The sequence below is a fragment of the Globicephala melas genome, chromosome 14, assembly GCF_963455315.2.
Source record: "Globicephala melas chromosome 14, mGloMel1.2, whole genome shotgun sequence".
NCBI classification, from domain to species: domain Eukaryota; kingdom Metazoa; phylum Chordata; class Mammalia; order Artiodactyla; family Delphinidae; genus Globicephala; species Globicephala melas.
In genome coordinates, this window is record NC_083327.1 from 47,024,392 (window position 1) to 47,310,109 (window position 285,718).

A 285,718-nucleotide genomic window follows, 5' to 3' on the forward strand; every position below is an offset into this window, starting at 1 on the left:
GAAGACAGAGTCTGCAAGATTTGACAACTGATTCACTTATGAGATAGTATGGAAAGTAGAACAGTCCCCCAAAGATGACTACATCATAACCCTTGGGACCTCTGAATATATTAGATTACATGGCGAAGAGGAACTGAGATTGCACACCAGCCAACCTTAAAATAGGGAGAATATCACATTATCTGGACGGGCCCAATGTGATTACATGGAGTTCTTAAAAGGGAAAGAGGGAGGCAGAAAAGAACCAAAGAGGTGGCAATGTGAGAGGGATTAGGGTCGGCATTGCTGGCTTTGAAGAGAGAATGGGGCCACGAGTCAAGGAATGTGTTAAACTCCAGAAGCTGGAAAGAGCAAGGAAACAGATCCTCTCTTAGAGCCTCCAGAAAGAAAACACAGTCCTGTCAACACCTTTTGAATTCAGTAAGACCCATTTTGGACTTCTGATCTCTAGAACTGTAAGGTAACAAACTGTGTTGTTATAAACTAATATAAATGGGGATGTAGGGGAAAGAGCGAGCCGGAAAGGATTCCTGGAATGAAGGTGCAATGCACAGAATTGGAGAAGCCTAATGAGGAGGTTTGGGAGAGAGGAGGAGTTTAACTTTGAGCACAAAACCGAGACAAGGAGGAACTCTAGTAAGTGGTTCAGTCAAGCTTTGGAGCCTAAGAGGCCTGGTTCTTACAAGCTATTCCAACTTGGCCAAGATAGTAAACCTCTCTGTGCCTCGATCTTTTCATCTGAAATAGGAATAATAATAGCACCTACTTCATAGACGATTATACAGAGGAATAAATGGGATAATTTATGCAAGGCTCTTGTACTTAGTTTATGCTCAAATGTTGGTTGATGATAATGATGATGATATAGAAAACATGCTGTGTATTGCTTTTAGTCATCACAGGCCACTACACAACTTTAATTTGGTTTATGACCAAATATCAGTGTAGGAATAAAAAATGTAAATTAAACTACCTTGCTTCCTTGTTTAGAAGGGATGCCAGCTGTACTATTTCTGTTTCAATGATTATTCTCCAGATTTGTGCATACACACACACACACACACACACACACACACACACACACACACAGATGAAACTGCATTCATTGTTCAAGTTGACATTTTGTTCCTCTTCTAAGACCTTGGATGTGCCCTTACAAAACCTACACAGCTGGCCTAAAGCCCGATGAGACTGCTACGCTCCAGGAACACTGGGGTTGGGAAATAGCTGTGTCCAATCCTGTAGCCTGCAGGGCAGGCTTTCTGCCTCAGAAGGGCAGAAAGAGGACAGTCACAGGAGAGATTAGCAAGAGGTCCAAGAGATGGAGGAAAATGGAACTTGCCTAAGTAGGGTTTATTATCACTTTACCTGTCCCATTAAAAGCACCACACCCTCCTAGGATGAATTATGCTTTAAAGATCCTTCTTTTCTTCTTGGAAATCGTTCTTCCTTCCTGGGGCTAAGGACAGGTATTTGCACATCTCTGGAGGTTAGTATTTCCTACTTGCTCATTAAAGACAAAGTTTAATAAGACAGTGTGCCTGCTCTAAAAGAGCTCAAAGTCTGGTGAGTGACCAGCACCCAAACAATGGTATAAAAAATTTGTTTCAAGAAGGGTAAAACCAAGTGCTTCACATCAAGTGTGGAGACTCATGGAACACAGGTGGCAGCATAACAAAGGAAAATGCTCCAGAGGGAAGTGTAAACAAGTGCCTCTGGTAGAAAGGAGGTCTGTTTTCCAACTCTGATGCTCCATTGCCTCGTGGTCTATTAAATTTTACTCCATTTTCCCAAAGGATTGACATATAAGCGACAATCAATTAAAACCCGAGGTCGTGAGAGAATGCTGTTTTTCAACGAGGCCGAGAACCCTTACTGACAGATGCCTGTGCTATTTCCAGTTTTTGATTATTATGAATAAAACTGCTGTGAACATTCATTTACAAGTCTCTTTTTAGATGAGTGTTTATCTCAAATAAACACCTAGAGTGGAATTTCCGGGTCACAGGGTAGGTGTATGTTTAATTAAAACAACTATTATAAGGGAATCAATAGAGATCGTGAGGCAAGACTGTTTAAGTAAAAACGGGTTGGCTAAAATGGAAAGTTTTGTGTGTGTGTGTGTGTGTGTGTGTGTGATCGCGCCGAATTTGTCAGGGGCAGCAGTTTTATTTAAACATTGAAGAAATCTTTTATCTCAATTTCAGTCCTCAAACTGGAATCTCCTCTAAATCAAGGAGACCATCTTGACTGACATGATGTTAGAGCGCTATTCATTTGTAAACGGTTTGCTCTACTGGATCCACACGCTGCCATTTTGCACCATCACTAACAGCATATTCTACCCCTCGTTTTAACTGAGTCCTCTGCATTTCTACATAGAATGACTCTGGTTGGTTGGGAAAGCTGGCATAAAGAAAAGCTCTAAGTACTGGCAAAATCACTGGTATGTACCCCGTAAGTCCTCTGCTGACTCCATCAAAACACTTTTTTTAAAACCAGATCAAAATAATCATATCTTTCATTATAAAGGAGAAACCTCTTCATTAATCACCTTGGAAATACTCTAGGATTTTATCCATTCTGTTTTTATTTCCAAGTCATTTGCTTGCAACCTAAGGGGTCTGTAATGCATGATTCTTCTTCCTGTTAACTGAATTAGATGCCTCATCTGAAACTCCTGATAGCAATGCCAAGTTAGCTGGACTAGAAACAGATGCTTCTAATCCAAATATTAACCAGCTAGAGACACTAAGGCACGTATGACTTAGAACAAGGACCCAGGTGCCATCAAAGCTGAGATGTCAAGGCCTCTGCAGAGTAACCTTCTAACAAGGTTTTATTTGTATATGTTTCAGTTAAGGTTTTAATCTCTGATTAGAAGGGAGAAAATAAAAAAGATTTAACTTGCCAGCCCAAGCTTTCAGCAATATAAAAAACTGAAATCTGATTTGTCCGTTGGAAAAGTAGAAAGAAGACTTGATTCAAATAAGTACCTTAGAAATTCAAAGTACAGACACAGTGCTATGAGCTGTGCTATGAGCTGAAATGCATAGACATGCCCTTGTATTTACAGCACCTGCCATCAGAAAATCTCAGTGCCCTTCAGGGGAAGGCCCTGAGAAAAAGCTTTTTGATGACTGCAAAGAAACTGTAAGATAGACGTAGAAGGCAGAAGTGTCCCCGATCTAGTAAGATTTTCTCTTGCGTATTTAAAGAAAACTTTAAAAAGTCAAGTCAGCATATTCTTATTGAGAATTCAGAGAGTCTGAAATTTCAAATACATTTCTATAATAACATTAGGCACTTGGTAGACATAAATCTTTTATAAAAAAATTTATTTCTCTGTTAATACAAATTCCAACATCAACAAACAATAGTCCAGTGGAAAAATACTTAGCCATTAACATTGAAAACTTCTTTTGTTTAATAAATAGAACTTTGGCATTCAAAATTCTAGCTGTAAACCCTATTAAAAAGCAAAAACAAAAAAACAACCCCTTTACAAAAAAAGAGGCAAGGATGATAGATCAGAAGGCATAAGCCAACCAGTGGCTTCACATTCTTCTTACAATAACTGTATTTCAATTAAGTCATGACCGTTGTATTTACACATGAGGTATTCTGGGTGGTTCAAAAACTGAACCTAGTTTACAAAAACCACCAGTCATAGTGACTGATTATACACTCTGCTGTGCTTTTAATATAACCACCTAGCACCTTACTACTTCTTGTCATCACACCAATGTGATGCTGAATTTTATGTTTACATATTTAAATAACTATTTATACATATATGTACACATATACACACAAATGACTATAATCCAAAGGAGCTTCCTGCTCACTAAACAGGGAAAAGGCTGGGCTCCAAAGACATATATCTGATACCTCCCCTCATGTTTACTAAGGTATCTACCTAGTAACGAAAAACTGCTCCTTGCTTTAAAAAAAAGGAAAAAAAAAATCCTAATCAAGTCTATTTACAGAAGAACAAGGTGCAATAATCATCAACATTCTTACAGCTCACGTAAAATAGAAATGAATGCTTACTGCAGGCAAAAAGGCACAAAAGGTTCTCTCTGTATGCAGCTGTAACAGTGTTGTTAATGACTTATTGATTTGAAACTACATTCTTTATATACTCAATACTTCTTTTAAAAAAGAAAAAAATCCAAATATCCAAAACCTTTCCCTCTTCATGATTAAATGTAGAACATTATCATGCAGCAATTTTCACCATGACATTTTGGGGTGAAGCTAGAAATTTTATGTTTTGTGAACACTGGGAAAAAAAACTGTCAAAAATGGAAACAAAATGAATTAACTTTGGCTCTGAGAGCTCTAGCTACTGGCAGTTTCAAATGACACAGTCTGAGTGAGCATGGTTATGAGAATTGCTTATTTCTGTAATTACATATCTACAGTGATAGAAAGCTGCATAAGAGAATGCCAATAATCCAAACTGAAGATGTGCCTGAGCTGAACTGTGTGATGTAAAAATATAGTCCAAGTTCTCAGCTACTGTATTATTCAATGAACTATTAGTGATACTGAAAGAACATTTTCCCAATAAAGTAGTTCCTTTAAAAATGCCCTCTAAGAGAATCCTATTAATAAGTCTTGAACTATGACAGAATTAATTTAGAAGCTCATTAGTGAGTCAGAAATGTACAATATCCATTTTAGCAACACTTTCCAGCTCTTGAGCTTGTCTCTAACAGGCTACTGGAAGAAGTCTAATTCAGTTTAATAAATTGCCATGACCAAAAAACAAATTCCACTAAAATAAAATACTGTTAACATTAAATACCGAATCCTATTTCAAATACAAAAAGGGGCCACACTTATTTATTTATTTATTTAATTCAGGCATGGCTTACCTAGTCAATACTTAAGCAAAATTTCAAACAGATTTACTTTAAAACTTAGGTTAATTTTCACCTCAGACATACAATCACTGTAATAACTTCCAAGAATATCCTAGTTCAAACCAGGACAAGATACTATAGTGTTTCTATTTGCCCATCTTACCTAGCCTAACAGTAAAATCTTTGTTTTTAATGAGATACTGATATTCTTACTATTCTAACACAAAAGGTTGTCTTGGGAAAGGGGAATTTTCTGAAAAATCAAAATCAAAATTAAATACTGACAAATTAGAATACTACTAGTTTTATTTCCCCCCAAATTCCCTCCAAGTCTGTCTACTTATTATCTAGGCCCCTTTTCAAAACCCAGACTCCAAGAGATTACATTCTGTACTTCAGGGTTATACTTACACTATCACATCTTAAATCCCCTTTTTATGTGGAGCATACATTTTGGAAACTGAAATACATCAGCAGTAGTTAGTTAATTTTCTACTAGGTTAAATTTGTTTTAACCTCAAGATACGTGAACTAAGTCAAATTCTGTAAGTTTTAGAAAGCTAACTTATTTTTTAAAAATATAAATTACTTAATCCCAACTAAGCCAGAAAACAAAGTATCTACAGTGATCAAAACAAACGATCAAAAGTTTGTTTAAACAACAATACTAACCATAAACCCCCCAAACATATACATTTAAAAATCTAGTGACCCAAATCAGTGATTATTTGCCCATTATCACTATTATTTTAGGGTACCTTTACTTTCAAAATTATGGAGGCTGGGGTGTGGGGGAGGGGATTCTATTCAAAGAGGATGTAAAAGTGTTGTGTGCTACACTTGTGGTTTATCTGTTTCAGATGCTATTACCTACTTTACTGTAAAGGGCCATTTTTACAGATCTTAATTTTTATAAGGCAGAATTCTTTGCATCAGATTTTTGGTACAAATTTACTACTCCCTGATTGTCTTCAAACCACCAACATTCAAAAACAAAAGAACACATGAGAAAGCCAAATTCTTGCTAGTGACTAAGTCCTTCCTTATTAGGTTAGGGACCTTGGGATGCAGAATCACTACAATGCACTGATTTCTTAGTGCCCAGATCCTAAGGCTTAAAAGGGCAGGGAGGACTCAGGCACTGAATGGAAGGGAAAGTCTGATGTCCTTACAATGTATTATAACTGATTGTTGAAATATAACTATAAAATAACTATTGAGAGCTGTATATAAGCCAATTTCTGAACTGAATGTCTTCCTGGGTAGTTTCCTTGAAGGCCTTATCCCAAATATGTTTTCACTGCTGAAAACTTTAGGAGCATATTTTTCTAGGAGCAGCCTTTATACCAGTATATAAGCCCGGCAAGAAAACAGACATGTGATCTGCTCTTGCCTCAAACAATATTCTCCTGCTTGATTAACATCCCTCATTCCTTCTACCTGTTATTTAGTCTTGACCTAAATGAGACCTGGGGTTGCATCAAGAGATAAATCAAAACAACTTGTAAAGGACAATGACTGCCGTAACTAAGTACATTAAAAAGAACGTACATTTAAACGCTCTGAAGGCAATGGAATATACAGTCCTTCCAAAATACCAGTTAAGACAGGGAAATACTCATTTGGAAGCTTAAATGATTATAGGTCTATAAAAAAGTCAGTTGCATTTCATAGTGATATCCTGTACCCCAGAAGAAGAACTAACCTGGCCAAATTTGTATTCTATGAAGAACCCTGTTTTTAATGTACTTTACCTAACAAAAGGAATTGCAATATCACCTGGGTTTAGATTTTGTTTTATGCTAGTGATAATTCAGATATAAAGAATACAGGTTGATTTTTTTCTTAAAGTAGTTTCAACTTTAAAACAGATACAAAACTGTTAAAATGTAAACATTTGAGATTTGGATAAATAAGCTATTGTTCCAGAGTCACTTTGTTAATCTTTCTTTTACAATAATGATCTGAGGCCTTAGGTTTGCATTAATTATATATGGCTTTGTTTACATTGATATATATATAGATAGATATATAGATAGATAGATAAAATATATAAACAAAAAGTTGTAAATAGTAAGGGACATGTTAAAATTAGTTCAGATTACGTTAAATTGCCTTGTAATACATACATTACAATGCTAACGGGAAAACCATCACATCAAAATTTCACATCTCTTCAGCAATTCACAAGCACTCTGGAAAAACAGCTGACCTATCTACAGTACTAAAATCAACCCAACCCTACAACCTCACCATCTCAGCACAGGGATTGTTCAAACACAGATGGTTTCGCCTGCTGTACTACTATTTGAACACTTGCCTGCTGTGGCAACTCTCGTTCAGCCAGCCCTTGAAAACGCCAAGTACAACACAAGCTTCTCCATGAACAAAGAAGCAGCACAAGAATACAGTGTGTGCCTTTCTTAGAAGCTTTGCTTTGATCCTAGAAATCTTTATAATTTTGTGAACACACACACATACAGACACACACACACACACACAAAAAAAACTACAGGATTAAAAGAAATCCTATCCCTTTATCTGAAGGGCACTCTTCACAGCTTGGTCCTACAATCAGTAGTATGAGAATACAGAAATTTTCTCCTTATACATTTTATCATATTTTTCAAATGGTAATTTAATTTTTTTCCTGATTAGATAAGCCCCTTCGATACTTCCTCACATCCCAATTCCTCCCCAACAGAACAAATCCACAGAAAAAAATACTTATGTGCAAGTCGTATGTCACTTGCAAGTTTCTATCATGGCTCCTAAAAGAAATGTGAAGAACCTAGCACAGCAGCATGTAACAATGGGTCGTTATTGCTGTGGGACCAACACTGGTCACTGGGTTACACAGTTGTCTCCCATGTCCTGAGCATAGCGGTCTGATATCGTGGTCCGTAATTCATCTATGTCCCTCCGTAACTGGCATACATCTGACAGTTTTTTAGTGAGTGTTTCTGGGCTGTGGTCATTCTCAGTCTCTTCAGCTGAACAGTTCATTGCTGTGGAAATAAAACATGGAGAAAATCTCACATTTTTTGGGAACAAAGTCATTTTAGGATTTTCAGCTTATTATCATTGTAAATATAATGCTGGATACTGAATACAAGTCAGGCTCAGGTTTAAATTATGCATCACTCAATAGTAAATGCATCTTATCTACTTGGTCCTTTTAAAATTTTGCTAACTAAAATGCATTAAATTCATACAGTGATAACACACAAATTCAACAGGTTTAATGGATGACAATATTCCAAAAGTAAAAAGGAACATGCTCTAACAGCTCTCTTCAAACTCAGAAACAAAAATCTGAAAATCACTGTGTGGTGAGGGGCATTATCTTATATTTTTACAGATTGCAAAGTATTAACAATCGAGTGTGTGTGTGTGTGTGTGTGTGTGTGTGTGTGTGTGTGTGTGTGTGTGGGTTGGGACCCTATGATTCTAAACAACTGAATCAGGCTGATAGCTAGTTGCCCAATGGCTGAATCACTGAGGGTAAGGCCCTGAGTTAGCTAGCTTTTAATTAATTGGAGGCATAAGAGTCAGATAACTTGTTATTTATAACAAACATTAATTGAACTGTTTTACTGTTCATGAATCATGATCTGGGCACTATGCTGAGTGCTGAGGTCAGCAAAATAATGCATACAGCGGCTTATTCTTAATGATTTACATACAGTTTCACAAACAAGTAAATTCAGTCAGGTACCACAGGTGACCTGCCACTACACAAAGGCTACATTAGCACAAAGAAGAGAAAAAAAAAGGCCTCACTGGAGAGGGGACAGGTTCACTGAATGGGACAAGGAAGCAGAATGAACAAAGGTATACAGAAGCAGAAAACAAAACAGTCTGACAGAAATGGAGAAATATCAAGAAAACCAGCTCTAAAATAGCAGAACACAAATTAAGAGAGGGGAGGTCCAAGAAACAAGGCTGGAGAGGCAGGTGGGAGCCACCTTTATCTCTATTCTCAGGGAGGGTATTAGGAAATCAGAATCACAGGTTAGACAGATGGCTCTGGCAGCAATGTAAAGATGGACTGGGGTGGGGAGGGCACAAGGCTTGGCAGAGAAACCAGTCCAGACGAAGGGCTACGAAAGCTTGAATTAAGGCAACAGTGCAGTGGAGATGTGGCAGCAGGAATAAACGTCACAAGTAGGAAGGGACTCATAGACATGAAGAAGTTCGATTATCAATCAGCTTGGAAAGGGGCCAGGGACTGGACACGGGACACAGATGGGGGAACGAGTAGGGTGGAGGATAAAATCTGGGTTGGGGTGATAGGTGGATAGTGGTTCTACTTATTGAGAGGAGGAACGGGTTTAGGGTAGGGAGGAAAGAAAAGTAGGTTCTGTTTCAAACATATTGAGTCTGTGATACCTGTGAAACTGCTGGTCCTAATATACAGGTGAGTACAATCAGGACAAAAGGGACATTCTAGGCAGTGAGAGATGAATGTCTGTATGGGTCAAAGGTGTAGAGAAAACAGCAAACAAGTGGATATGTACAAGATTACTCAGAGAAAGTAAATAGAAACAAAAAGACCAACAAGAAAAGTTTCCTGGGCGACCGCCAGTATTTAAGTGGTGGAGAATTTCACAGATTGAGGCTGAGCAGTCATAAAAGTAGAAGTGGAGCCTAGAGAATGATGTCATGGAAACCATGGTAGCCCAGATTTAAGAAGGGTGGGGTGAACAGTATCAACAGATAACTGATGGTGTGATGAGATAAAGGTTCAAAACACCTCCATTGTTTTTGAGAAATTAGTTGGCTGGTCAAATTTGCAAATGCCAGCCTATAAGGTAAGGGCTCTGGGGTTAGACTTGGAAGACTGGAAGGGCTGTACACTGTGTGTGGGAGGTGCTGAGTCTCCCTTCTGTTCACATTAGGAGCACGCTCTTATCCTGGTACTGAAAAAGTAATAAATGCTACACAGGACAGTGCAGATGTAGAAGGTTACAAAGTAACTGAAGGGGTGACCAGCTCTAAAATGGTGGAGAAAACCAGTCTTTTGTGTGTGAGCTTTTATTTCTTGCTCCAAGAGATCACTGCTAACTAAACACCCCATGTTCACCTGGCAAACCTCTCCTCCTTTAAGATTCAAGCCAAACACCAGCTACTCCATGGAGCCTTCACAGCCCTTCCCAGGTAGATTTAGTTGGTTTTCCCCCTGTGCTCCCACTGCCCTCTGATCACATTTCAATTACAGTACTTACCACAATGCTGTAATATTTTGGTTAATGTGTGAGCAAGGGCTGTATTCAACTTACCTGCATTATCAGCACCTTAGTGCTTGGACCGTAGAAGGCATCTGATAAATGTTTCCTGAGTGAGTGAATATACTTAAACATTGAAGTGTCTTTCAAAAAGAAACAACCCAGTCAAAAAATGGGCAGAAAACCTAAATAGACAATTCTCCAAAGAAGACACACAGATGGCCAACAGGCACATGAAAAGATGCTCAACGTCGCTAACTACCAGAGAAATGCAAGTCAAAACCACCATGAGGTATAACCTCACACCAGTCAGAATGGCCATCATCAAAAAATCTACAAACAATAAATGCTGGAGAGGGTGTGGAGAAAAGGGAACCCTCTTGCACTGTTGGTGGGAATGTAAGTTGGTACAGCCACTATGGAGAACAGTATGGAGGTTCCTCATAAAGCCAAAAATAGAGCTGCCATAAAAAGAATGAAATAATGCCACTTGCGTCAACATGGATGGACCTAGAGATTATCATACTATGCAAAGTAAGTCAGAACGAGAAAGACAAATACCATATGATATCACTTATATGTGGAATCTAAAATACGACACAAATGAATGTATCTATGAAACAGAAACAGACTCACAGACATAGAAGACAGACCTTTCATTACCAGAGAGGAAAAGGGGAGGTGGATAAACTAGGAGTCTGGGATTAGCAGATACAAACTACTATATATAAAATAAACAATAAGGTCTTCCTGGGAACTATATTCAATGTCTTATAATAAGCTAAAATGAAAAAGAATAAATATTTTATATGTATAACTGTATTGCTTTTCTGTACACCATAAACTAAAACACAACACTGTAAATCAACTTATACTTCAATATTTTTAAAAAAGTGTTTTTTACATACCCACACTCATATATGTGTTCTCACATTTATCAAGTGGAGGGGAAAATTCTGCTGACATCTCTGAGTACAGTTACATGGTTCATTTAACAAGTGAGATACTTCGATAAAGAGTATTATTTGGTTTGCCAAAATAACTACTATGAGGCAAGACGGCAGAATCTTTTTGATGAAACTGGAAACAAAACTAGTCTCCACTCAGTCACATATTAACCATATTATTAGGCAATTACTCAATACAAACATGTTGGTACATAAACACTATGGTCTTACTCCACTCATATCTCCTTACTGAAGTCCATTTCCTCCATATTAAAAAGAGACCAACATGTCAATATTATAATAATTTAGAGCCATGTAAGTTGAGTGTTCCAGCAAAATTAGCACAGACGGGAAGAGACACTAGGATATTCTTGTGGTGGTTCTCACCATTATGTGTTCAGGAAGGCAGAACTGAGGCAGAATGAGTGGGTGTCACATTGGAAGGGACAAAGCCAGCAGGTGTGCATCACAAGGGCAACAGATCTATGGGCCATGAAAACTGGCTCATGTGACAGCATTGGCACTTACTTTAGACAGTTGCCATAGAACATACGTAAGAAAGCTTACGAGTACCTTCTCTCAAATACTTTACCAGTGGACTGATGGCTGGGTCATTAATTTAATACAACTGCCACATGAAAGCAAAGAGAATCATTACTTTTAGAAGAGTAATCAGGAAATCACACCCAACTACCATTCCAGTCACATATTAACAGAATCAGCATAGGAAACATCTCCTAGCAGGCACATTTATAGGCATTCTTCTGAGTGGCAGTCCATATCAACTACGACCCTGCTCATTTCTATAAACATAATGAGGCAAGTTCTAGCAATGAAGTAGGAACAGGTATTCAGACCCACAGATTGATTCAGAAATATATAAATCTAAGTACGAAAGGAGATAAAAACAAATAGGGAAAAGGCAGTCAGAAGTTCCCGATTCATGAAAACACATTTCTAATTGTTAAGCAATACAGTAAGAACAAGTCATTAGCCACTTACATCGGATTCCCAGTAATAATGAAAGATTAGGCTCTTTGCCCTGAGCACGCTGATTAAGAATACTACACAATGCCTTCAAGTCCAACAAACAATAGGACATTTCCTTGAACAGCTGATCAATCACACTCAAATCGAATAGTGGCCTTTTGGAAAGAATGGTCTGCTGCCTGGATTGGTCTGCTTCCTGGCCCTGATCCAATAAAGAGCAGGTCTCTTCTGTTTGTCTTTGGTTCTGCAATGGATAAAGAAAACAAAAATCTGGTTGTTAGAACAGAGGAAAGGTACTCAAAAGCCATAAAGGTTAACAATCCCTCATCCAATTCTATAAAGAAAACAGTGGAATATTACATGCCCATTAACCAAATTTAACTGCATACATATAGCAGGAAAAATAAAAAGGGAGCGAAAAAGAATTTAAATAGTGGAAACGGTGCCATCTGATGGCCTAGAGTAAACCTGAGAGAGGAAACGTGAATTCAAACAGCCTCAGTTTCTAGGGGGTCTCTCATGATCTCACATAAAAAGTACCTTGGTTGTGTATATATTTTGCTATGATATGTATCCCAAGAACAAAAAGAACTGCAAAGAAAACTTAAACCTCATCCTACAGTTTTATTGTTAGTAGCCACAGTGATTTAGTTACTCTGAAACTATTTTTTGTACATTGGGAAAAAAGTATATATGTTACTATATTAATGTTGACAGGAACCAAACTTTTCAGTGTAAGAGAAAAAGAAATAAAAATATAAAATCAAAGGGAAAAAAAAAACGCCAAACAACTCTGAATTGTTAAATTTGAATTGGAAGTATCAGTACAAACTCATGATTTATTATGCTCAGAAAAAGCTACGCTCACCTCTTCCCCAAATTATCACCATTTACTCCTCATCCTGAAAACTGCTAATTAAAGGTAAGTTTAACTAGCTTTCCAGTTGGAACTGTATTTCAGAAAAGCCAAATAGCCTGGGTTGATGAGGAAAATACAAATTTTTACAGACAAATGCCAGCTAATAAATGTAAAGGGAATGATATTAGAAAAAATTACTGTCGTTTTAATCATCTAATGATTCAGACAATGATCACTGGTGTAAGCTAAAACCATCAAGGGAAAGGTTGCTGGCAAACTGCACATCCACACACTTGCCTAAGTATCAACAACCCCATTAACTGCTGACTACAGAGGCTACAATGTTACAATGGAAAGAATCAGTCTGTCACCACCTTAACCCAGTGAGGTGGGTACTTGTGACACTTACAGTGGGATAAACAAACACGTATAATTTGATGATGTGAACAATACCTACAAAGTATTCGTGCCAAAAAATGTTTGCACTGAATCTAATATCTTTAGCTTTAACTCCTAGCTTACAAGAAATACAGGGGGGAGAGAACAAGATAAACCACACCATGAGGAAATGATCAGACAAAACTAGGTGTGACAAGTTTACAAGTCTGTAAGACAAAATGCCCAGTTTCTTCAGGGAGAAGAAAGAAACTTTAGGTTTATAAGACAAAATGAAACACAACACACGGTCCTTGTTTGAATGCTGGTTTCAACAGCTACTATAAAAAACACTTGGGGAGCAAGAGGGAGGGGATATGGGGACATATGTATATGTATAGCTGATTTACTTTGTTATACAGCGGAAACTAACACACCATTGTAAAGCAATTATACTCCAATAAAGATGTTAAAAAAAAAAACATTTGGGGAAGAAGGGGGTAATTTTCATAAGACTAGGTATTATCAAACGCCAAGGAAAATTATTATTCTTATTGGGTGTGACAACGGTGAAATGGTTATATAGGAAACTGTCCCTAAGTTTTGGAGATGCATTCCTAAGTATTTAGAGGAAAATGTCATGATGACAACTCAAAAACTAAAATAAGCATTTTTATATAACATGTCCTTAAATGCAAGCCAAGTATTTCATCTCATAATTAAATGAAGAAAGTGTGACCTGTTCCAGTGATGAAGTGTCTACATTGCACCTTCCCTTAAGGATTTTCAAGGGTAATTTTGTTTGTATTCAACTTATGCATCATTTGATGACTTTAGGATCTAATCTCTGTATACCATTTGACTTTGCTATAGTTAAGTTTGTGCAATTGTTTCTAAGACATTAGAAAAATAAAAGTTTGTATTTTAGATTATAATTTTAGTAAGAAACCTAATGGATTTAATTAACTGGCACATCAAATCAAGTCTTCAATTAAAAAGTGATTTATGAATATGTACAAAATAGGCATTTGCTTTAACTTAAGTAGGTACTGAATCATCCTTGAAAGCTATCTGAATTTCTTTTACTCACATCAAGCAATGTTCTTAATCTCTGAAGGTTTCTTTCTTTCTTTTCCAGCTCTTCCATCATCTTTTGAGTAGTCAATTTTTCTTTAGAAAGCTTCCCTTGCATAGACTAGAATAAAGAGAATTGCAAAGCATGTTAATGCTTAAAGCAAAATGCAATCAGGTAGGTAACCAGGAATACTGGCTCTGAATACTTTAGATGTTCTGACCTCCCTCACCCCTTGGAAGATGATGCCTTCACTTTTCAATCAACCCATATTACTTCTAGAGTGGATAATTCCAAAGCAGGGGAGGAGGGAGGAAGGAGAAAATATCATCTTTACCAAGACAGTTTTTAATCTGGGTAAAACATGTTAAATCTAATGTTGCTGTTTAACAACTATATTACAAACAGTTCTTATTTTATTGACTTTTGTTTATATATTGGGAGTGTATTAGCAAATCTATACTTTAAAAAAACCCTTTTTCTTATGATTAATAAGGTACAAGATAATAAGATCGTACGACTATCCCTGTTTTCTATCATTTGAAACAGCTAAACAACCTCTCTCAGTGTATAGTATTCCAAGCTGTGAATATGATGTTCAATTCAGGGCAAAGGTCTATTATGGGACTTAGATAAACTAATCTCTCTTAATTCCATTATAAAATTATTCAGACATGATACTATTGTGAGATAATCTTGAGTATACCAAAGCAGAATATAGGATATTTTAAGAGTGCTTGGGTCATTTCAGCTTATAAATCTGATTTTCAGCTATACACCAAAGAACTTGACATAAACCTTGTACTTATCAGTGATTTTTTTTTCTATCAACTTTTCCCCTTTTAAACCACAAGATCAATAAACATGACTAAAGAAGAAATTTCATTATTTTTTGCTTCAGGTCTATATTTAGTCTCAACTCTGAAAATACTTCAGAATGCTGATGACCTAAATAGCACACAATCTACTGTGAAGGTTTTTTTTTTTCCCTCACATTATCTCTGGATGGAATAAGAGAGGATAGCTGTCACCACGGGTTGAGATAAGACTCTAAATATAAAACAGTTTTCTCAGTAACAGTATTCAACCTTGTTGCTTTTTAATTTCATTTGTCTGCTAAACTCTGTAAAAATACTATATTTAATTACTCAAAAGTTGGATACAAATGAATCAAGCTCTATAACAAGTACATTTTCTTCCAGGGAAAACTTGTTTTACATTCCACAAAGATCAATTCCACAGTACAAAGTCACATGGGCTATCTGATAATATATATTTTTGGATATTGAAATTCCTTTGTAACTGAATCAAAACCCATTTGATTGAATGATATGTTGGGATTTATTTATCTAGCTAAAAACTCATACTTACTGGCATGACAAGATTATTCGGCTAGAATCCAGAATTCATCCTAAATTTTCTTAAGATTTGTGACTGTTTATTTTATTACAATTGTAGAAGAAAGGCACCACAAATAAACTACTCTAAATCTCATATTTTAACAGTGAAAACAGAACCCAAGAGAGGTATTTTCACAATGCTGTAATATAATTCTTTAGAAGATTATAGTGGTTTTTATTTTTATCATATTGAACGTGACTAATAAGTAGCTAATAAATCTGACTAATACATTACTGTGTAAGACTAAATTTAAATCAGTGAAGAAAAAGGTAATCTCCATCAGAATAAACCAGAAATGTCTGGGAGTACTGCTGTCTGTCATAAGAAGGAAAATTGAATTGGGGAAATTCATTAAGCTTAACGTGTTATGTTGGTTAGGTTCAAAGGCACTAATCAAGTAGCCCTTTAATAGAAGAAAGAGTTCACAGACACATTCTAGTAAGACCAAATGCTGTACAACTTATAGGATAATACTAGGTGTGAGTGCTATAGCTGTCTGACAATAACATTTCACCTAAAAGATTAATTACTTCTCTATCCCAAATTGTATGAAAAAGCACATGTCTAAAGTTTAAGAAAAAAGCAAGGTGAGGGGAATCTCTACTACGCTTAGAATGGGATTACTGAAGTTAAAAACGAAATCATTTTTAAATGTCTACAATTTCTCTTTAAATTTCCTGTTTAATAACGATTTTTTTAAAGTCTCAGTTACTAATCCACAGGTGTTGATCACAATCATTCTTGCAGCTGAAAGTGGTTTTAAATTCATTTCTTATTTTGATGTAAATATCCAGAAACGCTAACCATTTTTTGGTGCATATACAAACAGCTCCAATGAAGGAAAGCCAAACGTGCCTGGCTCAGCGCATTCTATGTACTCCACAAACCCAGTTTAGGAGGAAGTGTTTTGAAAGCCACTGAAGTTAGCAGTTTTACCATAGAAACACAGCAAGCGACCAACCTCACCCCGCCCCACACGCCATACAAGAGTTCCACAAACACATTCCTTCCTACAATCATTCATTGAGCAGAAATTACAGCCAAGCACTATCTGTTCACTGGATGGTACACCAATGAACACAACAGTCAAAACACTTGGTCCTTGTGGAACTTGTACTAGGAGGGAAAAGAGCAAAGAAAATAAACATAATAAATACATAAGTTACGTAGCATCACACACTGGGACTTGCCTCATGCTTTGGAGAATAAATAGGGCGTGGTGAGGCAGGGGGGTTAAAATCTCAAATGGGGTAGAATAAGGGCTCATGGAAAAAGGTGACAGCTGAGTAAAGTCTTGAAGGAGGTGAGAGACTGTGTCCCATAGGTATCTAGAGAGTATGTTTCAGTCAGTGCAAAGGCTCTGAGGCAGATGGTTTCTTTTCTGTTTGAGAAAAAGCAAGAGAGCCAGGATGACAGAAAAGAGTAAGAGATCAAGTCAGAGAAGGAAGGCGAGGTGGGGAATTGATTGCATAAGTTCTTCTAAGCCAATGTTACAAACTTTGATTTTTTTTTTTTTGCGATACACGGGCCTCTCACTGTTGTGGCCTCTCCCGTTGCGGAGCACAGGCTCCGGACGCGCAGGCTCAGTGGCCATGGCTCACGGGCCCAGCCGCTCAGCGGCATGTGGGATCTTCCCGGACCGGGGCACGAACCTGTGTCCTCTGCATCGGCAGGCGGACTCTCAACCACTGCGCCACCAGGGAAGCCCACAAACTTTGATTTTTTAACTCAGGAAAAAATGAGGAACCACTGAAGGGTACTAAGAAGATATGATGTGATCTGATATTTGTTTAACAGCTCACTCAGGTTGCTGAGAAAACACTGTGGGCAAGCAAGGGTAGCAGCAGAAAGAAATAATCCAGATAAAGAATGAGGATGCTTGAACTAGGGTGGCACAACAGTGGAGGTCGGGAGAAGGTGCCAGATGCTAGATATATTTTGAAGAAAACAGGATTTGCTCACAAAATGTAAGGCAGAAGAGAAGTCAAGAGTAAGTCTTAAAGTTTCCAGACAGAGCAAATGGAAGGGCAGATCTGTCATTAATAGCTATGGGAAATATGGAAGGTGTAGCAGGTTTATTATTTTTTGGCTTAGGGGAATAAGAAATTCAGTTTTGAACATGTTATGTCTAATACATCAAGTGGTGACATTGAGAAGGCAATTGGATATACAAATTGTAAGGTAAGGGGAGCACTTTGACCTGGAGATAAAAATTAGGGAGTAGTGAGCACACACATTATATTTAAAGCCATAAGACTGGGTAAGATCACCAAGAGAAGTATAAATAGAGAATCCTAGGAAAGAAGCAAACCCCTTTTTTGAAATATGACACTGTGTGTGTGTGTGTGTGTGTGTATAGTTTAGCAGTATAACTGACCTACAACACTATGTTAATTTGAGGCACACGACATAGTGATCTGATATTTCTATACAAGACAAAATGATCACCATGATAAATCTAGTTATTATCTGCCACCATACAAAGTTATTACAATATTACTGACTATATTCCCCCCACTGTACGTTTCACTCCTGTGACTCATTTATTTTGTAACTGCAAGTTTGTACCTCTTAATCTTGTTCACTGGAATATGATACAATATTTTTGAAAGTAATTTACATGTCTTCAAAATAAACCTTAACATAAATATCACAAATGAAACTAAACTTATCCTGGAAAAGTTTCTAATAAGGTAATATGTCCAATTTTTATATACTAGTCTACTAACCTGCCTATACATTACAATAGGATTTATGCAACGGACCTTAAATTCATTGTGTCTAGTTAAATCAAACAACAAAAACAACCAAAAAAATCTTAAAAAGCAAGTTCCTCTGAATTCTTTTGATTGTCATTTTACTGTACATATTTCAATTATCTAGAAACAAGGTATAAGTCAGTCACTTTAAGTTTATTGCTGAGAACAGTCAAAAGGCTTCATAGTAACTGTTATGATTTTATTAATACAAGCACACTATTTTTGCAATAGCATATGTAACTACACATAAAAGGTAAGATAATAGTGCTACTATCATAAGAAATAGCAATCAATAAAGAGCATGCATACTTAACAAGATAATGGCATTTAGAAATCATTAATAAGAAGACTATATTCTTTTAATAAAATTTAATATTTTTCTCTCAACACCTTTTTAAAAACTAGTTAAGAAAAGTTCATCTCCTACACGAGGCCATCCATTCGTTCAAGACTGGGCGAGATAGCTGTTTTATCTAGTACATAGAAGCCAACACAGAGAGTCAAGGAAAATGAATATGTTCCAAATTTAAGAATAAGATAAAACCACAGAAAAAGACCTTAATAAAAGAGAAAAGTGGTTTACCGGATAAACACTTTAAAGTAATGGTCATAAAGATGTTCACCAAGGTAAGGAGAACAAAGCAAGAAGAAAGTGACAATTTCAACACAGTATAAGATAGTACCAAATGGAAGTCACAGAGCTGAAGAATACAATAACTGAACTGAAAAATACAATAGGGGGCGTTTAACAGCAGACTAGATGAGGCAGAACAAAGGATCAGTACATCTGAAGACAGGGCAGTGAAACTCAGCCAATGAGAGCAGTAAAAAGAAAAAAAGATTGAAGATAGTCTGAGGGACTTATGGGACATTAGGCAGACCAACATTCACATTATAGGGGTTCCAGAAGGAGGAGCAAGAAGAGAGAAAGGGACAGAGAACTTAAGTGAAGTAATGGCTGAAAACTTCCATAACCTGGGGAAGGAAACAGACAACCAGATCCAGGAAACTAAGAGTTCCAAAGAAGATGAATCCAAACAGACCCACTGCAAGGCACATTATAATGAAACTGTCAACAGTTAAAGAGAGAGAATCTTACAAGCAGCAAGAGAAAAACAACTTATTACATGCAAGGGAAAGCCCATGATGCTACGAGCAGATTTTTCAGCAGAAACTTTGCAGGCCAGAAGAATGTGGCACTATATATTCAAAGTGCTGGGGTGGAGGGGAGGGAAAGAACTGCCAACCAGTAACATTCCACTTGGAAAGTTGTCCTTCAGAATTGAAGGAGAAATAAAGAGTTTTCCAGACAAGCAACAGCTGAAGGAGTTCATCACCACTAGACTGGCCTCACAAGAAATGTTAAAGGGACTCTTTAAGCTGAAACAAAAGGGTACTAATTAGTAACAGGATAAGTATAAATCTCACTAGTAAAGGTAAATATATTGTAAAATTCAGAATAATCCAATGTTGTAAAGGTGGTAGGTTAATCACTTATAAAGCTACTATGAAGGTTAAAAGGCAAAAGTAGTAGAACTATAACTACAATAATTTGTTAATGGATAGACAAGATAAACTGTGGCATCAAAAATATAAAAAGGGGAGGGTGCTATATCAAACTAAAAAGCTTCTGCACAGCAAAGGAAACCACCAACAAAATGAAAAGGCAACCTACAGAATTGTAGATAATATTTGCCAATAATGTATCTGATAAGGGGTTAATATCCAAAATATATAAAGAATTTATACAACTCAAGAGCTGAAAAAAAAATCCAATTTAAAATGGGTACAAGTTTAAATAGACATTTTTCCAAAGAAGATATTCAAATGGCCAACAGGCACATGAAAAGTTGCTCAACTTCACTAATCATCAGGGAAATGTACATCAAAACCACAATGAGATCACCTCACACCTGTCAAGGTGGTTATTATCAAAAAGACATAAGTGTTAGCTAGGATGTAGAGAAAAAGGGAACCCTTCCACTGTTGGTGGAAATGTAAATTGGTGTAGCCACTATGGAGAACAGCATGGAGGTTCCTCAGGAAACTAAAAACAGAGGTACCATGTGATCCAGCAACTCCAGTTCTGGGAATTTATCCAACGGAAATGAAAACACTAACTTGAAAAGATATGTGCACCTCACTGTTCACTGCAGCATTATCTATAATAGCCAAGACATGGAAGCAACCTCAGTGTCCCTCAATGGACGAATGGATGAGGAAAATGTGATTTTATATAATACACACACATACATACACACACACACACACACACACACACACACACACACAATGGAATATTATTCAGCCATAAAAAGAATGAAATCTTGCCACTTGCAACAACATGGATGGAGCTTGAGCACATAATGCTAAGTGAAATAAATTAGACAGAGAAACACATACTGTATGATTTCACTTATATGTGAAATATTAAAAAAAAAAACAACTCAGAGATAACAGAGAACAGATGTGTGGTTGCCAGAGGGGAGGGAGTGGGAGCGGGGAGGGAATGAGCAAAGGGGGTCAAAAGGTATAAACTTCCAGTTTTAAAATAAGTCCTGGGGACGTAATGTACAGCATGGTGGCTATGGTTAACAATACTGTATTGTACATTTGAGTTGCTGAGAGTAGATCTTAAACGTTCTCATCACAAGAAAAAAAATTTACTAAGTAGTGATGGATGTTAATTATTAGACTTACTGTGGTGATCATTTTGCAACATATAAAAATATCAAATCACTATTCTGTACACCTGAAACTAATGTTATAACAGTTTGAAAGAAAGAAAGTATAGAGTTAATGGTAACAAGATAAGATTTTGGAGTCAGACAAAATTAGGTTTTGGGTGCACAGCTTATGTGTTGTATAATCATGGGTGAGTTATCCAACCTTTCTAGGCTCCAAATTCATCAGAAAGATTTTCCAACCTTGTAAAGTACTGTGAAAATTATGTGGTATATATGTAGACAATACCTTTGGATGCCTGCCTATTCACAAATCCCATGAATCATACATAAGTAGTCATATTTGTACTGGGATTCTATATTCTTGGGTTATAGCTCACCGGGTCAGGCTGAATGAACACTTGACCAAACCTGAGGAAGTGAGACCCAAAGTCTATGAGTTAGTCTCTGCAGGTGGCGGGAAATGAACTACAGAACTTCAGGGCTGTGGGACAGCCATGGTCTGCCATATGAGTTAAGGAGGAAAGGAAGTCAGTCTGCAGAGAGAGAAAAGAACTGAAACAGAGGGGAATGCGAGCAGCAACAAAGCCTTTTCCTTCCTGAAGCCAGGCTTCATTCCTACCTATGGATTCCACAGATATCTCTGCATTCTTGTAATACAGTATATTCTACTATTTTTGCTTAGGCTAAATTCAATTGGTTCTGTTGCTTACAATCAAAAAGCCTAAATTACTTTTACCTAGTACAAAATACTTATGCAACTAACACTAATTCCTTTCTTCTTATACTAATATTTAAAAGCCCATTTCTTATTTCAAATCACCATGATATCTTAAAATGATATCTTTAAATATCTTATATATATATATGATATATATATATATGATATAAATGATATCTTTAAATATCTTACAATTTTATTTGTCAGCTATACTTCAATAAAGCTGGGGGAAAAAAAGAGCCCATTCCAGGGACTTCCCTGGCAGACCAGTGGACCAGTGCAGGTTCAATCTCTGGTCGGGGAGCTAAGATCCCACATGATGCACAGTGTGGCCCCAAATTAAAAACAACAACAACAACAACACCACAACACAACAAAAAAGAGCCCGTTCCAAATTCAGCATTATGGGTGAATTTTCTTGTGGAAAAAGGTTTTTTTGTCTCTTTTCACTAGTCATCCCCTAGAAGAGTGCCTAGCCCATGGTAGAAACTCAGTTAACAATTACTAAATGACCTGAATTGGTGAATAAATGACAAAATATGAAAAAGTAACTATTTAACACCTAGTTTTGTTTAAGTAAGAATCTGTGTTTACTCATTCAAAACAGTTACTGAGCCTCTTTTACGCACAAGGCACTGTGCTAAGTGCTGAACTGGATAAGGAATGTTCAAAGACCTTAGTGTACCCATTATAAAGCTCTTGAGGGCTTCTCTGGTGGCGCAGTGGTTGGGAGTCCGCCTGCCGATGCAGGGGACACAGGTTCATGCTCCGGTCCGGGAAGATCCCACATGCCGCGGAGCGGCTGGGCCCGTGAGCCATGGCCGCTGAGCCTGCGCGTCCGGAGCCTGTGCTCCGCAACGGGAGAGGCCACAACAGTGAGAGGCCCGCGTACCGCAAAAAGCTCTTGAAATAAATGTATCAGAAAAAAAAGGCATTTTATTCATCTCAAGGAGCAAATAATGCCACCACACTGTAGAGTGTAATGTACTAAAAGATTTCACTTTGGAGACAAAATTTCCAAATTGTGCTTCTAGGTAACTGAGCATAAGATGCTTTCCGCAGAAGACTAGTTTCCCAGTGTGCTCCAGTTTAAATATCTTTCATTCCAGGAAAAGACCCTTAAAACAATTCCCTCCCCTAAGGCTTATACAAGGAAGAAATCAGACTAACATCTGTTTTTCTTTTTCTTGGGACTTTTCACTTTGAGACATCCAGGATTAACACCCAAGGCACAAACTCTGAAGTCAGACAGACATGAATTAGAATCTCAGCTGTTGAGACCTTGGGCACACCTTTTAAATCTCAGCAGCTTCAAGTATAAAAATATGCTCTTTCTTACCTTGTAAGATTACTGTTGAGGCTTAGAGATAATAAACATAAACCAGAAAGAACTGCTCCTGTAACAGGTAATATCATCACTAGCATCATCTCTGACACCTCTGCATTTGGCAACAGAGGTTCTATTTCTCACTCTGGCCTAAGTGTAGACAAATATTAAACTCCTTTTCCTCATTCTTCCATACTGATAAAAGAGAATTTTCAAAATATTTGTAAAACTAAGGAATATGCAAGCACCATAGAAATTGCAATTTTTTAGGTTTCTGTTTAATAATAATTGAAGATAGTGTACACCTCAAATTCCTTTCTTAACTATCACCTTGTTACCTGATATCATTTTAAAAATAATCTCCCTGAGGGCTCTGCTTTCAGCATGATGGCATGAGGAGCTCCTCAGACCTGCTCCCCAAGGAAACTGCTGAAAAACCATAAAATAACACATTTAAAGCTTCTGGAAATGGTTCATACAAGCAAATGAAGAAACATATTCAAGAAAAGCTATTAAAACTCAGAAGAGCTGAAGTCTGTGGTATTTGAAACAAAATCCACTTGATTCCTACCCTCTCACAGCTAAGCAAGATGGAAACTCCAGACTGGAACAGCCAAGAACAGAGGGCTCCCCCTCCCCCAGCTCCTAGTTGGACCGCTGTCTTCCTAGGAAGGGCAGGGCGTCAGCACTTCTCATCTGTAGCTGATGCTAAGTTCCAGGCAAGTGCAGCCAAAAGGTGGGGGCTCCGTTCTTCAGAGCCCAAGCCGCCTCAAGGGAGGAAGGCTTTACCTGGGGTGTAGCCACGAGAATACTGGGGCCCTGACTGCCCTTGCGTTGGCTTCTGGGGCAGGAGTATCCACTGAAAGAGGCAAGCCGAGAGACCTAGAGCTGCTGCGCACCCTCCCTCCACTAGCACTCAGCTAGAGTCACTCAGAATCTTGACATTGTTCCCACCCACAATGACTAGGCTCAGAGATTTTGCCTGGGGATAAATAGGCCACAGAACAGAGACCGCTGAAGGTCTCCCTAAAGGAACTGAATTCTTTTGCAACAGAGTATAAAGTTCAATCCTAAGGGCACTCTCAAAATAGCGGGAGATTGTGGCAAAGGCAGTTGGGAGGACAGTGTTAGATTCACTGGAGCAACAGGCTCTACTGTAGGCTGGCTAGCTTGCAAGAGAGAAACAGTAAAAGAGACAGCTGGGAAGAACACTCCTGGGAACAGTAAAAATCTCAAACATTAACCCAGGAAGCTAGTCCTTCAAAGGAGCCAGAATGGACCAGTCTATGAAGCAATTTATGCCACAGGGCATTGCTGAAAACAGCAGAGTGTTGGCAATTAATGGAGCTCAACAACTGGTGTGGTCAGAGAAAGAGCCACAAAAGACCACAGATTACATTTATACAAAATGTCTAAGAGCAGGCAAATCTATAAATGCAGGAAGTAGATTAGTGATTGCTTATGCTGAGGAGGGCATGGGGTTTAAGAGAGTGACAGCTAAAGGTGTTACTTTTGGAGGTGACAAAAATGCTCTAAAATTGACTGTGGTCTTGGTTCCATACATCTGTGAATATACTAAAAATAACTGAATTGTATATTTATTTTTGGCCACTTGGCTTGCAGGATCTTAGCTCCCCGACCAGGGATCAAACCTGAGCTCCCTGCGTTGGAAGCGTGGAGTCTTAACCACTGGACCACCAGGGAAGTCCCTCTGAATTGTATACTTCATATGGGTGAACTATAGGGTGTGTGAACTATATATCAATAAAACTGTTATTAAAAAATCTGCACAAAATTAAAAAAGCACCACTTGCCTGGGTTCCTTTTCTTCCAGGTCATGATTTTCTCAGGCTTATAAAGCAAGAGCTACCAAAAGAGTTTAAACGTGCCATTACACACCTAAGGTTAGTGTCTCAGAATTAAATCCTTTTTTTTAAACTTAAATCTCAGTCTTTCCAGTCAAGTCCCACTTTGGTCCCATGAGCAAGCTGAGGATTGTACAATACTTCCTAAAGGCTCTAGGACTAGGACTACTACTGGGCTATAAGGAAGAACTGCCTAGAGAACTTATTAATAATACATTATTTCAAGCTTCACCCCAGAGATACTGACTCATCAGACTCACAATGGGGCCCAGATATCTGTATTTTAGAAAGCAACCCAAGTACTTTGAATATCCATATAGGTTTGGTGACCACTCATAGCACAGGCTCAAGAATACTCTTTCATGATTCAAGTGAGCTGACTCCCTTCCTGCAACTTCCCACCTCAGACACAAAGAACTGACTTTTCAAAAGTCACCTTTTACATATCTTATTCTAAGATTTTAATTAACAACTATACTGTGCACACAAAAGGCCTATACACTAAAGATTTTTTCTCTTTGTAAGTACAAAGACTAGAGAGAAAGCTTATTTTTTAAAAATCTACTTTTCCTTTGATAGACTACATATTTTTGGCTGTTAGGATTTTCAAAAATTAGTACTGATTTCTGATGAGAAATTTTCAGTTTTTCATGCATTATATAAAGCATTTACACATAGGTAAAATTTTTAAAAATTAAAAAACTTTGGGAAGAAAGAACTTCATGTCAGGACACATTACAAAACTAGGATAACATAAAAAATGGAGATAAAATCACACGATAATAATGAAAAACATTAAATCAATATTTATTTAGGTTAAAGAAAAGTTATATTCTGCCTGTATGACACTGTATTGGATTATGATCCATTTTCTCACCATATCTACTGAAAAAACCTGTTTGATGAAAGCTTTAATAAGAGAGATTGCTAAAAATTGGAATAAAATCTTCTGAGGCTGTGGAAACATCTTCTCTTGAAGCGTTATAAATAGGACATACTGTCACAGTTTTGAGATTGGTGGTCCCAACCATGCCATTAAAAGTGAACAGTCTTAAAGACTTTTAAAAGTGTCATTCTTACTTTGTAATATTATAATCATTCATTGATAGCTGTCAATTCAGAAAGCCCATTTAAATGCGTAAATTCTTTTAATGAGAAAACTATTTAACATGTTAGAGAAAACAAGTAAACATAACAAACTTTTTTACTTTGTATCTCCTCTGCCAAAAGATTACAATGATAACATAAAGATAGCAGCTCACTGGAAACAAGGTTATATGGGTGAAATGTCCTTTTGAGGGATAAATAGGAAGGAAGGTAATAATGCCCAGTGAAGAACTCATTCACATTCTGACTGTAGCCATGTTTATGGAAATGATGGGAAACATTCTACTGCAAAATGTCTTTTTATAGTATATATATTGACAGAAGAAAAACCTGTAAGAGGAGAAGTCAGTTTAGCTACACTGGTTTCGTGGATATAAGGAAAGGGAATATTTCTAAAGGATCAATTACTAATCAAGGTATTCATGCCAGTTAACAATATCATCTTGACGGCTGAACAAAATAGTAGATAAATCTGTTTTTATAACACTGAACTCAATTTCAAAATCAGCATATACTGTTACATGAAGTAAAACTTTTTCTATATTCAACAACAAATACAATATAACTAGTAGAAGACTGATTTCTCCCCAAACCTCCAAAGTTGTGAATCAATAAACTTGCCACTGACCTAAACCAGGTAAGTATTTATTTGAGTTCTGGTGCAAGGTAGTAAACTACGTGTATTTTATTTTCTTTTTTAAAATTTATTTATTTGGTTTTGGCTGCATTGGGTCTTCGTTGCTGCACGCGGGCTTTCTCTAGTTGCAGCGACCGGGGGCTACTCTTTGTTGTGGTGCATGGGCTTCTCACTGCAGTGGCTTCTCTTGTTGTGAAGCACGGGCTCTAGGTGCGCAAGCTTCAGTAGTTGTGGCTTGCGGGCTTTAGCGCACAGGCTCAGTAGCTGTGGTGCACGGGCTTAGTTGCTCTGCGGCATGTGGATCTTCCTGGACCAGGGCTCGAACCTGTGTCCCCTGCATTGGCAGGCGGATTCTTAACCACTGAGCCACCAGGGAAGTTCAATAGTTGTATTTTAAATATAGCATTTTCACTCTATAACAATGCCTTATTTTTACTGCCTATAAACTGGACGTAATAAACATGGCAAGGGATTTTATTTTTTGTGTCATAAAATTTAAGCTATAAGAATAACCTGCATCTACCCAAGACAATGCAGTACTCCAAATCAGCCAAACGAACTTCTAACAAATTTGATATTCTCAACAGTGTGCAGGGGCATAAAGAAGCAGTGAAACATGAAACTCGAATAATACTAAGTTGGCTTTGTCTACTAAACACCCAAAAATGGAACAACTGCCCAGCACTGTGGAGGAACAAAACACGCAAACTACAATGGCAATGACATTTTACAATAAGTTTAATACTATACTAATAGCTAAAATGCATAATTCATGTTAAAATTGGTTGGGAAGTTCTCTGTTGTTCTTAATTATAAAGTATTTTGTGTTATTTTGGCTATGCCAAGGAATTTGAAGTAATATAAAACAGAGTTATAGCATGTTGGAAGGACATCACCATCTACATAGGACTAAGGTTGGCCATTCTTGATGTAAGCAAAAGGAAAAGCTAGGAGCTTTAAATAATCAGTAATTGACAGGAATTGCTCTATTATGTGGTTCAACTTGATGACATGCCCATTGACTATACTATAAAGCAACAAGAATACTTCTTCAACCCAGAGTGTTCTCTTTAGGATTCTGCAGTTTCCAATGCTAGGTAAATAATTAGTATTCATTTTTTCAGAAGAGGCAATATTCTGAAAATTTCAGGTTTTTACAGATTACGCACTTTTTATATCCATCACAAACCACCAAATAACAAATGAAACAAAAAACCTAGCCTTCTCAACTGTGAGGGCCCCAAAATAACAAGTTTAAACAAGTAATGTTAAGCAAAAAATTTTCTCATTATCTGAGGCATATTTGTCTCCATCTGTAATTTTCAAGATATTTTCAAATAATATCTTGGTAAATACATGGAGTTTAGTTGGCCAGTTATCAACATTTGCTGTCTCTCTCTGTGAGGAAACTATATCCTAGACCTATAAACCTAGATGATCACAATGGCTAAGAACAAAAAACAAAACAAAACAAAACAAAACAAGATAGGCTTTGCTTCCAAAGGTAGACAATAGAATTAATGAGTATACTGTCTGGGCCCAAATATTTGGAAATAAATGTACCTCATTAATTTGACTTCCATTCTGTAATTAATTTGAAGAAATAAAAGAATGTTAACTCAAGCATTTTAAGAACAAAGAATGCAATGGCACATAATTATATATTCTTCTACATATTCATTTATATATAGTCATATCTAAATGTGACTAAAGACTTGGTTAATGTGTAAGAGTAAATTGCATTACGATGCTTCCACAAATGGGGAAAATGCACATTTCAATTAATACAAATATACACTAAACATCTATAATGTGAGAGAGAGTATGCAATAAATCCTACAAATAAACAAATTAAAAACAATAAATCCTACATGTTTTATCCACCAAAATTTCAATGCCAAAGGACAAAGTTGACTGTCCTCAATTTGTATCGCGATAACTTTTATTAGATTTACCTCCTGGATATTGTTACCAAATGAAAGAGAAATTCCTTTCATTGTGGTCTATGATAAGAAGTTAGATAATAATGGCTGAGGGAATCTAACCATCTCGTAATTCGAATGGCTTGCAGAACAACTGAAGGAATACACACTAAAGAGTATAACCTCTGTGAATCAATCCAATAAGACCACACACTTGTTGAATTGGACTAGCGTTTGACTAAACTGATAGATCACTTAATATGGCCAAAAGACAAAGCAGATTGTCCATAAATTCTGACACTCAAACCATTACGTTTTTCTTTTTTACTTCCAGTTTTGAGAATACTCAAATTAGGAGATATAAAAATAATTTATTCAGCAAAATTTGTCCAATGGTTTTCTATCACACAAAGAATAAAATACAAAGACATATACCTCTATGTGATCTGGCCCCAGGCTACTGTCTACCATCAGTCACCTCTCACTATATCTCACAATCACTGTACTCCAGACTAGCAGCCTTCTTGCTTGTCTTAGAGCACACCAGGCACATTCAGGGCACTGGCTGCTCTCTTTGCCTAGAATGTTCTTCCCCTGCTTATCTTCATTCAGGACTATGTTCAAATATTACTTCTTCAGGGAAAACTTCATGACCACTGCATATAATGCAGCACGATCTGTCATTGCCCTCTATCCTCCTTTTTTTTTTTTTTTAAATAATCGTACATATCCGTAACTTGACATTATGTTTCCATTTTCTCCATCTCACCCCACTAGAATGGCCAGGGACTTGCTTTGTTCACTGATGAATCTCCAGTGCTAAGAACAGTGCCTGGCATATATGCAGGGGCTCGGTAAATATCTGGCAAATCAATAAAAGAATGAAAATCCACTTAATCTACAAATTTTGGTTTATATTTTGGGTCAGATACCCTAAGCTCTAGATACAGACACAAATATGCAAAGTGTCATACTTTGATAATACAGAAAAATAATATATAGAATTATTAGGAGGGAGAGTGCTCTTGCCGAGTTACAATGGACTAAAAACAGTTAATTGTCTTTAATTTTAGATCACTGATGACCTTAACCAAATGTGTTCTCAGTAGTAGAGATAGACTGCACCCAATTGAAAAGAGGAGAGGTAAGGAATAGAGAAGAATAATTTTCACAGTTTTTGAAGAACTGATTTACCAAGTATCATTTTCATTCTAAAGAACTGAAAGATTAATATTAAAGAATTTGCAATGTCACCTCAAGTGTTATTAATATGTTCATACAAAAACATATATGCTTTGATATTTTTTAGATATGCAATTACTAAGAGTAAATCAGCACACAGCTAAATTAAAATAAGCACAAAGTATTCCTTACCTGAATTTCTAAAATCATTCTGTCAATCTCATCTTGTTGGCGGTCTATTATCTACAACATAGGAAATATATCAGTCTGAATCAAATTTTTTTTTCCATTGCTTTTTTGGAAGTACCAAATTTCAAGAAAACAAAAGCACAGGGAATTATGAATTTATTTTTTTTAAATCAAAGTGTGTGTGGGTTTTTTTTTTAACAAAAGTATTCATACAAAGTATCCTTTAAACAGCTGTATGATTTGGATCACACATATGTAAAACTGTAAACGTCTTACTCTAGCTCTTGATAAAACTTTAATCTTTACAATTTATAAAAATAAGTTTGGGACAGATTTTGAATAATTTAGGATGGAAAAAGATATCCTTTTGTTTTTGCTAAGAAATAATATAAGTTTAGTTTGGCTTTTATTTAAATTTAAATTAAAGTTACTTAAACTGCTATTTTCTTTCCTAATAAAAACATTCAAACTAAAAATTCCATAAGCTATTAAATATTAGCAAAAATATAAATCAAATAAACTAGATAAATTTATATCTATGCACGTATCCATATAGTATAGATTTCACTATCAAATTTCATTATTAAAGACATATACTGACCTTACTAGCATTCTCATTTTGTTTTCTCAGGTTATCATTTTCATTCTGAAGCTGTTTTGCATCTAACATGGGAAGCCGAATTCCATCTTCAAGGCATCTTTCTACTTTTTGCTGCAAACTGTTTTAGAAAGACATAATTATATGAAGAAAATAAGCTCTCTGTGCTGATTTTGGTAGATGAACGAAGTCTCTTCTTAGCGTCTATAATATTTTTTAAGCAAGCAATAATCAAGGCCTACAGACAACAGATGACTAAGTTTGAGTACCTATATTTCATACAAATAAGAAATATAACGCAGGCAGATTATCTTTTCAGAAATAGCAAATACGAGACCAGAGTCAAGAGCTGCTTAGTATGTGACAACATTAGGCCCTGGTGAAGTCCTTCATGACCCTAATCTGAGCTCTACAATCTAAGCCGTGTTCTTCCCCTCTCCCCCAAAGGAGAGTTCCTTGATTAAGATGATTATGGTAGGGAGCCTAAGAATACGGATACACGTCTTTTGCCCTGCATTTTGAGTTCAGCAAAAGTTTGTTTGTAAAGATAATTGTTGACTAAATCAGCAGAATTACACTTCTCCTTCATTAATATGAGGAACAATCTAGTTCCTTTTTACAGTAATCTGCATTTCTATCAATAACCTTTCTTATTTCCTTCAGCATTTTTACTACCTCCTTTTTGAACTTGGGATCTAGTAGACGAGAGGTCAGTTTCATTCTTTATTCTTTCAGGGAATTCTCCTGATCTTTTCATTGGGAGTGGTTCCTCTGCTTCTTCATTTTACTTATATTTCTCTGACTGTATGAGTTTAGAAGAAACAGTTACCTAGTGGTCTTGAAGGGCTTTTTTTGTGGGAGCGTCCCTGTATAGCCTGCGTGCGTCTAACGTTTTTGATGCGAGGGCTGTTTTTAGGATGGATGCCCTGCCACGTCTTTCCTCAGTGTGTGCTGCCCTAATGGGTGTGATTGGTGTTGTGGTGACCAGAGTTTGCACTGGATGCTGAGTGGGGCCTCCTCTTTGAAAAGCAACAATCCAATATATTTATTCCTTGACCTAATAGTTTCTTATGCTATGCTTTTAGCACAAGAGTTTAAAAGCTTGAGTTTATGATTGTAATGCCCTATAAAACAGAACAAACGCATTACCTCTTTTCATTTTGTCATAAGATTAAAGAAAAAGATATGTGGTTGAGTTAATGGAGGTCAGGAAGCTGTTTTGAGACTAGAGAATAGGATATAAGATGTGGAGTAATAAAAAGAAATTAAAGACCAAGAAAGCAGAAAACAGGAGAAAAATAAAGGTAGAGTCAAAGGTATATGGATTTTTTTTGGAGCTGAGATTAGAAACACAGAAGACTGAATTGTCCCAGAAATCAGAGGTTTTCTGCACTGAAATCTAAGGAAAAAAAAGTAGACCAGGCATATTTAAGACTTTGAAAATAGCAGTAAAACAATATTAACATGGAATTATCAGGAGGATTTTGACTAAAAAAGTGAGTTACATTGAGTTATATATAATTGATAGAAGCATAAAGAGTGCCTTTATTAAATTTAGTTTTTTGCTGCTTCGTTGTCTTCTTCTTCAGGATAGTGTTATCTACTTATAGTTGACAATTTATTAAGGTTTTTTAAGTTCTACAAAACAGTGCACATGTAGATGCATATATAGCATAGTTTTCTAGGTTTTTCATGAATCCAACATTAATTTTCCAGCTTAAATACATTAACAAAATATACTAACAAATAATATTCACTGCAGTTCTAACTGTATTAAATTCGAAGAGACCTGTGAGGCAAGAGATATGTGAGTAAACTCGGAAGGTGCATGGCAAACGGCCGCATCTGTTACTCTGCAGTCAGGTGAAATGGGAGCCAATTACTTCACTTTGACATGTCCCATTAAGGAGTGCAGTCCGGCTGCCCCTCTTTTTGTTACTTAGAATTTTTACTTATTCTTTGACAAAGCCATTAGATAAAGGGTTTGTGTTAATGCTTCCAGTTTTCAATTGATGTTTTTTTTTTTAGAAAACTATTCTCATCTAAAACCTACTCTTATCTAAAACCGAGATGTCAGTATGTTGCATCACATTGTTAAATCACAACTGAGACAACCTGTTTCGATGACATAATACTTCTGGTTCTCAATAATACATCTTTAAGAGAAATAATAGAGTACTAATTATAAATTAACATATTTTAAGTGAAATGCTTTATGACAAATAAGGAATAACTTAAAAATAACATAAAAGAATTACTGAAGGTTTTCTTACCTCTGAACTGTAGTTACCAACTCCTTTTCTTTCTTTTTCTGGCATATTAGCTGTGCCTCATTTTCTTGACACTGTTTTTTGAACTCTTCAAGCCTTTTTTCCATTTCCATCAAAGTCTCTTGCAAATTCTTGTTTTTTTCTTCTAGCACTTGCAGCTAAAGAGAAATTTTTTAAAGTTCATGACACAAAGAATATTAAATATGTTCCTACTAGAAACTGATACTGGGTTCTCAAGAATTAATAGACTTATGGTTAAAATTACACTATCTTCATTTCATGGATAGCACTTAACACTTTATCTCTTCCTTTGTGTAAAGGGAGCTGAGAGAATGAGATTATGGAGAAGAGGAGAATAGGGTCAGAAATTTCTAGAAGACAGAGAAAAGTGAATGATCTCAATTTGGGGATATTTTTAAAATTTTAATTGTGGCAAAATATACCTAACACAAAATTCACCATCCTAACCATTTTTAAGTGTACAGTTCAGTAGAGTTAAGTACATTCACATTGTTGTAAACTAATCACCAGAACTCTTCTCATCTTTCAAAACAAACTCTCTACCCATCTACCTCTCTGTCCATCTACCTCTCCCCTCAAGCCCTGGCAATCACCCTTTGACCTTCTGTCTCTACGAATTTGACTACTTTAGGTATCTCATACCTATTTTTCTTTATCTTTAATCTATTTATCTTTGCTTTTTTTCTTTTTTTAATTAAATGTCTCCTTTTCAATTCCTAAAATAATTACTGTAATCATTTTTTTAAAATTCTATTTTATTTAATTTTTTATACAGCAGGTTCTTATTAGTTACCCATCTTATACATATGCCAATCCCAATATTTATCTTTGTGATTGGCTTATTTCACTTAGCAAAACGTCCACAGGTTCACCCATGTTGTAGCATGTGTCAGAAAGTCCTTCCTTTTTAAGGCTATATTGTGTGTATACATCACGGTTTGTTCATCCATTCACCCACTGATGGACACTTGAGGTACTGTTTGGCTATTGTAAATAATGCTGTTATGAACATGCATTGTGAATAAACACCTGTTTGAGACTCTGCTTTCAATTATTTTTAGCATATACCCAGAGGTGGAATTCGTGGAGCATATGGTAATTCTATTTTTAATATTTTTGAGGAACCATCATATGGTTTTCAATAGTGGCTACACCATATTACATTACCACCAACAGTGCCTGAGGGATTATAATTTCTCCACATCATCACCAATGCTTGTTACTTCTGTTTTTTAGATATTAGCCATCCTAATGAGTGTACTGTGGTATGAACACATGTTTTAAAATCTATAGTCCTCTCTGTTCCTGCTCAAGCTCCTGTGGGTCCTTCTTTAGTTCCTTCATGATATCACCCTCTGTTAGTTTTACAATTTATAAATTAATGTAAACAGAAATTATATTATAGGTCTAGAGTCTACAGAATAATGATACTCCATGGATTAGATCAATGATTCTCAACTGGGAGTGATCTCCCTCCACTCACCCCAGCAGACATTTGGAAAAGTCTGCTGACATTTTTGGTTTAGGGGGGAAGGGAAGAAGCAGCACTATTGGCAACCAGTAGGTGGAGGCCAGAAATGTTGTTAAGCATCCTTTAATGCACAGGACAGAATCCTACAACAAAAAATTACCTAACCTCAAATGTCAAGAGTCCTAAAACTGAAAGTCCCATGATTAGTAAGATTTTGAGAAAAGACTGAAGAGTAGGTTTAATAGATTTACAAATAAGGCTTCAAGAGGATAGGCCTCACCAGAGTTAGTAGAAAGACTTTGGATGAGGTACTGCTAAGAAAGGAAAATGGCCAGAAGAGAAGTCAGAGGAGTGAATGGAGGTCATAGATTAAAGTATATGAAAGAATTTATAGAAAGATTAAGAAGAATGATGAAAACAAAACAAGTATCTGGAAAGATAGTCAAAAAAAGGTCCTGTTAAGCCTTGGTGGATGCCACAGAATACTGGGAAAAGTCAGAACTGAGGTGCATGAGTGTGTGCGCATGCGGTGGGGTGTCACTGGTTTAGAAATTACCTTTTAGAGTAGAACAGTAAGTGAGAGAGTTAAGACAGGTTCATTAGGAAGGAAACCGCATATTAATTAAGAACAAGAAAGATCTATTCATGCTCAGATGAACAAAGTTTCTAATTAAAGTTAATCCTAAAAACAGCAATTAAGCACACAGATTTAACTTACAATTAGCCAAATATACAACTAAAATTTTAAATGATAAAAATTTACAAAATGAATGAAAAATTATAAAAATGAAATGTCTAAAGAGTCAACTTAAAAAAGAATATGTTTCCCTCTCATTTAAAGATCAGAATTTTATTTCATGTTACCTGTAGACTCTGACTCTGTACATCATCAAGAGTTGGAAGATCAGCCAGATACTTTTCTAAGGTCTCAATTCTTCTCTGCTTTTCTTTATTCTGTTCAGATTCCTTCTGGCACTTCTTTTTCAGGCTACTGATGTATCTATCTCTGGTTTTAAGCTAAAGAAAAAGATTATGAAGCTTCAGTGGTTTTGTCAAAAAACAGTAATATAAAAGCCAACATTCTAATCTTAGGCATCACTGAATTCACCAACCGTTCCAGATATAGTTAACACCACTTCCAACTTAAGTATGATTTATCTTATTTCATAGATTCGAAGATTCACATTTTTTTCAAATTCTTGTATCATTGAAATCAAGGGTTTTGAAATTTTTATTTGATTTTACAATTGATGATATAAACTGCAGTCAGGCAGCAGTAATGATGTAGTTTTTATTGCCTGCACATGTGCAAATTTGGTCAAGGCTATTCATATCTTTGTCATTTCAACAGTATTATGTACATGTTGAATGTGTGTTGAGTTTAAATCATATTTAAAATACCTTTGAAATGTTACATTATAATTTGGCATTGAAAAATGTTATTGGGTACCCAGAAAGACAGTTTCAGGGAACAACTGAAAAATCAGTGAAGCAAGTATTCATCTCTGGAAGGATGACTTTAATTTCTTATTTATTGCAAAGTTATATGTAATGTTTTACGTGAATTAAGAAAGGAAGATATCTATAAGTAATTAAAGCTGTTTTGTTACTTACAGACTTACAAAGGAATCGCTTATCATGCACTAAAGCAAAGCAATCAAAGCCAGGGCACTCACCAAAATTACCAAATACTTAGGAACAAATAATGGGACTAGTGAGACTAATTCATACCTCAAGCAAGACTATTGTTAAGGCATTGTGTCAGACTGAACTTGTACTATATTCTCTTACTATACAAAATAAAGATGTGCCTTACCATTAATGTCACCTTAGGACTGATGAAATATGCTAACTGAACACCTACTATGGAATACATACAATTCATGATCTTTAGTAAATCCCAATTTCTGTAGGTTGAACCTCAGACTTTTATGCGCTATTTTTTTTTCAGCTTTCCACCTAAAACATACGATCTTTAAATTTTGTAGATATACTATCTCTAAAGCTCTTTCATAATCAAGATCAATTAAAAACAATGTATATACAAATAGTTGCCTAAAAAGTAAACTCCAGACTCACATTTACTTTAATTTACCAGTCTTCCAAACACTTAACATTCTTTCAGAGGCTTACAGGGTTCTAAAATATCTTTATAGCCTTTTCTCATATTCACCAGGGAAATAAGTACGAGTAATTAGTAGTATAATAGATTACTCTTTCAAATTTTATTAAAGCTAATGCTTGTCCACAATCCAGTTTCTTTCATGCCTTATCTAACTTATTTCAGTTCCAATGTATAAAAACTTTTATTAAAACAATTTCAATTGGAAAAACAAAACACAAAACAAATATACACTACCAAATGTAAAACCGATAGCTAGTGGAAAGCAGCCACAGAGCACAGGGAGATCAGCTTGGTGCTTTGTGACCACCTAGAGCGGTGGGATAGGGAGGGTGGGAGGGAGGGAGATGCAAGAGGGAAGAGATATGGGGATATATGTATATGTATAGCTGATTCACTTTGTTATAAAGCAGAAACTAACACACCATTGTAAAGCAATTATACTCCAATAAAGATGTTTAAAAAAAAAAGAAAAAAAACTCCCAATTTCAATTGGAGAAACAAATGACATCGCATTTCATCTATTCATTCCATCAATAACGTTAGGATTCACTTAGGTCCTTGGGTAAGGAGCAACAATGGTAAAACAGACAAAACCTTTTATTTGGGCTTTCTTAGGACTAAAATCAAGTATGCTGGTGTGACAATTTAACTTTTGATCTATCAGAACTCACAGACTGTCGGCCCTGGCCGTGACCTGAAAGACCATATAATCCTGCTCTTGCCTTAGCAAATGACCCTGTAAATTACAGAAGTAAACATAACTACCAGCCTATTTTTACTGCATGCTCCCTAATTTACACTTAATTGTTTGTGTCTTAAATGTGACATAATTGTTTAAGTGACATAATTGTGTCCTCAAAAAGCAGCCACTGGAATAAGTTAGTCATGCTGTCTTCTATGCAAAGGTGTCCTAGGTTTCTTCTTTTCCTTTGGTCAATTCTCTTCTTTGCTATCATGTCAAGCTTGCTGCTCTTGATCACAAATCTCGGCCAACACTCTCCTATTGGATACCATCTCTGTTATTTGTGGCCACAAGCTGATCACACATAATTACTGGATCTTTTTTATTTTTTCCAGCCCTGCTCACTGATGAGAAGCTCTTTATTTTCTGTTTTTTTTTTAACTTCCAAGTTTTATGTTGTTGCAGATTAGCAGATCAACAGAGGTTACTGAATTCTGAACTCCAGTAATTACCTACAGGTAAATGAGGCACCACTAATAAATCTTCCCTATTCTAGTTATAAAAAGTTAAGTAAAATTTCAAGGAGGTATTATGCAATACTGAGATCATTCCGAGAAGGCAATTCCCCATTTCAGAAGAGGTTTACAAACAGATTTATTTTTCTTCATTTTAAATACAATTATTAGAAGAAAATAGATTAGGGAGAAAATGTTTTCCAGTAAAATTTTTATAAATTATTATTAGAACCAAGGCATCAGCTGGAGAGTTAAATTGTCTTGAATTTTACTTCCAGCTTTTCAACAACTTCTATCTACATGCAACTGGACAAATTACTTAACTTTTCTCAAAATTTCAGTAACCTCATTTTTAAAAAAATGGGGTACAGTATATACCTCATAGGGTTTCTGTGACACTAGGATTGAATAAGAAAATGCATTTAATGTACATTAACATACTATCTGGCACATAAAAGAAAGTGTTCAACAAAGAGTAACTTCCCTTGTTATTCTTACTTACCGCATTAAATGTTTTTCTGTCTTAGAATCAGTCTTGATCAGGGTTACTGAGACTAAATGTAGAAGGAAAACAATGCAATCTAATCTCATGTGGGCCCAGGGTGCTGTTTAGTTGATGCATGAGTCTAATTTCCTAGCTTCTACACTCCCTTCAAGAACTCAGGTCATCTCCATGTCCTCTGACACAAAGTCTATATTAACCCCACTCCTCAAGGTCCACTGGTATAGACACATCCATTCTTAATTGTCTCACTTCACAGAGAGGCTATTTCTCTTCTTTTCCAAGAGGAACTCTTCTACCTTGGCATCTGTTATCAACATTCTCCTATTTCTCCTTAGGAATTTGGTCCATCGTGCACCCATTCTGACATCTTCGATATCTCTAATTATTCTTTCCCTCGTCCTTTGTTGGGGTTATCTCATTCCCTGCTCTCCCTTTGTGGCAAAAATCACCTGAAAGCATTTGTTCATTCATTCATTCAATATGCCAGGGACCACGGCTGGTGCTACATATGCTACAGTGACACATTCAGATACATCCCTGCCTTCACAAAACTTACAGAGATGTATAAAAAACATAGCAACATTCAAATTTGTGCTGAGAACAAAATGCTTTAAGCATGTATAAGAAGCGGTTGGAGGGAAAATATATCTAAGTTGAGACTTGATAAAATATTGATAAATAGGTGACTGGGGAGCAGGAAAAGAGAGCCAAGTATTCATCAGGCAAAGAGGACACTTTATGTAAAGAACCTATACCAGAAACAAGGTCTGACCTGCTTAACAACTGTAAGACACTATACCAAGACACAGTGTACCAGAGGGAGACTGGTAGGGCCCAAGGCTATATAATTAGGCAGGCTCTTTCAGGTCATAGAAAATATTAAATTCTTATTTTAAAGACAATGAGATGGCATTAGTGGGTTTTAACCAAGTAAGAAAAATGACTGGATCTTCATTTTAAAAGGTTCATTCCTCCATACTATTAAGAATGGATTTGCAAGGCTGTGGAGCACCTGGAACTCTCACTCATTGGTAGTGGAAGTGTTAAATGGTACACACACTTGGGAGGACTGGGGTAGTTTCTTATAAGTTAAACATCTACACTATGAACCAAATGACCTAGAAATTCCACTATTAGAAATTTCTCCAAGAGAAATGAAAACTTATGTATACCAAATAAAGTCTAGTATAAGAATGTTCACAGCAGCCTTATTCATAATTTTCCCAAACTGCAAACAATCCAAATATCCACTAACAGGACAATAGATACATTGTGAGAGATCTATATAATGGAATGCAACTCAAGGATAGACAGGAACAGACTACTGATACGTGCAACAACGCAAATAAATCTCAAAGATATTAAGGGAAAGAAAACACACACAAAAGAACATATATGGTATGACTCCATTTATACAAAGTCCAAGAAGACTCAGAACTAATCTACAGTGATAAAAAAGTGTTTTGGGGACCTCCCTGGTGACGCAGTGGTTAGGAATCCATCTGCCAGTGCAGGGGACACAGGTTTGAGTGCTGGTCTGGGAAGATCCCACATGCCACAGAGCAACTAAGCCTGTGTGCCACAACTACTGAGCCTGTGCTCTAGAGCCCACAAGCCACGACTGCTGAGCCCACATGCCACAACTACTGAAGCCTGTGCGCCTAGAGCCTGTGCTCCGCAACGAGAAGCCACTGCAATGAGAAGCCCGCCCACCACAACGAAGAGTAGTCCCCATTCGCCGCAGCTAGAGAAAGCCCGCGTGCAGCAATGAAAACCCAATGCAGCCAAAAATAAATAAATAATAAATAAAATTTATTTAAAAAAAAAGTGTTTCAGGGAAGGGAAGAAGACTGACTAGAAAGAAGCACAAGGGAACTTCTTGGATAACTGAAATGTTTATGATCTCATTTTAGACAGTGGTTATATGGGTATACAGTTGACCTTTGAACAACAAGGGGGTTGGGTTGCTGACCCTCCATGCAGTATACAACTTACAGTCGGCCCTCTGTATCTGCTTTTTCCTCCACTATACCACATGTGTAGTATTTACTACTGAATAAAATCTATGTATAAGTGACCCGCACAGTTAACCCATTCCGTTAAAGGGTCGACTGTATACTATTAGCAATATTCATAAAAACTGAACACCCAAGATCTGCACACTTGACTGTATGCAAATTATGCTTCAATCTTTAAAAGTATAATAAATAAAATACATAGAATTACAACAACAACAAAAGTGATTGAGGAGAACAGGTAGACAGGGCAAGGGTGAATTCAGAGACACCAATGAAGAGGCCATTACAAAAGCTTTGCCAAGAGCTAAGAACCTGGACTAGGCTGGTAGTGTTGGACAGGTTTTGTATAGATTTAGAAGACAGGCTTGATTAACTTAGTAGAGTTTCTAGCATGAGTAACTGAATACACAGCAATGAACATTGAAGAAAATGTTGTTTTATGTCGTTTGAGAATAGGGCAGTCAGAAGGCAAAATTAAGAACTGATTTTAGACATGAGAAGTCTGAAGTATTTTGAAGACATCCAATTAGGAGCTGTCTCATAGGTAGGTAACATATAAACTGATTTTATTAAGCAACAGACATGAAAAATAATAAAAGATGAGAAAAATTTAGATAAAACATAAAAATATATTTTAAAAACTGCCTCCACTGAATCTTCACAATTTTCACACAATCTTTTAATTAACAAGTTTCAGGTGAGAAAACATTTTAATCCCTCCCACTTATGTATGACCGATGGATATTTCCATAGCTCCCTCCAGATTGTGGTATTAGATAAAGCCCAAAAAATACACAAAAGAAACAAGAAACAGTACCTGTTTCAAGATACTTTCAAGTTAGCCACAATAAAATACATCATATAGCTGAGAAAGAGAAACCATGTAAAATTTGTCAGTTTTTTGGAAGATAAAAATTTTAGCTCGTGTGTGTGTGTGTGTGTGTGTGTGTGTGTGTGTGTGTGTGTGTGTACTGACTCAAAAATGTCAATGAGCTCTCAATTAATAGCTCCAAACCTGCCTACAGAAATCATGGTGACGCCTCAAGATCACTTGAAGGGAAGGTTAGTTAATAGAATAATAAGCTGGGTATAACAAGAGAAATCTAAAACCAATTATGCAACTAAGTAGTAGCTTAAGGATCTATGCCTCTTCAATAAATCAGGGCTAGCTTGTATCCTTATCTTACTTGATCTTTAATGATACTAGAATGGAATGAGATGAAGTCTGTGAAAATACTGTAATAAAGGCAGAAAGGTCAAATAAATGGACAGATGTATTGTGTATATAGAGGTATCTGGCTTTCAGCTACTTATTCTGAATCAAGGGCTTCAGCTTAAATAACGTGAAGTCATGTGCTTCTGAAAGAAGGACCACTTTCATTTCATTTACCAATCCTTCATATCCCACATTACAAAGACACAGGGCCCCAAAAGGAAAAGGAGAACAGTTATTGGTGTCACATCTCAGTGTAGACAACTAACTTTAAAAAAAGCTTTACTATTACTTAGAAAGACATAATATAATACACAGTGGTATTTTTATCTCTCAAAAAAAAATGCCTGGATTTTTGTAGATAGCACAGGGTTTCTCAAAAGTTACTGTAAAACTAATCACTTCAATGTAAATAAAACCTGGTATGACACCTGGCATACAATAGATGACAAAAAAATCATATGTTGAAGGAATGCCCTTGACCCAATTCAACTTTATTAAAAATACCTACCTTTTCCTCCAGTTTCTTCTTCTCTTCACTAAATTGGCTTATCCTTTGCTTTAGAAACTGATTGAGCTGTAAAACCTCTTTCTCAGTAGATGCAAGCTTTTGCTCAAGCTCCTCTTGCTGGGAATGGGATGTTGACTGGTCTGAAAATGGAGTCTGGAGGGAAGTATTCTCATATTGTGGCTATTCAGAAAGAAAAAAAACATAGGTAAGACTTTAAAAGTTTACCTGTCTTGAATAAATGGAAAGAAATTAGAAATGAGGTACCTACAGTACAAAGAGCACAAATAGCCTTTAATGACAGACCTTGGCATAAATCCCAGCTCTCCTGCTTCCTAGTTATGTGCCATGATCAATTCAAATTGCTTACCATCAACAAGTTATGTAAAGTCCCTAGCACACAGCAGAAGCTTACTAAAAAGCAGTTATTATTTGGTTAAAAAGTATCAGAGTATAAAAAGTACATTATAAAGAAGTGAAATCTCAGGGGAAATAAATAAAAACTAAAGAAATATTTCCTCACAGGTGATCATTTCTTAGCTAATATTAAACTCAGTAAGTATTAATAGAGTGTTTCCCCTAACTAGAAACTAAGGTCCATGAAATCAGGAATTTCTGTCCATCTTAGTTGCTCTTATATCCCTATTTCATAGAGCAGTGGCTGGCACAAAATAAATGTTAAAAAATAATTGCTTAATGAATAAATGTATTATTCTTTTCATGAGCAAGGCTTTGAAGGAGAGTCAGACAAAATCTCTTCCCTCCCCTTCCCCCTGCAGCATTACAACCTGGAAGAGGAGGGCAGGAAATACAAATATTTCCTCAAACAAATTAGAATGTGATAAGAATGTGATACAAACAAAGTAATGTGAAAATAAAGAAACAGATTACTTTTCTATTTACTAAGCACATATGTTAGGCATTGTGTACTGGGGAGTCAACAGTTAATAAAACAAGGTCCCACCAGTTTAATAAAGTGTCACACACAAAAAGACAACAAAGACTGCCTAAGTGCTAAGATAGCTGTATGTGTAGTAGCTATAGAATGGCTTTATAGAAGTGAACTTGAACTAGGCCTTGAAGAACTCATACTTTTTCAAAAGGTAGAGATGCAATTCAAAAATTATATACACGGTATGGTACTGGCACAAAAACAGACACATAAATCAGTGGCACAGAATAGACAGCCCAGAAAAGAACCCATACTTATATGGTCAATTAATCTACGACATAGGAGGCAAGAATATACAACAGGGGAAGAAACAGCTTCTTCAATAAATGGTGCTGGGAACACTGGACAGCTACATGCAAAAGAATCAAACTGGATGCTTTCTCACACCATATAAAAAATAAACTCAAAATGGATTAAAGACTTAAAATGTAAGACCTGAAATCATAAAACTCCTAGAAGAAAACACAGGCAGTACACTCTTTGATATCAGTTTTGGCAATTTTGGGGGGATTATGTCTCCCCAGCAAGGGCAACAAAAGCAAAAATAAACAAATGGGACTAAATCAAACTAAAAAGCCTTTGCACTATGAAGGAAACTATCAACAACAAAAAGGCCACCTACTGAATGAGAGAAGATAATGGCAAATGATTTATCTGATAAGGGGTTAATATCCAATATATACGAAGGACTCATACAATTCAACATCAAAAAAAATTAAAAAATGGACAGAGGACCTGAAAAAACATTTTTTCAAAGAAGACATACAGATGGCCAACAGGCACATGAAAAGATGCTCAACATCACTAATCGTAGGGGAAATGCAAATCAAAACCACAGTGAGATACAACCTCACACCTGTCAGAATGGCTATCATCAGAAAGACAACAAATAACAATAAAGTGTTGGCCAGGATGCAGAGAAAAAGAACCCTCGTGCGCTGTTAGTGGGAATGCAAACTGGTGCAGCCGCTATGGAAAACAGTAGGTCAATTTCTCAAAAAATTAGAAATAGAACTATTATATGATCAAGCAATTCCACTCCTGGGTATCTATCTGAAGAAAACAAAAACACTTAATTTGAAAAGATACATGCAACCCTATGTTCACTGCAGCAGTGAACAACAGCCAAGCTATGGAAGCAACCTAAGTGTCTATGGATAGATGAATGTATAAAGAAGAGGTGATATCTATGTCTATCTGTCTATCTATCCTTCCAACAGAATATTACTCAGCTATAATATAAGATGAAATCTTGCTATTTGCGACAATATGGATGGACCTAGAGGGTATTATTATGCTAAGTGAAGTTAAGTCAGACAGAGAAAGACAAATACCATATGATTTTGCTTATACACGGAATTTAAAAAACAAAACAAATGAACAAACATAACAAAACAGAAATAGTCATAGATACAGAGAACAAACAGATGAGGGAGATGAAGAGGTACAAACTTCTAGTTACAAAATCAATGAGTCACAGGTATGAAATGTGCAGTGTGGGGAACATGGTCAATAATACTGGAATATCTTTGTATGGTGACAGGAGGTAACGAGACTTAGTGTGGTGATCGTTCTGTCATGTATAGAAATACTGAATCAATATGTTGTGCACCAGGAACTAACATAACATTGTAGGTCAATTACACTTCAGAAACAAACAAACTCATAGAAAAAAGAGATCAGATCTGTGGTTACCAGAGGCAGGGGTGGGGGAAGGGGAAGTGGATGAAGGGGGTCAAAAGGTACAAACCTCCAGTACTAGGGATGTAACGGACAACATGATAAACATAATTAACACTGCTGTATGTTATATATGAAAGTTGTTAAGAAAGTGAATCCTAAGAATTCTCATCACAAGGAAAAAATATGTTTTTTTCTTTTTCTTTTATTCTGTATTTGTATGAGATGGTGGATGTTCACTAAACTTACTGTGGTAATCATTTCATGATGCATGAAGGTCAAATCATTATGCTATACACCTTAAATTTATACAGTGCTGTATGTCAATTATATCTCCATAAAACTGGAAGGAAAAAAATTTTGATTATATAAACAGCATTCATCATGTGCATGGTATTTCAAAGATAACCGACTCAGGCACTGCCCTTTACAAACTCAAATTCTAATCAGAAGCATAAGAGAAACCCTTAGATAATTATATACAGGATACAATATAGTATGGCAGCCAAAGAAAAGCCATCTTCAGTACAAAGTGTTGGAAGGTGGGAGGATAAATGAAAAGGGCATGGGGAGAATGAGGGAAAAGGCTTTACTGGAAAGGTGGCTTTTGGAACAGACTTTGAAAATAAGGAGGATTCTGGCAGGAACAGAGAAAGGAAGAAAAGCATTCCAGAAAGAACATTTTAAAAAGGTAAAAGACGGAATATATGCACAGAGTACCCATAAAGTTTAGGTTACAAGAGGGGGGAATATAAGAGAAAATTAAAACATCTACGTGAGACCATACTTTAGAATCACAAGGTTCAGAATTCAACCTTAATGCATAGGAAATGGGAATCCGGTGATGGTTCTAGAACAAGAAAGTAACATGTTTAAGAAGTCTGTGAACTCTGTTTTGTAAATCTCTGTATTCCCTAACACTTACCATAGCGTAAACTACCATAGTGTAAACTCTTAGTAACTTTAGATTAAAGGGAAAAGAAAAGAAGAAAAAGGACAAGAGAGAACTATAACAGTTGGAAGTAATGAACAAGATGAATTAAAGGATATGGTGAATGGATATGAATATATCACTTTAAGAAATTATCCTAACCTGTTTAGCTGAAAAAACCAAGGAGCTGAACAAGAATACTGAGAACAGAAGGAAGAAGCTCTGGAAGCAGAAATGAGAGGATTTAGAGAAAATTATTTTTTAAGGTGTGAATGGACAAGAAATGTTAAAGATAACTAAAGGTTCGAAATTCTGAGTCTAAGTAACAGGGAAGATCATATTCTGAGCAGAGGTAAGTAGGTCATGTGGGAGAACAGGTTTAAGCAAACGTACTTAATTACAATTAGAGCCTATTGATATTAAGATGCCAGTTAATATCAATTTAATATTAAGATACAAATATATATGAACATCAGGCAAAGAGATGGGTCTAGAACCCAGAAAAATGGCCAGGATAGGCTAGGAAACTGTAAAAAAGTGAATACAGATTTACAATTTCCCATCAGGCATATAATGAGCTCAGAAATTGCCAACCTGTTTTACTGACAAGTGAAAAGCTGAACAAACTGAAAAATCAACAACTCTTCTTAGCTCTGTCAGAGAAGTGAGGTTATCAGGCAAACTGCCACCCCCAAAATTGGAGAAACAGGCAAATAAAGAAAATCACACTTACTGGAACAGAATTATCCATGGGAACCAGTGCTGAAGTAGGAAAACCAGAACTGTAATTGATGAATTTGTTGGAGGCTCAAAGTGAAGGTCTGAGAGTCAAAATCTCCAGGGGCACCCAGTCATAGGGGACACCCAATATCCTTGAATTATACCCCTAGAAGCTCTACCAGGTCCTCACAATGAATCCCTTTGTGCTTCCAGCAGAGGGAGGAGAAGAGAAACCATTCTGAAATGCCAGAGCTCCATGTTCTTCTTAACAAGGCCTGTCCTCAGGAGAAACTACTTTACCAGAGACTAACCTACCTAGAAGGGAACTAACATACCTAGAAGGAAAAAATCCCAAACCAGCTCCCTCTAGCCTTCCACATGGGGGAAGGGTTAATAGCCAACTCAGTTGCCTCTAGCCATCCTGTCCTACCTAAGGGTGGGAAAGAAAAAACTAAGAAGCACTGGTGAAGTTCACAGTCCAGGAGCACAGGCTCATGAAAAGACTAAGTCAGAGGGCCAGAGAATGCTTCCCCTGCCCCACACCCTACCATGACATTACTAAAGGCCTACCTACCACACTTCCTTTTATCAGTACATCTGGAGAGACTGAACAAGCATCAGAGCTAGAGTCAGGTATGTCACAGATGTTGGAATGATCAGAACAGACATTTTTAAAAATGTCTATGATTAATATGCTTAAGGGCTTTACTGATGAAGTAGAAAACATTCAAGAACAGATGGATAATATAAGAACAGAGCCGGAAAGACTATAAAAGAAATTCTAGAGACAAAAAACACTGAAACAAAAACGAAGGATGTCTTTGATGTGGTTATCAGTAGACTGGACCTGGCGCAGGAACCAATCTGAGCTTGAGGATATGACAGCAGAAACTTCTAAAACTTAAGAGCAAAGAGGAAAAAGATTGGAAAAAATAGAAGAGAATATCCAAGAGTTGTGAGATAACTACAAAACTTGTAATATACATCTTATGGGAACACCACAAGGAAAAGAGAGAAAGAAAACAGCAATATTTTAAACAAGATGATTTTAGAATTTCCCCAAAAGGTCACATACCACACCTCAGATCCAGGAAGCTCAGAGAACACCAAGCAGAATAAATGCCCCCAAACTACACTTAAGCATATCATATTTAAATTTTTGAAAATCAAAGATTAAAAAAATTGTGAAAGAAACCAGAGGAGAAAATACCTTACCTATAGACAGGAAAAGATAAGAGCTTTATACAACTTCTCAGAAACCATGCAAGCAAAAAGAGAGTGGAGTGAAACACATGAAAGTCAGGCACTTTCTTTCCTATATAACAGCAATGAACAAGTGTAATTTGAAACTAAAAACATTACCATTTACATTAGCACCCTCAAAAACATAATAGTATAAATCTAACAAAATGTGTATATACAAGATCTATGCAAGGAATACTACAAAACTCTGATCAAAGATATCAAAGAAGGACAAAATAAATGAACAGATATTCCCTGTTCATGGACAGACTCAGTATGGTCAAGCTGTCAAGTTCTTCCAAACCTGATCTATAGATTCGATGCAATTTCAATAAAAATCCCAGCAAGTTATTTTGTGGATAGTGACAAGCTGATTCTAAAGTTTATATGGAAAAACAAAAGCTCCAAAATGGCCAACATAATACTTAAGGAGATGAACCAACCAAGATGGAGGGCTGACACCCTGACTTGAAGACTTACAGAAAAGCTACAGTAATCAAGAATGTGTGGTATTGGGGAAAGAACAAACAAACAGGTCAATGGAACAGAATGCAGAGCCCAGAAATAGATCCACACGAATACAGTCAACCAATCTAATGACAAAAGAACAAAGGCAGTACAATGGAGCAAAAACAGTCTTTTCAACAAATGATACTAGAACATCTGAACATCCACATGCAAAAAAAAAAAAACAAAAAAATATTCTAGACACAGACCTTACACCCTCCACAAAAATGAACTAGAGATTGGTTCAAGATGGCGGAGAAGGACGTGCTCTCACTCCCTCTTGTGAGAGCACCAGAATCACAACTAACTGCTGAACAATCATCTACAGGAGGACACTGGAACTCACCAAAAAAGATAGCCCACATTCAAAGACAAGGGAGAAGCCACAATGAGACGGTAGGATGGGCGCAATCACAATAAAATCAAATCCCGTAACTGCTGGGTAGGTGACTCACAAACTGGAGAACATTATACCACAGAAGTCTGCCCACTGGAGTGAAGGTTCTGAGCCCCATGTCAGGCTTCCTAACCTGGGGGTCCGGCAATGGAAGGAGGAATTACTAGAGAATTAGACTTTGAAGGCTAGTGGGATTTGATTACAGGACTTCGACAAGACTGGGGGAATCAGAGACTCCACTCTTGGAGGGCACACACAAAGTAGTGTGCGCATCGGGACCCAGGGGAAGGAGCAGTGACCCCATAGGAGACTGACCCAGACCTATGTGCTAGTGTTGGAGAGTCTCCCGCAGAGGCGGGGGGGTCTCGGAAGTACTCCTTGGCATGAGCCCTCCCAGAGTCGGCCATTAGTCCCACCAAAGAGCCCAGTAGAGCTCCAGTGTTGGGTCGCCTCAGGCCAAACAACCAACAGGGAGGGAACCCAGCCCCACCCATCAGCAGTCAAGCGGATTAAAGTTTTACTGAGCTCTGACCACCAGAGCAACAGGCAGCTCTACCCACCACCAGTCCCCCCCATCAGGAAACTTGCACAAGCCTCTTAGATAGCCTCATCCACCAGAGGGCAGACAGCAGAAGCAAGAAGAACTACAAGCCTGCAGCCTGTGCAACAAAAACCACATTCACAGAAAGACAGACAAGAGGAAAAGGCAGAGGGCTATGTCCCAGATGAAGGAACAAGATAAAACCCCAAAAAACAACTAAAGAAGTGGAGATAGGCAACCTTCCAGAAAAAGAATTCAGAATAATGATAGGGAAGATGATCCAGGACCTTGAAAAAAGAATGGAGGCAAAGATCAAGAAGATGCAAGAAATGTTTAACAAAGACCTAGAAGAATTAAAGAAGAAACAAACAGAGATGAACAATGCAATAACTGAAATGAAAACTACACTAGAAGGAATCAATAGCAGAATAACTGAGGCAGAAGAACGGATAAGTGACCTGGAAGACAGAATGGTGGAATTCACTGCTGCGGAACAGAATAAAGAAAAAAGAATGAAAACAGCCTAAGAGACCTCTGGGACAACATTACACACAACAACATTTGCATTACAGGGGTCCCAGAAGGAGAAGAGAGAGAGAAAGGACCCAAGAAAATATCTGAAGAGATTATAGTCAAAAACTTCTCTAACATGGGAAAGGAAATAGCCACCTAAGTCCAGGAAGCACGGCGAGTCCCATACAGGATAAACCCAAGGAGAAACATGCCAAGGCACATAGTAATCACATTGGCAAAAATTAAAGACAAAGAAAAATTATTGAGAGCAGCAAGGGAAAAATGACAAATAACATACAAGAGAGCTCCCGTAAGGTTAACACCTGATTTCTCAGCAGAAACTCTACAAGCCAGAAGGGAGTGCCGTGACATATTTAAAGTGATGAAACGGAAGAACCTACTACCAAGATTACTCTAGCCGGCAAGAATCTCATTCAGACTCGATGGAGAAATTAAAAACTTTACAGACAAGCAAAAGCTAAGAGAATTCAGCACCACCAAACCAGCTCTACAACAAATGCTAAAGGAACTTCTCTAAGTGGGAAACACAAGAGAAGAAAAGGACCTACAAAAACAAACCCAAAACAATTAAGAAAATGGTTATAGGAACATACATATCAATAATGACCTTAAATGTGAATGGGTTAAATGCTCCAACCAAAAGACACAGGCTTGATGAATGGATACAAAAACAAGCATATATATGCTGTCTACAAGAGAACCATTTCAGACCTAGGGACACATACAGACTGAGACTGAGGGGATGGAAAAACATATTCCATGCAAATGGAAATCAAAAGAAAGCTGAAGTAGCAATACTCATATCATATAAAATAGACATTAAAATAAAGAATGTTACAAGAGACAAGGAAGGACACTACACAATGATCAAGGGACCAATCCAAGAGGAAGATATAACAATTGTAAATATTTATGCACCAAACATAGGAGCACCTCAATACATAATACAAATGCTAACAGCCATAAAAGGGGAAATCTACAGTAACACATTCATAGTAGGGAACTTTAACACCCCACTTTCACCCATGGACAGATCATCCAAAATGAAAATAAATAAGGAAAAACAAGCTTTAAATAATACATTGAACAAGATGGACTTAATTGATATTTATAGGACATTCCACCCCAAAATAACAGAATACACATTTTTCTCAAGTGCTCATGGAACATTCTCCAGATAGATCATACCTTGGATCACAAATCTAGCCTTGGTAAATTTAAGAAAATTGAAATCGTATCAAGTATCTTTTCCGACCACAACGCTATGAGACTACATATCAATTACGGGAAAACATCTGTAAAAAATACAAACACATGGAAGCTAAACAATACACTACTTAATAACGAAGTGATCACTGAAGATATCAAAGAGGAAATCAAAAAATACCTAGAAACAAATGACAATGGAGACATGATGACCCAAAACCTATGGGATGCAGCAAAAGCAGTTCTAAGAGGGAAGTTTATACCAATACAATCCTACCTTAAGAAACAGGAAGCATTTCAAACAAACTACCTAATCTTGCACCTAAAGCAATTAGAGAAAGATGAACAAAACCCCCCAAATTTAGCAGAATGAAAAAAGTCATAAAAATCAGATCAGAAATAAATGAAAATGAAATGAAGGAAACGATAGCAAAGATCAATAAAACTAAAAGCTGGTTCTTTGAGAAGATAAACAAAATTGATAAACCATTAGCCAGACTTATCAAGAAAAACAGGGAGAAAACTCAAATCAATAGAATTAGAAATGAAAAGGAGAAGTAACAAGTGACACTGCAGAAATACAAAAGATCATGAGAGACTACTACAAGCAACTCTATGCCAATAAAATGGACAACCTGGAAGAAATGGACAAACTCTTAGAAATGCACAACCTGCCAAGACTCAACCAGGAAGAAATAGAAAATATGAACAGACCAATCACAAGCACTGAAATTGAAATTGTGATTAAAAATCTTCCAATAGGGCTTCCCTGGTGGCGCAGTGGTTGGGAGTCCGCCTGCTGATGCATGGGACACAGCTTTGTGCCCCAGTCCGGGAAGATTTCACATGCCGCGGAGCAGCTGGGCCCGTGAGCCATGGCCGCTGGGCCTGCACGTCCGGAGCCTATGCTCCGCAGCTGGAGAGGCCACAACTGTGAGAGGCCCCCGTACTGCAAAAAAAATCTTCCAACAAAAGCCCAGGACCAGATGGCTTCACAGGCGAATTCTATCAAATCACTGAGAGAAAAGCTAACACCTATCCTTCTCAAACTCTTCCAAAATATAGCAGAGGGAGGAACACTCCCAAACTCTGTCTATGAGGCCACCATCACCCTGATACCAAAACCAGACAAAGATGTCACAAAAAGAAAACAACAGCCCAATATCACTGATGAACACAGATGCAAAAATCCTCAAAAAATACTAGCAAACAGAATCCAACAGCACATTAAAAGGATCACACACCATGATCAAGTGGGGTTTATTCCAGGAATGCAAGGATTCTTCAATATATGCAAATCAATCAACGGGATACACCATATTAACAAATTGAAGGAGAAAAACCATATGATCATCTCAATAGATGCAGAGAAAGCTTTTGACAAAATTCAACACCCATTTATGATAAAAACCCTGAAGAAAGTAGGCATAGAGGGAACTTTCCTCAACATAATAAAGGTCATACATGACAAACCCACAGCCAATACCATCCTCAATGTTGAAAAACTGAAACCATTTCCACTAAGATCAGGAACAAGACAAGGTTGCCCACTCTCACCACTCTTATTCAACATAGTTTTGGAAGTACTAGCCACAGCAATCAGAGAAGAAAAAGATATAAAAGGAATCCAAATTGGAAAAGAAGAAGTAAAGCTGTCACTGTTTGCAGATGACATGATACTATACGTAGAGAATCCTAAAGATGCTACCAGAAAACTACTAGAGCTGATCATTGAATTTGGTAAAGTAGCAGGATACAAAATTAATGCACAGAAATCTCTGGCATTCCTATACACTAATGGTGAAAAATCTGAAAGTGAAATTAAGAAAACACTCCCATTTAGCACTGCAACAAAAAGAATAAAATATCTAGGAATAAACCTACCTAAGGAGACAAAAGACCTGTATGCAGAAAATTATAAGACACTGATGAAAGAAATTAAAGATGATACAAATAGATGGAGAGATATACCCTGTTCTTGGATTGGAAGAATCAACACTGTGAAAATGACACTACTACCCAAAGCAATCTACAGATTCAATGCAATCCCTATCAAACTACCACTGGCATTTTTTACAGAACTAGAACAAAAACTTCACAGTTTGTATGGAAACACAAAAGACCCTGAACAGCCAAAGCAATCTTGAGAACGAAAAATGGAGCTGGAGGAATCAGGCTCCCTGACTTCAGACTATACTACAAAGCCACAGTAATTAAGACAGTATGGTACTGGCAGAAAGACAGAAATATAGATCAACGGAAAAGGATAGAAAGCCCAGAGATTAACCCACGCACAGATGGTCACCTTATCTTTGATAAAGGAGGCAAGAATAAACAGTGGAGAAAAGACAACCTCTTCAATAATTGGTGCTGGGAAAACCGGACAGGTATATGTAGAAGTATGAAATTAGAACACTCCCTAACACCATACACAAAAATAAACTCAAAATGGATTAAAGACCTAAATGTAAGGCCAGACACTATAAAACTTCTAGAGGAAAACATAGGCAGAACACTGTGACATAAATCACAGCAAGATCATTTTTGACCCACCTACTAGAGTAATGGAAATAAAAACAAAAATAAACAAATGGGACCCAATGAAACTTTAAAGCTTTTGCACAGCAAAGGAAACCATAAACAAGACCAAAAGACAACCCTCAGAATGGGAGAAAATATTTGCAAATGAAGCAACTGACAAAGGATTAATCTCCAAAATTTACAAGCAGCTCATGCAGCTCAATAACAAAAAACAAACAACCCAATCCAAAAATGGGCAGAAGACCTACACAGACATTTCTCCAAAGAAGATATACAGATTGCCAACAAACACATGAAAGAATGCTCAACGTCATTAATCATTAGAGAAATGCAAATCAAAACTACAATGAAATGAGATATCATCTCACACTGGTCAGAATGGCCATCATCAAAAAATCTAGAAACAATAAATGCTGGAGAGGGTGTGGAGAAAAGGGAACACTCTTGCACTGTTGATGGGAATGTAAATTGATACAGCCACTATGGAGAACAGTATGGAGGTTCCTTAAAAGACTACAAATAGAACTACCATACGACCCAGCAATCCCACTACTGGGCACATACCCTGAGAAAACCATAATTCACAAAGAGTCATGTACCAATATGTTCGTTGCAGCTCTATTTACAATAGCCAGGGACATGAATCAACCTAATTGTCATCAACAGATGAATGGATAAAGAAGATGTGGCACATATATACAATGGAATATCACTCAGCAATAAAAAGAAATGAAATTGAGTTATTCATAGTGAGGTAGATGGACCTGGAGTCTGTCATACAGAGTGAAGTAAGTCAGAAAGAGAAAAAAACAAATACTGTATGTTAACACATATATATGGAATCTAAGGAAAAAAATGTCATAAAGAGCCTAGGGGTAGGACGGGAATAAAGACACAGACCTACTAGAGCATGGACTTGAGGATATGGGGAGGGGGATTGGTAAGTTGTGACAAAGTGAGAGAGTGGCATGGACATATATACACTACCAAACGTAGGGTGGACAGCTAGTGGGAAGCAGCCACATGGCACAGGGAGATCACCTAGGTGGTTTGTGACCACCTAGAGGGGTGGGATAGGGAGGGTGGGAGGGAGGGAGACGCAAGAGGGAAGAGATATGGGAACATATGTATGTGTATAACTGATTCACTTTGTTGTAAAGCAGAAACTAACACACCATTGTTTAGCAATTATACTCCAATAAAGATGTTTTAAAAAAAAACAAAACCAAACTTGGTTGGTGGGAATGTAAATTGGCGTGGCCAGTACAGAAAACAATACGAAGGCTCCTCAAAAAAATAAAAGACAAATCTACCATGTGATCCAGCAATTCCATATCTGGGCATATACCCAAAGGAAATGAAAACAGGATTTCTACAAGATACATGCATCCCCCCTCATGGTTATCGCAGCATTATTCACAACAGCCAAGGTATGGAAACAGCCCAATGCCCATCAACAGATGAATTGACAAAAGATGTAACACACAATGGAATATTACTCAGCCACGAGAAAGGAGGATATCTTCCATTTGAGACAACATGGGTAGACCTTGAGCACATTATTCTAAGTGAGATAAATCAGAGAAAGGCAAGTATTGTATGATACCATTTATATGTGGAATCTAAAAAAGTTAAACCTGTAAAAAACATAAGAGTACCTCCTTACCAGGGATGGGCGGTGGGGAGCTCCCACAGGGGATAAGAGTGATGGTGTTTAAGGGTAAAACTTTAACAAGTAGTAAATATGCCATAAAAACCTAACACACAGTGTAATGAATACAGACAATTATATCGTACTATATATGTTATGTAATGTGATAAATACCACTACAATAGCAATCATATTACATACAAATGTAAGAAAGTAACACGCCACACACCTTAAACTTACACCATATTACATGTCAAATCTGTTCAATGAAAAAGTGAAGAAAAATAACACTATTCACATGCCAAAATAATTCCTTCACTAAAGAAAATTTTATTATCTTATTAGTTGTTTCTCCTGAACTTTTGCTGTTTTATCCACTCTCTGTATCAAGCTCCTGGAAAAATGTTTATCTTATATATTTATCATATCATTTAGTACTTAGGGTTTTCCTTGTATTTCCTTTTATTAATTGTACTTTTCTTTTAAAATGAATTTCTCAACAATATTTTAATTCCCCACATAATTTAAAATTCTTCTAATATTTTTAGTAGCCCATTTTCCTTACCTTTCCAGATATTTCTATCTGTCCTTGCAGACTGACTTAGAGAGCCCTCTTCTGGCCTGATGCTGTGTCAAAAAACATTTTCTTCAGCTTGCAAATAATGTAAGTTTTAAATGCTTTTGGTAATATAATAATAATTGTATAATTCAAGTAAAACCTTTCTTCAGAATAATAAAGTTATAAGGAGAAACTGCATGGTTCTATTAAAATACCCTTATCAAAGCAACTTATACTACTTAAGTAGTATAGAAATACCACTTTCGAATAACTGTACACTATTAATCTCAGTATGACAGAGCCTTGCTATCATGTGATGGAACTTGAAGATGAAGCCACATAATAACAAGGTATTTGATACACTAGTAACTGAAGTATGATAAACAAGCTGGAATCTCTGTTAAGTGCCTCTGCCTCAAAGAAGTCTGATAGTTGTTTGGTCTTTAATATGTCCCGATTTTAATATAACAATGCCTTTAATAAAACTACAAGTTTGAAAATATAATGGCGGAAAGAATTCCACTTAAATTGATTTTTTTAATTCTAGGAATAAAGATGTTAATGAAAGTGACCAAACAGAAGTACATACCACCATTAAGTAACTTGCCAATAGTTTTTCTTCTTTTTGTAAATAAACAAGCCAATTATAAAGTTTACATAGAAATATATAAAAACAAATATTAAGGACAATTCTTAAAAACAGTAATAATTTGAGAAAGTAGTCCTTCCGGCCACATAAATTTTGTTATGAGGCGTCATAGACCCTATGTCTGTGTTCCCATTAGACTGTACTCTCAAGGACAAAACCAATCTCATTCACATTTCTATTCCTAGCACCTAGACAATGCCTAATCTATAGGAATCATAATAAATTTTAAAGAATTGGGTAAATGTGTTTACCTATATGGTCTCTCCCTTTATAGTTTGAGATTCATGAAGGCAGGAACTATTTTTCACTTTTGTGACCTCAGAATTTAGCACAGTGGATGTTTAATAATTGTTTGTTAAATGGGTTCATTTCCAAAATGGTTTATTTATAAATACTCATCCGAATTAGAGAGACTTCATGGTAGAAAAAAATAGATAAAGGAAAAGAATGAGAAAATGATATAAATAGAATGAAAATATTATGACAAATATTATACATTATCAAATCAAATTATATGTAAAAGAAATTAACTTTTTTCCATTAAAGGGTTCATAAAATCCATAAGCAAAAAAACCAATACAGAAAAAATAAGCAAAAAATACGAAAAAACAATTGACAGAAAAAGAAACATGAATGGGTCTTAAATATATAAAAAGAAGTTCAACATCAGTCTTAGGAGAAATACATATTAAATCCATATGGAGAAAACAAGAAAAAGATCTCAAATCAACAACATAACTTTACAACATAAGGAACTGGAAAAAGAAGAACAAACTAAATCCAAAGCTATCAGAAGGAAGAAAATAAAGATCAGAGAAGAGATAAATGAAATAAAGAATAGAAAAATAATAGAGAAAATAAATGAAACCAAAAGTTGGTTCTTTGAAAAGAACAAAATTAACAAACCTTTTTTTTTTTTCCGGTATGTGGGCCTCTCACTGTTGTGGCCTCTGCCGTTGCGGAGCACAGTCTCCGGACACGCAGGCTCAACGGCCATGGCTCACGGGCCCAGCCACTCCGCGGCATGTGGGATCTTCCCGGACCGGGGCACGAACCCGTGTCCCCTGCATCAGCAGGCGGACTCTCAACCACTGCGCCACCAGGGAAGCCCGCGGAAAAACTAGATGAAATGGTGAATTCCTAGAAGCAAAACCTACTAACACTAAATCATGAAGAAGTAGAAAATCTGAGTAGACCTACAACTAGTAAGGAGATTGAATCAGTAATCAAAAATCTCCAAACAAACAAAAGCCCTAGCCCTGAACCTGATGGCTTCACTGGCAAATTCTACCAAACATTTAAAGAAGAACTAATATCTATCTTTCTCAAACTTTTCTAAAAACTGGAAGAGGATGGAACACTTGTTAACCCATTCTGAGGTCAGCATTATTCTAATACCAAAGCCAGATGAAGACACTACACGAAAACTACAGACCAACAACCCTTTTGAATACTGATATAAAAATCCTCAAGAAAATATTAGCAAACTGAATTTAGCAGTATATAAAAAGGATTATACTCCATGACTAAGTGGGATTTATTCCTGGAATGTAAGGCTGGTTTAACATTCAAAAATCAATCAATGCGGGCTTCCCTGGTGGCACAGTGGTTGAGGGTCCGCCTGCTGATGCAGGGGACACGGGTTCATGCCCCGGTCCGGGAGGATCCCACATGCCACGGAGCGGCTGCGCCCATGGGCCATGGCCACTGAGCCTGCACGTCCGGAGCCTGTGCTCTGCAACAGGAGAGGCCGCGGCAGTGAGAGGCCCACGTACTGCCAAAAAAAAAAAAAAAAAAAAATCAAGCAATGTTATTATACAGCACAAAAAACAGCAAAAAAAGAAAAACAATCATCTCAACTGAGGCTGAAAAGAGCATGTAGTAAAATGTGACACCCTTTTATGATAAAAACACACAAAAAGCTAGGAAAAGAAGAAAACTACTCAACATAATAAAAGCTATATAGAAAAAACCCACAGGAAACATCATACTCAATGGTGAAAGACTGAGAGCATCTCCTCTAAGATCAGGTAAAAGGATTCCCACTTACAACACTTCTACTGAACAGAGTACTGGAAGTTCTAGCTTGAGCAATTAGGCAAGAAAAAGAAATTAAAGGCATCCAAATTGAAAAGGAAGATGTAAAATTATCACTGTTCACAGATGATATGATCATTCACATTCTTTAGCAATAAAGAATGGATTCAGGGACTTCCCTGGTGGCGCAGTGGATAAGACTCCATGCTCCCAATGCAGGCACCCTGGGTTTGATCCCTGGTCAGGGAACTAGATCCCACGTGCATGCTGCAACTAAGAGTTTACATGGCACAACTAAGGAGCCCACCTGCTGCAACTAAGACCCAGTGCAACCAAATAAATATTTTAAAAAAATGTATCTCCACCCTCCTGGGTTTGAGCTGGAGAAATTAAAAAAAAAAAAAAAAAAAAAGAATGGATTCAGCAAAGTATCAGAATACAAAGTTAATACAGAAAATTTAATTGCATCTCTATACACACTAATAATAAATGATCTGAAGAGGAAATTATGAAAACAATTCCATCTACAATAGTATCAAGAAGAATAAAATACTTAAGATGTAATTTAGCCAAAGAAATAAAAGAATTGTACAATGAAAACTAAAAAACACTGCTGAAAGAAACTGAAGATGACACAACTAAATGGAAATATAGCCCATGCTCACGGACTGAAAAACTTATATGGTTAAGATGTCAATACTACTCAAAGTGATCTATAGTTTCAAATGCAATCCCTATTCAAAATCCCAATAACATATTTTTTGCATAAATAGAAAAACCCATCCTAAAATTCATATAGAATCTCAAGGGACTACAAATAACCAAAACAATCTTGAAAACGGGGGACAGAGGAGGACTTACACTCTGTGATTTCAAAACTTTCTACAAAGCTACAGTAATCGAAACAGTGTGGTTTTGGCATAAGGAGAGACATATATAGACTGATGGAACAGAATAGAGAACCCAGAAATAAACCCTCACATATATAGTCAAATGACTTTTGACAAGGTACCAAGACAATTCAATGGGGAAAAGATTGTCTTTTCAACAAATGATGCTGGGAAAACTGGATATCCACATGCAAAAAGAATGAAGTTGGACCCTTACCTAACACCATATACAAGAATTAAGTTGTAAGGGATCTAAGACCTAAAACTATAAAACTCTTAGAAGAAAATATGTGGCAAAAGCTTCATGACACTGGACTTGGTAATGATTTCTTAGTTACGACACCAAAGACACAGGCAATAAAAGAAAAGTAGACAAATCAGACTTCGTGAAAATTTAAAAATCTCGTGCATGAAAAGACACAAAGGACTATCAACAGAATAAGAAGGCAACCCCCATAATGAGAAAAAATATTTGCAAATCATATATCTGACAAAGGATTAATATCCAGAATAGAGAATCTCTAAAACTCAATAAAGAAAAAACCAGAAAGTCCAATCTAAAAATGGGCAGAGGACTTGAATAGACCTTTCTCCAAAGAAGATACAGAAGTAGCCAATAAGCACATGAAGATGCTCAACATCATTAATCATTAGGAAAATGCAAATCAAAATTACAATGAGATATCATCAGGTTGGTTACTATCAAAACCCAGAAAATAACAAGTGTTGGTGACAATGTGGAGAAACTAGAACACTTGTACACTATTGATGGGAATGCAAAATGGTACCTCCACTGTGGTTAAACAGTGTGGCAGTTCCTCAAAAATTTAAACAGAATTACCATATGATCCAGCAATTCCATTTCTGGGTATATACTCAAAAGAAATGAAAGCAGGGTCTCAAAGAGACATTTGTACACCCAAATAAATAATATAAAAAATGTTCATAGCAGCATTATTCACTATAGCTAAAATGTGGATTCAGCCCAAGTGTCCATTGAAAAATGAGGGGAAAAGCAAAATGTGGTATACATAAAATGGGATATTATTCAGCCTTAAAAAGGAAGGAAATTCTGACACATGCTACAACATGGATGAACCTTAAGGATATTATGCTAAGTGAAATATGCTAGTCACAAAAAAGACAAATACTGTATAATTCCACTTAACATGAGATACCTGGAGTAATAAAAATTATAGAGACATGAAGTAGAATAGTAGTTGCCAGGGGTCGGGAAGTGAAATGGTGAGTTACTGTTTAATGAGTACAGCGTTTCACTTTTATAAGATTATGTATAATAGTCCCAAACTAGAAACAACCCACATTTTGACAAGTAGAGACAGGTTGAATAAATTATGCTGTCTCCATAAAATGGGAAATCAAGCAGCTGTAAAAGCAAAGGAAAGGGATGCTGCCTATGCAATGATATGAAAATAATCACTATATTTTATATAATTTTATATAATATTAAGGGAAAGAAGCAAGGTGTTGAATACTGTATTTATTTCGATACCTTTTGTGAAGGTAGGAGGATAAAATACATTTATATGTGTTTGTTGTGATATAAGTCAACTCTGGAAGGCTACACTAGAAACTGTTAATAGTAGCTCCTGTTCGTGTGGGGAAAGGGTGTGAACTGGACAGACGGAAAACAGCACTTGGACATCTTTCACTACACATATAAATATGAACCATGTGAACAGATTATTAACTCCAAAAAATGTCCTAATCTTTCAAGCTTAGTATATAATTTACATGTTTTACTAATAAATCGACTACAAAATCCTTTATAATCTTACCTGCAAACTAGCCACATAAGAATCCTCACAATTTACGTAATGTCCTAACATGGCATGTTGTGCTCGTAATTCATTATCCCTTATTCTTTCATGCAGGTGGGTAATTTGTTGCTTCTGCCTGCAAAACATAAGTTGAGGTACCACATTACAAAAAATATACTTTTCTAAGTGATAATTAAAAGCAGAACTTTCAGTATTCTAATTTGGCATAAGAGTTAAAAGTATGATCAATCTTAAAATTCATAATAGGAAATCTTTTTAAACCACAGTACCATGAGATATGTTAAATACAGAAAAAGTTTATACTGTAGAGTACTTCTGACACTTTAAAGAACATAATCTTTTGTAGAATACTCTTCTTAGATTCGAACAAAGTCATGCTTTGCTCTCTTTCTTCTTGTTGCCTAACATAAAAACTGTTTCAATCTCAGTCTGGAATGTCTTTACCTTAATATTATTATTTCCATTCGTCCAAATTCTGTTCAACACTTAATACCAATTGAAGCTTCTGAAAATTTCATTGTCGGGGTGAGAGGTATTTTTATAAATATCATCTAGCTCAACTGCTGTACTATGCCTGCATCTTATGTACAACATCCAGGTTGCATGGTCTACACATACACATCACCAACGATGGAGAACTCACATGGTGGCAGATTTGCATCTCTGGATAGCTCTGAAATTTCATTTTAATATAACCTCATGCTGGAACCAGGCACACTGAAGTTCAAGTATTTCCTCAGTGGATCATAGCTTTGCGGAGCACAGGCTCCGGACGCGCAGGCCCAGAGGCCATGGCTCACGGGCCCAGCCGCTCCGTGGAATGTGGGATCTTCCCGGACCGGGGCACGAACTCGTGTCCCTTGCATCGGCAGGCGGACTCTCAACCACTGTGCCACCAGGGAAGCCCCATAGCTTATTTTAATCAAATTATTTAACTTTTGTGAATATGTATCCTTAAACATTTGAAAACCATTATGTGCCAGGCAACATGCTAAGACCTTTATATGTATTATCATTAATCTTCAAAAGTTTAATAACAAGTCTCATACTAAGGTTATAAGAGAGAGAGTGAGAGCAAAAGAGAGCAAGAGCACGTGCTTTCAAGGAATAATAAGGATACATGTGGGTAAACAAATAGCTTGATGTTTTCCAAAATTACTTACAAAATAACTTTTGGACCAAGTTCAGACTGCATCAAAGAGCTTATTCTATTCAGAGCTGTTTTTATTTGTTTTTCAGATATGCTATCCTTTATGAACATCCACACAGAAAATATCAAACAGGAAACAGATAGGTTAGGAGAGATTACTCACATGGTACTTTTCAAATAATGTAAAACTTTACAAAGAAAACTAAACTTCCTCTTCCAGCCAGGATGGAGTAACAGGAACCAGTTTTGCCCTTCCCCTTGACATAATTACAAAATGGAACAAAATACAGGTAAGAAAGACTCTCAAGACACTGGACAACAGGCAATCACCGTGACTTCTGGGAGGTGGACAACAAATTCTATGAGTCCTAAGATTGCCAGAGATTAGCGTTTTAAGCCTTAGCCTCTGAACAGGGAAAGTGACCTCTCTGAGTTGAAAAAACAAAGCTGGTAATCTGGAGAAATCAAGGCAGCTAGAGTTCACAGTGCAGAGCCACCTTGAGTATTCAGTTGAGTGTTAACTAACGAATGCATGAAGAAACTACTTTAAGTGGGGAGGGGGCGTTATGGGGTGGGGGTGGGGGATATGTTAGCCAAAAAGATTAGAAGAATCAGTGCCTGAGGCTCACATCGGGCCCGGAATTGTGCCTGTTCCCAAATGCCAAAACTTCATAATTTACAGGGTATCAGTTAGCAGCAATTTCCAACTGAGGGCAATTTAGGGCTCAGAACAAAGTGCAAGAATACAAAAATAACGGCTTCCCTGGTGGTGCTGTGGTTAAGAATCCGTCTGCCAATGCAGGGGACACGGGTTCGAGCCCTGGTCCAGGAAGATCCCACATGCCGCGGAGCAACTAAGCCTGTGTGCCACAACTACGGAAGCTGCGCTCTACAGCCCGCACGCCACAACCACTGAGCCCGAGTGCTGCAACTACTGAAACCTGCACACCTAGAGCCCATGCTCCACAACAAGAGAAGCCACCGCAATGAGAAGCCCATGCACCACAACAAAGAGTAGCCCCCGCTCGCCACAACTAGAGAAAGCCCGCGTGCAGCAACAAGACCCAACGCAGCCAAAAATAAAAATAAACAAATTTTAAAAAAAAGAATACAAAAATATGTAACATCCAAAACAAGTTAAAATTCATAATGCCTGGCATCTCAAAGAAGCAGGAAAATATGACCCACAATAAGGTGAATAGCCAATCAACTGAAAGTGAGCTAGAACTGACACAAATGACAGAATTAACAGTGAAGGACACGAAATCAATTATTGTAACTATTTTCATATGTTCAAGAAACTAGAAGAAAGACATAATATGTTAAGCAGAGACATGGAAGGCATAAATATTATCCTGAATGGGATTAGGGCAGATTAGAATTTGCAGAAGAAAAGATTAGGGAATTTGAAGACATATCAATAGAAATGATCCAAAAAGAAACAGAAAAAAAAAAATAGATAAAACAAAACAAACAAAACAAAAACTTAGAGAATCAATGAGTTGTGGATTTCTTTAAAAGGCCAAATATATGTGTAATTAGAATCCCTATAGGGGAGGTGAGGGGAGGAGGAATGAGGAAGAAAAAGTATTTGTAGAAAACCGGCCAAATTTTTTCCAAATCTGCTGAGAATGACACACCCACAGATCCAAGAAGACCAAAGAACCCAAAGCACAAATAACAAAAAGAAAACTAAACCAAGGAACATCCTAATCAAATGACTTAAAATCAGTGATAAAGAGAAAATCCTAAGAGTAGTCAGAGGAAGAACGGTAAATGCGTTAAGGGAGTATAGCCTGAAAATATCCCAAAGTATATTAAAAGGATGCTTTTACATTTAGAGGCAGACCTTGGAGATATTGCAGGTTTGGTTCCAGACCGTGGCAATAAACTGAATATTCCAAGAAAGCCAGTCACACGAATTTTTTGGTTTCCCAGTGCATATAAAAGTTATATTTACATTATACTGTAATCTATTGCATAATAGTATGTCTAAAAAAAAGTCTGTACCTTAATTTTAAAATATTTTATTACTAAAAAATGCTATCATTTGAGCCTTCAGCAATGTATATGTCTCTCATTTAATTACATGTGGAAGTAAAATCACATTATAATTTTGCTAGGTAAACTTAAAATCAGTGGTGGATTCTTTGGTATAGTGTGGATTTTTTTTTAATGGAATTCATATTAAATGTCCTTCTAACTCATCTGCTTTAGAAGCAAGGACTTATCATATTTCTAAAGCAAGGCCTAAGTGTACATATCATGGTTATTAAAAGTTATTAAAATTCCAACTTCACAGATATGATCAATTAACATATGACAGTTTGCTCATAGCAATTTGCAGAACATCTTTTACTTTGAGACGGACCCCATAATGCAAGAGTCATATTTATTCTCCATCACAAGTGTTGAAGTAAGATTTGGTTATTTTTATCAGCTTATCTGAGTATTTAAATACAGTTTCAACAGTTTGTTTCTATCTATTTTGGTTGTTTACACCTAAGTATATAGCTTTATAAAATCAATTTCTGAATCTATTTTGTTTCAAGGCCAACTGCTACACTGTGTGAAATTTGATTCTGACACTAAACACCTTAAGTTAGCATCAGACTCCACAGCTTTAAGGGCATGATCCCCAACAAGAAAGCCTCACTTCAGATGCCAGACTCAAGTGGGATCCCCAGACCATCCACACTTCTAACCAAATGGCTACAAATCTGGAGAGTTCCCAGAGTTTTTATTATAGAATTTCATTGTGTGGGCAAGACTGATTAAATCACTGAACTCAATCTCCAGCCTCCTCCTCTCCCTGGAGGTTGGACTGGCTCAAAAGTCCCAACCCTCTGATCACAGTGTTGGTCTCTATGGTAAATAGCTGAAGCTGCTATCCAGGGCCCAAGAATCACCTCATTAGCATAAATGCAGGTGTGTTCCAGGGCTCATGAATAAAAAAGACATTCTAAAGATTTACAGTCTCCTTTCCAAGAACCAGAAACAATGGCCAGTCAGATTCTCTATTGTTGGACAAGATCTTAAGAAGATTTGTAGATACTATATTGTAAATTGCAAGTAATGACAAAATGAGAATTCTCCTCTATACTGCCAGTATCATTTACTAATAGCATTAACTCAGCCGTCACCACAGAGGGTATAGGGTTTCCTCTCTGAATCTGGCTCCAGTGCACTGACTTACCCCTATATTTCATCTGTTCAATTCAGCGGCACAAGCTATGCAATTTCTAAGTGTAAATCATCATATGAACTACTAGTATCAGCAACAGCATAGGTTAACCAACAACCTTAACCTCTTTTTCATTAAAATGAGGCTATTTGCTCTGCATGAATATTTAGTGAGTACCTACTATGAGTAATAAAATGTACATGAAACTGTATCTTCTGTGAAGAGATCAAAGTCGACTGAGGAAAGACAAGCACGTAAACATAACTATTACATATACAAAACATGTATAATGTGGCTACTCTTTGCTGATGGGCACTATGCATCAGACAGTATTGTGCTTTTTACATACATTTATTCATTTAATCCTCATGCTGTACAACTAGGTGGGAGAGGAGAGTTGCATAGAAGAGTGATCTTCAAAAACCTCATTTTTTGCTTAAGTGGTGAAACTCCTTGTACCCAGGCAGATGAGAAGATCAATATGCAAAAGGGCAAGTACCCTATTCAGAATTACCTAAATGGTTAGTGTCAAATATAAAGCATTAGAAACCAGGTTTCTTCCTTTTTTTTCTGAGTTGTTTTTGAAATAAACCTATTTGCTTTTTCTCACAAGATGGGGAACATTTAAGAAGTTTCTTTTCCTTTTTAATTAAAAACATTTTTTTACTTTATATTGGAGTATAGTTGATTAACAATGTTATGTTAGTTTCAGGTGTACAGCAAAGTGATTCAGTTATACATATACATGTATCTATTCATTTTCAAATTCTTTTTCCATTTACGTTATTACAGAATACTGAGCAGAATTACCTGTGCTATACAGTAGGTCCTTGTTGGTTATCTATTTTAAATATAGCAGTGTGTACATGTCAATCCCAAACTCCCAATCTATCCCTCCCCGCACCCGACTCTTCCCCACTGGTAACCATAAGAAGAACAGTTTCTATAGCAGTTATTTTTCCTTAACATTTATCTGTTTTGATCTAATTATCCAAAATCTACGAAAGCTATATGCATTGCAAAAAAAAAAAAAACCCACGTTTTTCTCATGCAATCATGAATAACTTGATATTTTCAGGAATAATATCCAGCATACAATTTTTAGTTAAGTGACTTAAAAGGTATCATCACCCACACTGTATTCCAAAGTAGAAAAGTTCAGCATCTTTACTCTCAGTTCCATCCAGGAAGAAACTAAATCCTGTCAATTCTGTCTCTGAAATAGTTTCTGCATGTGTTATCACCATTTTAAAGGCCATTAGTCTAATCTGGTTCCTGGAAAAAAATTATACTATAATTTTGTTCTAATTTTCATCACTATATGTGTTATAAAGATCTTTATATATGAACATTTTTACTTTTTTTTTTTTTTTTTCGCGGTACGCGGGCCTCTCACTGCTGTGGCCTCTCCCATTGTGGAGCACAGGCTCCGGACACGCAGGCTCAGCGGCCATGGCTCACAGGTCCAGCCACTCCGCGGCATGTGGGATCTTCCCGGACCAGGGCACGAACCCGTGTCCCCTGCATCGGCAGGTGGACTCCCAACCACTGCGCCACCAGGGAAGCCCAAACATTTTTACTTTTAAATTCTGGTCATGTTGCTTTAGAAATAGGAGTTGCTACTTTTTCTTCCTCTGTTTTATATAATATCAAATGCATTAATCATCAAAAACTTTATAATAAGCATGCAAAATATCAAAGATTATTTAAGACAATGGGTGTGGTAGATTGTTTACAAAAACATCCACAAGTATTCCCTTCCCTGTATTACTCATACTCCTTTTTGATGTGATTTTGCTGTTCCTACTGTCCACAGGTGAAGTCTCCTGGCCTTGTGACCAATAAGAACATAGTGGAAGTGATTTTTTTTTTTAAGCAGACTTTATTTTTTAGAGAAGTTTTAGGTTCACAGAGAAATTAAACTAAGGGTACAGAGATTCTCCATAGGGACTTTGTGTCAGTTCTGAGCCTAAGCTCCAAGAGAACATGTGTGCTTCATTTTCTCTTTGAACTTCACCCTATGAACAAACCCTGGTTAGCATACTGGAGGATGACAGATCCCCATGGAGCATAAGGACCATCCAGATAAGGCTAGCCTAGGCCAGCCAACTCCTACTTGACAATGTGGCTACCACAGATCCATAAATGAGACTAGATAAAGAATCGGCCAAAAATGGGCAGAAGACCTAAATAGACAATTCTCCAAAGAAGACATACAGATGGCCAAAAGATACATGAAAAGATGCTCAACACTGCTAATCATTAGAGAAATGCAAATCAAAACTACAATGAGATACCACCTCAGACCAGTCAGAATGGCCATTATCAAAAAGTCTACAAATAATAAATGCTGGAAAGGGTGTGGAGAAAAGGGAACCCTCCTACACTGTTGGTGGGCATGTAAATTGGTACAGTCACCATGGATAACAGTATGAAGGTTCCTTAAAAAACTAAAAATAGAGAGCTACCATATGATCCTGCAATGCTATCCTGGGTATATATCCAGAGAAAACCATAACCTGAAAAGACACATGCACCCCGATGTTCACTGCAGCACTATTTACAACAGCCAAGACACGGAAACAACCTAAATGCCCATTGACAGATGAATGGATAAAGAAGGTGTGGTACATATATACCATGGAATATTACTCAGCCATAAAAAAGAACGAAATAATGACATCTGCAGCAACATGGATGGACCTAGAGATTATTATACGAAGTGAAGTAAGTCAGACAAAGACAAATATAATATGATATCACTTACATGTGGAATCTAAAAAAAATAATACAAATGAACTTATTTACAAAACAGAAACAGACTCACAGACATAGAAAACAAACTTATGGCTACCAAAGGGGAAAGATGGGGGAAAGGGATAAACTAGAAACTTGGGAGTAAATACACACACTACTATATATAAAATAGATAAACAACAAGAACCTACTGTATAGCACAGAGAATTATACTCAATATTTTATAATAACCTATATGGAAAAAGAATCTGAAAAAGTATATATATATATATATATATATATATATAAAAATAAATAAATAAAACTGAATCACTTTGCTGCATACCTGAAACTAACACAACATTGTAAATCAACTATACTTCAATAAAAAAATTTTTTTAATTAAATAACAGAATTGGCCAACTGAGCAACTTGAATGATTTTGGATTATTTCCTTAGTATCCATCTATATATACAGAATTGACAAATATAAATATATTTTAATAGATTACATCAATCATTATCTGCATTTCTTACTGCCATAGACTGAATGTTGTGACATACACCCCCCCCTCCAAATTCACACATTAAATCCTAATGCCCAATGTGTGGTATAGCGGGTAGAGGGCCTTTGGGAGGTGACTAGGTCATGAGGACAGAATCCTCATGAATGCAATTAGTGCCATTACAAAAGAAGCTCCAGAGAGCTCCCTTGCCCCTTTCATCATGGGAGGTTACAGCAAGAAGACGGCCATCTATGAATCAGGAGGTTGGCTCTCACCAGACATTGAATCTGCCGGTGCCTTGGGACTTTCCAGACTCCAGAAGTGGGAAAAATAAATATTTGTTGTCTATAAGCTACCCAGTCTATGGTATTTTATTATAGCAGCCCAAATGAACTAAGACACTTATTAACATACCCAATAGAATGGTATAATGGTGTTTAAAAAATAATAAAAGCCAAGTGATTCTGATTGAGGGCAAGTCTATTCATATTAATGAAAGTCTGAATTTTGGTGTGCTTAAAAACGGTATTAATTTCAAGTCTATACAATGAGTTAAATTATTTAAGTGTTCAAAATATATATCCAACAGGGTCTATAATTATTTATACATAAAATTCACTTGTACTAGAAGCATCTAATATTTTAAAATAGCCTTTTCATAAAATCAATTATAACCATCTCTTACAATCTTCATTCATTTATCAAACATGGAAGTATCAAGCACTAAGTACATGTACTACGTGCCAGGTTCTGTTCAAGACGTTGAGAACATAGTGGAGAATAAGGACGCCCAGATGTCTATGCTCTAGTTTACTTCCCAGCAGATCTTGCTTAACACTGCTAAGTTTCTAAGCAAAATCTTTTGAAATTTCAACTATTAAATATATTTAAAGATTTGAATTAGGATTTAATTTTAAGGCTAAAATATCTACTACTTTATCCCATATAAGCACATGAAAATAAGTAGTAACTAGCACTGATTAAGAAAAAATGCCTCCTCAACCTAGTTCCCAATTACCAGGATATGCAACTATAAAGAAATTTGTTTTCAGAGCTTTGGTACTGAAATAGGCAAAATTTTGGAAATGTCTCCCAAAATTTTCAAAATTCTTATCTGTAGGTCATTTAATTTTAAACATTCATGATTTTCATGCTTTCTGTGCTATCAGATCTAACATACATTAGTTAAAGGAAGCTACCACTTTAAAGTAGCTTTCCAATTTGATAGTTCCCAAGTATAAAACACAAAGACACTAGCTTTGATAGTTCATCAGCATTGCAGCTAACTTGTTACATGTACAAAAAAGATGGAGAGGAGTTTCCAAATAATGAGTTACCCTAATATAAATGAGAAGATGGTAGAAAACAGACACAGATAGACAGATACATAGATAGATAGGCAGATAAACCAACTGACCCTCAGTTCTGATAGTGGTTCTTAAAAGTACTGGGATTGGGGATGGACAGACATGAGACATCAGTGTACTTGTAAGGTTCTATTTCTTAAACTCTAAGCAGTGGGTACAAAGATATTTGTTTTATTAATCTACATTTCGGCATGCCTGAAATATTTAGTAATTAAAAAAAAGACTCACCGATCAATTACAATTTCTTTCTGCCTTAGTAGTCCTTCTTTTATTTTCAGCACTGATTCCCACTTATTGAAATCTTGATAGCCAGGAGGTGAATAACTTTGACGAGATGATCCAGTCAAAACCTGCACAAACATGTTTAAACTATTAGTATACTAAAAGTGGCTAAAGGGAATATTTATATGTCACCTTGTATTTTCCCAGTGATTTTCATTTTAAAAAAAATAGAGAACTGTCCATTTGATTTTTTTAAAAAACCATCTTAAATCACACCTGTGAATACAACATAACTTGAAGAATTTCAAGGAAGTTCTAAAGTAAATGTACAAATCTAATGAAGAATTGGTGACAAGAGAACATTATTATAATACTATATGTAAGATCCTGTTCTCATTACCTTGTGGAAGCTTTCTGGAAATAAGAAATTAATCATTGCCTAAGGAAGGAGTACAATGAAAGAACATACCAAGGCTAGACTGTACAAGCATTACCAGAAGGGTTTCCACAAGGGAATAAAAATAGTATCTGTAGCATTCAGACTTCAAATTGTCATTCATCACATCACTGAAATTTCAAAAGCTAAAATATTTTCACAAAGTAGTAAATATATCCATAGAAGATGACTATTAAGCAGATAATCTAGATGAATTACTGGTCTCCAGTGTTTATTATATATCATTAAGAAAAAATTCGATTTAGACTTTAAGAAAAATTTAAGATATTTAAAACAGATAATAACAAAACCCAATACAGCAGATATCCTCAAATTTCTATCATTGAAACAAAATCAAAATTTTAATACTGGTGGTACTGGTTGAACTGTGTCCCTTCAAAAAGATGTTGAAGTCCTAACCCCTAATACCTCAGAATGTAGCCTCATTTGGAAATAGGGACTTCACAGATATAGTCAAGATGAAGTCATGAGACTGATGTAAAAGGGGAAATCTGAATGCAGACATGCACACAGAAGACTATGTAAAGAGATACAGAGAGAACACCATGTGAAGATGAAAACAAGAGATTGGAGTGATACATCTACAAGCAAAGGAACACAAGAAGATTGCCAGAAAACCACTAGAAACAGGCCTGAAACAGATTTTTCTTCACAGCCCTCAGAAGGAACTAACTTTGCTGACACCTTGATTTTGGACTTCTAACCTCCAACACTGTGAGACAATAAATATCTGTTGTTTAAGCTACCTTGTTTGTGTCCTTTGTTATGGTAGCTCTAGGAAACTAGTGAATTTCCAATACAACTGGTAAATCAGATAGGAAAATAAATTCCTTGGCAAGCTAAGAGATGCTATATAAACACCACAAAGCAACTTTAGGAGAATCAAATGTGCAGCAATATTTTTTATCCTTTGTTTTCCAAAGATGCTACTGACAAGACCTACTTCTGAATAAACCACTAACTGGGTGACATCAACTAGTCCTAGGTTAAACCTTTAAATTAAGATGACTGTCAAGTAATACTAGGACAGGATGTTTCAGGCAGCACAAAGACAGCACAAGGTGATCAGATTAAGAAGCGCAGAAACTAGATAACAGGGTATATAACTTTGTCAGATGGTCACATACTTGGAGTCTAAGTGACACATAGGGTTATAGAGACAGGTTAGTCAGAGATCTGGTCTTTGAATTTCACTCTTTCTCTTGCCCAACATACAGCTCAGGCTGATACTGGGCCAGTATGCACCAGTATAGATATATTAGTTGTAGCAGTACTGAAGTACTTTCACTGTGGTTGAACACTAGCTGCTGCCCAAACCCAATCCTGAGAACTTTCCATCATCCAACAAATAAAGAGTTACTTCCTGGCATAAAAAGGGGCCCTCGAGACACTATTTATGGCATCCTTCCTGATTGGTTGGTTTCTACTAGTCAGTCCCTCAAAATTCCCCCACCCCACCACTACCTACCAGCTTATATTTAGTTGGCAGAGCTAGGATTCAAATATAGGCAGCCCAACAAAAGAGCACCACACTGTCTCATTCTTTCTACTATGGCCCAGTTGACCAAGAGGTATTTCAAATTTCATAGCATTACAGGAACTGGAAAATATGTTTGAAAGTAACTACTCTTAAAAACCAAGAGAAGATTAAGCACTATAAACAATATTGTTGATATTAAGAGAAAGTCTATGCTTATTGCAACTCCATGTTACTTAATGACTATCAGTTTAATAGGTACTCATTTCATGAAATTTATTTTGTCAAACTGCAGCTCAAACAGGAATTCATTAAAACTGGTAAAAACTAAGCAAGACAAAAGACCATATCAATAATTCCAAAACTCAACATAAGATGTGGAAATTATCAGAATGATATGGTGAACCATTTGTGCTATAATTTATAATACTAAATATTTAATTTATTTGTAGAATAAAAGTGAATATATATTTTATTTATATATTGAATTATATATTAATATCCTGATAACAGGTTACAGATATTTTAAATATTGGTTTTTGTATATTGTTACCATGCCTAACAAAAAACTTCTAAGATAGCTTGAGGATCTATGGTATCCTCTTCCAAAACTTTATAAAAGTTTCCTCCACTGCTGATTAACACAAATCAGAATGACCTATACCATAATATTTTAAGCTATGCTTTACCTTACATATCTTGTACCTATTTCAGTAAGACAAGTGCCTAGACAATAGATGATGATCTTTTCAAGAAGACATTAACTATTCTATTCTTCCACCAGTCATCTGCTAAAATTTTTCCCATGGCTGACAACTTAAGGAAAAGCCTTTTCTTGTTTTATAAAACTTCCTGGCATCAAGAAAGAGGGAATAAAGAGAAGAAAAAAGTAGATCTGCAAGACAAAAGCAAACAACAGTACTACTTGGTTTATAGCACCTGAGTCACCGACAGGATGGAATGCTGAAGTACTTGCCAGATACATCCAGTGAATATACATAAAACAAAACATGAAGCTTTATTCTTCTGATTTGTAGCTCCCTTAACCTAAACCCTTTAGAAAACAAAAATTGACCCATAAAATTGAGCAAACAGGAATAAAGGAAAGGAACCCTTTCTCTGTAATTAAGACGCAATAAACAATTACCAAATCAGCAGCATGGCAGTCTTCCTACGAAACTTTAATCCTGATTCATAGAAGTAGTTTAAAAAGGAGAATGAATCCTGACACACAACCTAATGCTGCAGGTGGAGTTACACGTAATTTTAAAACCCTGTTTATATCTACCTATCACTGAAAATGACAATTACGGAAACATGTTACCTTTTAAGGCTTTTGTAATGAGGCCATAGGGCATGCTATACTAAATGAAGTTATAGAACACAATTTGAATTACCTAGCAAGAGTTATTAAAATCATATTGTGACATCTCAAATAGCAAGGCAGCTACTGTACCTTTATGATTTTGCATACTATATAAACAACGCTGTACTACTAAAGATATACAGAAAAGAAACAACTGATGAAATTTTATTTTTATTATAATTTATAGCAAATTGGAAGTTTGTATCCTCTGACCAACATCTCCCCATTTCCCTACCCCCTACCCTCTGGTAACCACCATTCTAGTTTCTGTTTCTATGAGTTTGGCATTTTTAGATGTCACATACAAGTGACATCATACAGTATTTTTCTTTCTCTGACTTATTTCATTTGGTCAACTAACTTCCGAAGGGGCAAAGCTGATTAAATGGGGAATTGAATTTGGTATCTAATCAAAAGAAGTGAAAACGTATGTCTACAAAATCCTGAAGGCAAATGTTTAATCACCCAAAACTGGAAACAAACCATTAACTGATAAATGGATAAACAAACTGTGCTACATCCACAAAATGCAATACTAACTCAACAAAAACAAAATATACTAACCATGGGCCTAGACTTTATTTTTCTCTCTACCTCAAAGTAGGACTGAGGGGAAATGAAGGCCTTGCCTGCTGGGGGAGGATATGTAAGTACTCAAAGATGCTCTGTAGATGATACAATGCACTATCTCGGCTATAATTTCCTATCTACTCATCGCTACGGTGCTATCCTACATAGGCAAATAATTGAGAGATAAACGACCAGATGAAGTAAATACTGTACACCAAGAATGCAAAAACAGAGTTGGAAATGAAGGGTAGCACAATATGCTACCCCAAAATACGACTGTAGGAGTTCAGGACACGCCACCATAATTAATGACATATTAATTATTTTGAGCTGTAGGCACTTGAAAACGAGCAAATGCAGGGAGAGGCTTTTTCTGAACTCCACTCTCTGCCTAAAGACAGATCCTCCCAAAGGAACTCAACTGTCATAAATCCCCTCCCTGGGAGTTTCATCAATCTGGGAGGATTGGCTCTTGTCACAGGAAAGGAGACTAGAAGCAGACACTGCACCCAGACAAACTTTCTCACAGGAGGTTATCATCTTTCCTATCTATTCTTCTAAGGGCCTATTCAACTCTCCTAAAAATCATCTATTGTCCCCTGAGAGGCCTGCATCCCTCCTCTGCTTTTCCTGAATTGAGTGGTATTTAATCATGAATTCTAAAGCCACCTCTCTGAGTTCCTCATTTTCGTACACAAGGTACATAGGTTAATAAACTTCTATTTGTTTTTTTCTTGTAATCTATCTTTTATTACAGTGGTCTCAGCTAAGAACTAAGAATGGTAGAGGGAAAATTATTATTATTATTATTATTTTAACCGGTACGCGGGCCTCTCACTGTTGTGGCCTCTCCCATTGTGGAGCACAGGCTCCGGATGCGCAGGCTCAGCGGCCATGGCTCACGGGCCCAGCCGCTCCGCGGCATGTGGGATCTTCCCGGACTGGGGCATGAACCCGTGTCCTCTGCACCAGCAGGCGGACTCTCAACCACTGCGCCACCAGGGAAGCCCGAGGGAAAATTATTTGTCCTCCCCTATAACAATTACAAGCTGGTTCTTAAGAGTTGTCAATACTTAAGAAGAACAAAGAAGCCTTCTCTTAAGATGGGACAATGCTGCTTCCAAATATGAAAAAGAAGAAAGTATTTCATATTGAAATAACCTCTCCCCATAACCATTAGTAACACATTTTTATCCCAAGTAGTTAGAAAGCAATTAAGAATTTCTATTCAATAAAATCATAACTGGTCATGAGAGGAATACCATTTTGTGGCAGAATTTCAAGTCATCAGTCATGTTTCTACTTGAACATAACCAATATAACTAATCAAGGAGAATATAATTTAAACATATGAATATATAATTTATATTTATAGCTTGTGAATAATAAAACTGTAACTAGACATGAACATGAAGTCTAAAAGATAATTATCAAGGCATATAACTGTGAGCTAACTTCAAGCACGGAACAGAAAGGACATCATCAAAGTAATGAATATTTCAAAATCTGTACAGCAAAACAAGGACAACTTTTACAAGTAAACATTTTTTATACATATTTGGTAGTTACCAAACTCAGGGAGGGAAGGGAACTCCTCATTTAGATGTTTTACCTAAAAATACGTAAGATACAATTGTTGCAATGGTGGTTTAGAGGAGAAAACAGTAGACTAGCCAAATAGTCTAGCCAGTAGACTAGCATAACTCTTCTGCATCTAGAGCCCAACCACCCAGAGATATAACACATATATTGGCACCTCTTATTGTAAACAGCAAATTCCACTCTCATAACTGAATAGGGAAAACAAGCATCTACAACAATCCCAAACATATCTATTTAGATGAGACCCAGATGCTATGAAAAGTTGTCAAAATATGTCATGTAATGGTCAAACATGCTTCTAAAATAAGCTCACTATTTGCATCTGAAAATAGTTCCAAATTCTTTGGCTTCAGCCTGGACAAATACTGTTAAATTTAGATAATCTAGTGCTGCCACACTTAACTAGAATACAGCCTCTGCAGTTCTTCAAGTTTGTTATCTCTCTTTCATTTGCTTTTGTTCCTTAGCTCATTCACCACTCACAACATGTCAAATAACACAGCAGATCTTCCTCTCTTTCCTGGAATAGTCTATCTGAAGAGATACTCTATGAGTGCTTTTTGGTAAAAGGATCAGGACACCTCACCCAGAAGTAAGTTCACAAAGCTCAATAATGAAGAGGAAAATAAATTACAAATTACACAGAGTTTAGAGTTTTTATTCAACAAGAAGGAAAAACACGGACTATATGATTACTGAAAGAACTGTCATTAAAATAAAATCTGTATCTTACATATTATATTATTACTAAAAGAATGTGCATTTAATAAAAATAATCTGTATCTTAACTAAGCCCATGTAATTATTTACGGAATGTATTACTACATATTTCTCTAACAAAATAAAAACAAATCATATAAAAAAATTCTATCCATAACCTCTTCATCAGAGTGACTAATTATAAACAGAAGTATGCATCTTAACTCTTGAAACTTAAAGAAGGAACTGAGTTTTTAATGATCTCATTAGTTCTTCAATTTGTCTTTATAACTAACTCTATAATGCTATTTTTGCCATCCTAATATGCTTTACTGAAATAACAATGCAAATATATCAAGTTACTTCAAGGGTAAAAGACCCTAAAAAAATGACAAAAAGAAACTAATGAGAGGAATATATCCTACATTTTATATCTTAAAAATACATGTACATGAAAATAAAGAGAACCCTAAACATATTAGTGATTCTCACCATGCTAAACAACTAAGTTACTATTAATGTAACTATTTTCTTTTGGAGGAAGGGACACTTTTCCTCTCAAAAATCAATCTGGTTTATGTCTAATCTGTGTTAGCATGAGCATGTTTTATAAAAATGCCAACAAAGGAATGATCTATGCATGAAACATGATCTCATTACAGTTATAATGCAAAAGTGAAGCGGGTAAATGATATATCCAAGATTGAGGAACAAATCATTTTCCCTAAGAAATCAATCAGAAGATTGGGGGTGGGGGGGTGTTTAAGTCTTCAAATTTAATCATGGATTTTACTTATAAACAAATAGAACGTAGCATTTTCCAAAGGTTTTGTATAATTACTTAAGGATAACAAATGTACCAGACTACAGAACCAGATTCTACTAAAACGGAGCTGTAGCATAAGCGCTAACATATTTCACTTATTTTTAAAAGCAGATTACCAAAACATGTTTTATCGTTTTTTATCATATTGTACTATTGAGAGATAAAAGAAAAATATATAATAATACATGTGTTTGGGGACCAAAGCACTGCCTACATTATTTTTAAAATGTATGAAAGGATTTTTCTCAAAGTATACAAAAATAATTATTAATGATGGTTATTTTGTGAGCAGAGAGGGAGAAGGCTTTTACTTTATATCAGTTGGGATTAACTGACTTTGCTTACCATACATGTACTACTTACTTCTTTTCGGACAGTGTAATTATGGGCCATTAAATACTTTATTCTTCCATATGTTAAAATTACTGTTTTTAAAAAAAATATTTCAAGAGTCAACAATGGGTAATCTTCTCAGGGTAAAATTGTTGAGAGGAGTTTAGAGGGGCAACTTGATTGCTGTTCAATTTAAACATCCTTTCACATATTTTGCTAAGAAGTATAAGCACCAGAAATGTTAGAGATTTTCTTTTTTGTCATGCCCAGAGTCTAGTTCATCCCTAGCCCATAGCACACAATCAACAAAAAGACAATGACTAACAACAATCCCTCAAGTATATTTCTCAGCCTTCAAAACAATCCAAAATTATTTTGAACAGCACAGACAGGTATTGTAATTAGAGTGACAGTACTTATGACAGTACTTACGGCAGTGGTTCCTTTCCCACTTTAGTCTGCATCACAATAAGCTTGGCCTTATTCTTTTATAACTCCTGGTACTCAGCACAGAACCTGACAATATTTGCTAAATATTAAGCAATCTAAAAATTTACAATCTACAAAAGTCTACCATCCCTGAAATTACCATTACTTAAAAATCTCTACTATCATTTTTAGAGCAATGATATACATAATAAAAAGAAATGTATATACTCTAAAGATTAGAGTTCAAAGATCAATCCACAAACTTACATTTGAATAAAAATCATGCTTTCCAGCTCTTGAGGTTCAGCCTCATTTCTTTCAGACCCAGGAAATCACTGAATAATCTACATAACTAATTTAATTTTAGTTTGCATTTTAGAGATACATTTGAAAGAAAGTCTTCAGTGACCATACTGTGTTTCTATTTTGTAGGTGTAAAGTCTCAAGAGCATTTTCTGATTCTCAAACAATCAGTACACAGATTCATAATGATCCAAATACTGAATTTTTAGATATTTTATGTTTTTAAGTTAGATTTTAAAAATCAACATATTATGCTGGAGTCAACAATCAACTCTTCAACTATCCATGGCCCTAACTAAGCAATAAACCTATAAAAATGAATACATTAACAGGGCAGTCTGATAAACTTTGCCAAAAGTATGCTCTTGATCTTAATGCTAAGGGCTGGTCCTGGAACCTACTCACCACCTTTGACCAACTCAAGGGCAAATGAAAACCCCAGATGATGACATGTTCACATCCTTTTGCTGTGCTATATAAGCTTTTAATTTGGAGATGGGTTAAGGAGGAAGTACAGATTACTGAGATATAGCAAAACAATGTACAACTCGCAGTACATTAAACTGCTGATAAAAAGTTACAATGTCTGCGTATTAGAAAGTTGGGCTTATTAACCTCTTCCACTGGGACATCTGGGCTTGCTTTATAAGATAAACATGAATTTTACATATCAAAATCCATTTTACATAACCTTTTCAAGAATGCATCTATGCTGAAAATTCAAGCGTCAGTTGGTCAGTTGCATTTGTATTCCATACCTTCCTTTAACTTATCCTTTTACAAGCTCACTTGTAATGGCAAAGTAACACTAAAAATATCCATTAACCTTAATTTCCAAGGGATTAGCAGTGTGAGGAGTAAAGAAAAAATAAATCAGTCCCTATTCATGAAATTTATGGTAAAGAAAAAATACCTACAAAATGTATAAAGTCCCCCTCTAACTTCTGCTTTATCTGAGTTTCCTGAATTGCTAAGAGATATTCACTTATTACTTATGCAATTAAAAATTAAGAACAAACAAAACAGGCTTCTCCCTACCTATTTTTGAATAATAAAGGCATTCCAAAGGAACAAGAAAGTAAGGAATAGATTCCAGATAGAAGAAATAACACACACAAACGGCAGAGTTGTCAAATATGGTGGGAATAGATGACAACACCAGATTAGAAAAAACCTCTGTATGCAGTGCTGGAAAATTTGGGGTTTTAATCTTGAGGGACATGGTGATAATAAAGGAAAGTTCTCAGCATGTGAGAACCAAATTTACCCTTGAAAAGGCAACTTGGATATCAGGGTAAAGAAGTGGAGAGGCTCAAGACAGAAGGTATATGTAAAAGTTCAGAGGAGAGCTGATGAGGCTATGTGAACACAGATTTCTAACTGGCAATCTGCATTTGATTTCTTAGTGGACCAGAGTCTGGGAGAAGACAGAAAGAAGGATGAGTCTCAAATTTCCATTTTGGATGACAAAATAAATAATGATGCCATCATAAAGATTGGGAATGCAAGGAGCTCAGTTACTGGGATGCCAAGCACAAAGATAATGAATATAAGGGACGGGGTGGGACTACAAATTATTGAAGTGGATTAGAATCTTCCTAACAAAGGAACAACATCATGGTCTACAGAGTTCTGAAGCAAGTATCTGGAGACCTGAGGGTTGTTTTTTGTTGTTAAATTGGTTGTGTGTGTGTGTGTGTGTGTGTGTGTGTGTGTGTGTGTGTGTGTGTGTGTGAAAGAGAGAGAGAGAGAGATTTTCCATTTCTTATTTTGGCTTCAATTCTGCCAGCTTCTTTCGTATAAAATATGTAGTTCTCTTAGAAATCATATTGCTTCTTACTACATGTGCTAATTTGACTCTCGATCCTGAATTTTCTTGAGCTCCTAGTGTTATCTTGCAATAGTGGTTAACTTCCAAATGTTAAATGTTTCACCTGTATATTACTTGTTTACCGATAGACAAGTTCCTTAAAAAGCCGCAGAACATGCTATAGCATTTCTTTCCATCACTTAGAGTGTATTTTGTACGTTTCCCCCAAATTGTGTAAACCTACATGACAAGCCCCTCCCTTAAACTAACTGGCTTCTCTTGATGTCAAACTTCCCCGTTGCTAACTGGGATATTTAATAAGGAAAGAGAATCTGTCCAGAGTTCAGCACTTACGAAAAAATAAAATGCTTGAGCCTTCAAGTATCTGACAAGTCAATTTTAAAAGCGAATCTACCTCCCTAAATGATCAAGTTTTATAAGTTACTTTATTATTGGTCTTTTTTACCCACGACTTGATGAATAACTCCTATTCTCTCTTCTCTATTACCTTAGGCACTTCCCCATCCCCTAAGTCTCAGACTACTAGTCTCATCATTTTTGCTCTTAGATGTTTTTTTCAACTAATCCTTCTTTAGGTAGCTTTAAATTTTAAGGCAGTAATTCTCAAACTTTTAATAGAACAGAACCCTTAAGAGTTAGGTAAAATCCTTGGGAGTCTAGGGGGTCTAACCTTAAAAAGCTCCCTATCTTTGAAGTATCACAAAAATTTATTCACAGCTTGCATTTTGCTGTATTATATATTTAAGTATTAAAATGCTTTAATTCTGTCACCACTTAAATTATCTTTTTGTCAAAAAGTTTCCAGAAAAAAAAAAGGTCTACCTTGAAGCTTCTTTTGCTTCTGACATACCACTACAACTTGAAGTTTAAATACTCAGCGTAAAAAAGATTTTTATACATCACAATTTCCTTTACATAGAGTTAAGTAAAATTATAAGAACTTTTAAGGAATACATAATTTAAAATGCCACAAAACTATAAAAACAAATGTAAAGAACTTAACCCAGGAATCAGAATAATCATTTACTTGGGTAGGGAAGATAGGGGGAACATGGCAAGACCATGTGGTTAGGTATAAGTTATTAACATCCCAGCTTATGTTCAGGTGGTAATCTTAGAGGTGCTTTTATTTTTCACTATTAAAATAAAATAAAAACTAAATAATTACATAAATAAAAGCAGGTCTTGCAATATTAAGAGTATATAAAGTAACATGAATTATTATGAATCCAATGAGCAAAGAAAACAAAAATTAAAAAAAAATTTAGAGGCTCAATTCAGGAAGCATGGGCTTATGGTTCCACCTTCCTTCAGTCTTTACAAATATACTTACATCATCTTTAAATGACAAGAAAGTTTATTTTCTCAGTTACTGTACTCTTATCCCCAATCTCTCCCAATTATTCTCCTCCTCCCCCATGATGAGCTTTAAAAGTGAGAAGAAGTTTTTAACTGTTTATAACACTTACTTCTGCAGAATCACTCATTCACTAACACCTTGCAATCTTTCCTCGTCCCCCTTTATTCACTCACTCATCCAATCATCCATTCAGCCAATATTTACGAATTGCTATAAGCCAGGTTCTATACTATAAGGAATAAAGAGGGTATAAATTGGATAGTTATAGAGTCATATAAGTTATATATAGTTATAGTTACATAAGAGTTATTGGATAGTTCTCAAGTAGCTTGGAATCTAGTCTAGGCAGATATACTAATAAACACAATAAAATGAGACATAATAATAGGGGTAACATGCAAAAGTATACAGCATAAGAGAGGGCTGCACAGAAGACATAAATTGAAACTAGCACTTTAATGGGAATAAAGGTTAGTAAGGGACATTCCTACAAAAAGTGAGGAGGCTTAAAATAGAACAACAGCCTGTTCAAAAAGCCGCAGGCAGCTGTACAAGGCCACAGCACAGGATACAAGGGAATGTGATACGAGACAAAGCTGGAAAAGCAGTGCCTAAAAAAGCAAACTAGGAGGTCTGGATTTTAGCCTGTTTGAGAACTCAGTCTTCTTTCCACAAAGGGCTGCCCCATACTACGACAGAAACAACCCCCAGCATAGGACTTCTTAATTTTTTGTGCCATGGACAATTTTTGGCAGACAGCTAAAGCCTACTGACCTGTTCTCAATGTTTTTATATCATAAAATACATAGGATGCCAAGTAATTTTTATAGACACTCCACTCTTAAGGTAGTGAAGCGTAAGGGTGGGCTGTGCATAGTAACTTTCTTCTGGAGAGTACAGTAAGGAGGGAGAGGGAAAAGAGTAACTTTACCATGGAGAAACTTGACGAATACTTCACTTCAGCCAGGTGATCAAGGTTAACGACATCGGTAAGTCATGCTGATAGTTTGTACACTCGATATATGATGAAAACGGCACTTTACCTCTCTGATCTTCCTCTCAAAAACACATTAACCAGCCCTAGCCATGAGAGAAACATCAGACGAATCCCAACTGTGGACATTCTGTAAGAAACGGTCACAACCAAGTGGACCAAAGGAGGCACGACTACTAAATGTAATCCGGTGTCCTGGAAAGAATCCTGGGCAATAAAAGGAACACCAGGGGAAACAGGAAATCTGCATAAAGTATGGGCTTTAGTATCAACACTGGTATAACCGCTGTGAGAAATGTACCATACTAATGTAGGATGTGTTAACAACAGGGGACACTGGGTATGGGGTATACAGGAGCTCTCTATATTTGCAATAAGTCTGTAAATTTAGAACTGTTCTAAAATAAAACTTTAGGGACTTCCCTGGCGGTCCAGTGGTTAAGATTTCATCTCCCAATGCAGTGGGTGCGGGTTTCATCCCTGGTCGGGGAGCTAAGATCCTACATGCCTCACGGCCAAAAAACCAAAACGTAAAGCAGAATCAATACTGTAACAAATTCAATAAGGACTTTAAAAATGGTCCATATCAAAAAATAAAATAAAATAAAACTTGAAAGAATTAAGTGAGATACATAGGATTAGAAAGGAAATAAATTACACTGAAATAAATATTTTAAAAAGAAACAAATTTGTGTTGTAATATTTCTGCTTTTCTTTTATTTTCCGTTTCTGTTATGCTTCTTTATTAATGTATTAAATAACAATATATTTACAGGCAGGTCTAATTTTGTAATTTCAAGTGGTATGAATGTAAGCAGTATTTCAAGCTATCTGCAACAACTATACTATATGAAATTACCTAAGATTGCTAACGGCTGACAGTCAAACATACTGCTAATACTTCTGCAGTTTGTGGCCTACAGTCAAAACTGAAGAAATGCTAAACCTCATTTAGAGTTTAGTAAAAATAAAGATGTCTAACATTTTTCCTATCCAAGTTCAAAGGGCACTGAACTCTATCCATGGACTGCAGATTAAGAACCATCTTCAAAAGGAAAATAAGTGCTAACACTAAATGGACACTGTGTTGCAAGATCTCTAATAGTCATTATACATACTTCTTCTCATTAAATCCTCACAACAAACCCATTCCACAGATAAGGCAGCTTCGACAAGTTTGTATAAGGTCATGCGACCAAAAATGGATTCAGACTATAGTCTGACTCTAAATGAAGATTCTGACAAAGCGTCTCCAAAACCACTTTCTGGCCCCTCACTGCGGAATTTTTGAGGAACAATCTACTGACTATACTGCAGCTCACCAATGCTCCTGGTAAGCAACTTTCTGTTTAGGCAATCAGCCTAAAACGAAGGTGTAACGCTTCCTAGAGCTCCATGTGGAGTAATAATAGAGATCACCATCCTCAGCAGCAGTAGCAGCTAACCAAAACGAAAAAGGGAAACACAGAAGCTCCCCGCCCTTGCACCAATCCGAAAAGTAAATTTTCATCTCCATTTTCCAACTCTAACACACAGTTTGTTAGTATCCTTCTAAGGGTGTGTGTGCCCGCCTATATATGCTTTTAAGCAAATCTGCCAACATGTGAAATATCTAGGCCATATTTTATTTGGTCTGTGGAGGTTTCTTATACAACTAAGTATTACTAATTCTATTTTCTTAGAACTAGAGGTGCAACTACAATGATCTATCCCCTAAGCTTCACTTTCAAATGAATGTGTAAGTGAACTTAAAGCAGACTTTCTAAAAATAGTTTGAGTTTTCAGTAATTCAGCTATCTCCATCTTAAAATTCCTTAGTTGACATATACTACTCTCTGAAATCCATGTCCAGATTATGACTTTCCCCCCACACAGCATGCCAACCTATCAGAGAATTATAACTGAACAGATCTGGATTTAAACCCTCAGTCTGTCCCTTAGCAGCTATGTCATCTTTGACAAATTACTGTAAACCACTTTAGGGTTATATTTCAAGGCCCTAGGTTTTGTATTTCAGTAATCATTGGCAATTATTAATAATAAGAGATCCTCATTATGTAATGATTGAAAGAAAAAATGCTTGAATAGCACTGAGCAAACTGTGAAACATTCATGCAATTTATTTAATTTGGGGTTTTACTTTTAAGTTGTAAAATTTTCCCTTAGCAATGTTTACAGAGGGCCTTTGCTGAATGTTATTTCTGATAGTTTTAGTTGATTCTTTAAATAACAAGAGATTTGTTCTAGCAAAGGATTTATCTTTCTTTGGAAGAAGCCAAAATCATCTCCATTTAAGGACACATAAGCAGCTGCTGCAAGGGCTTTTAGTCACCCATAAGAGAGTGAAGCAGACTGGGTTCACTCTGCTGTAAGTATTCTAAAAATTAAAAATAACAAGTAGCTTCTCCAGAATTACAGTCAAGATTTAAGAATTAGAATCTGGAGGTGTGGTGATTTAAGTAAATCTAATATATAAACAAAAAAATTAGAAAAAACAGGAAAATGATGCCTGGCTTGTCGAAGGAATCCTTTTCTGTTCTCAGAAGTTCAAAACATTATTCCATTTACTAAAATTTCATTTACACAGTAATTTTCAGGAAAACAACTACTGCATTAAATGAGGCACACCCTTTCAGAAGTACTAAATTTCCAAACACATGCACATCTATTGTCAATAAAGTATCACTAGCTAGGATGCCACTGATTAGTGATTTGTGATTATTTCTTTTTTGCTAGAAAGTTACTCTTGATACTGTCAGCTTACTGGAATTTTAGTAAGATTTTACGGTAAGTTAATGTAGCTGTTAAAAAATCCTAAGTACTTAAATGTGTAAACAGTAACTTTTCTTGGGGTGATATCTATCAGTTCAAATGAGAATTACTATTCATAAAAATGTTGTTAAAGCCCTAACTGAGAAAACACAAAATTTTTAAAACCAAAATCAGATTTCTCAGCCTGGCTTTCTCACACATACTCTTCTCCCCCATACACACGTAGGTATGAGAAAAGAAGAAAATAAGTCAGGAAAAGGTATAAAATTTGATTCTGTGACAATGTTTAATTATTGTCTTGCTAGAAGCTAACCTAATGAAGCTGCAGTATTAAAGCACCAGCAACAACAAACTCAATGAAAGCTGTTTGGCTTAAGCCAGTATTATTATTCTCATTCTATTAAAATTCCTATTACTTTATTTTAGTTCTTCAACATTATCACCCTCAGTTTACAATTACTTCTAAGCCTGAAGATGCATGAACCTCTAAAAAAGAGCTTTCTACCACGCTGAACTTACTTTTTCACTTATCTCCCATATACTTTTTAAAATAAAGAACAAAAGGCACAAAGTGTTAATGACCTTTCCATACCTAAGGTTAAGATAAATGACATTCTAAAAAGTTTGGTTGTGATAAGACTATGGCTAACCAATCATAACTTCAGAATTCCTGCGTGACATCATAAGACCTCCCTAGAACACTTTTTCTCCTCCACCTACTTCAATTGTTCCCATAACTCTGGTAACAGTCAGAAAACTTTCCAGCTAAACGCCAGATAATACTTCATACAACTTACAATATTCTATATTGTGATCATCACAACAGCCAAGGTAAGAAACAGATTTCACTGATTATGGCAATTCTTACTTTCTATAACTCAAACTTACTGAACTTTTTAAAAAGCTAATCATATTTTATAAACTTCAGTTCAAAGTTAGATAATAACATGTCTGACTGACATAAAGCTTAATTTCTAAACAAATGCTTACCCATTCAGTGATAGTAAGAATAAGACTTAACCCAGAAATGATAAAGATAGCATTCATCTTTGGTCCTGGTTGTTGGTTTATCATTTTAATTCAAACTTCACTTTTATTTTGCTCTTCAAAAGTAAATTTCTACCAATTAAAATATCTTTCAATCATGATACCACGTTTGGTACTAGTGGTGATTTGATTTCTCCATGCAAAAATATGGTTTCATTTTGTTATGTGTTACTCTGCTGAGAAGTAGGGTAGGACTGAGCTGTCTGCTTACATCCGGAATACTAAGAACAGTTGTGTTACTGGCATCACTACTCCAATATTATCATTATGATTCTTTACAGGGAATATTAATGAAGTGGAGTTTAAGAACATATAGCATGAACTAAGTCCAGTCAACTTCTATTAAAAAATCCAAGCTTTTAATAAATTGAGTTATTTATATTAAATTCAATATTATATCATAAATAACAAGTTTGGACATTTCAAAACACTTGTCAAAAACATGTAAAATTCTTTCTGAAGTTACAGAACATTAATTTCTTTATTTTAAAAATAAAGAGACGTTATTTTGGTAGCACAAATATTCCTAAGTATCTCATTTGAGTGAATTTGATCAAATGAATGTTTATTTTGCTATTAATGAATATACTTTTATCAAGTTACTAGCCTCCAGTGTTCCTCAGTTTCCTCTCTTGTATTTGGAAGGTGGAGAGGAGGATGAAAAAATGCCCAGGAATGGAGATGCCACCATAAATTTTATAACTTCTGTTTAAATTCTACTCTACTCTTTATCCTCAATTTAATATATGAAATGTGTTTTCATTCTTAACTTTCAGTCAGGGCATAAAGGATACTACATTGATTTTATTTCATTATTTTTATTTATATATATATATGTCAAAATAAAATTTACCTCTAGAATTCTAAGTTCTTATGACCAATGTTAACTCTACTGCTTTTTATAGATAAGAACTTTGTATAATTCCTTAAGCAGCTTTCCTTGAGGCATGCAAAAGCATTTATAATTTCTGTCTACCACTGAGGCACCCTAACTGCCTCTAAGTATCTTCATATTCATAAAATGTTTTTCCTTTGATGTTACACAAGAGTCACTCAGTGCAGGTGTTTTATAAGCAGATTTATGCGTTTTTACTCAAATATCTATCAAATTACATTCTCACACTTCATATGAGATGTTCATGAATTCTTTTAGAGTACCAAAATTTCACATCACATACTGCTCCACGAAGTTAATTTCTAGAAAGAGCAGAAATTCTGCTATTAAAGTTATCCTTCGTGTGCCAGATTAACGGAAATTACATAGTTACAGTGACTGTTATTCAAATTTGAAACATAATGCCCTAGTGCCAGACATAATGTCCCAACTAGTTCATCTCTTTCATAATGTGAAATTTAAGTACTGTCTTTGTTTCATGTGGTTTAAGACTAAGTGCTTAAAAGAAAAAAAAAAGTGTCTGATGAAATAAAATGGAAGAAATGTGAAAGATGTTTAAATTATGAAAAATTGATTAAGTCTTAAAAACACATGAAAGAGCTAGAGTACTCTGTCTAACTAAGAGGAGTCATGTCACTATCATTTCCTAAAACTCAAGTATCAAAATTATTTTAACAGTATTTCAGTGGACATAAAGGAAAATAATATTCCAGAAAAAACTGCATTTCGTTACTTATTGATATTATTTATTTCTTAATCTCACTAATTAATTGGAGATAGAATATTTACATAAACAAAATAGTTCCCCAGAAGAATTAAAATTTTAATGTATTAAATGTATTAGGTAAAATATTAACTGTGTCATGTATTAAAGTTTTAAGTAAAAATTAAATGTAAAAATTAGAGTACCTAAATTAGACTGTATATTTATTACCAATCCTAGAATAATGAGGGCAATTAAAACTTCCTCCTTTATTCTTGAACAATATTCTAAATGCACCATATACAAATATTTCATTTGATCCTCTTAAATCCCTATATGTTTGACACTCCATCTCTATTTTACAGTTTAGGAACAGATGCAAAAAGGTGAACTGCCCAAGGTCACAGAGCTAGGAAATGGTGGAGCCTTGACAAGAGCCAAGATTTTATGACTCTAAAGCACACACACGTCTCATCCACTGATCAACATGGCTTAAAAATAAATCATGACATTGGCAAAACAAAATAAATTGAAAGTCCTCAAATGGCACTCTAAAAGGCAAAGTTAGAGGATACAAACTTCTATTTTAATTTAAAACCATTCCATTTCATTTAAAGTTAAATTTATGCATGAGGTATGATGTCCTTAATAGCCTTATAATATTCTGATCACTTTCAAAGCCAGGAATATAAGAAAGTTATAGATGTCCTCAGTTATTAAGCGATACACCCTGGAAGACAAAACTCAAACTAACTGCACAGATTTTAAAGAACAATAACATGCACAAATTAAAGTTTCTTTTTATTTAATTTGTTTTATTGCTAAAATACTCATGTCTTTAATCTTTAGCTTTGATACCTAAAATTCAGGTTAATTTCTCCTCAAAACTTTTCAAAAAATTACATTTTGTTATGTACTGTTTCTTAATCTCACTAATTAATTGGAGATAGGAGAACACTTGCATAAACAAAAACCACACTTTCGTATTTTATTCCAGTTCCATATTAAATCCTTGGCTTTCCTAAGTTTCATTTCTGACCTCCTCACATTCTACCATTTAAAATATTTAACCTCATTTGTTCTGAAGTGCTTGAATAGAGCAATCTTGCTTTATTTACGCTATGAAAATCACTAACTTTCATCTAAACTGTTAACACGGTACTGATCACACCAGCAAAGAAGAAAACCTAAAGGTCAGAAATCAAGGAAGTGATGTTTCTAAATTACAGTGACCTAAATCAGATAATATGTAGTCTTTTTGAACATTTCCAGAAATAGTATATCAATGTTCTTACCCTACATAACTCTGAAGCATGTATTACCAGAGAAACACAAAATGAGGCCTGGGTGTACATCTCCACCCCAGTAAACTTGTAGTCAACTGAGGACCTCTAGTGCTTTCTAAAATGTATTTCACCTTCAGGTCTTTCCAAAACAGGGAGAGAAGGGAGGCCAACTTACCCACATTAGTGGGGATATATTTAACTGGCATTCATTTTCCTTAAAACTTCCTCTACACTTCCTCCTCACATGCTTTTCCCCCCCGAAGAAAAACCTGAAGGTTAAAAAGAATATTTTAATTGCAAATAAATTAATCTTAGCATAATAAACAGACAATAAAGACAAGCCTACAGACTAGCAACAGCAGTGTGCCAATTTCAAAGAGAAAATCTGTATGCTGCTGTTTAATGAATTTTCCTAAAGGCAGAGCTTTGAACTCAGGGAAACAATTTATTATGGGGTCAATTTAGGGGTGGAGAATATGTTGATTTTTATATGTTTACACAATTCTTCTCATAACCAGGCAGAAGCAGCTTGAAGATTCTTTCAAATAGCCAGTGTGGACCAACAAAGCTCTGGAAAGTTGCTAACACAAAATAACTTCCAATACAACTTCCAAGTTTATTAGCATTAGGCAATCTCAAAAGGAAAATGATTCTACCAAAGTGAACTTTTGGATGCCAACAGATTGATGACAAATCTAATGATGAACTGTCCTGATTTAATTCAACAACCACAACAAAAAAGATGCATACACAATCGCTTCTGGATTATCTGAGAAAATGATAGCAAAGAGTAGGAAAAAATAACGCCCCCCCCCAATAATCCTAATATAGACAAGTCCTGTAACTCAAATCTATAGAGAATTCTAATCTTCTGAACCAACCTAATGGGAAAAATTTTTCAAAAAATGATGTCAGACTGTAGTCTTAGATGTGTATTACTTGAATTTACTAGCAAAATATGTCCATGTTTACTTTACTAAAAGCATAAACAAGCAGATAAAAATTAAAAGGGAAGCAAAATTCTGAACACCACAAATAAAGAATCTAAGGAATTTATGGTTTCAGCAGAGGGGGTACTGAAAAAAAACTGAAGTTCAGTAAGTTCTGCAAAGCACTGAAAGTGCTTAAATTACACGTGGGGATTACTGCTCAGCGTATATAACATCGTTAAGGTATCAATTGCCTAGCAAGTCATAAAGCAGACACCAAAAGTCTGCAAAAGTCTACTGAGGTTCCTTTTGCACAGGAATGCATCTGATGTTACCTTAAAAAATAGAAATCAATGCAGACAAAGTGAGAACTACTGCAGAAGCTGACAAGGTACCTTGCACCCAAAATGTTGCCTAACATGGCACATGATACCTGTTGAAGGATTAGAGTTGCCTGTAGTTTGGTCTCTCCTTCTTCCACTTCAAAAAAACAGAATACTATCTTGAACTTGACTGTATTTACTTCCCAATTTCATCTTTTTGAGCAAAAGAGGAAAAGCGGACAAGCAAAGGCTTTATAAATCCTACAAAGAACAGTAAAGAGTTATTCTTCCCATCCTTCCAAAAATTTGAATAATCACAGTGCCCACAGACATACAAGATATTCTGTGGGTACTTTTCTGCCTCTTACATGTAACTCAAGAGACAGGGATCTGGCACATCTACAACCAAATTCCTATCAAAGCATCTTTCATATTTTCAATATTCTGATACTAGGGCCCAGATGATGAATTAATTTTCAAAGTATCCTTACTCCTCTTGTCCTAAACACTTAACTTACATAACTGTCATCCTTTTAAAAAGCCCCCCCCCGGGGGGGTGTTGGGGGGGTAGAGCTAATTTCAGTCTCCTTGGTTGTTTAGGCCAGATGTAAGTTCAGAATACCCCAACACAATCTATTTCTGACTATCCCAAAAGAATGCTCTAAAAGATTAAATTAAATGAAAATACAGTGAAACTATTTTTCTAGGCTCTCTACCAAATACTACTGCATTAACAGCTTGGCTCTAAGAAAGAGAAGGAAAAAAAGACTGCAGGAGTTCTAAACTCATAGGATGGCTGTGACCACAGAGGAGGAAAAAAAAGAAAAGATAAACACCTGACAACCATGCCATAAATTATGATGTAGTGAAGGTCACAGACAACTCTAAAAATAGGACTGTGCTGTTCCCACACACGTTTTTCCAATTCTCAACATATGACTGGAAGCCCCATCTTGTAGGGATGAATTTTGGCTTAATTATTATCATACAGATTTTGGAAGTTCAGCAGAATTAGGACTCAACACATTGCAGATTGTACCACTGTAAAATAAATTGGGCCCAATAAATTGCATGCATATAGCTAACATTTCAGCATGTAAAGTAGGTTTGTTTTGGTTTTAGCATAAGGTTATAAAGTGGCTACAAATCACTTTAGAATTATAACATATTTCTAAGTTTGACAAGAAATAAGACAGTATCTTTGGTTGTCTCCTTTATAATCAATTTGTCTCCAGGAACTAACTATCCTTTTCTAACAATAGTTGGCTGAAGTATGATGAGATCATCTTTAAAATCTATTCATTGTATATTCATCATTAGATAGCTCATCTATTTAGGGCACACCTCTTTGTATTTCACAAACACCAAATATCCACTTGTACAAAGCCCAGTTCAGGCTAACAAAAAGAAAGAGACTTGAGAAGAATATTGGAGATTATGTGTTTATCAAATTCTATTTTCTACATGGTTAATCTGTTAATCACAGCACTATCTTTGATCATTAATAATTTTCTGAAAATATTAAAGTAAATCATAAAAACCCTTGTTTAACTTCACTGACTTGTTCAAATGGTACTAATTTTGCACTAAGTACTAGAATACAAAATAAACACGTGATTTCTTATACTCACGAACTAGAATTCTAGTTGGGGGCACAGGCATGTAAATCAAAATTACAGCACAGCCCAATAGCCATATCTTGATACAGGTAATACCAGAGCCCTACTAAAACCCAACAGAGGTGATAACCAATTCTGCTTTAATGAGTAATGGAAGGTTTCATTAGGAAGCGATATTTAAACTGGGCCTTAAGGATTAACTGAAGTTTGCCTGGCAAAGAATCAAAGGTAGAGGCAGGGGGAGGGAAGACATTCCAGGCAGAGCCAGAACAACATGTGCAAAGAACAGAATCATAAAAGGGAATGAAGTATTTATGGAAAGGTGACATGTTTCATGTGACTCAAGTACCACTCACCAGTGTCAGGGTAGGGAGTGACTCTTGTATATGCTTCATGATGAATAACTGGCCTGCTCTTCCTTTTCCACGTTATATCTCACAATAATTTTAAAATTTAGACCTTTTATACCATTTAAGTCCTGAAACTTCACAAAAATTAAGTTTAAATAGGAATTACCAATGCTAATTCTTTACAACCTTCTTAGTTGTACTCTGTTATATAAAGAGATTAGTCAGATTTGTGTAGTAAAGTAACAAAGAAAACCTTCTCCACAATTACCCAACAGTATAAATCTGCTATATCTATAATAAACAAATATAAGCCGAAACAACTTAAAGGATGCTTCTTCTCAAGGAACAAAAGAAAACCCCTTTATTTCTATAGTATTTTACCTGAGGAATTAAAAAAAAAGTAATTAAATTAAATTTATACCAAGATTATGCTGTCATTTTCTATTAAGTAACAGCCACTTGTGTTGGAGAATGAAGAATATATGCTAAAGATATATATATATATGCGCTAGAGAAACACAGTTTGTTACCAACTCTTTGAAAGAATGAAGTTTGACCTAAGTTGGTTTTTTGGATCTCCTCACTATAGGCCAATACTATGAAGGAGACCAGAGTCTTCAGCCAAATGAAAGCCCATAATTCAAACATATATATACACTACCAAATGTAAAATAGATAGCTAGTGGGAAGCAGCTGCATAGCACAGGGAGATCAGCTCGGTGCTTTGTGACCACCTAGGGTGGTGGGATAGGGAGGGTGGGAGGGAGATGCAAGAGGGAGGGGATATGGGGATATATGTATGCGTATAGCTGATTCACTTTGTTATACAGCAGAAACTAACACACCATTGTAAAGCAATTATACTCCAAAAAAGATGTTAAAAAAAATTAATAGAGCCAAGTTGAAGTGCTGAAATTATATAGAATCTAACCACCATATACCACATGGTTTCTTTGTAACAATAAATGAGGAGTTCTAACTGATCAGTCCTAATATATATCTTCCCCTTCCTCATTCTTTCAGTTCTTCCCTCTGCTGTCTTCAGCACTAGTCTCTCTCAGAAATACAGCTGAAGGTTGAGATGGGTTTTCATGAGACATATAGCCACTAGAGAGAAAATGAAATCAGGCAGCTGGGGTAAGGTAGTAATATCTTGATTAGCAGTGATATATCAACAAATGTTAACAGCTATTATCTTTGGCAGTTAATTACAGTTATTTTTAAAATTCCATTTCTAATTTTTCTTATTTCAAAATTAACACAGACGTATCCTGATTGACAACAAATATCACCAAATGTTAATAGCTATTATCTCTGGGCAGTTAACTCACAGTTAATTTTTAATCTATATCTAATTTTCTACAATGATCTGTTGTTTTAAGTTTTGTTTTGTTAATTAATTAGCACCAATAATTGATTAGGCAGCAACTAATTAATTAATTAGGCAGAATAGCTTGTGGGAGCTCTGAAAGAAAACATGGAAATGCTGTTCTTAAGTACAGGTCCTTTGCAAATAGCAACTGTCTGTGCTAGACAGTGAGATAATGATAATTTTATTACTATGCCTTCTGAGTCTTGACAGCCTTCAGTACTTAATATCATCTTGTTAAAAAGTTACTTAAAATAGCATATTCTACAAAGCTATAAAATCATAAAAAGGAATGAGAAACATTTGAATCTATAGTTCTGGTAAAACACTGCTCATTGAACTATTTTATTCTGGAGTGAAATCAACATCCAGAGAATAATTGAATGCATGCATTTCTTATTATACGACTTGCTCTGGAGCTATTTATATACTAATGTTCACAAAAATTATGCTCACAGAGAAAAAGCCTTAATAAAACTATATGTAAGGACTTCCCTGGTGGTGCAGAGGTTAAGAACCTGCCTGCCAATGCAGGGGGCACGGGTTCGAGCCCTGGTCTGGGAAGATCCCACACGCCATGGAGCAACTAAGCCCGTGCACCACAACTACTGAGCCTGCACTCTAGAGCCTGCGAGCCACAACTACTGAGCCCGCAAGCCACAACTACTGAGCCCACGTGCCACAACTACTGCAGCCCACACGCCTAGAACCCGTGCTCCACAAAAAAGAGAAGGCACCGCAATGAGAAGCCCACGCACCGCAATGAAGAGTAGCCCCCACTCGCCACAACTAAAGAAAGCCCACGCACAGAAACAAAGACCCAACACAGCCAAAAATAAATAAATTCATTAAAAAAATAAACTATATGTAAGAACTTTTGCCCAAGGGAATAGCCCAAAACAAGCTGCACCCTAACCAAACTATACTTCCAGTCATTTTGAGAGGAGGAGGCAAAGACTAAAGTTATTACACCCCAAATACAAGACATCATGGTGACCATCACCAAAACAGACTGACAGAGACAGAGCAACACACACACAGACTATAGAGATATTTGATGTCATAAATACAAATAATGTTGAGGAAGAGGGATTAACGCAAAACTGTTTTGCCTGTTCAGAGGATAGGTTACACATATTATGCTAATCCATTTTCTATTTTTACATTCCAGACAACCTAAAAGAAGACAGTGATCTCACACTTGGCTGGCAGCTTTTTATCTTTCTCTTGACCGTTTAAAACTTCAGGCTTCCTGCCGTCCTGGTGTCATGGATAAAGTCCAATACCTCACTCGCTCTGCTATAAGAAGAGCTTCAACCATTGACGTGCCTCAACACGCACGTCAAAATCTCCAGAACCTATTTGTCAATTTCTGTCTCATCTTAATATGTCTCTTGCTGATTTGCATCATCGTGATGCTTCTCTGAAGTTCTGCTGCAATCTCCAGTGCTGCAACTTATCACCATCAGCTTAAAATCTATCATCCCATGAAGAAGGGAAAACAATACTACATAAGAGACCACTTCCTAAGTAGAAGAATTTCTTTGTGAAAAGGTCAAGATTTGGAACAAAACAAATTGTTAGCAAATGTATTCATCTGCTGGATGTTGTAAACATAAAAAGGGCTTTATTTTAAAAAATTAACTTTAAAATGACTATAATGTAACTGCTAATTTTCTCAAAAGAGCTTATAAGTTTCTATCCCAAATCTTTCCTAAGGATGAACTGGGGTTTAATTTTGAAATTGCACTGCTAACAAGTTCACTTCATATATAAAGTATTAGCTTCACTCTTTGGGGGTAAATATAACTTATACTGTACTGTAAAAGCCTCTTTGATGTTTATTAAGTATTTTTCAGGTCTTTACCAAATATATCAAAATAATCATTCAAATGAAATGTCATCATTTGAAACAGCCCTAACATCTGTTATCTTTACTATCATCATACAGAAGTCTTTGTAGTAATTCTATCAGAACCTACATTCTAAAATAGAAATTACGTTTTTTGTATACTACCCTAATATTTTAAGTTTATGTGAATCAAGTTAAAAAAACCAAGATCATACCCTTACATAAGTAAAATTTAACTAATTTTTTCAAAGAATTACAGAATTTTAGCACATGTAGGTAAACTGTAAATCTGTTCTCTCTAGGACTTTATGATCCATAGACAAGAACTGTTGGTTAATTTAACATCTGACATTGTGATTAGCCATAAATACTAATACACTAATAGAACAGAATCAACCTTAATTTAAGGCACTATAGCTAACTATCTGAGTTAGAGCACATAACTGCCACACTGTATCTCTGGAATCATGAAATTTTAAGACATCAGAATGATTTTACAGGTGGTCTTCTGTTCTAATCTCACACTCAATGTAGGCAAGGAACAGAATAAAAGAAAAAATATTATTTCCAGCATTAAAAAATAAAATTTTTAACTATCTCTCCAAAATTAACAAATTCTTTGATTAAATTTTGAAATGAACTTTTTTTTTTTTTTTTGTGGTATGCGGGTCTCTCACTGTTGTGGCCTCTCCCGTTGTGGAGCACAGGCTCCAGACGCGCAGGCTCAGCAGCCATGGCTCACGGGCCCAGCCGCTCCGCGGCATGTGGGATCTTCCCAGACCGGGGCACGAACCTGTGTCCCCTGCATCGGCAGGCGGACTCTCAACCACTGCGCCACCAGGGAAGCCCTTGAAATGAACTTTTTATCCCACTATTGTTTATGATAGGGCTTAGCTATTTTCATTAATCTATCACCCAGATGGTAAATACATATTTGGTAGGCCACTCAATTACGCTAAATTATAGATCCAGCAATACTAATCTAGTCTCCTCTAGTCATTTAAAAATATCTTCCAACAACTCATTAAACAATAGAAGTAAAAACTGGTTTAGAAAATATATTCACCAAAATTTGGTAATTTAAATTGACTCAGTTTAAAATTAAGTCTAAAATGGTTTACACCTATATTGCACAATCCGATAATTTTAACTTACGTTCAAGACATACTAGCGATATAGTAATTATTAAAGGAGTAGAAAATATGTAATTTCCTACGATTTGCCAAAATATGGTTGCTAAAAGAACTGGAAAAATCAGTGCTGACCTTGGTTTGTAACACAAGTGCTACTAAGAAAATAGTGAAGGAAATATTGCTTTTAAGTTTTTTCTGAATCCCTGAGGGGTACTGGAGACAGGAAGGGGGAAAATTTTGGTTCACTGATTATCTGAGAACAGAGGGAAAAGGGGTTTCTTACTAACAGAGGGATTTCTTGAGTGAAACCTCATCTATGGGTTGGATATCCCTAACATCAACTAGAAGAGCTTATAAACAAGAATGCATTCACTCCACTGGTGTCAATAATAACCCATGCAAAAAATAACCAAGTTCTGTAATTAGCTGCAATGATCTTAAAAAATAAGTGGAAATTTTACAATAATAAGTTCTATCCTTTTCATTATGTTGCTCATTACAACATCAACTTCAAACCATAAGCTGTGAGGTTATGGAGTTTTTCCTAAGTCAAACAGAAATAAAGAATTTTTTTGTTTTTCATTCTACCTTTAACAGAAATTAAAACCTTATACTTGAGGATTACAGAATACTGTACCTTAGATTATATTGTAATGTACCTTAGATTATATTGTAAAACAAAAACCCATTCTTTAAATGCAACTTATTTATTCTGTTTATCATGATGTGTAAAGAGTAAGATATAATGAACTATGTATTTAAACATTTTAAAATACCAAATGCTCAAATACTTTCTACTGTAGAATAAACTCTAATCTTACTTTACAGGGTACCAAAACTGAACTAATTCTTAAATGTTTAATGTTGTCTTTTTTATTTTATCTCGTCCAAAATGTTTATTTAATGCAAATAACCTACATTAAAATGAACCTTCTTGAACTCAGTGAAATTGCTCATGATTGATATGACCATAAAACAATCTAATTATAAGCAGTTTTGATTTTGTAGGTTGTTTTCAGTGACTTTCCCCAAATAAAATAAGATCAAGATTTCCTAGTACAGACACAAGAGGGCAGACCTACATAAAACAATGAATTTCCTCCTGTCTAGAAGTTATTTATCCTTTGATTATTTTTGAGTTCTGGAAAAGCAAGAAAATGGTAAAATTTCAAAAACATTTGCTCTTCTTCTAAGTAACAGCACACTTTAAAATGTCTCAAAATTATATGCCAGTACTATACAGAAAAGATGACAGATTGAAAAAAGCCAAACATATTAATAAGTTTATTCATTAAAACATGTATACAAAAATCAATTATATGCATTTTAGTTAGCTAGTGAATGTCGTATCCTATCTATTGAGAGTGTCACAGTGTCCACATCTTTCAATGCAATTGTGCTATATTATGTTAAACAGTAAAAAAGTTAAAAACAAAACAGGGTGCAAAAATAAGAATAAAAAAAAGAAAACTTTCTTTTCAGAGAATGTAATAGAATACACAAAATGCTCTCACATTAAAAATAAAACCTTTCATTTATATGTGATGTTAGACAAAAAGCAAGTCATTTAGCTTTAAGTCATTCTACCAAATATTTATATTTTTTATTTATATAGGAGAAATCTTCCAGTAAAATACGTTGAAATCATTAGGTGCCAATATCCTGGCTGATCAAGCCTCTCCTTGGTTAAAACAAGCACAAAATTTTATCTTCCTCCTCTTAATGATTGCAACCCAGAACTCAGAAAGATCCTACAGAATATAAGAGAAAAGAAGAACTACTTTGTCAATAAAGAGAACACTTCTTCACTTCTGTCTGGGGGGTCCACTGTGAGCTTATATGGACCCAATGGACACTGCTGTGTGTAGAAGTATGCATCCTCCAATCCCTTCTCACCCCACCCCAAAAGGGAAATGCAAAAGGGTCCTGGAATGGGAAACAGTCTTTCCAAAGAGAAGATGATAAGACTTTGCTGTTTGTTTTTCTCTTATGTCATAGTCCATGTAGGGTTAGACAGCTTTTGGGGAAGGTGGAAAGAGAGCAGCAAATGTAGAACAGAGGAACGAACCAAAGATTGTGGTGGACATTGCACATGGAGGCCTATACTCTAATCAACTGAGGGCATTGATGGCTTCTCTTCATTCACAAGGGAAAACGCTTCAGAGTTCCACATCACCTACACTCTAGCTGATTTAATAGGAAACCATGGGAATCAAAGAACACCATGCACATAAGACTGTGAGGCTGGCTCAGTAATTATTTAGAACTGAGTTCTAAGAGGAGTGACACTTCCATGTTACAATACTAAACTTTTGAGGGTGTAAAGGGAGAAAGGAGGTTCTGAGGATCAATTGAGATAAAACACTCTGACAGCTACAAAGTTGTAGATAAATTTATGGTGATGTTAGATTGTGCCTCTCAGCCAAATTCCTCTTCTTTGTTGTAAATAGTTTTTGTGTTTTTTTTTTCTTCACGGTGACAAGCAGTTGTCCTTGAAAATCATACACATTCTCACAATTTATGAGATGGGATAATTATTATTAAGCCTCTTCCCTTTATGCAAAAATTAGACTAAAAGAAAATCAATGTTTTTAAAGAGACTTAAGACAAAGATGACCACTTTTAAAATACAGTATTTAGAGGCTCCAAGGAGAAGGTATTTAGAATTTCTTTTCTGTAGTAGTCCAAGAGAATTAGAAGAGAAGCGGTCATTTAAACACTGCAATTAAAGTGTCTAGGTTTTCCTTTCCTGGTTTCATCTTTCTACTATGAAACTTAAATGCACTATAAAGAGACCATCCCAAAGAAGGTTAATCAAAAAGTAGGGTTTCCCAAGCACAAGCAAGTTTTGTCCCTTATAGACTTCTTCCTGTACCAACGCACCAAGAAAATTTAAAAATTAGTTTTCTCCACAAAGCACCTCCAAGCTCCCTACCCTCTCTGCACTGCTTCAAGGTCGGGGAAAACTTCGATTACAGAAGCGGGTCCTCCCACCAGAATGGAAGAAGGAATGAATTAGTACTTATTCCTTTAAATTCACTCAACTCTCACAGTTACCTCCCTATCGCACCTACCGTTCTGCAGGTTGGAGCAGAACATTCAGCCCCTCCCCCCACCACCCGAGGCCGCTCCACTTCTGTGTAAAGACACCAGCTGCAGAAACAACTACTTGAACCCTGCTCTCCTATAATCACAAGCACCTGAGAACTAAAATATGGTAGTATTTGATAAATTAGGTCTCCTATCTTTCAACTGCTTGAATAGATAAATCACAAATAAATCTGGTTAAATTGCTCTTTTCTGATTTGTAATTCACACATCATAATGATACTTCTGTTTGGTTATGCAATTTAAATATATATAATCAAGATGATAAGAACTATGTCCAAAACAAGAGTAAAGAAGGCACATGCGATGTGTTAAGGGTTCTCCTGTGAATGTAGCACATTAGGTTATGTGTATGTTTTGGAGCTGCACTCAGATTTGTGAGGTTCCTAGGTAAGTGATTTCCTTATCCTTTCATAGAGTATATTCCTTTAATCTTTGTTACTTTTTTATTAGTAATTGTAACGATTAGCAATTTTAAGTTTTTACTCTAGGGAAATTTTACAATTTTCAATGGAATTACTTTGTTTCAGAAAATTCTGGCAATCGAAAAAAAATTGGATGATAGAATTTATGAAAAATTCTACAGATAATTGGTTTCCCAGTTAAAATGAGCTGTAGAAAATTACCATGGAATAGAAAACATTTCCAGATCAAGAAATTTAAACGTTTACATGTTACATTAGGGGGTACACACCATTTTTCTTTTATGTAATATTATTGTAAAATGTTTTCCTTAAAATGATTAATAAATCCTGACATTCAATTTAATTAAAAAAAATAAGCACATCTATTTTATAAACCTAAATACATACCAACCACTACCAAAGCTTTATAAATGACTTTAGTTACACCTTCTCATTTTATAGATGTAGAAACCGAGAAGAAACATATATATGGCAAACAGGTTCATGAAAAGGTGCTCAACATCACTAATCATCAGGGAAATTCAAATCAAAATCACAATGAGATATCACCTCACACCTATCAGAATGGCTATTATCAAAAAGACAAGAAATATCAAGTGTTGACAAGAATGTAGAGAAAAAAGAAACCTGTACACGTTGGTGGGAATGTAAACTGGTGCAGCCACTATGGAAAACAGTATGGAGGTTCCTCAAAAATTAGAAAGAGAACTACCATATGAGCTAGCAATTCCACTTCTGGGTATCCATCTGAAGAAAGTGAAAACACAAACTCGAAAAAATATATATGCACCCCTATGTTCATTTCAGCTTTACTGACAATAGCCAAGACATGGAAGCAACCTAACTATCCATCAGTAGATGAATGAATAAAGAAAATGTGCCATATCTGTGTCTGTGTGTGTGTGTGTGTGTGTGTGTATGGAATACTACAATAAACAATGGAAAGTTATTCATCCATAAAAAGGAAATCTTGCCATTTGTGACAACATGGATGGACCCTGAAGGCATTATGCTAAGTGAAATAAGTCAGACAGAGAAAGACAATTATGTTTTTAAAACAAGCAAACAAAAAATCACAATCATATATACAGAGAACAGATTGGTGGCTGCCAGAGGCTTGGGCTGGAGGGTGGATAAATGGATGAAGGAGATCAAAAGGTACAAACTTTGTTATAAAATAAAAAAGTCACAGGGATACAATGTACAGCATAGTGATTATAGTGAATAATGCTGTACTGTATATCTGAAAGTTGCTAAGAGTAGATCTTAAAAGTTCTTATTACAAGGAAAAAAATTTTGTAACTACGTATGGTGATGGATGTTAACTAGAGTTACTGTGATGATCATTTTAAAATATATACATATATTGAATCATTATGTTATATACCTGAAGCTAATATGTTATATGTCAATTATATCTCAATTCAGGAAAAAAAAAAAAAAAGGAAAGAAAGAAAAACTCAGGCCCAGAGATACTAAGTATTAAGTGACAGGTAGAGAATCATCCAGACTGAATCTGATACAACAAAATCCAAGCCTTCATACACCCAAGTTAATGTTCTTTCTATTATACCATGCCAGCTCCTTTGTTTCTGTTTCAAGTATTGAAACAGAATTGAGTATTTTTTGCTTTGTTTATGTTTATGCCCATTTAAAAAAATGAGAAGGAAAATAAAGGCCAAGGCAGGTAAAGGTTTAAAGTTTTCCGTGTTACTCCAAAATAAGCCCCTCAAATATTTGGAGTTCCGTGTTACTCCAAAATAAGCCCCTCAAATATTTGGAGTCTCAAATATTTTTTAAGCTTTGTTTACCAATGCAATACTTTTAGAGTTTATAACATTTATGCTTATTATCCTGTAGCGGAAAGGAAAAGCAAAACAACCTGTGCCTATGGACACACTGTCATATGCTTACTTCAAGTGCGCTGGTACTCATAACATCCACTGGAGGGAAGCAAACACTAGATTTTGAGCCTTACCTGCACTGGTGTTTCAGTTTCATGTCGAAACCCTTCAATCTGCTGCTGCTGCCAAGGAGCTATACTGTGAGAGTCCTCTGTAGTTCTACCTTCCAAAGGGTTTGTCCGCAACTGCTCAGTAAGCCACATCTGCGTCCTCACAGAAGGCTGAATGGGAACTCCACCTACTGCTTGTTGACCAAGCATTAAATATTTCGGCGGTTCAAAAGCCTCTGAGCTTGTCATAACGGGCTTGCTTTCAGGTAAGGCACTATATGTCATGTCTAAGGCCTGTCTCCTAGGAATGGAGGAAGAAGCTCTAAAGTCCTCTTTGCTGCAGCTCTCAAATTTATATTTGTTGTCCAGAGTTGATGGTCGTTTTTTATTTATTTCCTTGTCCTCTAGCTTAAGCATCTCCATACTGTCATGTAAACAGCTAGGTCCAATTGTCCTTAGTTGTGATGTTAAAGCCTTGTCTCTCCCTGTCTTTTCTAAACCTCTCCTTGACTCTTCTGTGTGCACAATGCCACCCTGGCTGCAGTTACCTGGGACAGTGAGTTTGGATAAAGATGACCATTTCCGGAGAGGCCGGAAGTCCTTCATGTCTAGTGAAGAGTCCTGCTCTCCCCTACTGTGGTTTCCCAATGTTTGCATAAGGCTTATACTCCATTTTGAGCCATCTGATGTCAATGATTCCCTATGTTTGGAAACTGAAGTGCTGGAGTTAGATGGCATGACATGGGCAGTAGGAAGAGTAACCAACGATCGACTAGGCTTAAAAGATAATGTGCCACTTGAAGTTGAATGATCTGGAAAGAAAAAAGAATGCCAAATTAGTTGTAATTAACAGAAAAAAAAAAAGAGGCAAAATGTAAAACGCCAAAACAAAAATCTGAACATGGTTTCCCAGCACAGGTTTTTCAGAGGCACTTTCATCAAAATGAGGGGCTTATTATTGTTACTATTATTACTCCTTTAAGTTTATCTGAAACAAATCAAACATACTTTCAAATATCATTTTCTAAAAACGGATACATAACAAAATATATGCTCATCTGCCATCTACTTACAGATGAAAAATGACTGGGAAACAGGTTTATATTCATGCTATTTAATCTAAGTATTGTGCCTTAAAAGAAAAATCCATCTCTGCATTGAAAGGTCTTATTCATGATCTATCACTGAAGCCTCAGACACAACTTTATTAAAAAATCGTATCTCTTAGTGTCTTTCCTCAATTGTGGAAATAGAGGCCCAATATGAACATTTTAGCACCTCTCAAACTACAATTCAAATTAGAATATGGGTAAAGGTGCTCCTGCAATAATGGAAAATAATCAGAAAGTGTTCTAGCAATATATTTGCAGATACAGAGTAGTTCCTACACTCCCAATCTCCCTTAATGGCATCATCAATAATATATTTCCCAAGCTAGAACACTTGGAGTCTACTTTGATTCCTATCTTTCTCTGCACATTTACTAAATCCCCATGTTGTACATTTATTTGTTTATTTATTTATTTATGGCTGTGTTGGGTTTTCGTTTCTGTGCGCGGGCTTTCTCTAGTTGCGGCGAGCGGGGGCTACTCTTCATCGTGGTGCGCGGCTTCTCACTGTCGCGGCCTCTCTTGTTGCAGAGCACAGGCTCTAGACGCGCAGGCTCAGTAGTTGTGCCTCAAGGGCTTAGTTGCTCCATGGCATGTGGGATCCTCCCAGACCAGGGCTCGAACCCGTGTCCTGTGCATTGGCAGGCAAATTCCCAACCACTGCACCACCAGGGAAGCCCACGTTGTACATTTTTACTTCCAAAATGATTACATAGTTACTGCTGTAGGTCAGGCCTTCACATAATACTACCCTACACATAGGAACAGCTGTAGTAGGCTCTACGGAAGCCCAAAGGATAAATAAGGGCCTCTATACTCAATGGACTTACTATCAAGTACCAAATTAAAATCAAAGATTATCATTTTTATCACATGATATCTAGAAAGGGGATAGCGATTTGAAATGTAGGGGGAGAGGAGGTGGGTGGTGAAAGGCAACTTTTACAGTTTTTTCTGTATCTTTCCATGTTGTTTGACTCATAACAGAATATATTTAAATATTAGTTGTGAGCTTTGATACTGTTTTGAAGAAATAAAGTAATAGAAAAAGAAATGTTGAGAAAGTCATAAGAAAATTCAGATGAGAAAGACCCAGGCAAACTAATTAAAAAATGGAATTCCAATAGGTCTTTGCACAGAATTTATTCACCTGGAGATGAAAGGGGAAAAACATTATAGATGAAAGAATACAAGAAAAAGTAATATAGTAGACATTTACCATGTAAGAGTTTCCCATCAGCTTCTGCAGAACCTTTTCATACTCAAGAAAATTCCCACATTACAAGCCCAACCTCCCAAAATAAATTTTAGACCTTAAATTCCCAACATACCCTGCAACTATGATACAGACATTCAGAAGGACCTGCACAAGATTTGTTTGGAAGTGAGTCACATGAGAAAACAGGCTCAGTGTGGAGCTACCACGTTTGGCAACAACAGAGGCATTAGCCCCCAACAATGACAGCAGCAGAGGTGGCCAAACCAAGTTCTGGCCCAGAAGTGGCAGCAGTTGGGCAGCAATGGTGGTTTCCTCCAGTGGGGCTGGAGGGTGCCAGTTCTCAGCGGTGACTGAGGTATATTACCTGGAAGCTTAACCATAAGCCTGGCTCTCCAGCCCTCCTCAAAAATTCTGAGTTAACCAAATGCCCTTAAATAAATTCCTCATCTGCTCAATCATCCAGTCAGCTTCTTCTACTGATTCAGAACACTAACTGATCCAAGTATGAAGCCAGGAGAATATGGCCTCAAAAGAAGAAAAACAAATTATCCCATTTATCTGCAGTATGCAGTAAGTATCAAGAAAAGCTGCTCAAGATAATTCTTGAAAGGTAAATGTAAAGCAGAGCTGTGCAAATCTTCAAACACCCTGCTACAGAAACAGCCTACCCTTCATTCGGCAAGAAATGTGACCTACCAAAAGTTTCCAAACAAAGGAGCAAGTGACATGACCAAAACTGTACTTAGGATGATTATTCCAGTAACTGCTGAGGACAAATTAAAGCAAAATGGTTGGCAGCAGGAAGATTAATGGATTATTATGGTAATCAGTAGAAGAAGGAAATAGAGAGGAATATGCTACTGAAGGTGAGTTCTAAATAGAAACAGGATAAATGACCCCCAAATTCTATGGAATATTGGTATTAATACATTACAGCACTATATCTACATCTATATATGTGTTTGTGTTACTATTCCTAAAGGAATATTTGTATTAAAATCATCATAGCCTCTCAAAAATATCTTCAATTCTTTAAAAAACAAAAAATGAGTTTTATATCAAATTTAAAATTTTCAGACTTTTACATTTTTAAAAAGCTGTAAGTAAAGATGGTGTAAAGGCTAAGTGTAATATTTTTGAAATCAGCATTTTTAGATTCAAATCCTGGCTCTACCATTTAGTAGTTGCATGTTCAAACAAGTTATTTAACCTTCTTGCATCAGTTACCTCATCCATAAAGTAAAGAGGACAACAGTGAAGATTAAATGAAATAATACATGTAAAGGACTCAGAAGAATTCCAGGCAAAATAAAGACTATTACCAGACACAAAGAAGGATACTACATGATGATCAAGGGATCAATCCGAGAAGAACATATTACAATTGTAAATACTTATGCACCCAACATAGGAGCACCTCAATACATAAGGCAAAAATGCTAACAGCCATAAAAGGGGAAATCAATAGTAACACAATCATAGTAGGGAACTTTAACACCCCACTTTCACCAATGGACAGATCATCCAAAATGAAAATAAAAAGGAAACACAAGCTGTAAATGACACATTAGACAAAATGGACTTAATTGATATTTATAGGACATTCGATCCAAAAACAGAAGAATACACATTTTTCTCAAGTGCTCATGGAACATTCTCCAGGGCAGATCATATCTTCGGTCACAAATAAAGCCTTGGTAAATTTAAGAAAATTGAAATTGTATCAAGTATCTTTTCCGACCACAATGCTATGAGACTAGATATCAATTACAGGAAAAACTCTGTAAAAAATACAAACACATGGAGGCTAAACAATACACTACTAAATAACCAAGAGATCACTGAAGAAATCAAAGAGGAAATCAAAAAATACCTAGAAACAAATGACAATGAAATCACGAAGACCCAAAACCTATGGGATGCAGCAAAAGCAGTTCTAAGAAGGAAGTTTATAGCAATACAATCCTACCTCAAGAAACAAGAAAAATCTCAAATGAACAACCTAACTGTACACCTAAAGCAATTAGAGAAAGAAGAACCAAAAAACCCCCCAAAGTTAGCAGAAGGAAAGAAATCATAAAGACCAGTTCAAAAATAAATGTAAACCATTAGCCAGATTCATCAAGAAAAAAAGGGAGAAGACTCAAATCAATAGAATTAGAAATGAAAAAGAAGAAGTAACAACTGACACTGGAGAAATACAAAGGATCATGAAAGATTATTACAAGCAACTATATGCCAATAAAATGGACAACTTGGAAGAAATGGACAAATTCTTAGAAAAGCACAACCATCCAAGACTGAACCAGGAAGAAACAGAGAATATAAACACACTAATCATAAGTACTGAAATTGAAACTGTGATTAAAAATCTTCCAACAAACAAAAGCTCAGGAGCAGATGGATTGACAGATGAATTCTATCAAACTTTTAGAGAAGAGCTAACACCTATCAGTCTCAAACGCTTCCAAAATATAGCAGAGGGAGGAATACTCCCAAACTCATTCTACGAGGCCACCATCATCCTGATACCAAAACAGACAAAGATGTCACAAAAAAAGAAAACTACAGGCCAATATCACTGATGACATACATGCAAAAATCCTCAACAAAATACTAGCAAACAGAATCCAACAGCACATTAAAAGGATCATACACCATGTTCAAGTGGGGTTTATCCCAACAATGCAAGGATTCTTCAACATACGCAAATCAATCAATGTGATACACCATATTAACAAACTGAAGAAGAAAAACCATATGATCATCTCAATAGATGCAGAAGAAGCTTTGGACAAAATTCAATACCCACTTATGATAAAAACCCTCCAGAAAGTAGGCACAGAGGGATCTTACCTCAACATGATAAAGGCCATATATGACAAACCCACAGCCAGCATCGTCCTCAATGGTGAAAAACTGAAACTATTTCCACTAAGACCAGGAACAAGATAAGGTTGTCCACTCTCACCACTATTATTCAACATAGTTTTCGAAGTTTTAGCCATAGCAATCAGAGAAGAAAAAGAAATAAAAAGAATCCAAATCGGAAAAGAAGTAAAACTGTCACTATTTGCAGACGACATGATACTATACATAGAGAATCCCAAAGATGCTACCAGAAAACTACTAGAGTTAATCAATGAATTTGGTAAAGCAGCAGGATACAAAATTAATGCACAGAAATCTCTTGTATTTCTATACACTAATGATTAAAAACCTGAAAGAGAATTTAAGGAAACACTCCAATTTACCATTGCAACAAGAAGAATAAAATACCTAGGAATAAACCTACCTAAGGAGACAAAAGACCTGTATGCAGAAAACTATAAGACACTGATGAAAGAAATTAAAGATGATACAAACAGCTGGAGAGATATACCATGTTCTTGGATTGGAAGAATCAATATTGTGAAAATGACTATACTACCCAAAGCAATCTACAGATTCAGTGCAATTCCTATCAAACTACCAATGGCATTTTTCACAAAGCTAGAACAAAAAATTTCACAATCTGCATGGAAACACAAAAGACCCCGAATAGCCAAAGCAATCTTGAGACAGAAAAATGGAGCTGGAGGAATCAGGCTCCCTGACTTCAGACTATACTACAAAGCTACAGTCATCAAGACAGTATGGTACTGGCACAAAAAGAGAAGTACAGATCAATGGAACAGGTCAGAAAGCCCAGAGATAAACCCATGCACATACGCTCACCTTATCTTTGATAAAGGAGGCAAGAATATGTAATGAGGAAAAGACAGCCTCTTCAATAAGTGGTGCTGGGAAAACTGGACAGCTACATGTAAAAGAATGAAATTAGAACACTTCCTAACACCAAACACTAAAATAAACTCAAAATGGATTAAAGACCTAAATGTAAGGCCAGACACTATAAAACTCTTAGAGGAAAACAAAGGAAGAATACTCTATGACATAAATCACAGCAAGATCCTTTTTGACCCACTTCCTAGAGAGATGGAAATAAAAACAAAAATAAACAAATGGGACCCAATGAAACTTAAAAGCTTTGGCACAGCAAAAGAAAACATAAATAAGATGAAAAGACAACCCTCAGAATGGGAGAAAATATTTGCAAACGAAGCTACTGACAAAGGATTAATCTCCAAAATATACAAGAAGCTCATGCAGCTCAATATCAAAAAAACAAACAACCTAATCCAAAAATGGGCCGAAGACCTAAATCGACATTTCTCCAAAGAAGATATACAGATTGCCAACAAACACAGGAAAGGATGCTCAACATCAGTAATCACTAGAGAAATGCAAATCAAAACTGTAATGAGATATCATCTCACACCAGTCAGAATGGCCATCATCAAAAAATCTGGAAACAATAAATGCTGGAGAGGGTGTGGAGAAAAGGGAACACTCTTGCACTGCTGGTGGGAATGTGAATTGGTACAGCCGCTATGGAGAACAGTATGGAGGTCCCTTACAAAACTACAAATAGAACTACCATATGACCCAGCAATCCCACTACTGGGCATATACCCTGAGAAAACCATAATTCAAAAAGATTAATGTACCACAATGTTCACTGCAGCTCTATTTACAATAGCCAGGACATGGAAGCCACCTAAGTGTCCATCGACAGATGAATGGATAAAGAAAATGTGGCACATATACACAAGGGAATATTAGCCATAAAAAGAAATGAAACTGAGTTATTTGTAGTGAGGTGGATGGACATAGAGACTGTCATACAGAGTGAAGTAAGTCAGAAAGTGAAAAACAAATACTGTATGCTAACACACATATATGGAATCTAAAAAAAGAAAAAGGTTCTGAAGAACCTAAGGGCAGGACAGGAATAGAGATGCTGACGTAGAGAATGGACTTAAGGACACAGGGAGGGGGAAGGGTAAGCTGGGACGAAGTGACAGAGTGGCGTGGACATATAAACACGAACAAATGTAAAACAGAGAGCTAGTGGGAAGCAGCTGTATAGCACAGGGAGATCAGCTCGATGCATTGTTACCACCTAGAAGGGTGGGATAGAGAGGGTGGGAGGGAGACGCAAGGGGGAGGGGATATCGGGATATACATACACGCACAGCTGATTCACTTTTTTATAAAGCAGAAACTAACATACCACTGTAAAGCATATACTCCAATAAAGATGTAAAAAAAAAAAGAAATAGCTAAACTAAGTGATATTTTCAATATAACAGGCAAAAGGCTAAATATCCATACTGTACAAAGAACTCCAAAAAAATCCCCAAAACAAAACCCTAACAACCTAATTTTAAAGTAGGCAAAAGAAATCCATAAGCAAACCACAAAACAAAAAGCAAATAAAGAATACATGTTTAGGGCTTCCCTGGTGGTGCAGTGGTTGATAGTCCGCCTGCCGATGCAGGGGACACGGGCTCGTGCCCCGGTCCGGGAAGATCCCACATGCCGCGGAGCGGCTGGGCCCATGAGCCATCACTGCTGAGCCTGCGCCTCCAGAGCCTGTGCTCCGCAACGGGAGAGGCCACAACAGTGAGAGGCCCACATACCGCAAAAAAAAAAAAAAAAAGCATACATGTTTAATGGAGGCAGCCGAGGTGTCCGTCGACAGATGAATGGATAAAGAAGATATGGTACATATGTACAATGGTATACTACTCAGCCACAAGAAATAATGAAATCATGCCACTTGCAGCAACATGGATGGACCTACAGATTATCATATTAAGCGAACTAAGTCAGAAAGAGAAAGACGAATATCCTATGATATCACTTGTATGTGGAATCTAAAATATGATACAAATGAACTTATCTACAAAACAGAAACAGACTTGCAGACTGTGGTTGCCAAGCAGGGTGGGGAGTAGCGGGTGGGAGAGGGATGGACTGGGAGTTGGGGATTAGCAGATGCAAACTAGTATATATAGAATGGATAAACAAGGTCCTATTGTACAGCACAGGGAACTATATTCAATATCCTGTGATAAACTGTAATGGAAAAGAATATGAAAAAGAATGTATAAATGTATAACTGAATCACTTTTCTGTAGAGCAGAAATTAACACAATATTGTAAATCAACTATACCTCAATAAAATAAATTTTTTAAAAAAGTTTGTTTTTCAAAAAAGATATTTCAACTCACTAAATAGAAGTACATTCCCTATCATATTCATAAAATTATTAAAGGCTGCTAATATCCTACGATGGTAAGAACATAAATTGTTATAGCCTTTGGAAGAAGAGGGGCAATCTGTCTGTATACATCAATATTTAAAATATGCAAACACATAAGTAAATATATGTATACATGTGCATATGTGTATGTAAATACATATATATTCATGGGCACAGAAATGGTCTAGGGGAATATACCACAAATTTAATAAACAAAGGTAGAAAGAGGAGAAAAGGAGAAAGATGCTTTCACATTTTACTTTACACAACATCTTATTTTAATTACCATTTGGCCAAACTTCTGCAAAGGTGTTTTATTCTGTGACCTCAGAGAGTTTGAAATATCTCATAGAACACTGTTACTAAAGTGTGAATTATGTATCAGGTGACTGTTTCACTTTCTATGTCACAGCTGAAACTTCTGAGACCAGAGATCACCAGTCCTGGGTGCTACTTTTATCTGATAACAGGCTAACTTCCTGTCTACCTTGGTAGCTCAGTATTTCCCAACTGCAGAGAAAATCAACAATTGGTGATAAAAACCAATTCCACATCAGACTAGTATTTACTCCTACAAATCTGAAAGCTACTGATAATATATGCTGTTCATAGAACATTACATTGAGAATAGAATTTACTCCAAAAGTCACTTATACCTGAAGTTCTCAAACTTTAAAATACAACAAACTTAGCTGGTATCTGGAGCCCTACTCCGAGAGATTCTCTTTCAGTTAGAGTAGAGAGGGTCCAGGAAACATCACTTTTTAATAAGTGATTCTGCTGTTCTATTCACCACATCATTCCACCTAGGACTGATTCCAGTTCTGAAGCCTTCAAGTTTAAATATCTTAAGTTCAACCATCACCAGTATCCGAGTTTCACTGTAAAAACTGATTTACTGTGACATTCAGAATTCATTACTGTGAAAACTAAGGATTAAAATTCAGTCTACCCACATACATATGCACATACATACACATGCACGTATACACCATGAATTAATGAATAAAGTATTAAATATTTGACAGTTTAAGTATCTGAAAAAAAGGACCATTCTATCTAAGAAATGAATCAAAACATAATTTATTTTGCCTAACAAAACACAATCAATTGGAGGTAGATGCAATGTGATTCCTAATGTGCTTTCTTATACTACCTAATTGTAGCCACAAATCCCAAATGCAAGCTATTATGATGGCATCCAGCCCATATCTAAGTTAGAACAAGTGAAATCTAAAACCAGCAGAAGGCCGTCCTTTTAAAAACCAGAGGACATGGGACTTCCTGGGTGGCGCAGTAGTTAAGAATCTGCCTGCCAATGCAGGGGACATGGGTTTGAGCCCTAGTCCGGGAAGATGCCGCAGAGCAACTAAACCCGAGAGCCACAACTACTGAGCCTGCGCTCTAGAGCCCACGAGCCACAACTACTGAAGTCTGCACGCCTAAAGCCTGTGCTCCACAACAAGAGAAGCTACCACAATGAGACAACGAACAGTAGCCCCGCTCGCCTCAACTAGAGAAAGCCCACGCACAGCGATGAAGACCCAATGCGGCCTAAATAAATAAATAAATTTATTTTAAAAAATTTAAAAAAAACACAAAAAACCAGAGGACAGGGTTTATAGAGAGCACAGAAGAGCTAACGGTTTCAGACATAGGCCTAAATCATAGGCCTAAATCATAGGCCTAAATGTAACAGCTAAAACTATAAAACTCTTAGAAGAAACCATAGGTGTAAATCTTCATGATCTTAAGTCAGGAAGTGATTTCTTAGATACAACACCAAAAGCCCAAGCAACAAAAGAAAATAAACTGGACTTCAATAAAATTTAAAAATTTTTTGCTGCATCAAGAGAGTAAAAGGACAGCCCAAAGAAAGGGAGAAAATTTTTGCAATTACGCAACTGATAGGGACTTTCATCTAGATTATATAAGAAACACAACTCAATAATAAAAACACAAATAATCCAATTTAAAAATGGATGTGAAATTTGAGTAGTCATTTCTCCGAAGAAGATATACAGATGGTCCTATTAAAGCATACAAAAAGGACATTTTTGTTTGTCATTTTTAGGGAAATGCAAATCAAAACCACAATGAGACATCACTTCACACCCATTAGGATGGCTATCATCCGAATGACAGATAGTAAGTAAGTGTCAAGTGTCTGGCAAGGATGTGGAGAAACTGGAACCCTCATATAATGCTGATGGGAATGTAAAATGGTGCCGCTGCTTAGGAAACAGTGTGGCAGTTCCTCAAAAGGTTAAACACAGTTACCATATGATCCAGCCATTCCACTCCTAAGTATACACCCAAGAGAAATGGAAACATATTCACAGAAGCATTATTCTTAACAGCCAAAAAGTCAGAATAATGCGATGTCCATCAAGTGATCAATGGATAAATGAAAAGTGGTACAATGGAATATTATCTTTTATTATGGTAATAAAAAGAAATGAAGTACTGATACATGCTACAACATGATGAGTCTTGAAAACATTATGCTAAGTGAAAGTCAGTCACAAAGGACGATATATTAGACGATTCCATTTATATGAAATGTCCAGAAAAAAGAAATTTATACAGATTAGTGGTTGCTTAGGGATGGGAGGGAAGATGGGGAGTGACAGCTAACAGACTTCTTTTGGGGAGGAGGGGGGCAGGCTAAAAAATGTTCTAAACTTAGACTGTGGTAATAGTTGAACAATTCTGAGAATATATTAAAAAGCATTAAATCGTATACTTTAAATGGGTCAATTGTATAGTATATGAATTATAGCTCATAAGAGATAGTGTGTATAACTTCTAATAAACTAGAAGGAAAATGTCATGAAGAAAAAGTGAAACAAAGAAGGCAAGAAGGAAAATACTTGAGAAAAGCAGACTATAAAGTATACAATATGATTTAAAATGCATCAAAGTTTAACAATCACAGTAAATGAATATCCACTCAAAAGACAAGAATTGTCCACATAATTTTTTTAATCTAGCTAAAGCTAAATGTTTACAGAAGATACACCTAAAATATGAAGTCCTATTTTGGCATTATGGTATCTGCATAGAGACTGAGAATGATTACATAAAAGAATTACACAGAAATAACTATCAAGAACATTAGGAAAAGTGTATGTCAGGTATCAAGATTATGAAAAGCATAGTTCCATGAACTGCTTGCTTTTATTCATTATATCTTAAGGATAGAGAGAAGCTTCTGTTTCCCTACTGCCAAACCTATGACCTATTCTTTTAGCAACTGCACTTGATAGCAATAGTACACAATTCTGTGCAAATCTTGGTTCTCACTTTGTTATTGTCTAATCATTATTACCGATCATCTTTTTTTCTTGAATATTTTATTTTTTTCTCAATTGTATTTTGTGAAGTCACTTCAAATCCTATTGAAGCAGAAAACGAGTGAGAAGTTCTAAAATTACTTGTTTAAAATAATTACAGAAGTCTACACTGTTCACAAATTAGTTCTCAAGCTCTTTTTGTACACTGTCTCTTAGCAACCATTCACAACAAACTAAGAAACTTCATTCTCTAAGTTTATATAAAACAAGATGAAAAGCTGGTTTTTAAAAAAGGGGGGCATTTCTGATCTCCAACCAGACTACTGGCAACTTAATTAAAGGACAATCTGAAGTACAGTTTAAAGAGGTCAACAATTCAAAGCAAAACTAATTTTAGGGACTTCCCTGGTGGTGCAGTGGTTAAGAATCCGCCTGCCAATGCAGGGGACACGGGTTTGATCCCTGGTCTGGGAATATCCCACGTGCCACGGAGCAACTAAGCCCGTGCGCCACAACTACTGAGCCTGTGCTCTAGAGCCCACGAGCCACAACTACTGATCCCACATGCCACAGCTGCTGAAGCTCATGCACCTAGAGCCCGTGTTCCACAACAAGAGAAGCCATCTCAATGAGAAGCCTGTGCACCACAACGAAGAGTGGCCCCCACTCACCACACCTAGAGAAAGCCTGCAAGTAGCAACAGAGACCAAACGCAGCCAAAAAATATAAATAAATAAATTTATTTTTTTAAAAAAACTAATTTTAAAAGCTGGTCAGTAAAAAAGCTCCTTTTCGTATTTACACAAAAATTTTAGTTATTTTTTTCTTGAATGGCTTTTGAAATTTCATTCAACTGTACCATTTTCTAGATATCTCCTACTAGTCTCAATTTAGATTAAGTCTCATCAGGCAGTTTACTTGCAAAGAGCTAAAAGTGTTATTTCTCTCCTATAAAAATGGTTATAAATCAAATTGTAATGATCTCAAAATATGGGATGTGATTTTCAAAAATTCAAATTTTCTCAGGAAGAAAAACTGTAATTTACGACAGAACTGACAAGAAATTATCATTTGGTCCTCTAACCACTTGCATGTCTGGGGAAATGTGAAGTCATTAACCTCTTCCCTAAACCCATGGCTGTGCGACTGAAGGGCTTTTCCAGGTCAGAAGTACATGGGTTCATCACAGTTCTCAAAAATGGACTAAATTCAGCTCAGCTTGATCAGGTTCATATTCTACCAGGCCAAGAAGCAAAATGATATGAAAAAATGAGTGAATGAATAGACAAATGGATGGATGAACAACAATGAAGGTAAAAATGAGGGTCATAAAGATACAAAATATACCTCCAACAAACAATTTTAATTTCTGCAAATTTACTACAGCTGTAATGTTCTTATATGCCATGTTTAAATTGAAATATTTTAAGCAGTAAGGTAAGATTAACAAGAAAATTAAGTAGAGATGGGGAGCAAAGGAAAAGGGTTATTTGGTTTGCAAAAGAATATAAATCATAATTGTTTTGAATACTGCCTTGAACTTATTTGATTTCACAAGCAAAAAAGTATTCTGTGTATAACCCTTCACCTCTTTCCATATGCAAATGAAGAACTAAGTCCATAAAGGTTAAATTACTTGACCAAGTACAGATCTTAAAAGAGAATCCTGGTCTCCTGTTTCTCAGCCTAGTATTACCTATACTATCCTACACTGCACCTCTCAGTTCTTCCTCTCTAGTTTCTCCCTTCAAGAACAGATATCTAACAGTGCGGTTAAGCGCAGGGCTTTAGAGTTAGACTTGAAGAATCTCAGCTCCACCACATGAACCACTGTATAAACCCAGATGTTATTAATGTCCTCTAAGTTTATTTTTCATCAGTAAAGAGAAAATAATTATATTTGACCTCATTATATTTGATTCTATAGTGAAAAAATTTTTTAATCATGTATAGAAGTATAAAACCTCACACTGAAAAAAATCTATGGTACATACTCTTATTAACGTTAAGGTCAACAGACCAACTAATCCACTGTAATATCTGGAGGTCATGTTATGGAAGTACTCATCATCAGAGTCCTGAAAGCTCCAAAGCTATGAAGTTGCAGCAACATAAGATTATTCCCCAATGAAATGAACCTTAATAAAGCAAGGAAACAGGTTAGAGAACAGTCTAAGAAAATATCATTTACTTTGCCTATAAAATGGATATAGAATTGTACCCAACATGTTATTTTTGAATTAACTGAAACAATCATGTAAACCTCTTATCATGATAGATACATAGTAAATGCTCAATAAATATTATTACTATTGTAATTAAAAGGTTAAGGGGGAACTCTTGATTTGTTTGAAAATATCACCTAAGGTATGGGGGTGAGCACAGAATATCTGAAATAAGATTGCCACGTGTTATAAATTTACAATTGTATAAGTTTGGTGTTGTGTACATGTGGGTTTTACCATTTTGCCTTCTTTTTACTTTAGTATATGTTTGATATTTTCTGTAAAAAAGAAAAAAAAACAAGAGTAAGAACAAGAGGATATTTTGCATTAAGATGAGGTGTTTGGTTTTTTTTTCTTGCTGTACGCGGGCCTCTCACTGTTGTGGCCTCTCCGGCTGCAGAGAGCAGCCTCCGGACGCACAGGCCCAGCGGCCATGGCTCATGGGCCCAGCCGCTCCACGGCATGTGGGATCCTCCCAGACCGGGGCACGAACCCTCGTCCCCTGCAGCGGCAGGCGGACTCCCAACCACTGCGCCACCAGGGAAGCCCAAGATGAGGTGTTTTAAAGAAACCATTTAGCAAAGTAAACTAATGAAACCTAATCACTGTAATAAAATACACAAGCAAAGAAAACAGAGCCTTGGGAAATTTTTATGATGTCTTCCAAAATTAGTGGTTGCCTATGGTAGGGGGTATAGGGTTGTTGGAGGAGGGGGTGATGGCTAAGGGGAGTGGGGTTTCTCTTTGGGGTAATGAAAATGTCCTAAAATTCATTCAGGTGATATATATACAACTCTGAATATAATACTAAAAGCCACTGAGTTGTACATTTTAAATGGGTGAATTACGTGGTATATAAATTATATCTCAATAAAGCTGTATAAAAGAAAGAATGTATGATTTTCATTGCCTAATTATCTCCTGAATCATCTAATTTTCTCCTTTCCTACTGTCTCTTTTTATGAACAAGTCATCATTGGCTCCCACCTGCAATGCCAGTGGTCTCCTGGCATCCCGTTTTGCTCTCCTCTTGATTCATCCTCAGAATGTTCTCTCACCAGTTTTGACCATGCTGTCCTCTCAGCCTAGACTACTCTCCTGCCTTGTTTCGCTCTGTCAGTTCTTACTCACCTTTTTGGTCCTCAGCTTAAACATCACTTCTGCCAGGGGTCCTTCCCTGAATCCAGTGGATTTAGGAATGTCCTCCTACCCTGTGTACTTTGCCTATCATACTGCTCATATTTTATGATAATTATTTCCTGTCTTGTCTTCTCCACTAGACTTTATGTATACAATGAACACAGAAAATGTCTGTTTAATTCTAACCACTAGCACAGGACCTGACACACAGTAGATAATAAATATTGGTTACTTGAGTAAATGACTGAACAAGTCCTTACATTACAAGGCCTTCATTTCTTCATAAAATAAGGACAATACACCAAATGTTAACTTTTCTTCCTTTCTGACATATACTCATAGGATGACCTCAAAATTTATACTATTCAACAGTCCTACTATTTCTTAGTAAAAACAACTAACTAATCAAGATATGATTAAATTGAAGTCCATTTTTATCAGTCCCTCCTACTTGAAATAAATGAGGTTAATTGGATAAGAAAATTATCTCTGATACAAATTAGCAGTTGGAAATTATCAAAGAAAAATATTTAACTCTATTTGTACCTTTTTTTAGTAAAATATATAAATATGCTTGAAAATTAGCCCCAAATAGACTATTAGAAGCTACACTTAAGAGCTCAGATTTAAAAAACTAAAAGAACTGCAATGTGAGCCTGCCTCTCAGGCACCATGTGATTCGGGAGAGGAAGACCGTCCTGTGGAAGGTTACAGAGCCAAGTCTAAGCAAAAATTAAGTTCTTTTCTAGCCTCAGGGTCCTCTGCTCCCAGTCCTATACTCCTCTTGCTTCTTCCTTCATTACTCAACTCTGGGACCACATCTAGGTTATGCCCTACACAACAAATGCTGTATACTTCAAGAGCAACTCTCCTTTCTGTGCCGGCGGCAGCTATTTATACATGGCCTCCAGGTCTCAGCAAAGAAAACCAAGAAAGAAATTGGTGATCTGCTGATGTGGCTTATGTTACAATTTGGTAGTTCTGCAGGCACATCTATCCTTATGTCACAGATCTACTTCCTCCCACCCTGGAATCTGACACCCCATGAACAAATTACCACAGTTAAAACGTGGTGCCGCTAATGTTAGTGTTCCAACTTATTAAATATAAAAATCTCACACTCTTATTTAGCATTATTTGAAATCTCAAAATACCATGGCTAAAAGCAAATCACTCAATGGTAATTTTAGAATATTTTTCTGTACTAGAGTTCCTCCCCTGCTGAGATTTTGATGTAATCCTCTCCATGTTGATCTCTGCAGTTCTGCAGTTTTTGAAACAAAGTACTCAATAAATATTTATTAAGTGAATAAATGAACTTCTAAAAGCTGTATGTTAGCAAAGAATAGAAAGGTACCTTTATTTGTGTCATATCATTTACAAAGCTGGATATTTATCATTCCTGCAGCATTTAGAGTCTGTGTGATAAATATATATTCTACACTCATGTGTGAATTTAAAATTTTTAAATAATTAAAATAAAACACAACATTAAAATTAAAAATAATATGTTATTCTTCCAGATGATTCACAGAATACCTTGAGGATTTAGCAATGGCCAAAGAGCGTCGACTGGAACATCAGTTATAAGCATACAGTACTATAGGGCAAAGAAGGGGGAGGGAAAGTGAAGGTCTAACTAGACAGTACCTTTTAGTTTGTTTAAGGTTTGATGACTTACGTCACAGCTGTACTGTTTACTTAATGTATCATGGAATTTAAGTAAAATTTACTCATGTACTTTTATCTATACCCCCAAAATTAAATTTACATTTAGTATAAAGAGGTATACCATTTAACCATAATTGTCTTTTTTTTTTTTTTTTTTTTTTGCGGAACGTGGGCCTCTCACTGTTGCGGCCTCTCCCGTTGCAGAGCACAAGCTCCGGACGCGCAGGCTCAGCGGCCATGGCTCACGGGCCCAGCCGCTCCGCAGCACGTGGGATCCTCCCGGACCGGGGCACGAATCCGTGTCCCCTGCATCGGCAGGCGGACCCTCAACCACTGCGCCACCAGGGAAGCCCATAATTGTCTTTTAAACAAAGATAAATAATCATTAAGATAAATAAGAACTCAAAATTTACTATTACAGGTTAAATATTTGAATTATATAACATGAACATAATGTTATTTGCAAAGAAAAACTTTCAGAGGCTTGTGGCAAGATAGGCTTTTTCCTCCTAAAACTGAAATTGCATCCAAACTTTACATATGAAAAACTGGTGCAATCACACTCTTTACCTGCTCACTTTCATGTGGGTACCCACTGGTCTAGCAGTCAGCTATGTGAGACTCCAGGATAATGTTCCGTCTTCCTCCTAATTAAGTCTGAGGGCCTATACCTCACACCTGATGGGAGAATTCCAGCAGGGATTACTGACATTATTCCTTTTCCCCATTCCTTAACTGAGCAACAGAACTCTTCAGAATTTCAGGGATTCTCCAATCTAAAATCTTTCCTAACCCAAACATTTATATCTCACCACAGAAACCTTAACTTTCTCTTTGCCAAAGGAACCAGGGCAATCCCACTGCAGTGAAGCTTTTACCACTGTCAAAATGATGAAAGGAGTATGCTCTTAGTAGCCCCAGACTGACAGTAGAATATAATTTATCATAGACATAATGCTATGGATATAAATTTCTATTATATTAAATATTAAGCGGGTGACAGTAGCTATTTTGAGAAGCCAATATTGTTTCTACTGGGAAATATATAAACATATATACACACTCGTAAAATCTTTGAAAGTAAACCCTTTACAAATTATACTGTCAATACCAATATGTCCAATAAAAATATAATGCAAGCGGGACTTCCCTGGTGGCGCAGTGGTTAAGACTCCACCTGCCAACGCAGGGGACACAGGTTTGGTCCATGGTCCGGGAAGATCCCACGTGACACGGAGTAACTAAGCCTGTGCACCACAACTACTGAGCCTGTGCTCTAGAGTCTGCAAGCCACAACTACTGAGCCCTCGTGCCACAACTACTGAAGCCCACGCACCTAGAACCCGTGCTCCGCAACAAGAGAAGCCACTGCAATAAGAAGCATGCGTGCCGCAACCAGAGACAGCCTGTGTGCAGCAATGAAGACCCAACAGAGCCAAAAATAAATAAATAAATTTATTTTTAAAAATAATAATGCAAGCTACATTTGTAATTTTAAGTTTTATAGTAACTACATAAAAAAAAAGGTAAAACTAACTTCAATAGTATCTTTTATTGGGACTTCCCTGGTGGCGCAGTGGTTAAGAATATGGCTGCCAACACAGGGGACACGGGTTCGAGCCCTGGTCCGGGAAGATCCCAAATGCCGCAGAGCAACTAAGCCCGTGCACCACAACTACTGAGCCTGCGCGCTAGAGCCCGCGAGCCACAACTACTGAGCCCATGTGCCACACTACTGAAGCCCGCACACCTAAAGCCTATGCTCCACAACAAGAGAAGTCACCGCAATGAGAAGGCTGCGCACCACAATGAAGAGTAGCCCCCGCTTGCCGCAACTAGAGAAAGCCCACGCACAGCAACGAAGACCCAACGCAGCCATAAATAAATAAATTTATTTTAAAAATAATACCTTTTATTTAACCCACTATATCTAAAATAGTATATCATTATGTAATCAATATTAAAAAGTATTAATGAGATATTTTATATTCTTTTCTTAATACAAAATATTCAAATCCACTGTGCAGCTTACATCTCAATTTGGACCAGGCATAGTTCAAGCACTCAATACCCCCATGTTACTAGTGGCTACCATATTGAATCACACAGCTCTATACTATTGTTTTCCATAAACTACCCTGAATATCTTCAGAAAGGAAATGACAGTAATTTACAATAGCTGTGAATGCATATATTGTATCAAGTATATTACGTAAATTGTGATAAGTTACATTAAAAGTTTTTGTTAATAAACCCATGTAGTATGTAAATCATGCAGTTATTTGCTACATGTATTGAGATTTTTACAATAATCAGTCTTTTAAGAATTCAAATGAATTCACACATTTCAGCTAAAAATTGTCACAGCAAACCAAAATAATATAGCACTTCATGCCACAGCCTCAGAAATCAAGTAGGAATATATACCCTCCTCCAAGACAAATATTAACAGTAACAGAGTTAAAGGCAGTTAACTAAAATATTCTGCAGATACATTCTAAAACAAACTCAAATTATATTTGGTAACAGGTCCAAATTTAATGTATATTATTTAAAATTAATATAATTTTACACCACCGTAATTCTCAACTGGGGGTTTAGTACAAAGGAGATGAACACTTTTTAGGTTATTCTATTATGTTTAGAATTTAATAAGGATAGGTTTGTTTAATTTTATAAATGAGAAAAATAAATACTTTATAGACCTATGATAAGTGGATGACAAAAAGATTTATGTAATCAAAGACCAAAGTATGTAAAGCATATATAAGTGTGTACATAGATATATGTATAAAGTATACACGACACTGATATGAAATAATCTAATACACAGCATGTTTTAATGCTGACATTATGTTATAAATACAACCTATTAGTTATATTCTAATGTAAGGCTATTTTCAATATACAATAATCCTCTACAATGGTTATTTCCCTGAGACCTTTACATTAAACAGATATGGCATGTAGCAAATCCAACAAGGAAAAGCAAAGATTACAAATTAGATGACTCAGGAAACTTACCAAAGAACAGAGATGGTAAATAGCTCCTATGAAGCAGAAATCATGAGAACTTCAGAAAGACATATATTCAGGAAAGAAAACTACACTAATTGGAATCAAGTGTTGTATCAGCAAACACCCTAAGCTTTTGTTCTAAATAAATAATCTTTAATATGCCTGCTAAAATTATTCCCTATTTTTAGATAACACTCTTAAATAATTGATTTTTTTTTTTAAACAGGAGTACGCTTCACCTCTCCTGACAGTCAATAAATAAATGTAATCAAAGTCATTCGTTACCGGCACTGTCATTCAAACCATAATTCTGATTCATTTTCCACAGGAGCCTCAAGTTTCTGTTATTTATTGTCAGTCTCCCAGAGTCCTACTACTCCATCTTATTTTCATGCACCATTGTTATACTTATCATCCTTTCCTAGAACTCTTTCCCTACTTGCCCTTTGTCTTCAAATTCTGACACTGCTTTATCCACATAGAATAGCCTCTAAATAACATTACCTACTATGATCACGCCTTGAACTCAATGGATTCTTTGTCCATTAGAATATTTTGTATAGTGCTCTGTAACATACCAGTAAAATCACTCATTGTTTTATGTATTAATTAAAAAACTAGCAGGGAAAGGAGTTGGGAGTTCAACTTGGAGGTAATGGCAAGATCTAATGGAAGGCCAAAAATAAATAAATAAATAAAAATAATATCTTCACATCAGCCCAATTCAAGAAGAAAGTGAGAATCATACTCTTCATCCTTAAAAAATTATAGGGACTTGCATTTAACACCTGATGAATTATCCAGTGAGAAAAGCAGTGATATTTGCTGTTAACACAAATAGTTTTAAATTAATTCAAAGAATAAAAAGAAGCAGTTTTCTGAACAGCAATAGAAAAGGTGAGTAATTATATATAATAATACACAGCAGAATCAAAGAGTTTCTGGAGATTATAAAAAAGACACCATTATAGTCATATTCTCAATGAGATATTCTCAGTTCTTCAGCCAGTCATTATGAAAATGCAGCATCCCAGCCCTGACACTGCGTGGCCTAGTCTGGGGGGAGAGAGGGGAATTTTTTTTTAAGCTCTCCCTGGCTGAACTGAGGAAAGAAAATTCCCAGCTGGACCCAGATTAATACCATAATATTCTATGGAGGTTGAAGTAACTGACTATAAAAAGATTATTAGTACCGAGTTTCTAAGACAAAGCTTCAAAAAGCCAAAGAATTTATCTCTGAACCTCAAGTAAATTTTTGAGAAGTCATAACACAGGAACAAAGTTAGCAGAGAGTATGATTTGCTTAAAGCAAACAGCTTTGTAATAGCACTAAAAAAACCCCCCAGAGCATCCATTCTACAATTTTTAAATCTCCAGATCTGTATCCTTCCCACATCATTCTATCCTCAAAAAAAGTTAATTTTTATAGTTCAGTTACGAGACCAAATAGCTAATAATACATTTTTTTAAGGCTTCAAAGTAGTTTCCTGCTTGATTTTCAACTCTACTTAGATCAAATTACTCTCCAAAAATTTTATGGCTCTCTATTTAACCACATAGATGTAATAGAGTGCTGTGGATTGAACTGTGTGCCCCACACAGATACACTGAAATCTTAACCCCCCAATACCTGTGAAGGTGATCTTATTTTGAAGTAGGGTCTTTGCATATGTAATCAAGTTAAGATGAGGTCATACTGGATATGGGCGGGCCCTAAATCCAATGACCAGTGTCCTTATAAGGAAAGAAAGAAAGAGATATCTGAAGACACAGAGGAGACCTAGAGAAGGCGGCCACGTAAAGGAGGCAGACATGAAAACTATCATGCCACAAACCAAAGAATGCCAAGGATTGCCAGTAACCACCAGAAGCTAGAAGCGGCAATTAAGGAAGACTTGTCCCTAGAGCCTTTGAAGGAAACATATCCTTGTCGATACCTTGATTTTGAACCTGTAGTCTCCAAAACTGTGAGAAAATATACTTCTGCTGTTTTAAGCTATCCAGTTTGTGGTAATTTGTTATGGCAGCCCTAGGAAACTAACAGAGGGGAATATGGGTTAATAGTTCCGAACCTGCTTTACTTGTATACTGAGGGCTGAATAACTATGTAAATAGATGGTAGATGGTGGAGGTACCTCACTATTGGAAAGGGAAATTATAGACAAGGGGAAAAAGCTAAAATGAGCTCTGCTATACTGGATTAGAGTCAGAGTCATCAGTATGAACTCATTTAGCTTAATATGGATACTTATGAATAGACACAGAAATAATTATAGATATGCATGTATACACAGGCAAGTATACATACCATATAACCTAGTTCTGCCTCCGTGACGGTGTAGAAGCAATAACACCCCAGCGGTAACAAGCACTCCCGGCACCCAGATCTCGGTTTCTAAATACTATTCTCCAGTAAAAAGAACCAGGGATCTTTGGAGAAATGGCTGATCCCAGGGCTACAGTAGGGAAGATATAAGATGACCATGGAACACCTTACACTACCCAAAAGGAAGTGCTCAAAAAACAAAAGGATGGGGATGGAGCACAGAGTGTCACAGGAGTCAACCTGAAAGAGTTCCCAATGGCAAAAGGTGGAATAATTTGAGCAAGAAAATAAATATTATTGGATAATAACCCAAAAGATAAATATACACAGTCCATACTAACATAAATAAATGATTGGATAAATAAATAAATGAGGGAAAACAGTTGAGTCTTTCTTATGACAGAATTCCAAACAACGTACGTAGATATTTTTCCCTCCAGGATGTAAAACTCTGTACCCCCACCCCCATTTTGAGTTTGGGCTGGACTTAGTGACTTGCTTCCAAACAGTAGAATATGAAGAGGGTAAAATAATAGTCCTATAGCAGAGAAATCTTGCAAACACATCTTAACTAAATAATCAAAGTAAACATCACCAATGATATCATGTGAATATCATGTACCCCTTGATATGCTACGAGCACCTGTAGTATATTATTCCCCAAAAGTACAGTCTCAGTCTAATCAGGAGAAAACAGCAGACAAATCCAGTTTGAGGGACATTCTATAAAATGCCTAACCAGTCCTCCTCAAAACTGTTAAGGTTATGAGAAACAAGGAAAAAGTAAGAACCTGTGACAGACCAGAGGAAATTAAGGAAACATTAGTGTGGTATCCTGAATAGAAATTAGGAACAGATGGTCACTGATGGAAAAATTGGTAAAATTCTAATAAATTCTGAAATTTAATTAAAAAATAAGTATGTGTATATATGGGCCCATATTGATATATATAAATTATTGAATAGATAAATAAGTAGGAGAGAAGGGACAAGTATGCCTTAAAGAATAATTCCAAGTATTAAATTCAGATACTTCCTCTTCCAGGAGGTGGAGTTTAATCCTTCCCCTCTGACTTGCATCCAAAGAACAGAATATAGAAAGGGGAAAAACTGTTACTATATGGTGGAGAAATGTAGCAAGTCTGATACTACCAGTTCCTGAGCATTTTTGAGGATTTTTAATAATATATATTGACAGTTTGTTCCGAATTTCTCTGCTGCTGGTTTCAGATTTAGCTCTTGGGATCTGCTAAGAAAATTTGTATTGTTCTGACTTATAGCTCCCAGAATTTTACTGTTGTTTTCTCTTTTTCCCCCTGTCATCATATGGTTGTTTTTGGTTTTGTTTTGTTTTTTAATTTTTTTCCTGACTTTTAGTGCGATTTCAGAAAGGAACAGAATTAGAGAACTGTGTTTAGTTTGCTATCTTAAGTTGGAAATTCGCTTGAATATATTTCTAGGTTAGTACATATGTAGCTACCTAATTAACTGAATACACCGTGATATATTTAACCATTTCCCTACTGACACCTGGAGTTCTAATTTTTCACTCAACAGTGTTACAGTGGATATTCTTGTACATAATATCTTTGTTCAGCTGTGTGTGTGCTGAATCAAGGATATATACACTTTACATACATTATTTATAGGTAAGTAATTTAACCTCTAAGTGTTACTTAAAGGTTGACCTCACTTTCCCTATCAGAGGGCTGTTGTGAGGGTTAAGAGTTAACATGTATAAGTGCCTAGAACATGGTTAACAGTTATATAGCTGTTAGTTAGCATTGCCAAATTGCCCCCTATAAAGGCTGACTACATATCCTAGTTATTAGAGTACTATTTTTCCCATCTTTGCTCAGATCCTGGATATTACAGTCTATTTTTATGGAAAAGGGGGCAATTTTGCTAGTGAAAAGCAGTATCTCACTGTCTAGACTTTCACTTCACTATGACTGAGTTTGATCATCTTTTTGATGTTTATTGGCCATTTGTACTTTTTACATGAATTGTTTATTTCTTTTATCTATGAAATTTTTAAATTATGAAATATTTAAAATTTTCATAGATAAACACCTATTTGGGGGCATTATCCTTATTTGTAGGAACTCTTTAAATAATATAGATATTAGTTTCTTGTTAATTTGATTACAAACATTTATTCCTAGTATGTCCCCTTTTTTATTTAATATCTTTTATCAGTGTTCAAAATTTTTGAATTTCTATTAAAGTCTGTGTTGTGTGGCTTAAGAATATATTTAATGTAAAAATACAAAATAAATTTCCTATTTCCTAGTACTTTGATGATTTTTAAAAGAAATCATTAGTTCTTTGCTCCATTTCAAATTTAATTTTCTTACAGTTTGAGGTCAGTATCTATTAACACTTTTTTCAGGCTTAATCCTTCCTTACTATTTTGAAATGCTGTCTTTATATCATGTATTAAATTTCCAAATAAACATGTGTTTTTAAAAAGTACTTAGGTTGGTATGTGTGCTACAGAAATCTATGTATCTAATAGAAAGAGTAGGCTTGTCGTATTCTGTGATCTGTTGTTTGGGTCATCTGTTGTAAGCTGGCAGGAGGACTTTCATTCATTCTGTGAGTTACTTCCAAAACATCAAAAAGTAGGCCCCCATGAAATCCTGCCTTACTCTCAAACTCCTGGGTCAAACCTAGTCCTTGGCTTATCTCAGTGGTGGATCTCCTTGGAGAAGAGAGCAATTCTAGGAGCCTCAAGTGACGTAGATTAGGTCATGTGACTCGTATCTCAGTGATAAAAATTTTTTTTAAGAACTCCAATTCAGAGAAGATAAAAAAAAAAAAGAAAGCCTATCACAAAGCATATATGGGATGATCCAGTTTTATTTTAAAACCTCTATGTATGTAAATAAATGCAGAGCAAAAGATGTGGAAGAACATGCAACACACTAATAACACTTATGACCTCTGAAAACAAAGCAAGGACTGGAAGAGAGAAAATAAAGGGAGATTTAACTTTTTCTCTATTTAATTCTATGAGTTCAAATTTTCAAAGACCATAAATTTAATACTTGAAATACAAATTTGTTTTTAAAATTATATTAATCTTTATGCTTTTTTAAATGTGCATTTTTCACCTTTTTAAAATCAGGGTTGGGGAGTAGAAGAAATACACACAGTAGTTGACATTAAGGAAAAGTTTTACAATCATTTTATAGTTCTTTTTCTCTTCATTTTTTTTCATTTATATTTATATGACAAATTTTCTTGTTTAAGATCATTGCCTGAGTTCAGAAAGTTATATTCTCTCCCTCCCAAGACCCACTGAAATAACAGAAAAGTAATAAAGTGGAAGCTCATGACAATGAACAATATAGGACTGTCAACAACAAAAGATTACAACAGAATTCCAGAAGCTAGAAAATGAAGAGTGTTAACTTTTGAAAATATACAAGTTTTGGTAACGCAACACAGGGCGTTCATCTCTCTGGGGAAACATCAAAGAGGCTCTAAGCTCGTAAATATCAAGTACAAAAGTAGGTTAAAACAAGAACCTTAACTGCAAGTGTGTGTGTGTGTGTGTGTGTGTGTGTATTTATGCATTGTTTCATTGAACACTATTGAGCACCCAGTACATACCAGTCCCTATACTATGATACAAATAATTAACCCAAAGTAAAGCAGGGTTGTAGGTACAAAGCTGTGAGGGTGGCAACAGAAGTACCACTGTTTTAGGGAGCAGGGAAGGAGAACAAGAATCACTTTTAAAGTAATGATGGTAATACAAAGAAACTGCACTAAGCAATTTAAAAGTCATATTATTAAATCTTCATAAGACATTTTGAAAAGTCATTATCTCCAATTTGGAGATGAAAAATCTGAGGCTCAAAGAAATGAGAAATTATTCAAGGTTGCACAGATAATTAACCGATAACAGGTTTAACCAAAGCTTAAGCTCCAAATCACCATATTGATAAGAGTCGTCATTTCATTTTTTGAGAACTAGTTTACTCATTTATATAATGGTCTAATTAATTATATTATCTCTAAAGACCCATCCAATTCTAACACTATGACTAACACCAAAAGAAAATAATTCTACTACCACTTATAGCTTAAGAAAATATTCCATTAGTATAATCAAAAGCTTGAAAAAAATATATCTATATAAAGAGGCATTTTCTTAAATACTTAAGGATTATCATCAGTCTCTCACTGAAAGTAATGCCCTTAAAAGCAATTTTTTTTAAGATTATAAATTTTTGCATTTAGAGAAAACTAAATTTGTTTGGTTTAGTTTCTACTTCCTTACTGAAATCTAATTCTTTCTTTAGTGTATCAACTTTTTCTCAAAACTCTGACATCAACTTCAAAAGTAATGCACATAAAATACTATACTAAAATGCTATTTCAGATCAGTTAAGTAGAAAACTCCACTATACAACTGTCAATTAGCCTGTCAACTTTATCCCAAGGGTCCAAATATGAATAATACTTGAACAAATTTACAATAAACTCAATAGTTTTAAGAGTATTCATTCACAAACTAAATAAGGCTGTGGAAAAAGGATATAAAATCTTAAATTTAGGGAAGGTAAAAAGAAAGTTAAAGAAACAGAAGCACTATATATTTAAGTTCTTTTCACTTTTCAATTTAATAAAAGAAGAGTATTTGTCACATAATATGGGGGTTTTTTTGTAATTCACCTTCCTATTTACCTATCCCTGCACCACCTTGCATATATTTCCTTACTTTCCTTGAGTTGTATGTTTTAGTCAACTGATACTATTTGCAAGACCATAATGAAATCAATATTCTATGCAATTGCTAGCAAAGTTATGACAGATAGTAATAGTTAAATAAGATTTTTTTAACAGTCATTAAAACGACAGTAAGAAGATGGAAAAAAGATACTCTTCTCTATACTTACCACTAAGTGTAACTAAAAGCTCTGGACGTTATATATAAAACGAGATATAATTCAAAGTTGGAGAGAAGAAGGCAGACCAACTAGTGGTCTCAGGACCCAAGCAACAAGATGGTGGTGAACTCCTTGTGTTTTCTTTTTGTCTCGTACCTTCCAGACTTGGAGCTGGAAAAGCCAGCAACCAGAAGAACCAAAGGGCACAGCCAAGAAAGTCCCAACAAAAGCGTGTTCTCCCTAGTCAACAGACCAAGAAAGAGGAAGCCTAACAAGACAGATGATTTTTAGACAGTAACCACTCTTCTCGAGGCAAATATCACAGAAAAAACTGCAGCCCTACCTGCACCCACACCAACGAAAATCAAGTGGGGAGCCTAGACTTCCAACCTTGCCAAGTTGTAACAATATATTCCAATAACCCCACCAGGGTAGTATCAAAGAAGTCCAGGTAAAGAGACAGAACTTTCATCCCCGTCTGGCAGTCTGAAGCCCCCTCCCCTCCACCCCCCACCCCCCCCACACACACACGTTATGTTAGAGGAGGACTAATAGAAAGTCTAGACATTCACCATCACCCAGCAGTCGTGAGGCCACTCACACGGTGGTGTCAGTGATGATGACATGGAAAACCAGACTCACCACCTCCACCCAGCAGTAACGCACCCCCTCCAAACTTCTCAGATGTCAACAGAAGCCAAGGGGAGAACCTGGACTTCTAACTCCACCTGGCAGTAAGGATACAGTGCCTTTCCCCGCTTCACATGCTCAAGCAGTATCTAACAACACTGTCTAATGGAAAAATTTAAATATATAAAGTAATTAATATTTGTAAAATTTTTATTATGTTTACTTAGATGTAAATATAGTTTACATTTATAAAACATGTAATAAATGTATAAATAAAAACAATATTTATTATGTAGTAAATAATTTAAATCCAGAATGTCGTAACAAACAAAATTCTCCAAGTTTCAAATGAAAATCATTTATCATACACAAGAAACAGTAAGTTCCCAAACTGAATGAAAAAAAGAAAATCAATAGATGCCAACACCATGGTAACAGAATTGTTAGAATTCTCCGACAAACATTTTAAAGGAATCATCATAAAATCGCTTCAATGAACAACTGAACATGCCTAAACAATGCCTAAAACAAATGACAAAACAGAAAGCATCTACACACACACAAAAGGTCTCAGCAAAGAAACAGAAGATATAAATGAGGACCAAAATTAAACATTTATAACTGAAAAATGCAATAGAAATAAAAATCTCAGCAGATAGGCTCAACAGCAGAATGGAGTGGACAAAAGAAAAATATTAGTGAAGTGGAAAACAGAACAATAAAAATTACCTAACATGAACAACAAACGAAAAACAGAAGGAAAAACAATCAAACAAACAAAAAAGGACACAGCGTCAGGACAATAACAAAAGATTTACAATCTGTGCCATCAGAGTCCTAGAATAAAAGAGGAAGAGGCTAAAAAAAGTACTCAAAGACAATAATGGCTGAAAACTTCCAATATTTGGCAAGAGACATAAACTTGCAGATTCAGGATGCTGAATCCCAAAAACATGTACAAATCCCAAAAAGGAAAAACCAAAAGAAATCCACCTAAAGACATGTGATATTAAATTTCTGAAAACTGAAGACAAAAAAAATCTTGAAAGTAGCCAGGGAAAAATGAGAGCAGATTTGTCATTAGAAACCATGGAGGCCAGAAAGAAGTGACGATACTTTTCAAGTACTGAAAGAAAAGAACTGTCAAACTAGAATTATATACCTACTGAAATTATCCTTCAGAAATCTAGGGGAAATCAAGACATTCTCAGTTGGGGAAAAATTAAGATAATCTGTCACCAGCACATGTATCTTAAAAGAAGGACTAAAGGAAATTCTCTGAACGAAATGGAAACAATAAAGAGGAACCGTGGAGCAACACAAAGGAAGAGCACAGGAAGCAAAAATGTGAGTAAATACAACAGGCTGTCTGTCTCCTCTTGAGTTTCCCAAATTATGTTTGATAGTTGAAGTAAAAATTATAACACTGTCTGATATGGTTATAAATATATGCAAAGGAAAGAGCTAAAACAATTTTATTATAAATGGGGTAGGTAAAAGGATATAAAGGGAGATAATGTTTCTACACTCCACTCAAACTGTTAAAATGGTAAACTATGTATATATAAGTTATCTGTATTACATATCCACATTATATATGACAAAACACATAATGTAATACCTAAACCAACCACTAGAAGAGATACACTTAAAAATACTATGGTTAAATCCAAGTAGAATTCTAAAATTGTTCAAGTAACCCACAGGAAGGCAGGAAAATGAAAATAGAAACAAAGAGAACAAACAGAACACCTGAATATTAATACATCAATAATTACATTACATGTAAATGGTCTAAATATATCAATTAAAAGACAGAGACTAGCAAATCCAACTGTATGCTGTTACAAGCAATTTAACTTTGAATATAATGTTACAGACAAGTTAAAAGTAAAAGAACAGAAAACATACCATTTAAACATTAATCAAAAGAAAGCTGGAGAGGCTATATTAAATCAGATAAAGTAGATTTCAGCACAAAAAAAAACTACCAGAGATAGAAGGACACCATATAATAATAAAAGGGCCAATCCACCAAGAATACATAGCAATCCTAATTGCATATGCATCAAACTACAGAGCTGCAATATGTGCAGCAAAAATTTATAAAACTAAAAAAAGAAATGCACAGATCCACAATCATAGTTAAGACTTTTAATACTTCCTTTCTCAACAGTTGAACAACTAAACAGAAAATCATCAAGGATATAGAAAAAAATCAACAACACCATCAACCAATAGGATCTAATTGACATTTACAGAACATATACCAAATAGACCATATGCTGAGACCTAAAAGAAATCTTGACAAATTTAAAAGAAACAAAATCATAAAGTATGTTTTTGACCACAATGGAGTTAAACTAGAACTTAATAACAGAAAGTTACCAGAAAAATCTCTAAACACTTCAAAACTAAACAACATGCTACTAAATAACCCTGGGGTCAAGAGGAAGTCTCAAGGTAAATTAAGAAAATATAATGAACTGAATGAAAACAGAAAATATCAAAATTTGAGAATCACAGCTAAACCTTGTCTGAGAGACAAATTTATAGCACTAAGTGCATACATCTTAAGAGGAAAGTTTCAAATCAATATCTAAGCTCCCACCTTAAGAACTTAGAAAAGGAGCAAAATAAACCCAAAGCAGTAATAAAGAAATAATGAAGAGCAAAAACCACTGAAATTGAACATAGAAAACAAGAGAAAATTAATGAAACAAAGAGCTGATTCTTTGAAAAGATCAATAAAATTGACAAATTGCTACCAAGACTGAAAAATAAAAAAGGAAAGATGACACAAATAACCAATACCAGAAATGGAAGAGGAAATACCACTACAGAGGCTGCAGAAATCAGAGGTAAGAGAATGCTATGAACAACTCTACATTCACAAATTTGACAACAGACAAAATGGACTACTTCCTCAAAAAAAAAAAAAAAAACTACCACAACTCATCCAACATGAAAAATAATTTGAATAGTTCTATGACTATTAAGGAAATTTAATTCATGATGTTAAACTATAAAAAATAAATTTCTAGGCCCAGATGAAGAACTCTAATAAACATTTAAAGAAGAATTAACACCATTCTACACAATCTCTTGCAGAAAATAGGAGGGAACGCTTCCCATTTCATTTTATAAAGCTAGTATTACCCTGATATCAAAAGGAAAAACATTCTTACTTATAGATGACATAACTGTCTACAGAGAAAACTCCAAGAAATATACCCAAAAACCCCTCCTAGAACCAAAGAGTTCAGCAATGTCACAAGATACAATTAACATATTGATACCAAAATTGGAAAATTAAATGCCATTTACAATCACTCCTCCAAAAATGAAATACTTAGCTATAAATCTAACAAAACATGTACTGGACATGTATGTTGAAAAGTATACAATACTGGTGAATGAAATTAAGATCTAAATAAATGGAGAAACATACCATGTTAACGGATTAGAAGACTCAACAGAGTAAAGACGGCAATTCTCTCCAAACTGATATATGGACAACACAATTCCTATTAAATTCCCAGAAAGATTTTTTGTAAATATAGACAGAATTATTCTAAAACTTATATAGAAAAGCAAAGCAACCAGAATAGCTAAAACAAGTTTGAAAAAAGAATAAAGTGGGAAAAAAAAGAATAAAGTGGGAATTATTCTGGTTTCAAGATTTATTAGGCAAAGAAAACGAACCTTAATCTAAAAATCTCACACTGTGCAGAAAGGATCAGCATGTCTTAGTTTTCCACACTCTGCGCATTCCAAGAAAGGTTTGGCCCTTGTCTGGCTCCTAAGATGCAACCACTAAACCCTTGAAATATCCTGCCTAATGAGAATGTCTTTGTTTACCTGGGGACCTTGAGTGACTCCATATAGTCCATGCTAATAATGTGATATATGTTTGGAGCCTTGAACCATGTAATATCAGCTTGACTTCTCAAGGGCTGGAGCCTAAGGTCAGCCACAAAGGCAGTCAACCATACCAACATAACCTACCCACAGTAAAAATCCTGGACACCAAGGCTTGGATGACCTCGCCTGGTGAGCAACACTCTGTATGTGGTATCACACACCACTTCTGAGAGAATTAATCACTGTCCACACAACTCCACTGGGAGAGAACAACTGGAAGTTTGGACCTGCTGTCTCCTGGACCTTGTCCTTTGCTTCTTTTTCTACTATTAATTTAAATCTGTATCCTTTCACTGTAAAAAAAAAAAAAACCGTAACCACTAGTATAACAGCTTTTCTGAGTTCTAGCAAATAATTGAGCCTAAGAGTGGCCTCAGGGACACCCAAACATACACACATTATACAAAATTAACTCAAAATGGATCACAGACTTAAATGGAAAACATAAAATGATTAAAATTTTAGAAAAAAGAAAAAAGAACAATATTCAAGATCTGGGACTAGGCAAAGAGTTCTTACTTAGCCTTGACTCCAAAAGCACAATCCATATAGGCAAAAACTGATACACTGGACTTACAAGCTTAAAAACTTCTGCTCTGCAAAAGACACTGTTAGAGGATGAAAAGATAAGCCAGACTGGAAGAAAATGTTTGCAAACAGAAGAGCCAACAAACGATTAGTATCTGAAATATATAAAGAACTCTAAAAACTCAAAAGAAAAAAATCCAACTAGAACATGGGCAAAAGACATGAAGAACATTTCAACAAAGAGAACATACAGATGGCAAATAAGCATGTGAAAAAATGTTCAACATTATTAATCTTTATGAAAATGAGAATTAAAACCACAATGAGATATCACTACATTCCTATTAGAAAGGCTAAAATTTAAAAACCACCAAAGAAAAAAATTAATTAATTAATTAATTAAAATAAAAACCACCAAGGGCTAGCAAGGATGAAGAGAAAGTTAGATCACCCATACAGATCCACTTCCACCGCTGATGGAAACGGAATAGTCACTTTGGAAAACAGTGTGACAGTTTCTTTAAAAACTAAAGATGCAACTGCCATACAACCAGCTACCGTGCTCCTGGATATTTACCATAGAGAAATGAAGACATGTGTTCACACCAAAACCTGTACATGAATGTTTATATTTAGAGCAGCTTTATTTCTAATAGCCAAAAACTGGAAACAACCCAGATGTCTTTCAGTGGGTTAATGGTTACGCAAAATGTGGTCTATCCAATACCACCATTGCTAACTACTACTCAGCAACAAAAAGAAATGAACTATTGATACACACAACAACCTGGATCAGTCTCCAGAGAAAAAGGTCAATTCCAAAGGGTTACATACTGTATGATTCCATTTATAGGGCACGCCTGAAATGACAAAATTACAGAAATGGAGAATAGATTAGTGGTTTCCAAGAGTTAAGAAGGGGTGGGGGGGCTTCCCTGGTGGCTCAGTGGTTAAGAATCTGCCTGCCAATGCAGGGGACATGGATTCGAGCCCTGGTCTGGGAAGATCCCACATGCCGTGGAGCAACTAAGCCCGCGAGCCACAACTACTGAGCCTGCCCATCTGGAGCCTGTGCTCCACAATGGGAGAGGCCGCAACAGTGAGAGGCCCAGGCCCCGTGATGAGGAGTGGCACCCGCCCACCGCAACTGGAGAAAGCCCTCGCACAGAAACGAAGACCCAACACAGCCAAAAAAATTAATTAACTAAAAATAAACAAATTAATTTAAAAAAAAGAAGAGGGGGAGGGGAAGTGGGCGTGAGCAGAATAAGGTATACTGTGGTGATAGGAATGTTCTGTATTTTGACGATATCAATGTCAATATCCTGGTTGTGATACTGAAGTGTAGCTTTGCAAGATACTAAATGGGGGGTGAAATAAAGGGTATATAGAATCTCTGTGCTATTTCTTTAAATCACATGTGAATCTACAATTATTTCAAAATAAAAAGTTTAGTTAAAAAATGAATGAAGGGGGCTTCCCTGGTGGCGCAGTGGTTCAGAGTCCGCCTGCCAATGCAGGGGACATGGATTCGTGCCCCAGTCCGGGAAGAACCCACATGCCGCGGAGCAGCTGGGCCCGTGAGCCATGGCTGCTGAGCCTGCACGTCCGGAGCCTGTGCTCCGCAACGGGAGAGGCCACAACAGTGAGAGGCCTGCGTACTGCAGAAAAAAAAAAAAAAACATTTTGATGATGGCCATTCTGACTGGTGTGAGATGATATCTCATTGTAGTTTTAGAGAAATGCAAATCAAAACTATAATGAGATATCATCTCACACCAGTCAGAATGGCCATCATCAAAAAATCTAGAAACAATAAATGCTGGAGAGGGTGTGGAGAAAAGGGAACCCTCTTGCACTGCTGGTGGGAATGTGAATTGGTACAGCCACTATGGAGAACAGTATGGAGGTTCCTTAAAAAACTACAAATAGAACTACCATATGACTCAGCAATCCCATTACTGGGCATATACCCTGAGAAAACCATAATTCAAAAAGAGTCATGTACCAAAATGTTCACTGCAGCTCTATTTACAATAGCCCGGAGATGGAAACAACCTAAGTGTCCATCATCGGATGAATGGATAAAGAAGATGTGGCACATATATACAATGGAATATTACTCAGCCATAAAAAGAAACAAAATTGAGCTATTTGTAATGAGGTGGATAGACCTAAAGTCTGTCATACAGAGTGAAGTAAGTCAGAAAGAGAAAGACAAATACCGTATGCTAACACATATATATGGAATTTAAGAAAAAAAAATGTCATGAAGAACCTAGGGGTAAGACAGGAATAAAGACACAGACCTACTAGAGAATGGACTTGAGGATATGGGGAGCAGGAAGGGTAAGCTGTGACAAAGCGACAGAGAGGCATGGATATATATACACTACCAAATATAAGGTAGATAGCTAGTGGGAAGCAGCCGCATAGCACAGGGAGATCAGCTCGGTGCTTTGTGACCACCTAGAGGGGTGGGATAGGGAGGGTGGGAGGGAGGGAGACGCAAGAGGGAAGAGATAAGGGAACATATGTATATGTATAACTAAATCACTTTGTTATAAAGCAGAAACTAACACACCATTGTAAAGCAATTACACTCCAATAAAGATGTAAAAAAACCCAAAATAAAACAAAAAAAAATGAAGGAAAAATTAATACGATCAGAAGAACAATTTCATTTGATATATAACAACACTGAACATTATTAAATATTCAAACACTACTTTATAATTTCTTAGTTTTGAACAATAAAACATATCCCTTGAATTTTCTCAATCACAGCCATTCTACAAAGATTCACGTCTAACCAGTAAGAATTCAGCTCACCTTCCACACTGTCAGAACAGGAAGTTCCAATGCCAGTGTCACCACTGTCAGAAGCTATACTATGTCTCCTGATATGGTTATTTCGCTGGTTAGATGGAACAGTTGTGGCCTGCCACAATGATTCATTACCAGGTAACCATGCTGATGAAGAATAATCTGGGCCTACAAAAGAAAATATGCAGAAGTTAACATTTATAATGTCTGTGAGTAGATAGAAGACATCTTTTGACCTTGTAAAAAAATGCAAGTAAGGTAAAATAAGCTTATTTTCTGCCAAAAATAATTTAAATAGATTGGTGATATCTAAGATTCACCAAATAAACTTACTTATCACACATACACAAATTCAATGCTGATTTAGCAGCTTCCTCTGGCTGAAGAGCTCTGATTTCTGCTTATAGACATTGAACTTTTATACATGGAACTACTGTCTGATATAAAATATCAACTCTATCATCAATCCATCTGGAAATGTCAGCACTCTGCTTTGTAATATTTCATAGTTAGGCATCTGTGATCCCAGACACAGGCATTAGCTGAGAATTGGGACTCAGGGAAAATCGAATCAAATCATATTGCATGACAATGTAAGTAGAATGTGCTCATGGAAGGTCAAAAAAATCTATTTTTTTCCACTATAACCTAACCACTTAAAATTTTAAATTCTTTTGCATTATTTTAATTGATTTTATTTCTTCAGTTATCTTTTGATAAAAGTTTAACACCAGAGCATCTTCCTGGCTCTTTGTTTAATTTTCCCTTTTGAGTTACATTAAATCTTCATTGTTTAGCTAATGTATCACTTTTCAGTGTTCTCTTATAATCTTTATTTTCACTTACGTTGTCCATTTTTACTTAACTTCCATTTGTCTTTTTCTGATTTATCCATCATTTTATGTTTTTGCTCACTTCATTCTTTTACTGTCTACAATGCCACTCGAAATATACCCATGGGGCTTCCCTGGTGGCGCAGTGGTTTAGAGTCCACCTGCTGATGCAGGGGACACAGGTTCGTGCCCCAGGCCGGGAAGATCCCACATGCCGCGGAGCGGCTGGGCCCGTGAGCCATGGCTGCTGAGCCTGCACGTCCGGAGCCTGTGCTCCACAACGGGAGAGGCCACAACAGTGAGAAGCCCACGTACCTCAAAAAAAAAAAAAATATATATATATATATATATATATATACACACACACACACATACCCAGGGACCAATGCCACTCTGTGAACTATTAATTACAAGGTCATAAAAATTAGGTGCAGAAATAAAGGACAAGCAATTTTAAATCTTGAATTTTATACAAAGCTATAGTAGCACATGTTTTTATCAACGGTTAACACAGTGGCTCTAAAATTGAAGCCTGTAGACTTATTTGTGGGAGTTAACAAGCTCTGTACAAGAATTTTGAGCCTTCAATTCAATTATACCCTTGAAAATTAATAAGCATATTATAGATGATGTGAATAGCTACCTTAAAGCAGATATTTTCACATAATTATAATACTCCCATTTGGGTTTTATGTTTGCAATTGCAGTTGCTTCTAAGTAAAGCAGAAATGACTGGCCACTTAACATCATGATGTGGAACAAAACACCATTACAGAATTATCACGTTACACGCTACTGAAATTGGCATGCAAGGAGAGCTTTCTAGCAGTTTAATAAACATAAGAATCACAAAATGACAAACACATCCACAAAAGTAATTACATCATTTTTACCACACTTAGGAACAGTCATTCTCTTTATTAATATCAAAATATATAAAGAGATTAATAATAAAACCAGGGACTTCCCTGGTGGTGCAGTGCTTAAGATTCCACGCTCCCAATGCTGGGGGCCGGGGTTTGATCCCTGGTCAGGGAACGAGATGCCACATGCATGCTGTAACTAAGAGTTAGCATGCCACAACTAAGGAGCCCGCCTGCCACAACTAAGACCTGGTGCAACCAAATAAATAAATAAATATTAAATTGTTTTAAAAAAATAATAAAACCAGACCTGAAGCTATTTTCTACCATATTAACCCCAACATTAAAGTTCTAGTTCTAATAAAACATTATGCCAAATTATTATTATCTTTCATTTCTATTTATAATATAATTTATAAATTAAGTTTGAGTTTTATAGATCTATCTATGAAGTATACAAGCAGCCTTAAAAGTCATATACATTTAAATTAACTCAAGCTTAAAAAATAGTGGCCAAAGAAACACTTCTACCAGCTTTGAGGTCTAGAACAACCACCTAAAACTTTGTAGATTCTAGACCTATCTCAGAATGGGACTTATCTTAATTCATCTAAGCACTCACACATTAAAGCACCAGGTGAAGGCATTCTGTCACCAGATCTGCTCTAACTCTGATTTGTCTATAATCTGCACCAAAGATATTTTCTTTAAACAGCTCCTCAGGTAATATTCCTTTAAATCAACTCAAAGTCCTATCTAAACCATTATCAAAGAGGGCAACCAGCCCACTACTTTCTCTCCCAAGTGCAAACCTATTAACTGGAGAAATTTTTTAAGGAATACTCAGAAAACAACATAAATAGGCTGGTAGTACATGGAAATGGCAAATAAAGATATGAAAAGATGTCCAACCTTACTAATAATGAGAGAAATGAAAAAGACAACAATGTTTTTATTTTTAGATTTTTAAATTATCTATAACATTAAATACCACTGGCAAATATTTGAAATACCAATGTCAAACAAAGTGCAGGGAAAGTTCACATACTTTTGTAGGTATATAAACTGATAGAACCTTTCTAAATTAGGGCATCTGGAAACAGGTATCTAAATTTCAACATGTACCTAAATTTCAACGTAAGACCTCCTACTAGGAATTTTTATAAAGAAGTAATAGAGAAGTATAAAAATATATAAGCACAAGGACAGTACTTTAATAATAAAAATAAATGCCTAGAAACAAAATATGTAAGTTAGTTGATAATCTTCAAGTGCTAAAAATAATTTTACTGACCTTTTTTTTTTAACATGTAGTGACATTCAAAATATTAAGTATGTGTGGGAGCAAAGCATTTATATCACTACATATATAGTATGATTCCATGGTTAGGGAAGAGATTGTACATTTACATATATGGAAAAAGGAGCTTTCAGGGAGCTCTACGTCTAAATGTCAACATTGACTACAATGTTTTACTAAAGGAACAAATACATTACAGAACATTTACTCTATCACTAGGGATGATGGCGACGATGATGATGATGATTATACACTATCATCTTCCGGGGAAAAATACTGAAAATTACTTATATTGATTTGCAGATTACATCAACATTTGATTCTGAAAGGAACCAGCTATAGAGCAAGATATGTAAATTCAACAGATTCCTGGTTAACAATTTTACAAAAACTGCATAAAACCACTGAAATAAAGTAAAAACTCTTGCTTTTAGACAATATAACCATCTTGAGCTGTATAAAGTAGTATTACATGTTTAGGCCACAACACCTCCACCCCATTTATTGTTAACAAATCTTGGCCCAAGGAAACCATTTGTAGATAAAAAGATATAATCCCCCCCACCCCCCCAGCCCCCCCCCCACACACATACACACCAGTAACGGGGTGGTAAAAGAAGAAAGAAAGAAAAAAACACTGATAATGATATGGTGTTATTACCAGAAGCTAGGAAGATTTTCAATAATTAGTCTTAAATCATTAACTATTACCAGGAAGAATGGCTCAACAAAACTTTTTCTGAAGTTTTCTGAAGGTCAGACAGTAAGTATTTTCACCTTTGCAAGCCATTTGATTTCTATCAAAACTATCCAACTCTGTCACCATTGTGGTAAAGGCAGCAGTAGACAACAGAATGGGTATGACTGTGTTGCAATAAAACTTTATTTATAAAAACGGATGACAAGCTAGATTTGATCCATGGGCCCTAGTTTGCAGACCCCTGATCGAGAGTAAAAATTTATTCTAATAGATAAATATGCTCTAAAATCCAGCTGACTCAAAATGAGTAACTTCAGCCAGCATGTTAATTCATTCCTTTATTCAGAAGAAATTCTAGTTCATCCTAGAGCACATACTAGCAAGTCCTGCTGCTCTAAATCTGAAAATTCATCGGAGCATTACTGAAGTTATCTGAGGACTACCAACACCAACAACTTTTTTGGATTTCTTTTTCCAGAATAAACAGTCTCAGTTTGTAATAAGGAAGAAACTTTTGCATTCTATTACAAGTTAATCACTAAAGGGATGTTTCCTATAAGCTTAAATTATACATAATGGCCCATCTCTGGGAAACCTGCCTCCCAGGTAGTGAGCATTAAGGTGAAATACCTCTGTTTAGCTCACGCAAGAAACATCCTGACCAGGCCCACCTGTGAATGACTACAGGGAGGAAGAAATTAACACATCCCCTCCGGAGGCTGACTGGAACCAGGAAATGTTTGACTTTACTCCCTCCCCTTTTAGTATAAAAGAAGCCTGAATTCTAACTCAGGCAAGATGGTTCTTTGATGCATGAGCCCACCATCTTCTCAGTTTGCTGGCTTTCCAAATAAAGTCACTATTCCTTGCCCCGACAGCTCATCTCTCGATTTAACAGCCTGTTGTGCAATGAGCAGTACGAGCTTGAACTCGATAACAAGTTGACCTGTATGGTTTATTTATTTATTTTTTGGGCCACACCGTGTGGCTTGTGAGATCTTAGTTCCCCAACCACGGATTGAACCCAGGCCCTCGGCAGTGAGAGCACAGAGTCCTAACCACCTGATTGCCAGGGAATTCCCCTGTATGGTTCAAAACTCTTAGACAACATCAAACATAGTATGATGATTAATTTTATGTGTCAACATAACTGGACCATGGGGTGGCCAGATACTGGGTCAAACATTCTGCACGTTTCTGTGAGGCTATTTTTAGGTGAGATTAATATTTAAATTGGTAGACTGAGTAAAGCAGATTGCCCTCCATATGTGGATGGGCCTCATCAAACCAGCTGAAGGTCTGAATGGAACAAAAGGTTGACCCACCCCCAATAAAGAGAGAATTCTTCCTGCCTAAAGGCCTTCAAAATAGAACAATGGCTTTTCCCTGTCTTTGGACTGGAAGTGAAACATCAGCTCTTCCTGGGTCTCAGGCCTGTCAGCCTTCAGAATAAAACTCCAACATCAGCTCTCCTGGTTCTCAGGCCTTCAAATTCAATTTGAAACTAAACCATTGACTCCCCTGGGTCTCCAGCTTGCTGACTCACACAGCAGACCTTGGGTCTTACCAGCCTCCATAATCACATGAACAAATTCTTTACAATAAATCTCTTCCTACAGATATATAGAGATAGAAAAAGCATATAAATACGCATTTCTTTTCTCAAGTGCACATGAAACATTCTCCAAGACAGATCATGTCTTATGACACAAAATAAGTCTTACTACATTTAAGAAGATTTACACCATATCCAGCCATCTTTTCCAATGACAATGGTATGAAATAAATCAATTAAAAGAAGAAAACAGAAAATTCGCAAATATGTGGTGCTTAAACAACATGCTCCTAAACCACCAATGGGTCAAAAAAGAAATCAAAAGGGAAATCAAAAAATATCTTGAGACAAATGATGGAAACACAACATAACAAAACTTACGGAATGCAAAAGCAGTTCTAAGAGGGAAGTTTGTAGTGATAAATGCCAACATTAAGAAAGCTCAAATGAACAATCTAACTTTACACCTTAAGGAACTAGAAAAAGAACAAACTAACCCCAAACTTAGTAGAAGGAAGGAACTAATTTAGGATTCCGGGCTTTCACTGCCGTGGCCCGGGTTCAGTCTCTGATCAGGGAATTGAGATACTGCAAGCTGCGTGGTGACGCTAAAAAAAAAAAAAAAAGTTTAAAGAAGGAAGGAAGTAAGAAGAATCAGAGTGGAAATAAATGAAATATAGATTAAAAAGACAACTGAAAAGATCAATGAAACTAAAGCTATTTTGAAAAGATAAACAAAACTGACAAGCCTGAATGACTACGGGAAAAAAAAGTCTCAAATAAAATAAAAAAGGTGACATTACAACTGCTCACACAAAAATACAAAGGATCATAAGAAACTGCTATGAACAATCATAAGCCAACAAATTGGCCAACCTAGAAGAAATGAATAAATTCCTAGAAACATACAACCTACCAAGACTAAATCATGAAGACAAAGAAAGTCTGAACAGATCAATTACTAGTACAGATATTGAATCAATAATCAAAAACCTTTCAACAAAGATATGTCCAGGACCAAATGGCTTCACCAGGGAATGAATCCTACCAAACATTTAAAGAATTAATACCAATCCTTCTCAAACTCTTCTAAAAAATGGAAAGGGAGAGAATAATTCCAAACTCTTTTTAAGAAGCCATCATTACCCTATACTGGACACTACATTACCCAGACAAGGACACTACAAGAAAATCACAGGCTAATATCCCTAATAACATAGATACAAAAATCCTCAACAAAATATTAGCAAACCTAATTTAACAGCACATCAAAAGGACCATACACCATAATCAAATGGGATTCATTCCAGGGATGCAAGAATGGTTCAACATATGCAAATCAATAAATGTGATATACCACATCAACAACATAAAGCATAGACATCATATAAACTCAAAAGATGTAGGAAAAGTATTTGATAAAATTCAACATCCTTTCAAGATAAAACTCTGAACAAACTGGGTACAGAGGGAACATAACTCAACACAATAAAGGCCATATATGACTAGCCCACAGTTAACATCATACTCAACAGTGAAAAAGCTGAGGAACAAGATCAGGAACAAGACAAGGATACCTACTCTCACCACTTTTACTTAATGAAGTACTGGAAGTCCTAGCCAGAGCAATTAGATAAGAAAAAGAAATAAAAGGTATCCAAATCGGAAAGGAAGCAGTAAAACTGTCTCTATTTGCATATGACATACTATATATGGAAAACCACCAAAAAACTGTTAGAACTAATCAGCAAATTCAGTAAAGTTACAGAATACAAAAATCAATACATAAAAATCAGTTATGTTTCTATATACTAACAACAAACTATTGAAAAGACATATTAAGAAAACAATCCATTTACAATTGCATTGAAAAGAAGACTAAGAAGTAAATTAAACCAAGGAAGTAAAATATCCACACATCAAAAACTATAATACCTTGAGATGAAAGAAACTGAAGAAGACACAAATAAATGGAAAGATATTTCATGCTCACAAATTGGAAGAATATTGTTAAAATGTCCATACTACCCAAAGTAAGCCACAGATTCAATGCAATCCCTATAAAAATTTCAATGGTATTTTTCACAGAAATAGAAAAAACAATGCTAAAATTTGTATAGAACCACAAAAGACCTTGAATGGCCAAATCAATTCTGAAAAAGAACAAAGCTGGAAGCATCAAACATCCTGATTTCAAACTATACTATAAAGCTATAGCAATTAAAACAGTATTGTCACTAAATAAAGACTCACAGATCACTGGAATGGAACAGAGAGCACAGAAATAAACCCATGCATACACAGTGAGTTAATTTACTATCAAGGATCCAAGAATATACGAAGGGGAAAGGATAAATGGTGTTAGGAAAACGGGATAGCCAAAGGCAAAAGAATGAAACTGTTCCCCTATCTTACACGATACACAAAAATGAACTCAAAATGGATTAAACATTTGAACATAAGACCTGAAACCATAAAACTCCTAGAAGAAAACATACAGGTATGCTCCTTAACATTGATCTTGCAATGATTTTTTTTGGATTTTGACACCAACAGCAAAAATAAACCAATGGTACTATATCAAACTAAAAAGCTTTTGAATAGCAAGGAAAATCATCATAAAAAGAAACGAAAGAAAGGAAGGAAGGAAGGAATGAACGAACGAACGAAGGAAGAAAGAAAGGAAAGAAAGAAAGAAAAGAAAAAAGAAAAGAAAAGGCAACCTATAGAATGGGAGAAAATATTTGCAAACCATATATCCAATAAGGGATTAATATACAAAATATATAAAGAACAACTCAACAGCAAAAAAACACCCAAATAAACTATGGCCAAAGGACCTGAATAGATATTTTTCCAAAGACACACACACACACACACACACACACACACACAAAAACACACACAATAGAATATTATGCTAAGTCTTAGCATCTAATGTAGAATATAATGACTATAGTTAACAACAGTTTTGTATACTTGAAATTTGCTAAGAGAATAAAACTTAAAATGTTCTCAACTAAAAAAAAAAAGGAATTATGTGAGGTGATGGATGTGTTAACCAACTCTAATGAGAATCCTTTCTCAATGTATATATGTATCAAAACATCACATTTACACTTTAATACATTACAATTTTATTTATCAATTATACCTCAATAAAGCTAAATTTAAAAAAAAAGAATCCAACATTTGGGACAATGGGGCTATAGAATGTTCCTTAAGCGTTATTTCTAATAAGGAACTGTTACAAATAAACCAAAATAGAGAAGGGAACACAATTTTGGCCATTAAAATAGTGAAGACCTAAAAGTATAAAATGTTTATATTGTCAATCTAAGTATGACATAAAATTTAATAAATCAGAAGTTCACAAATAACCTCAGATTTCATATTGTCTAGGAATTCTCTGAACTCTTTTTTTGCCTGTTTCTAGCTTAGCACTCACCATATCAAACTGAAGTTATCTGTACCTGTATCTGTCCTCCTTCTAGACTGTAGTAATAGTCATTGAGGGCAAGGACCATGTGTTCCAGATCTTACTCAGTGCTGCAGCCAGCACACAGTAAACATTCAAACAAACAAAAAAAACTGCATAAAGCAACTGGAAAGAAATACATCAAAATACTACCTGTGGTTTTCCCTAGATGGTAAGATTACTGGTAATTTCTTTGACTTTTATGCTTTGTATTATTACTTTAATAATCAGAAAAATAAGCTTTATTTTTTTAATCCTTAAACCCCACCACTAATAAACCAAATAATTTACTTATTAAGTACCTCTTAGTTATTCTATACCTGTTCTAAGTAACTATTAATGAAAGTCTTTGGAGATATGTTTTCTGGGAAATGGGTATACAACTTACTTGGCCTAGTTTGGAACAAAATGCGTACATTCTAACACATCAAACTACCTTAACTTTTTTTAAATGTTTAAAAATTCAAAACTACAAATTAATGTTCACAAAATGAATTATATTTATACACTTAAAAGGAAAAAAATTTCTTCAAAGTAAAGAACTTAGAACAGACTGGTTCTTTGTTTTGGTTGATAGCTACAAATCTGTTTCAATATCACAATTAATTTAGTCCAGTAGAAGAAAAAAATTATGAAGCTTTTTAAAGCTGTAGGAGAGTCTACCGGGGAAACACAGCAACTCATATACTTTGACAAAAGACCAGTGCAGTCCTTTTTCTAGGAAGGTATCCTCATCAAAAGAACTCTAGAAGAAGGAAGCATATAATAAGTCCAATCACATCAGACAAATCATTCGATCAATCAATGGGGAAAACATGTCCTATTCAGAACAGCATCTTATTCTTTTAAATCAGTAAGACATTTTAATTTGCTTATGATGGTATCACAATGATCTTATTTATGCTAAACTTTTCCTTTTAAAGGAATAGGCAGTTCATTCAGGTTTCCCAAAATGACGAAATTATCTCTAGAAGGTGATCTCCTCTAGCCTGAATTCACATTTGTCTTAACCTTTAAATATAACTACTACTTTCTTAAAAAGATCAAATATTTTATGTGCCTAGAACACTGAAGATAATTAACAAAATGTCATGATTGAAATAACATTCTAATCTTTCATTTAGATTGAATGAATTCAATCTGAGAAGAATGACATGGCGTGTCTCTATTCAACATAATCCAGAATCACAAAGCAGTCAGAATTAGACACGAATATGTTTACCAGGTGATACAAGGAAAATTTTCTCACACAATAGTTATAAGACTACACTACTAAAAGGGAATTACTCAATTTCTAGGTATGTAAAAAAAAACAAACTTTAAGGCTCAGTGATCTCTGAAATAAAGTATTACCTAGGTCCTATCATATTAGAGCAACTGAATGACTGTGTAGAATCCGCTCTCTCTAGAACAAAGATGCATTTCTGCAAGAACAGCAAAGATTCCCAAGACACCATACATTGGGACTTCTCTTTGGAAGGCAATACATTACATTTTTTAATACCAATTTCAATAATTTTAAATAGAATACTGAACGCCCAGGGATAACTTATTTAATAATTACTAATATTTCTCACATTGGAAAAACAGGAAGATTAGCATCAAATGAATAAGTAACCTATTATATTTTATTTTATTTCTGAAGCTTTTTTTCTAAATTGGAAGCAAAAATGCATACAACATCAAGTCTTCCACAATATGCTAACATAATTGTAACTGCACTTACAAGAACTAATCTTATTGAATTTTTAAAATGACAATGCTAAGCCAAAAAAATAAACAACACCATTGACAAAGCAGATTTATAGTTGTAAATAAAAAGCTGAATGTACAATACAAACTATGAATACAAATTACGGTGTCTTTTAAAATGCAGGTTATCACCCATTCAGTGCACTGAGACCAACCTTTTTTAATAAAATAAAACAGAAAAAAAAGAAAATATCAAATCATATTTACCCTTATTTGACATAAGATACACAAATCTCACAATATAACATCTCTGAAATGTTAACAAGTACTTCTCCTCAAAGTTCAGAACAGTAGCCTTCAAACTGCCCCAATTCTATCAATAGAAACCAAGTTAAAAAGAAATAAATGCAGGGAATACAACAACAACAATCTCTTTTCCTTAACTCATACACCTAATCCATTTCTGAAACTCTTCAGTCCATTTCAGAAGTATTCACTGAATTAGTTCTCTCCTCTTCTTCCCACTGTCACAGATCATATGTCTTTTGGCTGAACTGCTGCACAGATGTCCTGCTGGAGTAACTCTGCCCAAGCCAGCCTCTACCCTACTATCAGAAAATATATTTACGTCATTCTTTTGCTTAAAACTCAAATTCCTTAACTTTGGCAAAGTTCTTCAACTGGCAACCTCATTTTCTCAGAGTTTACAATCCTACCCCTCCCACATCAGCTCCTCTACACTCTGTAGCTGCACATACCTAACCACTGCCTCCAAACAGATCAGGTTCTTTCATTGACTCCAAGCTATTTCTCTTCTCTCTCTTCTTTAAGAGTCCTGATTCAGAATTAACTTGCTCTAAATGTTTTCTCTGATTTCTCCAAGTGGTATTAAAATAACTACTACTTTGTGCTCTCCCAATATATCACTCAAAATACCATAACAGCATTTACTAAATTATATTAACCCATATGTATATGACTTACTTCTTCCTCACCAAAAGGCAACATTTTTAGTCTCTAGCACAGAGCTGCACAGTTAAGACAGGGTCTCAATAAATGTAGTCATTATAACTACTGGGTACCCAATAAATGTTCCTGGCATAAAATTAAAATTTTGGAAGCTTTATAATTAGATCTTAAAAATAGTCTTTGTTTTAGAAGGATTAAAACAGGGTGTTTTTGTGTTTCATTTTGTTTTTGGTTGTTGTCTGTTTGTTTTAAAATCCAGGAGATTTTAAACTATCCCTTGAGCCAGTTTGCATTTAAGTATCTATTTAAAGATCAGTAAATATTTTCCAATGCAGATAAAAACAAACAAACAAAACAATAAATCACTAATAATTATAAGTGATTTGAAAGGCTGTTGGCCAAAATTCCTAATAAATGTGGGAAAACAATTTTCAATAGCGTCAAAAGGCACCAAAAAACAGAACATTAAAACACAAGAAAAATACTCACATTAATAGTAATCAGGAAAACAAAAACAGAAAATGTTGTACTACACTGGAAAATACCTAGCTAAAGTGAAAGAAACATAATATAGAGATATTTGTTATTCATCCTACTCTTCTACTTCATTTCAGTACTGTTTATCTCTAGGGTAAGTGACTCCAATAGTTTTAACTTTTCTTTAATTATAGAATTAACAGTATAGCTTAGTGGAAAAGAATATGGACTATGAAACTAGACTGCCTGGGTTCAAGTTCTGTACCACTCTCATAAGCAGTGAGATCTTGAGTAAGTCACTTAGCCAATCTGTGCCTCAGTTTCTTCATATGTAAGAAGAGAAAAAAAATTATAGTATCTATCCTATAGGGCTGTTGTGATAATTAAATGAATTAATATGTAAAGATATTTTTTAAAGTGCCAGGCATAAAAACAGACACAATAGATCAACGGAACAGAATAAAGGGCCCAGAAATAGTCTCTTCAATAAATGGAACTGAGAAAACTGGACAACCACCTGCAAAAGAATGAAACTGGACCTTATCTTACACCATACATGAAAATCAACTCAATGGGTTAAAAATGTAAGACTTGAAACTGTAAAACTCCTAGAAGAAAATACAGGGGTAAGCTCCTTGACATCAATCTTGGCAATGATTTTTTTGGATTTGACACCAAAAGCAAAGGCAACAAAAAGTAAAAATAAAAAGTACACTACATCAAACTAAAAAACTTCTGCACAGCAAAGGAAACCATCAACAAAATGAAAAGGCGATCTGCTGAATAGGAGAAAATATTTGCAAGTCATCTATCTTATAAGGGGTTAATAGCCAAAATGTAGAAGTAAATGATACAACTCAATAGAAAAAGAACAATCTGATTAAAAAATGGGGAGAGGAACTGAAAAAACATTTCTCCAAAGAAGACATACAAACGGCAACAGGTACATGAAAAGGTGCTCCACATCACTAATTAGCAGTGAAACGCAAATCAAAACCACTGAGATAGCACCTCATACCTGTTAGAATGGCTATTATTAAAAAGACAAGAAATAACAAGTGTTTGCAAGAATGTGGAGAAAAGAGAAAACTTGTACACTACTGGTGAGCATGTAAATTGGTGCAGCCACCGTAAAACAGTACAGAGGTTACTCAAGAAACTAAAAATAGAACTACCACAGGATCCAGCAATCCCACTTCCAGGTATATACCCAAAAGAAATGAAATCACTATCTCAAAGGGATACCTGCATCCCCCATGTTCACTGTTGCACTATTTACAACAGCCAAAACACAGAAACAACCTAAGGGTCCATCAACAGATGGATGACTAAAGAAAATGCATTTGTACAGAATGGAATATTATTCAGTCATAAAAAGAAGAAAATCCTGTTGTAACATGAATGGACCTTGAGGGCATTACAGTAAACGAAATATGCCAGAGAAAGACAAATACTGTATGATCTCATTTATATGTAGAATCTAAAAACAAACAAACTCATAGAGACAGGGAACTGACCTGTGGCTTCCGGGGGCAGGTGGTGGGAGGGTGGGGGTTTGAAACAGGTGAAGGTGGTCCAAAAGTACAAACTTCCAGGTATAAGATAAATAAGTTTGTGGATATAATGTACAGCATGGCGACTATAGTTAACAATACTATACTGTATATCTAAAAGTTACTAAAATTAGTAAATCTTTAAAGTTCTCATCACAAGAAAAAAAAACATAACTATGTGTGGTGATGGACATTAACTAAACTCATTATGGTAATCATTTTGCAATATATACATACAGCAAGTCATTATATTGTACACCTTAAACTAATACAATGTTATATATCAATTACACCTCAATCAAACTGGAAAAAAATCTACCTCAATCTAAGTTAATTGGCTTTCTTGCATTTAAGGATTTAAATCGAATTTTAAGTAATCAACACCTAGTATTCTTTGCTTTCTAAATATAAAAAAGAAATCTGGAAGTTCATTAACTATTACTATTAAAACTACTTATTAGTACTATTATTACTAAAATTAATAAAAATAATTTAAAAAAATATTACCACAAAAGGTATAAGACTATAGTCTTCAGATGTGATTCTAAATGTCCTTACATTCAATTTGAGTATAACAAGGAAGAGTTTTAAACTAGGTTGGTTCAGGTGGAGGTTAAAATTAACTCAATTAAGAACAATGATCAGATGGATAAATAAGTGGTTCACCTTTCACATAAAAAGTATGAATTCAAACCAGTAATATTCACTCATGATATAAAACAAGGAACTCAAGAGCGTCAGGGTAGCAACCAACAAAGGTAAGACCATCTCCTTCTACGAAAAAAATCATGTGCCTGTTGATTTCAATATGTGGAGAGGCCAAAGATTCCTATCTTATACTCTGGTTACATGAAATGCTGTATTCAAGAGTATTTTGGTAGCTATTTGGAATGAGGGCCACATATTTAATTTAGTCTCTCATAAGCCTTTGTTTCTGTTTATAAACTGGAAAAAAATGAGGTATGATAAAAACTAATAAGAGGTTTTTTTTAATAAAACCACTACAAATGTGAGGGAGTATAACAAGTCGTATTCCAGAGGGGTTTACCTTTGTCTTTGAATATAACTATTTCACAATATCAATTAATAGAGAAAATATTCTACATGGTAGCAAATTATGTCCAAACTTAAGAAGGATCATCAGCCCAGGAGGAAATAAAAGCCCCAATAAAAATAAACATTCCTAAATAAAGTTGTTAAGACCTAATGCTGCTAGACCTAATGAAAATTCACATAGCCACTGACCTCCAAAGAAAACACAGTAAGCTCATTATTTCTCAATTAGCCTTTTGTTTTCTGATACTTAGGAGCCTAAGTGCTTTACATAATACATTTAAATGCCAAAATGAAAACAAAACTTTAGTTTTAAAACACTCCAAAATAAAGTTTTGAGAAAATTTATAAATAACACCCCCTAATTTAAAAACTTAACTTCTAGTTAAACTTTTCAGTACATTATTCCTAAAATGAGATGGGATGCTCAGAATTAATGAAAAAGCTTCAGTAATGTCATGACAAAGCAATGTATATTGATTATGATCAATAAACACACAATATCTGCCTCTACAAGACAGTGAAAGCACCTCATAGAAAACTTTAAACTTTACATGAAATGTAGTCCAAATTTTTCATCCCATTCTCTTTCAGAAGGTTAACTAAAAACTAGAGTTCACTTCAGAACTCTGAACTTTTAGTGTTAAAACAGCATCAATAAAGCAATGAAGACATCTACTATGTAAAGAGGGCATAAAACAAAGTTCCTGATCTTGAATCTACTATCTTTAAAGTAATTTAAAACCTTACACCAGTTCAGATGCCCTAGGCAGGATCCTATAGTCAAGACTCAGTGACTGTTCAATGTAAGGCATCCCAGGAGACACCACCGCTAGTTTTAAAACTGAATGTCCCAGGCAAACCCAGATAGTTGGTCGCCCTAGCTTGAGAGGTGGTAAGGGCAAAGAAAGCAACCCAAACACTCACTGGGAACTTATGTACCAATTCTATGTAATAAAATGTGCAGACTCGATTAGAGAGTCTTTAATCCCTACTAGTTCTAACTTTTTAAGTCTCTCACTGGAAGTATGCAGTGGCACTGGTCCATCCTCTTCTGTCTCGTCTTACATGGCCTCTTGGAAGCATGCGGCTCTGGTGGTGAAGACTCCTTCCTCAGTCTCCTCTCCTCTGGAACACCACACCCTGCTGGGTGCACTCCTACTTCACTGGCTGCTCCTTCTCAGTCTCGTTGGATGGCTCCTCCTCCTCTATCTGACCAGAAGACGGTAACCTCTGCTGCCTTCTCCATACTCTATGTGATCACGTTTAGACATCATTTAGACACAGCTAACTCTCAAAATCCCTACCTCCACCTTCCCATCTCCCCACTGAGATGCAGACTTGTATACCCAACTTCTCACCTGAACCTCTAAAATGCATCTCAAACGCCACACGGCTAAAACAGGACCCTTAATTCCACTTATCTTCCTCACATTCCTCCACACCTCAGAAAATGGCACCGCCATCCATTATAATTACTGAAGCCCCAACTAAGACATCGTCTTTGATTCCTCCTTCCTTCATTTACCACCCCCAAACCATCAGTAAATCCTGTCAGCTTTATTTCTCGAGTATATTCCAGACCCATTCTGTTCTCTCCAATCCGATCTTACCACTCTGATCCAAGCCATCATCTCTCACCCAATCACCGCAATGACCTATTAACCGGCTTCCCTACTGCCAATCTTTCCCCCACTGCGCCACAATTTCTTCCCCCACAAAACAGCCAGGAGTGATCTATAAACACCAAGGACAGGGATATCTACTTCATCTCCCCAGGACACAGAACACAGAACGAGGTTTGCCTCACAGTAGCACTCAGTGTGCTGAGCGAAAGAATGAACAGTCATCTCCCCTACCCACCCACAGCTGCCTTCCCCTCACACAGAAAAGAACCCCTAATTCTTACTAATTCTTACGATGCCTTACATCAGGCCTCCCTCACCTCATATCCCTACTCACTGTGCTCCAGACTCACTGACCTCTGATATTCCTCAAGCTCCCCTAATTCATTTCCACCTTGGAGCTGTTTCTATACGCTCTGCCTGGACACTCCTGCCCCCATGTCTGGCTCCTCATCATTCAGGTCTCAGAGCAATGCTACCTCCTCAGGGAGGCCTTCTCTACCCAGCTCTACCCACACCATCTCACCAGCTCCCTTTTCTTCACAGTACTTAACATCAGCTGAGTTATCTTGTTAGTTTACTTACAGACTGTTTCCTCCCTACTAGAATGTAAGTTCCCTTAGAGCTGGGACCCTACCTTTCTTGTTCAATGATGTATCCCCAGCACCTAGTACAATGCCTACCACACAATGTTTACTGAAAGAATGACTCATATTTACCAAGTACTTATGTACCTGCCAAGCACTATGCTAGGTAACAACAATGAATTTTTTTTAATTAAAGAAAAATAGAAAGTGCAAGTAAAATATTAGTATGAAGAGCAATTTGATGTTCTTTTATGTTGATCAGTCCCGTTCTTAAAATGAATGACCTTATACAATAAATTCCACTTTGTAGAATATTATTTTGCCAGTGTAAAATATATATATCCTTAAGTAGTAACAATAATTAGTATTTCATTGTAGCTTTAGAAGTTATCTAAATGATCACATTGTTCATTTTTTAATATACAATTTGAAGGAACTAATTAAGCTATAACTCAGTAAAATCTGACAGCCTTCATTTCTTCATCTTTTTCTCAGAGTACAAATATACACATTTCATCCAGTCAGAAAATTCAAGACTGTGTAAAAACTTTCTGTTCTCAACATACAGAAACATTCACAACAGAGGCTGAACTCACCATTTACTGTCTGGCCTCAGATTAATTTACCAGCTTCATTCAAGCCAAGAAGCTATCAGTAATAATCAGGTTCATTTCACAAAAGTCATCACTAAAGTTGAGATTCACCCCTCATCCCCCAAAGCCTATTATAAAAGAACACGTCCAAATGAGTTTAGGCAGAAGAGTTATGTTTCATTGTTATCAGAGTACTTTTGGGTCCATTTAATTCAGAACCACAGAAAAACTTTGTATTTGACATAATCATACCAGTTACTACCACCATCATTATGACATTACTAAATACCTTATGGCCAGGAATCAACTAGGAAAAGGCAGATTTAAAGCTTGAGGCACTGAACAAATGACACTTCTTCAGATCATGTAAGTATTTTCTATAGCATTTTCTCTTCAGCACACTTTAAAACTATCATATCCTACCTCCAAATGTTTTAGGGTTAAATGTATTAATATTTTGAAAGTATGATTTATAAAAAAGAACAAATTCAGTATACTTAAGTACTCAAAATATCCCCATATCATACTAGATTTTTAAAACCTAAGGGAAATACATCTATCTTTCATCCAAATTTGAAACTATTATACATTTTGAATAACAGGATCTTCTCAAATGCACTCAACCAAATGCATAAAAGACATAACATTTGTTCTATTTAAAATTAGCTTTCTAACCACACTTGCCAATTGAAAAAAAAAAGGAGGGGGAGGGGCCTTTTGTTTGATCTTTGTAGGGACATATAAGAAAATATTCATTTATAACAATTATCTCTGTAAAGCTGAAAAACTGTGGGTAAAGCCAAAACAAAATTAAATCCTAAAGAAAAGGTCAAAAGTTCAGTATTTTCCAAACCACGCTAATTAGTCCCACTTGTTTTAACTGCTATTACCTTAAAAAGAAAGTTTTCTCCAATTTTTTAGAACACTGGTTCTACATTACCTTTGGTTTTCCCTTTAGTTACATAACTGTATAAACAAACCAGTTTTAGGACACCTAGAATTAACCCACTTACTGAGACAAACTCATTTAAATACCAGAAATAATTTACATATCTGTCTTCACACAGGCCATCAAAACCAAAATGATTGCTGATAAATTCAATCAGAAGACTGGTTCCTTCTGCTTTCAGAGAAGCTCTAAAATCACTCAAGGTAGTCAAAAGATAATACTGGACAGTGTTTCAAATATATAAATTCCCTTTAAATTCTAAGAAAAAATGCCTACATGAACCAATTCAGAGGTCATTATCTTGACCTTCACCGTCTGCTCATTTGCTAAAGAAACCACACAAGTTTTTCATCTAAGGTATAAATTTTTAAACTAAAAAAATTTTGAAGATTTGCTTGGCTCAAGAAGAAAATAAACATAATTATATCACTATTTTGTAAAAGTAATCTATTCTCAGCATATAACTGAAAAAAAAATTTTATTGGAAAGGCATGTCCTGACTTACCAAAGGTTTATCACTGTCAAAGGTTAGATAAAATATATTTGTTGTAAAGACATACTGTCCAAATTTATTAAAATTGGGTAGTACTTATAAAGTATCTTCTTCCACTATATTCTTTGTCACAACAAAGGTTTAGAGGGTACAATATAACCTCAAAGTCCTTCCTTCAGTTAATTAAAAATTTCTAAGCACTATGATGTTTTCTTCTTCATAGAAAACAATGGAAAAATGGATACAATGCTTGGGGAATATTAAGCCTTCAAACATGTTATTATTACAAATAAAGTTTAAGAGGTTAGGTTACAAAGACATTACAGATGGCTTCTGACATGTACAGATAAACTGAAACCATTCCCTCCAGCCTCTAGGGATAATGAAGTACCTTCTCATTCACTGAAGTTACTTTGATTGCAGAGTTTGTAAGCACCCAGTGAGCATCAAAAACCTCTCAAGTGCTGTCTCCTCTTCTTAGGACAAATGGTATACATTTCAGAGAAAATAATTTCCTACTTATATGATTTTTTTTTACTAAACTCATGCCTACGTTCAATTCTATTATTTCTAAAAGTGTTGCAGCAGGACCAAATTTAAGAGAATGATTTCAAATCTAACTCTGGATTTTAACATTTTTATGTCTAGATCTAACGTACAGTATGCTACTACAGTTAACAATACTGTATTGTATGCTTGAAATGCATTAAGAGGGTAGACCTTAAAGTTTTCTCACCAAACACACGACACAAAAAGACGGTAACTATGAGGTGATGGATATGTCAACTAGTTTGAGTGTGGAGATCATTTCACAATGTGTGTGTGTGTGTGTGGGTGTATATCAAAACCAAGTTGCACATATTAAATGTATCTATCAATACAATTTCTATTTGTCAATTACACCCTAAATAAAGATGACAAAATTATATATGTCTAAAAAAAACCCCACATCACAAATTTCTAAACTATCACAGAATTGCATTATTTGAAATTTTAATAGAAATCTAAGTTTGTGCCTGATATTTTTTAAATAGCAAAAATACTAACAACAAAAAACCACTTCCAAATGCTTCTGCTTTTTTGTTTCTCAAACAGCTTTGAAAATGTATACCAAAATGTCAGTTACACAAGTAGGGCTCATTTTGTGTAAGAAGGTTACTTAACAGGAGTCCTAGAAGCATCTAAAGTTGTAGGAAAATCTTTGTGTAAGTACATATGGCGGTTTTTTCTGGATAAATGATCCATATAACTTGCAGCTTCTCATGGGGGGTTCAAAATTCAATTAAGATTAAAGTGCGTGAAAGAACCGTCAACGTCAGATAACCTGTCACAGGCAACCCAAGCCTTATTTTTTATATCACAAATTAGGGGACGATTTATCCTAATTTGGCGGCTCCTACACAACTTTTAAGTGATAAAAGGCATGAAATGGCTGTGCGTTACAAACAGCTCTCTTCACACACCCAACGCGGCAAACCCCCAATTTTCCTTGAAAGGGCCAGGGACAGGCAAACGGATTAACACCCCTATTGCTCAAAGATCGACTGGCTTTGGCAGGACATGTCCTCCAGAGAGGGCTGCTGGGCGGTGACCAGGTCGCAGTGAGGGGCAGGACCCCTCGGCGGGCACTTGCAGCCAAGGCATCACCAGCAGCCTCCTTCCGCCCCAAAACGCGCCCTAAAGTAGGGTGTGTGGACGCGGCTGCAGCAGATCCCGGTCCCCCTGGCGCGCGCCGCGCCGCCGCCGCTGCAGCACGGTCGCAGCGACCTTCCCGCCCGGGGCTCCGTGAGCCCCGTTACCCACGTCGGCCACACACCCCACGAGAAAAAGGGAGGAGGACGCACAACAAAGCCTAACCCGAGGAGGCCCAAGCGAGCTGTAAGTTGGGGCGCCCGGTTTGCGGCCCGAGGAGGAGCGGCCCGGACACCGAGCCGCGCCGAGCCCGTGTGCCGCGATGAAGGGCGGACAGGGCCGGGGACGCGGGGCGCCAGAAGTCAGCCCGCGGGGCCGGGCGTCAGCAGCCGGGAAGAAGCCGGGCTGGAGAGCTGGCGAGCGGCGTCGGGGGCGGGCGGCCAGGGGGAAACCAGGCCTGAGGAGGGAGGGGAGCGTTGGCGGGGTCCCGAGGCGCCGCGGTCGGCCGCGACCCCCACCCCAGTCGGGGGCCTGTCCCGTTACTTACCCGCCGGGAAGCTGCGGGCTCCGCCGGGGCTGTCCCGGCCGCCGGCCTCCGGGGCCAGGAAGCGCCCCCACATCGCGGGCGGGAGCGCCGAGTGGGCCGGGGGCGCCCGACTCCCCACGTCCGTCCTCCCTGCCTTCGCCTCCGGCGGCGGAAACTTGTCCGAAGCCTGGGCCGCTGCGGCACCGGCGGGGGACCAGCGGGCGGGCTGGTTAACGGCCGATCAGCGACGGGCGGGGAGCGCAGGGGCCGGATTCGCCGCGGCGGCGGCTGCCATGGTCGAGCCGGCTCGGTTGAGGCCCGGGCCGGGGAAGCAGCGCCTCTGCGATGTCGGCGACTCGGTCCCCAGCTGCGCCCAGCCTCAGAGGCTCCAGGCGAAGTTGCAGCTGCGGCTTCTCTCCGCCCCGCCTCCGCTGGGGGAGCCCGAACCCGAGCCGGGGAGGGGCGGGGCCTGGTGGGGGCGGGGCATCGGGCGCTTACAAACGGCGTGCGCGGCGCCGGGCGGGGCTGCGGACGGGTACCAGTGGGTACCTTTATTCCGCTTTTCTCCGCAGGTGGCAAATAGTCGCTCGGACACACCAGCGGCATCCCTCCTTCCCCATCCCCGAGCCCTGCGAGATGAGGAGAGGGAGGAAACTTGGCCCCGGGCCTCGTCTTTTGGTTCCCCTCCCCCCCCACCTTGGGTAATCCCTCAGAGCCTGCAGGGCATAGCTCAGAAAAGGGCGTGGAAGACCTGCCCTCCCTTCACGACTGCTTGTGATGAAAGAGGTTTCCTCGGGAGGGGCTGAGGGACTCCCAGTCTCATTTGGGAGTGATGAAAGAGGTTTCCTCGGGAGAGGCTGAGGGACTCCCAGTCTCATTTGAGATTGGGATTAAAGTTGTCATCATGCATTTCATAAGCATCGTTTATAGATCACTGTGGAGGATAGAGAAGTAGTCATTTTCCTCAACTCGCAAATTCAATGCCTGGGTGTGGGGTGGGGGGAGAGAACAGATACCAAAATATCTACGACACGGAGACCTGCGCAGAAAAAAGCAGAAAAGCCCCAAGGTACTCAGTACCAGAAGGTTCAGGGAGGGGCTGTAAATTTTAATCTAGTAGCCCGATGTTTCAGATAAGCAATCAGAAAGGAGTGAAAATGGCACGAAAGTGTGTAATGGGAGTGTAACTGCCTTACACCCTAAACCTTCACGTTCCTCCTCTGCCTGGTCAGTTCCCACCCTTCACCTGAACCCATAGTACAGGAGCAGGTATCCTGAGAAGGAAAAAAGGATGCAGCAATCTCTTTTTAAATCTTACTTCTCATGGGCAATATTTATAATCCTTCCAATATTTAGATCTAAAATAGTGCATTTAATAAATATTGGTCGGGCACTGTAGAAGGAGGCGAGCTCTGCGCATGGCCAATGAATCAGGTAAACCAGAAAGCAGGTCCCTAACCCTCAACAGGCTTTGAGTCCAGTGATGCTTTTTCCTGTTTTGGATGTTTGCTAACAAAGGCCTCATATTTGTATTTAAGCACCCTGTAATTGGGAAATACTGCTTAAAACTTTTAGAGGTTAAATTACATCTAGGTGTATAACCTATCACTTACCACAGCTGTTTTGTAATTTATCAGATTGCAGTTTTACATTTAGGGTCCCCTGGGTACAGTTCCACTTATTTCTCCAAATCATGAGCAATTGGCCAAGGGTCAACTGTTTCTAAGGATAGAAAGTGGCAGAAACATGAAAAAAAAAATGTGACTGGTTTCTTTCTGTGATTTAAATGTACATTAGTTCATGTAATATGACGCATGCATAGTATAGGTTCAAAAAGAAACCTAAAAAAGTAAATTCTAAAATGAATTATCAGAAGCTATAGAACCAGATGAAAGTATCCTTTTTTTTTCATGATTTATACTTACCATACTCTCATATTAGGTATAGCATTTATTAAATACTAAACTTTTTCTACACAGTTCCAAGAAATGTATGAACTATTGCAGATATATCTCAATCCTTTGTGAGTTTAATATGTACTATTGTTATTCCAAAACTCTGCCTACTTCCATTCAATTCTACGCAGTGTTTTTAAAAAATCATTTACTCAGGTTTTCTACATGTTTTTGTCAAACTGAAGCGCATGCCACTATATACAGCAAAAAAGTATGTGTGAAGCTGAGACTATGTAAAATATTTCAATACTTATTGAAATAAGAGTAAAAGCAAAGAGAAAAACATGTTGCTATTTTGGAAGTTGGCACCAAAGATAAAAAGTTTTGTGTCCCTACTAATTAAACTTGAGAGGATAGAGATCTAATGCAATTAAAATAACTGAAATACTAAGAATATTATGTAAATAAGGTAAACTATAACCATCCTTTTTTTTATCATATGAATTCTGAATATATATACAGTTGATCCTTGAACAACACAGGGGTTAGGGGGTGCCGACCCTCTGTGTGATAGGCATTTTTGAGTATAATTTATAGTCACTCCGAATCCCTGGTTCTTCAGTATCCACGGTTTGACATCCGAGGATTCAACCAACCAGGGATCCTGTAGTACTGCAGTATTTACTATTGAAAAAAATCTGCATGTAAGTCAACCCACACAGTTCAAACCTGACTGTTCAAGAGTCAACTGTATACTGAACTGAGATTTCCCTCCACATCCATGACACACCCAGTATCCACGGTTCTCAGAATGAGTAAAATCAGTCATAGCACAAGACTGAGAGACAGGACTACCTAACGATTACTAAGCCCAATTTTGTAAACCAGCATGTTTTTGTTTCATTGTAACAGTAGGTAAAGACCATAAGGAGGATCTTACAAGCTAAGACATTTATTACAGAACTTCAATATTTTAGTAATTTTTCATAAGTAGAGACAATACAGGTAAGTAATAAAAACAGTGATTGTGTATGCTTGTGTGTGTGTAAATATGTGTGTGTGTGTATATATATGCATAGTTGCATGCGGGGACAAGGACACTGGCAGCAGAAGTTCTGGGAAGTACTCCTTGGTGTGAGCCCTCCCACATTCCACCATTAGCCCCACCAAAGAGCATGTATGCTCCAGCGCTGGGTCGCCTCAGACCAAACAACCAACAAGGAGGGAACCCACCCATCAGCAGACAAGCGGATTAAAGTTTGACCGAACTCTGCCCACCAGAGCAACACCCAGCTCTACCCAGCTCTACCCCCAGCTTCCATCAGGAAGCGTCAACAAGCCAAGAGGTCACTGAAGAAATTGAAGAGGAAATTAAAAAATACTTAAAGACAAATGACAATGAAAATATGACAATCCAAAACCTATGGGATGCAGCAAAAGCAGTTCTAAGAGGGAAGTTTATAGCTATACAAGCCTACCTCAAGAAACAAGAAAAATTTCAGAAAAACAATCTAACCATACACCTAAAGGAACTAGAGAAGAACAAACAAAACCCAAAGTTAGCAAAAGGAAAGAAATCATAAAGATCAGAGCATAAATAAATCGAATAGAAACAAAGAAAACAATAGCAAAGATCAATAAAACTAAAAGCTGGTTCTTTGAGAAGATAAACAAAATTGATAAACCATTAGCCAGACTCATCGAGAAAAAGAGGGAGAAGACTCAAATCAATAAAATTAGAAATGAAAAAGAAGTTACAACGAACACCACAGAACTACAAAACATCATAAGAGACTTCTACAAGCAACTCTATGACAATAAAATGGACAACCTGGAAGAAATGGACAAATTCTTAGAAAGGTATAACCTTTCAAGACTGAACCAGGAAGAAATAGAAAATATGAACAGACCAATCACAAGCAATGAAATTGAAACTGTGATTAAAAATCTTCCAACAGGGCTTCCTGGTGGTGCAGTGGTGGAGAGTCCACCTGCCGATGCAGGAGACATGGGTTTGTGCCCCGGTCCGGGAAGATCCCACATGCCGTGGAGCTGCTAGGCCCGTGAGCCATTGCCGCTGAGCCTGTGTGTCCGGAGCCTGTGCTCTGCAACGGGAGAGGCCACAGCAGTGAGAGGCACGCGTACCGCAAAAAAAAAAAAAAAAAAGACACATGAACACCAATGTTCGTTGCAGCACTATTTACAATAGCCAGGTCATGGAAGCAACCTAAATGCCCATCGACAGACAAATGGATAAAGAAGACGTGGTGCATATACCCCATGGAATATTACTCAGCCATAAAAAGGAAGAAAATTGGGTCATTTGTAGAGAGGTGGAGGGTGAGGATACCTCATCTCAAGTCCCTGATTCCTGGGAGATACAGAAGATGAATCCCACCTAGAGAGTGTCATAGAGAGTGAAGTAAGTCAGAAAGAGAAAAACAAATATCATATATTAATGCATATATGTGGAATCTAGAAAAGTGGCACAGATGAACTGGTTTGCAAGGCAGAAATAGAGACACAGATGTAGAGAACAAACGTATGGACACCAAGCAGGGGAAGCAGGGGTGGGGGTGGGATGAACTGGGAGATTGGGATTGACATATATATACTAATATGTATAAAATAGATAATAATAAGAACCTACTGTATAAAAAATGAATAAAATAAAATTCAATTAAATAAATAATAAAATAAAATTAGAAAAATGTATTGTGCATAATATAGGGAACCCTAAGAGAGTTTAATATTTACAAAAATATAAAATATCAAAACCAACAAAATGTAGAAAAATTAAGCCAACCAGTAACAATTGAAAGTGTTCCCAAAGAACAATTGCCTCTTGATAGAAACAGATGTGTGGATGAAGTCTGAAAAATTTGAAGGAACAGATAATTCTGGTGTGTCAAGTGTGTAACAAGGACTACAGTATATAACCTCTTTCAGATCACAGAAATGACAGGTTACCAAATTTATTATGGGTTGTCATAATCTCAAATAACCACTTATAATAATAAAAAAAGAAAACTAAGAAATTATTTCTCCTGACGACAAGTTTGAAAATCTTAATTGGATTCCTAGCAGATTCATTCAACTATACAAAGGTGAAAAGAAAAGATATAAGTTACTTAACCTGTCTGTGCCTCAATTTCCTCGTCTGTAATTTGTGGATTACAATAGTAATTACTTCATAGGATTTTTGTGGGCATTAAATGAGTTAATATTTGTAGCATGCTTAGAACAATGTGCACCCTGTATTGGTGACACAGACATACAATCTAGAAATGGAGTCCCATTATAACTCACCAAGGAAAAATAGCATTGATTGGTACATCTAGGTTAGTTATAGATGATGCTTTGTATCAGAATGGTATATCAGAATAGTGTAAAGTACTGATTGATATCATTTCCTGACCCTTTGGGGTTGCTAATTAGTCCAGGGATTATGGTGAAATGATACACTTATGAGAAATATTTACCAAATTCTTTGGGGCCAAGTTCATAGAAGCCTTCATTCTAGGCTGTGATTCCCTGAACTCCTCATATGGATGTCTGCTTAGCTACTGGGTTTCCTGTCTCTGCCCAATGCTACCAAAATAGAAGAAGGAAGATTAGGGAGAGGTGGCTGGGTGGTGTAGCCAGGCCAAAAGGGTGAGAAAACCTCATCTCAAGTCCCTGATTCCTGGGAGGTACAGAAAATGAATCCCACCTATAACTTTGGCTCCAGAGTTGGGTTGCAATGGCTAATGAGAAAGTAGGTAAGATATGGATCACTGAATAATGGAGCAGTCCTATGGGTGGGCAGTGAGGCTGTGAAGGATGAAATTAAACCAAAAGATAAAGTTTAGTCTTCCAGGGACCATCAATGTTTACTGGAACTGCTGAGGACTGACATCTTTGTCAGTGGAACTTATTATGGTCGCCACCTGGTCATACTGAGCCTCAGAAAAGATTCAAGGTCATTTACAATGAAAGGGGACAGCAACCTTGACAAACTATAAGGAAACAAATTCTTCCCTACCTGTCTTCCTTTTCAAACACCAAATGGGTGTGTGGAAGGAGGGAAGTGTGGAGTTCAAGAAAGCTGATCATGCCTTCACTAGAGACACACACACAGAGTTTCCTATCTAACCTGCACTAGTGGAGAAGAGGACTGTTTTAATAACCAAATGTATAGAATGTTATGAAATTGGATTGGGATGTACTCAGTGGAAAGAGGAGTTTTCAATAGAGTTCAGTTGGTAGCAGTTAGTGGGGAAAAAGCTGAGGGTATATACTCTCAATGGTTTGAGAATTTTCACTAAACTGATGAAATATTTTATGTAATCCTGAAAACAATCTGCTATCAACTGTTAATATTAGCGCCATTTTAAAGATTGAGGAGGGACTTCCTCAGTGGCACAGTGGATAAGAATCTGCCTGCCAATGCAGGGTACACAGGTTTGATCCCTGGTCCAGGAAGATCCCACATGCAGCGGAACAACTAAGCCCGTGCGCCACAACTACTGAGCCTGCACTCTAGAGCCCGCAAGCCACAACTACTGAGCCCACACGCCACAACTACTGAAGCCTGTGCGCCTAGAGTCCATACTCCACAACAAGAGAAGCCTCCGCAATGAGAAGCCCACGCACCACAGCAAAGAGTAGCCCCCACTCGCCGCAATTAGAGAAAGCCTGCGTGCAGCAACGAAGACCCAACGCAGCCAAAAATAAATAAAATTAAATCTTTAGAAAAAAAAAAAAAGGACTGGGGAAAAAAAAGACCTAGAAGTTAAATAAGGCCACATAGGCAGGAAAGAGCTACAATTCAAATCTAATCTAAGGAGCTTTCCCTATCATGCTCTTTAACATGTTGCAAAAACAAATATTATAAGATTTTTCTTCCGGTGCCATGTGAGAAGGAAGTACCTAATTATAGGATTTCTGTGCAGTGTTTAGGCTTCAGCTAAGACTGGAAACCATGTGACATTAATCTGTAGTATTGTATGATTTTCTTTAGCTGCGGCCATCATTTTGAGTATAGGAATAAAGAAGGCAGATGGATAAACAGGATTTTGCATTGTGGGCATTTAGGGAAAAGGAGCAAAGAATTTAAGGATATTGGCTGGAGCATGGATGAAGTGATGGGGAACCGGGTCTGGCCTATCTGGAGAAAGCAGTGATGTCAAGAAAGGGTGAAATGTTGAGAGAAGGTTCAAGGAGTAAGGGAGTGGAATTTTCACATGAAATCAAACAGCAGATATAATGAGAGTAAGGGAGCGAATGGTGGAAAGATAGGGCATTAGGGTGAATGGGTAGCATGTTGGAGTTTCAGATTTCAGAGGTGGGGCAGTGGAGGAATTCAATCTATGAGGTAGCATTGGAGTTGCTTCTCTCTGATTTCCCTTCAAGAAAGACCTTGATGTTATCCACAAGGACATTCAGTCCACACGCTGTTAGCACCTGCGGGATCTGCCTTAGCTTTGGAGGCCTCTCTTTTCTTGGAGAGCCCCAGCCAATGGCTGAGCACAGCAGAGATACTGGGGCCTGCTAGTCTTTCCAGTGCAGAACCCTTCTAATCATCAGTCTTTGTCCTCTAGCTCCCCATTGGATTGACTGAGACCTCATCTGATATGCACTGTGGTCTGAGCCTTTCCTTTCCAATCCTATTTCCTGCCCCTTTTATCTTTAACCCTCCAATAAACGTCTTACACTCCTAACTCCATTTTAGCATCTGCTTCCCAGAGAACCCAACTGAAACAATACGTGAAGATAAAGATATAAAAGAATTAGATTTTCATCTATGTATCTGTTTGTTGTAAATAGTAAAATGGAGGTCCTTAGAGCATGCTGAAAGTGTTTCTGAGGACTGTCAACCGAGGATGAGTTACCAGAAAGGCAGCACAGAGCAGCATGGACTGACACCAGACAATGGTATAGATAAATAAGCACCTTACATTTTGAACAGCAGAGGAAGGCAGGATTGAGAGAAACAACAGGTTTGAGTGGACTCAGAACGCCACTTGGGCCCACATGAAACTCACGGGACAAAGTCCTCAATAGTCCTGCCTGGGGTGGTCCTGGCTGCTGCTGCCCCAGTTAGATAAGTTTGCCGCTATCCAAAGTGCTTCCAGAAGCAGACTACAAACTTGTGCAACTTGTCGAGTTCACTGAGGTCCACAGGATTTAATTAGCTAATTAAGAGTAATTAATTTGTTACAACTTCACTACTCAAATAATTTTAAAACATTAAGACAGTTTTCACAGTAGCTTCGTTACTTCTAGGTAGTAGGTAGTATTCAATTGAATAGCTCTGCTAACTTTGGTAAGTTTTCATTCCAAAGAATTTTCCCCGTATTGCTTACACAATAGAAGAATGTGTAAGGATCTCCGGAACTGTAAATAGAGCTAATATCACTAAAACAATCCCTAGAGTGATCTGGGCTGATTTAAAGAGTGGACATTTTAGCTAAAATTTCAATGGAATTTTAACAAGTATTATATATTCAGAAAATAAAAGACAAGTCTAGCTATAAATTCTGGATTTATGGGGGAACTAATTTCTTATCTTTGTTATTTTTTTCTGATTGTAAAAATAATACATACTAAAAAACTGAAAGAAGGTAGTATATAAATGTTCATTACTTACTCATTTAGTAAATATTTGTTGAGTACCTAAGCAGAGCAGGAAAAAGTAGGGACAGGTATGAAAGTTTGGCTTACTTCACTATAACCCTTTATAGCTTTTGAATTTTCTGTTTTGTAAACATACATACATATCTATAAGGTGTGGCTTGTTTGGGGGTTTTAACCCAAATTATCACTCAGAAAAGATAGAGTCATGTTGTGCTCCCGTCCTTACAAGTCTCTAACATTATGGATCACCCTCTTACTTTATTTTGATCAACAACATACTGATTGGAAAAGTCATCTAGCTTGATGTAAATTCAATCTATAAAATCGGGAATCTGTATTTTTTTAAAAAAAGATAAATTTAAAACATAAAATGTACTACAATAATTACTACATTGTAGTGATTAAAAATACATATTAAATGTGAAAGTGGAAAAAAGGAACATATCTCGTGTTATTGTTAAGCAACAATATTGTGTTGACATTTAACCATTTCACTAATATCTCAAAATTTTAACATGTCAAGTTGTCCCAAACTTGGGACACATTTTTGAAAATGCGTCTTAAAAAAAAATGGGGATCACCTTATATTTGGACATATCTAGACTAACTTAATTAAAATTAATTCATTAAAATTGGTCTATTTTTTCTCTACTTTGAGCCATAGTCAAGATATTTCTTAAACATTTCTAATTTCTTATAATGTTGTATTTGGGGCATCTATTTTAACATACTACCTAAAACTGAATTCAGAAGGAATAACTTCTTATAGACTTTTCTTACAACCCAGTAAGACTTAAAAGTTTTTAAAAACCTAGAATAACCAATTTGTACTTTTATTATAGTGATTGAGACTTTTTGTTTTTTGCGGTACGCGGGCCTCTCACTGTTGTGGCCTCTCCCATTGTGGAGCAATGGCTCCGGACGCGCAGGCTCAGCAACCATGGCTCACGGGCGCAGCCGCTCCGCGGCATGTGGGATCTTCCCGGACCGGGGCACGAACCCGTGTCCCCTGCATCGGCAGGCGGACTCTCAACCACTGCGCCACCAGGGAAACCCAATTGAGACTTTTTAAAAATGTTCTCTGTACCTTTAATCACCAATTACTGAACTGCAAAATTGCAAATGAAAGCACAGAAAAGCCACCTGAACATCAAATATTCATTATCATAAGTACTCACAGAGAATCTGAGATGAATTAACAATGAACAAAGCATCTAAAATTAAATTCACACTCCTCATACATATATTATGAATGATGACAAAATAAATTACAAAAGATATATATATGATATACATAAATTTATATGACATTTTCCTAATTGGGATATTATATAAATATATTAAATAATTAGGTACTTTTTTATTCCATTACAGATAATCTAATGAAGTTATGAGCAAACTTTAGCCTTAGTAAAACTGGGCAAGTTATCTATACTGTGACCATCACTGAAAGGTAACTGTTTTCAACTGAGACCAAAAGATAGAGATAGCGGTAGGATTTATTTTCATTGTCTTAAAAAGGTGTATGATTTCAGCAGGAGGCACCTGTTGTGACACTAAGGAGGCAGCGGATGGATTGGGGGCATCTGACCAGCATTGGAGAGAACAGAGCCAAAGGCATTATCCAGAGAATTCTGCACAGCAGTTGCCTGAAGGCTGCTGCCTTCTTTGCTCACCCTTGAATGCCAGCCTGGTTCTGGCCCAGGCCCAAGAGCTAAGTTTCAGATCACGGCAGGCTTAGGACAACGGTGCAGACTGGAACATCTAATCCCACCCGGCTTACCCTAAAATGGCCCCTGAATTCACCCAGCTCCTGAGCCTGTTGCCTGAAGCTGTTTCTAAAAAATCGAAGCGTAGAAGAGCAATGCAACTTTTGCTCTGGGTTTGAGTTTGGGTTTTACCGTATCATTTTTTTAGAGGAATTTTCATCTTCCTCCATACCATCTCTTAGGACAGATTGCTTAACATTTCTTAGAGGAAATGAGACTCAGTTAGCAGATGAGTGTGCAGATCTCCGTGTTTCCAGGGCGGAGGTAGTTATCACCCTGTAAGTACCTACCAGCTACACGGGAAGCCGATACCAGGCACTGTAGTTTCTCTGTTGTATTTTCATCTAGGGGCTTATAATGCATTCCCTTAGAATGTTTTGGTATGTATGGGCATTCTCCGGCTAATACAGTCTCCAGTAAGAGGTGACCTTTCTCGGCTGCAAGGTGGCTTTCTGCTGAGGTGACGGCCGGCTCCTGGAGAAGTTCTGCTGAAGGAGACCTACAGTGACAGCCACAGTGAAGCGCATGTGCCTTGATCCCTTTTCACATACTGGCAAAAAGCCAGACCCAGAGCATTGCTCCAGTGAGTAGCTGGGAGAATTGTCAGATTGCCAGATGAGGGGTAGACTGTCATTTATAAAGTGATGGTTTTTATAGACTCCCAGTAACCCACACTTCAGCCACTTACCTGAACCCTGTAGTTTCTGGAAGAAAAAAGAGCCAGATTATTCCCATATTGGAATAAAACCAAAACGGACACTGTATTTAGGTTGGCGGGATCTATATCTTTTCAAAATACTTTAGTATTTAGTTCAGTAAATAGCCTTTGTGTGATCGTGTCCATAACTCACACTTTTCCTGAGTCTTGAGATGCTCTCTGCTCCTCTAGTTGCCATTAAGGGTCCCTCAGTCTACCATGCCCTGGGGGGGCTTTGTCATGTTGCCTGTAACTGCGTCATTAACTCCCTCCCCTCTTGGGTTATCTGAATCTGGTTTTCTTTCTTTTTTTCTTTTAATAAATTTATTTATTTTTTAAAAAAATTTTTGGGGCTGCGTTGGGTCTTCATTGCTGCACCCGGGCTTTCTCTCGTTGCAGTGAGGGGGAGCTACTCTTCGTTGAGGTGCTCGGGCTTCTCATTGCAGTGGCTTCTCTTGTTGCGGAGCATGGGCTCTAAGCGCACAGGCTTCAGGTGCGCGGGCTTCAGTAGTTGCAGCATGTGGGCTCAGCAGTTGTGGCTCGCGGGCTCTAGAGCGCAGGCTCAGTAGTTGTGGCGCACGGGCTTAGGTGCTCCGCATCATGTGGGATCTTCCTGGACCAGGGATCGAACCCGTGTCCCCTGCATTGGCAGGAGGATTCTTAACTACTGCGCCACCAGGGAAGTCCCTGGTTTTCTTAAATATGATAAGAAGAATATCACTCAATGTGAGAGATCAGAATGTTCAAAGAAAAAAATGAGCGAAATATGAGAACTGAGAAAAATATGATTACCATAAAATGTCATCTTAAGAAATGTTCTTGTAGTTTAAGAGTTATATAAACAGAATTGATATTTATTAATGTGTTCTATTAATGCATGCCAGAGTAGATTATAATCTATACCCAGGGCACTTTTTACTGTTCCTTGGGAAAAAAATAAAAAATAAGGTTTCATGAAATGTAGTTTACAAATGCATTTTAATAAGACATTATTTTTCCTTTAAAATTAAATTTTTATAAGTCATAAAATTTTAATCTTACTGCAGCTAACTGTTAAACACTCAGGATAATTATGGGGTTATTTTAGTTAGAAGGCTTAGGATTAATGCATTCAGGGACTGAAATTTGGGCGCAGAAATTGCATAAGATCTTTACTTTGTCTTATCAAAAAAAAAAAATCAGAGAAAAGTCATACCAAACTTAGAGATCTTAAATCTCTAACAATGTAAATATAATTATATTATATAACTGGTAACGTTTTTTGTTGCACTTAAACGTATATCTAGTTTTATAGAAGCAATAAATATTTCTTATAGAATATTTAGAGAATATAGAAAAAGAAAACAATTATAAATAGAGAAAGAAACTGGGATCTAACTATAATGATTATCTTAAAGAACAGCGCTAAAACTACCTCATAGGCCCGTAATATTATATCATGAAACGGCTTGTTAACTTTCAGGGGTGATGGTACTGCAGCACAGAAATGCACAATGTAAGGTGCCAGCTACCAGAGATGCAAGTACAGACACAGCCCTGTTCCCTGCTGGCCCTGGACCTTTTGAGCTCAGTTTCCTCATTTATCGAACGGGATCACTGCAGTACTACCTCATAAAGCTGTCATGAGGAGTAAACAGGATCATGTTTGATAAAGTGTTTCAAAAGTTGTAGGTGAGCTAATCTTTTTAAGAAGGACAAGGAGCAAGCAATCCAAAAGAGAAACTAGAGCAATAATGAAAGGTAGTGCTGAGTGCTGAACACTGTGCCAAGAATTTTGTCTGAACTGTAGCATTTAATCTTCATGATAACATAAAGAATAGTAGGAATGATTATATCTCCATTTTCTAGATGAGTAAACCGTGGCACAGAGAGGTCCAAAGAGACATGCAGAGTGAGAAGCAGAGCAGGAATTCAAAGCCAGTTCTATCTGACTCTGGGACCTGAGTACTTTCCTATGAGCTATGCCATAGGAAAGAGTTTAACTTCATTAGTAATCAAAGATTTAACAGTTAAAAGATATAGAAATGGAAATGCAAAGGAATGATAAACATCCAATTCCAGTTGTCTCTGTAGAGGGGGGATAGGGAGCAAAATTGGGAAGGGGGTACACAAAGACTTCAACCATATATGTAATATTTTATTTTTATAAAACTAGTGAAGATATGAAAATGTGTTAAGATTTGATAAACCAGGGCTATGGATTAATATTTTTCTCCATACTTTTCTGTATGTTTTAAAGAATTCGTAGTAAAAACTTAAAAGTGAACTAACATCATTTTATTTGTTTATATGAAGATTATATAATTAAGAAAATAATTCTGGGGAAAATCTGGAGAAACGGATATTCTCATATGTTTCTGGTGTTATAAATAGGTCCAACTCTGGAAACCAATTTGGCAATATGTTTCTAAAACCATAAAAATCATCATACTCTTTGTTTCAGTAATCTTCCTTCGGGATGCTATCCTAAGAAAAAAATATGAAAATACACATGCACGTACACAATGAATACACACACTGAAAAAACTATATGCATAAATATGTCAACTGCAGTATCATTTATAATAGTGGACTGTAATTAACAATCTAAAATTTTAACAATAGTCAACATTATGCAGGCTTTAAAGTAATATTTATGAAGGCTTATAGCAATTAGCATAATTGTGGTGATGTAACATTAGTTGAAAAAAGTCAAAATATGAAATTGCATCACCACTGGAATTAAATCAGTGAAAAAAATAAGCATAGAAAAAAGTTTAGGAAAAAACACCCTAAAATGATGAGTACAGAATTAGTGTTAAGATGATGAGATTATGAATATTTTTCTTTCCTCTCTCTTCCAAATTTTTGATAATATTGGTCTCTGACATATTGTTTTTGTAATGCAAAATTGTTACATAGTAAAAACCTAGCTTTGGAAATAATGAGATATATTTGAAAATGAACTAAAATTCAAGGGAGAGAATGAGGAGTTCTAAGGAAGGTGGTAGACCATCCACAATCAATGCAGTAGTTCAGAGGAAGGGGCGCTCATCAGGCTGGGGTCTTTAGGAATGCTTCCTGAAGGAGGGGCTGTCTGGGGGTTCGATAATGGTAGAGCAGGGTAAGAGCTGAGAACTAGGAAAGGGGCTAAGGGCTGTGCAAGCTTCGAAAGTAGAAAGATGTGAGATAATCGTAGGAAACAGCACTTCTTGTCATGGAATATTTTATTTTCAGTTTTTATCTGCAGGGTTTTTTTTTGGAAAATATGATGACTTTAAAGTTGTCATGGTTGAATTAATTCCACAAAACAACTGGTTATAGAATCACAGCAACATAATTATGAGCTGTGCTTCTGGCTTCAAATCTTTCATCTAAAAATAATCACAATGACTACATCTTGGGAAAATAAAGCCGTTACCTACTCTTGTGTTCCAACTATCTTGGTAGTCATTTACTGGAAAATGGATCATAGGTAAAATAACTCCATGTTTTTAAAACCCTGCTTGTCACTCTTACCTCAGCTGAGTTGATTAATGAAATAAGTTTTAAACTTTCATTGTATAAGCATTCTCTTACATGAACATGACAGAGGAAAAAATCTTTTCTAATCACACAAGCCTGCCTATGCTCCCGGAGGGGCACAGCCCTGGCCCTCCTGAAGGCTCAGGGAGTGTATTTTCTGGTGCAGAAAGACAGAGGCCAGGGGTAGAGGAGTGGGGGGTAGGAGGAGGGATGTTAGGTAAAATGAATGAGCCTGTATATGCTCCACTGCCCTCAACATATACCAGCTGCTGTTTGCCCAGCTTCCTTGGGTTTGATAAAGAGTCACTGAATAATATATGAATTAACAGGCTGAATGGATGATAGTTATCATTTATAGAATGATTACTTTGTGCTAGGAGTTTACATCCATTAACACTAATTGTCATAAGAATCCTGGTGAGTGTGTAGCACAAATGCCAGGGTACTTAGTTTCTTTAACTGACTCTTGGGTTTTTTTGGGGTTTTTTTTTCATTTTTTAAATCTTTTAAGATCAGTGTAAAATAAAAGTACTTGATTGCTGTCTCACACTGGTGAGAAATCTGCTGGTTTTCCCCACTTTTCCAGGTTTCTTTTCCTGACCTCACATTCTATTTTCCTACCCAGGCCAAATTTCTTCATCTCACCTCTACATCCCTCTGTGTTTTCATTCCCTTCTACTGCACTGCCTTCCCCAATACCGCAAACACATCATCCCAATTTCTTCACTTCCCAAAGTATCACCCACACATGATTCCTTGTGCGACAAACATCTATTTATATTCTGGTGAAAAGGTAAGGAATGGTCCACTGCGGTGCCAAGTAACAAGTCAGCGTTGACTATTAAGACTCTCGCCCCAAATAGAGCCCCAGGTTTTTGGCTCTATTGCTGGACTTTTCTCCTTCCTGGGGTTGGTGCTTTCATCTCAAATTCTGGAATGCTCAAAATTCTTACTTTATCAGGCAAAGCAATTTAGTTCTCTGCCTGGGGCTTCCACCTTCATGTACAAAGTAGGCTCATCAAGGTGTTTTCCTAAATTTAGAGTCTTAGGAATCTGAAGGCTGTTGTCTGCTGTAGTTTTAAATAGCATTTTCCCCCCACCCCTATGTTATTATTCACATTTTACACAAGACGAAACAAGTTTAGTGAGATTAAATGATGACACAAGAAAAATGGCCAGAGTTTGAATTAAAAGCCTGTCTTGACTAACGCAAAGCTTATGCTCCTTCCACTAAACCACGATGAATATACGAAAGTCAGTACTTACTGAACGTTTACAACATGCCTGGCTCTGTTCCAAGAGCTTTAGGTGCATCAACTCATTAAATCCTCACATTAACTAATATCCATGTCATAGATACAGAGATAGTAAGTAACTTGCCCAAAGTCACATAGCAAACAAAGGCCAGGATTAGAACCCAGGTAGTCTCTCTGGTTCCCTCATCGGCTGCCAGCCTCATGCTCTAGCTCCTTGCGGTTCTTTCAGTGGCCGGAAATGGGGGCAGATACTGGATGACAGTTCAATCTGCACCCTGAAAATGGCATCAGTGTGGTTTAGAAACTCAAGTTTTCTGGGAAATTCCCTGGCAGTCCAGTGGTTAGGACTCCACACTTTCACTGCCAAGGGTGCAGGTTCGATCCCTGGTTGGGGAACTAAGATCCCATAAGCCATGGGGTGCGGCCAAAAAAAAAAAAAGGAAAGAGACTCAAGTTTTCTGAAGCTGTGACAATGCAGGGGCATTGTTGGGGTCTGAAGGTACAAACTAGATTTGCTCAGTGACAAACTGAGTTATAAACTTTATAACTGCTGCTTTTGAAAATAATAAAGTAATTCAGTCTTTTCTTGCTTAACGAGTTGCCACAAATTCACTTAATTCATTTAGTCAGTCATTCAAGATTTATCGAGTGTCCTTAGTACCTCAGGTCCTGTTAGGTGCTGAGGAAACAAAAACATATCCTGCAGTAGCTCAGAATCTTATGGGGAACTTGTAGTCTAGAGCATGCTGTAATATGACTCATTCATCAAATAGTTACACATTTGATGATGTTTGAATCTATAGACAGTCGTATTTCAGATCAATGTATAAACGAAATGTCTAAGAATTACTCCTTGGAGGAAAGAGAAATGACTCTATCTCCAATGGTAGCAAACCCTCAAACGTAGGAAATGCACAAGGCAGAGCCTGGCTCAGGTGTGTTCAAACATATGATGACCTGAAAAGTTCTCATCCTGGAGTCTACGATGCATATTTTGAATGTTAGGAGGACAGTCATGTCAGGAGTATGGAGATCTACATGGAGACATAAAAAGGCAAGTTAAAGGGTAAGGTTTCTTCCAACACTGATCTATGGGGAATGGTGCTGAGATTCTAGATTTCCCTGCCCACTTCTTTAGAGAAAAAAAATAAAATATTAGCATGAAGAAGGGCATTAAGCTAGGTCAACCACTGCTTGACAGAACTATTCCTCAAGAATAGAGAACTTGTGGTGAATTCCATAGCCGTTCAGTGGTTAGGACTCAGCTCTTTCACTGCCGAGGGCCCAGGGTTCAATCCCTGGTCAGGGAACTAAAATCCCACAAGCCACACAGCCCAGCCAAAAAAATTAGAGAACTTGATTTGATTTATTTTATGCTCAAAGTTCTGATCTAAGGTTTGATTTCCTGAATGGACATGACCATCAGGGCTAGATGTCTCGTGGAGATGACCACTAGCAATTCTCTGGGAAGGAACATCTCTCACTTTAATAAGTGGGCATCTTCATTTAGAGTTGGAGCTTAAATGTGAACTAAATCAGTCGTTTTCAAGGTGTACTCCTAGGGCCTCAATGGCAAACAGTGAAAGTTTTAAACTGCATGTGAAAATTGTGTGTTGTTTTGTGTCTGGTTTATACATTGGAGTTTTGCAATTAGATTTCATTTAGGAAAAGAAAAGAGCCCCACTGCAAAAAGTGAACACCTTTGAGATTTTGGTCCATTTCTCTATTCATAAGGAACTGAGGCCCAGAGATTAAATGATTCACTGAAAAGGCCATGGTAAATCTTAAAACTAAGTCACCACTCTCAACCCAGTCCACTGTGCAGACCTTCTGCTTTCTGTCCACAAGCCACTGCTGAGTCTGGGGAGCATGGCAGTCACCCAGGCCAATGTAACTCTGGATGAACTATGCATTCCTAGTACTGCAACAGCTAAGAATTAGGTTCTAAATGGGAAGATTCTACTCAAATACTGACTGGCCAGCTACCATTTATTGTTTATATAATTAGGTGCTACATAATCTAATTTGAACCTCACAGTATCTGTTGAGTTGGGCAGAGCAAGTATCTCCCCAGCCCCCATCCTTAATTTTGCAAAAGGTAAAAGATATATCAATATCTCAAAGATACTGATTTCCTCAAGGAAACATATAGTAGATTGAAAAACAAAAAAAAAAAGGTCCTAAACTCCAGTCTTCTTTTAGAAAGACAAGGCTCAGTTCATTTTCTTATGTCCTGATTAATCCAACTAGTAAGAATATGCAGTGCCTGTGTAGAGGGAGACCAATGATGTCATTAAATAGGACAGCTTCCAAAACTGACAGGCATAAAAATGGAGAACAAAGTTTAGATGCCAAACTATGAGCCATGGACATCTGCCAATCTTTATAATTATTACAGGGAGACCCACATACTTCCATGAAGTATGCTTATATCTGTACCCTGAATAAGTTGGCTTGCATTGATATGTATGCCTATTCTTCAAATGAATGTAGATGCTCTTTTGTTCAATAAAGTATGATTTTAATTAAAAACATTACTGAATTCATAACAATGTGCTTTGTCCTAATGTGCCGTCTCAATCAAATTCTACTAAAACTACAATTTTACTGTTATGTGGGGCTCTGTGAAATTTTTTCATCTTAAAAATGGGCTCCTACTTGAAAACTTGGGGACCATCTGTTTGAGGGTAAAATAAAGGGAACAGAACAATATTAGGATAGGAAATATTTTAAAACATATTTTGTATCTTTTCCTATGCCCCTTTGTTAATGTTGTATAGCTAAATTATCACTCTGTTTTTTATGTTGAATGGCTGCTTCTTATCTGGCTTTGTTTCTTATGTGTGGTCAGATCACTGATTCTCAGAAAAACTACTCTCTAGCCTAGCCCTACATTCCTCCAAGATAATATCATCTACAGGGGTCAAGTTTCTTGCTAGAAGTGTCGATTCACAGAAGTAAGCAAACTAGAAGTACAACCATGAAATGTTAAAGAAACTTTCAAACTTGGACGGGACATTAATAACAAATACTATATTAACTATTAAGTATCTCTTAAAAAAAAAAAAGTAATATCCAGTCACACTGACCAACAAAATTGGCACAGTAAACAGAACACAGAAAGGGCTGTAAGCAACGCATGTAGGAACACTGAGGTAATGGATAGGCTCAACGTCTGCTGAGGACTCCGGAGGAACAGCTGTTCCCTTCTCTCAAAACAAACCCGACTCCAGTGCATTTCAGTGTGCTTACCAGCTCAGATCTGCTTTTGAGGAGTAAGCCAAGCACATAGCCACTGGTGATTTACCTTAGGGAGGACATTAGGGAAACTTAAAAAACAAAAGTCAGCTTGAACATGACCTGTTTCATAGCTTTCCAACATCTCTGGCAATCTTCCATTCAGTCCACCTCCCCTCCCCCTTGCCCTTACTTACATTTGATTCTTTGTCAGATAAAACATGGAGACAATGGAAAGCAACTGGGAAAGAAACTAAACATTTCCTTCTGGAAACATTACCTATTTTTAAATAACAACTCAGACTCTGTAAATATTTTCATTAGAAAAACCCTATGAGAACCCAATTTTTTACAGTCAGAACCTAGAATTTAAGGTCTCCCTTCAGTGTACTATCAAAACTCTTTACATCTGCAGCCAATCTAGGCTTTTATCTCTGGAGATTGAAGTTTAGGTCCTTAATCCTAGATTTATCTCATGAACTAAACTCATTTAATTCCACATAGAGCTGGGGTTTGGAAGTGGAATGTAGAGAGGAAAGTCAGCGGTACATTTAGTTTCACATAGCAGAGCTTTGAACTGACTTATAGGCAAGTCTTCTAGTCTCTCTGTGCCCCAGATAATTCATATTTAAAACAAAAAGGATCATACTAGACAATCTTTAAATTTCCTTACTAATCCAATGTTGTAGGATCCTTAGAGGTCTGAAATGGGAAGTGAAATGTGAAGGGGTGTAGCAAACAGAATTATGGTGATGGTAATTGGATTGTCCCTCCCTGATGTGGAATTACATGGCATCTGTCAAGTGGCTCTGCAGCACCTCCCACCAGAGTAGGCAGAATATATTTCCCCACTGACCCTATTGGGCTTGACCATGTGACTTGCTTTGGCCAACTGAAGTTAGCACATGGGATGCAAGCAGAGGCTTTACATATGCCTGTCTTTGGCTTTAGCACTTCTTTGCTTCTGTAATCTACTGGCTAGCCACTGACTCAAGAACGAGGAGATGTGGAGCTGACCAAACCTTGAGCAAGAAAAACAGGAGAATGGGATTGACATATATACACTAATATGTATAAAATGGGTAACTAATAAGAACCTGCTGTATAAAAGAATAAATAAAATAAAATTCAAAAAAAAGGAAAAATGTGAAAGTGAAATATTAAAAAAACAAAACCCCCCCCCCAAGCATCTGCTGTTTTAAGCCTCTAAAATTTGTGGCTGGTTGTTATGCAGCACTACTGCAGCAGAAATCTGACTAATACCACAGACCTCTTGCTCTTTTGACTTTTCTGTGTATTTTATCCAACAATATGCCCACTGATCTGAAAACTTCTTCAAGGCTATTGAGCTGCATTAGAGGCGTCGTGCCATTTCAACTTGACCATGGAAATGTTCTCCTCATTAGGACAACCAGCAGGGTTACTGTCAGCACTAAAAACACTGCACAACTTAAATTTAGTCTACTGAACTTTCTGTTTAAAGAACTCTGTGTTCCTAGCCTATATTGAGAAATGACTTCTACAAAAGGGTGCTGTGTTGACTGTAAGAATGGTGATCATTGTAACTTACAGTGTCGTCTTTGTGACAACCTTATGGAGAAATTTCTTTCTGGTTTCAGTAACTGGAGAAACTGTATTTATCCCAAGCAATTTGTTTGAATCTATGGACACCAGTTCTGTAACTGGTTATGAGCCCTCTTGATACTGCTTGCAAAAGTCAGAACCAAATATGTAGCTTTCCACAAGCAAGTACATGTAGGTGACCTTGCAGCATACATTTTGTTTACTAACCTCTCTCCTGGTTTTACCTTTTTTTCCTACACCCATTTTCTCTCTCTTTGTTTTCCTTATAACTTACTATTGTTATTACATTAGGTATTGTTATATTGTATATGTTTATGTCAACTACCTTAAATCCTTTTCGGAACTGAATTGAGAATATATATATTTTTTAAACTACTATTAATAATAAAAGTACTAATTTCAATTAATATAATGGAGATAAAAGTATAATTACACCACTGATCTGTCAACTCTTTCACTGTTAAAACTTACTGAGACTATGGTATTTCTCTAAACTATCTCTAGGAAGGTATTGTTTAAAAAGTACTGATATCCATTTGTACCATTTCAAATCCACCATCAAAATAAATGTAAGGATGAAAAACTATCTTCAGGGGCTTCCCTGGTGGCGCAGTGGTTGGGAATCCGCCTGCCAACACAGGGGGCATGGGTTCAAGCCCTGGTCCCAGAAGATCCCACATGCCATGGAGCAACTAAGCCTGTGCGCCACAACTACTGAGCCTGCGCTCTAGAGCCCACGAGCCACAACTACTGAGCCCATGCCACAATTACTGAAGCCTGTGTGCCTAGAGCCCATGCTCCACAACAAGAGAAGCCACCACAATGAGAGGCCCACGCACCGCAACGAAGAGTAGCCCCTGCTCACCACAACTAGAGAAAGCCCATGCGCAGCAACGAAGACCCAACGCAGCCAAAAATAAATTAAAAAAAAACAACAACTATCTTCAAGCTGTTAGAGAAGTTTTTTATTTACTAAGAAATTGACATGTTATTCTATTAATTATTCAAGTGAATTTTTAAATATTTGTTGAGCACCTACTGTGTACATATGTGATGCTAAGTGCCATTGGCAATATAAACATGAATAAGGTACTTCAAAATCTTTCAGAAGCTCCTATGTGTGTTAGGCGCTTATACATTACAAGGATTTGGTTACCTCAGGTGTAACTGGGGTTCACTCTAAGAATGAAGAAAGGTGAGGCAATGTGGAAATTCTCGGGACCTCTGGCAGAAGCACAATCTGATCTCTAATTGTAGTTTATTGCTCTAAAACATCAAGAAATAAATCAGTCACCAAGGTCAGGGGGCTGGTGACTAGGGCAGGACAAGTATAGGAAACACCAGCAAAAAACAGAAAATAACCATTCAGGTTGATGAGAGTAGGAAGCTGAACTAATGTGGGTCGGTAGATGGAAGCCAAGAATAATCAGTAATGAGCAGAGCCAAATCAGAAGCTGAAAGAAGGGCTCTGATGCAAGACACTGATCTAAGTGTACATGTTTTAACTACTATTGAATATCCAAAGGGGTATAAAAAGGGGGGAAATATGAATTGGCACTTGCTATAAACCTTAAGGGCTCGCTATTAAAGTGTTCTGTGTCTAGAGGTAAATGTGAGATATAGGGCAGGTAGAGAGGGACAAATACCAATCCTACCAACATCTATAGGAAGAACACTAAATGCTAGAGTCCACAAAGAGCAATATCCCAGGACATCCCAGCTTACCCTTCATATACTGAGGTGAGCCATAAGAAAACAAGAATTCTGTGACACAGTGGTTGTCTCTGACCCTGCCCCCTCTTGCTGTAACTCTTCCCTTACTCCAGCAGACACTTGGAATCCAACTTATTAAAGTAGAACTGTGAAAAATCTTAATTTTTCCCTTCTCCCATTGTCTGCACCTAATATTTGAATAGGACCCTCAAACAATTCTGAAACTTGTGAACTTCATCCATGGAGATAAACACAGTCATAAAAATGAACAAGCAGAAAGAACCATCTTCTAGATTAAAAGCATCAGTTTTAATCTATAAAAGGCAATTAACCAGAGGTGTAAACATAAATGACCTCATCCATGAACAGTTAATAATACAAAGAAAACAAACAAAAAACTTTAGCAAACTCTAAAACCCAGGAAAAGATGCTGGGCTATCAACAAGATGCAAAAGAACATCACACCATATACACATTATATGCAAAATTTAGCACAAAATAAATCATAGACCTAATTGTAAAAGCTAAAAGTATAGGGACTTCCCTGGTGGCGCAGTAGTTAAGAATCCACCTGCCATTGCAGGGGACACGGGTTTGAGAGCCCTGGTCTGGGAAGATCCCACATGCCGCAGAGCAACTAAGCCCGTGTGCCACAACTACTGAAGCCTGCGTGCCCAGAGCCCGCGCTTCACCACTAGGAGTAGCCCCCACTCGCCGCAACTAGAGAAAGCCTGCGCACAGCAAAGAAGACCCAACACAGCCAAAAGATAAATAAATTAAATTTTTTTTAAAAGCTAAAAGTATAAAATTCTTAAAACATGGGCACAAATATTTGTGACCTTGAATTAGGCAATGGTTCTTAGATCTGATGCCAAAAGCACAAACAAAAAAGACAGAAACAGATAAATTGGACTTCATCAAAAGTAAAAACTTTGTGCTTCAAAAGAAACCTGGAGAAAGTGAAGGGACCACCCAGGGAATGTGAGAAAGTATTAGCAAACCATATAACTGGTAAGGAACTTGTATCCAGAACTCTTACAACTCAACAATAAAAAGACAAATAATTAATTTTTAAATCATCTGAATAGACATTTCTCCAGATAAGATAGACAAATGGTCAATAAGTATCTGAAAAGTTGCTCAACAATATTAGTTATTAGGAAAATGAAACCATGATGAGATACCACTTCACACACAGTTAGGATGGCTGTAATAAAAAAAGACAAACAGTAAAAAGTATTGGTGAGGGGCTTCCCTGGTAGCGCAGGGGTTGAGAGTCCGCCTGCTGATGCAGGGGACACGGGTTCGTGCCCCGGTCCGGGAAGATCCCACATGCCGCGGAGCGGCTGGGCCCGTGAGCCATGGCCGCTGAGCCTGCGCGTCCGGAGCCTGTGCTCCGCAACGCAATGGGAGAGGCCACAACAGTGAGAGGCCCGCCTACCGCAAAAAAAAAAAAAAGTATTGGTGAGGATGTGGAGTAAGTAGAATTCTCATACGTTGCTGGTTGGAGTGTAAAATGGTACAGCCATCTTGGAAAACAGTTTGCCAGTACCTCAAAAAGTTGAACATTGAGCTATCATATTACCCAGCAATTCTACTCCTAGAGAAATGAAATATACCCAAGAGAAATAAAAACGTATGTTTGCACAATACCCTAAACAGAAATGTTCAGACCAGCATTATTCATAATAGCCAAAAAATGGAAATAACACAAATGTCCATCACCTGATGAATGGATAAAATTATACACACACACGGAAATATTATTCAGCAATAAAAAGAATGGAGTACTGATACATGCCACAGCATCGATGAACCTTAAGAACGTGCTAAGTGAAAAAAGTCAAACACAAAAGACCACATATTTTATGCTTCTATTTATGTAAAATGTCCCACTATAGACAAATCCATAAAAACAGCAGATCAGTGGTTGCCAGGGGCTGGGTGGCAGGTAGGGGAAATAGGAAGTGATTTTTAGTAAGTAAATAGGGTTTCTTTGGGGAATGATGAAAATGTTCTGAAATTAGACAGTGGGAAAGATTGCACAACTCTATGAATATCTTAAAGCCCACTAGACTGTACACTTTAAAAGAGTGAATTTTATGATATGTGAATTTTATCTCAATAAAGCTGTCACTTTAAAAAATATTACATATTTTAAATGGGAACTAGTTGAAATTAGGAGCAATTGCTTTAGAAATAAGAATAGGACTGTAAAAGTAAAATAAAAAAAAATTAAAAAAAGCAATGAAAGCAGCAAAGAGCAAGATAGGAAAATGCCAAAAATCAAATCAATGAATTTGAAGACGAACTCAAAAAACCTTCCAGAATCCAGGGGAAAAAGATATAGGAACAAATAAAACGAGAGAAGAGATGATGTACTGAGAACAGATCTAGGATATCCACCAACCGGTAATGTGGTTTTAAGCAAACTGTTTAGCCTCTTTGGGCCTCAGGTTGTCATCTGATAGAAACAAAAGCTTGAACAAGATGACTTAAGCATATAATATGGGCCAGAGCAGTGGTAGGAAGTAAAGAGAGAAAGCTAGGCTGGGAAAGATAATGAAGTCCTGATCTTACAGAACTAAAATATTGGGGGTGGGGTGAGGAGGGGGCAGGGAAGTGCACGCAGTCCTGCCACTGTCCGTAGTGCTGAACCATTACTGTTTTGTCTGAATGCCGATTGGAGGAGTTAGGAATTGCTTTGGTAAGCAACATGGAGAGCTCACCATTTTAGAACTGAACAGTGATACTCTGAGCTAATGTACATTTATGTTTTTAATTACCACATGTGTGCTAATGGTCACCAAACCCATATGCCTAGCACTGACCTCTCTCCATCTCTCAATGCATATTTTCAATTATACATACCTTGGAGATATTGCGGGTTCAGTTTCAGGCCACGACCATAAAGCAAATACCACGATAAAGCAAGTCACATGAATTTTTTGGTTTTCCAGTGCATATGAAAGTTATGTTTTTACTATACTGTAGTCTATTAAGTGTGCAATAGCATTATGTCTAAAAATACAACATACATACCTTCATTTAAAAATACTTAATTGCAGGATTCTCTGGTGACGCAGTGGTTAAGAATCTGCCTGCCAACGCAGGGGACATGGGTTCGAGCCCTGGTCCGGGAATATCCCACATGCCGTGGAGCAACTAAGCCCGTGCGCCACAACTACTGAGCCTGCGCTCTAGAGCCCGCGAGCCACAACTACTGAGCTCACACGCCTAGAGGCCATGCTCCGCAACAAGAGAAGCCACCGCAATGAGAAGTCTGGGCACCGCAGTGAAGAGTAGCCGTCGTTCACCACAACTATAGAAAGCACGCGCACAGCAACGAAGACACAATGCAGCCAAAAACAAACAAATAAATAAATATAAATAAAGCTTATTAAAAAAATACTTAATTGCTCAAAGATTCTAACCATCACTGGAGCCTTCGGTGAGTTGTAACCTTTTTGCTGGTGGGGGTCCTGCCTCGATGTTGACGGCCGCTGGTCAGGGTGGTGGTCGCTGAAGGCTGGGGTGGCCGTGGCCCTTTTTAAAATAAGACACCAGGGGCTTCCCTGGTGGTGCAGTGGTTGAGAGTCCACCTGCCAATGCAGGGGACACGGGTTCGTGCCCTGGTCTGGGAAGATCCCACATGCTGCGGAGCGGCTGGGCCCGTGAGCCATGGCCGCTGAGCCTGCGCGTCCGGAGCCTGTGTTCCACAACGGGAGAGGCCACAACAGTGAGAGGCCCGGGTACCGCAAAAAAATAAATAAATAAAATAAAAGACACCAGGGAAGCCGATTTACTTTATCACAGCACCTAATATACTCTATTTATTCTTGATGCACTCTTCTCTATTTCTCATTAGACTGTGATCCTTGTGGAACAAATGATTTGACTATATAAATCACTACTGTATCCTCAATGTTTGGCACAGAGCATGTCATTAAACAATTTATCAAATGAATCATTAAATGGATGAATAACATGAATCTGTTTTCTCTCCATTCCTTGCTCCCTGGTGATTCAGTCAAACCAAACTAATTGCAGTTTCTTGACTCTCCCAAGCCTTCCCTTGAACCCAGGCTTTGGCTTCTCTATCTGACTTGATTATCAGCTGAATGTTTCCTTCTCAGAGTCAGCTCAGTTGTCGCCTTTGGAACACTTTCCCAGGCAGTCACAGCCTTCATCCTCTGTGTTTCCATAGCCCTCAGTTCCTACCAACTATCACAATCCTGTTACTTTTAATGTTCACGTCTGATCCCCTTCAGGGGATATTAGACCGTGAGCTTCATATCCATTTTTGTTTCCTTAGCACCTAAAAGGGGTCTTTCACCCAGTAAAGAAAGAATGACTGAATAAACAATACATACATGAGTTAGGCTCTAGGAATATTAGCAGGCAGTGTGTGCAGAATGAACTAAGTAGGAAGGAAGACGATATAGGGGAGAAAATTATAGAAGGTTATGTAAGAGCCATGCATTTGTAGATACTGAATTAACTGTAATTCCTTACTTCCAAAATTAGTTTTTCCCGTGTGCAAAATGAAGAGCAGAATGGTGATATCAGCACAATTGTTGCTTTGCCTAACATGTCTTAGTCACACCATCTCTCAGTCCATTGTTTACTAACTGCTAGCCTTTAGGTGTCAACTTTAAATAACCTCAGGTGCCAGGCAGATATCCTAAAGGTGTGATGGGCCTGGGAGGAACTAAATGTCCATGCGAGGGGCATCAATTTCAATTTTTCAATCATGTGGTCACCAAACAGAACAGCATTTGGGCCTGATGTGCTCTGCAAGGAACTGGTTTACCTCCCCTTCTACACATTTTGATATCAAAACATCTTCTAAACTACAGTGGAACTGAGTGGGGAGAGATGTGGACAATGTTTTCAACATTGTAGACAAAGAGGCTGTTTCTATAATTCTGGTAAGAAGTAAAATTCTTTCTGAAGTGGTTTCATAGTCTGCCAGAATATTAGATCAGAAATTTCACTGGCAGCCCAAAACAGAATCTTTTCCTTCTGTGTAAAATATCTTGATATCTACCGTTGGCACTGCTTTTGCTTTTTTCTAAACATAGTTTCTTTGCTTCTTGATTACAAAACTAACACAAACTCTATGTCAAAATATTTGGAAAATAGAGGGAAAAAAGTTAAAAAACAATTCCTCAAAATTAGTCCACCAGTGGGCTTCCCTGGTGGCGCAGTGGTTAAGAATCCACCTGCCAATGCAGGGGACACGGGTTCGAGCCCTGGTCCGGGAAGATCGCACATGCCGCGGAGCAACTGAGCCCGTGCGCCACAACTGCTTAGTCTGTGCTCTAGAGCCTGCTAAGTCACAACGACTGAGCCCGCGAGCCTAGAGCCGGTGCTCCGCCACAAGAGAAGCCACCACAATGAGAAGCCCGCGCACCGCAACGAAGAGTAGCCCCCGCTCGCCGCAACTAGAGAAAGCCTGCGCGCAGCAACGAAGACCCATCACAGCCAAAAATAAACAAATTAAAAAAAAAAAATTAGTCCACCAGTGGTCAACGTCTACCAAGCAGCATTTTAGTTTATGCATCAGATATGAGGTAGAACTGTGGAACTGATGTGCACGCTCAGAGCTAGGTAGCAGGTAAGCAGGAAAATACTTTAGTTCTAAACAGCTGGTTATCTGTAAGAACTTAAGATCCAGCTGAACTATTAAAGACATTCTGAGGTGATGCTGGAGTGCCTGACTGAAACCACATGTCTGCAGAACAGGGCCTGATGAGGAATTTACGATTGTTGAAATGGAACTTGGTTCTGAATCCACAACAGAGCTATTGTGCATATGACATTTGCTTTGAGAACTGAATTCGGGATTAACAGTAAACAAGAGCTTTTGAGTCCTGCCCATAAAGAACCTTCCCTTGCTTGCCAAGTAATTCAACGTAGAAAATGTACTCACCAGTACATTCAACATAGAAAAGTACAGTTTTTGACCTTAAAACACTGAATGCAGTCTGAAAATTTAAAGATGTGGATTATACAAGTCAAATGAGAGAAGACAGTCTCAACAAACAACATTGTTTTTAAACAAGGAACTGTGCTGTGTTTTTATGTAGAGTGTATTGTGTCCATGTATTCTTGGGTTCATCTATAGAACCATAAGAGGGAGAAGCATTGGGAAACAAGGAAATGGACAAGTCTGAACACGAATTATCAGGGATCTGGGGTGAAAAAAACCCAATATGTCCATTATTAACAGTAAAGAGACTGAATACTCATATTTTCAGAGAAACTTTAAAGATTTCAGAATATCTAAAGTTGTTCTTTTTTTCCCACTTAGTTTAAAAAATTTTTGCAGTTTTCCTTTTATTTCGTCTTTTTTTTTTTTTTAATTTTTGGGCCATACAGCATGTGGGATTTTAGTTCCCTAACCAGGGATCGAACCACAGCTCCCTGCTTTGGAAGCACGAAGTCTTAACCACTGGACCACCAGGGAAGTCCCTGTAGTTTTCGTTTTGATAGTATGTGAACCCCATGAAATTTTCCTGCAAAGTCACTGGTATATCAGGGGACAGAGTTTTAAGAATATCTCAGATGGGGACTTCCCTGGTGGCGCAGTGGTTAAGAATCCGCCTGCCAACGCAGGGGACACGGGTTTGAGCCCTGATCCGGGAAGATCCCACATGCCGTGGAGCAACTAGGCCCATGCACCACAACTACTGAGCCTGTGCTCTAGAGCCTGCAAGCCACAACTACTGAGCCCGCATGCTGCAACTACTGAAGTCTGCGCACCTGAAGCCCGCGTGCCTAGAGCCCATGCTCCACAAGAGAAGCCACCACAATGAGAAGCCCGCACACCACAACAAAGAGTAGCCCCCGCTCGCCACAACTAGAGAAAGCCCACACGCAGCAAAAAAGACCCAATGCAGCCAAAAATAAATAAATAAAATAAATTAATTAAGAATATCTCAGATGAGGGACTAGGAAAATGTAATCTATTAGAGGTACTTTTGAAACCCAGATCTATTTATTATTTTACTATAATTAAACCTGTGATGCACTTAAATATCATCAAACAGTTTTAACAATGCTTTCACCTACCTTAATATTCATTTCAAAATTATTAATCTCAGGAAAACAAAAAACAATCAAGGAAAAATAAAAAGTGGGTAGCTTTCAAAAACCAAGCAGCTGTTCATTCAACCTAAATATCATAAGCTGATTTTATTAAGTAAAGCCTTACATTTCAGTCACAGCAGTTTATCAATACATGTTTACTCATTCATTGATTCCTTTTATTCATCAATCATATTTTTAGTACTTTATGTAGTAGGGTTATATTGTACTAGGTGCTGGGATTTAGAAACACAGGACTTCCGGGTGTGAAATGTGGTCTTCACCTCCAGGACCCCATGGTTCAATTCCATAAAGAAGTTTTAAGCAAGGGGTGCCTTCGCCATGTATTAAGGGCACAGAAGTGATTTGGCAGACAAACCGTGCAAGGAACGTGTCCCCTCTGCTGCTCAATTGTTCACATGTCCTAAGTTTGTGTTTCAGGCAGAAGTGAGTGAAGCCTCACATAATATTATGCCCTAAAGTTAAGTCCTCCTACTCCTGAAATACACACACACACGTACTTTCAACTTGCTCTAAATTTTTGCTCTTGAATATCAAGCACTTAGTGCTAAAAAGTTATTTTTAGAGTTCTCAGCTCCAATATGGAAATGTTTCTAGAGCTTGGATCTAGAAGTTTATGCCTTACTTGAATTTCCAGAGTTGTCATAATCCACTGAGGACAAAGGACACAAAGCACTGCCACAGGGGAGATATGGCCCCGATTCGAAAAAGTACACGTTTTTACAGGCATGAAGATTAAGGCAGCTAGAATCCTGTAGTTTCCATGACGAGAAGTTCTGGAGTTCCCGGAGGCCTCCTAGGAATGATCCATCCTACATCACAAAGCTTATGTGTTCTTCTGAAGAGTCCAGACAAGATGATTTTGAGGGTTCTCATACTCTGATTAGAAAAAGCTGATGGCTACATTTAAATATAGTGCATTGTTTTTACCACTTAAGGTTGCAGCAATTTGATCAGACAGCTTTCTTTTGGGAAGATTTCCAAATCAATGTTTGGGACAGAATCTAATCTTTTTCGTGCCAAGCTGGAGGTTTTTGTTTTTTGTTTTTTTTCTCCCTTGAAATGTTTATATGGAAGAATATGAACTATAAATATTTTTATATGAAAACTTAACTTTTTAACGTTTTATTGACTGCATTGCAAGGAGTCATTTGGCCCAGGCAGGGCAGAGAGAGTAACATCTCTCGGGGTCGCCTGCAACCACTCCTCTGTCTCCTTTCCCAACTCCAGCAGTGATGCCGGAAAATCGGTGCTGCCTCTGGGTGTGTATATGCAACATGGTTTGACAAAGATCATAACGTTCTCATCAACATGTAGTGACAGACCAATGTCCGTTCATAAATTCCAGTGTTTTTTCTTGTTGAAATAAGTGATTAACACGTGGGTATAACTGTCTACTACAGCTACCTGGTTTTGTAAAGCATATTGTTAATTAAAGGGCAGGATTCAAAAGCTTAGCCAACTCTGTAAAAGCTCTAAACTTAATCATCTGTTTCTTGTAAACTTCAGCCTGTGGGGTAAAGAGGCATTTGTTGGATCATGGCCTGCTCGTCTTTGGGGAGGATCTTTCCACAGACTGGACTCTTTTATCAGGGAACCTAGATAAAGGTCTCAGGGCCACCTATTTTGCCAAAGTCTTTCACCCTGTCAAACTAATTTTCCTTTCAAAGAAAAAACACTATGTGGAAAGTTAATGTTTAATTTTTCATAATAATATTTTCTCTTCACCTGTTTTTTTCCATTGGTTTCATATCTCAGCTTAACATCCATCCCAAAGGACTTACACAGGAAATGGAGACCAAAGCTAAAACAAACTCACACCCTTTTCTCTAGCAGCCAACTTTAAAATTAGCACTTAAAAATCAAAACATACGGCTTCCATGGTGGCGCAGTGGTTGGGGGTCCGCCTGCCAGTGCAGGGGACGCTGGTTCGAGCCCTGGTCCGGGAGGATCCCACATGCCGTGGAGCAACTAAGCCCGTGAGCCACAGCTACTGAGCCTGCGCTCTAGAGCCCACGAGCCACAACTAATGAGCCTGCGCTCTAGAGCCCACGTGCCACAACTACTGAAGCCCGCGTGCCTGGGGCCCGTGCTCCGCAACGGGAGAGGCCACCACAGTGAGAAGCCCGCGCACCGCAATGAGGAGTGGCCCCCACTCACCGCAACTGGAGAAAGCCCGCATGCAGCAACGAAGACCCAAAATAAAAAAATTAAAAACTAAATTAAAAAAAAATCGAAACATAAAACTCTCTCTGCTGAGAGGCTCTCCCTCTAGGTTACATTAGAAAAATCTACCCTACATCTAAATGGAGTTTTTGCTGTTTATGACCTCAGCTGTCATTATTGTGGCTTAACTAGCATATGTAAGGTTTAAAGACAGTTGAAGCTGTAAAGAAATCTCATAAATTATGAGCAACCTACAGGAAATGAAAGGTCAGCATTGTTTCTTCCTATCCTTCTCCCAACAGGGCTGAAGAGTTTCCTTACAGCCTTGAATGCAGTCTGCTGTGGCATGTCTGTATTTATCCATCTCCCTTAAGGCAAGACATAACAGTAACCTCTGATTTCATAATCTCACATAATAAGTAATTATGAGCTACAGTCCTGATGGTTTCCTTTCAGCTGAATTTTAAAGAATTTAGAAGCTCATTCTTTTACATATTCATAACCAAGAAATGAATTCTGATAGTAGAGACTATTAATATGCTAATCTTTCCCAGCATTATATATTTCACGTGAAAGGAAAATCCAAAGATGATGACGAATCCATCATCTGTTCTACTGACAGGGAAATTTAATTTTGCTTAGTTATATCTACAATTTCCCTTTTGCTTTTAAGAATATATCAGGAAAAAAATTGCAATAAAACAAGATAGGAGGTCGGCCAGTGGAACAATTATGTATAGCACTTAACACATAAAGGTGCTTAAAACCAGTTAAATAATGGCAGTCTCCAATTAATAAACCAAAAATAAACTCTAAATCTTGCTTGGGCTTCAGACATCATTTTTTTTTCTATAGAAATAATATGATAACTAGTGTGTGCTTTACGGGGTCAGCCTACAAAAGTATTTACATTGATATCAATACAATACTTTTTTTGCTATTATTCTTGTTCATAATGAAAAATAATTTTAAAATACAGTTATATACAAATAAGCAAAAGTTTAAAAATATGATTTAATACCTTTATTTCCCATGAATGTAGTAGAGAGAGAAGCAGGTTTGATTGTGCAATAGTGAAGTAGAGGGAAATTTTGAGATATTTTTGAGAAGGATTTTTTGGTACTTTCAAGTTTAGAGGCTGACTTGGCAAAGTATCGCTTAGTCTCTCCTTTTTCTTGGTACTAATAAAGTGTCTGTCCCCAGTACCGTTCTCCCATGTAAGGGCCATGATTTTTACAATCATTTTGTGGGATCACAAGTGGAGCAAATACAGAGAAAGAGTGATGGGTGACAGCAAAGAAAATAAAGGTAGAAAAGGGAGGAAGAGAGGAGAAAAGAAAGTAGTAAAGAAAAACAATTTTTTTAGAAAAACACAGTTGACAAAAGCTAGAAAAGTGAGAGAAAAAAGTGGGTGGGCTAAAGGTAATAAAGCAATTTCTTACGGAGGAACCAACCAACCGGAGAGTTCTGAAAATAGGAGGCATGGGGAGAGCTTGGAATGTCTGTGATCTCCTGAGAGGGAAGAAAGTTGGGAGAGGAAGAGGCTTAACTCAACCAGTTCCGAAGCAGGACACTGGTGAGTGGAAAGCCCGGCCAGCTTGGTGATGCCTAGAGCAAGGGGTCTGCAGGGGGGAGCTGAGGTCAGGCCAAGGTCTGTACAGACCGAGGGTCCACGGGATCTGAGGACATATGTCCTCAGTTTAGAAATATCTGTGTGTGTTTAGAGACAACTTTACTGAGGTATAATGTACATGCCTTAAAGTTCACCTGTTGCAAGTATGCAATTCAATGATCTTCAGCAGGTTTACCATTTTGTGCAACCACCACTGCCATAGAGTTTAGAACGCTTCCACCATTCCAGTGAGATCTTCCTGTTCCTGTACAGTTAAGCTCTGTTCCCACTCCCGGCCCCAGCAATCACTTGTCTGCTTACTCTACATACAGAGCTGCCTTTTCTGGACATTTCATATAAATAGAATCATGCAATATGTGGTCTTCTGTGTCTGGATTCTTTCACTTAGCATGGTGATTTTGATGTTCATGTTGCCGCGTGCATCTAGATCTCCTTTTATTGTTAAATAGTTTTCCATTGTATAAACACATTTTGTTTTCCACTCACCAGTTGACAGACATTTGAGTCGTTTCCACTTTTTGGCTATTATGAATAATGCTGCTTAGAACATATTGTGTGCAAGTCTGTGTGGACACCGCAGACGAGAGGGAGAGATTAACTTGTTTATGGAAAATACAAATTCTCAGGTCTGTTGTGTCCCAGGGAACACACTGCCTGGAAACAGTCTCCACGCAGCAACTCGAGCAGACTTTTTACAACAGAAAATCAGATCACATCCCTCTGATTACCATTTTCCAGTGACTTCCCATCTCACTAAGAGTGAAGCCTGACCTTGCCGTAGCCCACAGGGCCCTGCCTCACCTGCCCCCAGCCGACATGTCTCACTTCTTCACTTGCCACTTCTCTCTCACTTTCAATTTCACCAAACAAGCGCTTACGCCGCCCTCAGGGCTCCTACGTAAACGGTTCCCTTTGCCTAGCATGTTCTTGCCTGACCTTCATTTAGCTCATTCCTTCTCATTCAGGTCTCTTCTCAGATGTCATTCACGTAGAGAAGTCTTCCACAGCTTTTTAGGGTGCTACCTAAAATAGCAGCCATGCTTCTCTCGCTATTAGCTCACCCTGGTTCATTTTCTATGAGCCCCTATAACTGAATAATCAGAAATCATCTTACTCATTGTTTGTGGGCTGCCTCCCAACCAGAATGCAAGCGCAACGTAGCGGGTACTTTGTTTATCTTGTTCTTTGATGTATCTCCAGCACCTAGCATGTGGTAAATGTTCATTAAATTTGTTGAATTAATGCATAAATAAAAAGCAGAATTTGGTCGTCTTTTTTTTTTTTTTCCAAGTCTATACTTTATCCCTAGAATCTCTAAGTCAGTTAAACGATGCTGTGAATTCAGTTTGTGAATTTCTAAGCCAACAGACCAAAGGTCAAATACTGGCAAACCATGTACCGTATCTGGCCTTCACATATGTTTGTTTTAGGCAACAGATACCTTGGAGCCCCATTCTCATTTCTTTGGCCCACCTCTGTTTCATCTGCTGAGAGTTCAGGTTCATCTCCTGTTGACAAGGTCCCATCTCAAGCAGGTACAGAAGTATTCTGCCTTCTGCCCTGGGTCTCTCCCGTGCCCTGGAGCAACTGGGCTTATGTATAAACACAGCCCTAAGGTGAGCTATGTTAGTGCTCCCCAGCGAAACGTCAGCCATAAACAAATGTGGGAGCCATGCTTCATCCTCACTTCCCTCAGATGGAAAATTCTGGAAAAAATTCCCACTTCCCAGAAGTCCCAGCCAAACTGAGTCCCTGTGCCTTCAGCAAAGACTTGGATACCACACGCTTGTATCGACTTTACCACTTCTCTTGTCCCACTCTCCCTGCTCCTCTACTCCTGTTTCCTGGAATCACCTCCTTCACATGTGACCTGCAGCCAAGTCTTTGTCTCACCCCCTGCTTTCAGTGGGAGCCAAATTTAGTCTACACCTTACATAGCTTTTTATTTTAAATTATAAATTGTCCAAATTTAAAGCTCAAAATATCTCACGTTAAATTCTGGGTTTTCAACTTTGTACGCTGCATATAGCTTAGTATACTGCATGTAACATCACAAACAATGCTTTTTATGGTTTTTGTTTGGTAAAAAAAAAAATTATAGTTTATATGGACATTAGCTTATCTTCAAATCTTCAACCTTTCAGTTGTTAATAGGTCATTTCAGCTGTTGCATGAGGAAAATGGTCTCAGAGCTGTGATTCCATTAGGAATGAGAGGAGGTAGGGAATTCTTTCTATTATAGAGTGTGGCAGAAAAATCGTAAGGGGTTCTTGGCTGCCTTAGATTTCCTGTGGGATGGGAAATCAAGAAATTAATGGCTACAGTACTAAAATAGACAGTGATCAGTGCTTGTGAATAGAATTGCTTCATTACTTCATTACTTCATTACTTCATTACTAAAGCAACTCAGCCTTACTGTTTGTAGGTTAAGACAACTGTAACATGTGACCACCAGAAGAATCTTTCTTTTTGTTTTGATTTTGAAGCCCCATAAGTACAACTCATTCATTCAAGCATGTAGTAATAAAAAAAAGATTAATTGCAATAATGTTACATTCTTCTTATCCTGCACACCATGCTTTGCTTGTAAGAGTACATCCTTTATCTTTCCACCTTCAACAGAGTCAATTATTGGGGGAATTCCCTGGCAGTCCAGCGTTAGGACTCAGCACCCCTCACTGCCTGTGGCCCGGGTTCAATCCCTGGTCAGGGAACTAAGATCCCGCAAACCGTGCGGTGCGGCCAAAAAAAAAAAAAAAGTCAATTATCTGTGGTTCTTGCCTCAGGTTAAGTTTTGCATCTAGGTCCCTCCCTTCTGATTTGCCCAGTTCACTTCAAAGTAACTTGTATGTCTGAATCCATCCTGGCATTTGATCTTACATGGGATTTACGTTTGTCTAATACTTTGGGGACTTTTCCCACACCTTTGGTGATACAATGTCTCAGACTGCTTATGACTGAACCAGTTTTATAATTAATTATTCCTAATTCTTATGTGTCTGACTTGTAGACCATATCAAATTTATCATGTGTAACTATAACTCTAATAATCTGCTCTGGTATACCTATATCTCTAGAATGAATATTAGGAATACCATATTTTATCCAGACCTGTTACTTCGTGAACGTCCTAAAGCATTTCTTTCCAGGAAATACCTCTCTGCTCCCTGGTAGGACTGCTGATCACAGGGCACCATCTTTCCTTTCACAGGAATGGGTATGTTATCCAGGCTGACCAATCAGAACACTCCATCTGTCCGTCGCAGGATTTGTTCGGGAGCCATACTGGGCCAATCATAGTCCTTTCTTGAAATTTTGCTGGAACCATTCAGAAAGAGGTTACATCTTTTTCTTTTCATTGGGATTGCTGCAGTTTAATGTAAATCCAAAGCTGCTAGTGGCCATGTTTTCCAAAATGGGAATTTTCCTTGAAGGTAGACTCAATAGAAAGGAGAACAAAGACGGATAGACAGAAAGGGAAGAACAGTTTAAAAAAGAGAAAGACTGAGATAAACAAAAAGAGAAAGATAAACAAAAAGATAAACAAAAAGAGAAAGAGAGCAAAAGACTCTGTCAAATGACAAAAGTTAGATGACATTATTTGAAACTCTACGTCCAGCCATGCCTGAAGCAAGCAAGATCTATCTTTTCAGTTTTCTTAGCCAAAGATATAAATATTTTTCTTAAGCAAATTTCAGATAAATTTTTGTCACGTTTACTTGGAAGAGGCCTGACTAATGCTTCGTACAGCTACTCAGAGGGTAGGACTGGTGGGTTAGGCTACACCACCGTAGATGTCTTTTTTTCTTCCATGAAGCTTGTGGTTCTCACCAGGATCGATTATCTGGGGAGGAAGGAGGTCCTCAGGTAGAAACTCAGAGCTGAGAAGATGGTCCTGAGATAGACGGAAGCTCCTGTTCTTCTTTGGGTCTTAATGATGACAAAGCCAGATATTTGGGGATATGTACTTGCAGAAACAGAACTCAAGAGAAAAAGTAAAGAGCCCTGTAATGGGTTAAAAACCGAAGATGAGTAAGCTATGCAACGTCTGTTAGATGGGTTACTTTTATGGTTTCACTCTTATCCAGTTTGCCATTTTGTTAGCCTTTCGTAAAGCTTAATTTGGGCGTTAAATCTGTCTCAGCGGAGCTAAATGATATACGAGAAAAAGTCATGTGCCCATATACGGGACAAAGCATTGGAAGCAGGGTATCAGTCTTTGCCTCCCAAGGCCAGCAGGTGATAACAGTCATTAAAATAATCCCCGAGGAGAACGTTCAGAGCTAAGAGCTGAGACTGTAGAGTACAGCCTCCTCTACGAAGAAAAGCCTCCCCCTCGTTGACTGCGTCAGAACATCTGGGTTTTATTTCATCACGGAAGGCATAAATGTACTACACCAATTACATGAAAGCATAAAATTATACATCTGAAGTAAATAAAAATATTAATCTTCTAAGTAGAAAAAGCAACATGCCCACTTCTTGTAATCTAACAGATCTATTAAGGCTTCTGCTTCATTTCCAGATTTGGGGCACAGACAGCAGTGAGCTAAGCCAGTACAGAGGAAATGAAATGAAACAACATGCAGATATATCGATAGAAGGGGGCATCTGGGATTTTTGCTGGTGGGCGGGGAAAGAAATCATTGGAAAGGAAGTTTCACTAAATCTTGAACTTTGTCTCTTTTGGACACCGGGGTACCCTCAGTGCCAAGAAGCATGCCCAGCACGTAGTAGGCCAAAATGTGAGATTCAGGCTATTTAGTTTGTCTTACTTCTGATTGGAATTGGGCCTAAGAAATAGGCATGCACAGATTGTGAAGGGGGAATCTTGTGGCCCCAACTGTTCAGATGAGACAGGAGGAGAACAGAGACCTCTAGCCCCGCTAGTTGGGAAAAAATAGCTGAAATTACAACATTCAGTACATGACCGAGGACAGTCCCAGGATAAAATTTAAAAGTCTCTGTGAGTGAAACATCTGCCTATCTGCTCCTCTGGAGCAGTAACAAGTAAGGGCTAGCACCACAGCGTATATGGAAGGCACTGCCTTTATTTTCCAATTCCAAACTGCATATTTACTGATAGTTTCCACTGAGTCCATTATTAATACATTTTTTACAAATTCCCATTCTTTCAAAGAAAGATGTTTTCCTCCTTAATTATTTTTACCAGCTGGAGATTGACCCAGGCAATACTGCTGGTAGGTGGATGAACATTTGTCTTTCCTAACTTTTAATAACATCAAAAAGTAAAACTTACAGAGAAACACTCAATTCTGAAAACAATATTAGTGTTGCAAAAATACATTTTTTTCTTTTGGACCAACATCTCACAGACAATTTTATCCAGAAGACCTATATCAGCCAGGGAGCCTCATTGCGAACAACAGATATGGACTTTGCCTGGTTCGGGCAGAAAAGGGATTATTTAAAAGATATTGGTTAGTTCAAAGATTGTCCAGGTTCAGAAGCCATGCATCCAGGGATACAATGAAAATCATATCACAAAACTATTCCTGTGAGGACACAGCTGCTGCTGCCACTTAGTGTCAGAAATCACAGCTTGCACAGTTGACACTGTTGGCACTGTATCAATACATTGGATGCTACTACAGATGCAGCTGGCCTTAGAAACCAGATGTTGTTCCTACAACCACTACAAGTAGAAATGCTCCCCTCTCTCTTCTTATTTGTAAGACTAGCTCCCAATTCAAAGTGAGGCAGAAGAAGAGACCACCTCTTATTTTTCTTTTTAATAGGTAAAGAAACTCTCACAGAACTAACCGCATAGCAGACTTCCTTCAATGTCTCATTGGCCAAAATTGGGTCACATGGCCCTTTTTAAGCCAACCACTCATATGGAAAATAGAATAACCATGATGGGCTAGATGAATTGATTCACCTGTTGGGATGGAGATGTAACCAGCCTTCCTTGGAGTGTAAAGTCACATGGAGGAGCATGGGTACCCATACAAAACTGAAGTTTTGTTCTCTAGAAAGAAGAATGGCTATTGGGTTCACAACCAATGTGGTGGACATTTCTATGGAACCGTAATGTCTTTACAACCTGGCCCATTTTATGAGACACGTCCACATGCTTCTTCCCAAGCTTCTTTGTCACCAATTCTCTTGTCTTATTCTTTTCATGTCTATGACAATCTGACCAAAGTATTTGTTACTGTCCATCAACTTATCTCTCTTTCCAGGATAAAACAAGGATGTTATACCACTTAAAGTTCTACCTACTGGGAGAATTTTGCACCTTCAATTAAGTGGGACTGAGCGGTACTCAGCAATCCATTTGAGGCTGGTGTCAGCTTATTATGCAAAGCCATCTGTAAACTACACTGTCTTTTTCTTCAGTTACCTGATACTAGAGAAGTGTTCATGGTGTTGTAAGTGTTGGTGGGGGGAGCGGTGGCCTGTGGCATGAGTAGGCATGGTAGGAAGACATCAGCCTGTGAAACCTTAGCTTTCAGGACCTGCTCAGATGCACTCACCTATATACTATTTCCACTTGGATATGTCTGACTTTATAGCTGGGTAGATCAGATAACACTCAGTTCATGATGGGCAGCTTATATTTCCTAGTCACCTGGTTTCTGTCAGGGCCCAGTAGCAAGCTAAGTACTATTCCTCCAAAGAGGAACGGAATGGACCTCGCTGAGGAAGGCATAGCTTTGTTCTCAAACCTTGATGTTTCTGTTGTGAATCTTGTATTCAGTCTTTCCGCACCACAGACTTCATTTGATTTTTGAGCACCACTGATCTTGTTGGGTCCTAATAGGCCATATGGAAAAGTTGCAGCCTGGACCAGCTAGAGAGTCTTCCTCTGGACCCTACTCAAAGCTGTCAGCCTTTTGGGTCACTCAGGAAAGAGCTGACGGGCACACAAAATGTTATATCTGTTGCTTCTAAAATCCAAAAAGCACCAGAAATCATAGTACTTTTTTCTAGAGGTAGGAAACAAATTGTCCTTGACGTTAGAGAGGATAAACTCACATGCCACATAGCACAGATCCCAAGAAACGTCACTGCATTAGCATAGGATTTATTTCCTACCTTCTGGCATGCATGGTTTCAATCTAAAATACCAGCCACTTCCTGCTCTTTGGAGCTCATCAGTATATTATTGCCGATTTAGCTGGGGATGGTGAGACAACCTAGTTCTTATAGACTAATTTATGGCACAGAGAATAGAGAGTTAAAATAACCTGGAGTTGAAAATATGTTTCTGTCATTTGAGGTGCAATCAAACTACTTCTTGTGTTCTCTGTTGGAATGGAGAAAAAGGAGCGTCCAGATACAAGCTGCAGTCATACAGTGTATGTAGATTCGGAAGATCATGTATGCTTGGAATTCCCACTTGACTTCGCCTACAGCAATCCTCTGTGATTCTCAAGACTCACCTATCTTTTGCACTGGCCAAAAGTGGGGATGGATAGGAAACACTACGGCCTCATTCTCTGTGATTCCCCCCAGAGATGAAGTTTAAAAAATATTACAGTAATTTTTTATTCAACATGTCAGTGTAGGAAGTCTGCCACTTTCTGAGGTCATCTATCTTAATAATATACCCAGAAACTGGGGAAATAATCATGGCCAGGGCTCAGGGTCCTATTGGGATACATCAGTGTTCAGGGCACAGGACTACTCTAGGTACTTTAAGTAGAAAGAGTTTTAAGACAGAGAATTAGGTGCTTACAAAAATCACTGGAAAGGCTGGAAAGGAAGGTGTCAGAAGGCCACCACCAGAACTACCATGTTCAAGAACACAACACCAGAGCTACAACCATTAATCCTGGAGTATTTTTCATTACACAAATGAATTAGAACTCTAGTAGGCTGCCATCTATTTTGATGTCTGTAACTCTACTGAATATAAAAGACTTGCAGAGATTTTTGAGAGTTGTATCATTTTGAATACCATGCCAATTGTACTGCTGTTATTATGGTCAGCATACCCACCTTGACTTTAGCAGTTAAGTACCACAACTTGCCCTCTTCCATCTTAGCATCCCTATTGAAATCAGGAGCCCTTTTCAACCACAGAGTATTGTCTTCTTACCCCAGCATATGAAGAAGAACCACAAAGTGCTTTTTATACCTATGCAATTCTCAAGCCTCTGGTCTAGGACATATTTTCTGGCCATTTCTTCCTTTTCCTAAGAGGAAGGAAACAGTTGGGAATAGGTGAGTGGTTCACATGTGAGGATCTACCCCAATATTTATATCTCCATAAACTTTTGGATTTCTTCCTCTATATTAAAATAAGAAATTTCTAGTATCTCTGGTTAATTTAGAATGGACTGCTGTTGAGCACAGCTCAAAAGATAATTTAGCAAATAATTTAGACAACTTCCAACTGTTTGACCTAGCACATTAAATCCAGAATTTCTGATAAATACATCTCTATTGATAAATTCTATCTGGTCTATAATTTTGTTCTTCCTTCCTTGGTCTAGTACTCTCAGAATCCATTTCCACATATATATTCTCCATATTTTTTCAACATAAATTAGCAGTCTTTCTATTCTTTTGGCAAGTACATCTTCTGATCCTGGATTTGGCTTTATAATGAATCTCCCGAGGCATACGGAGATCTGAATCTGCTTAGATGTTTGGTTATGTTGAGGAGCAGTGGGAGTGATGTGTGAGGAGAATGACTTGCCCTGTAAAACCATTCCATGGACTCTCTTATGTGAGATCATCAAGGACACCTCAGGCGAGACAAAAACAGCATCATCAGACAGGAAGGACTCTTTTGGCTACCCGTGTGAAACTGGCCTAAAGAGTCAGATGTTTATTACGTACATAATAATATTTCTAGAGGAAAGGTGAGTTTCAGGAGCCTCTGTGTTTACTTTGTCCTTAGGTGGGCATCCTTTGTGGTTATTAAGGTGGCTGCCAGACTCTAATACTTCCTTGTTTATATTCAGTAGGGGAGAGGACATTTCAGAGTTATGGAATATAAGTTCTCCCATTTAGAGTGATTTTCAATCTCTGCATCAATGATAGTCACCATGGAGATGGCATGTACAGAACAGCTTTCAAGACTGGGTTCTTGAACCAGTCATTAGGAAGGGGAAAGGAACTAACATGATGGCTCAACCTAATAAGTTTACCCCTGTACATGAGGGTAGGTTGAATACCCAAATAAAATTGAAGTTTCCATTAGGAAGGAGGAAGGGGAAAGGTCCACATGGTGCAACATCTACTGATATGATTCAACAGCTACTGAAAATTAGAAATGTTTTCTTTTACCCAGTGGTCAGAGAAGAATAAATGTAATAGAGTATATAATTCTATTGTTCAATCTTGGAAATAAATGTGTTTTTTTCTTTATATTTACTCTATAGATAGCTCTGCTTTGGCATAACAGAGCTTTCACTTTCTAATGAAAATTTTATGCCTTTGATATCATTTTCTAGTTCCTAATTAGACATATGCCTACTAAATGACTACCTCTTATTTACCTAAGTAAAAACATGTTAATGCAATTTCTGTTATAAAGTGGTTTAAGTGAAATAAGTATGTGTGAAGGAGGTGGGAGTATTTTGTGCATTTCTTTAAGTATACCTCTTGACACACCTACACTTTCTAAAACAAGCTGACATTTTCCAAGTGTGGTGGGTTAAAAATGGTCACAGAATTGTTTACAGCTACTTTCATCAAGAGGTGGTCTATTTTCCACCCCTTAAATCTGAGCTGACCTTGTGTATTAGCCTGCTAAGGCTGCCATAACAAAATACCATAGACTGGATGGCTTAACCAACAGAAATTTATTTTCTCACAGTTCTGGAGGCTGGAAGTCCAAGATCAAGGTGTTAGCAGGGTTGGTTTCTGGCCACCCTTTCACTGTGACCTTTTCTCTGTATATGCATGTCCCTGGTGTCTTCCTCCTCTTATAAGGGCACTGGTCCTATTGGATGAGGGCCCCACCCTTATGACATCATTTGACCTTAATTTAAAGGCCCCATATGCCTTTAAATTACATTAAGTCACATTCAGAGTTAGGGCTTCAACATATGAATTTTGGGGAAGTACAATTCAGTCCATAACACCTTGCAACTTGTTTGACAATAGAATGCTGCAGAAGCGATGATTTGTGGCTTCTAACAAGGCCTCAAGAAGACTTTGCAGCTTCCTCTTGCCTTCTTTGGAACCTCAATAATATGTGAAGAAGCCTGAGCTAGCCTGCTGCAGAGGTTCTGTGGAGAACTGAGGCACCCTGATCGTTAGCCCCAACTAACTGCCCACTGACTGCAATTGCAAGTAATCTCAGTCAGTGCCATGTGGAGCAGAGATGAGCTGCTGCAACTGAACCCTGAACAAATTGCTGCCCCAAGAATTGTGAACTAATAAATGGTGTTATATTAATCCACTAAGTTTTGAGGTAGTTTTTATTGAATGATAGATAACTGATACACCAAGCCTTGTCTAATTTTCATTGGTTCTTCATTTTGTATCCTTTCACTGTCATTTTAGTGAGATGTGGGAAAGAAGTAGACCCAAAAGTATATTATCATTCAACATGCTTACTTAGAAATCAATAAACTATATGTTATAGATAAGAAAAGTTTTTTAAAAGAGGAATAACTTAAAAACTTAGTCCTATTTTATACGTAGAAAAACAGAAATAACGTATCACCCAATGTGGTTGTCAATAATGTAGGTAATCCCATGCAGCCCTGTAAAACATGGTGTGAGAACCCTGAGTAGGGACTGAGAAAATGCCATTCCACTTCTGTCTTCTGTCAATACCTAATGAGCCCCTACTATGTGCCATTGCGTTATGCCCTGTGGTAGGTAGGTGAGCTTCGGGATGGGTGGGGGAATGAAGGTGAAGGTGGGGAGGAGAAGGTTCCATTCATAAACAAAACTGTTAATTAAATAGAATTTAAAATATATATTTAATTTTATCTTTATCTCATCTTTCTTAATATGGATCTCATAATCTAATGGCCCATGTATCATTAGATAATACATGCATAGAGTTTATGAATAAAAATGCACATATACTGGGAGGAAATGCTCGCAATATTTTTACGTACACATGTAAATGATCAAAAAATGTGAAGGATGAGCTAGGAAGCACGGCTGCCCTTTTTAAGAGACAAACGTAGGTGAGAACTGTACCTGTCATGTAATATAAATAAACACACCCATGCGTACAAGATTTCATCTAACTGCCATGACAAAGGCCTTGGGAAAACATCAAGGCATATCTACCCATGGAAAATATCACAGTAAAGACCTACTCTGTGCTGACACTGTAATAACCTGTTTGGAGGAATCAAAGATGGAATTGGGAGTTTTCTAGCCTGATTTAAATTACGTCCAATTCTCTTGGGGTTTTCCTTTTAGGTCAGGCCTGATGTAGTGGTCCCAAAACCTGAAAGTTCTTTTCAGATCATTCTAAGGGTTCATACCTATTATAAAATATTACAAAAAACATCCTTGGAACCCCTCTACCTCCCGGCTCATCTTCCAAGTGGCCTAATCAGACTCAGGTGGTTTGGACTCTGTTCCAGGAACCTTGCATCAAGTCCACTCTGATGTGACCTCAAACACCAGGAAAGAGCCATGTTTTAAGCTGAGAGTTCACTACATTGGGGAATTTTCTCCCACCAGTTGCCTGGCTTCCACTGAAGATGTTTTCTTATCCTTCTGGCTATTTTCACCTTTCTTTCAGTTACTTTTTTTTCAGAAGATTTTTATTCATAGTCTTCTGGTTTTTAAGTACCTATCACATCCATTTTCATGCTTTTCCTTTACTGTTTTATTTTTCAGTCTCCTCTTAGCCCTCCCTCACCGCCACATCTGCTTTCCTCCTTTTCATTTTTTCCACATTCATTTATTCCATGCCATCCCAGCTGCTTTCCTTTGTTCAGTTCAGAATATTAGCCACAAGTTTCCCTGTTGCTAAGTAACAGCATCACCCACACACACCCTTTTCCACTCTGTGCATTTCTTCTGCTGCTTTTATAAGTGCATGGGTCAAACGGGCTCTCAAAGAACACGAAGGGTGGTGCTTTGATCTTCTCCTCGTAACCAGGGGATGCACACCATTCCGCACACTGCCTCTTATTAGATTTTGGCTTCTTGTTTTACCTGATAATTTGCCCCAGGCTGTCAGATAACACTAAAACAGCACAAAACATCCCTTTGAGCTTAGACAATTTATAGACGGGAGGAAGGGATATAATTTCTGCTAAAGGAACAACGAAAGAGAAAATGTTTAAAGTTTATTTACATGGCCTGGCCTGGGCTCATCAAATCCAGGTTTTAAGAGCTTTCTATTAGGGATCAAGAGAGCCAGCAAGTCCCTCTTACAGACTTTTATCTGAGTTTTGAAGAAGCTACTAATGGCATGTGGAGTATGGTGTGCACAAAATAAAGGATAAAAACAACAAAAGAACTCATTATGCAGTTTTTCAAATCTCAGTCCTTTTCCAGACATCAATCTGACATGACAATTGTACCAAAAGCATAATTGGAGTTGTGTCATCAGCCCTTCTCAACATGCTATTAAGAGATTCCAAGTCTTCTGGCACATTTTAATACTTTAATGGCAGTGGGTACTCCATATGTCCAAACACTAGGATAGAGTAATAGAGATACCAGGACCTTGAAAAAATCTTCTTTTCACCCTTGTAATGCCATAAATAATTTTCCTCCCTGGTGTGAATTCTTTCTCTCTCTCTCTCCTTGTACATTGATGCAATGCCTGGGAAGCCTTCCCTGATAACCCTGCCCCACATTGTTGGTCTCAGCTCTTTGCTACAGTCAACACTGAGCTAACTGGGGAGCATTGGGGCTGCTTTGTCTGTAGGAACCACAGCCTTTCACTAGCTGTGTGTCCCTGCTCCTCGGGTACTTCTCTCTGTAAGGGAAGGACTCAGATCTTGCATGTAATGTATACTTGATCAATCGCCTTAAATTTAGGCATAGAACACAGGTACTCGGATGAGGGAGTTGGTTTTAGTTTCATTTTCTAGAGAGGAGAAGGAACAGTAGTTTTCTTTGTATTAAAGACCAAGTTCATCAGCACTCAAAGTGCCAGAAATGAAGCTTATGTGTTTCCATCACTATCCAGGTTTGCAGACTGAGCATTTCAGTAGAGAAAATTTTCAAGAGCCTTATTTTGGCCCTTTGGTTGATTTCTGAAAGTAGAATCCCTCTGAGACTAAAATCCACTCCAAGGTATTCTAAGAATGCCTGACCAGAACTGGAATTGGCAAGCTACTATGATTTTCCTTCTAGAATCAAGCCTCTTTGGGATGTTATATCTTCTGAAAGGTTCAGAAAATTTTAATATGATTTTAGTTTTTAGCTTAGGGTAATCTCAACTAATGAAACATATATTTGAACTTCCTGGAATTTTTGATTTATGTACTGCTTACTTTAAGCAACTGAAAATTAAACAAAATTTTTACTACCCTTCAATATTTGCTTCTCTTTTAACTCTTTTCTCCAACTTGTACTGGTCAACACCACTTATGTCATATTGATTTCTTTTCCTCACATCTCTACGTGTCTAATTCCTTTGTCCCCTTCCATCCCACCTCCTCAATGTGACCTATAGTCCCACAGTCCCTCCTGTGACTGAAAACTGGCACTCTTCCCAGTAAACAATCTTACAATCCACCCAGAACATCTACATGGTAATACAACCAGAGCTCTGGAGGACTCTCATGTTTCCTGACCTCTCAAAGCTAATGACTCCTCTATTCATTCAGCCACCTATAACCTTGGCCACACCCTCAACCTCATCACCTGGGACGGCTTCCCCTCTGAAACATTTAGGTAAAAATTTTTCTTCCAACCATAATCTCCTTCTCTTCCAGCCTCATTTAGCTACTTTTCACACACTCCACCAGAACTTTCACTTCACAAGCCCAGCCCAATTCTTCACCTAGTAGTCTCCTTTTTTCACTCCTTTCCTACCTGCAGAGATCTCACGATCCATCACTTTAACTATGTTCTCTAGCATCGCGACTCCATTGCTCCTCGTTAGCAAATCCCCAACCTTGAATGAGTTCATCTTCATGTTTTCCCTGTCCATCTGCACCCACGCTACTGAGATGTCCTGGAGAAATAACACAACTCTGCCACGGGTGTTTTCCAAGCCCCTGTCATCAAGCCCTGGTCCCTCAAAGCTGCACAGCAATCCTCATCATCTATCTGTTATAAACCATCATCCATTCATTCATTCATTTACTTATTCCTTAAATATTTATTGAATACCCGCTCTAGCAGTATGCTGGGTCCTGAAAAATAACTGTGAGCAAGACAGACAAGGTCTCAGTCCTCAAAGAGCTTAAAATCTAGCCTGGAAGACTGAAACCAAAACCGTTCCAGCGAATTGAATTCCAGAGAATTGAATTATTTGGAGGCTAATGTTTAAAAAGAATGGTGAATGGATGAAATAGTTACTATGGTGAGTGGGAGAGAAGATGGCTAGCGAAACAAAGGAGGAGAGCTAGCAGCTTTTAGGGACCAGTGCTTAATGACACAGAGTTGGAATAGTACCAATGGCCGACTCGTGTTATTTCTCCAGAATAACTCAATAGTGTGGGTGCAGACAGGGAAAACATGAAGATAAACACTTCCAAGGCTGGGGCTTTTCCATGCTGATGACAGGCAAGGGAGTTGAGAAACTAGAGAGAAACCTTATGCAAAAGATAATTCAGATTAAAAAGTATTAATGGATTTGAAGTGCCTTTTGATAGTTATTTCTTTTCTAAACGGATACTAAAGGTACAACTGCTATCATATGATTGTCTGGAAAATTATTAACAATTAAAAGGCATCCTCATACTCCAAAAAGTTGTAATCTCCTTGTATATTGTTCTAAGAGATATATAAAATCTTATTTTTTGCTAATTCCTAGTGATTTTCTCTTCTCATTTTTTAACATTATACAAGTACAAAAGAATGAAAATATTTTCATTTTTAAAATATTCAGACGTTACAGAAGTACTCAGAACAAAAGCGAACTCTCCCAACATCCTTCTTCCCCTTTCCCATTCCCTGTCCCTGCACATAGGCCCTGTTAAGAGCTTGATATATGTCCAGACAGGTCTCGTTTTAATGGGTTTACATACAAAAAGATGTTTGCAGGCATATACATAACACACCTAAGTTTTAGAAACTGCATAGTTAAATCATCTTTTTGAGAGGGGAAAATGTAAACATTAGAAAGACATGTCTTCCTTTAAATAGGAATAAACTTCATTGCAAATCACTTGGATCTAAACTTAAGCTGCTTTCTATAAGCTGATACGAAAGCTCAATGATAGAGAATATTAATGATCCAGGGAACAAAACAATAAACCCACTTGCTGACTCATCACGTTGAGCCGTGATCTTAAGTAAAATTACACTTTGTTATACACTTTTATCACAAATAAAGTTAGGAAACAAAAGAGAAGATCTGTAAAGATAGATAAGGACTCTATTAAATGCTTTCACTACAAACACAGCATTTACCCATCTGAAGTGTAAGCTAACTTTAGCTATCAATATCAGGGTTTGTGAAACATGTTCTAAATAAAATACAGAAAGTCATAATATATGGCAATATAGGATTGATAGATAAGAAATCATAGCTCTTGTTAGTCACTTCAGAACTAATTGAACCCCCAGGGAACTGACTCACTGGGTTTTATTTCTTTTTTTCTTTTTCTTTTTTTTAATTCAATTTTTATTTTATATTGGAGTATAGTTGATTTACATCTTTTTTTTCTTTTTTTCCCACATTGGACTAGTCATATATTTTCCACACTATAAAAACTCAATGCATCTTTTGGAATGTGACCTAGATTTTACAATTGCTATTTGCTTGTTGCAGTGTGACTCAAATATATAGTTTTTGATAGTTCCTAAGATTAAGGACAAATAGTTTCTTCCACAATGTGCATATGTACATATATAATTTTGGATAGAACTATGCAATACATCTTCTACAACTTGCTTTTTTCACTTAACAATATGCTGAATTCCTTTTATACAGTACATGTAGATTTACCTCATTCTTTTTTGATTCCTCATTCTGTGTCATAATAAGGAAACACCATAATTCATTAAACTACTTTCTTTTCACTACACTTAATTTTTTATTACTACAAACAATACTGTCATGGGATGCTTTGCATATATTTTTGTTTACATATCTAAGTGTTTCCATAGGATACATACCTAGAATTGGAATTTTAAAGAAAAGGGGTTTTATATTTTTTGTTTTTATATATCTTGAAATAAATGCAAACTTTTCCGTGTCAAGATGGACAAAGTATATAAAAAGTTAATTCACAGAACAGCAAATCTAAATGACCAACAAACACATATAAAGATACTCAAACTGATTAACAGCAGGAAAACAAAAATTAAACAATGGGCTATCACTTTATAGCTATTAAACTGGCAAACATTTAAAAGACCAATAAAACCTATTACTGGTAGAAATATGGGAGAAAATTGCCTTAGCTTTTCTTGGAAAGCAATCTAGCAACATCTATTAAAACTAAAAATATATATAGACTTCGACCAACAAACTCACTCTTAGAATCCAATCCCATAAAAAGGCCAAAAGGTCAGAATATAGAAACAGAGGTGCTCTGGGCAACATTCTTTTTTTTCTACAAATACTTGTTAAGTGCTGACTATGTTGCCACCGCTTCAGAAATGAATAAGACACAGGCCCTGCCCTCAAGGCACTCACAGCCTCTTGGGGGAGAGAGTTAAGTGCCCAAGCAATTGGAGTTCATGAGAGAGATGCAGAGGAAGCAATTCGGGCATTAGATGGAGGGCTGCAAAAACTTCTCAGAAAAGCACACTCACATGACTTGGTAAAAGACAGCATGTTCCTAAGGCCTTGGATTAAGTTGTATGGTCCACGAGAGCTAAACAGAGTAAAGATAACTGGACATGGGGAAACATAACCCTAAACTGGCCATGAAACAAAAATCACAGGTAATCTAATTTTTCTAATGGCAGGGGTGACACAATATGAGGTGCACGATGGAAAAAGGATTTATTATACTTTTTGGGAATAAAATCCAAAGAGTCTATGATTAAGTGGTAGCCAAAAATGCTGTATTGTTCTACGTCTAGTACAGAGTACACTCTTGAAACGTATTTGTTGAACCAACAAAGACAGAATTGGGAAGAGCATGTAAAAAGGTTTAGCTCTGTGGTGATCATTTTGGAATGTATAGAAATACTGAATCACTATGTTGTGTACCAGAAACTAAGATTATGTTGTGGGTCAGTTATACTTCAAAACCAACCAACCAAACTCACAGAAAAAGAGATCAGATTGGTAGTTACCAGAGGTGGGAGGAGGGGGTTGTGAGGGGATGGGAAATTGGATGAAGGTGGTCAAAGGGTACAAACTGCTAGTTATAAGATAAACAAGTACTAGGGATGTGATGTGTCACATGATAAATATAATGAACACTGCTGAATGATATACACAAAAGTAGTTAAGGGAGTAAATCCTAAGAGTTCTCATCATAAGGACAAAAAGTTTTTTCTTTTATTGTATCTATATGAGATGAAGGATGTTCACTAAACTTATTGTGATAATCATTTCATGATGTATATAGGTCAAATCATCATGTTGTATACCTTAAACTTATACAGTGCTGTATGTCAATTATATCTCAATAATACTGAAAGAAAAAATGTGGTAGAATAAGTGTTTAGAAATGTGAATGTAATTATTTACCTTCTTTAATTAAAAAAATATGTATTAAAAAATGTTTAGCTCAGATAAACTTAGATTTAGTCAATAATCTCACCTATTCAAGACTTTTCCTTGAATAGACTCTCCTCCTTCTCACTCTCCCTACCTCCTCTCTTTCCTTCCATCCCTCCATTCTTTTCTTTCACCATTTTTCAGAAGGAAAGACTCCAGTCAAATTGAAATTCTAAATCCCATTAACCTCACTTTGACCCTGTTATTTCACCATTTAACCATGAGACAAAATCATCAGCTCTTAAAACATGAGCTTTAAATGCCAAAACAGTGTTGAGCAATTTTTAAAGGATGAACATTCCATAGGAGAAGAATGTCTAACATTAAAAACAAACAGTTCATTAGAATCATAGTAATCTATGACAACCAAGATAATATCAGTGACAGACTTCAGGAAGGGGTCGTCAGACTGTGGAGAAATAAACGCAGCACATCTAGACAGAAGGTAGGTACATTTTCTCCCTAACGACTGTCATTAAAGGAAAAGACATTGGTGTGGGTTCGAATGAAAAGCCTGGGACCTCCATGGACTAATGCAAATGTTCCCAGGGTCTAAGTGCTGCTTGGCACGGCTCCCATATAAACAGCAAAACAACTGCATAGCAACATACATATGCCCATTTCTCACCCTTTACTGTTTGTCCAGAGAAGAGACCCCTACTACTCCCTGTCGGCTTCGTAAATTTTGGCAAACAGGAGTTGCGTCTGTATGCCAAGTTGAGGAGTGCCACAGGCTGGCATTTCCCAGCACATGCTGTTCATCACGTGGGTTCCTGGCGCACTGCCTCTTGGCTTCAGAGGAGCTGGAGCCCCCCTTCCCCTCCCCCATTTCCTCTCACAAAGAAAACACACAATAACCGTTAGCAAGTGTGTGTGTGTGTGTGTGCGCGCGCGCGCGTATCCCAAGTATCTTTCGATCTGGTGACCTGTTTTAGGAATATTAAGAGTTTCCAGCTTGTTTCCTGCATTCTCAGGAGTACACAGAGTTCGCAGTGACAGCAGAATAACAGACACTTCTAAAACAAAGAAAACCCACTCTAAATGCTGCTTCGCTGGGACCATTCGCCATCTGTTTATTTCCTCATGGCAGTGTTGCTCATGGGGGACTCCAGCAAAGGCACCAATGTGCAAATCCAGGCCGGAGGGCTTTTCCTCTCCAAGAGGGTGTTTCCTTGAACTTTCCCATCTGCCTCTGAGTAAGATGTAGAAAATATTATTTATAAAATAAGACTAGCAAATGACTCACAGTGAATAAAAATAAATCAGGATGCAGTTTGTCATCTTGAAAAGAAAGAAAGGAAAATGCTCCACAATTGGAGTTACAACTCACTTTTTCACACCTCCTCAAGGAACATCTTCAAATGATAGGCAGGAAGTGGGTTTGTGGGAGTTAAGTTAAGCTCAAGAACACTCAAGTGGCCAGAGCGAGATCCAGCCTCGTCATGCATATTCATGAGAGGCAACCTGAGCTCCGGTGTGAAACCACAGTGTTACTGTGTTTCCTGTACACACTTTGCAGCCCACACTGCCGGGAAACGCTGTAACGCTGAGGAGCCCCGGAGCCTCGGTTTATAACACAGTTCAGAATGATGACTGTTCACTGCCGACTTAACCCACACATTTAACTGGATTTTCTTCATCGCCTTATGACAGCTCGAGAAGTATCCATCTGCCAGGATGCATTTTAGAGCCATCACTGTGCAAATGTGAATTGCAAGGCTTTGGCTGATAAGAAGCAAAAAGGAATAAGCTTATTTATTTTCAGTAGAGCCTTGGGCATTTATTATTAATACTCTAATGGAGAAATAGGTCAGCAGAGCATATGCACAGGAAGATACTTTTCCTCTACACACTGCTTCTTTTCTCAACAGACTTTCTACAACAAAATACCCAGAGTGAGTTTCACCTGCCAGAAAACATAAACCAAGGGCCTTGTCCCAGTGGGATTTAGGGAGGCATGTACTGGATTTTTCATTCCTTCAGCCAACAAATAATAACTGAGTGTAAATACGTACTGTTCTAGGCACTTTGAAAACTGCAATGAACACGAGATAAAAGTCCCTCCATCATGAAGCTAACGACAGCTTATTGTCATGTTCTTCTAGGGAGAAAGAACACCTTACTGTGTACCTGTCACAGAAGATTCTGGAACTTTTAGTTCACTATCTTTCAAATGCCCTTGATGACTCTGTGCATGAAAAACTCAGTATGTGTGTCCATGCATGCTGTGGGAAAGAGAGAAAAAAAAAAAGAGAGAAAGAGGAAAAGAAAGCAACACTGAAACACAGAATAAACCAAGAGGAAGACTATTAAAAAATAATGGTTTCCCTTTATGATCTAATGAAAGCACAAAAGACTCTAGTACTGGGAACTGAAAAAGAGACACAAAGGAACACTGGAACAGATGGGAAAACCTGATATGTTTTGTGTTGGGAAGACACAAAATATTATTGAGATACCAGCTCTCCTGATTTAATCTATAAATCTGACATAAGACCCCAAAAATCTTCATAATGATATTCTCAACTAGATAAGCTGATTCTAAAGCAAGAAGAAAAATCTCCAGGGAAAAATGTAATGAGGTGTAGCCCTATCAGATACTGAAATATACAGCTTCAGACTACTCCATAGTAAACAGACAAAACAATGGAACTGAAATAATGCCCAGAAGTAGTTCCGAATGCATATGGGAATGTAATGTCTAATCAACATGACACATTCCCCACAGCTCTGTTTGCCTCACTACCCCGTCAACCATGTTGCATGGTCCTTTGCCTCTTTCTCATTAAGGGGCTCCGTGCTAACCCTAGGCCCTTGGCACAGAACCGCTGGGCATTAGGAAAGAGGGCAGGGTTTAGATGGTAAGAAACAGAAGTAACAATTCTACTCCACCACTTGTAGTTTGGTGAGCTTGAACTTGGAACTTTACTGCACTGAGCTTTGGTTTCATTGTCGATAATGTGAGAATAATAAATCTATCTCAAAGAATTGTTGTGAGGGTAAAATAAGTTGATATATATGACTTGACCTAACAAATTCTGGTGCTGAAAAAATAAACATAACCTATTTGAATAGCTTAGTAGGCATCTTAACTCTGGGTTGATTGTTTAACAACTTGTCTGCAGACAGAAACTGCTTTCTAAAAAATTCTTAAATCTTTCTTTTCCACACAACATTAAAGTAAATAAGTTTTGGAATAAAGAAAGAATTATTTTTAAACTCAGTTTTTAGACTCAATGACTTCCTTACACAGAAAATTCTTTACAAAGGAGATAAATTTTTTAGTGGGTTGATTAAATCCAGCAGAAGAAGTTTGGTTACATAGCATGGAAGGACCTCCTGACTTCAAAGTTTGTAAGGAAAATGTGGAATTTTTAAAGATGATCCTGGACTGAGATGGGACAAATGGAAACCCATCTTGTGTGTAAGGACTGCCCAATGTGCAGGTGCAACGTCAAAAATGGAAACTGACTCTTCCACAAAAGAAGCTTGAACAATTTATGGAGCAGGTAAGAATACAAACACAATGGCACGTAAATTTTTAATTTCAACCTTTCCTTGTATTGTATATCAGCGCCTAAGGGATAAGAGGATATTGAAGAAAGTTGTGGGGATGAAAACACGGAAACCACGTATTCTCTGGGAAAACATGACAAAGAACAATCTTGAACACTGTTGGAAAGGGATGAGGTGGCATCACTTGGTTGGGAAGAGTGCCAGGCTGAATGGTATGTGGATACATCAGAGGTGGAAGACGGTTGAAGGAAGAGGCAGTAAAGGGTCTGATGGGCATAGTAAAGACCTGCAAGACAATGAGTTGAGTAGTAAGGTGATAGAATACTTGCTGAATAACTCTAATTTAATTTTGTCAGGGAAATGATGAAAAGAACGCTTGCTAGGATGGTTCGTATAAGGAAGGAACTAAAGGTGGGAGATTAAAAACTATTCCCCATGTCTAGATGCAATGCTTCGGTCCAATGCAGCCTGTCCCCGTGGGAATGGAGAGAACATGTGACTTCAAGAGGCCTCACAGAGCAAGGATCCTTAGAACTGGTGATTTCCTGGACAAAATTATAGAAGGGAAAGAACTGACCAAGTTAGGAACATAGGAGGCTGGCAGGAGAATGGAGCCATTGACAACAATGGGGAACTTCAGATGTGACAAGGGTTTGTAAGGAGAACAGGTAAGGAAATAAGCCCGAGTTTGGCTAAATTTAGCTGTAGGTGACAAACAACCAACATATGACCCAAACCCTCTCAGAAAAAAATATCCAAACTCTAAATATAATAATTTCATAATTCTTAGCAAAAGAATATTGTGCTGTTTTTTCATCATGAGGCTAAATGTTTTTTCCCTATTATGATATGCACAAAAAGTGTTTATAAAGGTCATGCCTATCACTGACCTACATCTTGTTTAAGGAAAATGTATCTGTTGCAGACACCAATAAAAGAGTCTTTCCTCCCACCCTCTCCTTGATAGAAAAAATAGCAGAGGAGCACATTTTTGGCAGTCTCGCTGAGAGGGGAAACATTTCACACAAAATCATCACTTCCACCATCTGTCTTGCTCCAAAGTCCACCAGCTGCTAGATTAATGCATTTCATAGAAGTCATCATTTTGGTCCTCTCTTGGACATTGGTCAATGAATAGGTGAGATGTTTCTAGATCACTGTGTGGACTCTGAGATGGATGTCAGTGCCGGGGCCACAGTTGGTTGTGATGGAAATACAGGGCATACACCGACAGTATACATGTCACAATATCACATAAGAAAATTGACATCATTATTTTATCATTCATACCTTGATTTTAATAACTGGATTGATTATTCTCCCAACTCACCAGGTTTGGTTTTGAATAATCCTCAGGTGTTCCCCCCACATCCAGTGCTCAATGGATTTTCAAAACATGTTGAGAATTTTCAAAAGAGTGTATTATTTTTGCAAACTTTTTTAGCAGAAGAACTTTTATTATCCTAATGAGAACCCCTACATATGAAATAGGTGATTGTCATGAAGGTCTTTCTCCTCCCAACTAAAATTTCAGGGATTAATGGGCACTATGTCATTCTCTGTGAACCTCTGAGGTGTCTGTGGAGATGAAGGCAAGTCCAAAAGAGAACCCAGCCTCTGCTGAGCACCAACAGAAGAGCATGGCTGCCCAATGGGACTGCATGTAAGAGCCAACACTGTATGTGATCTGATGTGCTTCTAGATACATTAGCCACACCTTGTAATACATGAAAGCACAGGCTTTAGAGTCAGACAGACCTGGGTCTGAATCCTGCTGGGTGATCAACAGGTTATTAGCCTCAAAACTCAGTTTAAACATCTATGAAATGGATATCATAATACTCATCTTAAAATATTTGTTATAAGAGCAAGAGGAAGTCATGTATATAAAGAGCTAGCATAGTGCCTAATATATAGCGAGTGCTCAAAAATGGTAGGTAATAATTATTATTATTATAGTAGTAACAACAATAACAACAGTTGCCTTACTTTATAGAGTATAATCACCATACTTTATAGAGGAATTAAGAAAGCATCGTGTTGGTAATAAGTTCATACCTGGCTAGTCTAACCTGAAATGGAATTTCTAACTCTCCTAACAGGAATAGCCTCAGCAAGCAAGGTGTTACGGAATCAAAACGCCACCTGCGTATAAGAGCCCTCAGTGGTTACCTTGAGTAGAGTACCTGTGATTTTAGTTAGAAGACCTTGCCAGTCAAACTAAGCGCTCTACCTTCTGTCAGGATCGTGGAACCCTCTATAGAATAGGCATTGTTTTAATAACCTCCAGGGAAACAGATTCCACAACTTCCCTTAATAACTATTTCAGTGTTTAGCAACTGTCTCTCCTGGTAAATCTTCAGAGCTCATCTAAGTCCTCTGTGCTCTAGTTTTAGGCTGATCATCTCACATATAATTCAGATAGTATTGATACTCGTATTGGTATTGAACCAAATTACAGCTAGAAATACAAACACACGTGTTAACACAAGCTTTCGGTGTCAGCATAATCAACTACGATGAGTTAACATGCTGGAGAGTGAGGCACCGTTGATGTAATCAGAAACACATCAGCAGTGTTTGCTTAATGTCACAGCCCAAGTTCCTCAACAGTTGTCACACACGGGCCTGCGTGACATGAAACAGAGTGAGCAGCATTTTAAAAGCCAGCAAAATGAAAGGAACTGTCCTCTGAGTTGCTTCTGCGTCCCTTGGTCCTGGCTCATTCTCTTAGACGCTATCGCTTCCTACCCACCTTCTGGGAGGTCTCGGCCTTTTGCACAGTGTCCAGGATTAATCTAACAGCCACAAAAACAACAAATTCCCTGAAGCCACCTTTACTGTGCAGGTGACTTTCCTTTCTTTATCACTGTGTGTCAGAGAACTCCAGCCCAGAGGCCACTGCTTTGTTCAGTGGATTAGAAAAGCTGTGCTAAAGGGGGACTCAAGCTGGGCGGCAGCATCTGCCCAGATGCCTTCCTTGCAGAGCCAGGCTAGCTGCCCAAGACCCTGGACACTTTATACTTAGACTCAGAGTTCTGGAAGACTGTTTCCTTGAAACATGGTGTGCCCACCGCCCCCCCAAAAAAGTGTTCAGAAAATATGGATTGACCATGACCTAAGGAAGCATAAGTTTTGTTTGTGTGGGTCCCATCAAAGCTGCAGCTACACCTAACTTACATTCATGATTTTGTGTTGTATGGACCACAATTCCCTGGACTGCTCCGAGACCCACTTCCCTCTTCCGTGTAACAAGATTAATAATATCTCACCCACACCTAGTGGTTCCTCTTCTGCAAGGAGGCTGCCAGAAAGAGCTTCAGGACCCCGCTCCTGACTTCATACCGTACTCTTCTTTGGGAGACTCAGAACACCTGTTGGTTTATTAAACTCACCAAATCCTGAAGGAAAGACTTCTGCTGAATTTGACTGAATCTAATGTTTCCTCAAGTGGTAGCAGGATGATGCCTTCTCTTACCTAGTGACCAGCCTGTCACACGGGAGGGAGATGACAGGTGAGAGAGTCCACAGCAGTCCTCGTGTCACCCGGACCCCTCTGGAGGTCTGCAGGCCCCACCTCAGCCCCCAACTCTCCAGACATTCTTTCCTTAAAGGGGTAGGTGAGCAGGACTCCAGTGTCCCTATTTCAGCTCCCCAGTTGTTCACTGGAAATGGCTGTCTTTTCCAGAGCTTTCCTGTCAGGTCCATTGCCACTCTCAGTTAGAATCTTCTGGGTGCCTGAGCTCACAGGCAGGACTGGGTGCTTGAGACATAAAGAGAAAAAGCAGTGGAAAAGATAACCAGGAAGAACAGTGACTGGCAGACTGACCTTGTGCTTACATCAGGGGACCATAAAATGGACGTGAATATAATCCTTAACCAGCCCTTTGTAAGTTTGTGTATAAGAATGAATTGATGGGCTTCCCTGGTGGCGCAGTGGATGAGAGTCCGCCTGCCGATGCAGGCGACACGGGCTCGTGCCCCGGTCTGGGAAGATCCAACATGCCGCGGAGCGGCTGGGCCCGTGAGCCATGGCCGCGGAGCCTGCGCGTCCGGAGCCTGTGCTCCGCAACGGGAGAGGCCACAGCAGTGAGAGGCCCGCGTACCGCCAAAAAAAAAAAAAAAAAAGAATGAATTGACAACAGTATTTTCCTTTCCTTTTAAGGATTTGACTTTTAGGCGACCCTAAACTCCATTTTAAACTTGGGAAGAGAGGGCTACTTTCATCCGTCCACCATGCCTGTTCAGGAACGCTGATGAGAGAAGAAGACATCTCTAGGGTTTCCCACTCTCCCACCGGAAGTACCCTACCCACCCCACCCCCAAAGGTCCACTGGTCCAAAATTCAGAGTAGGGACCTGGTTGGGGGTGAGGGCCTGGAGGCCTGAGACTAAAATGGCTAGCGCAGTTTCCAGGTGTGATAGGCTAGGGGCAGCCTCCTTGAAAAGTTTGTCCTTGAGGGGCAGTTGTGTTGGAAAGAGCCCTGTGCAGAGGTCAGAGGGTGGCTGGAGTCGTAGCTCTCCCACTTACTGATCCTGTGCAATTTCTTGAATCCCTCTGAGACCCAGTTTCCTCTCTATGTAACAGGATTCATGGTACCTGGTCTGCATTTAGTAGTGCTCAATAGCTGTTGCCCCTGAGTCTGTGATGAGGCGATAGTCAAGGACACTGGGTCCTCAGCAAGCATTAAACAGAAACCGCCCCTTGGGGCTGCACGCTGACTGCAGCAGCGCTGTCATTCCACCTCCTTGCCCATCACTCAGACCAGGTCCCCTGTCATTTTCACTTTCTCCCGCTAGGATTTGCACCTACAGGGACAGCTGGAGGTCACAGCGCCAGGCAGACACCAGCAAGCCCAGATGGCCAGCCTCGGGCACCAGCGCCCACCACAAGTGCCTGCAATGGAAAGAGGGCTGCTGGAGTTTCGCTGAGCACAGGGTGGTTTTGGTTTTGGTTTTGATTTGGGGGTTTTCTCTCCTTTGCACTTTCCCGGGAAAGCATTTGAATCCACACTTATCTTCCTGGCTGATTTCTTGTCTGAGTCTATCTACTCTTTTTGTTCTTAATCCCACAGGATTAACGTTCTTAATTTCATTTCGCTTTCTCTTTCGCCCTTTGAACTCCCATCTCTGCCTCTTCTGTTCTGATCTCCTTTCTTCACATCCCCATCCCCATTTTGCCTCCTTGGTCCCCTAATGTCCTTTTGAAGCTTCTGCACAGATAAGCAGATGCACTTTTCTCAGTAGGGATTGGGAGAAACCTCTCCCTGCAAACACCTGCAGCTGCCTGGGAGCCCCTAGGTTCAGACTGCTGCACCCACCGTGAAATGCACTCACACAGCAAGCCAGTGCCTACGTCCAGATGTGACTGAAATAATTTTTATCCTTAGAACACATGAGGCACCCCGATATTTTCTATACCAGTCTATTTAATTTTTGTCTTCATTTTCCCTTTCCTTCCTTCCTTCTTTACTCCCTCTCTCCATCCCTTCTTCTCCCTCTCCCTCCCTCGCTCTCCCCTACCCCTGCACTGTTCCTCACCCCCTACACTGATCTCAGGACTCATTACTGTCATTACTGTCATTCTTGGATTGAGACTTAGGAGCCCTGGCCACTGGCCCTGGAGAAGAGACCCTCTCCTTCATCTCTGAAACACATAGTATTTGTATATAATGAGAAATCCATTCCTCCCCAAACAGATGAAGTTTAAAAAATTCTCCTAGGGCTTCCCTGGTGGCGCAGTGGTTGAGAGTCCGCCTGCCGATGCAGGGGACACGGGTTCGTGCCCTGGTCCGGGAAGATCCCACATGCCGCGGAGCGGCTGGGCCCGTGAGCCATGGCCGCTGAGCCTGCGCGTCCGGAGCCTGTGCTCCGCAACGGGAGGGGCCACAACAGTGAGAGGCCCGCATACCCGCAAAAAAAAAAAAAAAAATTCTCTTAAAGTAAACTGGGAGACAAGACAGAAGGACAACAGGTTTTTAAGGTATATTGTGGAGCCATCTCGGGGTTTAGGAAATGAGGATAATTGTTCTGATGCTTTGAGTTTCCCTGGCTCTTCTCTTCATGATGCCCCGGTGCTTTCTGCCCCCCGGCCTCCTCCCCCACAAAAGTTCTGAGGAAGGATCTAGTAGTGGGCAGAATAATAGCCCCTCAAAAATGTTCGTGTCCTATCCCTGGCACCTGTGCCTATGTTGGTTCTGTTATGTGGCAAGGGGAAATTAAAAATGCAGATGAAATTAAGCTGATCTTGTAATGGGAAGAACAGGCTGGGCTGTGTGGCTGGGACCCCTGTAATCACAAGGGCCTTGTGAGCGGAAGAGGGAAGCAGGAGCATCAGAGTTAGCTGGGTGCCATATAGAAAGAGTCCATGACTCTGGTTTCCGGGTCTGCTGTAAGGAACTTGGAAGTTGTCTCTCCATCTTAACAAGAAGTAAAAAGCTAAACAGCCTGAAAAATCAACAACTCTTCCCGGACTCATAAGAGAGAGGAGGACACAGGGCAAGCCACTGCCCACAAGACTAGACAGACAGACAGGCGAATACAGGGCGTTTCTGCCTCCCTAACAGAGGCTCGAGAGGGGGAAGCGCCACAGGGACCAGTGCCAGGGTTACAGTGAATTATAACTGATGAGCTGCTGGAGGCTCAGTGCAGACAGTGCTGAGAGTTAAAAACTCCAGGGGGACCCAGTCATAGGAGGTCCCCACAATATTGTGAGATTTCTCTCCATGAGCTTAACCAAGTTCCCACAGTAAATACTGGAGAAAAAAGACCCTCTCATACTTCCAGCAAGGTCAGAGCATTCTGCTCTTAGCAAGGCCTGCCCTCTGGAGAAACTCGTTAACGAAGCCTAACCTGCTGGGGTATTCTCTAAGCCTAACTGACAGTGGGAAAGGAAATACCCAACTCCACTTAAGGGGGGAGGGGAAAAAGCCCGGGAAACACTTATGAGTTCCCAGCCCAGAGGCACAGGCTCACTAAACGACTGGACACCTGATCGCAGACGCCCCCTCCCCCCAACCTCACCACCACCCACTGTTCACAGCAGCTCCTTCTACCCGGTACATCATGTTCGCCTATGAAGAAAAAATGACAAGGCGTACTAAAAGACAAAAGACACAATTTGAAGAGACAGAGCAGTCGTCAGACCCAGACATGGCTGGGATGTTGGCATTATCAGACTGAAAATTTAAAACAACTTTGATTAACATGCTCTAATGGATAAAGTAAACGACTAGCAAGAAAGACTCCACCAGCCACTGTTGGCTTAGAAGGTGGAAAGGAGTCACAAGCCAAAGAATTTAGATGGTCTCTAGAAGCTGGAAAAAGCAAGAAAACGGATTCTCTCCTAGATGCTCCAGAAAGGAAATGAATCCTTACAGCACCTTGATTTTATCTCAGTGAGACCCATTTCAGCCTTCTGACCTCCAGAACTGTAAGATAATAGATGTATGTTATTTTCAGCCACTAAGTTTGTGGTAATATATTACAGCAGCAATAAGAAATGAATACTGATGTATTTTTGGTCAATTACAACGCACTATGAGTTGAAGCATTTCTGAGACCAGGGTTTATTTTAAATACCCACTTTCTTATTTCAAGGCTGGCCCTGGCACTTGGCATTGTCCCCAGTCTGGGAAAGGAAGAATGAACAGAGGTCAGAGCCACTGAGGTCAGGGTAGCTGGAGGATAGGGTGGGTAACTGTGATGCTGAGAAGTAGGGGTTCCCTGGAGGGCCGGTTCTTCCTCCTACTTCTCAGCAAAGATCACAAGTCTATCATCCTGCAAATTGTCATTTTTACCTGATTTTTTTTTTTTTTTTTTGGCCGCACTGTGCGGCTTCCTGTATCTCAGTTCCCCAACCAGGGATCAAACTCACGCCCTTAGCAGTGAAAGCACAGAGTCCTAACCACTGGACCCCCATGGGATTCCCTACCTGGATTTTTTGAAGGCTAAAGGCAGTCACTGTGCCTTAAGGTCTAAGCTGGCTAAGCAGGGGGACCCCCTAACTGCACTTCCAAACCACAGATTTCCTAGGGCAGACGGTGGTGAGGAGGGCTTCTTACGACACAGTGATGAGTGCTGTTGTGAGCTCCTATCCAGCTGGACCCGACCTTCTAATTCTCCTTCACCCTCTTCACTGTTAGATTCTACCTCAGGGCTGCCGTTGCCTGGACAAGAGGTCTTGAGAAAATAAGTTAAGCTCCCAGACTTAAGTTTCCTCCTCAATAGAATACCAGCACTGCCCCATTCAGAAACTCTGACTACACAGCACGCCCTTAACCTTCACTGGTTTATAGCAGCTTTCTCTCTGCTGTGAAGCCCAAGGTTTTGTGTACATTTCCATCTGGACTTGAAATGGACTCTGTGTGTGTGTGTGTGTGTGTGTGTGTGTGTGTGTGTGTGTGTGTGTTTACAATAATATGTTAAATATACAGAATTCTCTTTCTGGTTGTGGGTCTGCTCACTAGGCTCAACAGTTACCCTCCGCTCAGGATCGTTGTCTCTATGAGGTCAATGAAGAGCATACGGCATTCGCTGATGACACCAGAGAAATATTAGGAATGGATATTTCGCCAAGATTTTTCCTCTTTTCCTTCCAGCCAAGACACAAAGCTTAGACTGCTTCTACCTCAAAATGTTTTCTGTGCCATAGATTTATAAGTTCTGGCATGCATTGTGATTTTCAGAAAGCTAGAGTCTTCACTGATAGTCTCCTTACATTAGAGAAGCAGCCCAGAACACTAACAACTCCCAACGCTGCATGGCTTTAGAATGGATGATTCAACTCTATTTTACTACGAGTCATGGTTGACTAGTTAGCTAGTCCGTGGTGCTCCTGGCTGTAAGCTATGCCCGGCTCAGTCTCTGCCAAGCCTCTGACTTTAGGCAAGGGGCTGCGGGTGCATAAACTTTAACTCCACAGTCTAGAAGTTAGGTCCAGTCACCCTTTCCGGACCATCTCTGTTCAAGATCTGGTAACAAGGATTCTGAGTGCTGAGAATGTTGCCTTTTCGACCTGCCAGAATTTCAACCTGCTAGAATTCTCCAGCCGTTTGAGGCTTGAGGCTCTGCCATGCTCTTATCCATCTCCCTTCTTGGAACAATGCTAACCATGAGCTGCTGACAACCTTGCCCAGTATCTTCTGCCCATCTAAGTTCTTGTTGTATCCCAGAAGGTCGCGACGAACTCCACTGGGACTCCCTGCAGCCTTGTGATCATGGGCCATCCCTGTACTCATTCCTGCTGTGCTACGTACTCTCCCAACTGCGTTTTTTTCTTGGCACCTGTTCCATGGTGCTTGTTTCTCCAGCCCCTCCCAGGCTGCCTGTCCCACTGCAGTTAACTGGGTTATGCCTGGCCATATCCCAAGGTATGTCAACAATTGATAGATCACACTTTAGGAGCCAGAAAATCTTATTAGACTGAAATGTTAATTAGGACAGGAACTCTTGGAATGTAGCAGCAGGCAGAGCGATCAAGGTTTGGACAGTGGGAATGTGTAAGCATCACATCAGGGAATTAGTCTCTGAGCCAAACACAAACGAGATGCTTAAGACTGAAGGGAAAATAAACGTCTGCTGATTTTACAAGGCCCAGAAGTTTTAAAATTTCTTCTTGTTGTTCGTTTGTTTTTATATATTTTAAAATTATGTTTAACTGTGGTAAAATACACATGACAAAGTCCACCGTCTTAACCATTTTGAAGTGTACAGTTCAGTGGCATCAAGCACATTCACACTGTTGTCCAACCATCCATCTCCAGAACTGTTTTCATCTTGCAAAACTGAAACTCTGTACACATTAAACAATAAACTCTTCTTCCTCCACCCTCCCTCCAGGCTCTGGACACCACCCTTCTACTTTCTGTCTCTGTGAATTTGACTACTCTAGGTACCTCATGTAAGTGGCTATTATGAATAATGCTGCTAAGAACATGGGTGTACAAATAGTTTTGAGTCCCTATTTTCCATTATTTTGGGTATATACCCCAAAATGGAATTGCTGGATCATGTGGTAATTCTATTTTTTAATTTTTTTGATGAACTGTCACACCATCTTCCATAGTGGCTGCACCACTTTACATTCCCACCAGCAGAGCATAAGAGTTCCAATTTCTCTAATACTTGTTGTTTTTCTGTCTTTATGATAGTAGCCATCCTAAAAAAGTTGAGGTAGTATCTTTAAGTTTCTTCATAAATCATCTGCAAGTTTTCAACCTCTGAAAATATTTACACCCTCTTCCCCACAGATAAATATTGTTCAAGTTAAGTGATATCATCTCTTGGTTCTCACTCATCTGTTGCCTGGTTGTATTTTCAACAACATTTTCCATCTGCCTAAGTTTCGAGTTTAGCAAGGGCCTCATCAACAACTCTTAGGTAAAAAATGAACTAAAGATCTCAATATGAGTATTTGATTTTATTTGTTTTTATGAGTTTATGTATATAAGAGTAGCTCTAAGTTTGTTTTTACTTTGCCCTCTTTCAGAATCCTAGTAAATTTATTTTCAAAGGTGATGACATATTCTGTAGGTATGCAGAAAAAAAAGTTTTAAGGTTTCTGAGGGTCTTTAAGGAATAACTAAGTCCTTAGAAATGTGGGAGTGGTCATAATTATTCACAATAATCATTACTCAAATTATCCCACTACCAAACATTTCAAGGAATAAAGACATGTTAAAAAGCAAATTACCAGTGAAACATATCTAAATCATTATATTTTACATATAACAAAATATACTAAGAATATAGCATGATTAAAAATTATATTCTATTTAATTAATTTTAATTACTAATTAAAAGCATCCATATTAATTCCATGTTATCCAAACTATTTTTTTTCTTTTATTTTTATTTTTTTAATTAATTTATTCATTTTTTTGCGGTACGCGGGCCTCTCCCGTTGCGGAGCACAGGCTCCGGACGCGCAGGCCCAACGGCCGTGGCTCACGGGCCCAGCCGCTCTGCGGCACGCGGGATCCTCCCGGACCGGGGCACGAACCTGCGTCCCCTGCATCGGCAGGCGGACCCTCAACCACTGCGCCACCAGGGAAGCCCCCAAACTATTTTTTGATCTATGTGATCATGGTTTTTATCAATGGCTCTTAGGTACACAGAAGTGGAAAAAGTTATATTCATTAAGTGATTCTGCCATTCTTTTATGCCTGATACTGTTCTGGTTTCATGTGAAACAAACTCTATTCCCTATGCTTAGAATGCTTTTCCTTGTACACCCGTCTAAATTCTGCTCATCCTTCAAGGCCTAGCTCAAGTCTTCCCCTACTAAAAGGTAATCTTCAGGAGGGCAGGGAGTTTTGTCAGGATTGTTTAATGCTGTAGGACCATCACGTAGGAGAGTACCTAGTGCTAGAAAATGCTCTATAAATGTACCCTGAATAAATGATGAATGAATAAGTGAATGCATAAATTAAAATCTTAGATTTTATTGCTCGCTCACGCCTCTAAATGTCTACAGCATATGGACACAGTCCATATAATGTATTTGACACTTAACATGTACATTTTGTAGTGATCATTTATGTTGTCCACCAAATATGTATAGTTCCCCTCCTAGCATATGGTAGAATCATACTCTCCCACCCCCCCTGAAGTTAGGTGTGGACGTGTACCTGCTTTAGACAATGACATACGAGCAGACGTGACAAGTATAGCATCTAGGAGGAAGCATTAAGAACCACTGAGTGATTCATCACCTTCCTTTTCTCCTGCTGCAGTGATCATAAAAGTAAGTCAGTGTGGAGCCCTCATTAGCCTGGGTTCCTGAGTGAATGCAAGGAGCAAAACCCCCACGCCAACCTGTGATGACCATGTTGAAGGAGTGAGAAATAATCTCTGTTGTTATAGTCCTCCAAAATGTGGAGGTTATTTGTTTCTGCAGCATAACCTAGCTGCTTCTGACTTTACATACTTTGTACCTGTATTTATCTATTAATTTGCATCTTCTCTCCGTAAATGGATCTTAAGCTCTTTGAAAAAAGTAATTATGTTTTATAGTCTTTTGATTTCCCTTTTCCAGTTCAGTACCCTGAACACTGTAGACACTTTACAAATGTTTACTGATGGTGGGAGGTGGGGATGATTGTGTTGGTGGTGAAGATGCCAGGGAGTCACTATCAGGTGTACTTATATTTTGAAGCAAACATTTTGGCCTCTGTATTCTTGATTTCAAGAAAAGCCCAGTTAGGGCTTCCCTGGTGGCGCAGTGGTTGAGAGTCCGCCTGTCAATGCAGGGGACACGGGTTCATGCCCCAGTCCGGGAAGATCCCACATGCCGCGGAGCGGCTGGGCCCGTGAGCCATGGCCGCTGAGCCTGCGCGTCCGGAGCCTGTGCTCTGCAAAGGGAGAGGCCACAACAGTGAGAGGCCCACGTACCGCAAAAAAAAAAAAAAAAGAAAAGCCCAGTTAAAAACAGACTGGAGTTTGCCATGGTTTTTGAACTTATAAGATATGTACATTTTGATTATATTTCCTATGCACTCTAGAAGCCTGGTCACACAAAAACGTATGTAAACAATGCTGAGATTCTAGTCATATTAATTTTCATGTTAAATTTGATTGTTAGCTATAAACCATAATGGAAATCATAATTAAGAAGGTACCTCTTGTATAAACATGCTTTCAACCTGTCCCTCACTGGTTTAAGACATATTTCCCTCCGTGTTTGCCTAGTAATGCCTAGTATAGTGCTGGATATTTTGCAGTCTCCCAAGTGGCTTTAAGGGTATCCTGCTCCAGTTTCAATGACTGCCCATTCTGTAAACATCCTCTTAGCAAATGGAAAAACAAAGTCATCCCTGGAGTTTGACTTTGGGTGTCCCTAGATGTATTGAAATTGCCATGGATAACTTTCCCCTGGAAATGAACAAGGGCTTCCCACCTTAAGTCATTTGTACAGACTTGGACAGAGGATTATGATAACATTTGCCATGCTTTCGTATAAGAACAACTGAGCTCGAATCTAATTTATAATCAGCTCTTGAAAAGTGTGACAATTCTCTTGGGGCCACTTCCTCAAGATTGCTTAATCCCATCAGTTTATGGGGCACCTGAAGACTGCACCACTGATGAATGAAGGAGAGACGAGGTCAATCCTTCTGTTCGCTCATCCCCAGCATGGATTGTCATTATTTCCCCCCTTGCCTCTGGTTCACCTCATGGTCATGGAGACCACTGATACCTGCTCTTGTCTCCCACTGTGCAACTCTCACTTGTTCTCACAGTCCCAGGCTTGGATTTCTCCTCCCTCCTGACCTTCATCATTATTTTAACCTCCCATCGTTTCTCCAGTGACAGTGCGTATCTTCAACATTGATTCCATATCCCTGTTCTCATTTCTCTTTCCCTAAGTGCTTTTTTTTTTTTTTTTTTTGTGGTACGCGGGCCTCTCACTGTTATGGCCTCTCCCGTTGCGGAGCACAGGCTCCGGACACGCAGGCTCAGCGGCCATGGCTCACAGGCCCAGCCGCTCCGCGGCATGTGGGATCCTCCCGGACCGGGGCACGAACCCGCGTCCCCTGCATCGGCAGGCGGACTCTCAACCACTGTGCCACCAGGGAAGCCCTCCCTAAGTGCTTTTGAGAGAGAAAATAATTGCGGTATGTCACTCAGAAATCACTATCTTCTGCTGACACTGAATATGTCCCCAAAGGGATGAATGGGTTAAATAATGCTTAGGCTAAAGACAGGAAGATGTGACAGAAGGTCAAATAGAGGAGAGAGAGAGGGTGGAGTTTGATCTGCAAAGTTGGATTGGTGGAGGCTGAGATAAAATTAATTATAATTATGCAAAAAGAAGGTGGTCATATGATGCTTATGAGCAAAGGAAATATAAGTCCCACTGCCTGCTCCAACCCTCGACCTCCTCATGTGATTTTCTCATGCCCACGTCAACCCCTTTTCCCTCTATACTCATCACCCTTACTTCTTTCTCTCATTTACAATCCATCAGCACATCCAAGCACCTCTACTTTAGGAATACACAGTAAGTGCACCCCCCACTAGCACCCTGGTCCAAGCCAGCGTACTATCTTGCCGGGACTACTGCAATAACCTCTAAACTAGTCTCACTGGATTTACACCCTTGCTTCCCTGCTCTATTCTCAACCCAACAGCCGGAATGACCTTTTCAAAACAGAAATCCCATAATGTCATTCTTTTTTTTTTTTTTTTTTTTTTGCGGTACGCGGGCCTCTCACTGCTGTGGCCTCTCCCGTTGCGGAGCACAGGCTCCGGACGCGCAGGCTCAGCGGCCGTGGCTCACGGGCCCAGCCGCTCCACGGCATGTGGGATCTTCCCGGACCGGGGCACGAACCCATGTCCCCTGCATTGGCAGGCGGGCTCTCAACCACCAGGGAAGCCCATAATGTCATTCTTTTGTTCCACTGGTACGTCTATAGCTCCCAAGAGTAAAATCCCAAGCACTAATGAAAGTTCCAAGGCATAAAATGAGCTGTCCTCTGATTCTTACCTGATTTCGTCTCCTACTACTTCACTCCAACCCCACTGACCTCCTTGCTGTTCTCCAACATTCCTTGTAAGTTCCTACTTTACAGCCCTTTGCCAACACTATTCCCTCTGCTTAGAGAGGTGCCTCCCTGATACCCACACGGCTCTTTCTTTGAATTAGCTAAGCTGCAAGCTAAGCTACTCTAACAAAACACAGCCACTTAATTCAGAAGAGGATGTTCGTTCTCTCTGTGTAGAAGTGCAGGGATGGTAGCCGCCTCACTATGCGGTCTCCAAGGTCGTTCCAGTTGTCACCATTTCCCAGTTAGCGGGAAAAAGGCAAATGTCCTTAAAAAGATGACCCAGAAGTTGCACACATCACTTTTTCTCACATCCAATTGGCCCAAAATTAGTCCATGGCACACAGAGGTGCAAGGAAAGCTGGGAAGTGAGTCAGTACAAATGTCAACCATTTGCTTAGCAAAACCTCTGAGGTGCTATCACGGAAGACAACAAGGGTAAAGGATACTGGAGCGCTGTTAGCCTCTGTCATACCACTTCCCTTGATTCAGGACTCAAATATATCCTTATCAGAGAAACCTGCCCTTTTTATCCTTCTGAAACTATCCTCCCCCAGCCACTCTTTATCCCTTTACTCTACATTTTATTCTTTTTCAGCAAGTATGAGCAGTTGATACATTCCAGTTTTATTTGTTTATGCTTTCCCTCATCAGAATGAAACGCCAGACACCCTGAGGGCAGGGATTTTGCTTGGTTCACTGTTGTATTCCAGTGTCTAGAGCAGCGTTGGGCACATAGTAGCCATTTAAAAATATTTGTTGAATGAATAAATGAATAGCTGTTCAATCACATTTATAGTTCAATAAATATGCAACGGAGCACGGTGGAGACCGGGTTTTAACCTACTCTTGAAAGCTGAAGGAGCGCCAATGAAAGCTGCTAGCAATTTTATGTCTCACATTTCCTTTCATTGAAAATAATTAGTAGAACGGGCCATTGATATTTGTTTACAAATGTGGAGTGTATTAGCGTTCTCCAGAGAAACAGAACGAATAGGATATAGATATATAGAGGAGATTTATTACCAGAATTGGCTCTCAGGGTTATGGAAGACAAGAAGTCCCCCAGTCTCTCTGCCATTTGCAAGCTGGAGAACCAGGAAAACCACGGGTATGATTCAGCCTGAATCCAAAAGCCTGAGAATCCCGAGGCTGATGGTGTACTTTCCGGTCTGAGTCTCAAAGCTGGGAACCAGGGGCACCGATGTCCAGCGTCCAAGGGCAGGAGAAGATGGATGCCTCAGCTCAAGCAGAGAGAGAGTGAATTCATGCTTCTTTGGACTTTCTGTTCTGTTCAGGTCCTCAGCAGATCGGACGATGCCCATCCACGCTGGTGAGGGCGGTCTTTACTCAGCCTGCTGACCTCTCCTGGAGACGCCCTCACAGACACACCCAGAAATCACGTTTGACAGCTATTTGGGCATCCTTAGCCCAGTCAAGTTGACATATAAAATCAACCACTACATGGAGCAAAAACACCACACATTGTTTTGGGGAAAATGTGGAACTACTGTTAAACTGAGGATATTGCAACTTGAGATGCTGAGTGTTCTGCGTAGTAATAAAAACTATACATTTCATGAGACTTGGTCGAGTTAAAGAAGAATATCAGGAAATCTGGCATTGAGATTGGACCGTCCTTGAAGATTCTTATTGTTTCTTAAAGTTATCTGTGTGTCTTCAGGCCCAAATATGTACCCACAAGACGTTGTGAACCTGAGTCACACAGGGAGTGAGAAGCAGCCTGACCTTCCCTTCACCTTAAGCTGAAAGCTGAGGGAGGCCATGGGAAGGAGTGGACTGATGGACCAGGCCTCGCCAGGTTTGACCACTGGTGTCCTAACATATAACGAACCATCTGCGTGCCTCCTCTGGTCCGTGGAGGAAGCCTAAGCATGTGTGTGGGTTAAGCCTTCCTGAAGAAAGTGGACATTCCCCCTGTGAGCCATCTTGGTGTGGGAGTGAGTTGGCCTAGGATGGAGGAGGGAAGGAACTTCTCTTCCTGAGACTAGACTGCACGGTAGGAAGATGCCTGGGCATGCTCTTTGGTGGGGGTTGGTCTGGCTCTTCCATGTGGAAGCCTGATAGAAGTTTCCATTAATACCCCACGCTCTGCAAGCTCCGAGGCTGATCTGGGCACACAACCATGAGGTGTGCCCGTGCAGCAGCAGTGTCTGTTTATCCCCACCACAGCCCAGACTTTGCTTGGCCATGAGAACTAGAGCGAGCAACCCGAGCCCCTGCTCAGAGCGACAGGCACAGGGGAACCAGAGCAGCCTGGAGAAGTTAGACGCAGTCTGGACTAGAAGATTCGTGGCGGTCCAGAGAGCCAGGATTCAACAGGTTACACACCTTCCTCTAGGATGTCCAGAAACCAATTGAGAGGTAACTTCAGAAGGAAAACGGGCTTCCTGCAGTCCATGAGTAGGGCTCCATTGCAATTTGGATATTAAAGAAAGAATGTTCTTGTTTTTCTGGCTGGTGAGATATGGGGACATATCAATTACATCTAATTGGGAATACTGAGAGAAGGATTTATAGTTCTTGTTTCTGACATCCCAGAGTGTTTCTAATTGTCCCAAGGAGCATCACAGCTGTCCCAAATATTTCTCAGAAAAGAATTATTCTAAAATATAATGTCATACTGCCTATTAGGAGAAAGGAGACTGACAAGCAAACTAGAGTGTACAACCTGCCCCATGAGAAACAAATGAGCCTTCCTTAGACACGGCTTTCATCATTTGATCCTTCTGCCTCCAAACAGCTAATGGCTCCCGGCTTCCTCTACCGTTAAGCTGACATCTTACTGCTTATTCTCTCTTTGCAAGGGAGCCCTTCTTAACTGCTAAACTTATTCCCATCATGAGCTTTCCCTTCCATCCCAGGAGTTTGACAGACTCCCTGCCTATGACCCATTTTGGTCATCTTGGCCCTTAACTTTGCTCATTTTGTTCACACCACCAGAGTTATTTACCCCTTGATTTAGGCACTGTCTTGAATTGTGTGCTAAATGTTTTGCAGCTATTTGTTCTGATTCTTCAACTAGATGAAAAGCATCTCTGGGGAAAGGTAGTATTTCTTATTCCTTTTATGTTCCTTGCTGCGTCTAGTGCCATTCAGGCACCTTACATGGCTCAATTAACACATTTAATTCAATCTTGAAGAAGAAGTTAGGAATCACTGATCTATAACTAGTTCTTATAACTAAGTGCCCTTCCTCCTGAGACACATGAAGAAGGGTTAGTGTTTCTTTCTTTTTTTTTTTTTTTGCGGTACACGGGCCTCTCACTGTTGTGGCCTCTCCCGTTGCGGAGCACAGGCTTGGGACGCGCAGGCTCAGCGGCCATGGCTCACTGGCCCAGCCGCTCCGCGGCATGTGGGATCTTCCCGGACCGGGGCACGAACCCGTGTCCCCTGCATCGGCAGGCGGACTCTCAACCACTGCGCCACCTGGGAAGCCCGGGTTAGTGTTTCTTAATGCCACTGAAACAACTGGCCACAAACTTGGTGGCTTCAGACAACAGAGATTTATTCTCTCACGGTTCTAGAGGCCAGAAGTCCAAAATAAGTTTCACTGGGCCAAAGTCAAAGTGTCAGCAGAGCCACTCCACTGGAGGTTCTGGGAAGACTCCATTCCTTGCTGCTTCCAGCTTCTGGTGGCTGCCAGCACTCCCTGGTTGTGGCCACATCACTTCAGTCTCTGCCTCCATGGTCACGTGATCTTCTCTTCTGCATGTCAAATCTCTCTGTCTCTCCTTTATAAGGACACTTGTGTTTGCATTTGGGGTCCTCCTGGATAATGCAGGATAATTTCTCCATGTCAAACTCCTTAATTTAATTATATCTGCAAAGATCCTTTTTCTGTTTAAGGTTACATTTACAGGTTCCAAGGACTAGAATGTGCTACCATTAGGGGCCACTATTCAGCCTACTATAAGTTATCATTTAAACAATATTCTTAAAATTTGATTATGGAAAAAGATGATGTCAAACTAGAAGGAAACAAAAAGTTCTCAATAAAGTAATGACCACTCTACACACATACACATACACACCCGCATGCATGTACCCGCACATACATGAGTTTGTATGTTAGCAAAAGTATTTCCTACACCATCTTCAGCTTCACTATGGACCACTGTCTTATTTATTTTTAAAAAGACAGAATTAAAACACATGTCAGGCATTTAATTGAGACTGCCAACATGACAAAAAGAAAGATTGGGTTCTATGTACAAAGAGATTTGTTTATAACTAAAGTATTTTAAAAATTCAATAAAAATGGCATCTAAGGTTAATATAGGTTAAAGAACTATTTGGACAGGTAGCCTGAGATAAGACATAATTGAATTTGCAAATGTTTCTATCAAGCGATGTTCTTTTTTTTTTTTCTTTTTTTTTTTTTTTGCGGTATGCGGGCCTCTCACTGTTGTGGCCTCTCCCTTTGCGGAGCACAGGCTCCGGACACGCAGGCTCAGCGGCCATGGCTCATGGGCCCAGCCGCTCCGCGGCATGTGGGATCTTCCCGGACCGGGGCACAAACCCGTGTCCCCTGCATCGGCAGGCGGACTCTCAACCACTGCCCCACCAGGGAAGCCCTCAAGCGATGTTTTTACTCCACTATTTCCTTCCAAATTCCATGGGTTTAATAAATGATATGAGATACAATTATAATACTCAACATTTGTATAACAATTTATAGTTCACAAAGCTCTTGACGTACCTAATCTAATTCGATTCTCACCACAAGATGGTGAAATATGCAGAATGAGTATTATTTTTTCCAATTTTCAGATGAACAAAGAGATTCAGAGAGAGTAAATGACCTGCTCAAGAAAATGTGGCAAGTAATCATCAGACGTGAACCATGACCCAGGTTTCCTACTCTTGAGTCAATATATCTTCAAGTACACTAGTATTAAATTCAAGATAAAAATGATAGTAATGAAAAAGAAAAGTGGGCAAAACACATGAAAAGGCATTTCATTCGGCTGCAAATCATAAAAGACTCAAACCTCATTCGTGATCATGGAAATGCAAAACAGACAACAAAGAGATGAAAACACTAAATGTTGGAGAAAATGGACCAAACAATTCTTCATCCATGGCTGATGGGAAAGTAAATTTATACAACGCTCTTTGAAAACAGTTTGGCAGTGCCTTATAAGTTGACCATCATATTCCCTACAACCTAGCAACTCTTTTTCTAGGCATATCCAAGGTGAACTTTTGTACATGTGCACATAGAGAGATTCACAAGCATGTCTAAGCAATGTAGTTTTTAATAGCAAAAACTGGAGGAAAAAAACCCCTCAAATGTCCATCATCAAGAAATGGGTAAATAAATTGTAATATAGCCATGATATGGAATAACAAATTATAGTTATATGATGTTATATGAATGAATTTTAGCAATGCAGTTTTCAGTGAAAATAAGAAGTCTTGGAAGATTTCAACCATAATAATAGCCATTTTATAAAGTTTAAAATAAACCCAGACTAAGCAATCTTTTTGAATGACAGTAAGGAATTTAATCATTAATCATTGAGAAATGCATAAACTGACATCTGAGAGAGAGTTCTTGGCTGATGAGCTGTTTGTTCTGCTGGAACCCTGGCAGCTACTCACTCTACCAATCTGCTTCTTCTGTCTTTGTCTGGGTCTACCTCTAAACTGGCCCCCAACTTAAGCCAAATCTGGGGATATTCCTGACATACAAAAGAACTGGCAGCAAGACCAGCAGTCTGGTTTTTATTTTGGTTCTGTAGCTTCGTTTAATGAGCATATCTTGGAACCTAGTTCTCAGTCGATCAGATGGTAATAGTTATGATCCAAAAATATGCATAACACATTGTGTCAGGTACTATGGGGAACCTCAGAAAAGCACCCATCATTCACACACTTATCCATCCATCCATTTATTCATTTAATATTGACTGCTTATGTGCTATGACCAGGCAGTGGAATCTAAGATGAACAAGATAATGTTGCTACTATTAAGACACTCACACAGTCCAATGAAGGAGAGAGACATATTAACAGATCAGTAAAAGAAGATGTGATAAGTCCAACACTGGAGTCATAGGCAGGGGTCAGGAAAGCATGCCCAGAAGAACATCTGAAATGCATCTTTTAGAACAAGTGGAGTCAGCAGAGGGAAGAAAAAGAGAGGTGGGGCAGAGGGCACATGAACAAACGCCCAGATCTGAGATACAGCATGGTGTGCCTTAGCTGTGTCTCTGCATCGTCAGGATCGATACCTCTGAAACCTTGAATCCCATCTTTCACTGGCTTCCACTGCAGGCTCCAAGCAAGAACCACAGACACAGAGCACAGACGGGGCAAGCGCACTTTATCAGTAGCGGAGGCTACTCTGTTATTTGAAGGTGATGAACTCTGCAGGACTATGAGTTTGCAGCCCTGCTTTACGTGGAGGGAAGAGAAGGAAGGATCTGCCTCCTTGTACTCCACCAGCCCCAGAGTGAGCGGGTGCCTCAAGAATGTCAACGACCGTCCAAAGGAAGAGTCAAAGCTAAGAGGGAGACCCAGAAAGACCCTTCAGGAGGAAGCACAAAGGTTTAATATCTGACATTTTTGAGCCTCTCCTGGAAAGTTTCAGCCTCCAACCCAGCACCACAGTTGTTTACCCTGGACCCTTCTCAGCATTCCTTTCTCTTTCCTGGCGTGGTGAGGTTGCAGATGATCATCAGGGTTCCCATACTCAGCAATTTCAAGTCAGCCTGATTTGTCCATCTCTCCCTCCCTTAGGATGAGTCCTTTCCCAAGAGAAGTTGTAATCCCTTGTGTAAACAGGTTTCCTAGGCAGACCCGCCTTTCCAGTCTGACGAATGCAAACAAGACGTGTCTAATTCCAAGCAGGGGCTCATACTAAAGTCCTCGTTTACACTAGCTTTGGTGATAAGGTGGCTGCAGATGCTTCCAAACTAGAGATCAAGAGGAGAAGCGGATCTGGAGATGAGACTGAGGATTCGGTGTTAGAAATGTCAATTTTTGAGGCACTTTATAGAATGCAAAGGAAAGATGACCAACGGACGTTTTGGATATTTAAGCCTGAAATTCAAAAGAAATGTCAGGGCGGAAGATATAATTTGGGAATCCTCAGCTTACATGGGTAACTAAGATATAAAGTGGATGCAATTCCTCAGAGAGAGTATGTAGAATGAGAAGAGATGGAGACCAGCAAGAAACCCTGGGGAATAGCGACACGCAGGGATGTTCACAGAAAGGATGTCTGTGAAGGAAGCAAAAAGGATGGTCAGAAAGGAGAGCCAGGAGGGTGCCCAGTCACTGAAGCCCATGAGTGGACCCTTCAGTGAATCCTGGGAAAGAACTCGTCAGTTTATTCATTCAACAAATACTTATTGAGCACAGACTCCGTACAGGCACCGTTCCAGATGCTCTGGATACAGTAGAGAACAAAACAACAAAAATCCCTGCCCAGATGAGATTTACGCTCTGATGTCAGTGCAGCAAAGAGGTCCAGATAGATAAAGGATAGAGTCCATTGGATTGAAAATTAGATTGGCTTTGGTAAACAGTGAGAGCCTTCCAATAGCAATAAACTCAGAAGACAGATTGCAACGCCCTGAGAGCAAACCTAAGGTGAAGGAGTAGAGATAGTGGGTGTAAACTATTCTTTTGAGAAGTTGTATAAAAAGGAAGGAGCCATGGGGCACTTGATAGAGGTAGCACAAGTTCAAATGAATGTTTTCCTTTGCCTGATAGATCCTTGCATGCATTCTTGCAAGTATTTGTAGGCTAGCCACCTGGGAAAAGGAGCCTGGAAATGTAAGGAAGTTGAAGATTTGAAGAGATGATAGGTGATGGAGCCCAGTTCTGAAGCAGGTAGGAGGGGAGACTCCTGTAGTCACTGCAGAGAGTCTTGCAAATTAAGGACAGCTTGGGTATGCATTTAGGAGCGAGCTTTTCTTTCACTATCCTTTTTTTTAGTGACCACTAAAATAGCATCCAAATTCAAAAGCGGCATAGGGTAGCATATATGTCTCACGGAGAGTGTTATATAACAGGGAGCAAGAGATGCCTATTCTTTCCTCCTCCTGCACCCCTTTTGCACTCTCACTCTGGTCTTCCCCCACCCCCCAAAATGTACTCATACGTGACTACATATAGGTACAAACAGGACCCAGATTGGCCTTCCTAGCCCGTTCAGAGTCCTGCTGCCACAGCTGTCCACCTAATCAGGTCCTTATCTAGGAGCACTAAAGTGCAAAATTTGCCAGGCAGCAGCGGTGCTTGGGGCTCTGCAGGGTCCCGGTGTGTGGCTGCGGGGACCAGGCAGCACCTGGCCGCCACTGAGAGCAGAAAGAGAGGCATCTTTCTGGGTTCCCCAGCTGGCAGTGTGGAGCACTGGCCTGGGTTGCTCACGGACAGACACAGGACCGTCCCCAGCCCCTAGGATCCTTCCCGGAAGCAGAGCTTTCAGGCTGAGTGGGCAGATTTAGAAAGAACAGAGAGAAGGCTGCACACTGATCCTTCACCCCAGCTCCTCTGCCAGCTCCCCCTCACAGCCCCACTGCATCGAAGACAGGAGTGATTTTAAAGAACCACTCTGATGTGAGTTCATCCTGACTGAGGGCAGACCCAGCAGGGGGGCCATCCCGAGGTCCTCTCTGCTTTGGCTCAAGGGACAGTGACGGTGCGGAGGACGCTGCCTCGCCTGGCTTCCGTGGGAGCAACTAACCATTGACCCAGGTGATTTCAGTGCATCAGACATGCTTCTTGAGTTCTCCAGGACACATCTAAGCACTTCTTTCCTTCCTGATACAGTAATCAAAACAAACCCCGTCTCCCCGGACTGGTGATGGCAGCCTCCTGCCACACACCTGAGGTCACAGGCTGAGTCCTAAAACTATCACAGTCTAAAAGAACATAACAGAAAATCTTTAAAGGGCAAATAAAAGAAAAAAAACTAGAGGTGTGTGTATGTACATATCTGCATACATCAGTATTATATATCCATATACACATCAATGTATGTGTGTTTATATATGTGTGTACACCAGTATAAGCAGACAGCTATACACAATATATGTATATGTTTAAACACACACATACACACCCTAAATAATAAATGTGCACTAAGAAATTCAGAAAATTATTTCATTCAAGTGCTGACCTACATAAAATAGAATAGAAAATGGGAGTTTTGGCTTTAAAAAAAATTACTTCTAACATAGTTTATGATTACAAAACAACCAGACGGAAAGCAGTCTGGGGAAAAAAATCTGTTTCATCACCGGAGTGAACAAACACAATTAAAATGCTAAAAACATGAAGCCTTATGAAAGTGAACAGAACAAGGACTTTTCTTTTTAATGGTGATTGGATGAAAGACAGCCACCTAAATTCCAGGAATCTCTTGAGACTCAGTATCCCCTCAGCATCAGCTGCAGGCAAAAGAAAAAGGCTGGCTAATTTGAAATCAATCATTAATATTCATTTTTTATCTTGCTACAGCTGGAGCGACTGTTGTCTGTCATCTTTACTTTCCACATGGCAAGCATTTCCTTTGAAGAAAGCAGGATTGGCAAGCTTCCCTCACTCACTTCCTCATTCATTCATTCATTCATTTTCCTCTTAAAAGAGAAAAAAAAAAATCCCTAGAGTTCTCTTCAAGGGACTTTTGAGTAACCTAAGCTGAAACAATTGAAATCCATTTGTTGTTACTGTATAATATTTTTTTCTTTTTTCAGCCATGTGGGTATTCTCAGCAAAGGAGCCCTTTTTATTGATTATACTGCGAGTAATGGACTTTTTAAAAAGTAAAACCATAGAATAATTTTTTGCCATCAAGTTCAATGAAAAAGATATCTAGAATTAATACAGACAGGAAAAAAATTGAGCAAAATGTAGTCGCTTTCTTTTAAGATGCAGTAGTCGATGGAAAGTCAATTTCCATGTTGTTCCCTTTGTTTATCACAACAAGATGTGGAAACCTACCCAGCCATCCACGTTCCTGCTCTAAGAATGCAGAGACAAGGTGACAGCATGTAAAAGTAAAGTACTAAGAGCATTTTAAAGCTGAGGGCAAACCACATTTACTAACTCTAGGTGTTTTTCTCCTTATAGCTACCAACTTCCACTTATAATAGATGAACATTTTTCTTTCATTTTTCTAACCAAATCATATTTTTTATTATCAAGTTCACCTTTAATATACATTTTCTATTTGAAAATGGAAAAAATATCCATTATCCTGCCACATTTATATAAGCATATTAAGCATTTGGATTTTTTCACATTAATTTTTGAAATTAATTTTCATTAACCCCGTATTTCCGCAGGAGGAATGGGTCAGTCTTCACTAATTCAGTGTTACCACAATTTTATAAAACATAACTACTGAAAATAGTAAGAATTGACTGAATTTGTATACTTTGCTTAAAAACTTTTTAAAGCTCTTCATTACTACAAAGTTTATATTCCTAAACTTGCCATTCAAGGCACAAACCTTTATGCCCTAAGTGAATTCTTTAGCCTTATCTTTGACTAATCTCCAGTGTGAACTTTTGTTGCCGAGAAAGATTCACTGTGATTGTAAGAGACAGCTGGTTGAAATAAACACCTTTACCTCTGCCAGCAGAAGGCTATCTGGTGGGGAAAACAAATTTTGCTTTAAGTTAAAACACTGCAGCAAAAAGGCCCTTAACCCTCAGGCACCTACAGAAAGGCTCTTTCTCTTTTACTTCTCTTGGCAGCATGTTATCAGGGTCATTGTTTCTAGAAAACTATTTTGTTGTTACCATGTTACTGCTTCATTCACAGGTGTATAGCCAAGTTGGGCTATAGTCATTCCCACCGATGTGAGCTCCTAGCACTAATGTTAACTCTGACACTCTCTGACAGCATGCTCTTTCTTGAAGCCAGAAACAGTTCCAGCAAACATAACCAAAGAGTGATGTCATAGAGCAGAGCCTTCATGGGTGAATACAAATATTTTAAATCAGTTTTCAGAGATTTCTGGCACTAAGAATTACAGATCATGGGACTTGGACCCCGTGTTCAGCTCCAAGTAGATTTCTTGCTGTAATGTCAACCTTCTCCATTTCCCCAACCCATCCAGAGTTTGAGGTGTCTTTACAGTCTGTGTGACAGTGTTGGGGGAAATACAAAGGGCATGGTCCCACATTCACCTCTCCACTGACAACAGTGCAGGGGCAGCATCCGTGTGCCAAGTAGCACAGCCATCCAGGGGCTCCAGGCAGTGACCAGCACCAAGGTCGCCAGCAGCCCCAGTAAGAACGAGAGAAGCAACTGCAGTGCGGAACAGGCTCAGAGCAGATGCAAGGTGATGTCCCTTCCCCCAAATACTTTCAAGGGAGGCGAAGAGGAGGATTTGCCCAGCTAAACAGAGAACTCTGTTTTGGGGGTTGTATGGACTGTTGCATGTGAATTTTTCAACCTTTCTATAAATGAAAGAAAGACAGACAAAGGAGAAGGGTGAATATATCTAATGAAAAAAAGCACCCAGGAGTGAAACAGTGATGGTGTCCTAGGGACTTCTGTCACTCGCTCAGTAAGAGGCCTCCTGTTTATATTTTCATGCCTTCCTCTTCTGTGAGTGATCTGTGCTTCCCCAAAACCCTATGAAGAGAAGAAATGGAGCAACGGGAGCCCTGACTCTGGGCTTCAAAAGTCAGCTGCTGCCGCCACCACCGCTCCTATCAGGTGTAATTTGCCTCTTGGCTGGCCCTCACTGGCACTTTCAGAAGCACTGTGGGAGTGTGTGTGAGTGTGTGTGTGTGTGTGTGTGTGTGTGTGCGCACATTTATGCATGCGTGGGGTGCATGCCACTTTTACTCATCTTTGGGCTGGGGAGCCTTAGGGAATCAGAGTTCAACACTCACAGTTTACAATGAAAGGATGAGGACTTTGCCACTCACCTGTGGCTGGAGGACAGGGATTGGACCAGCTCCCTAATTCTGACACCATGAACTCTTAGGTCTAGCCTTCGGGCTCTGCTTCTGGTTCCTATCTTTGCCTCTCCTGGTCTCCTGGCAAGAACTCTGGATTGACACAAAACCCAAGCATGGAACTCTTTCAGTTTCCTGCTCTGTGTGGCTTTTCTGACTGCATTCAGAGTCTGGCTTTATAGACCTTGCAATCTGTGTTAGAAGCTCCAGTACTCGCCTCTCTAGAGGAAGGAAAAACACTGGCTACTTCATTTTCCTCCAGAGCCTCCCAACTGCTCACCTCGTAATTGGTGACTTCCTTCTATCCAGCCCACTGCCTCTCACCCCACAAGCACACTGCTCCCCTGCATCTCCTTGGCCATGACTGGCCCTGACCGGCCCAGCCCAGGAAGAGCCTTCCCACATGTTACTCTCAACCACTTTTATTCTTGCAACATTCTGACCATTCACGTGGTAATATATTTCGTTATAGCTAGTTACCACATATTCGTGTGTGAGGGCACAACGAAAGGTGTAAGGTGCACCAATGAATCCTTCAAGAACCCTAAGATACTGCTGATTTACAAATAGGAAAACTGCTGTGTGGAAGGGTTAAGAGTTTTGCCCAAGGCCATAAAGCTAGTAAATTGTAGGATCCGAACTTGGACTTATCTCTGCTTGATTCCCAGGCCTACATGCTTAACTCCACATCAGGCCACCTTCCCGTGAGGAGTCTCACAGTCTTCACCCTAAAGATGTTCCTCTGGTTCTGAACTTACTTCCCAACAATTTCCAGACAAACCGCTACACTTTGAAGCTTGATCTCACAATTCATGCTAACGCGCAACTTGGCTTTTTCCCTTACCTATATGTCGTTGTCAAAGGGCAACTTTTTAAAGGGTAAAATCATGACTCTTATGTTATTATAAAATGAATACAAGTAAAAGATTTTATTTGACTAATTAACCAAAGATGGAATCAGTAAGATATTACAACTAGTTCAAAGGAGAATTCAAAGTACCATACCTATATAGGCAATCTGAAATGCTGAAATGAATTTAACATGCCAGCAAAACTGGTCAAGGTCCACCAGGTGATAATGAATTACATCTGACGCCGCTCATTCGCATTTCTGTGGACACCAATCATTTCCACTATTATCATTTTCTACAACCTAGAATACAGGACACCTCAAAGACCATGACAGGTGGAGAGAAGCTGAAGAGCGGGCTACACGAGACACTCAGAGGTCATTTTTACCCATTTCAAGGTCTTCTGCATTTTTCCTGGAATCCTGAACTAATATTTTATTATATATTTATTATATGACTGTATTATAATGTAACCACTCTCTATACACGTGTGCGCGCGCACACACACACACACACAAATGGGTCTAGAGTCAAGTTGTGGAGACAAGTTTTCTCTTCAGAATAAATATAATAGAATCACCTGGTTCTCCGGCCCTCTTTCAGTAGCGTCTATTAGATAAGCATTCCACAACCAACCATGTATTATTCCCAAAGAATTCCCCAATATCATAGGATAGTAGCTTTTTCCCCCAAAACAGTGTCATGAACAGATGGTACTAGACAGGCACCTCTTATCTTTAATGCTGTCATGCTCATATGGCAGTAAGTCATAGGATATTCGCAAAGACAGGGCATTGTGAAGCCCTAATTAAATATTTTGACTAGGAACCTGCCTTTGCTTTGATAGAACATCCCAGCATGAAACAAATAGCTACCAAAAATACTTCCTAAAGGAGGATATGGTTCTATCTCTAAGCAACCACCAACTTCTTCCTTCCCCAGACACCTGTTTCCTGCCTTGAGAATTTAGGCCCTTCTGGTCACTAGTAAAGGACACCTGCCACATAGGGATCTGCCTGAAAAAAGGAAAAAGCGAAAACCAAGACACCACCACAGCTTTTCAGGAGTGAGCTGGCAACTGGTGCTCAAGATCTGAGTTGCTTCAGGGTCTAAATCATCTTCTTGCCTCCTAAGGGAAGTAAGTCTTAGACAAGAATTAAAGTGCAACTACCTTATTTGGGAAGTGCAGGAAATACTCGTGGGGCGAGTAAGGAAGAGAATAGAGTAGCAGGCAGGCAATAAAGGATGTGTGATTAAGCACTATCACGGTGGGTGACTAAAGCTTTACGCAAGCCAAGAGGTGACTGAGCTGGGGTAGTACTTATAGAGCAACTCCGGTGAGCCACTGATTGAGGACTGGTCCTAAGAGGTGCTAATTCACTCATACTTCTAGCCTGCTACAGGTTCTGGAAATAAGATCTTTAGACCGGGAGACAAGGACACTGGCGGCTGGCGTCAGTCAGAGCCGCTGAAGGGCTGGCAGGGAGACAGGGGAGGGGAGGAGTGGGCAGATACTGCCGATACCTACTCACCACAGCTGAGGAAGGATGGTCTCTCCAGTGGTCAGCGTTAACGTGCTTCAGCCTCTCTCTCGGTCTCTGCTTTCTTGCTTTTCCTCCTGCTACCATATTTCCTAGTAGCAGAAAGAGAGAGCATGCACCTTGCTGGCGTAGAGCTTATCGCCTTGAGTTGGCTCACAGGCCACTGGTCAGCCTCTGGATTGGTTGTCCTAGGATCAGGTACATACTCCTGGCTCCTGTTTCTGAGTGCGACAGAGTCAAGTGACATACAGCAGGACCACTTGCGCTACAGACTAGCCTAGGGGCTGGGAGCAGGACAGCTTCCCGCCGCAAGCAGACGTCACGCACATTCTGTTCTGACACAGGTGATGGCAGTTATGCCTCTGATGGTTGTGCACGCTTACTTCCACCTCACCTGGGGAACCCGCGAGGCTTTAGTCATTAGAATCCCTAACCTGAAGCTGTGGCTTTTCGTATATATGTCTCCCCTTAGAATTTAGTGTGTTCCTTTGCTCATCTTAATTTAACATTTACACTGTACTTTACCTCTCACCATTTCTGTCTTCTCATTTGACTGTTTCCATGAACAAAAGCCTGACGTATGTGCAGTAGGATTTCACTGTACCAAGGATTGCTGTCGTTCTTGGTTTCGAGGCACACGCTGCCTTTGAATCTGGGAACCCTGTGCTCTAACTGAACTCCTGACTCCCATCCTCATGTTCTCTGAGAGCCCCCCTCTCCCACTGACACCTTCTCCTTGCCATATTTGCTTTATAGCATTCAGCAGTCTCCACAATTTAATTTATTTTTTAACCATTAATCTCCTGACTTCCCACATAAGCTTCATGAGGGCAGATGCCAGGATGAGGTGATCAAATTAATAGCTGTTGAATGAATTTATTACTAAAGCAAGGACCTTAAGGTTTTTTCCTAGGAAAGGGCACGGGGGATCGGTTTGGACTGATCCAGTGGCATCTGTGCCTTGGTCCCTATTGTGACTAAGACAAATTCTGGGGTGGTGTCTGGCCAGAGGCAGCATGGAGTCAGCAGGCAGAACTGAAGCTGTGGCCTGGGTCTCATCAGCGTGGCTCAGATCAGCAGAGTCCCTACTCGGAGAAGGAAAGCTTATCGGGAAGCGATAGGCAGGACTAGCAGGGTAGGGACATGTGAGACGGACAGTGAGCCACAGGGCAACATCTGGCAACCATCAGGGAGAAGGGCACAGGATAGCGCATTAGAGGGCAAGACCTTCATCCTGGATGCACTGAGGGGGCCTTGCCGTGGGCCAGCCCTGGATGATGAAAATTCCAAGTTAGGGAAGGAATTCATAGCAGCCACATTGCTGACGGCAGCCACCCCACCGCAGCCCACACTCGGCATGCCACAGCTCTCGCAAGGCCAAAATAAACAGCTGCAGAAAATGATTCTCCAGGAGATCTTGACTATAATGTCCTTCGGGAGATGCTTATAGAGGTCTGCACTCATTGTCAGTGCCAAGAACCAGCACTTACACTTATGGAAATTTACATTGGGCATGAATTGTTTTTTTTTAAATTTTAAGTAGAAAAACGTAAGTATAACATCAATATTTCCCATCCTGGCCACCCTGTACCTAAACAGCAAATCCAACAACGTGTCAGAGGAGAATATTAAATGGCACTCAACCTTTATGGAAGATATCCAGTCATTCATGGAAGATATCCCTTGAAAAAACTGGATAAATGAGAACAACTTGCTGTAGAAAATGTGCCTATAAAGGCTTGAGACTGCTGTTAATAGGCTAAGTACCTTTCAAATTGAAGGCAGTGTAGGCAGAGGCTGATTATATCCAAGTGTGAGAACAGTACACCACTTTCAGAAAGGCAGGACGGTTAACTAATGATTAGTCTTCGAGCTCATAAAAACGACACACTTACTGACATGGTCCTATGTCAGTGAATGTATGGAGAAGAAATAGATTTCTGTGGTATATTAAGAAAAAAGTTTTATTTGAAGCTTCAATGTAAACGGAATTTCTAAATTGTAAGAGGGCATACATTTGCAAGAGGAGAAAAATCCAGATGTTCAAGGCCCTGGATCAGGATGTGAAGAATGTGTCACACTGACACATTCACTGAATAAAAGAAAGTCTCTAGGGCAGATTATTTAAAGAAGAGTGACAGCGAAGAATTCCTAAAACTATCAAGAATTCTGTCTCTCTCTTTTTAATGAGTGCACACCTATAAATTCCTTTGTTAGTTTTCAATGCACATTATTCTTTTTATTCAAACCCATAATAATAACAGTCTGAAATAATGCTCTTTAAGTTAAGTATAGAGCTTCAAAACAAGGGGCTGCTATTCAACCTCATAAAGCCCTCTGACCACAGCTCCCGGCCTGAACATTCTCCTAGTCAATCAATATTAGCATATCTGCACTGTATCACCCTCATTAGGAAATTCGTTCATTCAGTTAACGAAGTATTGACAGCCTACTCTGTGCTAGGCATCGTTCTTACAGGACGTCAAGAACACAACTGACAAAAGTCCCTGGGGGCTTGGTGGGGAGGAGGCAGATAATACACAATACTTGGGGATAAGTAACGTGCTATGCAAGGCGGTGATACGTGCTCTGGAAAATCAGCTTCCAGGAGCTGATTGTGGCATCTCTTCTCCAGCTCCATGTTCATCAGCAGCAATTCAGTGACATCACGTTGGTAACCTGAAACAGCAAAGTATTTGCACCATGGAAATGTGCAGATCTTACAAAGTGCAGCTTGTTTTTCTCAGAGAGGCAGCTGATAAACGTTTACCAGCATACCACTGGTGTGATTTTAGATCAAACATTGACATTTGAGCAAAGACATGAATGTGGTGAGGGAGTCAGCCTTCAGCCATATGTCATCTAGGAGAAGAGCATTTGAGGCCATGGAAGAGCCACTGCAAAGGCCCGAAGTAAGGAGCAGGCTGGGGGTGTCCTAGGAAGAGCAAGGAGTCCAGTGGACAGAGCAGAGAAAGTGAGAGACAAGGAGAGTGGTAAAGACACGCCGGGCCAGGTAATTTTAGAGCAGATTGTGGAGGATGCTGTAGGCCACTGGGGGGACTCTGGCTTTTACTCTGAGTGTGATGGAAAGCTATTAGAGGTTTTAGAAGAGAGGAATGTGGGATCTAATGTGCCTTTTTTTTTTCATTTATTTTATTTATTTAGTTTTGGCTGCGTTGGGTCTTCGTTGCAGCGTGCGGGCTTAGTTGCTCCGCAGCACGTGGGATCTTCTTGGACCAGGGCTCGAACCCGTGTCCCCTGCATTGGCAGGTGGATTCTCAACCACTGCGCCACCAGGGAAGTCCCTAATGTACTTTTAAATGGACCACTTTGGTATGTTGAGAATAGATTAAGTTGTGGGGAGTTGATGGGAAGTGAAAAGGTACAAGCAAGGCAAAACTATTCTAGATATTGTAGTCTATTTACCTAGGTGAAATGTGATGGCTCAGAGCAACAGTAACAGATGTAGTGAGAAATGGCTGGATTCTAGATATATTTTGAAAGCACCTACAGGAGGTGCCAATTGATTGAACATGCAGTGTCAGAGAAAGGAGTAAAGGCTGACACTAAGACTTTTGGTTTGAACAAATGGAAGGATGGATTTGACATCACTTGAGAAGTAGAAGACTCTGGGTGGAGCAGATGCAGGGGAAGGGAAGGGCGGGACAGTCAGAAGGTCAGTTCTGGACAAACTGAACTTCAGGTATCCATTATGTCGAGTAGGAGATGGATGTATGAGTCTGAATTTTAGGAGCCTGTTCTGGCCTGGAGATAGAGATTTGGAAGGCATAGATGGCATTTAAAGGCTTAGAACAAGATAGTAATGCCAAGGAGTGAGTATAGACGGTGAAGAGACAAAGAACAAGGATTCAGCGTTAAGATACTCCAGGGTTGAAAGGTCAGGGGAAAAAGGAGGACCAACAAAAAAGAGTTAGGAATGAACAGCCAGAGACAAAGGAGAAAAGCCAAGGGTGTGGCGCCCTAGAAGCCAAGTGAAGAAATTGTTTTAGGCAGCAGGAAGTGATCAGCTGTGTCTAATGCTGCTGATAGCGCTGGTAAAATGAGAACTGAGAATTGATCACTCTATTTAGCGAAATGGAGGTCACTGGTGACCTTGACCAGCGTGGGTTCAGTGGAGGTCCGTGAAGCGAAGCCTCGTTGGAGTGGGTTTCGGAGAGAACTGGAGGAGGGAAATTTGAGACAGTGAGTATAAGAGACTCTTTGAAGGACGTCCTCTGCAAAGTAGAGCAGAGAAATGGGGCGGAAGCCGACAGGGGAATTGAGGTTAAGAGTAGGGCTTTGTTTGGTTTGGTTTAAAGATGAGAGAAATAACGGCAAGTTTGTATGGTGATGGGAATGAGCCAGTAGAGAAACTTCAGTGGAGGGAACTCTAGTCCCTCAACCCTTCTCTTCCTCCCTGCCTGGTTTCATTTCCCTCCTTGCTTCTTTTCCCTTGTTAGCCAGCCTGGTCCCATGACTCGCTATTTCTGTTATGCTTTTACTAACCCCCTACAATGCATCCCTTTTGTTACTCCTTCCTTCCCAAGCCCACCATTTTCTTTCTTCTCCAGAGCTCTTGGGTTGCCAGTTGGCTTTACTACAATAGTTTCACGCTACCTAACCTCACTTGAACCTGCAGAGCTGTCCAAGTATTCTTTTCTTCTTATATTCTTTCATGGTTTACTTCCTAGCAAATGACCAACAGTGTTTATTCCAATATTTTAAAAACTCGTATTCAGCATTTATTCAACCCACATTTATTGAGCAAGAAAATGTTCCAGACACTGGAGCCTGACACCCAACCCCCCACTGCTCCCTGGCCTCTTAGCAGATGACCTTTATTCCACTTTCCCGAAATGATTGATGCGAAGTTCTTCAATCTTCTCCCTCACATTCCCAACTTTAAAAGACATCCTCCCCATCATTATTTATAGAAAATAAAGTTTCCCTGCTTATCTCAAAGATTAACTCTTTCATTTTGGCCTTGATTCTGTTACCTCTTATATTTAATCACTTGTTCTATCAATTAATCTCCCTGCATCTTTTACGTCGTCTCCTCCCTTCTTCCCAGAGGGAACAGTTGTACTGGCCTTTGAACTAATCATTCTTTTGCTTTTCTTTGTGATTTTTTCACATATATACACACACATACATGTATAGGTAGATACATACATACACACACATACATATATAGGTAGATATATATGTGTGTGTGTGTATCTTAATACAGTGTTCACTTTTGACAAACCTGGTTTTGGGTTTTGGACTTTAAAACGCGAACCTAGCTGTGTATGGAGAAGACGGTTTGCCGCTCCTTGGAGGTCAGCTGAACAGACTCTCTGGGTTATAGTCTGGCTTCACCTTCCCCTGTGGGGCTGTCAGTACAGAAGGTCATGAGTGAGTCCTGGAAACATGGAGTTGGGGCCCGTGGCAGGAAAATGGGCAGGGGTGGAGGCTCTGCATTTGCTTTCTCAGCTCCTATATTAGAAGAAAACACAGAAAATTAATGAATTAAATTTCCCATTCGAGAAGTTAGCATCAAAATATACCCTGAGAAAACAGGAGGAAAGAACTAACAAAGGTATGAGCAAAAACTAAGAAAACAGAAAACAAAGATACAATAAAGATTATCAATACAACCAAAGCTGTTTCTTTAAAAGGACTAATAATGTAGACAAATCTCTGGCAATATTTATTAAGAAAAAAGAGAGAAAGTAGAAATAGAGTTTGCAATGAAAAGGATATAGCAGATAAAAAAACTGAAAATATTTACAATGAAAAACTTAATGCTGAGGCTTCCCTGGTGGCGCAGTGGTTGAGAGTCCGCCTGCCAATGCAGGGGACACAGGTTCGTGCCCCGGTCGGGGAAGATCCCACATGCCATGGAGCGGCTGGGCCCGTGAGCCATGGCCGCTGAGCCTGCGCGTCCGGAGCCTGTGCTCCGCAGTGGGAGAGGCCACAACAGTGAGAGGCCCGCGTACCGCAAAAAAAAAAAAAAAAAAGAAAAGAAGAAGACAGAGATAACAAATGGCGAGGATGTGGAGAAAAGGAAACACTTGTGCACTGTTGGTGGGAATGTAAATTGGTGCACCCACTGGGGAAAAGAGTATGGAGGTTCCCCAAAAATTTAAAAATAAAACTACCATATGATCCAGCAATTCCACTTCTGGGTATATATCTAAAGCAAATTAAAACAGGATCTTGAAGAGATATCTACACTCACGTGTTAATTGCAGCATTATTCATAATAGCCAATGTTCAGAAACAACCTAGATGCCTATCAACAGATGAATGTATAAAAGATGTGGTTTATATTTACAATGGAATGTTATTCAGCCACGAGAAGGAAGGAAATCCTGTCATTTGTAACAACATGGATGAAACTTGAGGGTATTATGCAAAGTGAAATAAGTCAGACAGAGTAAGACAAATTCTGCATGATATCACTTACACATGGAATCTTTTTTTAAAAAAGTCATAACTCATAGAAACAGAGTAGAAAGTGGTTGCTAGGACTGGTGGGGGGCAGGAGGTGGAGGAAATAGGGAGAGGATGGTAGAAGAGTACAAACCTTCAGCTATAAAGATGAATAAGGTCTGAGAATCTAATGTAAAACATGGTGACTATAGTTGCTGACACTATACTGTATAATTGAAATTTGGTAAGAGAATAGAACTTAAATGTTCTCATCAAATAAAAGAGAAATATGTGATAAACAGGTGAGGCATTGGATGTGTTAATTAGCTAGAAGGGAGGAATCCTTTTACAAGGTATATGTATGTCAGATCACCATGACGTACACTTTAAATATCTTATAATTTTGTTAGTTATACCTCAAGAAAACTGAAATTTAAAAAATACCAAGTATTGCCAAGGATATGGCACAACAGGAATGCTCATATACTGATCCTGGGCGTGTCAACCGGTACAACGTCTTTGCAAAGTATGGAAGCGGCCAATCGCCTAAAGATTAGACATTCCATTCTTCTTCCTTGTTTACCAAACCCCAATATTTTTAGAACAGCAATGTCCTTAGGCTCAGTGTATGAATCATGTCTTGTTGGAGCCAATCATAACCATCCTATAACATTTTGCTAGATATGTTTTCCCATTTCCTTGACACCAAGAGGCTGCAACCCCATTCTGGCCAATGGGATGTAAAGGGAAGTCTGATGAAGAACTTCTGGTTGCTAGGACACGAGAGTCCCCAAGGGTGGGGGTAGAGGTGGGGGGGTTCCCTTTATTCTTCAAACATGTCCCCATCCTAAGTCAGTAGTGGTCTACCCTTAGAAAAATAGGAAGGTTTTTCCTCCCTAAAAAAAAAAAGAAGCCCCCTTTTCTACATACTCTTTTCTCTTGTTTGGGACACTGGAATGAGACTGTGATGCCTGGAGTTGTGGAAGCCATTTTGTGATCATGAGGTGACAATCAAGAGGACCAAAGCCATCACATTAAGGTAGTAAGAGTTGAAGGATTGAAAGTGACTGGGTCCTTTGTTGACAATGTTAGATAATTAAATCTTTATTTCACAAACAACTGTTGGTGAGCTTTTCTGTATCCTGTAATCAAAAACTTTCCTGATAGAAAAGTTGTCTAGTAAAGTTAAAAAAAATAGCTTACGATCCAGAATACTTTGACTCCTAAGTATTTACCTTAAATAATCCTTACAAACATGCACAAGAAAACATATCCAGAGATGTTCATCTCAACACTGTTTGTAATGATGAGAAACATCAAAACAATCTAAATATTCATCAACAGGAAATATGGATAAATAATTTGAGGTCTATTCATACAAAAGAATACTATATAGAAATTTCAATAAATAAACTGGAGTTACATGAATCAATACACTAAATCTTAAAAGAATGTTAAGCAAAAAAAAAAAAAAAAGCAAGTTGAAAGAGGATTTATATAGTATGTTATATTTTGAGAGAATTTCAAAACATGGAAAGCAATATTATATGTATTTTTATAGATGAATTAATATATAACACAAATGTACACCATGCACAGGAATGTTAAATATCAGATTCATTGTAGTATGTATTTCTGGGGTGGAAGGGAAGGAAATAGTATACAGGGGTCTCAACTCCATCTATAATGTAAAATGTAAAGTGTGCCATGAATACAAATTATCATAGAAAATAACAGGAATATTCTAAGACTTCTCAAATGGCACAAATGCTTCAGCATTTCATTACTTTATAAGTCACATCAAGTCCTCCTTGGCTTACTCCAATCCTCATACATCAAACCTTACAGTATTTGAATTGTAAACTTTTGAGGCCTATAGTTAGTGAGAAATAGCAAACAGAATAAGTAATGTATTAGAGGCTCCCAGGGTAATTTTTGCTGGTATCAAGGTAACTCAGTGAGCCATAAATATCATTTCAATGCTAGTCACCATTCTTTGCAAAGTGCACCAATCCCTACAACTCTGGATTTAATGTTCTCATAATCTTTTATCCCCTAGGACAAGTTGTAAAACTGTAATATCTTCATCCAATTTTCAGAAAGGTTCTGCATTTCAAAATCACAAACCTTTCCCAAGTTTGGATATTAAGGCAAATAAGAAGCTACAGGACTTCCCTGGTGGCACAGTGGTTAAGAATCTGCCTACAAAAGTCAGGACCAGATGGCTTCACAGGTGAATTCTATCAAACATTTAGACAAGAGCTAACACCCATCCTTCTCAAACTCTTCCAAAAAACTGCAGAGGAAGGAACACTCCCAAACTCATTCTATGAGGCCACCATCACCCTGATGCCAAAACCAGACAAAGATTCTACGAAAAAAGAAAATTACAGACCAATATCACTGATGAATATAGATGCAAAAATCCTCAACAAAATACTAGCAAACAGAATCCGACAACACATTAAAAGGGTCATACACCATGATCAAGTGGGATTCATCCCAGGGATGCAGGGATTCTTCAATATACACAAATCAATCAATGTGATACACCATATTAACAAATTGAAGGATAAAAACCATATGATCATCTCAATAGATGCTGAAAAAGCTTTTGACAAATTCAACACCCATTTACGATAAAAACTCTCCAGAAATTGGGCATAAAGGGAACCTACCTCAACATGATAAAGGCCATATATGACAAACCCACAGCAAACATCATTCTCAATGGTGAAAAACTGAAAGCATTTCCTCTAAGATCAGGAACAAGACAAGGATGTCCACTCTCACCACTATTATTCAACATAGTTTTGGAAGTCCTAGCCATGGCAATCAGAGAAGAAAAAGAAATAAAAGGAATACAAATTGGAAAAGAAGTAAAACTGTCACTGTTTGCAGATGACATGATACTATACATAGAGAATTCTAAAGATGCCACCAGAAAACTACTAGAGCTAATCAAGGAATTTGGTAACGTTGTAGGATACAAAATTAATACACAGAAATCTCTTGCATTCCTATACACTAATGATGAAAATTCTGAAAGAGAAATTAAGGAAACACTCCCAGTTACCACTGCAACAAAAAGAATAAAATACCTAGGAATAAACCTACCTAGGGAGACAAAAGACCTGTATGCAGAAAACTATAAGACACCGATGAAAGAAATCAAAGATGATACAAACTGATGGAGAGATATACCATGTTCTTGGATTGGGAGAATCAGAGTGAAGTAAGTCAGAAAGAGAAAAACAAATATCGTATATTAACGCATATATGTGGAACCTAGAAAAATGGTACAGATGAACTGGTTTGCAGGACAGAAATTGAGACACAGATGTAGAGAACAAACGTATGGACACCAAGGGGAGAAAGCGGTGGGGGGTGGGGGTGGGATGAATTGGGAGATTGGGATTGACATGTATATACTGGTGTGTATAAAATGGATGACTAATAAGAACCTGCTGTATAAAAAAATAAATTAAAAAAATTAAAAAAAAAGAATCTGCCTACCAATTCAGGGGACATGGGTTCGAGCCCTGGTCTGGGAGGATCCCACATGCCGTGGAGCAACTAAGCCCATGTGCCACAACTAGTGAGCCTGCACGCTGCAACTACTGAAGTCCGTGTGCCTAGAGCCCGTGCTCCACAACAAGAGAAGCCACCGCAATGAGAAGCCAGCGCACTGCAACGAAGAGTAGCCCCTGCTCGCCGCAACTACAGAGAAGCCTGCACACAGCAACGGAGACCCAAAGCAGCCAAAAAAATAAAATAAAATAAAATAATAAGGGGGGAGGATAGATAAATAAACCTAAAATTTTAAAATTAATTAATTAAAAAAAAAAAAGAAGCTACAAGGGGGGACTTATCTGGCAATCCAGCGGTTAAGACTCTGTACTTCCACGGCAGGGGGTGTAGGTTCAATCCCTGGGCTGGGAACTGAGATCCCACGTGCCGTGCAGTGTGGCCAAAAAAAAAAAAGAAGCTACAAGGGAATTCAAGTTTATTGAAAAAGAAAAGACATGGGAGAAAGCACTGTTTGTACTAGGCAGTCTTCATTCTACATTGAAGGACACATAAATATCCGACATAATTAATATTTCACTCTTTCTGGAAGATTTTTCCAAGTGTCTTAAGAGTAATATTTCTTGCATATATTTTAAAGTGAAAATTTGCAAAACCTTTTTAGACCTCTGTGCTGAAAGAATTATGCAGAAATGAGTTGTGCCAGAAGGAGACAAAGAAATTCCAAAGTCCCATGTTAGGTAAACAAGAAGAGGTCAGGGGATTTTGGATAAACGAGAACTGATCAATCTGTGAATACCCCGATTGTGAGTTCAGGACGTAGAGGATCAAAGAAAGAAAGTGCTCTTCGCAACCTAGCGGGCAGGAACTGCTGGGCAAGTGACCTTGGACACCTGCAGAGGTCCCAGAAATGAGTGGCCCTACTCTGCCTCCTCAGGGCGAGTGACTACAAGGTCTAGCAATTCCCTGGCAGACAGGATCCCTTAAGAGTAGTGCTGACTCCAATATAGTGATTGTATTCTAGGTTAAAAGGACCATGAGCCTCCAGAACACGGACCAGAAAAAACCCATCCCTTGAATCCAAAGGTTGGGAGGAGAGTGTTCTAGTTCAGTCCAACTGTGGCACTCCTGTTAGAAGTTTCTGCTGTGAGAGCTGACTGTCCAGGATGAGCCCATAAAGTGACAGTGGGATATCCACAGGCAAGGTCTGGGAGGCTGTTCAAGCCAGAGAATTGGAATGTAGACATCCCAGAACACGGGGTGAACAAGGAAGTGAACAAGGAAGGCAGGGATGCTGAAGGAAGAGAGGATCTACAGAGAAAAAAAGATGAAGTTAGGATGAAGAGAGATGATGAAGATAAAGAAGGCCAAAGGTCAAAGGGGTAGGATGAGACAATAATGAATATAATGTACAGAATCTAAAAGGTAAGTTCTGGTGGGCAGGATTAGGCAGTAGAACTGAACCCCTGTGTCCTGCTCAGCAGGGCTTCCATCATCCTATGAACAAGAGTGATGGACCCAGAGCCTCGGCCTCTACCTCCAAAGCCCTTTGGCCCTACGGGCTAGAGTTATGGGCCTTTTTGTAGGAGTCTCATTTACAGCTCCACTCTGCCTGCATCCCCACCGCACTATGCACAACAGCTGACATAAGACTCCCTCTTGCTCCTAGTTACTCCACTTCGGGCGCTGACTTATCCCAGTGGTCTCCAGTGAGTCTGAGCTCTGTTATTTCCAACTTTCCACTTGTCCTTCCCACTTTCTCAATTCCAACAATCTGAATTCCTGGCCTTGACCTTGACCACACTGACCTCTGGTATTCTGTCTAAAGGCCAGCTTTTGGCCCCTTCTCATTTAGGAAGGAGCTTCCTGGAAGATGCTTTGGGGTTCTACCTGCACTGCAGAATAAAACAGTGATCGGCACAGTCAAATAGAGCAGAATGTCAAAGAGAAAGAATGAGATGGAGACAACATCATGGGTGATGCCTGAGTGTGCAGTTTCAAGAGCACAAACACGGATGGACCTGGAGGTAATTATGCTTGTGAAATAAATCAGAGAAAGACAAACACTGTATGTTAGCTCTTATATGTGGAATCTAAAAAAGAAAACAAATGAACGAATATAACAAAACAAACATGCTCACAGGTATAGAGAACAAACCAGTGGTTACCACTGAGGAGAGAGAAGTGAGGAGGAGTAAAATAGAGGTATGGGATTAAGAAGTACAGACTACTACGTATAAAATAGATAAGCTACAAGGATGTAATGTACAGAATGGGGAATAAAGCCAATATTTTATAATAACTTTAAATGAAGTATAGTCTATAAAAATATTGAATCACTATGTTGTACACCTGAAACTAATATAGTATTGTACATCAACTATAGTTCAATTAAAAATAAACAAATAGCTCAGTGGTTCTCAAAAAAATAAACAAAAAAACCCTCCACAAACTTGAGAGTCGAAAAGAAAGGGAGGGGCAGGAAAAGATGAAGATAAACCAGAAAACAAAAGAGTGGCCACACGTAGCAAGTAGGCTGAGGCAGTTTTCTGACCCACTTCTAGGTGTCTTTATTTCCCTCTTACCCCAGAGGGAATGGCTTTCTGAATAAGACCAGCGGAAACTTTCAGGGGAAAGGCAATTGGAAACGCCTGGCTTAGGTGACATGCGTAATGAGAAGGCATTTCCTTACAGCAGTTTCTGATAAGGACATACTTTCACCTGCTGTCTGTTTACTGCTCCTTCAAAGGAAAGCTCTGGTTGCCCTACTGAGTTCTAAGCTTCAGGTATCCTAGCTGTCTTTTCTTGTCCCTGCTAACCAGAGAAAGAGAGAAGCTCTTCATGTCCCTGTTCTGGAATTATTTTTTCTAATCTAGTTTGGGCAGTCAACTTGCTTTCTCAACATCCTGTTCTTGGCCTTTAAATCTCAGTCTGAAACAAGAGCTACTGTATTGTGTATTTGAAAGTTGCAAAGAGAGTAATTCTTAAAAGTTCTCATTCAAAGAAAAAAATTTTTGTAACTATGTGTAGTGATGTGGATGTTAAATAGACTTAGTGTGGAGATCATTTCACAGTATATACATATATCAAATCATTATGTTGTACACCTGAAACTAATATAATATTATATGTCAATTATATCTCAATTAAAAAATTAAAGAAAAGAAAAATATTTTTTTTTTTGGCCGCTCCGCGCGGCTTGCAGGATCTTAGCTCTCCAACCAGGGCAGTGAAAGCACCAAGTCCTAACTACTGGACGGCCAGGGAATTCCCAAGAAAATTAATTTTTAAAAAACAGACAAATAAGCATAAATTGTTCATGTTTGCCAAAGTAGTTGCTCATTTTAAATGGTATCACCATAGACTATCTTTAAAATGTACTGAACACAGGTTTCCCATAATTATTAATTGACTGGCTCCCTGAGAGTAATGTTCATTTCAATGATTATAACCATTCTTTTCTCCTAACAGTCACATAGATAAAAATTAACATCCTGGGATATATATATATATATATATGTATATATATTTGTAGATTTTTTCTCAGTCAAAATTCGACATCACAGTTTGGTTTGGAAAGTAAGTTTGCAAGAATTTCATGGAGTGTAAAGAGACCCTCCTGTCCTAAATTACAGTGTAGGTCTTTGGATGGAGTTGCTTTGCCTGAGAGAAATAAACAAGTGCTTAAGGGTAATAGCACTTAAAACATTCCATACAACACTTGTAAATTTATTCTCACATGTTCTCTGTTCTTTCAGGTGGACGGGGAACACCTGTTGGTTGGTGGTTCCTATCAGAGCCAGAAAGCGTGTAAACAAACGTTACAATTTGTATTATTTTCATCCCCTTCAGTAACTGAACCTTGATCACCTAATTTGTGTCAAGTGGCTTCAGGAGGCTGCAGGCAGGCCAGGAATTTGTGCAAAGATCTATCAGACCCTGGAGACTTCCTAGAAGTACAAGGTCAGTGGGAGGGGTAAGCTGCCACTCAACTACTCTTGTTGTACATCAGTTCAGTTTCCCTTCTGTTTTTAAAGTGGCCTTGGGGAATGGGACATGCATGTTTACTGGAAAGAACAAGGGCTTGAGGGCCCAAAACACCAGGCCTGATTCTCTGTTCAATCACATAATAGCAGCAACCTTGGGCCGATCAATTAACTGCTCTAATCTCCAGTTTTCTCACCTGTACAGTATAAGTTAACATCTCCTAGAGATGTTGCATGAGTTGGATCAGTGTCCTCGGGGGGCTCCTGGAGTCAGATTAGTTAGGGTTCAAATTCTGGCTCAACCACGGATCTGCTGTGTGAATCTGGTCAAGCTGCTTAAAGTCTTTAAAGCCTCAGTTTCCTCAATATATGCAATATTCATACAAATGATTCCTATCTTATTGGGTAGTTGTGCCGAGCAAATGAGATTATCCTTAGAATGTAGCATAGTGCCTGGCACATAGCAAGTGTTCAAATGAATGTTAGCAGTTATTATAGGAAGCACCACTCACAGTAAATTATTTCTGGTTCTCTTAACCAGGTTGCAGATGAATAGGACAGGAGGCAGTTGTGCTAGATGTGCCCAAAGGCAGACTCTTTTCTACACAAAGCACTTCATTCTCTTTTTCCTTTTTTCTCCTTTCAAGATTGTTCTGGTACACATTAGCAAAATGCCTTGGGGGAAGGGAGCCTAGAAAGGCTTTAAGTGTAAGTATTTCCTTCACAAGGAAATCCATGTGCTTTCAGAAGAAGCTGGGTCTTGGAAAGAGGCCAGTGAGATTAAGTGCCTAAGACTGTAAATAAATCACAAAAGAGGAGACTCTGTGAGTCCAGATTTAAGACAGATCATTAATATCTTCATTAACGTTTTTCTTTATGTGCTTTTTAAAAAGTATGAATTGTGGTTGGTTTAGAGGTTGAATTTTATTTAAGAGGTAATTGTGTAGGTGTTTCAAACTATAGAATAATGTCCCTTTTGGTAGTAATTAAATTTTTAGCTTTGGAAAAATGTTCAGAGTTCAGATAATTAGTGTGAAGTTTTAGGTTGAGACCATGGCCTTGCCCCACTGCTGCCCCCAGGCAGACGCCCACACCTACCAGCCTTGCCTGAGCCCTCTCTGGGTTCTCAGGAGATTCTGCAACTTCCTTACTTTGTGGGAGCGTCCTCAGTGCTCAGCAAACACATCTAGGACTGGGTGTCATCTTTACTGTCTGTGTGTAGCAGCATTCCCCATCACAGGCCGATTCTGATGTTCATTCTGTGTTAGGAAAAGATGGACAGATTTATGATTTTCACTATAATGACTTCTGCAGAGTTTTGCCATTTTTTAACTCCCCCACTTTTCCTTTTTGTAAAATGACTTTCTCATCCCCAGACATACTAAATGAATATAAAAGTGATATATCGTGGTTACCAGGGACTGGTGGAGAATAGGGAGTTATTGCTTAATGGTGAAGAGTCTGTTTGGGATGACAAAAAAGTCCTGTAAATGGCTAATGGTGATGTTTACACAACCCTGAATGTACTTAATGCCAATGAATCATACACTTAAAAATGGTAAATTTTATGTTGTGTGTGTTTTAGCATGATAAAAAAAAAGTGCTATTTCAACATCACAGTTTCATCAATTTATATAGACAATATTTTCTAGTCGGAGAGTATCAGGTGGCCCAGGTTTTAACGGGCTGCCATTTGGAGATAGAAACCAATAAAATGCTCCCTTCCTTAGGTAGCAGGGACCCTACTAAGGTGACCAGAATGCTGTGCTCCCTTATTAGCATATTAATTCATTGCATAGAATTAGATGCTTTGAAAGTACTTGAAGGTTTGCCATTTTTTGAAATTCTAAGCACCCTCCTTTCAATGTCATCACTTAAAGGCAGGGTTTTCACAAATGGCTTAGTTGTCAAGAGAAGGATAGGTGTAAAAGACACATCTTCTCACTTGTGAGTCTGTTCTCAACCTCTCATTCCAGTTAATGAAGGTTTTGATTGGCTGTGTCCCATACCAGGATTTAATTGGGACATTTATATTTTAAAAGTAAATTAATTCTCCTGGAAAAACATTAAAATGTTTTTGAACTTCTGGTGCTTGAAAAATATTGGTAAAATCATCTCCTAACACAGGAATGGATTATTTTCTATTTTTCAGAGGAGGGTGACTAGACTAAAGATAGGGAAAGGTGTCTTCATGTGACTGCAGGAAGAGTCGTGCCTATGGAACTGTGGTTTCTTCTCTCCCTCTCCTAGTTTCCTTCTCTCTCTCTGTCCTCGACCTTTGCTTCAGCATCTATTTCTCTTTCTCACACAGGCACAGTGTTATAATAATCATACTTCACATTTGTCCAGCATTCTTTTCTTGCCATTCGTTCCTTGAAACCACCCTGTAAGGTAGAGGGTGATTAAGGCAAATAGTATTGCCATTTTACAGACTTTTTAAAATGAGATACAGAAAGGATAAATGACACAGCTAGGTATGGGAAGATGCAGTCCTAAAACCTGTCCTGTGGCTCCAGTCTAATCCTGGTTCCATAGCTGTAGCCCGGATTCTGGGGAGCATGCAGTTCATGGTGGGGACAGGGACATAGCACCACCAGACATACGGCTCCAGTGACTGTGACAACAGGCAGGTGTGGTGCTCAGCACAGTCATCATTAAGCGCCCCTGAAGATTCTCCCAGGAGCTCCCATCCTGGCTGTTGATCAGCTCCCATCCATCCATCCATCCATCCTTCTGTCCAGGATGAAGGGGAGTGTAGGAGGTATTCAGCTGGGGGAGGCCCAGAGGCACATATGCCCTCTGGATTCTGGAGACTCCTCTTAAAGGCTAAATTGACAACTGAGTTCAGCCATTTCTGTCCAGATAGCTGGTGATATGTCACAATAAAATTATTTCTCAAAGATAAATTCAATTGTCATATTGAATTATTATCCAGTTAATTCTAGCTACACAGATACTGCATTTATATATTTATTATATTTTTTTGGCTGCATTGGGTCTTCATTGCTGCGCGGGCTTTCTCTAGTTGCAGAGAGCAGGGGCTACTATTCACTGCAGTGCGCCAGCTTCTCGTTGCAGTGGCTTCTCTTGTTGCGGAGCACGGGCTCTAGAGCGCAGGCTCAGTAGTTGTGGCACACGGGCTTAGTTGCTCCCTGGCATGTGGGATCTTCCCGGACCAGGGCTCGAACCCGTGTCCCCTGTATTGGCAGGCGGATTCTTAACCACTGTGCCACCAGGGAAGCCCAGGGTAACAATTTAAAAACATGTTTCCAGTTCCCTTCCCTCAAAGAATCAATTTAGTTATGTAAAAATGCAAAAGATTAACAAAATCACCTTAATATTATGATTAACTGATACCTGTCATGCTGGATTGTTATAACTTAAGAACACTTCACCAGCTTCCCAAATCAAATCTGTAGTTTCCCTTTTTATTGTATTTAAAAAAGAAATCTTGGTATGAGAAGCCTGAAAGAAAACTTTCAATGTGCACCAAACACATTTCTAGCTTTTATTCTCCATTGCTATTTGCAGTTACCCAGAGAGGGAAAGTACTGTAAGAAAAATACCACCCAGAAAGATCTCACTCAGGTCACAATTCACATAATTTTTCCTAAGATGCTCAACTGTGACAAGCAAAAGCCAATTCAAAGATAGATCTTTGGGGCACCCTCTGGTGGCTGAGAAGAGTCAGGAGCTGTGTCCAGACTCAGAAGGCCAGTGAGCTTTGAGGCTTTTTAAAGTGGCCATTACTAAATTTTTCCATTCACCATTGAAAGTGTATCCAGATCAGGAAAGCAGGAGGGAGTGGAAAGAATTTGGAATCACAAGACTTGGATCTGAGTCAGAGCTCTGTCCTTACCAGTTTTGTGAACCTATGTCTAGCTGGTCAGTTTCCACAGAGCTGAAGTTCAATCTGGCATTTCTCATTGGAGATAAGAGGCAATGTCAAAACTAGAGGGGTATATGATTCCATTGTCCAGGAAAGGCCACTCTATAGAGACAGAAAGTAGATTAGTGGTTGCCTGGGGTTGGGGATGGGAGTGGGGATTAATTGTAAATGGACAGAAAAGGTCTTAGTGGGGTGATGAAATGTCCTAAAACTGGATTGTGGTGATAGTAGCACACACAGTAAATTTACTAAAAACCATTGCAATGTATATTAAAAATGAGTGAATTTTGTGGCCTGTAAATTATACCTCAATAAAGGTGTTTTTAAAAAAACAACAGGAGGGAAAAGCAGAGTGGATAACTCGTAAATGTAGGTACAGAGCTAGGAAGCCTGGGAAACTGGGTAGAAGGAAAGGTGAATGTGGAGCTCGGATGGGGGTGAGCAGGAACAATGCCTAGGACAGCTGCTGCAGTTTGGAACTTATTTTGTCCACTTTCCGTTGTCCATAGCTCGTGCCTAGGTGGGTGGCCTGAGGTCCGCAGTCTAGAGGCAGAAAGGACACTGCTTCCCGGCTCAGATTCCTATTGCAGGTAGAGGCAGGGCTTCCATGAACTCCAAACGGAAAGTCTGACCATTCAGGGGCATTTCTGATGGAGGGAAGACCATTAAAGCAGACAACTTGATGCAGTTGCGTCAAAACGACCATTTGGAAATATAAAGACTGTGTTTTCTTCCTAGCTTTTCTCCATCATAGGTAATTCAGTACGGTGGGGGAATAAGATGAGATTAAGGAATGGGCTGCGGAGAGAATGTCTATTTTTTACATTACTTACTAATAGAAAACTTGAAAGTGTAAGGATTTACAAAATTACCAGAAGAAAGTTCACGAGAATATCTATGTAGAGTTGGGTAGAGAGAAATTTGTTAGGAATAATGCCCAAACCAGAACTCTGAAAGAGGTGATAAATGGACTTGGTTAGTTTAATAAAATAAAATAAGAAGAGAAAGAAAAAGGAAAAGAAAAAATAAGACACAGATGACATACTAGCAAATAACGTTATATTATATGTACCAAACAGGTACATATCCTCAATGTAACAGACACAAACCAGAGAGAAACGGGCAAAGGATGGGTACAGATAATTCACAAGAGGAAAAATAAATGAAGAGATACAATCTGTCAACATCTGAAACAGCATTTAACCTGGCTACTTACTAATAAATGTTATTAAGAAAACAATGAGCTATTTATCACCTATGAGATTAGCAAAGATTAAGAAGATCGATGTTGATTATCTTCAGTGCTCTGGTAAATTGGTACAGCGTTCTGGGGAGTAATTTGGCACTACACTTCAAATGCAAATATGGATACCTTTTGGCCCATTCCATTTTTGGGAATTACTTTATGTCAATTAAACATGTGTGAAAAGATATATACATTAGGATGTTCATGACTGAGGTACTCATAACAGCAAAAAAATAGAAAGGTTCTCAAACGCCCTTCAACAGGGATTTCGTTAGTATTGTACATCTATTCAATGCAATATATGCAGTAATTAAAAATGAATGTGATCTATATTTGGGGTCATGGAGGAAATGTTTACATTGTGTTGCTAAATAAAAAATATCAGGGTCATAATAGCATAGATGATATGATTACATTTTTGTTTAAAATAATAGTGTGTGTGCCTGGGTGATGGATGTGAAGCGGCACCACCCAGATGCCCCTTCAAAAGAGGACTTGTTGCTGTCAGCGCGGTCAGGAACTGACCCAGCTGCAGGGCTACCTCTCCCAATGTCCTGCCCTCCCGAGCAGGGAGGGTGGGTACTTCCTGATGGAGGTAAGGGTATAAGGCCGGTCATTTTAGCTCAACAGAGAGCAATTCTGCTGGGCCATTTTCACCCCAGAGCTTTCTGTCTGGTGAGCCAAGGTTGCAACACATCTCAAGTTCTCTCTCTACCTGTTTCTGCTTTCATCCCCTTCTTTCCACAGGTGTTGACCCCAAGGACAGTTCTTAAGAAATGTCCTGCACAATAAACTCCATCTCAGAATCTGCTTCCCAGAAAACCCAAACCAGTGATTTTTATACCTATCCAGTGAACAAATTCTGGAAAAAATATTCAAGTATTTTGTGCTGGATGGTTTGTAATGTCATTATTTTGGCATTGTCTGATTCTTTTAAAATGGGTATTTGTTATTTTTGTCATTAGATGAAGATAATACAGCAGTTTTTCATTCTGGAAAATAAAAAGAAAAATTAGTAGCTTGGTGCTATTCTGGTTAAGATGACCAAATCTAAGTATCCACATCGAAATGGCAGCATCTCAGCCACCTGGGGTGCAGCCTTCTGAACGGGGAGCCGAGCTGTTCTGAACACCCTTCTGGCCCACACCCTTCCTACTGCTCTAGGTCTTGGTTCTGGTAGGAGTTTTGGCATGTCTTCCACCAGGTTGTCGGAACATTGTTGAGGTTGCCTATGAAGTATAAGATGCAATTTGGGAGGGACTGTGGGGAGCCACTGAAGGTGATGTGCACCCACATGGATAGGAGTAGATGTACACAGAACGCCCCATGCTGATAAACTCTCAAGCCTCCAGGGAGTGTCTCCTTTTTCATCATGAGCAGGTGGAACATGTGTGCTGGGAAGGGAGCCAAATGGTATCTGCCACCCAGATTCCTTAGCTTAGAGCCTTGAACTGTTTGGCAAATACCTCATACTGCCTATACCAGAAGAATCTGTCTCCTAGTTTCCCTCTGAGTGTCTTGTGGCCTTTCCAGATTTGGGCCATATCTTGTGGCCATGTTGAAGAATGTAGGGAAACTACAGGGTTAAAAGCCATTGCTGCTGAGAACAAAGTATTTTGCTTGGCTCACACAGTCTTAGGAAATAGTGAATTAGCTATCAATTGTAGCAGAGATCATGAGTTGTTCCTGCAAATCCATTCTCCCCTAAATACAAAACCCAAGTTTTGCTGGCACATGGCTATCCAGCAAAAGACTACATTGCACAGGCTCCCTTGCAGCGAGATGTGATTAAATGAGTAAACTGTTGCCCATAGGATGTGAGCAGAATAAAAGTTCCAGGTCACCTCCTTAAAGGAAGCACTTCCTCGTCTCCTGCTTCCTGCTAGCCAGGATGCAGGTCCAGCAGATACAGTGGTGAACCATATCGCATATGGACCAGGGCAAGACCTGGATGAATAGGCCACAAGAGAGAAACAGCTTTGGTCCCTGCTACAATGAAACTCCAGAACCTCATAGCATCCCTTGACCACTTACTCTTGTACTGATACATAAGAGAGAAATACACTTTTTATTTAAGCCTCTGAATTTTTGGAAGGGGGAAATGCAAAAACCAGTCATTGTTTTTATATTATACTTTTATAACCCCATTATAGTGTTTATTATACTAATGTAATTACTTGTTTACTTCTCTGTCTCCTTCTCTAGATTCTTTCTTTCTGAGCTACTAGCATAGAAGTGGCATTCCCTAAATGTTTTCTAAATGCATGAGCAATTGAGTGCTGAGGAAAATCTGTGGAAAAGCAAAGCTGGAGAACTAAGTACAAACTTTAATTTCACAATTTCATGTAACCAAAGTTTCTCCAGGCTTCTCTAGCCTGGGGGGACAACTAGAATCCCATCAACACATGGGGACAAAAATTATGAATGCATAAGTACTCACAGCTGTCCCTTCCTTACCCCTGGAGGAACATTCTAGTGTTTCCTGCTTAGCATTCTACCACATCATCCCGATCCTGATAAAAATTCACACCCGTCTTTCAGATCAGATTAATCCGTGCAAGGAGCACCACTGAGAGGGAAGTTTTATCTCAGAAAAGGCTGAGAAAGGGAAGAGGGGAGCAGGAGGCCTGAGTGAGAGAGTGGGAGCTGGGGAGGAAGGGGAAAGGAGATTCAGTGAGTGAGGCTGCAGACTGTAAACTGCATTTCCTTTTTTTTTTTTTTTGCGGTACGCGAGCCTCTCACTGCTGTGGCCTCTCCCGTTGCGGAGCACAGGCTCCGGACGTGCAGGCTCAGCGGCCATGGCTCAGGGGCTCAGCTGCTCCGCGGCATGTGGGATCTTCCCGGACCGGGGCACGAACCCGTGTCCCCTGCATCGGCAGGCGGACTCTCAACCACTGCACCACCAGGGAAGCCCTGCATTTCCTTTTGAATGTCACTTGAGAGATACCAGTAAAGACCAGAATTAATGTGCTTTTGATGGCTGGTCTCTGCTCTCTGACAACAACACCATAGAAGACAGGGCAGGACATTGGGATTTTTTCCCCAACAACATTAACAGCTCCAGTTTCACTGGCTTTTAGCCCATCTCTTCATGAAGGGCCTCAGCCTGTTCCCTAGTTCACAATTTTTTTCTGAGAGTCCTAGATGTTGTCTCTCTTGTAGCCAAGAATTCCAACCGTCATTGTGATGCTGGCCGCTCATGAAGTCACAGGAAGGCAACCCATATCCTCCGTGACTGCCACAGCTATCCCCGGGAAAGCCCACGGCATGGTCTTCACATGCTCCAAACACCTTCTGTCCTGGTCCCCTGGTCTTTGAGATTAACCAAGGAACTGGTGTCTGAATTACAAGTCCTTCTCATCTTAATTTTTCTCCCAGATGCATACGAAAAAATGAAAAGTTCCTGGAATTCCCTTGTGGTCCACTGGTTAGGGCTCCACACTTCCAACTGCAGGGGGCACAGGTTCGATCCTTGGTCCAGGAGCTAAGATCCCATATGCTGTGTGGTGCAGCCAAAAAAAAAAGTTTTTTTTGAAGTTCTTCCTTTCTTCTTCAGCCAAAAAAACCATCATGCAATTCAAACTCTTGTGGTCCTAGCCCCCAGTGCAAAACACATGTCAGAATCAAGCTGCCTCAGGCTTGGACCTGGCATTAATCAAACTAACCTGCGGCACAGTGCAACGAGTTTGAGGCCCTTGCCAGCTCTTCAGTCATGGACTGAACACCTGGAAGGTAACACACTGGAGCTGTGGTGCAGGGCAGGCGGGCAAACCGCAGCTGCCAATACTGGGACCCCTGCGGTCCACGTGCATCGGGAGGAGGGATGACATAACTACTTGTGTAATTCCTCAGTCTGCTGGACTCATAGTACAAAGATAGAGCTGAAAGTGGTTTCTGAACTTTATTAAGCATTATTATGTAAATAAGCCAGAAACCTCCAGCCAGATGACTGAATTTCAAATATTCAGGAAACTGAGTTGATTATAAACAAGACTACTGACTTATAAAAATGCACTTTGTTCTTGATGTTTGACAAATATAATTTTGCTCCAGTTGTTTAAGACACAGCTTCTCACGGTTGGTGAGGAAACAAATCTGCTGTGAATGTGCAAAGCAGTGACAATGCATAACATGGGGCCTTCGGGCAGCGACCACATGGTTCACGTCTGCTGACAAGTGAGATCCCTGCTAGACAAAAGAGTGAAGAGGCGCAGGAGTTATGGGAATTTGTTTTACCAAGGGAGAATTAAGGAATGTTTACCAAATGGGTTTTCTGTGTATCCATATTTACTAGCAAAATCCCAGTGTGAATAAGGCCATAAAATCAGTCATTTATTCAGTAGTCCATGTGAGGCACTGTGCTGAGTCCTGATACTAAAACAGAATGTTTAAAATAACTGTCGGGACTTCCCTGGTGGCACAGAGATTAAGAATCCGCCTGCCAGTGCAGCGGACATGGGTTCGAACCTTGGTCCAGGAAGATCCCACATGCCATGGAGCAACTAAGCCTGTGCACCACAACTACTGAGCCTGCGCTCTAGAGTCCATGAGCCACAACTACTGAAGCCCGCGCGCCTAGAGCCCGTGCTCCGCAACAAGAGAAGCCACCACAATGAGAAGCCAGCGCACTGCAATGAAGAGTAGCCCAGGCTCGCTGCAACTAGAGAAAGCCCATGTGCAGCAACGAAGACCCAACACAGCCAAAAATAAATTAAAAAAAACAAAAAACAAAACCTGTCGTAATGTGTGGCCACCTTATGTAGAGTACAGAAAGCCTGTAGCCATTTGCAGCTCCCAGCATTGCAAAAGCCATGCAAAAAATACAAAGTAAAAAGAATGTCTAGGGCTTCCCTGGTGGTGCAGTGGTTGGCGGTCCACCTGCCGGTGCAGGGGACTTGGGTTCGTGCCCCGGTCCGGGAAGATCCCACATGCCGTGGAGCGGCTGGGCCCGTGAGCCATGGCTGCTGGGCCTGCGCGTCCGGGGCCTGTGCTCCGCGACGGCAGAGGCCACGGCAGTGAGAGGCCCGCGTACCGCAAAAAAAAAAAAAAAAAAGTCTATATGTGCATAACTGAGTCACTTTGCTGTACAGCAGAGAGTGGCACAACACTGTAAATCAACTATACTTCAATTTAAAAGAATTTTAAAAAAATGCAAAGGAAAACACACATACAGGCACGCGAGCGTGCACACACACACACACAAACACACACACACACACACACGCCAGTGCTTTATGGGGATGGAGAAGGAAGCTAAGTTTCCCTTTAATTAAATGATATATTCTCTAACCTTTTAGATAGTTGAAAGCTAATTTAAGCTCTGAAGGAAAGGTACGTCTCATCTATTGGGTCATCTTTGGGATGTTCCCGGGTGACTGCGGATACCAGATGTAATCACTGAAGTGTCAGCATTTTTGTTCTCCTTTTCTGTAGTGATACACAGAGCTCCATTGTCTAGTCTCTCAGGCGGCTCTTGCTGGCAGATTCCATGTAAAATCACAGAGGGCAATTCTCCTTCGTTGGGGATAGGGACGCTGGGGGTGGAGCTCCCCTCTGCCGAGAGGGCCACTCACCCGGCCCCAGGTGCTGGCAGGAGACAGAGCTGGGGGCCCGGCACTGGGGCAGAGCTCAGGCTCGGCACCGGCGGCGGCGGGGCAGGACCCCCAAGCATCCCAGTTTCCCTAGGCCAGCCAAACCTCTGTGTCTGTGCTGAAAATCCAGCCTGCAGAGGCTCCTCTTGGATGACACCTAGAGATGACTGAAGGAAACAGAATTCTGGGCAACTGGAAAGAACTTGAGTAGAATGAAAGTAAGGGTTGTCTCCCCTCTGGGTGCATTTCTGGGGTGTCTTGGGTGTGCTCTAGGTGGAGTGGGCAGGTGTTAGGGATAGGAAGGAAGCACTGACAACTCTTCTTGGGAACCTGAGAAAAATCCAATTAGATATCTACCTCACAGGATGAAACAACAAAAATGAAATATTTCAGATGGATTTTTTTGTATGTAAACAAATAAGACCACAAAGGAATAAAATAAGAGAATTTCTCAGTAAAAAAAAATAAAAAAGACTGTGGGCAGGGCTGCAAAAACATTTAGGAGCCCCAACAATACTTTTTGACTGATTAGAGGTGGAAAGCAAGGGAGAAGGAAGTGTTAGGGCTGAGAACCAGATCTCTGGCCTCGCAGATCTGGGGCTCCTGCATCCTTCTCTCTGAAGTGAAAGCAAGGAGGACATTGCCTGAATCACCCATCTCTCACTCCCCACCTGCCCTGGCTGCTCTGTCATCAAACTCTCAAACAAGGCAGCCCCTGAATTCCTTACTATGACAATTACTTCATTTTGCGGCAATTTTTTTTTTTTTTTTTTTTGCCTGTGTTGGGTCTTCGTTTCTGTGCGAGGACTTTCTCCAGTTGCGGCGAGCGGGGGCCACTCTTCATCGCGGTGCGCGGGCCTCTCACTGTCACGGCCTCTCCCGCTGCGGAGTACAGGCTCCAGACGCGCAGGCTCAGTTGTGGCTCGCGGGCTTAGCCGCTCCGCGGCATGTGGGATCTTCCCGGACCGGGGCACGAACCCGCGTCCCCTATATTGGCAGGCGGATTCTTAACCACTGCGCCACCAGGGAAGCCCCGCGGCAAATATTGAAAATACTTTTGAACCAAAACATAGGACACCAGATCCCTGGGTGGTCTAAAAGTGGAGGCAGGGCTGTGCCTCCAAATAAGGGTGTAAGGTCCTCGAGATGGTTCCGTTTTTAGGACTCCAAAGGGTGTGCTCCGAGGTAGGACCTGAAATACTGGAAGCTCTTTGGTGGGGTGTGTTCCAGGTCCTCAAGTCATTACGAGAACCATGTCTGACCTCACAAACGCACGCTGATAAGACGATTTATCTGGATAAATCTCAGGATTCCACAATCTCCACATGTGGCCTCTGAAGGAATTCTTTTTCCAAAACCATTTTTAATCTCATAAAGTCCAAAGAAACTCAGAAAGGACTATCTTATTTCTTTCCTTTGCATTAACTAGGGGAAAAAAAAGTCCCTAATGCATTTCTTTTCAATAGGCTAAAATCCCATTTCCAACCTAATTGGAAATTGCATCAGTCCAGGCCCTTTAGCCAAGATGGGATCGGTAGGAGCCAAGTCCCCACAGCTGAGGTGCTGTGACCGGTGCAGGCGGCGGCTTCCAAACTAGCATGTAAGGGAGCAATAAGCATCTCTCCCTATATTCTCAGGCAATTGAGAGCTATGTTATTTAAGGTTCCATGGGAAGTTATCAATTGTATTGCTTAAATTAATAAATTTTTAAACACCTCCCATCTAATCACACTGTCTTCTTTTGAGTTCTGCCTCTGGCTGTGTCTTATTTGTTGTGGGATGGAGGGTAATTCTCTGTGTCGTTTCTACATGTGTTGTAACAACTCTTGTCCCAGACCGTCTTTCCAAGGATATTGTACACAAAAAAGCCTTGGAGGATAGCGATGGAGTCTCTTTCAGGGGCTGGGGGCAGATTTGTTTTCTGGCAAGGATAATAAAGGTGATGTCTGTCTCTGGAACAAAGGTTAGGCAGGTTTGCCAAGAGCCCACTATAAGATCGGAGGTTTTCTAAGCTCACAGTTCCTCAGCTTTGACATAAATCCACTGTGTGCATAGCACCCGCCTGTGCCCACCTCGGCACCACCCCCATGGGACTCGGGGCTCAAGAGGAAGCCATGAGAATGTGAAGCTCACGCTGCCTGCTGTGCTGCGAGTAATAACGCCCTTTGTCTCTGACCAGGGGATGTCAATGCCAGCATCAGTGAAGCTGTGACTGGCTCACTTGTTAGCCTGCAAAGAGGGTAAAAATTTCAGACTCCTCACGATATTGACATTATTTTGTCTTGTCATCTCTTTGGGTCATCATTTGACTTGAGGTTGGGGGAAATGCTGGTGAGGACGTGATAAGGACAACAAGAGCAAATTAAGTAGCTAATGTGAGTTTAACGTTGCTCTCGTCAGGGTCCTTCTAGCCTCCTGGCTGTCTTTCCTCTTTCCTTGCCCCCATCAAAGTGAGCATCAGGCCAGTGCAGTGCGGGGCACACCATGAGTTCTACAGTGTAGTGAGTGCCTCTGTGTACCAACCACTCGGCAATCCATGATCTGTTTCTTACAACAGTTTTGGAAGTTAGGAAGTATCCCTGACCTGAGGCTGAGAAGGGTTAAGAAACTTGTCCAATACCACAGAACCTAGCGATAGAGGCAGGATTCCTACCTGTATTTATCCGGTAGCAAAGCTCACACTCCCCCCACCACAAGCTCCTGCCGGCCCAGTTATGCAAATGAAGTTTCCAGGGAAAACGGAAAATGTTGCAGTGGTTATGTTGGCCAGTTTGCTTAACTTCCTCTCCTCAAGCGACTGCCACTACCCCATTTCCTGATTTGCTGCCCTATTTTATTTGACCCCTATTACTGCCAATCCACAGCAGTTCCTCTGCCCCTTTCCCATTAGCATCTCTTCTTGAATGTAGAGATATTAATGGTATTTCTTCACAACTGATTTAGAAATCTGTGTGTGTGGAAATGGGCTGAGAAAGACTGAGTTATGCGTGGTCTAAGACAACAATGACAGGAAGTATAAGTTGAACTGACCCTTGAGAGCAATGAGAAAGTAATCCATGACCTAAGCTTCCAGTCCGAGGGGTTCAATACGCATCTGCCGGAAGCCTGAGTTGGGAGCTCACGTCTCCACGTCTTCTCCGTGGGGGCCCGTTTGAGGGATGGCTGCCGTCCAGCTCCGTATCTCCAGGAAATGAGGCTTCGATTCCTTACAGTGTTAACTTTAAAGGAAAGGCACATCAATGTTTCTTGAAAGGGGAAGAATGTTTGAAAAAAAGCTGAATGAAAAGACAGAAAAATCCACAGCCCGCTTTCATTTTCAGTCCCCCTGGCACCAGCCTCCGCAAATGTACTGGCTGCAAAATTCCCTGTGGTCTGGGAGCAGGTGGTGGAACATCCAGGTTTCCAGGTTCCTCTGTTTTCCTCGAATTCACCAAACTTCTCAGCCCTGGGAATGCCTTGGGGCGCAGAAAACTTGAAAACAAACATGTGTTTACAAATTCACCCTCACCACCAGTTGTAATATTACTGTATTTTTCTCAGTAGAATTTTTATTCACTGCTGCCTTCAGAATAGTGCCAAGGGCAAACACACTCTAAAATGTATCGAGGGGACTTCCCTGGTGGCACAGTGGTTGGGAATCTGCCTGCCAATGCACGGGACACGGGTTCGAGCCCTAGCCTGGGAAGATCCCACATGCTGCAGAGCAACTAAGCCCGTGAGCCACAACTACTGAACCCGTGTGCCACAACTGCTGAAGCCCGCCCGCCTAGAGCCAGTGCTCTGCAACAGGAGAAGCCACCGCAATGAGAAGCCCGCGCACCACAACAAAGAGTAGCCCTGGCTCGCCACAACTAGAGAAAGCCCATGCGCAGCAACGTAGACCCAACACAGCCAAAAATTAATTAATTAATTAATTAATTTAAAAATATAAGCCATTTGGGGGGCTTCCCTCGTGGTGCAGTGGTTGGGAATCTGTCTGCTAATGAAGGGGACACAGGTTCGAGCCCTGGTCCTGGAAGATCCCACATGCCACAGAGCAACTCAGCCCGTGCGCCACAACTACTGAGCCTGTGCTCTAGAGCCCGCAAGCCACAACTACTGAAGCCCGCTCACCTAGAGCCCATGCTCCACAACAAGAGAAGCCACTGCAATGAGAAGTCTGCCCACTGCAATGAGAAGTCTGCGCACCGCAATGAAGAGTAGCCTTGCTCGTGGCAACTAGAGAAAGCCTGCACGCAGCAACGAAGACCCAACGCAGCCAAAAATAAAGAAAATAAATAAATAAATTTATTTTTTTTTAAAAAAAGAAGCTATCTGGAGAGACAGAGATGCAAAAGACCAGAGACTATAAGAGGAATACAGAGATGGTTTCTAAACGCTGGGGAATGAAAAATATTGCTACATGGGAATAACTGGATTGATCCCAATTGCTGAGGCTAATCAAGAAGGCCCAGTGTCGGACAAGAAATTTTAAAATTCTTTTCTTTCTACTTGGATGTTTCTTCTTACTCAACAGTTCTCATTCCGTTCAGGCCATATAGCCTGGGTTTTCTGACTGGTGAGGGAGTAAAATAAAGAGAGCAATGATGAGAAGAAAGACGGGGAACAGGCCTAGCCTGGGAGGGGACATCCAAGGCCAGCTCCCAAAACAAAAGAAAAGTCAAGAATGAGTGCAGCTTTGAGTCTGTTTACCAATAGCCTATGGCCACTTCTACACACAGTCAAACCCACCACAGGCCACTGCTCTGGTTGATATAAATCACCATCACTGTATGTCTCCTCACTGTGAATGACGCTGCCAAGCCATATGACGGCAGAGCAGTAGCTTCTCTCATCGTCCAAAACCATTAGGGGTGTGTGTGTGTGTGCGTGCGCACATGTACATGCTTACATGTGGCCAAAACGTAGAAGTGAGAAATCCCTAGCCCAGTCAGATTTGGCCTTCAGTGTTATTTTATTTTGGCTTGTGGAACAAAGTTTATTTCTTGCTTATGTTTTAAATTTGGGGTTTTTGCTTTCGTTTTGGTGTGAAGAATGTGTCACAGCTTTTAAAGTAATAGTATCTTAAGACGAGATATGAGATGTCATGAAAGTTGGGTACGACGCTAATATGACTCTGTGTATTTCTTTCTAATACATATATTTCTGCCTGTGTCTCTGGGCCTGGGCACATCTTGCTATGCTTTTGTTCCTGCATCACTTCTTTTTTTTTTGCGGTAGGCGGGCCTCTCACTGCTGTGGCCTCTCCCGTTGCAGAGCACAGGCTCCGGACGCGCAGGCCCAGCGGCCATGGCCCACGGGCCCAGCTGTTCCGCAGCATGTGGGATCTTCCCGGACCGGGGCACGAACCCGTGTCCCCTGCATCGGCAGGCGGACTCTCAACCACTGAGCCACCAGGGAAACCCCTGCATCACTTATTTTATACTGTCTCTATTTGTCTATTTCCATCTGTCTCTTCTGTGTTTGCCTCTTTTTCCCACACTTTCCTTTTTTCCCATTCATTTATTCAAAGTTACATTAAATGGCAACCACTGTATATTGTTTCTAAGAATTATCAAATTCCTCTTCCCTCCAACTCTGAATCAAGTAGCTTTTTCATGCAGGTACTTCAGTTGATCTTTGAAAGTTCAGTGCCCTTGAGAAAAAAAATGTTCTTGACTATTTCCCTGACCCGGGATGGAGTTTTCCAGAAATGTCCATCATGTCAACCCTATATTGATATACACAGAATGCTGATGCCTTTCAAGGCTAGTGAGAAATAAGTCGGTAAAAGGAGAACCCAGACTCTCAGGTGCAGAGAGGAACAAGACAATGTAAAAATGAAAATACATGTAAAAATGAGACATTTAATTTTACTCTCTGATTTTAAACTTTGAAACATGAAACGCATAGCTCTATAAAGCATGGAGCAGGAACTGAAAATGTGACAACCTGGTCAAAGTTTGAATTTTTCCAAATCTACAAACAAGGCATTTTGATTTTAAAACGATTCAGACCTGTGACTGGGACGTTCCCTAATTTATTTCTCAGAAAACAGACCTCCGAAGGGCCTCAGGCTACAAAGCTTCCAGAATCCTGACACCAGCGAGATCTGCAGAGCCAGCCGGCACCACCTCGCAGGCAGTCAGTACTGAATACACGCGGGTTGAAATTCATTAGAGAAAAAATAAGTATGCTGGAAATTAGTTTTACCCTGGAATATACTATTGCACTTTCTAAGAATCTCTCGATTGCCTGTAATTGCTGGAAGGCCTCATGTTTCACACCAATGATTCCAGTATTAGTGGGAAACTCAGAAGACATGAGGAAAGACTGAATTCATTATTAATGAAGGACTGCCGCCCTCTGAGGAAACACAGTGCACTTAACGCCCAGCTTACCTCATCTTCGGTCAATAAACCCATGCTCTCTAATTGTAAACGGCATCCCTTGGGAGGCTCCCTGGAGAGGATGACAGCCAATTAACAAGCACACTTTGGCCTTAATTAAGCTGCCTTTTCCTGTCTGTGATACTACCTCAATATCAATGGAGATGGTTGATGGTTGATGCTTTATTTTACTCCAATTACAGAACTGAATTCCAAGTTAATTCTTTTAAAACACGATCCAATTAAAGCTTTTATTATCTAATGAAATGCACATATTTTTTATTTTAAATGAGAAGGGGAATTCACTTGCAAGATTAATTTCTTTTTGGCCTCCCCCTTTTCCCTCTCCTTCTTAACTCATGGTCTATGAGGGTATTAGTTTGCTAGGGCTGCTGTAACAAAGTGCCACAGGCTGGGTGGCTGAAACCCCAGAAATTTATTTTCTCAGAGTTCTGGAGGCTAGAAGTTTGAGATCAAAGTGTTGGCAGGATTGGTTTCTTCTGAGACCTCTCTCCTTGGCTTTTTCATGGCCATCTTCTCCCTGTGTCTTCACATCATCTGACCTTTGTCTGTGTCCAAATTTCCCCTTCTTATGAGGACACCAGTCAGATTGGATTAGGGCCCATCCTAATGGACTCATTTTAGCAAAATCACCTCTTTAATGGCCATTTCTCCAAATATAGTCACATTCTGAGGTACTAGGGGTTAGGACTTCAAAATATAAAATTTGAGGGGACACAATTCAGCCTCTGTGAGGATGTGGTGACATTTTGAGGGAGAGGCAGTAGAGTATATGGTTAGGGGCACTGCTTCCAGAGCCAGACCGTCTGGGTTCAGATCTCAGCTTTCCCACTTCCCCCTGTGTGACTTTGGGCAAGTCACTTAAGTTTTCTGTCCTTTATTTCCTCCATCTGTAAAATGGGTTAATAATGATGCCCCCCTCAGGGGTTTTTTATAAAGAGTAAATAAGTGCTTTATACATAGAAAGCCCTCTATAAATGTTTGCTACAATTATTTCAAGCTTTTTCCTTAAAATGCTTAAAGAGGGCTTGTAGATTTTCCTCATAAGGGAAATGAATGCTGTGTAAATGTACTATAAAAATGTGAAGAACATCTTGATCCCCAGTGTCATGAATTGAGACGATTATTTTAAAATTTTCTTTTACATTCGTAATTTTATACTCAAAATATATAATGACTCTTGTGTTAGGGCATGAAATGGATTTGGGCCATATGTGGCAGATTTCAGTCAAGACTATACCCTCCCGCCGTCTTCACCCCAGTCCTATATCTTCTCCTCCATCCAAACTGAAGGCAGTTTTCAAGTGTGTGGCTTGTTCTACCTGAGCAGACCTGGTCCAAGATCAGGCTCTCCAAATTCAGATGCCTTCATTTTTACAGCAAAACCCTAATTCTGGACCAATATCCTTCTTTACTGCTATACACTGGTAGCTAAGTATTTCTGGAGAAAATCTCTGACCACATGGCTAAGTTCTACTAAAATATCATGATCTCCAGCCTCTCCTGGGCCTTCTGCACCACGGCATCTTTTCCTTATCCTTGGTCCTCATCATCTCCCATTCCCCTAGGGAGCTATTCCCCACTCTTACCTCTGCATCTAAGTCTTGTACTCAAAGCACACCTCTCTCTTGGCCCCTGATAACTTTTTTACTCTTCACCAGGAACACAGTGGTTCTAGCAACACCAAACTGCTTAATTCCACACACACCATGTTGACTCTCCTCTGGGCCTTTGCTCTTGCACAGAAAATGCCTTCTTTTCCCAGGCTCCTCTGCCTTTGTCTGACTTGCTTTTACTCTTAAGACTTGCCTCAGAGCTTCCCTGGTGGCGCAGTGGTTGAGAGTCCGCCTGCCGATGCAGGGGACACGGGTTCGTGCCCTGGTACGGGAAGATCCCACATGCCGCAGAGTGGCTGGGCCCGTGAGCCATGGCCGCTGAGCCTGCGCGTCCGGAGCCTGAGCTCCGCAACGGGAGAGGCCACAGCAGTGAGAGGCCTGCGTACCACAAAAAAAAAAAGACTTGCCTCAAACATCGCGTCCTCCTCTCTTAAGCCTTCGTCCGTCAGCAGCCCTGCCTCACCTGAGCTGGTGCTTCCATCACTCCCTGCACACGTCTCCAGCACTGTTCTTACGACACTGCTATACGATTTATCTGTTGACGGATCCACCTCTCCCAACAGACTGAGCTCCTTGCCGCCAGAAGTCCTGTGTGTTCATTACTGAATTTCACTGTCCAGCACAGTAGATGTTCCAAACGAGTCCTGTCTCTCCTCCAGGACACAGGCTGTATTGAAATCACTTGTGTGCTAAGCTCTTGAGGGACAGGGGTCAGACTTAACTGTTTTTCTTCTTTTGTCAATCAGGGTTCTTAGCTGTGAAGAACAAAACCCATCTGTGTTGCTTTAAGTATGCAAGGATTTTGCTAAAAGGAATTGGGTAGCTCACTGAACCAGTGGGAAAATCAGAAAGTAGGTATGAAAAAAGGAAACTAAAAGCAACCAGGACCACACTCAGAATCACACCACCAAACCAGGCCACCTGATGTCCAGAATGCACTGTCGTCCCGCTGGCACTGCCGACTGTTCCTGGAAACGACGGGCTGCTGCAGCATCTGCCACAGGCCTCCCCTTGCTGGATTACCCACCTCGCCCTACTTCCTGGCCTCGCTGGCTCCCGGGTGCACCAGGGTGCATGCACCTGATTGGCTAAGCCTCAGTCAAAGCGCCCATGCTCAGAAGGAAGGTGAGCAGCTGATGTTTTCAGCCTGGTCAGAGATGGTGAGGTAATTCCTCAAATAAGGAGGGTGGCTCAGATAATGGTGGCCAGACAATAACAAATATCTACTACAGATCCCTCAGGCTTAGCACAGTCTGACAACCAGTAAGTGCTAAGTAAAGGCAGATTAAAAAGTAAAGTATGAATGAATCGCCTCTAACTGTGTTTCCAGAAACCCTCTTTTTTTACTGAATAAATTTGACATATAACATTGTGTACATTTAAGGTATACAGTGTGTTACTTTGATGCATTTATATATTGCAATATGATTCCCATTGTAGAGATATTCATCACACTACATAATTACAGTACAACACTGTTGTCTACATTCATTATACCGTGCATTAGATCTCTATGGCTTATTCGCTACTTGTTGCAAGTTTATACCCTTAAACAGCATCAAACTTGTCCCTGCCCAGTCCCATCTCCTGGTAACAATTTTACTCTGTTTTTTACAAGGTTACCTTTTTTAGATTCCACATTTTAGTGAGATACAGTATTTGTCTTTCTCTGTCTGACTTGTCTCACTTAGCATAATATGCTTAAGTAAATACAATGAAATATTATTCAGCCATGAGAAAGGAGCCTATCCTGCCATTTGCTCCAGAAACCCACTTTGCCAAAGGCGAGTCTCGACCTGGCCCTACAATCCATATTTTTGAGGAGAAGGAGACGGGAGGGAAAGGATGGGAGAAAAAAACACTAATATGTGTTAAGTGTCTGGGATGTGCCAGGCACTGTGCAGACACTTTAGACACATCCCTACTAGTGATACAGTCCTTGCTAGATTGTAATGTGCAAGAGTGGTACTAACCACGTCTGTCTTACCATTTATCATATCCCCAGTGCCTAGCACAGTGCCTAGTAAGTAGGCCCTCGATAAATACTTGTTGGTGTTGAACAGTCCTACAAAGGTGAAACTGTGCCGTTTTGTTGATGTTCAGATCAAGTACCTCTGGCAGTCACAAAGCTAGTGAGTAGCAGCTCTGTCTGGCACCCAACTCCACGCTCTTTCTATTGTCACACCTGCATGGACGCTAAAACCTGGATTGCCAAAATGCAGGCTATTGGGAGGAGTGATGTTAGCATCATGGCAGAATAAGATGTCCCTTATTTTTATCCCCCTTTAACATCTAAGATTTGGCCTCTATCCATGGACAAAAGTGCCTCTGGGAGCTATGGGATCCAGCACCATATGCCAAGGGACCCAGAGGCATCTCACCCACCCGTGCATTGGGTAACAGGCAGAAGACCCTGGTATGGGCTGTGCAGCCAGCAGGAGCCTGTGAACCAGCTCCAACCCCTCTGGGCCACAGTCTGAGAGCACCTGGAAGATGCTGATTGTGGCAGATACCCATGGATGAGAGAGCCTTAGTAGAAGTTCAAGTTTCTAGAGGAGAAGTTCCAGCACTCTGTTGGTGCAAAAAAATAAAAAAATACAAGTTTGGATGTGTTGGATGGGTAAGAGGAACTTTGCCAAGTTCCTGCCCTCCAAGGCAGCCCAGCTTAGAGAAGGAAGAGCCCAGGGATCCCTCTGGTGGGGGACTGGGGGAGTGGTGAGTGAGCGTCTGGCTGTCCCGGCTGTGCAGGACGCTGCTAAAGAAACCATCTCTCCAGAGCTGCACCCAGAGTACTGAAGCAAGAGTTCCATGATTAGGGGGAGGGAGGAGGTTAGGAAAGAGGCAGATAAGCATATCAGAGGGCATTAAAGGGACACGGTTCCTGCTGACTGTGTTCTAAACTCCAGCAGAAAGCCTGCTTATGAACTGCTGGGGAAACCTCACCAGAGGATCCCCCAACTGGCTTGTGGGTACCCCTAACACCCTGAGGGCCAAACCCACACCTACTGTAAAGCTCCTACAAGAAAACAGTGGTTTCTGTAATGACCTATATGGGAAAAGAATCTTAAAAAAGAGTGGACATATGTATAACTGATTCACTTTGCTGTACAGCAGAAACTAACACAACACTGTAAATCAACTATACTCCAATAAAAAAAAAATTTTTAAATAGGAAAAAAGAAAAGAAAAAACAGTGGGTAAGTTTCTTGACATAGGCCTTTGCAATTTTTTTGGATTTGACACCAAAAGCAAAAGCAACAAAAGCAAAAATAAGCAAGTGGGACCACATCAAACTAAAGAGCTTTTGCATGGCAAAAGGAACCACCAACAAAGTGAAAAGGCAACCTACCAAATGGGTAAAGATATTTGCAAATCATACTCCTGGTAAGGGGTTAATATCCAAAATATATTTAAAAAATCATACAACTCAATAGAAAAAAACTTCAACAATTTAAAAATGGAGAAGCTGAATAAACATTTCTCCAAAGAGATACAAATGGCCAACAGGTACATGAAAAGATGGTCAATGTCACTAATCATCAGGAAAATGCAAATCAAAATCACAATGAGCTATCACTTCACATCTATTAGAATGGCTATCATCAAAAAAAAAAAAGAGAGAGAGAGAGAGAGATAACAAGTGTTGATAAGGATTTGGAGAAAAGGGAACCCTTGTGCACTGTTGGTGGGAATGTAAATTGGTGCAGTCACTATGGAAAACGGTATGGCAGTTCCTCAAAAAATTAAAAATAGAATTACCATATGATCCAGCAATTCCATTACTGGGTATATACCCAAAGGAAATGAAAACAGGATCTGCACCACCATGTTTGATGCAGCATAATTCACAGTAGCTAAGATATGGAAACCACTGAAGAGTTTATCAATAGAGGAATAAAGAAGATGTACACATAAACAATGGAATATTATTCATCCATGAGAAAGGACATCCTGCCCTTTGCAACAACATGGATACACCTCGAGGGCATTATGCTAAATGAAATAAGCCAGACCAAGAAAGACAAATATTGTAATGATATCACTTATATGTGGAATCTAAAATAGCTGAACTCATAAAAACAAAGAGTAGACAGGTAGTTACCAGGGGCTGGGGAGTGGAGGAAATGGGGAGATGTTGGTCAAAGGCTACAAACTTACAGTTATAAGGCGAATAAGTTCTGGAAGTCTAATGCACAGCGCGGTGATTACAGTTAATAATACTGCATTAGATTCTTGAAAGTTGCTAAGAGATTAGATCTTAATTGTTCTCACCACAAAAAAGAACTGATAATTATGTGATATGATGGAGGTACTGGCTAGCTCCACAGCAGTAATCACACACTATATAAATGCACCAAAACAACTGTTGTACACCTTAAACTTACCCTATGTAATATGTCAATTATACCTCAATGACAAAAAAATAATGCAGGCTATTGCTTGTGGGAGATTCTGGGCACTTTTTTAAAGCTTCTGATTAACACAAATCTATCTGAGGGCCTTGTGGATTGGAGTCTGACTCTCTGTCCCCATCTCCCAAAGGAATCGCGTGACTGAATGTATATTCTTTCAGAGTACAGCTTCTATGAAACGGACTCTGACCTCATGGCTCAGAGGGTTTCAAAGCCCTGCTGCCGCCGGCTCTTCAGGAACACATTATCAAAGTCTTCAGAAGATGGAACCTGTCCCACAACGACCGAATGGGGTGCCCGCTGAGGTGCTCCCACCTGCTCTGGTCCACCCCTCAGGTGGCCTGTGTGTCTGCTGCTGGAAGTGCCCGAGGAGGCTGACTGCGGAAGAAGTGTTTTCATGATGAGAGTTGAATGCAGGCAGGTCTTCAGCTTCTGCTGGTGAGTTTAGGCGTTCCAGCCTTTTCAGTTCCCCTGCCAGAGATCCTTCATGCCCCCTAGCGGTGTGAGCAGAACAGGCTGGCCTACATTCCCTTTCAGGGGGACTTGGCTTGTCAGAGCCACGTTTGTTCAAGGCAAGTAAGCACAGGAAACGGACAGACAAAAACCCCTTCTGGAGGGTTATCTAGGGTCCCATGACTGAAAGCTTTTTAATGAGGAAAAGTCCTCCAGGAAAAAAGTATTTGCACACATTTGATGGAAAATAAAAAGGGCCCTTTGGCTGGGCCACACCTCGCCGTCCTCCACGGCAGCCTTCTCAGTGTGTTCTACGTGGACGGTGCCCAGAGCCCAGCACAGGTGACGGCCCTCCTGGCGTGGCGAAGTACAACTGCCCTGGAGTGTTACTGCATCTTCTTAGGTGCTGAACCAGGGCTGAGGTGTGGAGGAGTCCCCTGCTTCAGATGTGGAGCAGCTGCCCGAGTCTGCTTGTAGAGGAAAGGGACCTGTGCTCAGCCCAGCACTGTTGCCCTGGCTTAGTGACCCTAGGAGAGGGCTGCCCACACGTTTCCTTCTGAAAGCACATGATGACTAAATGGGAGATGAGCCAACGCCCTTATGACTTTGGCCTTGCCCTGACACAGTCACATTTCTTTTGGGAGCTGTCATGATATAGCTGACGGGGCACTGGTTTTGAAATCAAACAGTGCCTCCTCCAGAAGCCATTTGTTAGCTGTGTGACCTTGAAAAATTCACACAGTCCCTCTGATCATGTTTCCATCTGTAAACAGGGTTAATGATACCTTTCTTACAGAATTGCTGTGAGAACTAAATATCTATCTATCATCTAACCATCTATCTGTATCTCATACATATGGACTCACACACATACATGAAGTGTCTAATAGGATGCCTAGCACATAGCAGGTGTTCAATACCAGTCAGTTCCTTCACCTTCCCACATCGTCACAATCGTCCACTCCCAGATCCCTCGGTGCCTGGGAGAAGAGCGGTCCATACATGTCATGAGGCAGGACGCCATCACCACCCTGGCATCTGCATATATGGCTCTTGCTCCAGAGAGGAGTGAACAACCAGACTCAGTGCATCTGCTTCTGAAAGTTCTCAGGTCTAAATCTGTATTTGGCAGGCTTGTTTCTGTTTGTCTGTTTTGGCTTGTTTGGAAATGACATTGGAGACCTGGTGCTTGGGATTTCTTCTGTACTCCAGCCTTAGCAGGACACAAACAATCTCATTTTTCTATAGTGAGTGGGAGTTGCCTTTAACCCCCTGAGATTCTCAGCTGACCCAGAGACTCCCAAGTTCCCTTCACTGACTAAAAAAGAACTTAGAATTGGTCGTGGGTGCTAAGAGGGCAGGATGTGGTGACAACAGGCCCTCCAGTAAGGAGGGGACTCACTAGAGTCAGCGCCCAGCAGCTCTGATCACATCCTCTTCCAGCATCACGTGCAAAAACGCTCTCATCTCAGCCACACCTGGAGGGCGTTCCCTCCACGTGCTAACACCAACCTTAGTGCGGATAATCGTAAGTCTCAAGGAGATAAAAAGCAGGGAAGGAGAGCAGCCTGCTGACCTTTACACTCTCCTCTTGGCATCAAGATTTGCTCTTCTGCTTTTGGTCCTGGAATCCTAAATCCCTCTATTCTTGGGGGCAGGGCAACTTTTTAGGAGCAGTTCTGTTTCTCATAATTATACAAGCCTGACAACAAATTAGCTGTGGTTAGTTAGCACGATGACATGCACTACATCTATCCCTTAAATCCGATGATGAAATCAATGAAGAAAAGGCTTTCAAACACACACATCTCAAAAGTGACCTTAATAATAAGATACGTCCTATTTTTGTCAGGTGCTTTCCCTACATGGCACAAAGCTCCCTTCGAGTCTCCTGGGTCCAAGGAGAAGCAGCCTCTTGTGTCTAGTCAACACTAACCGAGAAACACTGGGAAAAGGAGAGAGAAATGGGGAAGTGTAGACAAATGGTCATTCTTCCCTCAAATGTCTTAAATGTCTCATTCAACAAATATTTATCGAGCATCAACTATGTGCCAAGAACTCTTCTAAGAATTGGTCCATCAGTGAGTAAAACAAACAGAAACCCCTGCCCTCAAGGAGCTTACACTCTAGTGAGGGTAGACAGACGGTGCCATGCATGCTGAGGCAAAAAGAGAGATCAGTAGCGTTGATCCCGCCATTATTTAAAAATTTGATATTTTGCTCCTCGTGGATTTTTTTTTTTTTTTTTTTTTTTTGCGCTTTGACTTTTAAAAGTATTGCATCAGGGCTCCCCTGGTGGCGCAGTGGTTGAGAGTCCGCCTGCCGATGCAGGGGACACGGGTTCGTGCCCCGGTCCGGGAAGATCCCACATGCCGCGGAGCGGCTGGGCCCGTGAGCCATGGCCGCTGAGCCTGCGCGTCCGGAGCCTGAGCTCCGCAGCGGGAGAGGCCACAACAATGAGAGGCCCGCGTACCGCAATGACAGCTCACAGCTGAGTCCCCGCCCCCGGAGATTACCCTCAGCGCAGAGCCCTAGCCCGAGGACAGGCCCTCTCCCCAGGGGCAGCCTACATCCGATGACTGATCCACGTGGAGAAAGAAGATCCAGAACCCTAGAGGCCAGATGACAATGCTTAACTGTCAGAAGCAAGGTGGGAGTAAACGCCTCACTGAGGAGCAGGGTCAGAACAGCAGGGAGACACTCACACAGAGCTGTGGAAATGGCTGGAGCCCGGAGATGAGTCCCGAGATCAAACTATACACAGTGTTTTCAAAGTGTAGTCTCTGACCAGTAGCATCGGCATTGCCTGGAAAATTGTCAGAAACCAATTCTCAGGCCCCAGCCCAGACCTCCTCAGTTAGAAACTCTGGGGGGTGGGGACCAGCAATCTGTAGTTTAACACGGCCTCCAGGCACTCCAGATGCACTGGTCAAGAGGAAGGATCTGGAAGAGGCTGAGGGCAGCTGTGCCAAGAAAGTCGGAATTCTCTGACCAGCTTCTGGACCTGGATCAAGTTTTGGACTTGGAGCCCATTGACTGAAGCAAAGGTCAGGTCCTTAGGTAGAAGTACCCTGCAACACCTTGGCAAGACTATATGACAGTGATTACCCCAGTCCTTCTACAAAGGGACTGGCAGGTATTTACCTGGGTAACTATACCCTGGGGAAAGGAAATAGCCCAATACTTAATACTTTGAGAACCATTGGACACAAGGTCTGAGTTGAAAAATGATACCCAGTATGATACAAACACGTTCCCCCGGTAGAAAAAATGTGTGTGTGGGCCAGGTAATAGATGGACCCAGGTCTACTTCAGAGTAGGCGGACATAGATAATACTGGGAAGTCGCCAGAACACTCACATATCCACACTGGTTCCTTAGCCTGTGAATGAACGTGGGAAAGGACAAGTGGGGGCCTCTGAAGCTCCCCCTCTACTCCCCCTCTGAGCGAGACTGCAAATTACACACATCCCAAGGCAAACAGCAGAAAGTAGCGCCACCCTTAAAGACCTAAAGGAAGCAGAGTGGTGATCCCCATCGATTTCCATTTAATTCATCAGTCTGGCCTCTACAAGAACTAGATCGGGGAAAACGTCAGCAGAGTACCCCAAGCTCCAGTAACCTGTAGCGCCAACGGCAGCTGTTGTGCCAGATGTGGTATAAGCCCCGGCCGCGCGCCTACCCCTCAGCCCCCCACCCCCTGCCCACAGCAGCTGATCTGGAGGCAGCAACTGATACTCAGGGTCTCTCTCCTCTACCATCCATTCTAGATTTCCCTCACCCTTGGTTAGCACCTGTGACAGACAATGAACTAAATGAGTAAATGTTATAGTATGTCAGAGGATAAGAATGCTACAGAAAAATTAAGGAAGGGGAAGAACGTTTTGCAATTTTGAAGGTAGGTAGTCTTCATTGAAGTGACATTTGAGCAAAATCCTGAAGGAAGTGAGGAGTGATTACCTTCAGAGAAAAAGCACTCCACAGACAGAAGAGCAAGTGAAAAAGCCCTGGGGCTGCTTCATGTCTGGAGAATTATAGGAACCAGCATGGTTAGTGTTTGATGTCAAAAAGGTAGCACGTGGCCAAATGTGCAGGGCCTTAGAGATCAATATTATATGGACTTTGGCTTTTACCCAGGATGAGATGAGAGCTGCTGGAGGGTTTGAGGTAAGAAGTAGTATTACCTGACAGGTTCACTCTGATTACTGTGCTGAGAATAGCCTGTAGGGAAGCACAGTGAGAGAGTATGGTGGCTTGGACTGGTGTGAGGGCAGCAAATGTGGTGAGAAGTGTACAGATTCTGGATATATATATATTTTTCTTTTTAAAGACTTTTTTTTGAGTGGACCATTTAAAAAAATAATAATAATTTATTTATTTTTGGCTGCGTTGGGTCTTTGTTGCCGCACGCGGGCTTTCTCTAGTTGCAGTGAGTGGGGGCTGCTCTTCCTTGCAGTGCGCGGGCTTCTCATTGTGGTGGCTTCTCTTGTTGTGGAGCACTGGCTCTAGGTGTGAGGGCTTCAGCAGTTGTTGCACACAGGCTCAGGAGTTGTGGCTTGCGGGCTCTAGAGCGCAGGCTCAGTAGTTGTGACGCATGGGCTTAGGTGCTCCACGGCATGTGAGATGTTCCCAGACCAGAGCTCGAACCCGTGTCCCCTGTTAACCACTGCGCCACCAGGAAAGTCCCTAGATATATTTTCAATAGAGATTGCACAGGATTTGCTAACAGATGGGGTGTGAGGTACAAGAGAAAGTAAATGGTCAAGGATGACTCAAGTTTTTGGCCTAAGCAATTGGAAGGTTGGAGTCTCTAATTTCCCAAGATGGATAAATCTGGGAAATGAACACATTTGATGGGGACAAGATCAGGAGTATTATTTGAAATATGTTGAGGTGGAGGTATATTGACTAGGAGTTGGATAGAGGAGTCTGGAGTTCAGGAAAGGAATCATCAGCTGACCAATAGGTTTGGGGAGTCCTAAGACTCAATGAGAACACTAAAGGTCTGGGAGAGAAGGAGAAACTAGGTAAGGAGAAGAAAAGCTGAGACCAGAAGAGGTTAGTAAGGAAAACCACAGGCATGTGATGTCCTGGAGGCCAAGTGACAAAGGATTCCAGGGAGGGGACAGGAGTCAGCCACACCAAATCAAGTAAGATAACTGCTGCTCAGTGATCATTCAGTCCTGGAACCCAATTCGCCCGATTCCCAATTTTGCTGTGCTACCAATCTCCTTGATGTATCAGTAGGCACTGAAAAAGTAAGATCTGAAATATTAAGCAGTCTTTCAACACTGGTTTTACGGAAGCCCTAAATTAAACCAACTCTGTCCCCACATCGAAGTGTGCCCGACGCAAATACTTGCTTTCTGGTGGTTCGATTCAGCCAAGGCTTAAGGTTCCAACGAAACATAAAGAAGAGCGGCCTAAAAACCATTTACACTCACAAGATAAATAACTTACGCCCTACTCCTTAGTGAGATCAGGCCCAGCGTGCATATCCTATTTCCCTTGTTCTATATCTTGCATCAGAGTATTTACGTAGACACATGAACAGTTTACTTGAGTTTAAGTTAACATTTCTGTCAAGTTCATGTTTACAAGTATTACTTTCAGATGCATTTTTAAGCCTTTAAGAGGGAAGACGGTGGAACTGATATAAGAACAACAGAAGAGTTACCACAGTTTCCTGTGTGTGTCCTCTGAGTGGCAGTGAAGGGAATGAGTGTGGTTAATGCTCCCCCGTACACCTGGGGTGGAGGGCTGCTTCGCCACTTGCAAGATGGGTCATAGACAGCAAAACCTCTACTGGAGAGAGTACTAATGTGAGCCAGGAGCCTTCTTTTACTTTTCCTGAATGTTAACAATATGGAAAGCAGACATGGAAAATGTTATTCTGAACACTGAGGAATACACACTGGCCTCGCCTTCCACATTTTGAGTTTGTCAGATTTGGAACTAGGGTGTCTGATAAGCTGCATCTGAAAGGTTAACCTGGTCCCAGGTAGTCCCTAGACTTAGACATTCATCAGGGTAGGTAGGTTCTGAACACCCAAGTGTTGTGGATTGGCTGAAAGTGAGCTCTAGGGATCTTCCTTGTGGCTGACCTAAGATTTTCTCTAGAACTGTTCTTCCAGTAATTCCACCAGCTAGGCAGATTTAGCACTAGGGGAAGGCACAGAAATCAAATACAATACACACATAAAGAATACGTAGGTCTGCAAGAATTAAAACCTGTCAATCAAGAATAGATCTCTATTATTATAGTTTTGGTATACCTTCAAAAAAAGGTTACAGTTTGGCTGAGTTAAGCCAAAGAGTTAAAGATATCAGAATAACATCCTTGTTTTGTCTGTATTTCTAAGAAACACTAAAAATTAAAATAATAAAATCCCTATTATAAATTTTAGAATACCACATATACACTGAAAAGTGTATCTTTAACAATGTCAGAAAACTCAACTCTTTTATGTAGTTATGATAGAATTAAGATCCTGGTTTGGTCCTCTCACAGAGAAAATTAGGTACAGCTTTTATTGTGTTTATATAATTTTACATTATTAAAATGTTTTCAAGGAGTCCACTGGCCTGAAAAAACTATATCCTGACATGTTGATTCAGAATTAAAGGTTATTTTTATACTTTCCTTTATTGACTAAAAATATGATTTTTGAGACTGTACATATTTCCCCTGAGACATGTGTTTTTCCTCGGTACACACATTAAATACCATATAAGAGAAAGTCTTAGTGGTTGTGAAATCACACAGTATAAAAAAAAGTAGGACACAGCAGGATAAAACGTGACCTCAGGACATTAAACATTTTCGGCTCTGAAACTAAGGGACCCCACAGTAGTGGCAGTACTGACTTCCCCATGCATCCCCAAAGCCCTGTGTTCGGCCTTTAATACCGTTT

The 285,718-nt window shown here is 38.8% G+C and overlaps 2 protein-coding genes across 2 annotated transcripts; one reads left to right on the forward strand and one right to left on the reverse strand.

Moving 5' to 3' along the window:
- Window positions 1–3,349: 3,349 nt before the first annotated feature.
- Window positions 3,350–158,259, reverse strand: CEP85L (centrosomal protein 85 like). Its single transcript, XM_030853595.2, has 13 exons — window positions 157,943–158,259; window positions 137,050–137,211; window positions 102,103–102,890; window positions 70,073–70,194; window positions 60,899–61,016; window positions 42,066–42,245; window positions 35,361–35,513; window positions 33,008–33,162; window positions 30,738–30,855; window positions 30,140–30,190; window positions 14,361–14,465; window positions 12,049–12,280; window positions 3,350–7,879 (listed from the first exon to the last, which is right to left on the reverse strand). Exons 1-13 carry the CDS (start codon window positions 158,013–158,015, stop codon window positions 7,716–7,718), a joined length of 2,421 nt encoding a protein of 806 aa, XP_030709455.2. The 5' UTR covers window positions 158,016–158,259; the 3' UTR covers window positions 3,350–7,715.
- On the forward strand, window positions 85,829–97,515 carry PLN (phospholamban). Its single transcript, XM_030853596.3, has 2 exons — window positions 85,829–85,916; window positions 94,778–97,515. The coding sequence occupies exon 2, from the start codon at window positions 94,875–94,877 to the stop codon at window positions 95,031–95,033; it is 159 nt and encodes a 52-aa protein (XP_030709456.1). The 5' UTR covers window positions 85,829–85,916; window positions 94,778–94,874; the 3' UTR covers window positions 95,034–97,515.
- Window positions 158,260–285,718: the final 127,459 nt, after the last annotated feature.

Bases quoted from the DNA above. Each gene is read 5' to 3' on its own strand.
- PLN (XM_030853596.3), top strand. From the start codon at position 94,875: ATGGATAAAGTCCAATACCTCACTCGCTCTGCTATAAGAAGAGCTTCA.
- CEP85L (XM_030853595.2), bottom strand. From the start codon at position 158,015: ATGTGGGGGCGCTTCCTGGCCCCGGAGGCCGGCGGCCGGGACAGCCCC. The intron at 137,212-157,942 runs GTAAGTAACGGG...TTTCTTTTGTAG, and splicing joins AGCCCGCAGCTTCCCGGCGG to GCCCAGATTATTCTTCATCA. The intron at 61,017-70,072 runs GTGAGTCTTTTT...TATGTTTTGCAG, and splicing joins AAAGAAATTGTAATTGATCG to GCAGAAGCAACAAATTACCC.